The following is a 288358-nucleotide window of genomic DNA, read 5'->3' as shown; positions in this document are numbered from 1 at the left end:
AAACAAAAGCTGTATGATGATTCTAGTTCTAATAGGAAGCATACTAAAGTGTGGCATCATTGTGAGCCATTGAAGGAGTGTAAGATAAGATAATCCATATGATTTTGACATTTGAAACATTCTTCTATGAGCAGCACTTTTTTTAGTGCCATACATTCACTTTTTTTCCTCTATAAATCCAATTAAATTACTTGGTCCTGCTGTGAATAATATTTACATGGAACTTAATACTGGTAATGCTATTATTTGTTTTATTCTTTAATTAAATTTCTTATTTTGAGGTAATTTTAGATTCACATGCAGTTCTAAGAAAGAACACAGAAATCCACTGTACCCTTTACTCAGTTTCTCCCAACGGCAACATCTGGCAAAAGTATAAAACAATATCACAACCAGAATATTGACTTTGATACAGCCGAGATACAGCACAGTTCCACCACCACAAGGATCCCTTACATTTCCTTTTTATAGCCACACCCACTTCCTTCCATCCCCGCCCCTCTCTAATCTATGGTAACCAATAAACTGTTCTCCATTTCTATAATTTTATAATTTCAAGAATGTATATAAATAATATGAATACAATCAGTATTGTAACCTGTTGGGATTGACTTTTTCAACTCAGCATAATTCTCTGGAGATTCATCCAGGTTGTCACCTATATTAATAGTTCCTTCGTTTTTATTTCTGAGCAGTATTCCATTGTGTGGATGTACCATAGTTTGTTTAACCAGTCACCTGTTGAAGGGCACCTGGGTTGTTTCCAATTTATGAATAAAGCTATTACTAATAAACTTGCTCTGAACATTTGTGTATATGTTTTTATGTGAACTTGAATCTTCTTTTCTCTGAGATAAGTGCCCGGCAGTACAATTGCTGGGTTGTATAGTGCTTGTATGTTTAGTTTTTTTTTTTCTTGAGGAAGATTAGGCCCAAGCTAACATCCGCTTCCAATACTCCTCTTTTTTGCTGAGGAAGATTGGCCCTGAGCTAACATCTGTGCCTGTCTTCCTCTATTTTTTATATGTGGGACGCCTACCACAGCATATCTTGATAAGCAGTGCATTGGTCCACACCCGGGATCCGGAACTGGCAAACCCTGGGCTGCCGAGGCAGAGTACGCGAACTTAACTGCTACGCCACCAGGCTGGCCCTGTAGTGCTGAAACTGCCAAACTCTTTTTCCAGAGTGGCTGTACCATTTTACACTTCTACCAGCAGTGTCTGATTGATCCAGTTTCTCCACATCTTCATCAGCATTGGTTATTCTTACTAATTTTAGCTCTTTTGAAAGATGCATAGTGATATCTCATTGTGGTTTTAATTTGTGTTACCCTAATAACTAACAATATTGAACATATTTTCATATGCCTATTTGCCTATATATTCTCCTTGGTGAAATGTCTCTTCATGTCTTTTGCATCTTGATTTTATTTTTTAAAATCAAGCTGTAGATAAAGCATACTGAGGATTTAATTAGAGTTGTAAAACAGATTTCATTTTACTTTAAGTTTTGTTATTTTATTTTTTAGTTTAACACTTAGAAGGCACTTACCATGTACCAAATACTATTTTAAGTGCTTTGAAATATTTATTTCAATTTAAGTGGAATTTAATCTTACAGCAACCCTATGAAGTAGATACTATTATTATCATCTCCATTTGACAGTTGAGGACACTGAGAGCAAAGAGACACTCAATAACTTACCAAAGACTACACAGATAACAAGTGGTACAGCTGGGATTTGAACCTAGGGAGTAGATGTCATAAGCTTAACAATGTGCAGGTAATATCATAGCTGACGGAAGTCAGAAGCAATGGGAGGTGGGAGAGAGTATAGGAAAGTATATCCGAAATGAGCATCGATAAATATTGCTTGGAATTAACGCATTCATAAATAGAGATTAAAGTAGATTATTTAAAATTATAAAGGTAACCACTAAAATGCCCTGAATATTATAATAATAGAATTAATAAAATTTGGGGAGTCAGAAGTCGGTAAACGAAGTGGCATAAGTATGTGAAATTCTACATCTTTCTTAGTAGAGAGTAAATAAATACTGGCTAAAATTGATAAAGTAAGAAATGGAAGTATAAATATATTATTTAGAGTATTGATATTAATTATCAGAAAAACTCAAAACTAGAAATAGTTAAAAGCAGTTACCTGTGGAGACTGGAAACTAGCTATTAAACGCAAAACTTTTCCTTTTCTTCTATACTGTTCAATTTTTTTAAAAAACTGTATGCAGGTATTATTTCTATAACAAAGACAAGATATTTTAAAACAGCCCAGGTAATTCTGATGGGGCTAGGTTTGATTGCCACCAAGCTAAATTACACCCAATATTCTTGGGGGTCTTCAAAGATAGGTGAGGTTTAGCATTGCGGCACGTTGGTCTGGAGTGACTAGGCGCTTTGGTTCTACTTGTGGGATCCTTAACTTCCAAGTCACCCCAGGATGCTATTCCTAACTCTATGCTCTTTTTTGCCCTTCCACTCCTTTCTTTCTTCTTTTTTTTAAAGATTGGCACCTGAGCTAACAACTGTTGCCAATATTCTTTTTTTTTTTATTTCTGCTTTTTCTCCCCAAATTCCCCTGGCATATAATTGTATATTTTTTAGTTGTGGGTCCTTCTAGTTGTGGTACGTGGGACGCCACCTCGACGTGGCTTGATGAGCAGTGCCAAGTCCGCGCCCAGGATCCAAACCAGCGAAACCCTGGACTGCCGTAGCAGAGTGCGTGGACTTAACCACTCGGCCACGGGGCTGGACCCCCACTCCTTTCTATTGTCCAAATTATCCTCCCTCAAATCCAGAATCAGAAGATTGGTGGACGGTTAGCAACATTATTAGGGTGAAAGACAGGGAACTGATTAATTTCTGTCTTCCAAATTCAAGCTCCTGATACAGTATAAAAACAGATCTCAATTCTAGGTAATAGATGCTCAGAAGAAGGTATTTTTTCATTTGAAGAAGTAATATGTGCATATGATTACAAAGGTCAAATAGTACAAAAGGTTTTACAGTGGAAAGTAAGTCTCCCTCAACTCCAGACCCCATATCTTCCTTGCCAAAGTCACGTGTTTGTTAACATTTTTTAACATTTTTAATGTATGCTTTCAGATTATGCACACACACACACACAAACACATACACAAATACATACATCCATACAACTAGGAGTACACCCTTCATATTATCTTTTCCTTACTTCTTCTTTTTTCCACATATTAATATTTTTTGGAGATTGTTCCAAACTATACATATAGATCTACTTCATTCTTTTTAACAACAGCATGATATTCCCTTGTATGGGTATACCATTTTTATTTAACCAGTCTCCCATTTATGGACATTTTTATTACTATGTTTTTATATTTATCATTATAAATAATACCATAGTGACCACTTTTGTACAAAAAACTTTACACCTGCTTTTATTTTAGTAGAATAGATTCAGAGCTACATACAAGCATTTACTATATACATATGTGTATATATATCTTTCTATATTAGCACCATCTGTTTGATGTCTGCATAATATTCTATTATATGGCCACTGATTGTGCTGTAACTAATTGAAGCAGTCCCCTCTGACTGAATAGTCTGTTGCTTACAATCTTTTGCAAAAAATAGGGTAAGGATGAGATGAGTTTGACTATGACTCTGAGTGAGCATGTGCGTGTGTGTGTGTGTATGTGTGTTTCTCAAGGTTCTCCAGAAAAACAAAGCCAATAGAACGTGTGTGTATATAAAGACAGAGGTTTATTTTAAGGAATTGGCTCACATGATTATGGAGGCAGGGTGGGCCAACAGCCTGGAGACCCTGGGAAGACCAGTGTTGCAGTTCAATTCCAAAGGCCAACCGCTAGCAGAATTCTTTCTTGCTTGGAGTAGGTCAGTCTTTGTCCTATTAAGGCCTTCATCTGATTGGACAAGGTCCACCCACGTTATGGAAGGTATTCTCTTTATTCAGGATCCAACAATTTAAATGTTAATCTCATCCAAAAAACACCCTCACAGAAACATCCAGAATAATGTTTGACCAAATATCGGGCCACTGTGGCCCAGCCAAGTTGACATATAAAATTAATCATCACAGTGTGTGTGTGTGATTAAAGTCAGTGATTTCTTAAGAATTTAGAAATCAGATCAATATACACCCGATAATATGCATAGTATTTGAAAATGTCCCAAATTTACCATCACTTTTGAAAAGTGAACCCTACTTTTTCCAAATCTGTCTTCTATTCCCTTAGAAAAATTAAAGCACCAATAAAATAACTTACCTGTTCCCTCAGGGAAACTTAAATCCCAAATTACATATAAAGCTTTTTTCCTGTTCTGCTCCATCCAGCTACAGGAGCCTCACTCAAGTGCTTGTTTAGAGTCTGGGACCTCATCCCCTGGAACTGATATAGATTTTTCAACATCTTCCAAATTCTATTGCTTAAACCCTAGATTTTTCCATTTTTCTGAAGTTCCAAGGAGCTAACAAACCACAGAGAATGTGGTAGCATGAGTTCTACACCCATAAAACTTTACCACATGTCATGGTCAAATATAATTGCTGATATTCCTTACAATTAGGGACCATTTCTCAAGCAACAATAGTATTTCCACTTACAATCTAGGTCCAGAGGATTACTACCAGACAGAGACAACAGACCGTCAACTCAGTAAAGTACAAGTATAGAGAGAAAACATAAGAAAAACAAACAAAAAGAAAAAAAACAAGGACAGTTTTTGAAACAAATGGTGCTGAACAACTTGATATCCATTTGGGAAAAAAATGAACCTCAGCCTTATCTCACATCAGGCAAAAACATTAACTCAAAAAGGTTCATAGATAAACTTAAATATACAAACCAAAACTATGAAACCTCTAGAAGAAAACATAGGAGAAAAATTTGGAACTTTGCAGTAGGGAAAAATTTCTTAGGATACAAAAAGCATAAACCATAAAAGGAAAAAACTGATAAATCAGACTTCATCAAAATGTAAAACTTCTGCCGTTCAAAAATTACCATCAAGAAAATAAAAATGCAAGTCACAGACAAATAGAAAAAATATCTGCAATATATATATATGACATGTATCCAGAATATATGAATATCTCCAATCACTCAATAAGAAGACAAATAACCCAATTAAAAATTGGCAAAATGTTTGAACAGACACTTGACAAAAGAATGTATATGAATGGTCAATAAGCACATGAAAAGATACTCAACATCATTAGTCATAAAAAAAGGCAAATTGGAATCACAATGATATATCACTATACACCTACTCAAATGGCTAATGTTAAAAAGATTGACAATACCACATGTTGGCAAAGATGTGGAGCATAGGATAGCTCATAGAAATTGCTAGCAGGAATCCAAAGTGGTTACAACCTCTTTGGAAAACAGTATGGCAGCACACTATACATATACAATTAAACATGAACTTAAAGTAAAACCCAGCAATTCCATTTTTATGTATCCATCCAAAAGAAATGAAAATTCATGTTCAGAAAAGACATACACTTAAAAGTTCATAGCAGCATTATTCATAATAGCCACAAACTGGAAACAATTCAAATGTTCATCAACTGATGAATGGATAAACAAACTGTGCAATTAAAAGGAACAAGCCACTGATGGACCCAACAACATGGATGAATCTCAAAAATATTTTGCTAGGTGAAAGAAATCAAATACAAAAGACTACAGTGACAGAAAGCAAATCAGTGGATGCTTGAGGCCAGGGGTCTTGGAAGAGTGTAAATGGGCACAAGGAAATTTTTTAGGGTCATGGAACTGTTCTGTAACTTGATTATGGTAGTAATTACATTACTTTATACAATTACTAAAATTCACCCAACTATATAGTTAAAATGGGTGAATCTTATTGTATGTAAATTGCAACTCAATAAAGTTGGAAATTTTCTAAAAAGGAAAGATTTTAAGGTTTCCTGTTTGCCAAAGTCCCAGTCCATGCTAGTTGTCCAGAGTCAACTTGGGAGAAATTTACCAAGTGGGCAATCATATCAGAAAGCTACCACACTCGGGGTATAGGGGATCTACCACCCATGCAGACTTCTTCCTTACTGGAGGATGGCATGTGGAACTTTCCTTTCTTCTAAACTTTAGCCATCCGACATGCCGCCTCGTCTAGTCTCTAGGTTTTTCCTGAGGCTTGCTTCCTCCCTTCAGAGTTTGAGCTGTAAATATTAAAGTTCCTAATTTCCCTTTCCACTTTTCCTTCCACCTCTCTGTTCCCCACATCTCAGTTACAAACTCTTTATGGGCTCTCCCCATGAATACAACTTCCGTTTTCACTTGTTAGCATAGTGCTCTACATTTACAACATTTATATAACTCCTCCCAACTTCATGCTTTTGAATTCCTTTGCCCTCTCCTATTCCTGTCACAGCTCGAATGTTCCTCTCTACCACCTCTTTGCTAGCCCCCACATGCTGTTCTCCCAGGTAACCTAATGGGCCTAAACATTAAACAGTGCAGCCCCAAGAATGTACCTGCAACTCAGAGGAGGAAGATGTCATTGGAGGTTTAGAGAAGTCCAGTAAGCTTCTTCACAGAGTGATCTCTCCAATCCTGGCATCCACTTGGGACCAATAAGCTGGGATGTTCATCCTCACAAGGCTTTTACATATGTATCTTTGATGATGTTCCCAAAAGCTTCTGAAGTGCATCAGGACTTGACTTGAACGAAGTTCACACTAAGCCAAGAGAGCCCCATTCAATTTCCCGTCTCAAATTACGCTCACCTCTGCTGTATACTGAGCACACCAGACAAGATCAAAAGATATGCACCCAAAGATAACATGAGGACTGCCCATCAGATTGGCAAAGATTAAACAGGTTCATAAGGCCTGGATGGTGGATTTATGAGTAAAACACATATTTTTATACACTGTTGTCATATATATATATATATTGTGTTAATGTATAAACAAATACACAATAGTGTATAAAAATATGGGTTGTGCCTCCGGGACAAGAATTCAGCAACAGAGTTATAAATTTTTCACATACATACTCTTTGACATAGCAATTCCACTTCTAGGAATTTGTAAAGAGCATAGGGTCTGGAGTGAGACAGACATGGATTTGAATACTGACACCATCACCTTCTCCCTGACTGTAGGACCTCTCTCTGTCACAGTTTTCCCATATATAAAATCAGGGCAAATAATGGTGCTCTGGCAACACTGGGAAAAACATGGGCCTATATTATACCGTCTTTTACCAGTAAGATGATCAGCTGTCTGGGACTAAGGGGGTTTCCAGGATGTGGTACTTTCAATGCTAAATCCAGGAAGGCCCTGGGCAAACTGGAATGAATACCAGGTCCACGTCGCCTTCTTCAGGAACCACAATTTCTTGACTAGTCAACTCTACAAAGTATCAAAACTATTCCAAATAACCATCTTGACCATTTATGAAGCACCAGGTCCATCCCAAGCCCTTTATATAATTCAGTGGTTCTCAAACTTGAATGTGCATCACAATCACTTGGAAGGCTCGTTAAAACGCAGATTGCTGGGCCCCACCTGCAGAGACTCTGATACAGTAGGTCATGGAAACGTATACCAGGCATGGCCAGGATTGCAATCAGAGGCAAGAAGGTGGGGATAAGTGGGGACTCACAAGATGGAAACAGAAGGTACACATCATGAAGTTCACAACTGACATTGGCCTCCCCAACAACACTATTTCCTAAAACAGGGGACCTTGTCTCATTCATCCTTGATATGTACCCCTGAGCATGCCTAGCCCAGTACTGGGTGCACAGCAGGTGCTCAACAGACATCAACGACTGTTTCCTTGATGCCTTCTTTGAGGAGATGAGTCTTTTAAGCATAAGCTAAGGCTACACCCATTACCCCACTTGACTAGTTTGGTACCTCACTTCAGGAGACTTACTCTGAAATTTACTAGCACTGCCACAGGGCAGGATTTATTTAGTGGCCTTTCATTCATCCATCACATATTTATTGAGCTCCTATCTAGGCCCTAGACAGACCCCTGAATGTGATCATGGGCTGTTGCATCAGCCAGACTTAGATGCAAACCACTGCTCTCCACTGACCAGCTCTGTGCTCTTGGGTAACTTCACCTTGGTCTCTTTATCAGAAAAAGGAGGATAAACATTCTACCAATTTCACAAGATGCTGGTGGGGATAAAATGAGAGGATGAGAGTGGCACTCTTCCACAGCTGAGCACAGCATCTAGCACCTAGTAATGCTCCATAGATGTCAGCTATCATTACCCAAGATCCCTGCCCTGCATCACTGCTGTGTGACTACAGGGTGTTGCAGGTGGAAAGAGCCCAGGATCCCTGCAGAGTCACACTTGGCCACTTCCTAATTGGCCAGCAATTCTGAGGCACAGATGGGAGAAGCTTGAGGGGAAGGGATGCTCAGAGCCCAAGCCTAAGGACCTCTCAGCTGCTCTAGGAAGAACGAGCTATCAGCCAAGGACCTAGTGGGCAAGCAGAACACTTAACGGCCACAATTGAGGCATCTGGGCACCAGAAAGCCTGGTTTTTGAAAGTAAGCAATGGGGCCGTGATGAGAATTAAGTAAATTAATTCAGGTAAAGCACTTAGCACAATGCCCGGTCACTAGGACATGCCCAGTGAATATCAGCTACCATTAGAAGAGCCATGGTTCTTGCCCCTGAAGGAGCCAGCTAGTGTAAAAGCCTGCTTACTAATGGGATCTTGACTGGACTTGGAGGGAGTGGCCTATAATGGTGGGATTTGTAGAGCACTAGCCAGGTCCCATTGCCTCAAAATCGCCTCCCCAGCCTCAAATGTCACAATGCCACACCATCATTGTTAGAAATGCACTCCTCATACAATGAGTGGTAACTATGCAGCACTTGTTCTGAGGACTCCTCCTCCTGCACACAGGGCAGACATGGACCTCAGATAAGGCTTCTTTACATGGTACTCTGGGCAGAAATTGCCAAAAGACCTGAGGTGGCCTGGGAGTTCTACACTTGCCTCTCCAACTTAAAGCTTCCCTCTCATTTCCTTTTTTTTTTTTTTAATTTTCAGATTTGGTTTTGCAGTTAACTTTATCTGTCACTGTTTATAATATATTTTTATTGAAATCTTTATTGCAGATACTTTCCAAAGACCTAGCCTACTTCTATGACATTGAATCTTACATCCCTCTCTCCTTCAAAAGCTTCTCTCTTCTGACACCATGACCCAAATCTTCTTTTAAGGTCTTTTTCTTGAAATCTATCTGTTTCATTCATTTAACATTTTCTTCTTGAGACCTTACTGTTTGCTAAGTACCGTACTAGAAACTGGGAATACAGCATAGAACAAGGCAGACACGGACTCTGATGTCCTAATGCTTGCATTGAATCTGGGAGAAATTAATATTAAAGAAACTATTACAGAAATCATTATTGGCTCCAGTCTTCACCCCTGGACTTTTCTCCCACTGCCATACTCAAATTTTATGCTTTAATGAAACCGAATTAATCACTTTTCCCTAAACATGCATTGGGCTTTTCCTTCTCCCAGCATTTTTACATGCTCTTCACTCTGCAAATAATTTGCCACCTCACTTCTACTAATCCTCACCTACCACAATGTCTACGCTGTCCTCAAGACCCAAATGAAATCCCACCTGGACAGCCACGTGCAAAAGAATGGAAGTAGACCATTATCTTACACCAAACACAAAACTTAACTGAAAATGGATTAAAGACTTGAATGTAAGACCTGAAGCCATAAAACTCCTAGATGAAAACATAGGCAGTACACTCTTTGGCATAGGTCTTAGCACTACCTTTTGAATACCATGTCTACTCAGGAAAGGGAAACAAAAGAAAAAATAAAGAAATGGGACTACATCAAACTAAAATGCTTCTGCACAGCAAAGGAAATCATCAACAAAACAAAAAGACAACCTAAAAATTGGGAGAAGATATTTGCAAATCACATATCTGATAAATAGTTATTATCCAAAACATATAAAGAACTCACACAACTGAACAACAAAAAGCAAGCAACCTGATCAAGAAATGGGCAAAGGGTCTAAATAGACATTTTTCCAAAGAAGATATATAGATGGCCAATAGGCACATGAAAAGATGTTCAACATCACTAATTATTAGGGAAATACAAATCAAAACTACAATGAAATATCACCTCACACCTGTCAGAATGGCTATAATTAAAAAGACAAGAAATAACAAATGTTGGAGAGGATGTGGAGAAAACAGAACTCTCATACACAGCTAGTGGGTATGCAAACTGGTGCAGCCACTATGGAAAACAGTATGGAGATTTCTCAAAAAGTTAAGAATAGAACAAGCTATGATCTAGCTATTCCACTGCTGAGTATTTATCCAAAGAACACCAAAACACTAAGTTGAAAAAATATATGCACCCCTATGTTCGCTGCAGCATTATTCACAATATCCAAGACGTGGAAGCAACGCAGGTGCCCATCAATGGATGAATGGATAAAGAAGATGCGGTATACATATACAATGGAATACTACTAAGCCATAAAAAAGACAAAATCATGCCATTTGTGACAACATAGATAGACCTTGAGGGTATTATGTCAAGTGAAATAAGTCAGAGAAAGACAAATAATGTATGATTTCACTCATATGTGGAAGATAAACAAAAACACAGACACAGAGAATAAATTGGTGGTTACCAGAAGGGAAGGGGGGAGGGATGAGAGCAAAAGGGGTAATAGGGCACATGTGTACAGTGATGGATAGTAATTAGTCTTTGGGTGATGAATGTGATGTAGTCCACATAGAAATCGAAATTTATATAATGTTATAAACTGATGTTACCTCAATTAAAAAAAAGAAATCCCACCTCTTTAGTTGAGGGTTTCTCCATGATCCCTTTAAATGTGTCTTCCCTCTCTTTATTTGCAGATTACTGGGCACCACTCATGACACAAACTATACACACACCACTTTATGTGCTAGTTATTTTCATACCTATATTGCCTCACATGAAAGACAACAGAATCCCTGAGGGAAGGGTTTACTTCTGACATATCTTCCTGCCCCTTGCATATGTCACCATGCCTCAAATATAGTAGACATGAAATGTTTGCTCAGTGGGGGAATGGCTTACACACAGCTGTTCAATTTAACAAACACTTGGGTAGCAGTTACAGGCACTGCTCACTTAAGCAACATTTACCAAGAGTCACACACCACTCCAATGTCTTGACAGACAGTTTTCCCAACACCACGTATTGAAGAGACTTCCCTTTCTCCATTGTATATTCTTACCTACTTTGTCAAAGATTAGGTGTCCATAGATATGTAGTTTTGCACTGTATAAGTCTTCCACCTCCTGCGTTAAATTTATTCCTAGATATTTTATTCTTTTTGTTGTGATTGTAAATGGGATTGTATTCTTGAGTTCTCTTTCTGTTAGTTCGTTATTAGAGTATAAAAATCAACTGATTTTTGTAATTTGGTGTTGTACCCTGAAACTTTGCTGTAGTTGTTGATTATTTCTAATAATTTTACAATGGATTCTTTATGATTTTCTATATATAAAATCATGTCAACTGCAAACAGTGAGAGTTTCAATTCTTCATTGCCTATTTGGATTCCTTTTATTTCTTTTTCTTGCCTAATTGCTCTGGTCAAAACCTCCAGTACTATGTCGAATAAGAGTGGGGAGAGTGGGCACCCTTGTCTTGTTCCTGTCCTCAGAGGGATGGCTTTTCAGTTTTTCCCCGTTGAGTACGATGTTGGCTGTGAGTTTGTCATATATGGCCTTTCTTATGTTGAGGTACTTTCCTTCTATACCCAATTTATTGATAGTTTTTATCATGAATGGATGTTGGATCTTGTCAAATGCTTTTTCTGCATCTATAGAGACTGTCATGTGGTTTTTATTCCTCATTTTGTTAATGTTTATTTGAGCCGTCTCTCTTTTTTCCTTATTGAGTTTGGCTAAGGGTTTGTCAATTTTGTTCATCTTCTCAAAGAACCAGCTCTTTGTTTCATTGGTCTTTTGTACTGTATTTTTTGTTTGCATTTCATTATTTCTGTTCTAATTTTTATTATTTCCCTCCTTCCACTGGCTTTGGGCATTTTCGTTCTTATTTTTCTAATTCTGTTATATATAGTTTAAGATTGCCTATTTGCGATTTTTCTTGTTTGTTAAGGTGGGCCTGTATTGCTATGAATTTCCCCCTCAGGATTGCTTTTGCTACATCTCATATGAGTTGGTATGGTATATTTTCATTCTCATTTGTCTCCAGATATTTTTTTTAAGATTATGATAGATTACAACCTTGTGAGATTTCAGTTTTACATTATTGTTAGTCATGTTGTGGGTACACCACTTCCCCCTTTGTGCCCTCCCCCCACCCCCCCTTTTCCCTGGTAACCACTGATCAGTTCTCCTTGTCTACATGTTAACTTCCACCTATAAGTGGAGTCATATAGAGTTCGTCTTTCTCTGTCTGGCTTATTTTGCTTAACATAATACCCTCAAGGTCCATCCATGTTGATGCCAATGGAAGAATTTTGTCCTTTTTTATGGCTGAGTAGTATTCCATTGTGTATATATACCATATCTTCTTAATCCAATCATCAGTTTCTGGGCATTTAGGTTGGTTCCACGTCTTGGCTATTGTAAAGAATGCTGCGATGAACATAGGGGTGCATGGGACTCTTGGGATTGCTGATTTCAGGTTCTTAGGATAGATACTCAGTAATGGGATGGCTGGGTCATAGGGTATTTCTATTTTTAACTTTTTGAGAAATCTCCATACTGTTTTCCATAGTGGCTGCACTAGTTTGCATTCCCACCAACAGTGTATGAGGGTTCCCTTTTCTCCACAGCCTCTCCAACATTTGTCACTCTTGGTTTTGGATATTTTTGCCAATCTAATGGGTGTAAGGTGATATCTTAGTATAGTTTTGATTTGCATTTCCCTGATGATTAGTGATGATGAACATCTTTTCATGTGTCTATTGGCCATACTTATATCTTCTTTGGAGAAATGTCTGTTCATGTCCTCTGCCCATTTTTTGATCGGGATGTTTGTTTTTTGGTTGTTAAGCTGTGTGAGTTCTTTGTATATTATGGAGATTAACCCTTTGTCGGATAAGTAGCTTGTAAATATTTTTTCCCAATTAGTGGGCTGTTTTTTTGTTTCAATCCTGTTTTCCCTTGCCTTGAAGAAGCTCTTTAGTCTGATGAAGTCCCATTTGTTTATTCTTTCTATTGTTTCCCTCATCTGAGGAGTTATAGTGTCCGAAAAGATTCTTTTGAAACTGATGTCAAAGAGTGTACTGCCTATATTCTCTTCTAGAAGACTTATTGTTTCAGGCCTAATCTTTAGGTCTTTGATCCATTTTGAGTTTATTTTGGTGAATGGTGAAAAAGAATGGTCGATTTTCATTCTTTTACATGTGGCTGTCCAGTTTTCCCAGCACCATTTGTTGAAGAGACTTTTTTTTCTCCATTGTAGGCCCTCAGCTCCTTTGTCAAAGATTAGCTGTCCATAGATGTGTGGTTTTATTTCTGGGCTTTCAATTCTGTTCCATTGATCTGTGCACCTGTTTTTGTACCAGTACCATGATATTTTGATCACTGTAGCTTGGTAGTATGTTTTGAAATTGGGGATTGTGATGCCTCCGGCTTTGGTTTTCTTACTCAGGATGCTTTAGCAATTCGCGGTCTTTTGTTGCCTCATATGAATTTTAGGATTCTTTGTTCAATTTCTGTAAAGAATGACACTGGAATTCTGATTGGGATAGCGTTGAATCTGTAGATTGCTTTAGGTAGTATGGACATTTTAACTATGTTTATTCTTCCAATCCATGTGCATGGAATGTCTTTCCATCTCTTTATGTCATCGTCGATTTCTTTCAAGAAAGTCTTGTAGTTTTCATTGTATAAATCTTTCACTTCCTTGGTTAAATTTATCCCAAGGTATTTTATTCTTTTCATTGCGATCGTGAATGGGATTGAGTTCTTGAGTTCTTTTTCTGTTAGTTCATTGTTAGTGTATAGAAATGCTACTGATTTATGTATGTTGATTTTATACCCTGCAACTTTGCTATAGCTGTTGATTGTTTCTAATAGTTTTCCTATGGATTCTCTGGGGTTTTCTATATGTAAGATCATGTCATCTGCAAACAGTGAGAGTTTTACTTCTTCATTGCCTATTTGGATTCCTTTTATTTCTTTTTCCTGTCAAATTGCTTTGGCCAAAACCTCCAGTGCTATGTTGAATAGGAGTGGTGAAAGTGGGCACCCTTGTCTTATTCCTGTCCTCAGAGGGATGGCTTTCAGTTTTTGTCCGTTGAGTATGATGTTGGCTGTGGGTTTGTCATATATGGCCTTTCTTATGTTGAGGTACTTTCCTTCTATACCCAATTTATTGATAGTTTTTATCATGAATGGATGTTGGATCTTGTCAAATGCTTTTTCTGCATCTATAGAGATTGTCATGTGGTTTTTATTCCTCATTTTGTTAATGTTTATTTGAGCCGTCTCTCTTTTTTCCTTATTGAGTTTGGCTAAGGGTTTGTCAATTTTGTTCATCTTCTCAAAGAACCAGCTCTTTGTTTCATTGGTCTTTTGTACTGTATTTTTTGTTTGCATTTCATTATTTCTGTTCTAATTTTTATTATTTCCCTCCTTCCACTGGCTTTGGGCATTTTCGTTCTTATTTTTCTAATTCTGTTATATATAGTTTAAGATTGCTTATTTGCAATTTTTCTTGTTTGTTAAGGTGGGCTTGTATTGCTATGAATTTCCCCCTTAGGATTGCTTTTGCTACATCTCATATGAGTTGGTATGGTATATTTTCATTCTCATTTGTCTCCAGATATTTTTTTATTTCTCCTTTAATTTCTTCAATGATCCATTTGTTGTTCAGTAACATGTTGTTTAGTCTCCACATATCTGTCACTTGCCCTGGGTTTTTTCTTGTAATTGATTTCTAATTTCATAGCATTATGAAAAGATGCTTTAGATGATTTCAGTCTTCTTAAACTTATTGAGCCTTGCCTTATTTCCCAACATATGGTCTATCCTTGAGAATGTTTCATGTGTACTGAGAAGAATGTAAATTCTATTCTTTTTGGATGGATTTTTCTATATATATCAATTAAGTTCATCTGATTCGGTTTTTTTGTTTAAATCCGCTATTTCCTTGTTGACGTTATGTCTGGATGATCTATCCATTGATGTAAGTGGGGTGATAAGTTCCCCTACTATTATTGTGTTGTTGTTAATATATCCTTTTAGTTTTCTTAATAGTTGCTTTACATACTTTGGTGCTCCTGTGTTGGGTGCATAGATATTTATAAGTGTTATGTCTTTATGGTGGAGTGTCCTTTTTATCATTATATACTGCCCCTCTTTGTCTCTCATTACCTGTTTTATCTTGAAGTCTACTTTGTCTGATATAAGTATGGAAACACCTTCTTTATTTTGTTTGCCATTATCTTGGAGTATCATCTTCCACCTCTTTACTCTGAGCCTGTGTTTGTCTTTGGAGCTAACATGTGTTTCCTAGAGGCAGCATATTTTTGGGTCTTGTTTTTTTAACCCATCCTGCCATTCTGTGTCATTTGATTGGAGAATTTAATCCATTTACATTTACAGTGATTATTGATATATGAGGACTTAATGCTGCCATTTCATTGCTTGTTTTCTGGCTCTTCTGCATTTGCTTTGTTTCTTTTCCTGTGTATTTTGGACTACCAATCCAGTGTCATGTTTCTCTATGATGGTTTTCTAAGTTTTCTCTTTATTTATCATTTGTGTCTCTGTTCTGATTATTTGTTTCGTGATTACTATGAGGTTTGTATAAAAAATCTCATAGATGAGATAGTTCATTTTCTGTTAGCCTCTTATTTCCTTAGACTAAGCCAATTCCATCACTTTCCCCTTTCCCTTCTAAGTTATTGTCACAACTTATTCTATCTTGTGTTATGAGTTTGTGGTTAAAATCAGGAGATTATATTTATTTTTAGTATTTTCCTTCTCTTTATCTTTAATGTTATAATTGTTTGCTCACCTGTTCTGATAGAGAGCTGTAATTTTCTGATTTTGTCTACCTATTTTTCTCTTTGCTCAAGTCTTTGTAAGCCCTTTCTTTCTTTTTCAGGTATGAGGGCCTTGAGCATTTCTTGTAAGGGGGGTCTTATGGTGATGAACTACCTTAGCTTTTGTTTATCTGGGAAAGTTTTTATTTCTCCATCATATCTGAAGGATATTTTCACTAAAAAGAGTATTCTTGGCTGAAAGTTTTTGTCTTTTAGAATTTTGAATATATCATTACACTCTCTCCTAGACTGTAAGGTTTCTGCTGAGAAATCCACTGAAAGCCTGATAGGGGTTCCTTTGTAAGTTATTTTCTTCTGCCTTGCTGCCCTTAGTATTTTTTCTTTGTCATTGACTTTTGCCAGCTTTACTACTGCATGCCTTTGAGAAGGCCTTTTTACATTGATACAATTAGGAGATCTAGTGGCTTCTTTCACTTGTATTTCCAGCCTCTTACCAAGGTTTTGGAGGTTCTCAGCTATTATTTCTTTGAACAAGCTTTCTCCTCCATTATTCTCTCTTCTCCATCTAGAATATAAACCTTATGTTCCATTTACTAATTGAGTCAGAATTTCTTCATTTCTTTTTAGTCTTGGTTCTCTCTCATCCTCTATCTGAAGCATTTCTATAATTCTGTATTCTAGATTATGAACCACTACTCCATAATATCAGCTCTGTTATTCAGGGAGTCCTGAGTTTTCTTTATCTCATCCATTGTGTTTTTCTTCTCTAAATGTCTGATTGGTTTTTCTTTATAGTTTCAATCTATTTTGTGAAGAAGTTCCTGTTTCACTGAACTGTTTATCTGTATTTTCTTATAACTTGAGTTTTTTAATGAAAGCTATTTTGAATTCTCTGTCATTTAGATTATAAATTTCTGTGCCTTCAGGATTGATTTCTAGGAGCATGTCATTTTCCTTCTGGAGATTTAATATACTTTTTCATACTTTTTGACAGCATGGATTTGTGCCTCCACATAGTGATAGTATCTGATCACAGCTTCCACCTGCCACCACTAGACGGGGGTCAGGAGCTGTGAATTCTGAGCCCACTGTGATCCACAGCTCGCTTGCTCACAGCTGTTACTTTTCTATCTGTGTAGGCACTCTGGCCAACTGACTTAGCTGGAGCACTGGATGGGGGAGGTTCACTTTCTTTCACCTGCACAATCCCATTGGCATTCTCGCTCTGACCTTGATATCTGCTCTCGTGGGGTGCCGGCTTGATGAAGACACCCTCGCCGTAGCTTAGTCACCTCTGTATGGGGCTTTCCCACAGGCTGTGAGTGAACTTGGAGAGCAAAGGAGTTCCTGTGGAGGGCCACCCCCCACACTTTCCTCTCAGAGCTGCATGTGGTCCCCTGCCCTGGGCCACTGCCTTTGGGGTGGAAGAGGAGATCCCCTTACCTCTTTCTACTTCCTCCAGGGGGTCCAGCACCTCCACCTTCAGAGGTGTGGCTGTGTAGGTCTCTCAGATGTCTTTTGTGTTGTGTGAATGTCCTCTGTTGGTATACGAATGTCCTTTTTGTCGTATCCTAGGGGGGAGAGTCTAAAGGGAGAGGTCACTCCACCATGATGCGGATGTCACTCTGGGAAGTTGTATTTTTAACAAGCTCCCCAGGTGAGTCTCACCATCCACAATGTTAGGAAACTGCTTTAACCTAGGTCTCTGGTTTTCCAACCCTTGTACTCACTTTTTCTTACTAATTAGTTTATCCCTTCATTCATCTCACAAATCTTCTAGAGTGAATCCCATATGCCAGGACCTGTAGAGGTACATTGAAGTGCAGTCTCTGGGACCTTCCTTTCATGGAGCTTGATGTCTAGTGGGGAAGACTGACATTGAACAAGTCAGTACAAGGCAAAGTGTGCCATAAGACAGGCAGTCCTAGATCACAGGTGAGGCTGAAGAGGTGTGTGGGAGGTTGCTGAGGGCTTTGGAGAAAATGTTAAGGATTTTGGAGGTTATCCTAAAGGTGTTAAAAAATAGAGTATGATCAGATTTACATTTTAGTAATAAGTGACATTTATTGAGCCTTTATGACGTGCTAGGCAATGTTTCAAGCACTTTATACATATTAACTCATTTAATCCTCACAACAACTCCATGAAGTGACTACTACTATATTCCCTATCTTACCAATGAGGAAAATGAGGCACAAAGGGCAGTTAAGTAACTTGCACAGAGTCACAAAACAGAGCTTGTAACCAAACCAGTGTCCATGTGCTTAACCACACTCCAGTCCTACTAAAGGATCACCTTACACTATGAAATTGGATGCTACTCAGTGCCGAATGGAATGGAGGGGCAAGAATGGATGTAAGAAGACTAGTTGGGAAGCTGTGGCAGCTATCCACATGAGAGATACTAGTGGTAATAGAGATAGAGAGAAATGTATAGATTTGAGAAATGTTTAGGATCAAAACTAGCTTTTCTTGGGCCAGCCCCATGGCCAAGTGTTTAAGTTCATGCACTCCACTGCAGTGGCTCAGGGTTTCACTGGTTTGGATCCTGGGCACGGACATGGCACTGCTCGTCAGGCCACATTGAGGTGGCATCCCACATACCACAAATAGAAGGACCTGCAACTAGGATATACAACTATGTACCAGAGGGATCTGGGGAGAAAAAGCAACAGTTGTTAGCTCAGGTGCCAATCTTAAAAAAAAAAAAAAAAAAACTAGCGGTTCTCAACCTTGGCCGTACATTGAATCACCTGGGCAGCTTTAAAAAATACAAACACCTAGGTCCCATTCCCAGAGATTTGGATTATATTGGTCAGTGCACTGGAATTTATAAAAGCTCCTCAGGTATTCCAGTGTGCAGGCAAAGTTAAGAACCACTAGTCTAAACCAATACTTCTAAGATGTTAATATGAGTAAAAATAACTTTAAAATTTTTTTTCAGCTTTATTGAGATATAATTGACATATAACGTTGTGTAAGTTTAAGGTGTATAATGTGATTATTTGGAATATGCATACATTATGAAATGATTAACATAATAAGGCTAGTTAACAAATCCATTACCTCATCACTTCATATCACCTCATATAGTTACTTTTTTTTTTGTCTTTCTCTGTCTGGCTTATTTCACTTAGCACAATGCCCTCAAGGTTCATCCAAGTTGTCAAAAATGGCAGGATTTCCTTATTTTTTATGGCTGAATAATATATATGTTTATATATAAACAGAATGGAAACCACTTGTCTGTCAATGGACAATTGACACAAAGATCACAAAGGAATATCCAGTGAAATATGAGGAAATCAGGATTGTGTGATGTTGTGGAAGATAAAAGAAATTTTCGAGAAGGAGGACATGATCAATAGTGTTGAATGCTGCTAAAAAGTCAGGTAATAATTGAAGGCTTGGATGTTTTAATTATCTTTAACAACAAAAAAAATCATTGGTGAAAGCAGCTTCTTGATGGTGGTTGGTGGGTTGGGCAGAGACAAGATTGTAGTTGACGGAGGAGTGAGTCTTAATGAGAAAGTGTAGGAAATGTTTTAAAAGAAGTTTAGCTGTGAAGGTCAAGAGAGAGACAGAGCAACAGTCTGGCAGAAAGACATGTGACCAAAGAAGGATATCTTTAAAAGATGGGTCCATGTTTAAATGCTTATGGGAAAATTTGATAGAGAGGAAGAGAGTTTAGACAGAGAAAGAAAGAGAGGACTATCAATCAGGCAAGATGCTAGAAAAGGCAAGAGGGGAAGACAGATCTGGCAGGAAGATGACACCTCATCCTAACATGGGAAAAGGAGGCGGCCAAGATTATAAATGTGGTGGTGGAGATTTGAAGAGAGTTTTGTCTGATGGCTTCTATTTTCCCTGAGAAGGGAGACATGAGTCATCACCCAAGAGTAGAGATGGAGGTAAGTAGTAGGGTCAGAAGTTTGAGGGAAGTGTAAAGATTTAAAACAGTTATTGTTCAGAGTGGGCAATGAGTGAATTGCTAGGCTAGGTTTGAAGGACCACTTGAGGTGAATAATCATGAATTTACAGTGGAATGAATTTATCTTGTTGTGTGACCTTTTCTGGTAGTGCTTAGCCAACCCAGGAAAGGCATAAAGAGTATGGGTAGTTTAACTGAATTCACCCAGATTTGGGAATTTCCTAGATATCAGGATGAGGTGAGTGAGCTTCCCTCCAACACCTCCATCCCCTGGCACAAAATTTAAGAAGGCACTAATTCTCAGAGTCATGCAAGTGTAGGACCGGCACCTGACAGTGAGTGTCCTCACATTTTTTTGGAGTGGGAAGAAGAAAAGGAAGGGGGGAAGCCTCACTCATCTCACTCTAGGCCCACTCCTGCACAAATAAGTTCGGTACACTGGCAATACGGTCATAAAGAATATTGACAAGAGACTAACTACAGTGAGGGACCATGTTCTGTAAGATAGATGGAGAAGAAAGTAAAAATGGGAGAAAGTAGAGGGATGAGGCAGTAACATAGTGACAGAGTAAACTGAAAAGCCAGAAAGTTATATCCAGAGAAGAATGTCTAAAGTTGTGGTCTCAGAGGTAGAACAAATTTTGGATCTCAAAAAGTTCCAAGGTGAGATGAGATATGCGGATGCCTGAGGTGGAGGTCAAGGAGCTTCAAGATCAAGGTGTTGGATGGGTTGTTTACAAAGCTGTTGACTGCAGCCAGAATGATTTGGGATAAAGTAGAAAATGGGCCTATTGCCAAAACCATTGGTGAATACAGAGGAGTATCTAAGAGACCAACAAATGACAGCAACAAGGAAAGTTAAAGAGCAGTTAAACTGATTGGCATAAGTGTCAAAAAGAGCAGGGTTTTTTGTTTTTGTTTTTGTTTTTGTTTATAAGAGGGTGGAAGAGCAATAGGCTGAAAGTGGCTTTGGAAAGTGAAGAAGAAACTGGCCCTGCTGTACCATGAAGTGTGGGAACATGAACAGCAGCCAGCTCAAGAAGCAGCTGGGGTTATGGCCTCTTCACTAAAGAACAGGTTTCACTTAAGGCTAAGTCATGAAGTGACTGCTTTATGAAAGGGTCGAGTTTGGAAGTGAATTTGTTAAACAGGCAATGTGAATTCCAGAGGATCTGAAGGGGTGGACTGAAGCATGGTAGAATTAGCTGGTTCACAGGGTTGAGGAGACAGAAAGTCATAATGAGTCCCACATGGAACTCTAAGAATTCTATTTTGGCCTGCACGTGACATCCTGAAGCTACCACATGGGGCTCAAATTTTTGTTTTTGCTTTTTTCTTTCTCATGGTCCTCAGGGATGGGCTAGCAGTCAGTAGTGACAGGGAAAACCTCATTGTGACTTCCATTTACTTGATACCTTCCTTTCATCCCAGTTGATAACAATAATGAAAATAATAACAATAATTGTAAATTTAGAAAATACTTACCAAATGCCTACTATGTCCCAGGCACTATTATGGGTGCCAGGAACAGTTCATACATGATAAACAAAGTTCCTGACTTCACAGAATGTACATTCTATTAGATAATCGGCCATTAACTAAGAGCAAAAAAAAATATGTACATAAGGTTGGGGAACTTTAAGTGTTATGAAAAGAAGTTAAGCGGAGCAAGTGCAAAGACAGTGATGATGATGACATGTGTGTGAGGAGCTATATTAGTGAAAGTAGTCAAGGGAGGCTCTTTTGAGCAGAGACCTGAATGATAATAAAGAGCCAGCCACATGAAGATGGAGGGAAAGAGCATTTCAGATCACGGGAATAACAAGTGCAAAGGTCCATGGGAGGGAAGGCTTGGGATGTTTGAAGAACAATATGGTCATTATGGCTGATAAGAGGTCTTGCTAACTCCAAGACCTGGAAGCATCCCCTTTTAACCACCTGCTGCTAAGGATGAGATTGAAGGGTCTCCATGGGCTAATGATGTGGGAGCAGTAAGATATCCCTAGGGGCAGTGGAGGAACTGAGGAATACTTGCCACACATTGGAATGGGAGTGAACTTGCTTGGTAGGTCCAAGGCCATTTTGGGCCCAGATCTATTGCACAATCACAGTGGAGATGGGGAATTATTGTTGCTCCTTTCATATCTGAAAACACTTCATCATAAACTGAGCGTTTGCTTAGGACTCTTGGCTTGAGGCTATTACGTGAGGTAGGATTTGACAGAGGCACAAGCAATGTGGTTAGCAGAAAAGTGGCATGAAATAGAGGATTTAAGCTTTTCATAAGAAGGTCGTGTCATGGGACTTGAGCCAGAAGAGGCCAAAGACCAAAAGGAAGCAAATACAGTATGTTATGAACAGCACAACTTATGGGATGCTAGATACACACCCATCTCGATGGGGATGATCTCATGAACTACTGGTTCCTCTAACTGGGTTGCCTCATGTCTGTGAATCAGAGCTGGGTCCATGGAGTCACCTTGAGTCCCTGAGACTATCATTACTTTAGTCCAAAGGGAGAAGCCTACACCTAGAGCTCTAAAGGGATGAGAAACACTCTGTTATAAGAGTGAGGACGGGTTTGCAGCATGGGGTGGGACTCAGCTAAGGCTATCTCACACTCATGAGCCCAAATTCATTAATAAAGTTGCTTTCTTTATTGTAGCAATAATCCAGCCACTTGGCCCAGAAAGTCACATAGTTATAGAGGATGATGGATATGGGAGGAAAGCCATAATAGCTATGCAAATATGTAAGCTTTACTGGGAGATCACTTTGGAAATGCCTGGGTTTCTAGAATTCAAGTCAGTTTGGCATACAATACAGAGTTCCCTCACAACCACCTCGTGCCTTCTTGGAAATTTCTGTGAGGCCAGATTATTCAACTCAAACTCCTCGAAAAGGTATGTGTTCTCTAGAGCATGTCAACGTCTTTGTCCAGGCAAATACAGGGAAACACCAGCTACCTCAGCAGGGCAGGAAGTGGAGCCTGAGGGAATGTTGGTATCTAGGCTCCATCAGAATTTTTAATTTTTAATGATATCTCACCACAAACAACCAAGACCACAAGAATCATTTAAATGGCTATTGCAGCTGCCCTCAACAGCTCAGAGAATATCTCCATGTTCTGCCTCTCATCCTCCTGTTTAAACCATCCTTTTCTTGTCTGGTTTTCTTGGGTTTGATCCCATTGGCTCACATCCAGCTGCTCCCTCTCTGCCTAGACTGTCTGAATTGATGCCTCATTTGGATGACTGGCCTTGAGCTGGCATCTTCCCCGGGATGTTGCCTCTCATCTCAGCTGTCCTGCACTATGCACTGCAGTTCTAAGCAAATGTTGCTCCTCCTATGCCCATCCTAGACCCCTATAGACAAAAACTCAGGGATCTCACTTCTTTGAGGGGATCTGAGTAATTATACTGCTTATTAAAATTATTTGTTTACATGTTGGCCTCTTTCAATTTGCCTGTGAGCCCAGTAGGAGCAACAGACCTAGAAGCTAGGAGATAGCTTCCCCATCTACAGTCATGCAAGGCATAATGACATTTCTGTCAGTTACAGACCACATGTATGACAGTGGTCCCACAAGATTAGTACCATTTGCCTAGGTGTGTAGAAGGCTTTACCATCTAGGCTTGTGTAAATATACTCCATGATGTTCGCACAATGACGAAATCACCTACTGTCACATTTCTCAAAACATATTCCTGATATTAAGTGATGCATGACTGTACAAAAATAGGAAGAAAAATATCTTCCTTGACTACCTTATTGGGTTATTCTGAGGATAAAAGGAGCCAAGTGACAGGAGAGAATTCTGGTAAGGTGTAAAGCATAAAAATGTGTTGTGGCCATCTCACCTCTACTCATAAGGTATTGAACTCTTTATAATCTGGCCCCTGCCACCTCTCCAAACTCAAGCTCTGGCCCATCTAGTCCCATTTTCTTCAATGTCCAGCAAGCTTACCAAGGCATCTGAGGTGGTGGTTGGGCGAAGCAGCTGGTTCTGACAAGAAAGTTTATTGTAGTCAAGAATTTCAAAGCCACCACACCCACCTTCCTCAACAATCTGAATATAGATAGTTCAAAGGTACAATAGAAACCAGGAGTAAGGAGAGCTGAGAAACCCACCGTGACTCAGCCAGGGTGCTTGCCACTCACATATCCTGCCTTTCTCCTCAGCAGGCCTTGACTCTGAACCAGAAAAGAGGTAATCTGTTATGGGGCAACCACTTTGCTATGCTCAAGGCATGCACAACTCATTCCTGCTTCCTGATCTTTGCTCACATCAATCTCCCTCCTCGGAATAACCTCTTCTTGCCCTTTACCTTGTTACATTCTCCCCATATTTGAGGATCCAGCTCCAACTCCATCTCCTTCAGGAAGGCTTCCCAGAACCCTCCTCCATCATCAATCTCCTCCTCCCTCTGACCTCCTGCAGCCCTTGCAATCTGCACCTGAACAGTTCAGCATCTGCAGTTGATCCCTTGTCACGTATCTCTCCCTAAGTGTTTTAGGTTGGTTAGGCTTGTCTCATCTTTTGCTGTGATGTCCAGCAGAATATTGGGTATATAGTAAGTACTCAATAAATTCTTATTGATGGAAGAACATGTTTAAAGGGTAATGAAAGGGGAAATTGGTGATGCCAAAGATGGACTTCATCTGCCTCACAATTTGCCTCTGGCTGCCCTTCAACAGAAAGGCAACACCACAGATGAAGCTCTCTGGTTACAATCGGATGGTATGCTGTAAATGAGACTAAACTTTAAACTGATTTGGCATGGGATAAAGTTTGTAGTTTTAGTAATATCTGATCAATCTCAGAAAAAAATTCTAATGGCCTGCCTAAAATTAAACATATGCAATTGTGCTACTAGATGGATAGTTTATTTTTATCCTAAAGAACTGAAAACATTTTACGTCTCGTATGCTTTCACTTAACATTTTATGAGTGTCTGCTATATGCCAGGGCCAGCAGTGCACCCTAGGGACAAGAACACAAAGAAGCCCAACTTCTGCCCTCAAGGATCAATCACTTAAATACTATGAAAGTGCTCTGATATAGGCCTGGACAGAGTATCACAGCTTCGTAGAGGAGATGACGAATTAAAAGACTTGTTAAAGTCCTATAAGCTCTTGGCCCACAGTGAATTTTAAAATATGATAAGATGTGACTCTCTCTCTCTTTTTCCCTCCCTCTCCAGTAGAGCACATTTTAGGAGTAAAAAAGTCTAGACAGTTTAAAATATTTAAAGGAGTTTTTCTGACTATCTCATTGCAGTCTTTGGTGAAGTAAATAACAGATAATTTATTTATTATCATGAAGCAAATGCAATGCCCTAAGTGTCAGTTTGATAACTAGCACACTTCAGAGAATAGAGTGCAATTGAACTTGCAGCCCCAAGAATTGTTTATTTTCCTGGAAAGAAAGTACCAGAACTTTCTAGTAGGATTCCACGCCTATCTTGGTTCTATAGATGCCCAACTCCTAAAAATGTTCCAGAACTTTGTACTGATGTGCTTGGAGGGGGGAAAAAAATCCTAGTAGTTCCTCAGACACAGGCCTCAGGCATTCATAAGAGATTGCACTCAGGAAGTTCTTTCCATTCAAAATCTCCAATCAGTCCTCTTTAGAGCTTTTCCTCAAATTCTAGACTGGTCGTTATTTTTATTCTTCTATCAAAATTCTCCTTTAACATCTTACTCAAGCAGGGGTAACCACTCTTAACTCTTTTTAACTTGGAAACAGTGGAAAGAAAGTTACTGAATATGTACGGAAAGTTCTGGATTTTGGCCAGCCCTGAGGAGAGCTGGTGGTTAAGCCAGGTTCACATCCGTGATCACAGCTTCCCTCTTTCGTTTTTCCATCCTACTTTCTATAACCCTCCCCTTCACCATTGTATCCAAGGCCTTAGCTCCAGTATGTATTATTTTGAGCACATTATCCAATTCAGGAGTGTTTGCATTCTGAAAGGAGCTGGAGGTGGAAAGCACCAGAAGAAAATCATCTGCAATGGTGTACCTGAAAACTCAGGGGCACTCCTGCTATGATCCAATCAGAGGGGCTCCTCCAAGTATTTCCCCACCCCAGATCCCTGCACATCCCATCTCCGGGTGATCACCCCCCTCAGAAGGCTGAGCTTATTTTCCAAACCACACGTTCTGATCCAACATTCAAAGCAGGAGTTCTTGTGCCAATTCCAGGTGTAAGAGATAGTCTGAGAGACAGTGTTTTGACATAGATATTTGGAACTATATGAATATTTACATGTTTTATGGTGATAATAGGGCAGTTTATCTTCTGACTTTAAAATGATCTGGAAAACATCAGAAACAGAGGCAATTTAGTAATACAATTCTCTTGCCCAAATGTGAGGTTCCAAAGGGGAGCAGGGAAGACCATTGACCTTCCTGTTCAGAAGGTTCTAGCTAGTGGCTCTTCAAATCCTCACTTCATCAAGAGTTGTCTTTTGAAGAGCAACAGGAAGTTATTGTTATTATTATATGGTTTTTAACTGTTCAGTATATGCCAGAATTATGTTATAACAACACTATGAGGTAAATACTATTATTATTCCTCCTTCACACATGAGGAGACAGAGGCTCAGAGATGTTAACCTGCCCAAACCAGAGCCTCGTTTGATACCAAGGTTTGTTTGACTCCAACCAGGCTCATAGGCATTCCATTAAACTGAGCGGGCTCTTGACTCTAGAGTTGGTAAATTTACCCTCAGGAAGGTTCCTCCTCTGCAACTGTCTTCCCCTGACTTGGCAACACTCTCAATAGGCCTCTTACTCTCTTAGCATCTTAGCATCTCTTCTACCCATTTGGCTGACAATCCCACATCCTTCAGCTCAGAGGTCTCCCTTATAGTCACCCTACCCCTGTGTTTGCCTGGCTCAGAGCTAGGCCAGCTCTCTGCTGCCCCCTCCTGGCCCAACCCAGGACCTGTCCCAGTGGCAGCTGCATTGAAAGGCACCTCCTCCCTTATTTGCATCCTCAATCCTAGGTTGCCTAGCTGTCCCACTTGACCAGCAAGACTAGGAATAAGGACGACTTATCTGACTTACATTTGACCTTTTCAAAGATTTCCCAGACTCCGACAGAGGCTCTGACCTGTTTCAGAAGTTGTGTATTTCTATAACCCATCTTAAGATCACCTGTTTTCTGCATTGATAATTACGTGTTAAGGTGACAAAGAGACTAAGGTAAAGTATTTTGTTCCCAATAGATAGTGGAAACACTGAAAAATTCAAATTACTTTGTGGCAAATTTTTTTTTGTTAAGATTGGCACCTGGGCTAACATCTGTTGCCAATCTTCCTCTTTTTTTCCCTTCTCCCCAAAGCTCCCCGTACATAGTTGTATATTCTAGCTGTAGGTCCTTCTGGCTGTGATACGTGGGATGCCACCTCAGCATGGCCTGATGAGTGGTGCCATGTCCGTGCTCAGGATCCGAATTGGCGAAACCCTGGGCCACCATAGTGGAGCACGCAAACTTAACCATTCGGCCATGGGTCAGCCCCACTTTTGTGGCAAATTTTGAGACTCGCTGAAAAACTGAATAGAATATCAAGGAAATTTGTCTGGTGTTTAGATGCCATGCTGAGAATAACTGTTAGAAAGAACTTTTTGACCAGCACACCTAGAAAACACATGAGGACTTGCTCTCACCCAGTGTCTTGTCCTCTGCATAATAGACGATGCTAAGGTGACCACTGGATTGCAGGAACATTGACTAGGATACACTAGGTCTTGCCTAGGGAGCACTCCTGGAATTTTTTCCTTTGCAGTTAAAATGAAGTTCTCAGTGCAGTCAGTCTTCTTGATAAGGTCAGGGCATTCAACAGGATCTATGACAGCCAGCTTGGCTGAAAGAAATTTCTATTTAAAAGGACCTCTAAAGAGCACTGGACTAAGAGTCAGGGGATCTGGGTTCTAACTCCAGCATTGCAACTAATGAGAAGTGAAGTTTTCACAACTAAGCGGAGAAGAGTTAGGAGGATGACAGTGGAAGCCATAGGGATACCAAGAAACAACAAAGGAAAGGAATCATTCAGGAAGCAGTGAGGTCCTATTACTGCAAGGGCCAAAGCTGTAGTGGGTCACCTATGAGGTAGGTGGCAGAAATAAATTCTTGCCGTGGAAGAAAAATTAGAATAGATGATTTCCAAGGTTATGCATGCAGTCAGCAGTTAACCCAGCGCCTGGCACTTAGTATATACCCAGGAAAAGTTTGTGGTAGAAGGAAAGAAGAGAGGGAGGGAGGGAGGAAGAGAGGAATGAATCTATTTCCCTTCCTTCTCAATGGAATGTGGCGGGCTCAAACTGAAAAAAAGCAAGCACAGGGTCAGCCCCGGGGCCGAGTGGTCAAGTTCAGTGTACTCTGCTTCAGTGGCCTGGAATCAGTTCCTGGGCATGGACCTACACCACTCGTCTGTCAGTGACCATGCTGTAGCAGGGCCTCACATACAAAAAAAAAATAGAAAGACTGGCAACAGATGTTAGCTCAGGGCAAATCTTCCTCAGCAAAAAAAAAAAAAAAGAAAGAAAGAAAGCACACATGAATACTGACTTTCCAAAATTTTACCACGAAGAAGCTATGATTCTAACACTGGTACTGTGAAAGAAGAGTAATAGCTGTTGAGGAATCATTGTATTAGATAAGACTGTTTTAGTATGATGTAAAATAATAATGCTAGACAACATTTATCAAGCATTTACCATATGCCAGGTGCCATACTAAAACCCATTTAAATCCTCCTGTCAAGCCCATGAGTCAGCTTTTCTTAGTTTAGAAAAGGTAAGCAACCTGCTCAAGGCCTCACAAGTAGAAAGAAGCAGAATTGGGAAATGAGCTCCTATACGCATAGTGTAGGGTGTGTGTGTGTGTGTATGTGTGTGTGTCTAACTCTAAAGCCTATGCTTATAGCCTCTAATTCTACCTCTCCACTTTAATTCATGGTTATGAGTTTCTGTTCTTGTTGTTTATAATGAAATTATTTAAAAAGACATGCTAATGGTACACAATGCAAAAGGTAAAAAAACAAAAAGCAGATTAAAAAGTAAGTCTAAAATAGTCTCATTCACACTCCTGTCCCCCAGTCACCCACTAACTCACCCAGGATACAGCCACTGTTAACAGCTGCTTTTCAAATTAAAAAAAAATTATTTTTACAAAACTCGGCTTTAATACTGCATCATTTCATAGTCCATGTAAACCTGAGTCATTTTATTATGTATTTCTACTCTAATTTTTAAGTTTTCTGTATAAAACATTTTTCAAAATTGATCCCATAGAAAACATGATAAAAACAGCTCATAGCACATTGCAAATGCTAATGCTTTTCCAACATTAATTGTTCATTTTGGCTAATCAAGCTTAGTGATATGGTATATTCTAAATTTTACATTTTCTATTTCAATGACGTAACTTCTTTTTACAATAAGATGGAACATCTGTCTGATGAAAAATGGGCCATTATTATTCATCTTAAGCCACGAAGCATCATTCAACAGCTCTGAACTAATGGTCATTACATCAAATAGGTTTTACTTTAATCATTATTTCTAATACATGTGAAATTAATACACAGTGTTTGTCATTACTGAGCACTAGAGCATAATTCTAGAAGAAGCAATTAATGTCTATCAGAAGTTTTTTGAAATATGATTATCAAATACTCGACTAATGAATCATTTGCATATCTGAAATTATAACCTAAACATCAAGCACTCTTGTGATAGGACACACTAAGCTTAATAATGAAAAAAAAAAAGAGAATGAGAGAGACATTTCAGATATTAAGTCATATACATTGTCCACGTCCCTACCAGAACAGAATTTTTTCTGAGAATTCATTTTCAAAAGAACAGTTAAACAGCTTCAGGGGAAGGCACTTCTGGGGCTTTTCCAGGAATTGAAATTTTCTTTGCTCTTATTTCTTTTATTTATATTTAAAAAAAAGAATGTAGTTTAGAAGACCTGAATCTCTCAATTAAAAAAAAATCATGGTTAATTGTCAAATTCAATCTCTACATAGAAAAATGCCATCCAATTCTAAATGTTGCTTGTAAACTCTCTGAGCAAAGGGGCAAAGAATAATGCACTGTATTTCCCCTGCAGTGCTATACTGCACGTTCACCTTCAGGAGCATATGCTGCTCTTTTGAAATATGCAGGCTCCCCTCTCTTTGTACAGGCCTCTGTGAAAAGATTGAGGGCTCTACAGAATTAACATATGAATAGGCTAACATACCTCCCAAGAAGCCCCTGCACGAGGGGGGGGCACAAAAGGAGGAGATCCTTTTATTCATTTTGTAGTTAATGAAGAGTAAGAGGACCCTTTCTGACCAATTTTCTTGGGGACTCAGAATTTAAACATAAAATGTTGAGTGTAGAAAATATTCGTTTAAACTTGGATGCTTTACCCTTTCCTCCTTCATAATCCACCCAGCACACGGCAAAAGGCAAATGTGTAATATCTGAAAAGAGTAATTGTTGGTATCAATATTAATAATTGAAAGCTGATAAAGTTGATCATCACTCTTCTTGCCAATTGGCTGCTCGATTGCAATCACTTTAGCAAAAATGCTTTACTTGGAAGAGGCAGACCTTCAAGATTAGGTTAGGGTCAGTGTTCTAGATGGCCAGGGGGTTATTAAAATAGTGTTTCTGGGGAACCAAGCCTAGGAAATAGCACTGAAACCAGGAGCTCAGGCCAAAGGGATAAGGCTAGATTGGGCAGGATTACTGTTAGCAAAGGTCTAAGCAGAGCTCAAGACCCAGTTACTAAGCAGTTTAGGGGACCTGCTACTCTGGTCAGCTCTAATATAGGGCTCCTTATATCTTTCCTACCTAGAAACGAGAGTTAGGTGTCGCTTCGTCTGGGTGCCACCTCCTCTGAGCTCCATGTCTGGGTTAGGTGCCCTCCTCTGTGCTCCCACAATACCCTGTACTTCCCGCATTACGTAGATTCTGGAATTATTATATAGAAATGCTTTCATGTCTATCTCCCTCATCATGTTGTATAAGCCCGTGAGGGTCACAACCATGGCCATGCCGTTCTTTGCTGTGTCCAGACTCTATAGTACAATGCCAAGTGCATAACTCATGTTCAGCAAGTATTTGCTGAATAATGAAAAGTTTGGTTCTAGGTGGAAACTAAGTCCATGCCATTGCCATGGTTAGGGAGCTGGGCTCAAGAAACCTGGCAAATTGTTTCACGGGACAGCTGTGTTGACGGGTCCCCGTCCACGGAGCAGTCAATCACCACCATTTTGATTCAGAGGTGATGCTTTCTGCTGGAGCTCCCCTGTTAGCTAGGGCGTCTTTGGAATTAGAGGGAAGGAAATTAGATGGGAAGCCAGGAGGATGCAGAACCAGGTGAGAACAAGTAGAGGAGACTGGGGTGAGAAACAACCTGGGCCATGAGTGAGGTGGGATGGGGTGGGAATGGAGAGATTCTATGAAACCAAATCAGTAGAGAGAGGAGGCTGAAAATCTGATTTAAGATGAGGGTCAGCAAACTATGTCCTGCAGGCCAAATCTAATCCTCTGCCTATTTTTGTACACCCTGGGATTTAAGAATGGTTTTTATGTTACTGAACGGTTGCAAGAGGGAGGAGGATGAGGAGGAGAAGGAGAGGCAGCAGCAGCAGCAACAGAGTTAGTATGTGGCCCACAAAGCCCAAAATATTTGCTATCTGGCCCTTTACAGAAAATGTTTGCCAATCACTGATTTAAGCGAATAAAACTAAGAATACAAAAGCAAACCCATCCCCAAGCACAGATGTGCGTGTATATACATATGTACACACACACAAATACACTGTAATAATGGAACACAATTTTGTTGTTTGAAAATATCAAAGGCATTTTGACGCCCCATGAAGTTTGTGAAAATGTTAATTAACCATTTGTATTCTTTGGTAATTAAACCAAACATAAATATAATATTTTGTAAGGTACTATTTCCATATATTTTTTGAAGATCGATTTTTCTCTTCTCCAACCTCTCAAAGATGGGTGTCTTATCCAGTCTATGCTGTAATCATTCTGTTTTCCCTTGGACCTTTACCTAACTATGAAAATTTTGCACCTCTGGAGAAGAGACTGCATAACGTTAATGTATTTGAAGGATAATAACTCTGATTTGATCTCATTCAGTAATGCTCTTTGAAATATGGTCATAAAATGTCTCAGAGCTGGAAGATATTTTAGAGATCATATCATCCAAACCCCTTACTTTAGGAAGCGGAAAACGGAGATTAAGTAATTTACCTGAGGTTTAAAATAAATCAGGGTCAGATAGAGACCCAGAAATCCTGGTTCCAAGCTCTCTCACACCACTTCTTTCACATGGTATCCCTTTCCCAAACTCCTAGAGGGCAGGACTGTGTCTGTTTTCTCTCTCTCACCAGTGCAGAGCCCACGCATGGCACATAGTCAGTATTCCAAAATGTGTGCTGAATAAGTGAATGGATGACAATCACAGCTAACATTTACTTTGTGCTTACTATGCGCCAGGCACTACGCCAAACACTTTTGTGTACATTATCTCATTTGACTCTCATAACAACCCGAGGACTGGGTTTTTTACTATCCCTATTTTACAAATGAGGAAAGTAACGCACAGAGAGGTGAAGTGACTTTCCCAAAGTCACACAGCTAGAAAGTTGTAAAATTAGGCTTAGAATCCAGGTCTTTCTAACTCCAAAGCCTTTGTGTCTACTCATCACCCTAAATGTGTGGTAAGGACCAGTGAAAACATCAATTCTGAAATTATGCTGAAAGCTAAGCCTGTGTACTTACCCACCAAAATACAATTTGCTACCCTGCCTTTACTCAGCAAACGAAGCCCAGTGAACAGGACCCTCAGCTTGTTTGTCCTGGCTTTGCCCCGACTCCCTGTGTGGCCCCACACAATCAGCTAATCTCTCAAGTTCCCTAGTTCCCCAAATCCATTACATAGTCCTGCTTTTTGTGACACCCCAGGGTGTCTCCAATTATCTCAGAGGGGTTTCTCGAAATTCTCAAAACAAATTTTAAACATAATCCTTTTTTTTAAAGAACATATGTTTTACCTTTAGGAGGACAGAAGGGATTTCCTCCAAATAAAACAAAACAAACGAAAATGTGGCCGTAGTTTTTAATAGTCCCAGAGTTTGAGCTGAATGTTAAGGGATGCAGCTCCATCTGCTGGACATTAAGCACACTAATAAAAATAGTGGTTAAATACTGATAACGGGGCACATTTATAGACTGTAGCATTTGTCATAGTCTGTTCTAAACACCCGTTTTTTAAAATAACAAAAAATATATGGCTATTGTCAGAAATTAGTAAAACAGAAAATTTTCCATTGATAATATAAGCATAATCTTGCCTCTCTGAGATAACCTACCACATTATTAGTTTTTCATTCTGTTTCTATGCATCCCTACCTCTTTTTACACAGGTAAGAACATACATGTACAGTGATATATAATCTTTATATTTCTAAACCGTACATAATAAGCATTTTCAATGTCATTTACTAGTCACTACAGGCACTATTTTTAATAGCTGCATAATATTCCATGTTAAGATTATACAATAATTTATTTACCCACATGCTCATTGATGGACATTTACATTCATTGACAATTTGGTTATTATAAATGAGGATCTCTTTGCATAAATTTTATCCAGACTTCAGCTTACTTCCTGGGAAGCGATTATTATTAACAGTGAAACTACAGATCAAAGAGTAGGATTATATTTTAGCTCCTGAAACATATTGCCAAATTGCTTTCCAAAAAGACTGCATCAGTTTACCTTCCCATTATCAGCATATGAATGCCCTTCGTATGGCACCTTAGCTAACACAGAGTATTGTCTTTTTTCATCTTTGCTAATTAACAGGTGAAAATTGGTCTCTTGTTCCATTAGCATTTTTGATTACTAGTGCAGGTGAACATTTATTCATATGTTTATTAGCCATTCACATCTCCCCTTTTGTGACTTGTTCGTTAATGTCATTTTCCCATTGAGAGCCTTCGTATTTTCTTATTATTTTGTATGTGCTCTTTAGATAATAAAGACATTAATTTTTTCTCTCATATTTATGGCAAATATTTTTGTAAACTAGTTTTTTCATTATATTTGACATGTAGAAGCTTTTCATTTTATATTGTCAAATATTTTAATAGTTTCTTTTACGATTTTTGTCCAATTGTCTTTAAGCTTAGCATATCCTTCTCTATAAAGAAAGGCGATAAATATTTACATTGTTTTGGTTTCAATTTTTGATCCACATTTTTATAGTTTCCATTTTTTTATTCCCTTGCAATTAATTTTGATGTGAGATATGAGATATGAGGATATATTTTTAATATCCTCATTTATTGAATTGCTCTTCCCTGCTTTACTGAATTGTTCAATCATCACTAGCATATATTTCGCACAGCATGCTCTACAGAGCGTTGCAAAGCTTCAAATTTGGTAGTCAACTTTGGAATGGTTTGCTTTGGCTGACAAAAAGATTCTAGAGTGTTGAGAGATTGTAGGGAGCCATTTAAGAGTTCTGAGCAGATAATTAACATGATCATGTCTGCGCTATTAAAACAAGGTGACTATCATAAACTGTAGAATGAGAATAGAGCAGAGGGAGGGGGAGTTGGGACACAGCCATGCCAGATAGTTGACGGTTCTTTAAACAATTTATGCTGTCTCCTGAGTCTTACAGGCATCTTCTTCCCTGCCTTTTCTTTTAAGACCATCTTTTCAATAATTTTGGTAAATCTCAGGCACTGCATCAAGCACTTTATATACATTATCTCATTAACTCTTCTCAAACCCCAGTTAGGTAGGTATTATCACCCATTTTCACAGATGAGGAAATCGAGGTCTAGAGATGTCATATAAGTTGCTGAAGGTCGCACAGCTAGTGAGTTGGAGGAAATAAGACTCAAACTTAAGGATTCGGGGAAAATTAAATGAATACAAAACACTTAAAACAGTGTCTGGCTTAGTGAATGGCAGCTTCTCATCCCCTCACCCATCATTAGGTCTTAGGAACTTGAAATTCTATATACAAAAATATGTTGGCATCACATTAACAAAATATTCCAGCAATTATAGGAGGCTTATTCCAGCTTAATTAGGAACTATTTTGCCCCTCTGAAATTTGTGTAAAATGAGCACACAGTCAGGAAGCCTGTCTTCTGGTCCATCTTCTGGTGCTAGGTAGTTATGCGACGTTGGGCAAGTCACTTAACCACAAAGTTTCCTTATCTGCATAACAACAACAAAGCAAAGCTGAAATGGTTGGAAAAGTTCAAAGTTCTACATGATTTTACAGATTTCCCAAAATTCTTAGGCTAGGAAAATGCCTATGGAAACAAATGGCAACAAACAGTGAATATGGTCTCTTTGTTTCAATTTTTTTGTTTTTATTTTTCATTATGTCAATTTTCAAACATACACAAAAGCACTAGAGAGAATAGTATAATGATCCCCCACGACCTGGCTTCAATGATCATCAACTCTGCCTTGCTTATTTTATATAACCTCCTAATATTTTATTTTTCTCTATATTTTTTTCAAAAAAATCTAAGACGTTATATGAATATGGTCCTTTTTTATGATGACAAAAATAATGAGGGAATTTTATTTGGTTTTCTCAGATCTTGAGGAAAAAGTTAATTTTAAAATCTGGCAAAATCCAAGCTGGTGTTGATTTCACTTGGTCTTTCTGCTTTTAAAATGTCTCAGAAAACGAATCTCCAAACCAAATAATACATCAATTCATCAGTCCAGGCCCAGGGCTAGTGAATTCTAATTATCTATGGAAGACAAGCAGGTGGGGGGTTCCAGCTAGGCTATACAGAGGGCAGCGTTTTCATTTCTATAATAACAGTATTCATAACAGCAAATGTTTAGCTGGGTTAGTACATTAAACCTGTTAGTCTTGAGGGTAATTCTGACCAGAGATTTAACTATTCTTCACCAAGCGAATGAAGGCAAGAACACAAATTTAAATTATCTTCTTCAAGAAGAGTTTTTTTTTTTTTTTTTTAAAAAAGAAATAAAAACAAGCTGTATTGCCCACTTAATAAAGGAGGTAGGAACCAATTTCTCCCTAAACCTGAGTCTTGCAATTTTTCTTTGCAATGTGTCTCGTTTACAAAGCTCATTGACGTTCATGATCCACAGCCTAATGACATATATAGGGCGGGTATTCATGTATCCATTTGTACAAATAGAATGTGAAGCCTCTAGGGGTCACACTAGTTGTAGAGTGACAGAGCTAGGGACTAAAGCCCAGTCCTCTTGTTGCTATGTCAGGGCTGGCTCCCTATGTAAGCAAATTTACTGGAAAAAAAATTCATTTCCTCACCTCCTATTTTCAATCTCCTTGGGACTTAACAAAGTACCTGTACTTTGTAGCAGCTCAACAAGTGCTGGCTGCCTGTCTGACTACTTGCCAAATAATGGAGAAAATGAATAACTGTAGGGAGAAAGAAAAAGGAGAAACTAGAGAAGTGATTAAAGGAAGGGGAAATAACATTAATAAGCTTAGTAACTAAATCATACTCTAGGAAAAAATGGAAACACGGAGAAAAATATGTTAAACCACAACAAAGAGTCATGAAATATATGTCAGAAAAAAGATTTGAAGGCCATATACCAAAAAGCTGACAGTGGTAGTAATGACAACTGCAACTACTACCACTTAAATTTACTAGGCTCTGTGGTAAGCCTATTAACACTCTGAGTAGGGAAGTAATATTATTATTCTCATTTAATGGGTGAAGAAAGTGGGGCTCAGAGAGGTTAAGCAACTTGTCCAAGGCTATAGAGCTAATGAGGATAGAGTTAGGATTCAAGCTGGACAGTCTGACTCAATTTTCATTTTTTTATACTTTCTATACTTTGCAAATTTACTACAATGAGCACGTATTACCTTTATTTTTTAATCCTGTAGCATTCATCGTGTATAGAAATAATTTTGTCATTACATCATTAACTATAGTAATTACTATTTCTATTCATCATTTGTATGTCACCTCAATTAGACTGTTAACAGCCTGTGTCTCAGGGAGTGTCATGTTTTAATGCATATTATAGCTGCTCGATGAATACTTCTTAAATGAATGGACAATGGAGAGAAAAATGTGGGAGTGTGAGGCAAAACAACCATCACACACAAAAAAAAGGTTTACAGAGGTGATAAAAGAGATGGACGAGAATAGAAAAAGAGGCACAGAAACACAATGATCAAGAACAGGAGATATTTGTGGGACATAGGTAGAAAGACAAACACATAACAATAAAGCAGGGTAAATAAGAAAGAAAGCTTGCTACATAGAACCCTGTTTAGGTGAACTCATAAATTAAAATTGGAGATAAAATATACTAACAAAGAGAAGACAGTCACAGGTGAGAAAGGAGATTTTTAAGATATGGTACTTTACAAATTTTAAATAGAAAAATTGTTTCAAAGTACCTTATGAGAGGGAGAAATACTAAAATTGCTTTTCTGGCAAAGCCTGTCCCTTCATCCAACAATTATCCTAAGATACTTGAGATCTCATCTCCATAAATTCAATAGGCAATTGGGGCCACTTTCTCTTTTGAGGCCAGATGCAGAAACAGAAATTACAGTCATTTCCTATATTGCAGAAATTAGCTGGCCAGTTGAAAGCCACCTGCACGCATAATTCACATCATCGGAGGTTGGCATCTAGAAGGCTCAAGGCACTGTCTTCTCTGTCACATACTTCAGTCAAGTAGAGGCCAAGCTCAGATAACCAAAGGTGAAGTTTAAGTTTGCAGTTGGCCCATGTTATGGGGTAGTGATCTCTTTGTGGTCCCTGCTCTATTGGGACTCAAAGAATAATAATTTTTTCTCATAGTAATACATACACATAGTCAAACATAAAATAATACTGAGGCATGGCTGATAGCAAATAACAGCGGTTCCACGCTTTACTACTCCCCATCACTCTCACACGAAGCAACACTTCTCTATAGTTTTAGCTGTTTCTTCTAGTTTATACATTATATAATCTAAATAATATGCCTAACAGCTATTCATTTAACAATTTTAGATGTTACATATTAACTTGCTTTCACAACAGTTAAGAATTTAGCTTTCTTATACTTCCCCCCCACTCAACTCCACATCCTTCATTTCCCTCAATCCTTCTATCACAATTCATAGTTAAGTCAGAGCCAAGTTTACATGATTATGACTATGTAATCCCTGTTCACTGCTAAGCAAAGTAGTTTACTATTGTTACTTAGTCTTTTAGTTAGTCATAGCATATTATTGTTAGTCTTTTGATATTTTTCTGAAGTTAATAACTGATTCAGTATTTCATTTTTTGAGATTTCTATATTTCTAATGCTAGTTTTATCCAGGTTTTCTAACAGTTCTCTAAAATATCTATCAATAATTTTTCTAAACACTACAACCCATCTAAAATCTGCTAGTTCCATATTTCCCCTGAAGCTTGCCCTCTCACAGCTCTCTGTTGCCCTGCTACAAACTAGACCAGTTATCCCATGGCCTGGAACATGACTGTCCTCCTAGGACTTCCCCTCACAATTCTCTGGAGTTGGATTCTTTGTTTCCTGGATCTTATACTATGTCTTACTCTTTCTTGGTTTAATTCCTCATTTTAGTAGAGTAAAACTTCCAATAGTTTCCAGAGAAAGAGTTCATAGGAGGAACTTTTGAAACTTTGCATATTCTAATCTAATATTTAACATAAGCATGATTGGATTGATGTATAATTTTAAGAAGAAAATAATTTTCCATTAAAAAATTAGAGAGCATCACAGCAGAATGAGCTGTTCCCTTGGTCTCTCCCTACTAAGATACAACCAAAAGGACATCCATTAGCCAACAGAAGACACCCACACAGCACAACAGGTCATCAGAGAGATCCACACAGCAATAGGGCTGAAGGTATGGATACTGAATTCCCGGGAAGCAGTGGAAGGAGGTGAGCATATATCCTCCCCTTCACCAGGGGCAGTGGTCTGGTGTGTAGGACCTCATGCAGTGGTGAGTGCATGACTCTGGGAGGAAACAGAGGAACAGACAGGCCTCCACGGGAACACTTTTACTTTCAGGGTTGCATCCTAGCCCACAGGAACACTCCACACCAAGGCAGCTCAGCCACCACATAGACACCCTCGCCAAGCCCAGCAGCCTAGGTGGGTCACCAATGAGTGCAGAGCAGATTTACGTGTGTGAAGGAGAACACCGCTCTCCTCCCCTCCTGCCTGGTCAACTGGCTTGGCCAGTTGGCCCATGCAGCAGATCTTCACCAGAGTGCCTGTTCCTGCATGTGTGACCCGCCAGGCAGCAGTGGCCAGCAGGCAGATGCAGATGAGCCCTGCCAGAATGGCTTCCAGCAGATGGGCACGCACCTGCCAGTGGACACAGTGGGTTCAGAAACCACGGCTCCTCCCCACCCCCAGTCATGGCAGGTGGAATCTGCAACCAGATACTACCACTATGCACTGGCAAAGATTCAATTCATCAAAAAGCGTGAAGAAATACATTAACACTCCAGATCAGAAAGAAAATGACAAGACAGAAATCAATCCTGAAGTCACATAAATTTAGAATCTAAATGACAGAGAATTCAAAATACTATTATATAGAAACTCAATGAGTTAAAAGAAAACTAAGAAAGATGGTTCAATTAACCCAGGAATAAAGTTAACGAGCAAAAGGAGTTCTTCACAAAAGAGATTGAAACTCTAAAAAAACCAAAACAGAAATTGTGGAGATGAAGAACACAATGAATAAGATAGAAAGCAATCTAGAATCCTTAAAAAAAAAGCTGAGGGGGCCAGCCCAGTGGCACAGCTGTTAAGCTCACACATTCTGCTTCTCGGCAGCCCAGGGTTCGCCAGTTCGGATCCAGGGTGCAGACATGGCACCGCTTGGCAAAAGCCATGCTGTGGTAAGCATCCCACGTACAAAGTAGAGGAATATGGGCATGGATGTTAGCTCAGGGTCAGTCTTCTGCAAAAAGAGGAGGATTGGCAGTAGTTAGCTCAGGGCTAATCTTCCTCAAAAAAAAAAAAAACAACTAAAGCTGACATTATGGAGGACAGAATTAGTAATTTCTAGGACAGAAATATAGAAATGCTTCAGGTAGAGGAGGAGAGAGAAGCAAGACTAAAAAAAAAATGAAGAAATTCTCTGGGAAATATCTAACACAATTAGGAAATGTAACATAAGGATTATATGCATTCCAGAGGGAGAAGAGGAGGAGAGAGGAGCAGAGAGCTTGTTCAAAGAAATAATAGCTGAGAACTTCCAAGACCTGGGGAAGGCACTGGAATTACAAGTAAATAAAGCCAATAGAACTCCTAATTACATCAATGCAAAAGATTTTCTCCAAGGCATATATTAGTAAAAATAGCAGGAATCAATGACAGCAAAAATATTAAGGGCAGCAAAGTAAAAGAGAATAATATACAAAGGAACCCCTATCAGGCTTTCAGCAGACTTCTCAGCAAAAACCTTACAAGCTAGGAGAGAGTAGAATGATATATTCAAAATATTGAAAGACAAAAACTTTCAGCCAAGAATACTCTATCCAGCAAAACGATCCTTCAGATACAATGGAGGAATAAAAACTTTCCCATATAAACAAAAGCTGAGGGAGTTCATTGCCATAAGACCCCCTTATAAAAAAATGGTCAAGAAGGCCCATATACTTGAAACAAAAAGGAAAAGGTTTACAAAGCTGTGAACACGGAGATAAACAGACAAAATCAGAAATTTGCAACTCTCTATCAGAACAGGTTAGCAAACACTTAATTATAACATCAAAGATCAAGGGAAGGAAAGCATCAAAAATAACTAAAAACATTTCATTTTAATCACAAACTCACAACACAAAATGGAATAATTTGAGACAACAATAACTCTCAGACAGGGAAGAGTAAAGAGATGGAACCTGCTTAGGCTAATGGAGATAAGACGTTATCAGAAAATGGAATATCTCATCTACGAGATCTTTTACACAAACCTCCTGGTAACCACTAAGCAAAAAAATGAGAAAGGAGACACAAATGATAAATGAAGAGAGAAATGAGAAAACCATCACAGAAAATCACCAAACTGAAATGGCAGTCAGAAGTACATGGGAAGAGAAACAAGGGAAATATAGAACAACCAGACAACAAGAGATAAAATGGCAGTATTAAGCCCTCATGTATCAATAATCACTCTAAATGTAAATGGATTAAATTCCCCAATCAAAATACACAGAGTGGCTAGATGGATTAAAAAACAAGACCCAACAATATGCTGCCTCCAGGAAACACATCTCAGCTCTAAAGACAAATGCAGACTCAGAGGGAAGGGATGGGGAAAACACTCCAAGCAAATGGCAAACAAAAGAAAGCAGGTGTTGCCATATTTGCATCAGAAAAGAGGACTTCAAAATAAAAAAGACAATGAGAGACAAAGAGGGGCAGTATATGATAATAAAAGGAACATTCCACCAAGAGGACATAACACTTATGAATATATATGCACCTAACACAGGAGCACCAAATTATACAAAGCAACTATTAACAGACCCAAAGGGAGAAATTAACAGCAACACAATGAGAGTAGGGGACCTCAATACCCCACTTACATCAATGGATAGATCATCCACATTGTAAGTCAACAAAGAAATAATGGAATTAAACGAAAAACTAGACCAGATGGATGTAATTGATACATATAGAACTTTCCACCTAAAAACTGCAGAATACACATTTTTCTCAAGTGCACATGGAGCATTTTCAAAGACAGACTATATGTTGGGAAACAAGGCAAGCCTCAATAAACTTAACAAGACTGAAATCATATCAAGCATCTTTTCCAACAATAATGCTATGAAACTAGAAATCAACAAGAAGGAAAAAGCTGGGAAAGTCACAAATATGTGGACACTGAACAACATGCTACTGAACAACCACTGGATCAATGAAGAAATAAAAGGAGAAATCAAAAAGCATCTGGAGACAAATGAAAATGAAAATACATCATACCAACTCTTAGAGGATGCAACAAAAGCAGTTCTAAGAGGGAAATTCATAGCAATACAGGCCCACCTCAACAAACAAGGAAAATCTCAAATAAGTAATCCTAAACTGCCGGATGCTGTCCTGCAACTGCTGCAGCCCAGTGACACAGTTGGGGCACACAAAGCACGGGAGTTGCAAAGCAACACCTGCAGGAACGGCCGAGGGTCTTCCTTGCTCAAACTGCTGTTACTAGGTGCTGTATTGGCTCTCTTCTTAACGCTTGTGCTTACCTAGGGGAATCTGCTGGGAAAGGTGAATCCCACTGTAATAGACAAGAAAGACCCTCTTCTGACTAACACTCCTTCAACATCCCCAGGGCCCTGCCAAAGAAAGAGGGTTAAAGGGTCAGATGTCTCAGTGTGGGAGCTATGTAAGAGGATGTGGGGACCTGTATGTGCCTGGTCTAAACATACCTTGGCTCACCTTTGCCCCAAGGCTTGTTCTGTACTCCAGCATAACCCGAGTCTCACCCCCTACAAAGAATACTGTAGAGATCTATAAATACTAACTGCATTTACCCAGAAAATGAAAAGAACAGCTCATTCCCAAGGCTGAATAAGGGAAGTAACCTTTAGAAACTGCTGATGACCCAAATAAATTAAGGAAGTAAAATGATATCATGGGGGAAAATCACGCTACTTCAGGGTAGAAAATAGATGTATCCCAGATGCTTATGCAATCCTCAAAATATGCAAACGCACGCTTGACAATAAAGACTTCAGACTTGCTTTCACCAACCTGGTGTGCAGTCTCATTCCCTTCCCTTTCCTGACGCTGCTCATCCCTCAGGAACCTCGACTCTGTTGGAGCTGGACTCCTACACTAAACTACACCTATCAGAATTAGAAAAAGAAAAACAAATAAAGCCCAAAGTCTGCAGAAGGACATAAATAATAAAAATTAGAGCAGAAATAAATGAAATAGAAACAAACAAACAAAAAAAACAGTAGAAAGGATCAATGAAACTAAGAGCTGGTTCTTTGAGAGGATAAACAAAATTGACAAACCATTATCCAGAATCACTAAGAAAAAAAGAGAGAAGCTTCAAATAAATAAAATTAGAAATGAAAGAAGAGACATTACAACAGATACCACAGAAATACACAGAATTATAAGAGAACACTATGAAAAACTATATGTCAAGAAATTGGATAACCTAGAAGAAATGGATAAATTCTTAGAATCATACATTCTCCCAAAACTGAACCAAGAAGAAATAGAGAATATGAATAGACTAATCACAAGTACAGAGATTGAAACAGTAATCAAAACCCTCCCATAAAACAAAAGTTCAGGATCAGATGGCTTCTCTGGAGAATTCCAACAAACATTCAAAGGAGATTTAATACCTATCCTTCTCAAACTATTCCAGAAAATTGAGGAAGATGCAACACTTCCTAAAACATTCTATGAGGCCAACATCACTATGATATCAAAGCTAGACAAGGACAACACAAAGAAGGAAAATTATAGGCCGATATCACTGATGAACAAAGATGCAAAAATCTTCAACAAAATATTGGCAAACCAAATACAGCAATACATTGAAAAGATCATACACCATGATCAAGTCAGATTTATACCAGGGACACAGGGATGGTTCAACATCCATAAATCAATCAATGTGATACACCACATTAACAAAATGAGGAATAACAACCACATGATCATTTCAATAGATGCAGAGAAAGCACCTGACAAGATCCAACATCCATTTATGATAAAAACTCTCAATAAAATGGGTATAGAAGGAAAGTACTTCGACATAAGAAAGGCCATATATGACAAACCCACAGCCAACATCATACTTAATGGTGAAAAACTGAAAGCCATCCCTCTGAGAACAGGAACAAGACAAGGATGCCCACTCTCACCACTCTTATTCAACATAGTTCTGGAGGTTTGGGCCACAGAAATTAGTACAAAAAAGAAATAAAAGGTATCTACATTGGAAAGGAATAAGTGAAACTCTCATTGCTTGGAGATGACATGATTATATATATAGAAAACTCTAAAGAATCCACCAAAAAACTATTAGAAATAATCAACAACTACAGTAAAGTTGCAGAGTACAAAATCAACTTACAAAAATCAGTTGCATTTCTATACTGTAATAACAGACTAACAGAAAGAAAAGCCCAAAATACAACCCCATTTACAATTGTAACAAAAAGAATAAAATATCTAGGAATAAATTTAATCAAGGAGGTGAAAGACCTACACACTGAAAACCATAAAACATTACCGAAAGAAATCAAAGATGACGTAAAGAAATGGAAAGTTAGCCATGTACATGGATTAGCATAATAAACATAGTTAAATATCCACATTACTTAAAGCAATCTACAGATTCAGTGCAATCCCAAGCAGAATCCCAATGACATTCTTCACAGAAATAGAACAAAGAATCCTAAAATTTATATGGAACATCTAAAGGCCTCAAAGTGTGAAGGCAATCTTGAGAAAAAAGAACAAAGCTGGAGGCATCCCAATCCCTGACTTAAAAATATACTGCAAAGCTCTAGTAATCAAAACAGCATGGTACTGGCACAAAAACAGACACACACAACAAAGGAACAAATTGAAAGCCAAGAAATAAAACCATCTATGGACAGCTAAGCTTCAATACAGGAGCCAAGAACATACAATGGAGAAAGGAAAGTGTCTTCAAGAAATGTTGTTGGGGAAACTGGACAGCCACATGCAAAAGAATGAAAGTAGACCATTATTATTTTTTTTTGAAGATTTCATTTTTCCTTTTTCTCCCCAAAGCCCCCCAGTACATAGTTGTATATTTTTAGTTGTGGGTCCTTCTAGTTGTGGCATGTGGGATGCTGCCTGAGCATGGCTTGATGAGCAGTGCCATGTCCGCGCCCAGGATCTGAACTGGCGAAACCCTAGGCCACCAAAGTGGAGCATGCAAACTTAACTACTCGGACCCAGCATTATTTTTTGCCATACACAAAAGTTAACTTAAAATGGATTAAAGGCTTGAAGCTAAGACATGAAACCATAAAACTCCTAGAAGAAAACATAGGCAGTACACTTTTTTTTTATTAAGGTTATCAAAGTTAACATCCTTGTGAAATTACAGTTGTACATCATTATTAGTCCTGTTGTAGGTACACCACTTCACCCCTAGTGCCCTCCCCCCAACCCCCCTTCCCCTGGCAACCACCGATCAGTTCTCTTTGTCCATATGTTAACTACCACCTATGAGTGGAGTCATACAGAGTTTGTCTTTCTCTGTCTGGCTTATTTCACTCAACATAATACCCTCAAGGTCTATCCATGTTGTTGTGAATGGGATGACTTTGTCCTTTTTTATGGCTAAATAGTATTCCATTGTATATATATATATACCACATCTTCTTTATCCAATCATCAGTTGCTGGGCACTTAGGTTGGTTCCATGACTTGGCTATTATGAATAATGCTGCCATGAACATAGGGGTGCATGGAACTTTTGGAATTGCTGATTTCAGGTTCTTAGGATAGATACTCAGTAGTGGGATGGCTGGGTCATAAGGTATTTCTATTATTAACGTTGTGAGGAATCTCCATACTGTTTTCCATAGTGGCTGCACCAGTTTGCATTCCCACCAACAGTGTATGAGGGTTCCCTTTTCTCCACAGCCTCTCCAACATTTGTCACTCTTGCTTTTGGATATTTTTGCCATTCTAACAGGTGTAAGGTGATACCTTAGTGTAGTTTTGATTTGCATTTCCCTGATGATTAGTGATGATGGGCATCTTTTCATGTGTCTATTGGCCATCCATATATCTTCTTTGGAGAAATGTCTGTTCATGTCCCCTGCCCATTTTTTTATTGGGTTGTTTGATTTTTTATTGTTGAGTTGTGTGAGTTCTTTGTATATTATGGAGATTAACCCTTTGTCGGATAAATAACTTGTGAATATTTTTTCCCAATTAGTGGGCTGTTTCTTTGTTTCAATCCTGTTTTCCCTTGCCTTGAAGAAGCTCTTTAGTCTGATGAAGTCCCATTTGTTTATTCTTTCTATTGTTTCCCTCATGTAAGGGGTTATGGTGTCCGAAAAGATTCTTTTGAAGCTGATGTCAAAGAGTGTACTGCCGATATTCTCTTCTAGAAGACTTATTGTTTCAGGCCTAATCTTTAGGTCTTTGATCCATTTTGAGTTTATTTTAGTAAATGGTGAAAAAGAATGGTTGATTTTCATTCTTTTACATGTGGCTGTCCAGTTTTCCCAGCACCATTTGTTGAAGAGACTTTCTTTCCTCCACTGTAGGCCCTCAGCTCCTTTGTCAAAGATTAGCTGTCCATAGATGTGTGGTTTTATTTCTGGGCTTTCAATTCTGTTCCATTGATCTGTGCACCTGTTTTTGTACCAGTACCATGCTGTTTTGATTACTGTAGCTTTGTAGTATGTTTTGAAGTCAGCGATTGTGATGCCTCCAGCTTTGTTCTTCTTTCTCAGGATTGCTTTAGCAATTCGGGGTCTTTTGTTGCCCCATATGAATTTTAGGATTCTTTGTTCAATTTCTGTAAAGAATGACATTGGAATTCTGATTGCGATGGCATTGAATCTGTAGATTGCTTTAGGTAATATGGACATTTTAACTATGTTTATTCTTCCAATCCATGTGCATGGAATGTCTTTCCATCTCTTTATGTCATCGTCGATTTAATTCAAGAAGGTCTTGTAGTTTTCGTTGTATAGATCTTTCACTTCCTTGGTTAAATTTATCCCAAGGTATTTTCTTCTTTTTGTTGCGATCGTGAATGGGATTGAGTTCTTGAGATCTTTTTCTGCTAGTTCATTGTTAGCATATAGAAATGCTACTGATTTATGTATGTTGATTCTATACCCTGCAACTTTGCTGTAGTTGTTGATTGTTTCTAATTGTTTTTCTATGGATTCTTTGGGGTTTTCTATCTATAAGATCATGTCGTCTGCAAACAGCAAGAGTTTTACTTCTTCGTTGCCTATTTGGATTCCTTTTATTTCTTTTTCCTGCCGAATTGCTCTGGCCAAAACCTCCAGTACTATGTTGAATAAGAGTGGTGAAAGTGGGCACCCTTGTCTTGTTCCTGTTCTGAGAGGGATAGGTTTCAGTTTTTGTCCGTTGAGTATGATGTTGGCTGTGGGTTTGTCATATATGGCCTTTATTATGTTGAGGTCCTTTCCTTCTATACCTATTCTATTGAGGGTTTTTATCATAAATGGATGTTGGATCTTGTCGAATGCTTTCTCTAGGCAGTACACTTTTTGACAGAAGTCTTAGAAGTATATTTTCGAATATGTATACTCAGGGAAGGGAAACAAAAGAAAAATAAACAAATGGGACTACATCAGACTAAAGAGCTTCTGCAAGGCAAAGGAAACCAGGAATAAAATGAAAAGATAACCCATCAACTTGGAGAAAATATTTGCAAATCATATATCCGACAAGGGGTTAACCTCCAAAATACATAAAGAACTCATGCAACTCAATAACAAGAAAACAAACAACTTGATCAAAACATGGGTAGAGGATGTGAACAAACATTTTTCCAAAGAAGATAAACAGATGCCCAACAGGCACATGAAAAAATGTTCAACATTGTTAATCATTAGGGAAATGCAAATCAAAACTACACTAAGATATCACCTTACATCTTTTGGAATGGCTATAATTACCAAGACAGAAAGTAACAAATATTGGATAGGATGTGGAGCAAAAGGAACCCTCATACACTGCTGGTGGGAATGCAAACTGGAGTAGCCACTATGGAAAACAGTATAGAGATTTCTCAAAAAATTAAAAATAGAAATACCTTATGACCCAGCTATCCCACTACTGGGTATTTATCCAAAGAATCTGAAATCAACAATTCAAAGAGACTTATGTACCCCTATGTTCATTCCAGCATTAGTCACAATAGCAAAGATGTGGAAAGAACCCAAGTGCCCAATGACTGACAAATAGATAAGATGTGTGTATATATATACACACACAATGGAATACTACTCATCCTAGAAAAAGACAAAATCATCCCATTTGCAACAACATGGATGGACCTTGAGGGTTGAGGTTAAATGAAATGAGCCAGATAAAGAAAGACAAATCCTGCATTATTTCACTCATATGTGGAAGAAAAACAAACACATGGACAAAGAGAACAGATTAGTGGTTACCAGAGGGAAGGGTGTGGGGGTAGGAGAAAGGGGTAAAAGGGAACATAAATATGGTTACAGATAAAAATTAGACTGTTGGTGGTGAGCATGATGCAGTCTATACAGAAAATGATAAATAATAATGTACACCTCAAATTACACAAGGTTATAAGCCATTATGACCTAAATAAAATAATTGAAAAAAATTAGACATTTACGGTCATTTGATTTTCAACAAGAGTGCCAAGACCCTTCAATGAGAAGAGTTATCTCTTCAACAAATATTATGGAGACAACTGGCTATGCACAAGCAGAAAAATGAAGTTGGACCCTTAACTCATACCATACACATAAACTCAAAATGGGTCAAACTATAAAACTCTCAGAAGAAAAGATAGGTATAAATCTTCACAATCTTGGATCCGGCAATGGTTTCATTTGCCCACTTGACCAAAGAACAAATACATAAATGAGACTTCATCAAAATTAAAACCTTTTGTGCTTTTAAGGACACTATCAAGAAAGTGAAAGATAACCCCGTAGAATGAGAGAAAATATTTTGAAATGTTTCTGATATCTGACTTGTATCTAGAATACACAAAGAATGCTTACAATTCAACAATAAAATGACAAATTACCCAATTAAAAATGGACAGATTATTTGAATAGACCTTTCTCCAAAGAAAATATACAAATGGCCAATAAGCAGATGAAGAGATGCTCAACATCATCAGCCATTAGGTAAATGGAAATCAAAACCACAATGAGATACTACTTCACACCCACTAGAATGGCTGTAATCAAAAAGATGACAATTATAAGTGTTAGCAAAGATGTGAAGAAATTATAACCCTCATACACAGCTGGTGGGCAGGTAAAACAGTGCAGCCACTGTGGAAAACAGTTTGGCATTTCTTTAATAAATTAAAGAAAGAATTGCCACGTGACCCAGCAGTTCTACTCTTAGTTTTATGCCCAAGAGAATTAAAAACATATGTCAACACAAAAACATGTACAAGAATGTTCACAATAGCATTATTCATAATAGCCAAAAAGTGAAACAACCCAAATGTCCACCAACTGATGAATGGATAAATAAAGTGGGGCATATGCATACAATGGGATATTATTCAGCCATAAAAAGGAATGAAGTACTAATACGTGCTACAATGTGGATGAACCTTAAACACATTATGCTGAGTGAAAGAATCTAGATAAAAAAGGCCACATATTATATGATGTCATTTATATGAAATGTTCATAAAAGGCAAATCAGCAGAGACAGAAAGCAGATTAGTGTTTTCCAGGGGCTGGAGAGAGGGGGTATGGGGAAAATGGGATTAACTGCTAATGGGTACAGAGTTTCTTCTGGGGAGACCAAAATGTCCTGGCATTAGATAGTGGTGATGGTTGCACAACTCTGTGAATATACTAAAAACCACAGAATTGTATAACTTTAAATTGGTGACTTTTATAGTATGTGAATTCTAGTTCATTAAAACTGTCTTTAACAAAATAAAATAATAAAGAACATATGGTTAACTGTGATGATTCAATTGCACTTCTCCACTCCTCTTCCTCCTGAAAATCCCACAAACATGATGTTGAGAAGATAAAGATATTAGCTATCCACCCCTCAAAGAAAGATCAGGAAATCACTGGGACAGTTTAAGTTTTTACCAATAGGCAGAGGAAAGAATGTCTAATCTGAACAAATTAGAAGTATTTGGAATTCAAAAATTTTTTAAAAAATAAGTTGCTTCTTGAATCAGCATAATCGAGGATAGACACGTTAAAATGCTCCAGATAGAGGAGGAGAGAGAACTAAGACTAAAAATAAATGAAGAAAGTCTCTGAGAAATATCCGACTCAATTAGGAAATGCAACATAAGAATTATAGGTATTCAAGAGGGAGAAAAGAAGGAGAATGGAGCAGAAAGCTTGTTCAAAGAAATAATAGCAGCGAACTTCCCAAATCTAGGGAAGGAGATGGAAATCCATATGGAAGAATCTATCAGATCTCCTAAATATGTCAATGTAAAAAGACCTACTTCAAGGCATATAATAGTGAAACTCGCAAAAGTGAAAGACAAAGAAAAAATACTAAGGGCAGCAAGGCAGAAGAAAACAACCTACAAAGGAACCCCTATCAGGCTGTCAGTGGATTTCTCTGCACAAACCTGACAAGTTAGAAGACACTGGAATGACATATTCAAATCTTTGGAGGACAAAATCTTTCAGCCGAGAATATTCTATCCAGCAAAAATATCCTTCAGGTATGATGGAGAAATAAAAACCTTCCCAGAGAAACAAAAGCTAAGGGAGTTCACAGCCATGAGACCCCCTCACCCACACCAAGAAATCCTCAAGAAGGCTCTAATACCTGAAAAAAAAAGGGAGAAAGGAGTTACAAAGCATAGAGTAAGGAAATAAATAGGTGGACAAAATCAGAAAATTGTAGCTCTACATCAAAACAGGTTAGCAAATACTCAAATATAGCATTAAAGATAAAGGGAAGAAAAATACCTAAAACAAAGATAATCTTGTCATTTTAACCACAAACTCACAACACAAGATGGAATAAGATGTGAGAAAAACAACTTAGGAGGAGAGGAGGAAAGGGACTGAATTGGTTTAGTCTAAGGAAATAAGAGGCCATCAGAAAATGGACTATCTTATCTACGAGATTTTGAATACAAACCTCATAGTAACCACTAAACAAAAAAGCAGAACAGAGTCACAAATAATAAGGAGAAAGCAAAGAAATACAACATAAAAAACTACATAACTCATTTGGTAGACCAAAATACACTGGATGAGAAACAAAGGAAATGCAGAACTGGAAAACAAGTGATAAAATGTCAGCATTAAGCACTCATATATCGATAATCACCCTAAACGTAAATGAACTGGATTCTCCAATAAAAAGACACAGAGGGGCAGGATGGATTAAAGAACGAGACCCAACAATATGCTGCCTCCACGAAACACATCTAAGCTCCAACGACAAACACAGGCTCAGAGTGAAGGGATGGAAGACAACACTCTAAGCTAATGGCAAACAAAAGAAAGCAGGTGTTGCAATACTTATATCAGACAAAGTAGACTTCAAGATAAGACAGGTAGAGAGAGACAGAGAGGGACAGTATATAATGATCAAAGGGATACTCCATAAGACGATATAAGACTTATAAATATCTATGCATCCAACACAGGAGCACCAAAGTACACAAAGCAACTATTAACAAACCTAAAAGAAGATATTGATAATAACACAATAATAGTAGGGGACCTCAACATTCCCCTCACATCAATGGATAGATCATCCAGACAGAAAATCAACAAGGAAACAGTGGAATTAAATGAAAAGCTAGATCACATGATCATCTCAATAGACACAGAGAAAGCATTCAGCAAGATCCAACACGCATTTGTGATAAAAACTATTAACAAAATGGGGATAGAAGGAAATTACCTCAAAATAATAAAGGCCACATATGACAAACCCACAGTCAACATCATATTCAATGGGGAAAAACTGAACACCATCCCTCAGATGACCAAGAACAAGAAAAGGATGCCCACTATCACCACTCCTATTCAACATAGTACTGGAGGTTTTGGCCAGAGCAACTAGGCTAGATAAAGGAATAAAAGGAATCCAAATAGGGAGCGAAGAAGTAAAACTCTCACTGTTTGCAGATGACATGATCTTATATACAGAAAACCCTAAAGAATCCACCAGAAAACTATTAGAAATAATTAACAACTACAGTAAAGTTTCAGGGTACAAAATCAACTTACAAAAATCAGTTGCATTTCCATACTCTAATAACGAACTTACAGAAAGAGAACTCAAGAATACAATTCCATTTACAATCACAACATAAAGAACAAACTATCTAGGAATAAATTTAACCAAGGAGGTGAAGGATTTATACAATGCAAACTATAAGACATTATTGAACAAAAAAGATGATGACATAAAGAGATGGAAAGGATTCCACGCACATGGATTGGAAGAATAAACATAGTTAAAATGTCTATATACCCAAAGCAATCTACAGATGCAATGCAATCCCAATCAGAATCTCTATGTTATTCTTCACAGAAATAGAACAAAGAATCCTAAAATTCATATGAGGCAACCAAAGATCCTGACTCACTAAAGCAATCCTGAGAAAAAAGAACAAAGCTGGAGGCATCACAATCCCTGACTTCAAAATGTACTACAAAGACATGATAATCAAAACAGCATGGTACTGGTACAAAAACAGGCACACAGATCAATGGAACAGAACTGAAAGCCCAGAAATAAAATCTCACATCTATGGATAGCTAATCTTCGACAAAGGTGCCAAGGACATACAACGGAGAAAAGATAGTCTCTTCAATAAATGGTGTTGGGAAAACTGGACAGCCACATGCAAAACAAGGAAAGTAGACCATTATCTCATGCCATACACAAAAACAAACTCAAAATGGATCAAAGACTTGAAGTAAGTCCTGAACCCATAAAACTTCTGGAAGATGATATAGGTAGTACACTCTTTGACATCGAACTTAAAGGGATCTTTTCGAATACCATGTCTTCTCAGACAAGGAAAACAAAAGAAAAAATAAACAAGTGGGACTTCATCAGACTAAAGAGCTTCTGCAAGGCAAAAGAAACTAGGATCAAAACAAAAAGATGAATCACTACTTGGGAGAAAATATTTTCAAATTATATATCCAACAAGGGGTTAATCTCTATAACATATAAGGAACTCACACAACTGAACAACAAAAAACAAACGGCCTGATCAAAAAATGGGCAGAGGATATGAATAGACATTTTCCCAAAGATATACAGATGGCCAATAAGCACACAAAAAGATGTTCAACATCACTAATCTTCAGGGAAATGCAAATCAAAACTACACTAAGATACCACCTGACCCCTGTTAAAATGGCTATAATCACTAAGACTAAAAATGACAAATGTTGGGGAGGGTGTAGAGAAAAGGGACCCTCATACACTGCTGGTGGGAATGCAAACTTGTGCAGCCACTATGGAAACAGTATGGAGATTCCTCAAAAAACTGAAAATAGAACTACCACGTGACCCAGCTATCCCACTACTGGGTATCTACCCAAACAACTTGAAATCAACAATCCAAAGTAACATATGCACCCCTATGTTCATTCCAGCATTATTCACAATAGCCAAGACATGGAAACAATCCAAGATCCCATCGACTGATGATTGGATAAAGAAAATGTGGTATATATATACACAATGGAATACTACTCAGCCAGAAAAAAAGACAAAATCATCCCATTTGCAACAACACAGATGGACCTGGAGGGAATCATACTAAGCAAAATAAGCCAGATTGAGAAAGACAAACACCAGATGATTTCACTCACATGTGGAATACGAACAAACACATGGACAAAGAAAACAGTTCAGTGGTTACCAGGGGGAGGGGGGTGAAAAATGAGCACAGGGGCGAAGGGGAGCACTTATGTGGTGACAGACAAGAAACAATGTACAACTGAAATTTCACAATGATGTAAACTATTATGAACTCAATAAAAAAAAATAGTTGCTTCTGTAATTATAAACACACACACGTATGCAAATGGATAAATTAAACAGGAGAGAAAACAGCCAAAGAAAAGGTTTAACAAAAATTGTGAAGATAGATTGTGACTGGCAGAGAGGGAGAGGGTGCCAAAGCTCGAGTGTCTCCAGAGGAGGACAAAGCAGAAGGTAAACTGCTCACCCTGTAGGATGTAAGAGGTTCAGAATATAGAGGCATGGGATACAGTGGAAAACAGGGATGAACCACATGGCTCAAACTAAGAAAAGATATTTAAATGTTAGAATACAAATAGTGGAACCTTCAGGTCCCTCTCCCTAACTTCACAGCCTAGCCACTATCCCTAACCAATATCCACATCCAAGAGACCTGAAATTGATTTTCTGGTGACAAACAAGAAAAGCTACAGACTTGAACAACAGCCAAAAGAAGGCTGGCATGTCTCAGGCTTCAAAATGGAGGAAGGCGGGTGGATGGAGAAATTAGGACCTTCAGTCTCCTTTTCCCCATCCTGCTTCCATAATGACAGCACCCAGATATTTCTCTCACCCCGCCTTCTACTCCTAGGCAAGAGATTAGAAGTCTCCTCTGGAAAAAGGAATGGGTCCCGAGAAAAGATCCTGAGATACTAACATTTGAAGCATATATACAAGCTCACAGTCATCAGACATTTAGGGAAAATTCGTTATCATCAGACATTTGAGGAAAATTCCCAATGCTAAAGAGAAAACAACATAAACAATAGACTCAAAGGGATCCAGGGACACAGACAATGCAGGCAGCAGAAGAAAACTTTAAAACATTATAATTTATATCCTTGTAAAGATAAGAGAAGGTATCCTACTTATACAACCAGTATAGGATAATATACAGAAAAAGAATATTCTAGGACAAGAATTATGTTTTAAAAATTAAAAATATGATAGCTGAAATAGAAGAGTTGGAGGATAAAGCTAGAAAATTTCCCCAAAAGTTTAAAAAAAAAGATAGGAAGAAGAAAGGAAGGAAGGAAGAACATACCAAAGAGATGGCAAATAGGAGGAAAAAATTATAAGAAGTTTAGGGGATCCTTCCAGGCTTGACATTTGACTAATAGCACGACATAGTAAATGCTGTGCTGATTACTGTTGTAGGTGCTTTATATGAACTAACTCATCTAATCCTCCTAACAAACCTATGAGGTAGATGTCATTATTATTATCCACATTTTACTGATATTTTTCTGGGGCACAGAAAGGTTAAGCAACTTGTCCAAGATGACACAGCTAATAAGCGGTAAATTCAAGATCTGAAACCTAGGAAGCCTGGCTTCAAGAACATTGCACTTACACATTAATCAGACTGCCTCTCCTAGAAGTTCCCCAAAGAAAGGGTAGGGAAAATAAAGGCGAGGAAATCATCAAAGAAATCAAGAGCATTCCCCATAATTGAAAGATATCACTTTCCATATTAAAAGGACCAACTGAGTGCCCATCACAAAGAATGAATGAAACAATACATGAAGGCACATCACCATGAAATTTAAGAACCTTGAGGATAAAGAGAAGATTCCAAAAATTTTCAAAGACAAAACAGGTCACATTCAAAGAGATGGGAATCAGGAAGCATTGAACAGCAACACTGGACTCTGAAAGAGAGTGAGCAATGGCTAATTTTTTTATTACAATTTCATTGAGCTATAATTCACATACCATAAAATTCACCTATTTAAAGTATACAGTTCAATATGTTTTTGGTATATTTGCAGTGTTGTGTAACCATCACAACGATCCATTTTAGAACATTTTTATCACACTCAAAATAAATCTTGTACCTTTTAGCCATCACTCTCTAATACACCTATCCCCTTCATTCCCCGGCAACTATTAATCTACTTTCCATCTCTACTGATTTGCCTGCTCTGAACATTTCATATAAATGGAATTATTCAACATGTGGCCTTTTGTGACTTGCTTCTTTCACTTAGCACAATATTTTCAAGGTTCATCCACATCATTCCTTTTCATGACTGAGTAACATGCCATTGTATAGATATATTACATTTGTTTATCTATTCTCCTGTTGATGGACGTTTGGGTTGTTTCCACTTTTTGGCTATTACAAATAATACTGCTATGAACATTTATGTCCCTTATATTACTCTTTTTTTTGGTGAGGAAGATTGGCCCTGAGCTAACATCTGTTGCCAATCTTCCTCTCTTTTGTATGTGGGACGCCACCACAGGATAGCCACAGATGAGTGGTGTAGGTCCATGCTGGGAATCGAAGCTGGGTGGCAAAGCGGAGTGCATCAAGCTTAACCACCAGGCCACAGGGCTGACCCCTACTTTTTATGATTGAAAAAAAGTTTTTAAAGGAAGAATTATAGAAGAAAAAATTACATTATAAACACCCCTTCAGCATCCATTCATGGTGAATAGTGTTAAACATTACCATGGTTCTAAAAACCAGAGCTATACAAAAAGATAATTTATGTCATTCCCTTCCATCCTTACTACCCCATTCCCATTCCTCCATTCTTTCTACTCTGTTCCAGCACACCCCTGTAGGTAACCAATCTCCTTAGTTTCTGGTTTATCCTTCTTGTTTTTCTTTTTCATCAATGAGCATAAACATGTATTTTCTTACATCCTCTTTCTTATGTAAGGGTAGCATATTATAGATACTCTTTTGAATTTTCCTTTCACTTAACAATATATCTTTGAAATCAATCCATATCAGTTTGTAGAGAACTTCTTCATTGCCTTTTATAGCAGCATAGTATTCCATTGTGTCAACATAACATAGGTTATTCAACCGCTCTCCTTTGTAGGAGCATACTTTCATATGTTTATTAGTCAGCTGTATCACTTCTTTAGTAAAATATCTACTTTTTTTGCTCATTTTATGACTGAATATTTTTTTACTGTTGAGTTTTGAAAGTTCTCTATATATTCTTGTTATAAGACCTTTGTTGATATGTGTTTTGCAAATATTTTCTTGCAATCTGTAACTTTTCTTTGCATCCTTGTAACAGAGTCTTTTGCAGGGGAAAGTTTTTAATTTTGATGAAGTCGAACTTATTAATGTTTTATTTTATAGGTTGTTCTTTTGGTCTTATGTCTAAGACTCTTCATGTAGCCCTATTTTCCAAAGATACTCTCCTATGTTTTCTGTTAAAATTTGTATACTTTTGTGTTTACATTTAAATCTATGATCCATTTTGAATTAATTTTTGTATATGGTGTGAGTTCAGGTGGAGGTTCATTTTTTTATTCCTTATGGTTGTCCAATTGTTCCAACACCATTTGTTGAAACAAATATCCTTTCTTCATTGAACAGTTTTTGATCCTTTGTCAAAAATAAGACTAGGCAATGATTTCTTTGATAAGGCACCAGAAGTTCAAGCGACAAAGAAAAATAGGTAAATTGAGCTTCATCAAAATTAAAAATTTTGTGCTTCAAAGGACTCCATCAAGAAAGTGAAAATATAGTTCACAGAATGAAAAAAATATTTGAAAATCGTACGTCTGACAAGGGACTTACATTCAGAAGATATAAAGAACTCTTACAACTCAGTAATAAAAAAATAATCTGATAGAAAAATGAGCAAAGGATTTCAGCAGACATTTGTGCAAAGAAGATATACAAATGGCCAATACGCACATGAAAAGACTCTCAATATCTTTAGTTACTCAGGAAATATAAATCAAAACTCCAATGAGATAACAGTTAACATCCACTAGAATGCCTAAAATCAAAAAGATGGACCATAACAAGTGTTGGTGACGATGTAAGAAACTGAAACACTTATACACTGCTGGTGGGAAGGTAAAATGGTGTAGCCACTTTGGAAAACAGTTTGGCAGTTCCTCAAAAACTTATAGAGTTACTATATGATCCAGAAATTCCACTCCGAAATATGTATCCAAGGGAATTCAAAACATATGTCCACACAAAAACTTGTACACAAACATTCATAGCAGCATCATTCATAATAGCCAAAAGTGTAAACAACTCAAATGTCCATCAACTGATAAATGGATAAACAAAACGGAATCATATGCGATATTATTCAGCCATCAAAAGGAATGAAGTACTGACACATGCTACAATATGGGTGAACCCTGAAAACAATGCTAAGTGAAGGAAGTTAGATACCAAAGGCCATATGTTGTAGCATTCTATTCATATATGTCCAGAAGAAGCAAATCTATAGAGATAGAATGTAGAGTAATCATTGCCAGGGTCTAGGTGATGGGGGAATGGGGGTATGGAGAATGACTGATAATGAGTACAAGATTTCTTTTTAGGGTTATAAAAATGTTCTGAAATTAGATAATGGTGATGGTTGCAAGGATGTGCGAATATACTAAAAACTGTTGAATTTTACACTAAAAATGAACTTAATCTATTGGGGGTATATGTGTTGGACTATTTCTGAGATTTTGTATTCTGTTCCATCGATCTTCAGATTGTTCCATTCTGATCCACTGATGTGTCTATTCCTCAGCCAATACCACACTGCCTTGTGTACTGTACCTATATAGTAAGTTGGGGTTTTTTTGAGGAAAATTAGCCCTGAGCTAACTATTGCCAATCCTCCTCTTTTTGCTGAGGAAGACTGGCCCTGAGCTAGCATCCATGCCCATCTTCCTCTACTTTATACGTTGGATGCCTACCACAGCGTGGCTTTTGCCAAGCGGTGCCATGTGTACACCTGGCATCCAAACCGGCAAACCCTGGGCCGCTGAGAAGCTGAACAAGCAAACTTAACCACTGTGGCACCGGGCCAGCCCCATAGAAAGTCTTAAAAATAGAAATAGTGATTCTTCCCACTTCATTCTTTTTAGCCATTCTAGTTCCTTTGCCTTTTCATACAGTTTTTAGAATAAACTTAATTATATCTACAAAAAATATTGTTGGGATTTTGATAAGAATTGCATTATAACTATGGATCAATTTGAGAAGAATTGATATTGTTAGTATATTCAATCTTCCAATCCATGGGCACATTATGTCTCTCCGTTTATTTAGTTCTTTGATTTCTTTCATTTGTGTTTTGAAATTTTCAGCATACAGATCCTGTAATTGATTTATTGCATTTATATATTAAGTATCCCAATTTTTTGGAGTGATTGTAAATGGTATTTTTAATTTTTATTTCCACATGTTCTTTGCTAGTATATAGGAATATGATTGACTTGTGTATGTTGCTCTTGTATATTGCAACCTTGCTAAACTTACACATTAATTCCACAAACATTTTTTAGATTCCTTTTCTACATAGACAATCATGTAACCTGTAAATAGGGATAGTTTCATTTCTTCCTTTCCAATACCTATGGCTTTTTTCCTTTTCTTGCCTTATTGAGCTGGCTAGGATTTCCACTACTATGATGAATAAGAGTGGGGAAAGCAGACATCCTTGCCTTGTTCCTGATCTTATGGCAAAAGCACTCAACCTTTCACTATTAAGTATCACAATAGCTGCAGGATTTTTGTAGATGCTCTTTATCAAGTTGAGAAAGTTCCTCTCTATATCTAATTTGATGGCAGTTTTTAACCATGAATGAATGTTGAATTCTATCAAATGTATTTTCTGCATCAATTAATATGATCATACAATTTTTCTCCTTTAACTTGTTGATGTAGGGGATCACTTTGAATTTCTAATATTGACATAGCCCTGTATTCCTAGAATAAACTCCATTTAATCATGATGTATAATTCTTTTTCATATAAGAAGTGCAAGGATTTTGTTGAGAAATTTTGCATTTAAGATCATGAGAGATACTAGTCTGTGGTTTTCCCTTTTTTGTACTGCCTTTGTCTGGTTTTGTTGTTAGGGTAATAAACACTGGCTTCACAAACTGAGTTGGCAGGTGTACCGTCCTCTTCTATTTTTTAGAAAAGATTGTGGAAAATTGGTGCTAATTTTTCTCAAAAGTTTGGTAGGACTCTCCAGTGAAATGATTGGTGTCTGGAAATTTCTTTATGAAAGCTTTTAAATTGCAAATTCGCTTTCTTTAATGGTTATAGGACTATTCACATTATCTATTTTTATTGCATGTGTTTTGGTAGTTTGTGTTTTTCAAGGAATTGGTCCATTTCATCTATGTTTTTGAATTTATGCCAGTAGAGTTGTTCATAGTATTGCCTTACTATTCTTTAATGGCTGAAGGATCTGTAGTAATATCCCCTGTTTAATTCCTGATGTTGGTAATTTGTATCTTCTCTTTTTTATCTTTCTCAATCTTGCTGGAGGTTTACCAATTTTATTGATAATTTCAAAGAACTAGCTTTTTGTTTCATTGATTTTTCTCTATTGTTTTCCGATTTTCAATTTCATTTATTTCTGCTCTTTATTATTTCCTTTCTTCTACTTGCCTTGGGTTAATTTTACTCTTCTTTCTTTAGGTTTTTTTAGGCGGTCACTTAGATTATTGATTTGTGGTCCTTCCTCTTTCCTATTTTAACTACTTAGTGCTATAAATTTTCTTCTCAGCAACAACTCTGTATAGATCTGTTAATCTTTTTATTGTTCATTTTGTTGTGGATTTTTATGAGATTCCTACTTTAATGGCGCCCTCTTCTGTCAGCATGGCAAAGTCCAGATATTTAATAAATAAATTCATGTTTCTATTTTTGTGATAGGGGAGAGCTCATGTGTTCTCTGATTTTGTAGTTTTCTTTTGTCATCTTGGCCCTAAATTTGCCCTTTTCTTCTTTTCCCTTGCACCACTGAACTGACAAAGGGTTCTTCTCCATTGCTTTTTACCTTTTTTTCTTTCCCAGAAGCTATGTGTTTCAAAGTCTGCCCCTTCAAATCACACAGGCTTTGAAGTTTCTTCCCTGTATTTTATGCTCTGTTCTGCCTAGACACTTTTTTTATAATTTAGGGTGAACTTTGCCTTTCTGGTGGTCGTTTTTAGATAATTTTACACCTTTTAGCTATCTTCCCTCTTCTGTTTTCCCCTCAGGCTTTCTCAGTCAGTCTTGCTCACCACAATGCCTTGTAGGAGGGCAGGTAGAAGGGCGAGGGAGCATGAAACATAACATGGTATAATTTTGTGTTATTCCTCCTTTTATTTACAGTGATTTTGAAGTTTAGATATTCTTTCTCTTCAAGTTATGGTGAAGGCGTGGTTTTGTGTAGTTTTCTTTTTCTCTTCTCATTGTTCTATATTGCTTTTGGAGGAAATGTTGGGAGATTCGGACCCAGGTGGCTGCCATTGTTGTCTACCCAGAATTTCTCCATCATACAGAATTCTAATAATAGATGTTATTTGTGGTGACTGCAAGCATTTCTTGATATAAAGATGTTTTAATTTATGTAAAACTTGACAGCATATTAGGGAAGGTGTGGGAAATAATGTATAATTTTCCCTGGCCTAAACTAATGTTTCTCTCTTTTATTCTGTTTTTAATCTCAATGTTTTGTTTGGAACACAAATCCCTCCCCTTCTCCCAATGACCAGCACCATATATGAAACACCAAGATTCTAACATGTAAATCATTTCAGTTTTTACCTCCAGAATAACATGAATTTTCAGAGTAAACTGCAGTGGAGCCTATCATTCTAATTGCGAGTGTTTAGCTAGATTAGAAGAGATAAAATAACCAAGAGTTTGTTCAAAGATTCATCTATTTAGATCTCATTCCCTTGGCTTCCATGGTCACCTTTGGGCAGAACTTACTTGCTAGAATGGTGACAGATAAATACAGATTTCTTTATGATATCTGTTTTTAGGCGTGGCCATTTTAAAATGTTATGCTTTCAAAATAAATGTTTACTAATAAAATTTCTAATTAAGGTGTAGTAGCCAATCTCTCTCATGCACCTTTTTCGGAAGTATGACATTGGAATCAATACAGCAGAGTGGTTAAGATGTGTGATTTTCATAGCCAGAATGCCTGGACGAATATCTAAGTTCTGTCACTTTCTAGATGTGTGACCAAATTACTGAACACCTTGGTACCTCAGTTTTCTCATCTAGAAAATAGAGGCAATAACAGTATCTACTTCACAGCGTAATCAAGAGAATCAAGTGAGTTACTACATGTAAAGCACTTAGAACAGTGTATGACATAGTAAGTTCATGTTTGCAATATTCACTATATAACTTAGTTTTAACCACATCTTTAATGGCTATATTAATTATTCATCATTGCATAACAAATTGCCACAATTTCACAGCTTAAAACAACACTCACTTATTATTTCACCATTTCTGTAGATCAGGAACGTGGGCACCGCTTAACTTGGTCCTCTGCTTCAGAGTTTCACACAAGGCTACAGTGAAGGTGTCAGTCTGGGCTTGGTTCCCTTCTGAAGGTTGGCTGGGGGAGGATTTGCTTCCAAGCTTACGTTGTTGACAAGATTCATGTCCTTGTGGTCTGTGGGACTGAGGGCCTCAGTTTCTAGCTGGCAATTGGCCAGAAGCCCCCCTAAGTTCCTGGCTACACGGGCTGCCTCAGTACGGCAACTTGCCTCATCAAAGTCAGCAAGGTAGAGTCAGCCAGAAAGACAGAGGTTACAATCATTTGTAACCTAATCACAGAACTGATATCTCATCACCTGTGTCATATTCTGTTAAAAGTTAGTCACTTAAGCCAGCCCACACTCAAGGGAGGTGACTACTTGGACACAGGAACCACTGTAGGCTGTCTTAGAGTCTGTTGACCACAGTGTCTTAAAAGGAAAATGTAATATAGCAGAGATGTTTCAGAATGTTGATTCTGTAATCTGCTTACCTAGATTTAAGCATGGAATGACCTTGGACAGGTTATTTAACCCCTGTGAGTCTCAGTTTCTTCATCTTTTATTTTTTTAGGAAGATTGGCCCTGCGCTAACTTCTGTTGCCCATCTTCCCCTTTTTTTTTCCTCAAAGCCTACCAGTACATAGTTGTATATTCTAGTTGTAGATCCTTCTGGTTGTGCTATGTGGGACACCACCTGAGCATGGCTTGATGAGCAGTACTAGGTCCACACCCAGGATCTGAACTGGCAAACCCCAGGCCGCCAAAGTGGAGAACATGAACTTAACCACTCGGCTACAGGGCCGGCCCCTCAGTTTCTTCATCTTTTACATGAAGTAATAATAGTACTTGGGAGATACTTTGGGAAAGATGAAATGTGAATATCTCTATATCTATCTTGCTTTGAAGTGTCACTTCTGTATAGACCCTCAGCTAGGTTATGGTGTTTTTTAAGGTGCTTCTATGCTTAGAACCAGATTAATAATGACAATTAGAACTCAACTCTATATACCGGCTATATCTCAACTCCAATCCAGCCAGGGTATCTGTACAAATGTGTATATAATTTATACACATGTATAAATTAAGACTCAATTGCATTATTAGTATTCTTATTGATTTAATTAAATACAATTCAATATGCCATTATTGAGATCTTTCTATGGACTTGTCCCTTTGTTGGACACTTGAGGACACGGTTCCTGACCTCAAGGATCAAAGAGTCTCTATGGAGAGAAAGGTAAACATGGGATAATAATACAGTGTGATGCACTCTGTGGCCGAAGTTGGCATAGGCCACGATGGGAACACAGAGGAAGAGGATTAACCCAAATTAGGTGAGTCACGAAAGACTTCCTGGATAAGCTGATACCTGACCTGAGACTTGAAGTAAGGGTAAGGAAGGATATTCTCAGCTGGGGACACAAGAGGTGAAATAGAAATATTCTTTGCTCTCAGTCTCAGTCCAGCAGGGGAGACAAGCTCCCAGAAAGCTAATGAGAACACTGCATGTAATGAAATGCTGCAGGAGCACAGGAAAGCAGGTTCTGACTGGGGTGAAGGGTGGTCACGGAAGGGTTTACAGAGGAGAAGACAGCTGAGCCAGACTTTAGGAATGGGAAATTGGATTGGTGTTTGGTCTTCTCCAGATTTTCTCCATTGCTACTTGCAGCATTAGGTGGAATTTTCCAGGTTGGGACCATTTTATTTTCCTTAATCATCCTTCATTATCCACAAGTGACTAAAGCACCTAACTGGAAATTAGAACATTAGAACTATCTACCTGCATTACACTTTGGCTGCTTCCCAACTTAAGTATTATCTTTTCACTGCAAGTTCATATAATGCCTGAATAATGGTAGTATTAATATTAATAATGATAATAGCCTAACATTTGTATAATGCATTCCAGTTTAGAAAACACATTTTACAGACATTACATTTACAAATTAATTATATTTCAGACATATAGAAAAATACAGAAAAGATAAAATAGTCACCTATAATCAGACCACCCAATTGACTTACTGTTTTGACTCAGTTGCTTTGGGTCTCTCTTTCTGTAAGAAATAGTGTTTTAGAAATACAGCAAAGGGGCCAGCCCAGTGGCACAGCGGTTAAGTGCGCATGTTCCATTTCAGCAGCCCGGGGTTCACGGTTCGGATCCCAGGTGCAGACATGGCACCACTTGGCAAGCCATGCTGTGGTAGGCATCCCACATATAAAGTAGAGGAAGATGGGCATGGATGTTAGCTCAGGGCCAGTCTTCCTGAGCAAAAAGAGGAAGATTGGCAGCAGATGTTAGCTCAGGGCTAATCTTCCTCAAAAAAAAAAGAAGAAGAAGAAATACAGCAAAAACCTCTACACCCCATCACGTCTCTACTCATATCTCTCCTTGAGTAACCACTGTCCTGCAGTTGCCATGTATCATTTTTTGGAAATATCTTTGTACTTTTCATATACATGAACATACGCAATATACTATATTGTTTCGTGTATTCTTAAAAATTTTTGAATTGCATGGTGCATATTTACCCTTTCATACCTTATTTTTCCATGCAACATTGTTTTTAAAATTTATTCATGTTGATTGATGGTGCCATTGTAGTTGCTCTAGTTCATTCATTTTAACAACTATATACCATTCCACTATATGACTAAATCACAGCTTATTTACACTTTCCCCAACTGAGGGACAATTAGGTTGTTTCTACTTTTTAATTTGATATTTTGCTATTACAAAGAGTACTGAAGAAAATGCTCCTGTACATGTTTCTTTGTGCCCATTTCTGAGAGTTTCACTAGAGAGGTACTTAGGGATTGTATGTCTCTAGTACAATTCCAATGTCCACAATTGCTGGGACACATGCATTTTCAAATGTACTAGATTTTGCCAAATTGCTCTCCAAAGCACTTGCTCTGTTCTAAGCACTTTACACATATTGACTCACTGTATCCTCATAACAACCATAGGAAGCAAATACTGTCATACTCCTTTCTACAGATGAGGAAACTGAAACTAAGAGAACTTAAATGACTTGCCCAAAGTCACATAGTTAGCAAGATATAGAGCTTGTATTTGAACAGAGGCAGTCTAGTCCCAGTCCCTACGCTTTTAACCATTACACTGTTCTGTCGCCTATTCCAACCCACCATTTTAATTTGCATCTCTCCAATTACTAATGAGAGTGAATATTTTTTATCTCTTCTTTTTTTCAGGAATACTAAGTAAGTACTATGGAAACAGTGAGTAGTAAAAAAAAATCCATGGCCCACCTGCAACAGCCATGAGCTCTCACAGAAGCCAGGCCTGACCCATGGCCTCCATGTCAACATGAAGTTTAGAAGACTACTGCAATTGATGGACTGATTTGGAGGAAGAGTATCTTTTTTAAATTAGTTTTATTTTTATTAAAGAAATATATACACACATGGTTTAAAGAGACAAGTAGATCTACAAGACTTGTTAAGAAAAGCATCAATCCTTTCTCCTAGGCATCTTGTGGTGACACAAAGTAAAGAAGCATCAGAGAATGATGGGGGCATCTCAAAAGAACATAGAAGCCAGTGGGCTCCCAATGGGAAAATGTGGAATAATTTGTTCATCAAAATAAACGATAGTAATGCATTATGATGCATTAAATAAGAACCCATGGGTCCATACTGATGTTAATTAACTAAATAATTAGTTAATTAATTATTGAGAAGGAAAAGCTCTTTCTTAGAGTAAAATGCAAACTAATAAATCTAGAAGGAATGACGGAGTTAGAAAATCATCAATGGGGGCTGGCCTGGTTGCATAGTGGTTGAGTTCACGTGCTCTGCCTTGGCGGCCCAGGGTTCGCAGGTTTGGATCCTGGGTGCAGACCTACACACTGCTCATTAGGCCATGCTGTGGCAGCATCCCACATACAAAAAAAAAATAGAGGAAGATTGGCACAGATGTTGGCTCAGCGATAATCTTCCTCAAGCAAAAAACAGGAAGAGTGGTAACAGATGTTAGCTCAGAGCCAATCTTCCTCACCAAAAAAAAAAGAAAGAAAGAAAGAAAGAAAATCATCAATGGATGGTAGAACTAGTGGGTGAAAGTTTGATGAGGAAAATAATATTTGTGTAATATCAAAGCAGTTCTAAACAACTGCTTATTAATTACAAGAGGATATACTGTAGTAACTTTACCACGGAGGAACCTGGTGATTACTACCTGTCTTAGTCCTTTTGGGCCGCTATAACAAAATACCATAGATTGGGTGGCTTATAAACAATAAATATTTATTTCTCACAGTTCTGGAGGCTGGGAAGTCTAAGATCATGGCTCTGGCAGATTTGGTGCCTGATGAGCACCTGCTTCCTCATAGATGACCTTCTTCTCACTGTAAGCTCACACAGCAGAAGGGGCAAGGGATCTCTCTGGAGCCTCTTTTATAAGGGTACTAATCCCAATCATGAGAGCTGCATCCTCATGACCTAATCACCTCCCAAAGGCCACACCTCCTAACACCATCACCTTAGGTGATAGGATTTTAACATATGAATTTTGGGGATACACAAACATTCAGACCATAATACTAGGTACACTAAGTGATCAAAGCTAACAGCAGCAATATTAAACCAAACTGACATGATGTGCCTCCTGATATGACAAATTGAGAAGGATACAATCTCACTTTTGCTATTTTTGCTGATCTAACAAATAGCAGAAAAATGCACATTTAGAGACAATGTACAAAATGACTGGCCTATACTCTTCAAATATTCTAAGGTCAAAAAAAAGACAAAAAGAAGGACCAGCCCAGTGGCATAGCAGTTAAGTTCACACACTCCACTTCAGCGGCATGTGGTTCACTGATCCTGGTTGCAGACCTAAGCACCACTTATCAAGCCATGCTGTGGCAGGTGTCCCACATATAAAGTAGAGGAAGATGGGCACAGATGTTAGCTCAGGGCCAATCTTCCTCAGCAAAAAAAAGGGAGGAGGATTGGTGGCAGATGTTAGCTCAGAGCTAATCTTCCTAAAAAAAAAAGACAAAAGGAAACCGAGGAACTGTTCCAGACTAAGAAGGATTAAGGAGACATGATAACTAAATACAATGCATATCCTAGACCGGATCCAGGACCTAGAAATAAGAAGCTCTAAAGAACACTATTGGAACAATTGTTCAAATTTGAATATGACTTGTGGTTTAGATAACAGTATTATTTCAGTGCTACATTTCTGGTTTTGACAATCATACAGTGGTTATGTACAGAATGTCTTTGTTCTTCTGAAATACCACTTAAAGTATTTAGGAGTAAATGGACATGATGTCTTTGTTACTTTCAAATAGTTCATGGGAGAGAGACAGAATAATAAAGTAACTGTGCCTTACAGACTGCCCACAATAGGGAGCATATCGACCAAGCAGTGTATCTGGTCAACCAACTTGTGTAGAGGCAGAAGTGGTCTCAGGTGAAAATATATACAGATTATTGGGCAGTGGTCAATGGCTAGCCATCTGTCAGGGACCTGAAAGAAAAAGGAAGATTAAAGACAAGTAGTTCTACATAGAGGCATGTGGATGGATATATGGGAATGGGTACAAATAGGCACCACAGAAGTGGCCCTGAACAACCAAGGAGACAAAATAACTTTGCCAGTTAACATTAGCCAGCCATTGTCACTATCCACTCCAGAACTTCTAAGATGGGCACATAAATGGAATGGTCACAGTGGCAAAGCCCAGCAACATGAACTCCTACTTAAGAACTCCAATATACTATTGCTCCCTCTGAAAACCCAACTTATCTACAATAGAGACCAACACTGTATGGCACTATTCCTTGAAGAGACCTACTGGCCACTTGGTGGCAAATGGACTACCTTGGGCCCTGTCATCATGGAAGAGCCAGTAGTTGATCCTCACAGGGATAGATAATTATTCAGGCATGAGTTTGTATTTCCTGCTTACAGAGCCTCAGCCAGCACCACGATCTGGGGCTTATGGAATTCCTGATCCACAGGCCTGACACCTCACACAGCATAGCATCTAACCCGACTATACCCTCGCAACAAAGGAGGTGCAGAAGTGGGCCAATGACCACTGGGTCCACTGGTCATATGACATTCCACACAGTGCAGAGGCAGCTGGTCTCAAAAACCAATGGAACAGCCCTCTAAAGGTACAATTGAAGAGTCAGCTTAGAAGAAACACCCTGAAAAGAGAGAGTAAACCTTGAAGGTATAGTGTATTTGTTAAATCATAGACCTCTTTATGGTGCTGTACTCCAATATTAAGGATATACGAATCCAGGAAGCAAGGGGTAGAAGCAGAAGTGGCCTCAAATACCCGTTAAGAAAAATAGGCCCAAAATGGAGTCATTTGCCCTCAAGACAGCAAATCAAGGCTTAACTGCAGTTTCAACCCCTCCCAGAAATGTGCCCTTTAAACAGTCAATCCGGAATTTCCTGATGAGCACAGGAGAGGTAATCTGCATGATAAAATCCCTGCCTTCCCTTCCCCCAAAGAAGGTGACCTGGCCTCAAACAATCCTTTCTTTTCTTTTCTAATAACTTCCTTGCCCCACCCCTCTGCCTACAAATACCTGCAATTTGGTATAACTCCTCAAAGTATCTCTCTACTTGCTCGATGGGATGCTGCCCGATGCATGAATTGCTTAATCAAGCCAATTAGAGCTTCAAATTCACTTGGTTGGATTTTTCTTTAACATACCTTTAATCCTAATGACCCAATGGGGAATTACGCTCTCTGTCCTCTCAATTCTGGGTTCTGCAAAGCTAGAGGTCGTGTTTCCCAAAGAGAACACACTCTTTACAGGGGGACACAGCAAGGTACCCAACTAACTAACTATACCTTAGAGCTAATTCCAAGGCACTTTGGATGCCTTGTGCCCAGGGATCAGAAGCGCCTCAGCTGCTGCACTCTGAAATCTATGGAAGGTTGTTTTGCCAAGGCCACACCTCCCACTGGCTACTCCCAAACAATGACTGAGTGGAAGATGCAGGTCTCCTCTGCCAGGCAACTTTGACTCAAAGACTCCTTGAAAGCAGGGAAGTCCTTAGACTAGATGGCAATCCAGGATACTTCCACCCAAGCTTTTCTCCTCGTCTCCTTCTTCCAGAGTCAGAATTGCCTTGCAGTCTGATGGCACTCTTAGACTCTCCAAGCTCCCTCCCTATTTCCTTTCATGTAGGTCTTTCCTCCAATAAAATTCTTGCACATTTAATCCTTCATTGGCATCTGCTTTTCAGAGGATCTGAACTAACAAAGGGGAAAAACGCAGACAACTGGTTAATCTTGGAGAAAGGTACATGGGAGTTCTTTTTCTATTATTGCAACCCTTCCTTAAATTTGAAATTATATCAAAATAAAAAGTTAAAAATAAGTGACCCATGGGCTTAAAGGCACTTATAACAAAAAACGTCAATCAAATATGGACTTTTCTTTGTCCACAAATGAGAAGAGTGTAAACATGACTACAATACTTAGATTATAGAAGCACATTTTGTTATTCTATCTGCCTGAATTTTAGAATTTGACTTCAGAGTACAAACTTTAATATTACTATCCTTAAGAGAAAGGTTTCTATCTACCTTCTTCCTGCAGTTAAACCCAGATAACACAATGTCTTAACATCAGCACTGGGGCTGAAAGCCCATACTCTCTTTCAAACCATTGACCAAAAAAGGCAACTTTTACATGGAATTTATTTAGTCACATGCCCCGACCCACGTTTCTCTGCTTACTTCTATGAGCAAGTGCTTGCTGATGTTTACACACCGATTCCCTTTTCCCTCCTTGCTGGTTTGTTTCTGGAGTGTTACCATTTTCAGTGGAGATGTGGAATAAACAGAAGGCCCTATCAATTGCTTCCTTCCACTATGGTTTTTGCCTGTTGTCAGAGCTGCTCTAGGCTGGCTGCATTGGCCATAAGAAAGAGAGGGTTTATTTTCCTGCTCCAAGTCAAACAAACAAACAAAAATTCTGGTAGAGATAGTCTTTAAACTTAAATGGACCTTTTAAAACCTTAAGTACTTTGAGCTTGAATGGAGTAATCATTAAACACATGTTGACAGAAAAAGTCCAAGGACTGAGGGCTTCAAAGGGATGTTGTGGACCACCTTCTTCACCCTTTTCATTTGACCTATGGGCAAACCAAGGCACAGAGTGGGGACATCGCTTGACCACAGTGGCAGAGCTCGGATTAAATCTAGGTCCCCAAATTTCTCAAACTAGTCCTCATTCAACTGCATCATAATGCCTCCCTGCTGACAACTTTTTAAATTATAATTTGCAAAAACAGTATCATTGTATCCTTATGAATCAAAGTAGGAGGTACACACAGACATACAAACATAGCTACTGAAAACAATGTTAAGACAGCATTAAAAGAAAGCTTGGGAAACTGGGGGGAAACATAAAGCATAATGCCACTGTCCTAATACAGCATCTTGGTAATGGTTTACAAGTGGCATAACTTCAACTGCCGCAAGCACCTCACTGGCACAGTCACTATTCTTACACTCTCTTCTTCTTAAAGTGGTTCGTTCTGTCTGTCTTCATTATTAGTTTAAGTCCGCACTGTCAGACACTTCGAACATAGTCTAGATTGTAACTCATTATATTTTTAAATGGATCGTTTAAAATCCATGCCTTCACAATGTAAGAAAACATCAAAGCTGGGTGAAGATGGATAAGAAAGGACGTATGTTATTAAAACACTGTTATAAAGGACCACAGGTCACATCCTAATGCTTTAGACAGTGATGCTGATCTACTTTCTCCCTTTTGTAGGTGAGGCTTAGGACACAGCTGTTATCACTGCTGTAAGGGTAGATTTTGCTCTGATGCTTTAAGGATTCAGGAGAGCAATTTAAGACTTTTGAGATACACATCATTCAGATAGGAATGAAATTGTTTTCTTTTACTAAAATGCATTCATTTTGAAATATTAAGATAGTTCTCACTTTAAGCAAACTCAAATAAAAAACATGGCATAGTGGTTTAAGTTCACACACTCTGTCTGCTTCAGCAGCCTGGGGTTCACTGGCCCGGATCCCGGGCACAGACCTACACTACTCACCAGGCCATACTGTGACGGCATCCCACATACAAAACAGGGGAAGATTGGCATAGATGTTAGCTCAGTGACCAGTCTTCCTCAAGCTAAAAGAGGAGGATTGGCAACAGATGTTTGCTCAGGGCCAATCTTCCTCACCAAAAAATAGGGAAAAAAATTGAACGTGCAGAGGAGTACATTTGAGCAATTTGAGTTGCACAGTATAACATTTTTACATAGGTCATGAGAATTGTGTGTTAAAGTGAATCTCTATTGGAAAAAAAAAGTGACTTCTTTTAGAAGTGAACTGCATTTAGAAGGAAACTAAACTTTAGACAAAAGCTTCTATACCTTTGTCTCCACAGAGCTGGAAAGGACTCAGACAGACCACCTAGTGAAGCCACCTACCCTTCACAGCAATTGCTTCTCTCTTGGTCCCCTCACCCAGGCTCCCCAAACTAATCCCCACTAAGACAATTGTTTAGTTGGATGGCTCCAGTCTATAATGAAAGAATTTCAGGCACTTGACATGTGATGGGAAAGGGCTTTTTGGACAAGAAAGCCTGCCAGATGCCCCTTAAACCACACCGTTCTAGTCCGTCCCACTTTCTTTGTTATTATCCATCGATGTATCTCTGAGCCTCATCTTCAGTTCTTGCTAAACATGGTCAGAATTTGGAAAGGCACCGTGAAATGTTTGACATGATTTACAAGCTACCTGAAATCATTTACAGGCCACCGTAAACTATTTCAATATAGCTATTTCAACAACGCTTGTGTAAAGCTTCAAAGTTATCTCAGATTGCATTAGACTGTGATTAGGAAACCAGTCAGGCAGCAATCAACTTGCAGTGTTTTTCGTTGCCTGACAATCAGCTTTGGTTGGTTGTTTATTGATTTGCATGTAGGGTAACTGGCCTTTGTTGAACATTAAATTAAAAACATGTTATAAAGCAGTTAGGCCTATTTCACTCACTGGCACTATATCTGACCTGCCAATCTACTTTTTGAATTAAAAAAAAAAAGTTGAGCCAGAAAAATCTAACTAGCCAGTTCTCAAAAGATGTTTTGAATGAATGGATGCTGTTAGGGCTTAATTAAACAACGTGTTAAACAATTCCCTCTCCCCCTATTTTCCAGCCTATTTCTCTTACACAAACTTGACAGGAAAAGGGAAAGATATTTTAAGGAAAAAGATATTCAATTGAGGCCCAAAGTTAGCAGACCTCCAATGATGGGCAGCACGATGGAGAGAGGGCAAAGATTTCTATGCTATGCAACAGAAGTCTTCAGTCTCAGCCCTGGTTATGCCCTGCCTTGATCAAATCATTTCCAAACTCTGGGTCTCAGTTTTCTCTTCCAAATTCCTTTCACTTCAAAAATATATAATGCTGACTGACGTTAAAGGGAAAGCTGTTCTTTAAGTTTCAAACTTCCAGTATTGTCATTTCTCTTTGCAAGAAAGTGAGGAGATAGTCACTCAAATATTTTCTGTGGGGGCCGGCCTGGTGGCGCAGCGGTTAAGTGCGCATGTTCTGCTTCAGGGGCCCAGCGTTCACTGGTTCGGATCCTGGGTACGGACATGGCACGGCTTGGCAAGCCATGCTGTAGTAGGCATCCCACATATAAAGTAGAGGAAGATGGGTATGGATGTTAGCTCAGGGCCAGTCTTCCCCAGCAAAAAGAGGAGGATTGGCAGCAGATGTTAGCTCAGGGCTAATCTTCCTCAAAAAAAAAAAAATTTCTGTGTTCACTGTGTCAGCTGAGGGACCCCAAATGAAAAAGAATACACAGCAGGCAAACAAACTCACACACCTGATCATTTGATTAGTAGTGTCTTAAATTACACTTTGAGTCATAGGTTAGCAAAACATTTTGAATGAATTTTAATTAGTGCACTAGGTTCCAGGAATGTACACAGAATGTTTTAAAGATTATTTTTCCCTGGGTACTCTGAATTATTTAAATTCCATTTATTTAAATGGCAAACATTCTTATCAGCACAATTTATTAACAGTGATTAGTCAGGCTTTTAATGCACAAAGCACCAGTAAGTACTCTCAAATGAGGAGGAGAATTTTTACAATAAAAAGATAAGATTGAACAAGATCAGAGTCCAAAGAAAGTGACTTACCACATCAACCAGCTCCTACAGTAGCTGATGATGGATCACATGGTTTCTTCCCAGTCCCATCCAGATCCTCACTTGCTGTGCAAGTCTGAATTGTAGATGATGATGATGATGATGGTGATGATGATAATGGCAGCTAAGCACTTCATGTGCATTTACTCCTCACAACAACCATACCATTTTACAGACAAAGAAACTGAGGCTTAAACACTTTAGTTAACTTCTTGAATCTAATAGCGGAGCTTTGGCCATTTGCGTCTTCGTAAGTTTTCAAATTTATGGGCATATATTTGGTTATAATATTTCTTTATTATCCTTTTAGTATCTACGGAATTTGTAGTGATATAACTTCTCTGACTCCTGTTTTTGGTCATTTGTGTCTTCTCTCTTTTTTCCTCATAAGTCTGGCTAGAAGTTTATCAGTTTTATTGATTTTCTCAAAGAACCAGCAGCATTTGGTTTCACTGACTTTTCCTCTATTGTTTTTGTTGTCATTGTTGTTTCACATTTCATTTATGTCTGCTCTGGCCTTTATTAATTTCCTCTGCTTATGTGGAGTTTAATTTGCTCTTCTATTTCTAGTTTCTTAAGATGGAAGCTGAGGTCATCGACTTGAGGCCATTCTCCCTTGCTAACATAGGTATTTAGTCCCATAAATCTCCCCAAAGCACTGCTTTAGTATCATCCTACAAATTCTAGTATGCTGTATTTTCACTTTCATTTATTTGAAAATACTTTCCAATTTCTCCTCTGATATCTTTTTTTGCCCCATGCATTATTTAGAAATGTGTTATTTAGTTCCCAAATATATGGGGGATTTTTCAAGATATTTTTTTGTTATTGATCTCTAATTTAATGCCATTATTTTCAAAGAGTAAGATTTAAACCTTTCACATTTATTGAGACATTTTATGACACAGTGTATGTTCTATGTAGGTAAATGTTCCGTGGACACTTGAAATGAATGTGCATTCTGCTGCGGTTGACTACAGCCTTCTATAAGCGCCAGTTAGGTCAAGTTGGTTCACAGTGTTGCTTAATTCTTCCATATGCTTCCAGATTATCCACCTGATTGTTCTATCAATAATTGAGGAAGAAATATTGACATTTCCGACTATAATTTTATTTCTCCTTGCCATTCCTTTGGTTTTTGCCTCATACATTGTGGAGCTTTGTTTTTAGGCACACAAATGTTTAGGTTATTATTTCCTCTTGATGAATTGACCCTTTTATTATTATGAAACAACTTCATTTACCTGTGGTAATATTCTTTGCTCTGAAATCTACTTTGATATTAATATAACCATTCCAGCTTTCATTTGACTAGTATTATCATGGCATATCTTATTCCATTATTTTACTTTTAACCTATTTGTCTCTTTATATTTAAAGGAGGTTTCTTGTAGGCAGAATTCAGCCAGGTCTTGCTTTTTTCCTAATCCAATACCACAATCTCTGCCTTTAGTTGAAGCATTTAGACTATTTACATTTAATATGATCACTGACATGGTTAATTGTATCATCTTGTTACTAGTTTTTTTTTTATTTTCCCATTTGCACTCTTTTCTCTTTTCCATCTTTATCTGGCTTGCTTTGGATTGAGTATTTTTTTTTATTTCAGTTTACCTCCTCTGTTAGCTTATTAGCTATAATTCTTTGTGTTACTGTTTTAATGATTTTTGTAGGGTTTATTGACTACATCTTCATCTTATCACAGTCTACCTCCAATTGATAATATACTACTTCACATATAATATAAGAACTATATAATAGTAGACTCATTTCTCCCCTCCTGGCCTTTGTGCTATTATTGCCATATAGCATACTTCTACATATATTATAAATCCAAAGAAAGTCTGCCTGCTGCACCTGAGTTCCCCGTTTGTACACTGTGGCCTGGAAACTCTCAAAAATTGTAAGCTGGCACATCGTAGTGTTCACCTTGTTTCCCATGTCTCAGAATCACTGTTTTTTGTCACCTGATGTCTTGCATCTTGAGACTATTGTTTCAAATATTTTTTTCATTGCTTCACGTGGGAGTGTAATTCAGCCCATATTGCTCCATCCTTTTTGGTAGCTGAAGTCCAGAAGAAGCTTTTTGAGCCCAGTCGGGGAGCCTGCTCTGTCTCAGAACAATAGAGCAATCAGGGAGTTCTTTGAAAATTGACAGATATCCAAAAAAATTTTCTCAGCTAGTGATGGATGAGTGACCAGGTATATGAAAAAACTTGAGGGCAATGGCTTGGAGCTGAATATGAAGCCAGTCCCCAAATGACAGGTAATGTCTGAGAGATACTGGCAAGGATATATAGGTCAAGGATCGTGGGAGAGAGAGAGGTCAATAACAGTAATGCAATGAATGGTGACTCCTCTGACCATAACCTGCTGTGTTGGGTATACAGTGGTTGGCCAGCATTCTTGCAGATGTAAACTGGGATTCAGAGAGAGGGTAGGTTGACTAACTTGCAGTATTCAAGAGGCTAGTTTGGTTAATTGCTGATTATCTAATAAAAATAAATTCCTATAGCTTGTTAAAAAACAACATTTATTCCTATATCTTTCAAGTAATCAGGATGTTTATGGTTATTTTACCCTCATAATGAACCTGGGAAGAGATAAGTACCACTTCCCCTGATAAAGGAAATTCATATATCAGGATCCACCAAATGGAGGCTGGCCCTGTGGCCCCGCCCACGTCACAAATCTAAACCTGAGTCAGCCCACACTTACCGAAAACACTGTACTGTCTAGGAAACCTAAGATACACCAATCACAATCCTCTAACTCAGCTTTAGCTAGCTCACCTTACCCTTAGCTAGCTCACCTTACCCTAGAAAGCAGGACCTGCCAGCCTTACCAGGAAACCCTTAAACTCTTAGCCAATCATGTCCTGTTTCCCTATTGCCTCTTCTAACATTCTATAAAACTCACTCTTGCCCAAAATCCTTCAGGAAGAGTGCTCCACTGCTTGTGAGGCACTGTATTGCCCCAATCCATGGATTGTTACCCCTAAATAAAGGACCTCAAATACTAAACTGTATTATTTTTGTCATTTGACACTCCATTTGACAGATTAACAAATTCAAGTCACAAGATGCTTAAGTGACTTATCCAAGTTTACAATTAAGCAGGAATTTGATGTGAGGGCCACTTGACTCCACAGCCACTACCTTAATGACCATCTGTGGCACTGCCAAAGCTTTTATTTTTTAGTATTTTTAAAATATTTTTTCTATTTTGTTTTATTTTTTATTTTATTTTTCATTTATTTTACATTCTTTTTTTGTTTTACATAAAGGTACTTTATAGCTGTGGGTCCTGAATGTATATAGGGCAGCATGAGGTCATTTTGTTTAGAGGAGTAGATGAACAGCAAAAGCCAGAAGCCAGAAGAGGTGTTTCAGTTATCTATTTTGCATAACAAGTAACCTCAAAACTTAATGGCTTAAAACAGCAACTATTTCATTATCTCACATTGTTCTGTGAGTGAGCTTGGCTCAGCCAGGCAATTCTTCAGCCAATCTCACTTGGGGGCTCTGATTTGGTTGCAGTTAGATAGCAAGATAACTGGGCTGGAGTCATCTGAAACCTTGGCTGGGAGAGTTTAGCCTTTCTCCTTCTCCTTGTATCTCAAGGCCTCTCCATGTGGCCTCTCCAGCAAGGTAGTTAGACTTCTTACATTGTGGCTAAGAGATCCTAAAAATAAATGTTTCCTTCAGCCTTCACTACCAGTTTCTACAGGGCAGTTTCAGCTTTTGCTTGCTACCACATGTTTTAGATTTGTGTTATATCAACACTCCACTTTCACATACTGCAATATTGTGATTTATAAGATATATATATTCAGTCATTCAGATGACCAAAATATATTTCTCATATAAATTTGGTCTTCGCCCACAGTTCCTGGCTCACAGCCCCCCAAATCCTTGGAATTTCCTAAGGTATAAGAGCAATGGGAGCATCTTTTCTCATAACATTTGGTCTCTTGTCCTCAGTTCGTGAAATAGCTTCAAAGACATAAAGGTGAAAAGGGTGTCTTATTATTTATAACAAGCCCCTTTCAGACAACTGGGTTTATGTTAATGAGGAGACTTTTTGAAAGCACCTAAGGTTGGGGGCTGGTTGTCAGGGGAACCAATCATGTGATTAGAAGGTTGGAACTTTCAGTTCCTCCTCTGGGGAGGGGGGAGGGGCTTGAGTTCAATTGCCAATGGCCAATGATTGAATCAACCATGCCTACGTAATGAAGCCTCCATAAATACCCAAAAGGACCAGGTTTGGAGAGCTTCTGGGTTGGTGAACACGTGGAGATTTGGGGAGAACAGCACTCCAAGAGGGCATGGAAGCTCCATACTCTTTGCCCATACCTTGTCCTATGCATCTCTTCCATCTGGCTGTTCCTGAGTTATATCCTTTTATAATAAATGGGTGATCTAGTAAATAAAATGTTTTCTGAGTTCTATGAGCCACTCTAGCAAATTGATTATACCCAAGAAGAGAGTCCTGAGAACCTCTGATTTATAGCCAGTCAGTGAGAAGTACATGTGAAAACCTGGACTTGCGATTGGCGTATGGGTGGGGGCAGTCTTGTAGGACTGAACCCTGAACTTGTGGAATCGATGCTATCTCTGGGTAGATAGTGTCAGAATTGAGTTGAGTGTCCAAGAATTGCTTAGTGGGGGGGGGGGGAACCCTCCTCTGCCCCTCCTGGCACACACACATTGGAATTGGGTCCAGACCTTTACATACTAATTGCTATGTTGGTTCGTGAGGGATCAGAATGTGCCACCTCAAAATGCATCTCTTTGGAGTCGGGGCAGGACCAAGATGGTGGAGTGAGTGGTCTTCTTTGTCTCTCCCCCGTCAAATCCACAACTAATTGGACATTCACCGATTAAGAAAGGATATCCAGATAGCATCTCAAGATGCTTAAGAGTCTCGTGCTACTACACATCGGAAGGCGGATGGACTTCCCCCCGGGAGGAGGTGGAAGTAGGTGAAAACTCTCCGACCCCCGACCCCTGGACAGCCTAGTTCCTGCAGGAGGCTCTCTTCCAGCAGACTCCCCCATAGCATCGCCACACACCAAGGGCGGTAGGGTGCACTCACCAGCGGAGCGACAGTGGAAACAGGTGACAACAGCCCTACCCAAGCCCCCTGCAATTACACCTAAGCCCAGGGGGAATCCCCAGGGTCCTGCACCCACCGGCAGGGAAGGCTTCTGCTCGCTGTCAGCAGGGAGGCCATGCCCAGAATCCAGAACAAAGGGAAGCTCCTGGTGGGTGGATTCCCTGGCACGGCACCTGATCACAAGCTGCTGCTGGGCTCATGGTCTCCGGTGCACGGGTCGGTACAGGGGGCACCCGGACTTCCTGTAGATGTGCTTGGGGACATGGTTGGAGCTCCAGCGCCTGGCTCTGCGGCGCGGGGGAAGGCTCTGGGGTCCTGCACCTCCCCGGCAGGGAAAGCCTCTGCTTGCCATTAGCAGGGAGGCCACGCCCAGAATCCAGCACACAGGGAAGCTCCTGGTGGGTGGATTCCCTGGCACGGCACCAGACCGCAAGCTGCTGCTGGGCTCACGGTCTCCGGCACATGGGTCGGTGCATGGGGTGCCCGGACTTCCCGTGGATGCGCTTGGGGACTGAGTGGAGCTCCAACACCCGGCTCTGCAGCCCGGGTGGACGCTCCAGGGTCCCACACCCCCCCCCAGCAGGGAGGGCCTCTGCTCGCCATTGGCAGGGAGGCTCCGCCCAGCATTCAGAACACCAGGAAGCTCCCTAGAGCAGAATTCCCCACAAGGCAGCAGCTTACAAGCCACTGCCAGGCCCACGGCCTCTGGTCGTGTCCCAGACGAGGCAAGGGGCTCCCAGAGATCCCATGAGAGTGGAGTGGGGCAGAGTGGAGCTCCAGTGAAATGGCTATGTAGCCCAGGGGGGAACTCCAGGTTCCTACAGCAGCCTCAGCGAAAGCCTCTGCACAGCACTAGTGGAGAGGTTCTGACTGGCAATCGCAAGGCGGGAAGGCCCTGGGGCAAAAGCAGCACAGCTAGGTGAGCTAACGACAGACTGCAGAAGATACCCATAGCTCTGCTGGGACCTATAGTGGACAAGTGTGATCTTGTGGGCTCTGTTAGGGAGAAAGTGGCGATTATAGGTGATCCTGCTCTTGGCTGATGGGAAAGCCCACAACACTGCTGCAGACCACAAGGAGGGAGTGCATCTAAGTGGGCTGCAGCAGTAGGCACCAGCAGTCTTAGGCCCCCTTGTGATTGCCCCCACAACCGACGAGGGACCCCACAGGACCACTGTGACACGAGGAGGGGACCAGGTGCAGTCAGTAACAGCTGACAGGGTTCCTGGTTGGGGCAGTCTAAACAGCTGCCCCCCCCCCACACCAGTCGCAACAAGTGGAAGCAGCAACTAAACTCTATCTCTATGCGGAGGCACAAATCCACGCCATCAAGCAGTATGAAAAAATATATTAAATCTCCAGAACAGAAGGAAAATGATAAGCACCCAGGAAACAATCCCAAAGACAATGAAATCTATAACCTAAATGACGATGATTTCAAAACTACTGTTGTTAAAAAACTCAACGAGTTAAAAGAGAATTCAGATAGACAACTCAATGAGTTCAAGAGCTATGTCACAAAAGAGCTTGATACTATAAAGAAGAACCAATTAGAAATACTGGAGATGAAGAACACAATGGAGGAGATTAAGAAAAATCTGGACTCTCTGAACAGTAGGGTCGATAATATGGAGGACAGAATTAGCAATTTGGAGGATAGGAATATAGAAAAGCTGCAGGCAGAGGAGGAGAGAGAACTAAGACTAAAAAGAAATGAAGAAATTCTCCGAGAATTATCCGACTCAATTAGGAGATGCAACATAAGGATTACAGGTATACCAGAGGGAGAAGAGAAGGAGAAGGGGGCAGAAGGCCTGTTCAAAGAAATTATAGCTGAGAACTTTCCAAACTTGGGAAGAGAGATGGAACTTCATGTGACAGAAGCCAGCAGATCTCCAAACTTTATTAACACAAGAAGACCAACCCCAAGGCATATAGTAGTGAAACTAGCAAAAGTCAAGGACAAAGACAAAATACTAAGGGCAGCCAGACAGAAGAAAATAACTTACAAAGGAAACCCCATAAGGCTATCAGCACATTTCTCAGGAGAGACCTTACAGGTTAGAAGAGATTGGAATGAAATATTCAAAACTCTGAAGGACAAAAACCTGCAGCCAAGAATACTCTACCCAGTGAAAATATCCTTCAAATACGATGGAGAAATAAAAACTTTCCCAGATAAACAAAAGTTAAGGGAGTTCATCACCACAAAACTTCCTCTTCAAGAAATACTCAGGAAGAACCTCATTCCTGAAAAATCAAAAAAAGGAAAGGGGTTACAAAATCCAGAACAAAGGAGATAAGCAGAAGGACAATAACACAAAGTAACAGCTCTCCATCAGGACAAAATGCAAAAGAACTGGAAAACAAGTGATAAAATGGCAACAGTAGGCCCCCACGTTTCAATAATCACTCTAAATGTGAATGGATTGAACTCTCCAATCAAAAGGCACAGTGTGGCAGGATGGATCAAAGAACAAGATCCAACAATATGCTGCCTCCAGGAAACACACCTCAGCCCCAAAGACAAACACAGACTCAAAGTGAAGGGATGGAAGACAATACTCCAAGCTAATAATGAACAAAAGAAAGCAGGTGTTGCCATACTTATATCAGACAAAGTAGACTTCAAAGCAAAACAGATAAAGAAAGACAAAGAGGGGCAGCATATAATAATAAAAGGGACGCTCCACCAAGATGACATAACACTTATAAATATATACGCACCTAACAGAGGAGCACCAAAATTCATAAAGAAACTATTAACAAAACTAAAAGGAGACATCAACAGCAATATAATAATAGTAGGGTACCTCAACACCCCATTAACACCAATGGACAGATCATCCAGACAGAAAATCAACAAGGAAATTATAGAATTAAATGAAAAATTAGATCAGATGGACCTAATAGATATATACAGGACACTTCATCCAAAAACGGCAGGTTACACATTCTTCTCAAGTGCACATGGAACATTCTCAAGGATAGACCATATCTTGGGAAACAAAGCATGCATCAATAAGTTCAAGAGGGTTGAAATAATATCAAGGATCTTTTCTGATCACAATGCTATGAAACTAGAAATCAACTATAAGAATAAAGCTGGGAAAGGGCCAAAAATGTGGAGACTAAACAACATGCTACTGAACAAACAATGGATTATTGAAGAAATTAAAGAAGAAATCAAATATTATCTGGAAACAAATGAAAATGAAAACACACCGTACAAAATTATTTGGGATGCAGCAAAGGCAGTTCTAAGAGGGAAATTCATTGCAATACAGGCTCACCTCAATAAGCAAGAAAAATCTTACATAAACAACCTCAAACGACACCTAACGGAATTAGAAAAAGAAGAACAAACAAAGCCCAAAGTCAGCAGAAGGAGGGAAATAATAAAAATTAGAGCAGAAATAAATGATATTGAAACAAAAAAGACAGTAGAAAGGATCAATGAAACAAAGAGTTGGTTTTTCGAAAAAATAACAAAATCGACAAACCCTTAGCCAGACTCACTAAAAACAAAAGAGAGAAGTCTCAAATAAATAAAATTAGAAACGAGAGAGGAGAAATCACAACAGATACCAAAGAAATACAAAGGGTCATAAGAGAATACTATGAAAAACTATATGCCAACAAATTGAACAACCTAGAAGAAATGGATAAATTCCTAGACTCATACAACCTACCCAAACTGAATCAGGAAGACATGGAGAATCTGAATAGACCAATCACAAGTAAATAAATAGAAACAGTAATCAAAAACCTCCCCAAAAATAAGAGTCCAGGACCAGAAGGCTTCTCTGGAGAATTCTACCAAACATTCAAAGAAAATTTAATACCTATCCTTCTCAAACTATTCCAGAAAATAGAGGAAGATGGAGCACTCCCTAATACATTCTATGAAGCCAACATCACACTGATCCCCAAACCTGACAAGGACAAAACAAAGAAGGAGAACTACAGGCCGATATCACTGATGAACATAGATGCAAAAATCCTCAACAAAATTTTGGCAAACCGAATACAGCAATACATCAAAAAGATTATACACCATGATCAAGTGGGATTTATACCAGGGACACAGGGATGGTTCAACATCCGCAAGTCAATCAACGTGATACACTACATCAACAAAACGAGAAACAAAAACCACATGATCATCTCAATAGATGCAGAGAACACATTCGACAAGATCCAACATCCATTTATGATAAAAACCCTCAATGAAATAGGTATAGAAGGAAAGTACCTCAACATAATAAAGCCCATATATGACAAACCCACAGCTAACATCATACTCAATGGACAAAAACTGAAACCCATCCCTCTCAGAACAGGAACAAGACAAGGGTGCCCACTTTCACCACTCTTATTCAACATAGTACTGGAGGTGTTGGCCAGAGCAATTTGGCAGGAAAAAGGAAATAAAAGGAATCCAAATAGGCAACGAAGAAGTAAAACTCTTGCTGTTTGCAGACGACATGATCTTATAGATAGAAAACCCCAAAGAATCCATAGAAAAACTATTAGAAACAATCAACAACTACAGCAAAGTTGCAGGGTATAAAATCAACCTACATAAATCAGTAGCATTTCTATATGCTAACAATGAACTAACAGAAAAAGATCTCAAGAACTCAATCCCATTCACGATCGCAACAAAAAGAAGAAAATACCTTGGGATAAATTTAACCAAGGAAGTGAAAGATCTATACAACGAAAACTACAAGACCTTCTTGGAAGAAATCGATGATGAGTAGGCTAATTTGTAAAATGAAGATAAGAATGCAATGATCATGCCTACCTAGCTGGCCACTGGGAGAACTACTGTAGGAATTCCTTGCCTGGCACCTGGTAGCACTAAGTGCTAGTTCCTCTGAGGGACACTGCCATCAGATGAGCAAACCCTCCAGCCTGAACTGGTTGTAAAGTTTTAGTGAAAGCAGCCAGTCTTCCTTGATTTGGGACTCATATTTTCTCCATGTGTCCTTCCCATTTCTCCTCCATCCCTGGAGGGGAAAATATCTCTGATCATTAGCTCTCTTTTCAAATGAAATTTGAGTCATTATCTCCATAGTATTTGTGTTCCTTGCCCACAGGATGGCAGAACAGTCAAAGAACAATGAAATGTATACTGGACTGTCAAGATCTCCTTCTGAGGATGTGCAAGACCTTCTAGAAAGCAACCTATTGCAATTTTGTTAATGTCAGTCACTGAATAAATTGAGATGGAACTGGTAGTTGAGATCAAAACTGTTTCTCACCCTTTATGTGGTAATAACTAGAGCACACTAAAAGGCATATGACATTTTAAAATAAACAAAATAAAATTCTAGTTCTACATATTCTTCCTACAAGTTCTCACCTGAAATCTCACGCACATTTATGTATTTATTTGTGAGGGCACGCATGTGGACACATATTGTGAGCATGTACAGGTGAGAACACACATGCATTTGCACTGGCAGGGAAGTCTTGTTGTTAAGCACAGGGGCATCAGGAAGGAAAGGTGATAGCAGCCTTCTCATCAGAAATGCTCAAGCCTGCAAAGAGGAGGTGTGCTGATAACTGCTGGTAGGGGGAAATTTGAAATTCCAGGCAACACTGCCCTCAGCCCCATTCTACCTCAGCAGTATGTCCTGTGCTGCAGAGCTGTGGCTGAAGGCTGCTGTTCCGAGACCAAGCATGTTGGGCCTGCCTTTGACCCAGTGATCTGAATTAATGGCTCAGGGACATCTATGGTATTATTTTATTGTTTAGACACATACTACATCAATTTATATTAGCTAGAACTCCTGTGGTTGCAAATGACATAAGCCCAACTCCAATCAGCAAAGCCAAAGAGGGAATATATGGATGCATATAATCAAACCACGAAAAGGCAGGGATGCAGATGGCTCAGGAACAACTGGAATTGTGTCTCTCCTTGGAAAACTCTCTCCATCTTTCATCTTTATGTTTCTCTTTATGTCAGTTCTATTATTTCAAATTAGCTTACTCCCACCAACAGAGGCCATGGCACAGGCAAATTTGAGTTCACATCCTTGCCACGTTTACTGCCAGTGGGGATAAATGAACTTCTTAGCCCAAATTGTTTGAAAAAACTTGGTGAAAACCTCTGATTGGCCTGTCCTGACATGGTCAACTATAAACCAATCACTATGACCAGAGATAGGAAACTATTACTGCGCTAGCCTGAGCCACATGCCCACCCTTGTGGCCAGGAGGGAGAGATTCTATGATTGCTAGTCCTCATCAGGACCAGGAGGTGGTGAGGAGAAGTGGTTTTCCACAATAATGGATTTCCTGTTTCAAGCAGATAAAACAACTCAGCATGCTTGTGAGAAAAAAGCAGGGGTGTAAAGTTCTATACACGTGTAAGATCAACTCTATTGATTATGTTGTATATGTCTTCTATCTTCTTAATATTTTTGTGTCCATTTGATTTTCCTTGCTTTAAGGTTAGTGTATTAAACTCTCCTTTATTAATATGCTTCTACCTATGTTTCCTTGTATCTCCTCTACTTTTTGTTCCATAAAAGTGGATGCGAGATTTGACGGGGAGCCACTCACTTTCCTTTCTTGGGTTCTTCTGCTGCCCTTTCTGGCTCCCATCCTCAAACTCCCGCCAGTCTCTGCTTTCTGCTTTTAACACCACAGGTATTATCTGCTGGCATACTTTGCTGACTCTTTAAAGATGGATGTTATATCCAATAGTACTAGCTAACATTTCCTGACCACTTATTATGTGCTAGGTACTGTGCTAAGTGCTATGCATGCATTATTTAATTTAATCCCCACTCAGAAGCTTCTATTATTATTGTCCTTTTACAGATGAGGAACCTAAAGTACAGAAACATTTAATTTGCCCAAGGGTCACCAAGCTGGTAAATGGTGGAGCCAGGATTTCAACCCAGTCTGGCTCCAGATTTATGCTCTGTAATGTGTGTAAATGCACAGAAAAGGAACCCAAAGGACACACACAGACTGTCTGAAATCCCTTACCTCAGGAGAGCAGAATGAGATGGCGAAGGGGAAGTGGTCAATGGGGTCAGTCATGCTTTGTACTCTAAATGTTTACATTTGTCTCTTTTATAAGGAAATCATTTCGGTATTAGTCATGTGATTTTTTTTCTATTTTTTATTGTGATAAAATATACAAAACATAAAATTTACCATTTTAACCATCTTTGAGTGTACAATTCAGTGGCATTAAATACAGTTACATTGTCATGCAACTATCACCACCATCTATCTACAAAATTTTTCATTTATCCCAAACTGAAACTCTGTATCCTTAAAACAATAACTTTCCATTTTCACCTCTTCCTAGCCCCTAGTAACCACCACTCTACTTTCTGTCTCTATGAATCTGACTACTGTAGGTGCATCATATAAGTAGAATCATACAGTATCTGGTCTTTTGTGACTGGCTTATTTCTTAGCATAGTGTCTTCAAGGTTCCTTCATGTTGTAGCGCGTCTCAGAAATTAATTGTTTTTTAAGGGTGGATACCATTCCATTGTATGTATATACCAGGTTTATCTATTCATCTGTTGATGGACATTTGGGTTGTTTTCACCTTTTCGCTATTATGAATAATGCTGCTATAAATATGAGTGTACACATAATTGTATAATTTTTTTAAATCCTGAAAAACAATACAGAATACATCATGTACATGATATGTATATAAATGTGTAGAAAAAGATCTGAGAGAGGCACATAAAACTTTTGAGTCATATTTAGAGTGGGAAAAGAGTGGGGTAGTGAAGGAAAGGACTCTAACTTTTTATTCTATATATTTCTATATTTTTTAGTTTTCATTACGAGAATAGATTAATATATTCCTTATGCAGTTTTTAAATGCAATTAAAAATAAAGATGAAGATTGCAGGCATCTGGGCAGGCCATGGGTAATGAATATTTAGAGCAATTTTCAAGGGTTCAGAAGAACTAAAGGAATAAATGAAAGCTAAATATCGCTATATGATTTGAAATTTTTATAAGGCGCACGTATTATTTTTTTAATTAAAAAAAATTAATGCCCCAGGTGGAACTGCACTGGCAATTGAGGCCCAGGGGAGGGCAGCAGAAAGCCACAAGGCAGAAACCTCAGAAAAGCTGCTCCTCCCTCTAGCCTGGAAAAGGGCTGAGTACTCAAATTTGCCAAGTGGGAGCTAGGACAAGCTTGGGTACTAGGGATTCTGATGGGAATGGTGCTGCCGAAACTCTGGGAGCAAGACAATCAGATAAAAGAGGAGGGAAATCAGCAAAGTGGTGAGGGTTCAGCTATGGAGAGCCAAGGAGAAATAAAGCAGGAAGAGGCATTGTTTGTTTGTTTGTTTGTTTTCAAGTAATTTTATTGAGATCATAATGGTTTATAACATTGTGCAGTTTCAGGTGTACATTATTATTTATCATTTTCTGAATAAACTTCATTGTGCCCACCCTCAGTAGTCTAATTTTTGTCCATTACCATACATATGTGCCCATTTATCCCTTTCACCCACCCCCTAACCCCCTTCCCCTCTAGTAATCACTAATCTGTTCTCTTTATCCATGTATTTGTTATCTTCCACATTTGAGCGAAATTATGCAGTATGTGTCTTTCTCTGTCTGGCTTATTTCACTTAACATCATATCCTCGAGGTCCATCTATGTTGTTGCAAATGGGACAATTTTTTCTTTTTTTTTACAGCTGAGTAGTATTCCATTGTATATATATACCATATCTTCTTTATCCATTCATCTGTAGAAGGGCACTTGGATTACTTCCACATCTTGCCTATTGTGAATACTGCTGCAATGAACACAGGGGTGCATAAATCTCTTTGAATTCTTGATTTCAAGTTCTTTGGATAAACACTCAGTAGTGGGACAGCTGGATCATATGGTATTTCTATTTCTAATTTTCTGAGAAATCTCCATACTGTTTTCCATAGTGGCTGCACCAGTTTGCATTCCCGCCAGCAGTGTATAAGGGTTTCCTTTTCTCCACATCCTCTCCAACATTTGCTGTTGTCTTGGTAATTATAGCCATTCTGACCAGTGTAAGGTGATATCTCATTGTAGTTTTGATTTGCAATTCCCTAATAATTAGTGATGTTGAACATCGTTTCATGTGTTTGTTGGCCATCCGTATATCTTCTTTGGAAAAAAAATGTCTGTTCATATCTCCTGCCCATTTTTTGATCAGGTTGTTTGTTTTTTTATTGTTGAGTTGTATGAGTCCTATATATTTTGGAGATCAACCCCCTGTCGGATAAATGATTTCTAAATATTTTCTCCCATTTGGTGGGTTGCCACACATCTACGGACAGTTAATCTTTGACAAAGGAGCCAAGAACATGCAAAGGAGAAAGGAAAGTCTCTTCAATAAATGGTGTTGGGAAAACTGGACAGCCACATGCAAAAGAATGAAAGTAGACTGTTATCTTGCAGCATACACAAGAACAATTAACTCAAAATGGATTAAATACTTGAATGTAAGACCTGAAACCATAAAACTTCTAGAAGAAAACATAAGCAGTACACTCTCTAATATCGGACTTAGAAGCATATTTTCAAGTACCATGACTGACCAGGCAAAGGAAACAAGAGAAAAAATAAACAAGTGGGACTACATCAAACTAAAAAGCTTCTGCACAGCAAAGGAAGCCATCAACAAAACGAACAGAACAGACAACCTAACAATTGGGAGAAGATATTTGCAATCCATATATCTCATAAAGGGTTAATGTGCAAAATACATAAAGAGCTCATACATCAGCCATAAAAAACGATGAAATCTGGCCATTTGTGACAACATGGATGGACCTTGAGGGTATTATGCCAAGCAAAATAAATCAGAGGGAGAAAGTCAAATACCGTATGATCTCACTCATAAATAGAAGATAAAAACAACAATCTATCTGGTAAGGAGTTAATATCCAGAATATATACAGAATGATTACCAAAAACAAAAAAAAACCAAATGAATTAATCCCCCATCTCCTCCAGGTGTCCCCTTTCTGAATAGATACTCCTTTGTGTGCTCCTGTGGCACTATACCCTGTGACATCACAGCTTGCATGACATTACATACCCACACTGCCAAGTGATTGGTTATTTACATGTCTGTCTCTCCCATTAGATTTCAAATTCCTTGAAAACAGAGACTGTCTCTTTGAATGCTTAGCAACGAAAGAAAAGCTTCCTGTCATATAATAGACACTCAACACATTTTTTGTTGAATGAACGAATCATCCTTGCAACCTCTCTCCCTTTCATGCTCCATAGTCTACCCATCATCAAGTCCTACCCACCATCAACATATTTCTCAAATTTTTCAAGTTTTCTCCATCTTCACTACCACCACTCTGCTTCAAGCCACCATCCTTTATGACCCAGGCCACTGTAACAGCCTCCTAATTGTATTATTACTTTCTTCCACTTGTGCTCCTCCAATCTATTCCCCATACAATAGCCAGAGTGGTTTTTCTAAAATGCAGATCTTATCATGTCACTCCCTAGCAAGACACTCTTCAGTGGTACCCCATTATTCTTAGAATAAAGTCCAATGCACTTAACTTGATCTACAAGGCCCAAACTTCTCTAGTCTCAATTCTCTTATCTTCTTTTCATGTCTCCAACTTGCTGTTCTCCCTCCTACCACAGGGCTTTTGCACATGTCTCCTCCACCTAGGACATTCTTTTCATAATTCACTCCTACTCATCTTTCAGAACTCAGTTACAGCATTGTTTCCACAGGAAAACATCCCCTGATCCCCCTGATGGCAAACCTGGTATTCTTGGCTCTCCTAGCACCTTTATAACATCTATCACTGCTTGCTTTTATTTAATGTCTGTTCCCCACCCCCACCTCAGTTATCTCTACCACTGAAATCCCAATGGCATATAAGAAGCCCTCAATAAATATTTAAGAATGACTTACTGGTGATGCAACACAAAATTGAAAGAGCCAGTCCACTGGGGAAATGCACTGTGCTTTCCCCAATGCCAGAGAACCCTGTAGCCACACACACCTCTCCAGAGAAATTTCCCACAGGTAGGCTGCCCTTGTTCACATGTGATGCTGAAACTAGGGCAGGCAGGGGATATGCTGGGCAAAGGGAGACTGGAGCATCTACTAAGCAAAGGTTTTGTGGTTCCTGTGAAAGACGACATGAGTGGAGCCATATTAAAATAGAGCCAGAAGAGCCATTTCAGAGGAATTGCCTTGCACATCTTTTCTTTATCTTCCAAATTGGAATAAAACGCCAAGATTCCAAGAAGTCAGTAAGGACAGGAATACCCTGTTTATAAGGACTGATGAAACTGGACTTTGCTGGTGACTGGATTGCTAACCAATCAATGAAGTACAAGTCTAGCCTTTTTCTTGATGATCGAATCTCAAACCAATTTATGAAGTACAAACCTAGCCTTACCTTATCCAGCACTAATGAATTCTTCTTTAATACAACTCACCTCATCCTCGCTTTCTCCCATAGAAACCCTAAGCCCATCTCCTGTATTTGGATTTCTACCTGAATCTGTGCTCCCCGAATTGCAATTCTTTGATCTCAAATAAACACTTTGCCTTCTAAACTGGTTTCTGTTTTTGTACATTGACATCCCCCTGCTTTAGGGACCTAGGTGTCAGAACTCTGAGACGAGTCAGTGTCTTGAACAGTATGTACTGGTCCATTAGTCACGTATCCACAGAGAATGGTTTTAAAGGAAAACTCTTCAGAAAGGTGAATGCTATGTTATGTAGCAGCCCTGATTAACATTTACTTCCCAAGTAGCATTCATTATGATGATTAATTTTTTAACCAAATAAACACATCAACTACCATAGAATAGCTTTATCATTAAAGGGAAACATACTTTTCTCATAAGCCAGAGAAAGGGCAAAACTCCCAACCATATCATATCAGATAGTTTCTACAGTCTTTCCATTTTCAACAGCATCTATTCCAAACCTTCCCCGCTGTCCTCAAACCTCTGTTCCTCCCCTTCTCAAAGGATGGCTTCCCCTCTTCATTCACTAGGAAAATAGAAGCCATCAGATAGACATTTTTCAAATTTCTGCCCTCAACTCCTTATTTCCATCCCCACTCGCATCTTGAATGCCTCTGTATCAGATTCTGACTTTTTTTTTTAAGATTTTATTTTTTTCCTTTTTCTCCCCAAAGCCCCCCAGTACATAGTTGTATATTCTTCATTGTGGGTCCTTCTAGTTGTGGCATGTGGGATGCTGCCTCAGCATGGCTTGATGAGCAGTGCCATGTCCGCACCCAGGATTCGAACCAATGAAACACTGGGCCGCCAGCAGCTGAGCGCGCAAACCTAACCACCCGGCCACGGGGCCAGCCCCAGATTCTGACTTTTTGATCTGCACTTCTATCCACTGGGACGAGTGATGTTCTGACTATCACATTCTCCTGTCCCCTAAGGAGCCTGGCTCTTTCATTTATTCCCACTCTTTTCTGCGTCTTCAATATCTTCCCCCATACTAGCTCTTTCCTATCAACTTTTAATTGAGCTAGTCTTTTTCCATCTTACAAAATGTCCTACCTAGGTCCACCATACCCCTCCAGCAAGCACCCTATTTTTCCCCTTTGCAGTCAAACTTGAAAGAATTGTCTACACCAGCTGACTTCACTTCCTCAGTTCTCAATAACTCTTCAACCCATTGAAATCTGACCTCTGTCTCTACTTTTCCACGGAAACAGTGCTCTTGCCTAGATCATTAATGACCTTTTCGTTATTAAATACATTTTAACTTCTCTTCATTCCTTATCTGTCTCAGACATTTAGCAGTATTTGTCACTGTTGACTACTCCCTGTGCTTTGAAAAACTCTCTTCCCATGGTTTCCAGGACCTCACATTTTCCTGGTTTTCCTTCCTACCTCTCTGGCACTTCTTGATTTTCTTTGCTAGATCAGCTTCCTTTATTCAGTTTCTAAATGTTGGGGTTCCTAGGGATTTGGCCCTGGGCACTTTTCCCTCTCTACTCTCTCTCCTTGGGTGGATGATATCCATTCTCATGGGCTTCAATTAGCTTCCAGGTGGGGTTTCTGACTTTGGTACATGAATCAAATTCAGACAATTTGCAAACTTGAATGGATAAAAACAGATTTTTATTTTCAGTAATCTCTAATAAAAATTTATTATTTGTCCCAATTATGAATGCAGACAAAAAGCCACAGTAGTATAACCAGTGTCTGTGGCTTTGTCATTATTAGAAATCATATATGTTTTCATAATACTACAGTTCTTTCAGATACCTCAAAATATTGTTTATGCTTATTATTTCAGTTTATAGCAGTTAGTAGATTCACTGCTAGATCTCTTTAATTAATCAATAATTACATATATTACGAGATCACCATTTTTGTATTTGATAACTCTATTTCAGTATATTTTGTTTCTTTTGTAATGCTATGCATTTCATTTTGTATATTTAAAAATATTATTCTGAGATGAGGTCCAGACTGACCAGACTGCCAATGGCACAAAAAGTGTTAAGAAGCCCTGTTCTAGATGCTGATGACTCCCAGCCTGAATCCATCTTCTGGACTCCAAATCCATATACTTAATTGGCTTCTGGATATGTATACTTGGATATCTCATGAGAACCTTAAGCTCAACATGACCCACATTGAACTCATCAACTTCTACTACCCCCATTCTCAAAGCTGCAACTTCTCCTGTGTCCTCTGTCTCCATGAACAGGACCAATAGCCACTCAGTTGTCCAAACCAGAATTCTGAGCTACCATTGACTTTTCCCTTTCCTTCACTCTAAGAAACAATCAAGAATCATGTCAATTCAACCTCTTTAATATTTCTTAAAATTCATCCATTTATCTCCATCCTCAATACCTCAATTTCAGTAACCATCTTCTCTCTTCTCTCTAAGTGATCTCCTCACCAACAGACTTAGCTCCCTTCTAATCCATTCTTTCCAATCATTGTTAGAATGATGGTTCTCTTCTCAAACACTGTGCTTAGTGTTAATATAGCCCACTTCACACTATCTTGTAATTACTTGTATTTCCTACATGAAAATAAGTTACAGGAGTGCAGGGATTTTTATCTTGGTTATTTTGGGATCTACAGCATTAAGCATGATGTCTGGCATATAGGAATACTCCATAAATGTTTGTTGAATAAATGAATGATTGGACTGAACTTCAGCCTGATAGTCAGAGGTAGCTCAATAAAAAAAGTGAGTGGGGGGGCCAGCCCGGTGGCTCAGCAGTTAAGTGCACACGTTCCGCTTTGGTGGCCCCGGGTTCACCAGTTCAGATCTCGGGTGCGGACATGGCACTGCTTGGCAAGCCATGCTGTGGTAGGTATCCCACATATAAAGTAGAGGAAGGTGGGCACCGATCTTAGCTCAGGGCCAGTCTTCCTCAGCAAAAAGAGGAGGATTGGCAGCAGATGTTAGCTCAGGGCTAATCTTCCTAAAAAAAAAAAAAAAGATTGAGGGACTATTCAAAATCTTAATTTTATTTAAAAAAATTCCTACATATTTATACCCCACAATGATTTAATCCCTACAACATTTAAGAACTACCAGAAGGTTGCAAAGTGCCTCCTTACTATTTAATAAAGAGAATACTTGTTCCGTATCTAGAGCTATCCCATTTTCCCTATCTTCTCTAAATACTTCTCTCTGTGCTTAATAATGCTGCAGTCTTCTTGATTTAAATTTGATAGCATATTTGATGTGAAGGAGAAATAAATGATTAAAGTCATTTGGTAATATTTGTACAATGAAGCTCATGCATCCCCATGGTGACACTATGTTGTCAGAATATGATGCAAATGGTGATGTCATAAACCCCTAGAACAGACTGAACCACATGAAATACAGTAGTTTCCTTGGCAGAAGAAACATTTGAATGAAGCTCTGGACATGAATCTTTTTATTTTTGTCTTACTGTTGTCCATTTGGACAAATAGTTGTTTAAATACAAACCAAAGTGATGGATCTTCTACGACAGGTATGTGCCTAACCTTGACTCAGAAATTATGATCTATTACATTATGCATTCAAGCACTTAATTAAACAAGCTAGTTGTATTTAAGATATCTGTTTCTTGGATGTTACCATTAGTAGGTCTTCAAGAATTTCTAGGACAACATCTGAGAGTTTTACTTGTGTGAAAAATCCAAGCAACATAGAAGCATAACAAGTGCAGACATATTGTCCCCCTTCTTTCCCCTTCCTCATCCAATCCACCAACCCCCACACCCAACCAAACTAGATAATACTATGTGAACAAATCTGGCATGATACTCAAAACATAGTAGGTTTCAACGAAGGATTTTTCTTGTCCTATCCCCTTTTCTACTATACACATTCACACACACACATTAACACTCAAGTGCATTCACACACACAAGACATCCACACACTTAAAAACCTAGGTAATGGGGTGAGCAAGCCACGATGCAGTGGTAACCCAGGGAATTATACTGATTAGCCAGAGATGCCTCCGAGATTTGGCTTCTAGATTGTGGCTGGGGACATGACAGAGGGAAGAAAATGACAGCAGAACACTCATCATGCTTAAACAGAATCACTGAGGAAGAGACTTGATTTTGACCTATAGTGGCAAACCACTATCAAAATGTAAGAAAATTCGGTTACCTAACATATTTTCTGGTGATACAATCTCTTTGACAGGAGCTAAGCACCCTGAATCAACGGAGACCAAAATGGACAACTTTAGGAAACATCTACTCATTATCACAATTAGTGTTATGATCATAACTTATGCCTTTACCTGTATTTGTTTTATCTATTACTATTTTACGAACGACAATGCCCCTAAAGCAGGAAGGTAAGTTTTACACCTTTGAATTAAGAATGCGAGGTGTGTATACATGTGTGTGTGTGTACATACAGTGGAGGTTTCAATGCTGTTGTAGTTACTTAATGTTAACTTTAGACTGCTAAAGAGCTACTAACAATTGTCAGTGGATACCTTCACTTAAATGATATCAGCTCTTAAATATTCTCAAGTATCAACTTTAGCCAAAGCTGTCTCTTATTCAGGGTTCAGCTGAGCCCTAGGCTATTAATTTCATATAAATCGAGTCTAGGGAAAGAGAGCATGACTATCTGAATAAGATTGCGAGAATGAAGAAGGGGAGAGAGAAAGAGTTGGGTCCCTGCATTCCAGAGACAATGAAACATTTTGGATATGTACCATTTTAAGGTGTAATATCATGAAAAATTATTCACTGTCGTTGTTTTCATGATCTCAGTCCCTGTCTTTCATACAGCAGGATCAGGCTGGTCCTGATATAGTGGTTCCCAAAAATTTCCTAATCCAAGGACTGGTGACCAAAATATACCAGTGCTCCAGTCCTTTAGTTTTAGAGGGATATTGTGAATATAAATATGCGTGGATAGATAACTTAATGGTGTAAATATGATAGGAAAATAATGACTGTGTCTAAAAAGTTTATTTTCTCTTGTGACAAGTTGTGATATTTATGTATCAGTTGTATAACAACTTGTGACTTTTTAATAAAAACTTTAACTTCTGGGGGCTGGCCCAGTGGCATAGTGGTTGAGTTTGCACACTCCACTTCGGTGGCTCAGGGTTCGCCGGTTCAGATCGCGGGTGCAGACCCACGCACCGCTTATCAAGCCATGCTGTGGCATGTGTCCCACATATAAAATAGAGGAAGATGGGCACAGATGTTAGCTCAGGGCCAGTCTTCCTCAGCAAAAAAGAGGAGGATTGGTGACGGATGTTAGCTCAGGGCTAATCTTCCTCAAAAAAACCCAAAAAAGTTTAATTTCTGGAATAAATGAAATTCTCTCTTCCTCTCTCTCAACAGTAAATTTGAAATCACTTTGTGTCATTTCACATGTAGACTATATGGCTATCTAATGTAGTTGAAACAGTAAAATACTCTTAAGAAAAAGCATTCAATATAAGTTCATACCTGTATCCTGAGTCATGGCTTTTACCACACTCCAATGCCTACTGTGTTCAATTTTCCTACTACAGCCAAAAAAAGACCAAAAGTCTAAACTGACACAGTAGCCTGTGTTTTCTGGTGATAGCAACAGTACTCTTTTACCTCAAATTTTCATACTTCAAATTTTCTATGTTTTCAGGGTCAAGAAAAAAGGTGTAGCAGCCAAGTCATCTAGGTCATCCAAATTATCATTCCGTGAATCCAAGACAGCCAGTCCATGCAGCGCAGAAAAACAACCCATGCTACCCAGTACAGAAAACTTATCTGGGCCCTCAAGTCTAAAAAAGTCATCCATGCTATCCAGTGCAGAAAAGCCAATCAGGACCTCGAGTCCAGAAAGGTCATCCATGTCATCTAGTGCAGAAACGTTAATCAGGCCATCAAGTCGACGAAAGTCATCTAAGTCATCAAGTACAGGACACATATTCAGGCCACCTCCCCTGAAAAAGTCATGTAGAACATGCCATCCAGAAAAGTCACATAAGCTAGCTCACGCCCATAAGCTAGTCAGTCAAGTCGGTTCATCCTATCCAAATAAGGCAGTCAGGCCACCTTTTCCAGCCAGTCTACAATGCACAGTCAGGCCAGCCAAGCCACCTTGTCTATCCCATCCACAAAATGAAATCTTGCCACCCAAGCCATTTGGTTTACAGAAAGTGACCAAGTGTCCCAGATATCCTAATCTAAAAAGGTCAGGTAGTACAGGTAGAGCAGACATATTATCTAGGCCTCAACTAGTCAAGCCTTTTCAATGGTATAAGGAAAAACGCCTTGTTTGTGGAACTTTTTCTGAGCCTTTGGTCAATGATATTTCTGAGGCAAAGGAGAAAATTGCTCAAAATACACCTTTTCCAAGAGAAGTGAAGCCTTTTTCCAAGTCCTTTCATAAGGTAGATTCCAGAGACAATGCATTCTGTGACAGTGTGAGTGACAGTGATAGGATGACGGATGACAGAGATGACAGTGAGAGGGAGATAACCATTATTTGCAACATAGCACAATGAAGTCATCTCTAAAGGCACCCAAAATAATTAAGGGCTCAATAAAAATAAAAACCACCTGTGAAGAAGCAAACTTATACCAACTATTTTATGCTCACCATCCTTTAAGACAATGATAGAAGGAAAATCCACTTGCGATCACTATTGAGATTAGTCCTATCCATCTTGGAGGCAATTTATTTGAAAAACAGTAATTAAATGCATGACATAACAAATGATTTTATTGTAATTATTATGGCATTTTAGAGGCATAAGACTCTTTTGATGTATCTTACTTAGTTCCGATCACTTGGACAGGAACCATAAACACATATGCACACACAAATCTAGAAAGGATTGCAATATGGGTACCGTGCTCTCCTCCTTCCCTTGGATCAGCCTTCAATTGAAGTCCCAACCCAATTAAATTTATTTTTTAATGTTTACATACAATCCTCACTGTTTAAGACTGTCTTTCTGTAGTACCCAGTGCTAGGTGGAAATGGCTCTGTGTGCTTGGTTCTGGCTGAGTTGGAGAAACTCCTGATAGTCATTTCTAACACCACTGCCTCCTACGATTGCTACCTAAAGTGAGGGTCCAGCCTCTAGCACCCACACCTGGAGCTCCATGATATTAGTCTAAGTGTTCTAGTCTTCGTAACTCTCAACAAGGCTTTTCGTTCTTTTTGTTACCCTTCAAAATGGTAAAAGAGTTTGCCCTGTTGTCCATTCTCAAAATGTCCCAGTTGGAGGTCGGATCATCTACTCATTTTCCCCACATGGTACATCCCTACTCTGAATCGGCAGGGTGGGAGGCCACGGGAGAACCCTGGAGTTATATGTTCTAACTTCCCCACTGAAGAGACATTGCCTTTGCTTGCTTCTAAGGACATGGTTGAGAAAAGCAGGCAAAGTCCTGGATTCCCAGACTATATTCTAGTACAGTGAAGGTAGTCCCCTATAACATCTAGCAGGCATAAGTTAAATGTGAATAGCTAGCGTGTATTGAATGTGTACTGTTTGTCAGGCATTGTACTAGTCCCTTTATGTCTTACAGGTCCAAAGGCCACCAAGTTTGTTGATTCACTAAAAGGACTCACAAGACTCAATAGCAGGTTATACTCGGGGCTAAAGTTTATTAGAGCAAAAATATACAGACCAAGAGCAACAGGAAAAAGATATGTATCAGGAGGAAACCAGATAGGTCAGGCACACACTTTCGAGTACTTCTCCACCTAGGGCCACCCAGGACATGATTTCTTTCTAGCAACAAACTAGAGGGGCATGTGCAGAATGTCTCTACCCACAGAAGCCTGTTCAAGTCTCTGGGTCTGAGGCTTTTATTGAGAACTTGTCACATAGCTCTATCATGCTACACGACCAGCCATGGCACCTGAAACTCGGGATGTGAACAATGAAAACAGATATACATCATCAATGTTGATGTTTGTGCAAAGCAATCCTGACAAGCTGATATGGCATGGTCCATCGCTCCAGGTGTACAAAACATAACCACCAACTATTTTCATAGGAACATTCTGAGGGCCACATTCCCAGGGGTGGGCCAATGGCCAATCACGGTTCCAAGTTCCCTTGAAGACACACAAGGACTAAACAATCAGACCTGCTGTGTTAACCCTTTCCTCACACTTCACATAATCTATTTAATCCCCAACAGTCCCTCATTATACGGAGGGTTATATGAGTTAACTGAGGCTCTGTAACATACAGTAAGATCACACTAGTAATTGATTGAATCGAGATATGAATCCATGATTGGCTTATGCTCAACTTTCATTATCCTGTACTGCCTTCTTTCTACCAGCTTCTAAAGCGCTTGTTTATTCACAGACCATTCAATCCATTGATATGAACAAAATCCCTACTTAACTTTTAATCAGTCTGTGCCATTCTCCCAACCTACCAGGGGCATATAAAGATATCAGATGTTCATTCAGATCTGACTCCTTCAGGGCCTCTGCCTCTATTGGTGGTCCCCTAGTGGGGTCTGTATCCATAAGGTCATCATAAAATTCACAGATGGCCCCAAGTAGCTGCTTAAGTATAAAACTTTTAAAAGATGTTATATGCATTTAAAAAGCATTGTGGGAGCTACAGACTTGATTTCTTATTGGTATTACCCTTATTTAAAAGACAAACTGTAAAGGGAATTATTCTGGGTTAGAAAAGCCTGGTCTTTTTAAAATTAACAAATAGAAGCAAAAGTCCTAATCAAATTTTTAAAGATTTTTTTTTATTTTTCCTTTTTCTCCCAAAGCCCCCCTGTACATAGTTGTGCACCTTCAGTTGTGGGTCCTTCTAGTTGTGGCATATGGGATGCCACCTCAGTATGGCCTGATGAGCGGTGCCATGTCTGTGCCCAGGATTCAAGCCGGCGAAACCCTGGGCTGCCGAAGCAGAGCGCGGGAACTTAATCACTCGACCATGGGGCTGGCCCCCCAATCAAATTTTTAAACTGTTTACCATGAAAAAACTACGAACATATACAAAGGTAGAGCAAGTAGTGCAATGAACGCTCATAAGAGCCTTGCTCAGATTCAACAATTATCACTACATGGGCAATCTTGTTTCATTTATACTCTTATCCATTCCCCTTCCCATTTATATCTCTAAAAGATAATGACTTTTAAAAATACATAAACACAATACCATTATTTTACATAAAAGTTAACAATAATTCCTTAATAGCAATTATCCAGTCAGTATTCAAATTTCCCCATCCATCTCCTAATTGTTTTTACAGTCGCTTTATTCAGATGATGTTGATCAGCATTTGACAGCATCTAAGACTAATTTTTTTAAACCAAAGTTACAGTTTAATTGGCTAATCTGGCTTCATACTGTAGGATGATTTTGGAGTTAATCTGAGCTGTCAGTAGCCTAGAAAATAGCAAAAGTTGAAATTGTATGGTTTTCAGTTTAAATTCAACCCATGTCTTGGTAGGCAAAGACAAATAATCTAGGCTCTATTTTCTTTCCCATTTTGAAGCCAGAGACTTGTAATTACTTGTAATTACACAGTGCATAATCCCTAAGAATTAGAAGCAGCAAAGGAAGGGAAATAGAAGCAGGAAAAAAGCTCTGTGGGAGGCGCCAGCCCTGTGGCCAAGTGGTTAAGTTGGCGCACTTGGCTTCAGCGGCCCGGGGTTTCGCCAGTTCAGATCCTGGGCACGGACATAGCACCCCTCGTCAGGCCATGCTGAGCCGGGGTCCCACATAGCACAACCAGAGGCACTCACGACTAGAATATACAACTATGTACTGGGGGGCTTTGGGAAGAAAGAAAAAGAAGATGATTAGCAACAGTTGTTATCTCAGGTACCAATCTTAAAAAAAAAAAAAGCTCTGTGGGAGCTTCAGCCAAATATCTTCTTAATTGTAGCCCATATACAACCCTCAATTATTCCTGTGCTGCTGCACCCTAAGAAAACAAGGGTTAAGCATGATTAATTAGTTTTGCAATTATTTATATAATACACAGAAAGCCATCTTTGAAACAAGCAAGGGCTAATTATAGCTTACATCTAAGAACTTTCAGATAGTTCTACTTGTTTAGAATTATCCCCTTATATGCCTGAATCAAAACAACACATTGTAAAGACTGTTGAAGGAGATGAAGAAATAAATTGCCATAAATCTGTCATATGTAAGTATTTTACTTTACAAAATAAAACACAGGAACAATATAGCCATTTTTCTCTGAATAGTAGAAATTTGCTGACAATAAAAAATTCATATATACTCTATCATCAATCTCTTCCCTTAGTCACCTATTTTCCAAGCAAAATGGGTTATTTTTTTTTAACGATTGGCCCTGAGCTAAAACCTGTTGCCAATCATCTTTTTTTTTCTTCTCCCCAAAGCACCCCGGTACCTAGTCATATATTCTAGTTGTAGGTCCTTCTGGCTCTGCTGCGTGGGATGCCGCCTCAGCATGGCTTGATGAACAGTGCTAGGTCCACACCCAGGATCCGAACCAGTGAACCCTGGGCCACTGAAGCAGAGTGCGTGAACTTAACCACTCGGCCACGGGGCTGGCCCCTGGGCTATTTTTTAATATTGTACTGAAATGACCAAAAGGCAGGTAACTGCAAAGAAGAAAAGAAGAAACAAAGGCCTATGGTAACCAATGGCTGGAATAATTAGTCCTGGAAATATGGAAAGTGGATTGTATCTATCATATATAAACTTTCTCTGCTATTTTGCAAAATAAGAAAATCAATGTCAAATTGCATGGCTAAAAATTAGAACACAAGAATGTGACTGAGCTTCATACCTTTAATTTCCACACATTGATCTAAATAAATATAAAGACATTGACAGCAACATTAAATAAAATTCTAAAGTACCTACAGCACTAATGGCAGATATTACAGACTATCAGCAATAGAGGCAATCAATTTCTGAAAGTGATATTTTTTCAAAAAGGGAATATATCACTGTTGTGTAAACAAGTCTCTTTTATAAACCTTAGTTTCACTGAAAGAATAGCAATAAAGAGTGGAATTGTCAAAAATAAAGCTTTCTATGCTGATCTCTTGAGGTTACTATAGGAAACAATAAGAACACATTACATAGTCACTTAAAAAATTAAAGTGATGGGGGGTAAGCTATTTCAGGACCCATACGCCAGTGGATCTCAGCAAACCAGTCCAGATTACCGTATTCTTTCAAGCCACTTTTCTTTTTTCATTACTGTCACCATGCACTAAACTATAAAAGTCTAAAATAGAGATTTATGGTACTCTAGAGCTTTAACCCACTTTTATGTTATAGACAGCCTCCCACAGAACACCTCCCCTATTCATTAACTAGGTGCTGGATGCTGGACTGGAGGGAGAAAAATACGTTTTGTGCGACCATGACATCCCATTAGTCCTATACATGTGCCAGATTTTGTTGTTTAGTTTCCTTTTCTAAAGCTCACGTTTTGTTTTACACCTCTGTTGTACCACAGGTAATAAGGATCAAGTAGTATGCAAGCACATAAGGCCTCAGAAGGTCTGCCACACAAACATCCACACTGAAACACTTTTGTAAGAAGTACTCAAATAAGAGGAGAAACAAATCCAGGAGATGCTACAAGGGATATGTGGTTTAAGAATGATGGAATAGCTTGGTATTATGGCTCAAACTGTGTGCCCTCTCACACAAATTCATATGTTGAAGTCCTAACATCCAGGACCTCAGAATACGACTTTATTTGGAAATAAGGTCATTGCAGATATAATTAGTTAAGATGTAGTCATACCATAGTAGAGTGGGCTCCTAATCCAATATTACCGGTGTTGTTATAAAAAGGGGAAAGTTGGACCCAGACAAGCAAATAAAGAGAACGGCATGTGAAGACTGGCATTATGCTGCCACAAGCAAAGGAACCACCTGAAACTAAGGAGGGAGGCCTGGCAAAGATCCTTCCCTAATGCTTTCAGGGAGGGTCATGGCCCTATCAACACCTTGATCTCAGACTTCTAGCCTTCAGAACTGTGAAATAATAAATGTCCGCTGTTCCAGCTCTGTTGTGGCAGTCCTAGGAAACTAATATACTAGGTGAAGTTGGCTATTGCCTTAAAAACAGCTAAGATCAAATAATAAAAAAATAAGAGGGAGTGCTAGGGAGGAAGTGTCCTTTCACACTCCATCCCTTTCACTGACTCTTCCTCACAGGAGATTAAGATTGTACAGAGTTTACTGTGTATTAGGTCACACGTCACTAGTGGGTAAGGTCACTGCCTTGAAGGGTGACTCGTGTTTGGCATGCTCTCTGGACAACCTGTGACTGGGTATGTGAGGCAGCCCTGTGGTCCTCATTCACTTTGCCAGTTGCGTAAGTGACTGGAGTCTGTTTTAAAACTCTAGTCATCTGTCTGTCTTTCTCTCTCTCTTTCTCTCTCATCTCTCTCTCTCCACACATGAATATGCAGACTGGTCCCAAGATTACAATTTGAGTGGAAAGTTGGAGGCCCCCTTCTTAATTAGGAAGTCTAAGCTGCATTCACAATCTCTTTCTTAACAGCACTCTGTGTTTGGTTATTGGTTCGTGGCCAGCTATTAATGAATAAATCAGTCCTTTGTAATCAGTATTTTCTTTTTGATTTGGTTACTGAAGAGAAATGAGTGGCTTGGAAAACCCTAAACAAATCCCACCCAGGAGCTACAAGCCCCAGTCAACACCACTATAACTTCTTTTGGAGAAACTCTTTCAGGAAAGTTACTTTTTGCAAATGTGACATTTGTTATATACTCATGGTGCTCCAAACACCCTACTGAGTAATGTACATAGAATTAACATTAGTTAGACTCTGACCCCAAACAGCTTCTATTCTGTGGAAAACAGTCCACTCGAAAAAAAGTTTCTACTAAAATCAGTCTGGAAGGAAAAATCACGTCTTCAAAAATAGAGCCAATAATAGTAAAACATGCAATATTCTAAACTTGGACTATCGCTGTGGCCACACTGAATCTCTGCTAGTCAGAGATATTTTAGTTTAGGATTTTTACGCACACTCTAAGGGTAACAGCTATTGACTACTAGAAAAAATTTCACTGTACCAGCTTAAAGGGTAGTCCAAGAGAGGACTCAGGGATAGGGTTGCCAGATTTAGCAAATAAAAATACAGAATGCCCAGTTAAGTTTGAATTTAACATAAACAATGAATAATTTTTTTTCATATGCATATGTCAAAGAATAGTCATAGTTTACCTGAAATTTAAATTTAATTGGGCCTCCTGTATTTTACCTGGCAACCCTACTCAGGAAGGACAAATAAGAGAATACATGTGAACACATATAATGTGATTCTACTTCCCTAACCCCAGTTGAAGCAAAAGCAAACAAGTCACCTCCCAGAAGCCCATAAATTAGTTGGCCATCAGATTTGGTTCCTTGAGAATTTTCAATAAGAGACACAGAGAATCTAGTAAGAGAACTATGTGGATGCTTGAATTAAATAACATACAGAGTTGGGCTGGGAAGGCATATTAGGTAGAAAGAATATGACAGTTAAAAGAAAGAGGAGACGGAGAGAAGCATAGAAGAGAGACACTACATGGTCATTGAGAGAAAGAGCAAGCGACCTCAGTTTTGCTCGCCAATTCTAATTTCAATCACTCTGTAGCATGGCTGTACTTCATAGCCCAGACATCTGTAATATTGTCTGTTGTATTCTTATAACAAATTTCCCTTTCTTAAGGTACTTGAATGAGTTTCTGCTCCTTGCCACCACTGATCCTTGACTAAGACACGGTATGACCTCTTAAGGTTAGAACAAGAATGACAAATGACTTTCATCTCAGTGACCACTCTGATCTATTCACATAGCTGTGTAGAATGGCTGGATTGCAAATAATTATGGGATTACTTCCAAATTCTGTAATAAAGAGTGCCAAGATTGACTAGCACTGTCTGCTATGACTGTGGGACTGGGGAGTGGCAACATATGTACCATATATTTGCCATTCCTGCAGCTGAGGAAGAAATTGAAATAAGCGTACGTCTTCCTCTAAAAGATGCCAAAAGTCATTGTGTAACTACATTATGGAAATAGGTACAGAGAAAACCCCAAAATATATGTAATTTCATCACCGTATTCACAGCAGTTTGCTGAACTTTTGCCTGTTTCTATCTGTTCTTTATACTTATGCACTCTTTAATTTCTTTCTATGGGAGGTCACGAACAGAAATGAATATGAATCAATTACTTTCCTGGCAGGCTTTGTTTGGACTATGTTGATATTTAAACAGTTCAAGGAAAAATATGTCAAGGCTATGAATAAATTCTCTGTACATTTTAGATCATGAATATTGTTTATCATCTGGGCCAAGAACAAAAGTGGATTAGGGAAATTATCATGCATTTCCAAGGCAGCTGTGGTTTAAACTAAAGAAGATATTGACTTTCCCCACTAAATAATAATAATTAATATTAACTAATATTAATATGGGACTTTACAGACTGTTAAAAGGTGAAGCAGTCTCACATCCATCTATTAAACACAAAACTGCTGATATCAGGGACTCTGCACATATTACAAATAATACACCGTCCAGGAAGCACCATCCCTAAAGTGGAGTGAATCAGGGCCATTATCAAGAGTCCTATACTTTAGGGAACACTCAATTTCTGGCAGACTGAGAAATAACTGAGGGAGGCAGCCCAAAGGAGGTAAGAAATGTAATGATCCAGTGAGTGCTTAAAAAGAAAAACTGTTGCTTGACAAATATACATGCAATTGATCCATAAACTCTACTCCGCCCTTTTGTGACTTTTCTGTTCCTTTAACCTAATTTCATTTGGATAACAGTGTGGGAATGGGGAGGGCAGTATGTTTGGTGGAGACTCATAGAGATTAGACCCAGCTAAAACTTCCAGTGGAAGCCTGAGGGTCACTGGAAAAATGCCTGCCCTTGGTAACGTAAAACAATCATTAATGAGATGCGAGTGCCCAGTAGTCACGGAATAACAGTTACCAGAGAAATAGCCTAATTATTAATTATGACTTACAGCTGAGCAGGAGTTGAAACGCTACCAATCATAGTCTTAGTAGTGTTCTGTAGGAGAGGAGCTAATTAACTTCTTGTAAAGAATGATAAGACCACTGTTTCTTTGAAGTCCACATTCTATCTGGTTGCCTACGTGATTCTGGACAATCTGTGTGTATGGACACACTACAGAAGGAAGCAGCTTTACTCTGAATGTTAAGAAATGTACAGTTCAAGTACTTAATTTATTTGACGAGTATAGTCTTTTTTTTATTATTATTATTGTTGAGTGCTCTCTGTTCAACCCAGGATTGATTAGGAAGATTCTCATAAACCACAGGTATGGTGATATGGTGGAAGGAGGGTGGAGTAAGGAGAAGGTGTTGAATATTGAAAGGTAGGCTGATTGGGGCAGAGAGGAAATTTGGCCCTCCCCACAAGCGTAAAGCAGAAGCTACTGGGCAGAGTAGTTGGCAGTCACAAGGTGTGATTTAAGAGGCCTTAGGTGAGTGAAACCTCCCCACACATCTAAACAGTTTACTTAATGATACTTAAATCCCATCAACATAGACTTATTACTTTGGCCCGGCATTGCTCATTCCCTCTGGTTCTTTATAAACACCTAAACACTTTTAAAAGTCTCCAAATTCCTCGATTGAAGAGGTTTATCAGATCTCATTCCTCTATCCATAAGAGGGGATTGCAGAAGAGCCCTGGGCTCTTGAGGCAGGTGCTAGGAAAAGGCAGTGCTAAAAGGAGGGGCCATGGGAGTCTGAGAAGGTTTACTGGACACCTGTTGGGATGTCTGCCTTGCTCACCTCAATTGATAGCCTGTTTTGCTGGGAGCTCTCCTTTTGAGAAGAATTTCCTGGTTTGCTGATGGTTTCTGGTAGAGACTGAGTACCTGCTTAAGTGAGGATAAAGACACAGGCTGCCCATCACAAACAGTGTTATCAAATCTGCCTGGCCACAAAGTCTGGGGTGCCCAGAAGTATTCCATCACTCTGTGCAAGATGTATATGTGGGATGGAGCCTGAGCAGGCTCTGAAGGCATAAGTTAGCTTCATGAGTAGATGGCCTAGACTCCTGTGGCACCCCCTCCTGCCATCCTGCTGCCCCTCCCTCAATCCACACCTGTGGCCTCTTGTTAAGTTACCTAAGGCCAAATGACTTAAGATAAAAAAGAAATACATGAGCCTGGTTTACACAAAAGTTAGTTAAGCTGGCATAGTTAAGCTGGCACCATCTGAAGGCAGATGACTAAAGCACTATAACTCCACCACAGCGTGCCCCAAAAAGACACTGGGAAAGGGATATCTTCCCAGTGGACAGAATTCTGAGTAGCACATCTAGTTGTCTATTATACCTAGAAGAGAGAACCTAAGCCACAGATCTACTCTGATTCCCAGGCAGTGACCAATGAGTTGCCCGGGGACTTAGAACAAGTTTCTAACAGCAATCTAAATACTGCCACTTGGAAACTTGAAATTTTATCTGCTTAAAAATGGCATGTAAAATTCATAAGTCACAAGTAATTTAATAAATCACTCAACTCCATCATTTTCCCATGGGAAAAATAAGGTCCAGAGAGTGTATGTGATTGATTCAAGAGGAACTCTAGATAACAGCCAGAATTGATATCTCCTAGATCTCGGTTTAGGGCTCTCCCCATAACAGTACAATGATAACCATTCATTCCTTTCTCAACATTTCTTGAGCTTCAACAATGTGTCATACTCTTCCCTGGGAAATAGGGATAAAGACAAATAAGACATGATCCCTGCCCTCAAGAAGCTCGTCTGTTTGTTCTGTGTTTTGTGCATGTTGGTGTATTATAGTTATATTCTGTGACAAGAAATAAATGAAACCAAAATGGCAAATACTTTTTCAAGTAGGGCAAACTAAAAACTTACTGAGGAGTGCCAAATGGAATTACAAATGTTAGAAAGTGAGCCAATAAGAACTATACGACTTAAAAATAAAACAGACACCAACAGAGATATTAATTAATTCAAGGTTGGATTTGATTGTTAAGGGGAGTTTGCATCACAATCACTGCTGGGAAGAGAGCCATTTTTAATGGACTTTGATGGCATCCTGCCTGAGTCTTAGTACCTAAATGTTGGCCTGGGTGAGATAAAATTTGAATTAATTGATCAGGAAGACTAGAGGATGGTGCAATGTGCTATTATTCTAACAGTAGACAGTGGTTGAAATAGGGCTGTTGAGTACCCAAAAGGTTTGTTAATTTTCAGATCTGAACTTCAAATTCTATTCTTTGATTCCTTATGAAGCTCCAACCTCTTCCCCAACTGACCTTTCTCACATAACCTAAGCTCTGCTCAAAAGATAGAGACTGCTCACTCTTATGCATTCTTTTCGTCTAAGACTGTTTGATTCACTCTTTCCCCTCTCCGTCTTCGTTACTGTCTTAGAGGAAGAAGCATCCCTCCTCCCCTCTCAAACTCGAGCCTCATGTTCTCCAGTCCATCCTTCTTACCTCATTTCACACCCAGCTTCCTCAATTATCTTCTCTTTATGAAATCTCTAGCTTCTCCTTTCTACAGAATCCTTCCCTCTTTCCTTTTAAACATATACAGGTCTCCTTTTGTTTGGAAAAGAAAAGTTGCTTAATCCTGAGGGCCCTCCTAGCCATTGTACAATCCTTTTCCCCTCTTCCACCATCAAGCTTTGCAAATGAATGGTTTACACCTACAAACGCCTGCAATCTGGCTTCCAGCCCAGCTACTACTGAAACTGCACTCTTAAAGCTCATGCACAATTTTTTAAGCATTAAAGGAAATAGCTTTTCTCAGTTCTGATTTCCCTTGACCAAGGATAGATTTTTTGAGGTTTAGAGCATCTTATACCAAGCTCTAATACCACATTTCCCATGCATACTGGACATTTTTATTTGAGCATTCTGTGATTACTTCACCATAGTTAAAACTGAACTCACAATTTTCTCCACTGATGTTCCCACTGAACGATTTGTCTATGTATGACTGATGGTAAACTCTATGAGAGCAGAGATCATATCTCTCAGATTCATTACTATAGCGCCATCACACTGCTTGAATGTAGTCAACAGTCAATAAATATTTGTTGAAATAAATAAATGAATAAATATCATTCTCCCACTCACCAAGCCTTAATTCCTTTGTCATTTTGGATTCACCTCTCTCCTTTGTCCCACAAATTAAATCAGTGATCAAATCTTGTCAATTACACCTTCAAACTTTGAAGATTAAGGGTATGGATTTGGAGCCAGGCGGACATGTTTGACTCTTTGCTCTGCTATTTTTCTAGCTGTGACTTTGGGTAAGTCTCCTAACCTTTCAGTTTCTCCATTTTAAAAATGAGGACAATAGTGGTACCTTATGAGGTTAGTTAGAATAAATGACATAACGTGCATAAAGTGCTTAGCATAGTGCCTTGCACATAGCAAGTGCTCAATAAATGACAGTTATTAAGATTATCTTTCACTTCTCCTCAGTATGAACTCACACTCCCCTAGGGAGGTCTACTTACTACTTCATATCTTTGCTGTTGCTCTTGGCTAGAAATCTCTGCTTTCTTTCTGCCCATTCAAAATGCTATTTACTCTTTTCATTAATTTTTATTTTTGGAAAGTAATGCATATGCATAGTTAAAAAGTTAAATAGATTAATAAGACTTATAAAGAAAAAGAGCAGACTCCTACTCCATCTCTCCCAACTTCTGATCTGTACTACTAAAGCAACCACTTTCAATAATTTTAGCTGTTCCTTCTAGTATTTACTTCCATTATATTTCTATATAATGTACTTATACTGTTTCCTGAGCTTTCCATTTTTAGATAGTACTTATTGCCTTCTTATTATGGAAGATACAGATTTAGACCTCTTACAACACCATCCTTTCCAACTTGTTTTCCCTTCATCCTATAAAAGAATTTTAATTTGGTAAATCATTAAGGCAGTGTTTTCATTGTTATGACTATGTAAATGTCTTTCATTTCAGAGCCAAGTAGTATTTTATCATGACTCATTTACTTTCTTGAGCAACTTTCAATTTTTCCCAGAGTTAAAAACTGCCTTGGTTTTTGTTAGTTTGTTTGCTTCGTTTTCTGTGTATCAATCACTAATTTTCCCACACAACCGTAAAATCTTTCTAAATACTATTCTCCACATGGTCAAACACATCAGATAATCTATCAGTAAATTTTAAAAATTTTTTTCTCTCGAGACATCCCTCCTAGATCCCTCCATCTTCCCACTCTCCTCTGGCCTGGCTGCTCTCTAGGTGTGCCACACAGCTGTCTACCTCAAACTTTCTTTCAACATCATCCGGGGAATTCCCTTCACCTCTCTTTTATGGTCATCCCCTATTTTCTGCATCTCACGTTTTCCTCTTTCTTGATTTACTATCTCATATGATGGAATGCATATTCCAGTGGATTCCTGAGGAGGGAAGTTTAAATTTTATATCATTTACTACTCCTCAACGTGGACCCACTGCTCCTGTAGGCAAGTCCACTTACCATTTACTGGAATATTTTCACCTCCACATCTTTGCCATTTCTCTTGGCTAGAATGCTCTCCCACTTCCTGTCTACGTGTCCAAATGCTATTTGCATTTTCAAACTAATTTTTATTTTTATGAAAATAATGCATATACATAGTGAAAAAGTTAGTTTTAAGGCTTGTAAAGAGAAAAAATAGAAATCCCTTATCCCATTCTTTTCCATTCTCAATTTGCGCTCCTAGAGGCAAGAACTTCTCATTATTTTAGCTGTTTCTTCTGGTATTTATCTCATTATTTCTAAATAACTATACTGATATATTTTGACTTAATGACTTCTTATTATGGAAGATAAAGATTCAGTCTTCTTATGCCATATCCTCTCTAACCTCTTTTCTGTCTATCCTCCCAATATAGTTTGGTAGGATGTAGAATTCTGAACTAGAAATCATTTTCTCAGAATTTTGAAGGCCAAACTATATCTCAGTGAATTCATTGTGGTTCCTAGTGATTGCCTCTTCCCTTCCACTGTAATAAAATACCCCATCCTTTTAACAGTTGGTTCTAGAAACTTGCATGCCTTTGATAGCATGATCACTAGAATACACCTACTTCCCCTTTTTGAACAGCAAAATAATATTAGATCATCCACAATCCCCTTGACTTCTGCTGTTCTCCATGATTACTGACCTCACTTGCCAGTATCCTCGATGTAATTAATATGGGCTATTTGGGGCACCATAACAAGGGGCCCTGATCTCATCTGACCAAGTGATATTTAAGCTGAGATCTGAAGGATGAATTGCAAAGGCCATGAAAGCCTTCCAGCAGAGACGGTTGCATGTGCAAACGCTGTCAGGGGAGAAGGAGCTTTGGGAACTCAAAGGATGAAAGGTGGCCAGTGGGGTGGAGCTTGGCGAGTGAAGGGGAGAGTAGGCCCAAGGGAGGTTAGAGAGGAAGGCAGAGGTCAGAGAATTCAGGGACTTGTAGATGATGTTAAGGCAAGATTTGGGACTTATTCTAGGAGCAATGAGAAGCTACTGAAAAGTTATAAGCAGGGGAGTGATTTGATTTGTCTTCCAAAGATTTCTGTGGTTACAGTATGAAGAATGAATTGAAGAGAGCCAATAGTTAGGAAGATATGGGCAAGACTGGTCCTAAATAAACATTAAGACTAGCCTTGGAAGGGAGAAAGAAATTTCAAATGGGCAAAAAGTACTCTTATGAGGTATGTTTGAAAGCTCAGCAGAGACAGTTGAATTTCTTCAAATTGCTGAGGGCAGTGATTCAGATGATGATATAACAGTTTCAATTTCTTTCTTTTTTTCATATTAGATGGAAGAAGTGACTCCTTCTTCTCACCATTCCCTTCCTGCTGGATCCCTGAATTGCTGACCAACTGACCCAGAAGCAGTTTGGCCCCTTCTTCCGAAGTATGGACTGCATCCCACGACACTGTGGTTGTTCTGCCCATTTGTTATGGTGAGATTTCTGAGGGGTTGGGGTAGAAGGTGGGAAAGAACAAGGAGGGCAATAGAGAAGAAGGGCTTCAGAGGGGCTTGCACAGAAATGAGGCAGGAGAATTGAAATGATCAAGGAAGAACACTTTCCCTTCCCTGTCTCCAAAAGTAAGCATTATATCTAGTCAAGATGGTAATAAGGTCGGAAGACAGCTTCCTCTGAAATCCTGCCTGCTGGAGTCTGGGGCTTCTGCCGCAGTCAGCTGATACACCACAAGAGTTGGTGTTATATACCACGGGTTCTGACAGTCTAGACAAGAGGAAGTTAGTTTTTGCAGTTCTGTTTATGGAGTGGACCAAATGAAAATGCTGGCTGATGGTCTGCTTTTCACAGTCATTGACAACAGCTTTCTACAACACCTGGGTTTTCTTTGGAAACTGTGAAAAGAACAAAAATAATTTCTTCTTGTCTTAAAAAAAAACTCACAAAGGAAAGTAACTCTTAAAGGATGTGTGTGAGAGTAACTCTCATTTCAGGGTGAGTCTGAATATGGAAAAAAATTTCCCTGCATAAATTTCACATTTTGCTGAGCATTCTTTGATTTGTTTGGAATTGCACTTTTATAGTCAAGCAAATTACTCTGGACCCATGAGTATAGGTGTTGTGATGAAACAAATTAGAAGGACATAGAGATAACAGAAACATAATAACAAATGAAAATATGATCAGTAATACTGCTACATCTTGGGGGATCCTAAACATCTTGCGTTTAAGTTGGGCAACATGACAATGGCGTGTGAGATAAGACTCACACAAAGGTGTGTGAGAGAATCCTGCAAAACAATTTCCAGTTCTCTCATTTTTTTTAAGTTGATCTGTTTGAATCTGTAAACAAAGTACATTTTTTTCATTTGTTTAACAAAATCGTATATGGAAAGATAGTACATATTATTTACTAGTAAGCACTTGCATTCCCAAACGTCTAAATTTGTTTTCTATTACCTACTTGATAAGAATGCATTTTATTGATAAGGATTCTAGACATGCCTAAAATGAATGACAATAATCTTCTCCACTCCCAAATTCTAGTATCTAGAATAGTGCCTGCCACATACTAGGTGTTCAACAAAAAAAGAGTGAACTAAATTACATTAGTTGCTGTGTTTAATAAAAGTAAAGCCAGGAAATAAACTGTACTTGAAATTAAATTGCTGAAATAGTAGAGAGCAAAACCTTAGATCCACTTTGCCAACAAAATATCTTAACATCTGATTAATATACATTTAACATAAATCTTAAAAATCATTAGCTATAGCCTCAAGAGCGAGCAAACAGAAGGAACCATAATAGGGAAAGAATTGGAAACGTATGATTTTGCTCCCTGGGCATAAAGGACAGTTTGGGAACATACCTTAAATCTCCTGCATTTGCATTTCATTGGGGATGGGCTACTCGTTGCTCACAAAATCAAGTTCAAACTTCATAGGGTGCTTCTGAAGATCCTTTTGGGTTTTAGTCCATTCGGGCCGCCCCTGCCCACATATCCTGGGCGTCTGCCAAGACGATGGGTGGGTGTATTCCTTTTCTTAGCTTGTCCAGCACTTTCTCAGTGACCTCTCCCTCCACTCTGGATTTGGCCCACTGGGCTCCTTTCGGTCCTCTAAAGGCTTCCTACATTTCAAGGTCCAGTTTAATCTCCAGCGCTTTCAGAAAAGCTTCCCAGACGCCCCCCTTTCAGGTGCAATATCGCTCTCCCCTATTTCTCTCAGTACTTTGAATCTCTCCTCTAGCAGCCATTACTTTCTAACGGGTTGTGTTTGCCCGTCGGTATCCCCGGACTAGATTGCGACCACCCTGTTGAGGAGGTCTTTTAAGACGTAACCACGTCCAGCCCCTAGCTCAGTGCCCAGTACAAAGAAAATACCCAGTAAAGGTTTGTTGAAACGAATCTAAACCCCAGAGGGGAAAAAGAGAAGCACCTGTGCCCAGGAGTAGAGGCCCCCTTGACGACCTGAGGGGAGGTCGTGGTGTCGCTGGACCCTGTCCCCAGCTCTAGGCTAGCAGGAGAAGGTGGCGCGGCAGAAAGCTCAAGGAAATGTCTCTGAACTCCCTTTACTTATTTCTTCCTTACTTTTATAGAGGATTCTGAAAGTTCTATCCAACAGCTTCGGGGCAAACCGTAAAGGGCGGCGCAAGCCGCGTGAAGTGGGGGTTGGGATGCTCAGTCTCGTGGCAATTCTAGACTCAGCCTACAGATTTAATTTTTTAAGTTTCGCAAATTCCAGTTCTAAACTAGGAGCCAAGGGTGTAGAAGATTTCCTGGTGCACAATTTTCGCGTCCTAGGAAAGTCTCCCAGCATTCGGGACTTTGCCTCATTTAGCCGTCTCACATTTCCCTCCACGGGGACTCTACCGAGAGCTCCGGCCTCCACATGCAGACCGTGCTGAGCACAGCGGTTCGGCCCAGCGGTCCCGGCCGCTTCCTCCTCCCACCCTCTGGGCAAACCTTGTACGGGCGAGTGGGGGAGCTCCCAGCCCGCAGTTCGAGACCGTACAGGGCACGCTTGGACTACAACTCCCAGGCTGCTCTGGGAAAAGTGCGGCGGAGGGGGCGAGAGGGAGGGGTTTGGGGTGGGGTTTGGCAGGGAAATCCCGCCCCGCTGCGCAGCAGCAAAGACACAAAGCCTGACTTTACAACCTCATAGAGAAAGTGGAAGTAAGACGGCTTAGGTGGGGAGGCAGGGCGAGAGAAAGAACCAGAGGAGGGAAAGCCGCGTAGGTGGAGCGGAGCGAAGCGAGGGTAGTGGGAAGACCGCGCCTTTCCAGATGCGCAGGGGGCGGCTTTCATAACTAATCCCCCCGCCGCACTCCGCCCGGCCCGCCCGCGCTGGGGTCTGCACAGTGCCCTGCCCGTCCCCACTCGTGGGTCAGAGCCCGGCTCCCCCCGCCGGGAAGCGTGGAGCCCGCCTGCCTTGCGGGCTCAGGGCGGGCCGGCGGGCTGCCTCGTGGCTCCCCAGCCCGGGTGCGGGACGAAAGCGCGAGGTGGCGCGGCTGCTGCGGACCGAGGAGAGGCTGCGAACGGAGCGGCGGTGGGGACGAGTTAGGGCCGGGGCAGGGGAGGCTGTGGCTCCCGACCGAGCTAGGGGAGGAGTGGGGCTGAGGCGCGGGCTGGCCCGAGGGGGGCGGAAGCACACGGGCTGGCCGCCGAGGCCAGCGGGGAAGGCGGGCGGTGGTACCGTGCCGGGGAAGAGTGCAGCCAGCGGGGTGCCGAGCCCGGCGCCGGCGGAGAGATCGGGGCACCCCCTCCCCCGCAGGAGGAGCCTAGCGCTCCTCCGCCACCCCTCCCCCGCGCGCCAGGCTCGCCTTCTCCGCGGGCCGCTGCGGGAGCCGCGAGGCAGGGGGGCTGCGGCCAGATAAGGGAGAGTGGCCGGCCGGGACGGGCGGGGCGGGGCGGGGCGGGGCGGGGCGGGCTGTGAGGGGGCGGGGCGGAGGCTGTGGCTGGCGGGCGCGGGCGGCTGGGGGCGGGGGCAGCGCCGAGAGCCGCGGAGGGCGGACGGCGGGCAGCGCGCGGGGGCCGGGCCGCCTGCCTCGCCGTCCCTTCGCGCCGGCGGCCCACGCCGCAGTGTGGCTGTGGACGGCACCCTCGCACACCGCCCCGGAGAGCCCAGCTCGGCGCCCGGCCGCCTTCGACGCGATGTTCCGCCGGAGCTTGAATCGTTTTGTAAGTACACTCGTTGCGGCTCCACGCGTGCCGCTTTGCTTGCTCGCCAGCCCAGGCGCCGGGGCCCTCCGAACAGTTCTCTGAGGGGATAATTGCATCTCTGGGAGACGCCACCGCCCCATTTTCAGTGGGAACTGAAACACGTTGCTCGGGCGGCCACGGTGGGGAGTCAGGTAGGGCTCTCAGAACCCCCCCCCCCAGCCCCCTCAGCAATGAAGCCAGAGCTTCCCGGGTCTGTTACAAACTCTGCCTCAGACGGGGGCCGCCCTCGGGCTGGGTGGGGGGGCTTCGTCGGGGTACCGACCCCGGGGCCCTTCGGTTTGCCAATTAGTCGAAGATGGCGTTTTATTATGAGGGAGGTTGCTTTCTTTTGTTTCCTCTGCCACGAGCACATGGAGGTAAACCTAGACCTGTCACTCTGGCCCAAAAACGACCTGGGGGCTGAGAGGGCCGGAGGCTGAGGCTGGGCTCAGCCCTGCCCCGGGCTTAGCCGGCCGGGCGGCTGCCGATCGGAGGCCGGGCAAACTTTGGAGACCCAGCCCGAGAAGCTCACCTTTAGGACACAATAAAAGCGAGGGCAATTGTCAGGTTGGGCTGGGTGGCCGTGGAGACGCGAGGAGGCTGCACCGCCTCCGCTGAGCCTCGGGTCTGAAGCCTCGCGGAGCGCCCAGTGCCCAGACATCGGACCGGTGGGAGAAGGCAGTCTGCGGCTGGACTCTGTCCCCGTTTCCCCCCTTACGAATCCCAGAAAAGGGAATTTGATTTCCGGGAGAGTTTGGCGTAGGGAAAAGTGATTTCTGGGTAATGACTTTTTTGAGTAATCTTTTTACTCCTGGAGGGTACATTAAGAATGGAGCCAAACAGGGACCAATTACTTGTGTGCTGCTATTTGTAGCAACTTCCTTAATTCCAAGATGAGGTGGCGGGAATAGGATTTTATTACTGCCAATGATGTGAAAGAAAGAGTTCATCTGTAAATTTTGGTTTTTCTGTCATTAGGAAAAATGGCTGAGCTGTGCGCTTCCCCCACTCCGCTTACAATATATGTTTGAGAACTTGTCGATTTGGTTCTTTTCATGCTCTTATTCCTAATCAAAGCATTGCTAACACTTTTTATGCGTTGGATGAATTTGCTCTCGTTTTCTCTGCATTTGAAACTTTCAGAAATGTACCCTGGCTGAAAGGAATAATTGTATGTCCCTTTTTAGGCTATTATTACAGTAGTGCTATGTTAATGTTTTTCTGTATGTTTATCTCACCCAGAAAGATGTCTTATGAAATTGGAGCAGAGTACCTGTGGCAGAGAGTAATAGAGATTGTCCATATCAAAGGATTTTGAAATCCGTAGGAATTGGCTTGTACTGAATGCTTTGCTAAAGCAAGTGACTAACATTGGTTTCTCACATGTAGCCTGAGAAGGTAAAAGAGCATTGTACCTCATAGTTCTGTTTCACATAGATCCTTGTGATCTTGGAGTGTTGTTTGGGGGTGACAAAAAGGGAAAGGTGACAAAGAGAGCTAATTGTACTATTTGGGAAAAGGATAATCTTTTCACATGGCACTCTTACAGTGGAAAACAACTTAACTCTGGTTCATAATAAATTCATTAGCTTAAAATTGAGATGTTGACATCCCCCCCACCCTTTTTAAGATTTTGAACATTTGAAACCAAACAACCCAAGTAGTGGTCTAAATGCTCCCGTTGCTTTTCTTTTGCTAAGAGTGATCTGCATTGTATCAGAGTCTAGTAATTAAGTGGTGCTGGCCCAGGAACCTAGGGCATGCAGTAGAATTTGCAGCAGTTGTTGAGGTGCCAGCCTGCAGGTTGAGGCTAGTACTTTGCATCCTCGACCAAGATCTCTGCAGAGAATCGCTTAACGCTCACACTGAAATGAGCTTTGACCTCATTGTTTGTGTTGGAATACCCGACTGCTCACATTTTCCTGCGCAACCATGACTATGATAAGTCTCAGGAATTTGTACCAGTGCAGCAAGCTGGAAGGTTCTCAGGAGTTGTGTCTGAGCCCGAAGCCTAGGGCAAGGAATTAATCTGTAAATCATTGGATTGAATGTGAAACATTCTGTCAAATACTCATTGCTAAAGAATGACTTCAAAATCTGGAAGGGGCAAATTTTATCTCAGTAGATAAAGATCAGTAGGCCACATGCTGTCCTCATCTTTTGCCTGATAGAGATTATTTGAGGAATGTTCCTATTTAAATCACTAGAAGGCTACAATTAAAGATTTAGGTTGGACTTTGAGACTTGCACAGTAATGCAGATGTAGTCCAAGTTGTGTGCTCTCTTTCTTTGCTTTTATATTTCAGAGATGGGGCTTTGAATTCCTTTCAAAATTGTGTGCTTTTTTGTCTACCTATATGTGTTTGAAATTGACTTTGAATGTGAAATAAATTACAGCGGTGTTGATGATGGTTGGTGGTCACTGAAAACTAGGTACTACATGTTAGGACAGGGGTTTACATTTAAACCTGACCTGGGAAGTAAATATCTCTTGGGAGTAGCATCATCTTCTGAGGCTCAGTAGTGTTTACTAAATTGCTTAAATAAACGCCATTTATTTCTCCAGGTTCTCCAATTTCAAGCTAAAAGAAATAGTGATTCATTGTGTTTTTTACAGACATGGCCTTGATGTCTTTGCCATTAATAATTGTCTTCTTTTCTTTCTGATGAATTATGACTTTCCTTCTGACAGTTTTGAAGTAGAAAGAAACTGGTGGATTTGGTATAGAATCTTAGGATTTAGGCATGTAGAGGGTGTCTTAAAAGATTTAAGAGTTGAATGTCTCTGAGTATAGTAAAAGCACAGCCTGTTCCCAGTCAACATCTCCCTTCTGTGTAAATGCAATAAATAAATAATAGTAGCTTTGTCTATACAATTTATTTCCTTTAAAGGCATGTTTAATTGGAAGTCTGGACTAGTTGAGACTTAAGGGTCAGGGACTTTTATGTTATCCTGTCTTTTACTATTCATAAAATTTCTGGTGGTTACAGTAGCATTTTTCACAAGGTTTAATCAGTGTCTAAACAACAGGAATCCCCCCCTTTTTGACTTACGAAATTATTTTGTGCTAAAGATTCAAAATAAGACATTCCTCGGCAAAGTAGATCTGGGGCTTGGCCAAGTGGATACTGTCAGTTTAGCTTGTGATATTGTTAGTAATATTAAAGAGATTTGAATTTCTACATCACTGATACATGAAAGTTTAAACGGTGAACGTGAAATACTGGAAAAAACTCTCTCTCTGATTCTAGAAGCTCTCAAACTGCTTTGGTTTCATGAAACATGCAGCATATAGTAATATCACATAGAAAATGTCATATACTGATATGGAAAGAAATTAGATTGTGTAAGGTGGAGTGAAAATTCAAAATAAGACCAAAATATTCAAAGTAAGAATTAATGAAATAGGTAGCTAATTGGTTACTTTGAGTCCATGGCAAGGCCAGTCTAGTGAAGCAGTATATGGAGGCAATTAATAAAATACTTCAGGTAATTGGTTTTTTCTTTTTTTCAGGAGCAAGAAGGTTTTTGGTTTCCTTCTTGAATTATCAGGGTAATTAAACTTTATTTTTTCTGTTTCACTTTACTAAAAACCTTGGCCTGACATTGCTGAGCATGGAAAATATTGTTGAGTTTATTTTATTATGTTTAGAAATTTATTTGAATGTGTGTATTGCAGTAGTTTTGCATTTACACGAGGCTTGCAAATGGTTTGTGCATTGATAGTTCATATATGGCTGGGTTTAACAGGTGAATTTGACCCTACTGAAAGCAACCTTTTTTATATTATTGTAATTTCCTTTTAACTTGTATGGCACCCTAGATCAGTCTTTCTTAACTGGGAGAGAATTAAGCCCTAATCCCCTAGGGCATCCATTGTATGTAATAAATTAACTTATCTCCTATGCATGCCCCGAGGTGAGGAATTCCAAATGAGAAAGGCTGCCCTAGACTGAAAGCTACTGGGCACAGGGACAGTTGGTACAGTGCCTGGTGCATAGTAGGTGTTTGATAAATATTTGTTGAATGAACAGCTTTTACATGTTTCACATAAATAATAACTTACTTATAGACAATGATACTTATAGTAAATTCCTCCTTATGAAGAATGAGTAAAGAATGAGGAGGTCTATTAATTGGGTGTGATTTATAGTAAGAAATATATATATATTTGGTCTTTGTCCCGTTTCTGGCACAGAGCTCCTAAGACCCTTGGAATTTCCAGTGATGAGAGCAATGATGATGTCTTTTGTTATTTTAATGAATAACTTTGGAAAGCACCTCTGAATTGGGGCTGGTCACCAGAGGAACAAACCGTGTGATTACAGGTTTGAAAATTTCAGTCCCACCTCGCTGATTTCCCTAGAGGGGAGAGAGCCTGGAAGTTAAGTTCAATCACCCTTGGCCAATGGGTTAATCACTCATGCCTATGTAATGAAGCCGCCATAAAAACTCAAAAGGACAGGGTTTGGAGAGCTTCCAGGTGGGTGAATACGTGGACATTTGGGGAGAACGGCCCTCCGAGAGGGCATGGAAGCTCCCTGCCCTTTCCCCATACCTTGTCCTATGCATCTCTTCCATCTGGCTGTTCCTGAGTTACATCCTTTTATAGTAAACCTGTAATCTAGTAAGTAAAATGTTTCTCTGAGTTCTGTGAACCACTTTAGCAAATTAATAGAACCCAAGGAGGAGTTCTAGGAACCTCTGATTTATAGCCAGTTGGTCAGAAGTAAGGTAACAACCTGGACTTAGAACTGGCATCTGAAGTAGGAGAGGTGTGGACAGTCTTGGAGGACTGAGCCCTTAACCTGGGAATGTCTCTCTGGAGAGATGATACCAGAATTGAGTTGAATTGTAGGACACCCAGCTGGTGTCTGAGAATTGCTTGTTGGTGTGGGGACCCCTCCTTACCACATTGGAACTCAGTGATCAGAATCTAAACATTGGAGTATACCATATACTGATTACCAGTTTTCTTTTTTTTTTCTGCTTTATCTCCCCAAACCCCGCCTGTACACAGCTGTATATCCTAGTTGCAGTTCCTTCTAGTTGTGGGAACCAGTTTTCTAAGTATTAGAATAAATACATCTAATGCTGAAACTATACTGACCATAGTATGGATGATTATGGATGATTATGTCATTTGATGGTCTTGCAGAGCATTCTTTCATTCAACATTCACTGAGAACCTCCTTTGTGCATGGCACTGTGGTAGACTCTGAGGACTCGTTGGTGAGAAAGGCAAAGTTCCTGTCTTCAGGAGCTTTAACTGTCGTTAAGACGCACAGCTATAGATGTAGAGGACATGGTGACTTCACTGTAACACATTTGTGACGTACCACGGAACTTTTTTTTTAACTCTTTATTGAGATTATGATAGTTTACAACCTTGTGAAATTTCAGTTGTACATTATTGTTTGTCACTCGTGTTGTAGGTGCACCACGTCACCCTTTGTGCCCACCCCCTATCCCCCCTTTCCCCTGGTAGCCACTAATCTGTTCTCTTCATCTGCATGTTTAACTTCCACGTATGAGTGGAGTCATAGAGAGATTGTCTTTCTCTATCTGGCTTATTTCACTTAACATAATACCCTCAAGGTCCATCCATGTTGTTGTGAATGGGACAATTTTAACCACAGAACTTGTTTTTTATGAGTAAGTTGCTGTTATATACTTGTCATTTGTCTTTCTACCAAAAATAGAGTGGACAGTCTATCTCAGTTATTCTTTCTGGTTGTTTGGATTTCAAATAAAAAGAAATTTGTTGCATTTGACACCTTCAGTATGAACTTGACCTATACATGGCAAACTGCTCTTTTGCAAATAGATGCTGGTCTGATCCTCTGTGAGGTGGGAAACCTATTTAGGAATGAATTACTATTACTTGAAATAAATATTTGTTTATCATTAAATTATTTATTTATCAAATAACCTGAAAGCAAGTTTTGTCTTTTTTTTTCCTGTTCTGCCTTTTACCGATTAGAAAACATAAAACTCCAAATGTTTTCTAAATACTTTCTATAAGGGTTTCCTGTTTGCTCTTTCTGTTTATGATTATGGCTCATAGCTCAATCCTTTAGTGGGTAATAACTGAGTGCCTACAAATCAGGTAGTTTCCAGTGCTCTTAGTGAACTTTGAGCAGAGGTGAGATTTGGGCAGGCGAAGCTGGCCATATTCATATTGATGGAACTGTTCCAATGAGCTTGTTTGCTCATCCAGGCTGCCAGTTGACCTCCAGCTGGGCAGCAGGTTCTGGGAGGTAAAGGATGGCCAGTGGCCCCTGCGAGAACCATAACTAACCTCCTTGTGTGTGGATGATATGCAAAGAACTAACCCATGAGTGAATTCAGTTACTGGATTGTTGAGTGACAGAAAAAATCATCAAGACTAATGGGGTGTCCAACATGGTTGATCTGTTCTCCCAAAAAGGTGAAAGCATGAGACATAAAATAAAAATACTATTTTTTTCATCAAGGTGGTGGAATTTCCTGTACATCTATAGTACTTTATGTGGGTTAATCTTTTGCATCTGAAATCCTTGAGATTGCAGGGAATTTTCTGGTTGGGTGGAGGTAGGTTCTGGGCTTCCATAAATGAATTAGGTGCAGTGCTGTTTACAAGTTTATTTCCGTTCAGTTAACCTTCTTGGCCTGGTAAAGGGGTAGATGAGCGGTGATTGTAAAAGGAACATTAGGATGACTGCAGCATATGTTAACACTACTGCAGTTTAATGATAAATGAGTGCCGAGCACTGCAGGTATGGGCATGGGGTACCCTATGCCAGCACTTTGGCAGACAGCCCCCTTCAGTCACTGTGGTGTATGGACGGATTGCTGGTTTGGCTGACTTCTTGATTATCTGTGTTTTATAGATAATGTTGGGCCACCGATATCCAGATTTGGGAGGTTAATCTGTATTTGTGAAATAAAGATTGTCATCGATATTTTGCCCCATAATTATTTAATAGAGTATGGGAGGATTGGTGAGGCCTACACCGTTCAAGCAGATATCATTTGTTTTTTTAGGCTCCTCCATTATATGTTGTCTTAAAGTATTACAGTGGCTGTGTTTTCCTAGTCTTTTCCTCTTCACCTAGATATTCTTGGAAAAATCAGAACAGTTTTCCTGATAATGATCTTGCAGCTAGCATAGCATCAAGTAAACAGTGGATGCTCAATAAATACTTGCTGAGTTGTTTTGAACTGAATTGATAGCAGTCTTGAGTCGGTAATAACGGGTGAAAAATGATCAGTTCGGTAAGCAGCTACCAAGGAGCTTATGCATCTCAGATGGAGCTACTAATAAGTGCCTAGCACTGAGAATTCCTTCCTTTCAGTGGACAAAATACTACACTATACTTACTCTAAATGAGAAAACAGTACTTTCATGCCCACTTAAAAAGTAATCCAAAAAAGTTTAGCGTTTACTTGAGGCTATTTTCTCCACTCACCAGAAAGATTATCTTTACACCCTCCCCTTTCTTGGCCATTCATAGAAAACTATAATGTACTGTCTTCAACTTCTAAAATTGTAAGCAAATTCATATTATTTTTGTTAAATGCTGTTTGTAAGCTTATATCTTCTGTTGCCAACAGCACATCAAATCGTTTTTGAAAACCAAAGCTGCAGTGTTAACTCTCCAAGAGCTGTGTATCTTTTGACTTTCCATGGTGAATGTGCGTTATTTGAATTCAGGATACCACTTAGTATTTTGTGCTGGAAATGTAAGATACTTTCGTGTTTGCACCCAGTTGCCGTCAGCTGGATTGGATATCTCTAGCAAGGAGGCAGAGCAAACGAGAGCAACTGTAGAGTTTGACGGATTTGGAAGCAGTTCTGTTGTGAAAAGAGCCTCAACCTTAGTGCAAGTCCTGGTTCTGCCATTTGCTACCCAGCTTGGGAAATTGGGTACTGTAGTTCATATCTGTCAAAGTCTTTCTCACAATGTGGGGGACTACTTACATAAGAATCATCTGGGATGCCTATTATAAACACAGATTCCTGGGCCTCAAACCTCCTGAATCCAAGTCTCAGATGCTAGGCCTCAGGAAACTGCATTTTTAGCAAGCATTCCAGATGGTTCTTAGGTTGACTAAAATGTGAGAACATCCATATATAATAAACGCTGAAATATTTATTTTTTGTGTATACTCTCTGTTCACCTCTCTGAACTTTCTTCTATAGCATGAACATATTATCTGCTTCACAAGATTGTTGGAAAATGTTTGTAGACTATTCAGCACTATACCAATTGTGTCAGAGGTCCCCAAACCACTCCCAGGTTCGATGACTTACTGGCAGAACTCACAGGACTCAGCATAGAGTTGTACTCACAACTGTGATTTATTATACAGCAAAAGGATACAAAGCAAAGTCAGCAAAGGGAAAAGGCACATGGAGCCCAGTCTGGAGGATACCAGGCACAGCTTCCAACAGTCCTCTGCCACTGGAGTCACACAGGTCATGCTTAATTCCTCCAGCAACGAGTTGTGACAACTTGTGTGAGATGTTGTCTACCCAGGAAGGTTCTTAGAGACTCAGTGCCCAGGGTTTTCACTGGGAGCTGGTAATGTAGACACCCTCTGCCTGATATGTGCCAAAATCCCAGACTCCCAGAAGGGAAACAGGTATTTAGCATAAACCATATTGTTTGTACCAACAGTTTAGGCACAGTGAGCTACACTTAGCAGTTAGCATGGTGGGAACCTTCCCAAAATTCATCTCCAGATACCAGCTGAGTACCAACCTTGCAAACAGTTCTTTTTAAGAATAGCAGTCTCAGGCCTGCTACGTTAACTCTTTCCTACACACTAATGTTATGAAAGACTGATATTTTTCAATGAAGGGAAATGACTTGCCCATAGTCATTAAGCTAATCAGCAGCAGAGACTATCGGAGACTCCCAGAAATCACCATCTTCTTTTCATTGCTGCACACAGCCATGTTTCTGGATTATGGGTCATTCTTTTTCGTGTTGTTGAACGCATTCACTCTTTGTCATTTGCAGCAGAAGAGCAGCCTGACCGTGGTAAATTGATGCACCCAGTGGGGGAGCCAGGAAGTATTGATGTTTCTGCCAGTTTAGCGTCAACACTTGCTGGTTTCCTCTCTGGAGCATCACCAAGTTCGTGGATTTTCATTATTTCTGACTTTTGGACTTTTGTTACTGCTCCCCCCCCTCCTTGTTCCTTCCATCCATTTACCCATAGTCCCAACACTCATTTGCATCTTTACTTCATCCCATTCTATACATGGCTAGCTCATAGGCAGCTGATTTAAGAATCCTTTTGGGTAACACAATTCTGCAGAGTGGGCATACTGAACAGTATTTAGTCAAGGATGACTACATAGGAAAAACTACCGAAAGAAAAAAAAAACAATAAAATTCTTGGGCCAGTAAATGAATTTTATGGCAGTATTTATAAATATTGTTGTATTCTAGGATTGTGTTTTGAGTTTTATAGTCATAGAAAACCTCAGGGATATCTCTGATTATTCCTAAGTTTCAGCCTTTTTTTATTGTTATCAAAAAGGAAAATTAATAATTCTTTTATGATTTGAGCAAGGAATAAATCAGGAAATCATACTGGAAGATGCAGTAATCCTACAGATCAACAGGGAGCAGAAGCCAGGAGGGAACTATCAGAAATAAGTAACAGCTGGGTAGAGCAGATTACGTAAGCTCCACCTGTTGGGTAAGCAGTGGGGATGTTCTTTAAGCTTCACAATTAATGTATTTGGCAGTAATATGGATTAAGCAATCTATAGTATAGTGCACAATATACTTTAACTTGTTTTCTGAAAACATTCATGTGAATCACTAGCTTCCTTTGAACACTCATGCCCGACTTGGTGCTATAGAGGTATGTAATGCACAGCCCTGCTGTCCAGTAGCTTGCAGTCTCAGAAGACAACACGCAAGAACCACCTCCTCACAAGGCAATAGGTCATCAGTGCTATCCTTTTGAAGGCACACACAGTAGTGCAGCAGGTCACTCACAAGAGGCAAGTGAATCTCACTCTGGTGCTAGTGGCTGGGGGAGGGGTTTATGGAGGAGGTAGCATGTGAACTGGGGGGTCGGGAACCCAAAGGATTGACATTCATGGGATTTTAGGGATGGGCAACCTCATTAGGGGAGGAGGCAATTACCTAAACTATCGGGCAGAGTTATTGCTTATGGCACTTAGAGCAGGGGCACCAGTCAAATTAGAGGGCATAGGTTCCAACTCCAAATGCACCAGAAAGACTGAAACCTTGATCTTCTGTGCCTTGTGTTTGCTGTGGTGAAGTTTAGACTTTAAAAAGGGAGCACTAAAAATGGACATCAGGCAGCTTTCAGTCTCCACAATGGCTGCAGGAATCTTTCCATAGACATTCTTTTCTGAAATCCATGACTCCAATGATGGTGGTCCTCAATCTTCTGATTGTGCAGAACAGTAAGGCAGGAACTGGGATGGAATAAGCATTTGGAGTAATATTTCATGACATTGCTTCATAGAATATATGACTAGTTATTTAGTTGTTCTGCTTTTATAATGAGTGCACACTTTCAGAAATTTACTACACGGGGACAGTGTGGTAGTTTATTATCTTGAGTACTGGTGTGCATTTAAAAAGCTGGGAATCAAAATCAGGCCTTTGTTCAGAGCACATTCCTTACGATAACACTTCTATTTCACTGCCACTAGACAACATGGCTCTTAATACACATTCAGACCTGACCATATCATTGTGCCTTACAAGAGTATGAATTACATCTTATTCATACATAATGACAGGCTGTTGATGCCACGTTCCTTTTTTTTTTTTGGTGAGGAAGACTGGCCCTGAGCTAAGAACTGTTACCAGTCTTCCTCTTTTTTTTGGTTGACATAGATTGTCTCTGAGCTAACATCTGTCCCAGTCTTCCTCTATTTTGTATGTGGGACGCCACCACAGCATGGCTTGATGAGTGGTATGTAGGTGTGTGCCCCAGATCCAAACCCACAAACCTCGGGCCACTGGAGTGGAGCAGTCGAACTTAACCATTACACAACCAGGCCAGCCTCCAATGCCACTTTTCTTTATCATCACCACTATCACTCTAGTCCAAGTCATCAGCCTCTCTCGAGTCTTTCATATTTGTTCCTCCTCCAGTCTTCCCTCTTTCAATAAATGGCACCATCCCCCACCCAGTAGCAGTCATCCTTAATACCCCCTTTCCCTTCATCTCCCACATCTAATCTCTAAACAAATCTGGTACGTTCTGTTTCTGAAAGAGCTCCCAAATCTGTCCACTTCTCTGAATGCCCACCTCTACCACTATCCCAAGTCCAAGCTATCATTATCACTTACCTGGCCTGTTGGAGTAGATGATCTCATCTCTTGCCCTCTTCAATCCATCCTTCACACAGTACCAGAGGGGATCTTTTACAAATATATATCTGAAAGCCTTCAGTGACTTTCTAGTGCTCTCTAGATAAAGACCTGACCAGTATCAGCTTGTACTCTTACTTTTTTCATTCACTTTTTAAAATTGAGATATAATACACGTCTTAGAAAATCACCATTTTAAAGTATACACTTAAGTGGTTTTTAGTATATTCACTATGTTTTGCAACCATCACCACAGTCTAATTCCAGAACAATTCCATCACCACAAAAAGAAACGATACTGTTAGCTGTTAGTCCCAGTCCCTCCCTCACCTCAGCCCCTGGCATCCACCAGTCGGATTTCTCATCTCTATGGATTTGCCTATTCTGGACATTTCATGTAAATGGACTCATACAATAGGTGCTCTTTTGTGATTGACTTCTTTCCTTTAGCATGATGTTTTCAGGGTTTATCCATGTTGTGCCATGTATCAGTACAGTATTTCATTCCTTTTTATGGCTCAGTAATATTCCAGTGAATGGATATAACACGTTTCATTCATCCATCCATTGATGGACATTTGAGTTACTTTCAGCTCTTGACTATTGTGAATAATACTGCCATTAACAAAGGTGTGCAAATATCTCTCTGAGATCCTGATTTCAATTCTTTTGGATGTATACCCAGAATTGGGATTGCTGGATCATATAGTAGTTTTTTTTTTTTTTTAAAGATTTTATTTTTTTCCTTTTTCTCCCCAAAGCCCCCCGGTACATAGTTGTGTATTCTTCGTTGTGGGTTCCTCTAGTTGTGGCATGTGGGACGCTGCCTCAGCGTGGTCCGACGAGCAGTGCCATGTCCGCGCCCAGGATTCGAACCGACGAAACACTGGGCCGCCTGCAGCGGAGCGCGCGAACTTAACCACTCGGCCACGGGGCCAGCCCCTCATATAGTAGTTTTATGTTTAATTTTTTGAGGCATCTTTGTACTGTTTTCCATAGCAGCTGCACCATTTTACATTCCCATCACTATTGCAGAAGGGTTCCAATTTCTCCGCATCCTTGCCAACACTTGTAGTTATTTTTGTTCTTTTTATAGGAGCTATCCTAATGGCTGTGTGGTGATACCTTGTTGTGGTTTAGATTGGCATTTCTCTGATGATTAGTGGTGTTGAGCATCTTTTCATATGCTTTTGGCCATTTGTACATCATCTTTGGAGAAATGTCCATTCAAGTAGTTTGCCCATTTTTTATTGGGTTATTTGTGGTTTTTGTTCTTCAGTTGTTGGAGTTCTTCATATACTCTAGATATTAACCCTTTATCAAGATTTTCCTCCATTCCATAGGTTGCCTTTTTACTCTGTTGATTATTTCCTTTGATGCATGGAAGGTAAAAAAATATTTTGAGTCATGACTTTTTAAATTTAATTTTATTTGTTTTTGTTTGTTTTTCTTGAGGAAGGTTGTCACTGAGCTAACATCTGTGCCAATCTTCCTCTATTTTGTATGTGGGACACTGCCACAGCATGACTTGATGAGCAGTATGTTGGTCCGTGCCTGGGATTTGAACCTGTGAACCCCAGACCACCAAAGCAGAGTGCATGAGCTTAACCACTCTGCCACCAGGCTGGCCCCTAGAAGTTTTAAAATTTGATGTAATTCCATTTGTCTATTTTTGCTTTTGTTACCTATGCCTTTAGTATCATATCCAGAAAATCATTGCCAAATCCAATGTCAGGAAGCTTTTCCCCTATGTTTACTTCTAGGATTTTTATTGATTTAGGTCTTTAATCCATTTTAAATTGATTTTTGTATGTGGTGCAAGCTAAGGGTCCAGTTTCATTCTTTTGCATGTGAATATCCAGTTTTCCCAGTACCATTTGTTGAAAAGTCTCTCCTTTCCTTATTGGGTGGTCTTGGCATCCTTGTCGAAGATTATTTGACCATATATGTGGTGGTGTATTTCTGGGCTCTCTATTCCCTTCCATTGGTCTATATGTCTGTCTTTATGCGAGTACTGTCCTGGTTTGATTGCTGTAGCTTTGTAGTGTATTTTGAAATCAGAAAGTATGAGGCCTTCAACTTCGTTCTTTTTCAAGATTGTTTTGGCTATTTAGAGTCCCTTGAGATTCTATATGGGTTTTAGGATAGATTTTTCTCTTTCTGCAAGAAGTCTTCCTTCCTTTTTGCCTTCCGTCTGCTACAAGACCTTTGTATATACCATTTCCCTTGTCTGGTAAACTTCTCTTCTGTAATCAGTTGCCTGAACTCAGTCCTCTCTCAGAGCTCAGCTTAATCATCACTTCCCCAAGGAAGCTGTCCCTTATTCTTCCTTCAGACCACATCAGGTTCCTAGGTTCTCGTAGCACTTGAACCTTTCCTTTATACTCTTATCACAATTGACTCTACATTTGCATTTATATTTTTTTGCTAACTTGCTTAGTACCAAGCTTCCCTCTACATGGTAAGTTCCATGAAGGTAAGAAAGAACTGTGATCATTTTTGCTTATTGCTGTGTCACTAATGACTCAGTGCCTGACATATAGTATATCCTCAATAGAGTTTTGCTGAATGAATCAAATATGATTCCTATCTGTACTTCTAATCTTATTTCCCACTTATAATCATAGACTTTTAAAGCTTGACTGAAAGATCAAATTATCCAGTCTTTAGACATCACTGTTGTGTTCGGTTAAAAAAAAATTATGGTTGCTCATACTTTAGAAATGAAGCTATTTCCTCTCAGCTCACATGCTATGTGTTGTAATATGTACAAGGTCATATCTCTTTTTCATTATGTTTTTAGGTATTTCATGTTCTCTGATATAGTTAATGGATAACTTTTTATATTTATGAGCGTTGCCATTGTACACACATTTACAACATTTATTTTCTTGAGAAGTTTGCTATTATGCTTTAAAAATACTTCACTATAAATAACAAATGAAGTATTTATTGATTAAGGTATTTTTTATTTTGTAAGTCTTTTTGATAACATTTTTGTCTGGATACTTTATAAATACTTATTTTTTTTAATTTAAAAAAGTTATATTGAGGTGTAAGTATGTTTAATGTTAATATTTTTGTGAGTTCATTGCAGTTTTGCTGGGTACCATATATTCATATAGTGGTAAGTGACTCATTTAAGTCCTTAATACAGGAGAGTGGAAATAATCTTATTTTATATGGATCAATATTTGAAATGGGTTTTCTTCATTAATTAATTATTTACTTATTTTCATTTTACCTTCAGTGTAAGCATTTGTGTTCTGTTAGGCTGTCTGTGTGCCGACATAATTATTCCAGTCAATGCCTGGAATTACTGATCGATGGCCTCATATTGCAGGTTTATGGAATTATTTTAGTTGTAAGTTCTCTTTGCCTTCTTGCCATTATAACAACTAAAATCAGAGTGGTAAGTTTCTGGCACTGTTTTAAGTGCTTTACAAGCATTAGTTCCTTATACACATTTGCTTATTGTATTAGTCAGAGTTCTGCAAAGAAACAGGGCCAATAGGACGTGTGTTTTGTGTGTGTGTGTGTGAATGTGTGTGTAAATAACTGTATATTTAATAAGTTTGGTAGTATTATGTATGTGAAAATGTATATATTTATTTATATAGAGAGAAACTTATTATAAGGAACTGGCCCACACAATTATTTTGACTGACAAGTCCCAAGTCCTGCAGTCAGGAAGCTAGAGACCCAGGAGAGCCAATGGTGTAGTTCCAGTCCCAGTGGGAAGGCCTGAGAACCAGCAGAGCTTATGGTGTAAGTTCCAGTTCAAAGGCTAGCAGGTTTGATACCCAGGAGGAGCCAGTGTTGCGGTTCAAGTCTCAAGGCAGGTTAAAGCGATGTCCTAGCTCAGAGGCCATTAGGCAGGAGGACTTCTCTCGTACTTGGAGGAAGGTCAGTCTTTTTCTTTCTATTTAGGCCTTCAGCTGATTGGATGAGGCCCGCTCACGTTACAGAGGGCTATCTGCTTTACTCTGTCTACTAATTCAGATGTTGTCTCATCCAGAAATAGCCTTGCAGACACACCCAAAATAATGTTTGACCAATTATCTGGGCACTGCATGGCCCAGTCAAGATGACACATAAAAGTAACAATCATACTTATGTCCTAGGATCATGTGAAGATGAATGAACAAATCTAAAGTGTGTATAGACCAGGAATGGAAGACCATACATAAATAACCATAGTTTGCTAGCCTTCCCATCTGTAAAATGAAGGGCTTGGACTGCTGCATGGTCTGTAAGGCTCAGCGAGTCCTAGAACTGGTAAAGGATCTTGGAGACCATTTAGTTGTCCAGGCTCTTCATTTTACAGTTGAGGAAATGGTCAGAGAGAGGGCAAGTGGCTCATCTACAATTATTCAGTGAATGGAAGTTCAGAAATATGGAATTCCAGGCTCAGCTCTGTTACCTATGTCCTCAGTTTCCTATTCTGTGAACTGCGAGGGCTCCTGGGTAATCTATATTTAAGTTCTTTCTCAGCTTTATAATTTTGTACTATATGTTTAGGCTTCATTGTCTAGCAGTGGAATTTTTTTACTATTTTGTATTGGGTTATCTCCATTACTCCTAAAGTCTCCATCTCTTGATTACTCATTTGACTGTACTCTGACCCAAACTTCAGTTTCTTCTTTAATAGTAGTGAGTGTGAAATAAATTGTCTGTACTTTGAATGGGAACAATGACAAATTTTAGGAAGTGCTGCTCGTGTTGTTCATGGCATTTAATAGTAGTTGTACTTTTTGGTTTTACTCTGATCTGAATGATTGGGGATCACATGTGGACCTGGGCCTTTGTTAGTACTATACTCTAGAATTAAACTCAGCTGTGATTATATAAACCTTAGCCATCAGCTCTAATGGAGGAGAGCATTTTTGGTGATGCTAAGATATGATGGGCAGGCTTCCTGGGGAGTACCACCACCGTCTTCTTTGACGTTATTTCTCAAAGACGCTCTTACTCCTCTCTACTCATGGGCACAGATGCATAAAGGTAGAGAGGCAGCACTTGGATTGGCTGATTAACAGCTGCTAGGAGACAGTAGAGGGCAGTAAGTAGACAATTCATCTGTATATATTTGAGAACCAGTAGTAGTAGTTTGACGGAGCAGAATTGGGTGCTTACTATGTTTATTACAGCCAATGGTTCAAACAGAGGATAATAGACATAGCAAGGGAGCAGTTTCATGAAATGGAATTCTGTAAATAAAATCCGTTTTAAAAGTCATAATCATTTGTTAGTTCAGGTTAGACCCTAGCCCTTGATGAAAAGTATCAGTAGAATATATATACCTGTTTTGAAATGTAAGGCAGTGCAATTAAAATATTCTTGTACAAATTTAGACATATTACTTATCAAAGATACTAATGAAGGCAATGTAATCAAAATAAAATCAAATGAAATCAAATTAGAAGACTATTAATGAATTTATAGAATCCATGTTTGGGATTAGTAATTTGAATAGTCATGAAATTCCCATTGCATCAACAAGTGTCTCTGTGTTTCCTAATATGTACCTAGCATTGTGGAAGTGTTTTGAGACATGAGACTGGAAACTTCTCTGTTATGGTGCCTCCACTAACCAGCAGTATAGCCTTAGGAAAATCACTTCCTTTTTAAAGAAATTATCTTTTAAAGACTTTATTTTTCCCTTTTCTCCCAAAGCCCCCTGGTACATAGTTGTGTATTTTTAGTTGTGGGTCCTTCTAGTTGTGGCATGTGGGATGCTGCCTCAGCATGGCTTGATGAGCGGTGCCATGTCTGCGTCCAGGATCCGTATCGGTGAAACCCTGGGCTGCCGAAGCAGAGCGCATGAACTTAACCACTCGGCCACGGGGCTGGCCCCAGAAATTGTCTTTTAAAAATGCAATATTCAGTGCATAACGAAGAATATGTGTAAAATATATACATAATAATAAAATGGACACCCATGTACCTACCACCCAACTTGAGAACTAGACCATTACTAGTACAGTTCTATCTACCTGTGTGCCACTTCCTTATCTCATCCCCTGCATACCCACACCCTGTAACCATTAACCTTATTTCTGTGATAGTCATTCTATTGCTTTAAAAAATAGTTTTAATACATATGTATGCAAACCTAGATAATATACTATTTAATTTTCTTATTTTCAGCTTTATATAAATGGTATACTGTCTTTTTCTTACTCAGGATTATATTGCTAAGATCTTTATAAGGTTTTCTGTAGCTATAGTTCATTCATTGTCACTGCTGAATAATATTTCACTTTGGGAATATATCAGAATTTATCCATTCTTCTGTTGATGGCCCTTTAGGTTGTTTGCAGGGTTTTTTTCTGTTATGATCAGAAAATAGGTGTCTTTTGGGGTATATTTATAAAATGGGTTTTTCCTTGTGTGTGTGTGTAGGATACACATATACGCATATGAACATGCACTCAGGCATACATATAGGAAGACACACACGTGTAATGAAAAGTCTTGAAACGTGCAGCTTTACAAGAGGTGAAATTGTTCTCCAAGGTGGTTTTACCAGTATGCACTCCCACTAGCAATGTGTGAGTTCCCATTGCTTCATAGTTTTTCAACACTTGGTATAGTCTGACTTCTTACTTTTTGCCACTTCTCTGATTAGTAATGAAGTTAAGCATCTTTGCATATGTTTATGGGCCATTTTTATGTTCGACCTCTGAAATACTTATTCGTGTCTTTTTTTTTTTTTTTTAAGATTTTATTTTTTTCCTTTTTCTCCCCAAAGCCCCCAGGTACATAGTTGTATATTCTTCGTTGTGGGTCCTTCTAGTTGTGGCACGTGGGACGCTGCCTCAGCGTGGTTTGATGAGCAGTGTCATGTCCGCGCCCAGGATTCGAACCAACGAAACACTGGGCCACCTGCAGCAGAGCGCGCGAACTTAACCACTCGGCCACGGGGCCAGCCCCTTATTCGTGTCTTTTAACTATTTTCTGTTGGGTTATCTTTCTCCTACTGATTTATAATTGAGTCCTTTTCATATGCAGGATATTAATCCTTTGTTGGTTATATTCATTTCAAATATCTTAGTTTGTGGCTTGTCCTTTTACTGTTTTTTCATGTCTTTTGATAAATAAGTTCTTAATTTTAATGTAGTTAAATTTTTTGGTTTCTTGCTTTGTAGTTAGTGCTTTATGTATCTTGTCTAAGTAATCCTTCCCTATGCCAAAGTTGGAAAACCAGTCTCCTTTTTCTTTTTCCTAAAAGTTTTAAAGTTTGGCAGATTATTTTTTGAGCCTCATTGTTCAGATCTTTAAAGTGCAGGAGTTGGACTAGGTGTTTGGTAACAATCTTTTACTCTTTGACATTGTGACTTGAAGTAGACTTAGGATATGTGCATATGTTTTCAGAGATTACAGTGTTCATTTAGTAATCTCTGCCACTCTGAAGTTTCATATTCACTCCTACTTTACTTCTCTTTCTCTTATTTCTCCAGCCTCTTCCCTGTTTTTTTCAGAAAAGTACCCTGTTGAATTCTGCAGCATCCTAGAGTGTCTATGTTGAAGCAGCATTTTTTAATTGAAATTTGTATTGAGATAATTGTAGAGAGGCATGCAGTTCTAAGAAATAATAGAGAGATCCCATGTACCTTTTACCTAGTTTCTCCCAATGGTGACATGTTGCAAAACTGTAGTATAATGTCACAACCAGGGTATTGACATTGATAACATCTACCAATAGTATTCAGGTTTCTCCAGTTATACTTGTATGTGTGTGTGTGTGTGCATGTTTATGTTTCTGTGTAGTTTTATCCCATGTGTAGGTTTGTATATCCACCATGACAGACAAGATACAGAAGGAAACAGCATTTTTTGGAAATAGCATTTTTAAAAGTCTGTGTCACTGAGTACCTCCAGAGTGTTCTAGAGTGCCCAGTTTGGCTGGTGTCCACACAGTTTTAGAGGGCCATCTCAGGTTATATAACCCAGAAGCAAATTGATGAGCTGAAACCTTGACCTAAGAGATGAGGGGAACTTTGGTCCTTGGGTCTGAGATCCTGGGAGGCCAGTTGGCATGCCCTGAAAATACAGTAATCATTTGTTTTGAATTGTATATGCCCGTATGAACCTGCGGTCAAGACATCCTGGTAAAAGCTGCTCTGGTCCATCCTACCAATAGGAGTCATTCAAATTCCAACTGGTTGTTAGCTACTAAAAATTAATAGTGGGAAGGAGGAATGATAATCCTTCTAAGAAAATAATGAAAAGCATGCCAAAATTTGCACTGGTTTATATCCCTATAAATAGAAACTTACATTATTGTTAGGATACTGATAGTCAAGAACATTTGAAGACTGCATTTATGGAGAGCTACATGTTGCTTCAACTCATGTCTACCTCAAAATATTTAAAAACACTCAGCATCTTAAGTGCAGTTCATTCATTCATCTCTTTATTGACTTCTTTTGACTGGCCAGGTAGTATGCTCAGCAATGGGAATCGAGTGGTGAGTAAAAACAGAAGTAGTTCATGTCCTTATGGAGGTTATAATCTAATTTATGATTAAAAAATAAGCCAACAAATATTATAATTACTTATTTTCATAAGTTATGAATATAAACAGAGGTAACAGAAATAGGGTCTGCTTTTGATTAGGGTGGCCAGTAAGTTCCATCTGAGGAGATGACATTTAAGCAGATAACTGGAGGAGTGAAGGACTACTGCAAAGGGAGTTGAGAGTAGACACTGGAATCAGCTTGTTCAAAGGCCTTGGGTTGAGCAAGAGCTAGGCGCTGTTGGGAAACTGAAAGGAAGCTAATGGGGCTGAAGGGCACACTCTGTGGGGAAGGGCAAGACGGCACTGAATGGGCTTGTAGGAACTTCTGGGGCACTGTCTTGGGAGCAGTTTGGATCCTGTAATCTTGAACTTCTTGAAACCATGAAGGTGATTTGGAAATGTGGAAGGGTGATCATAATGAAGTTCTCTATTTAATCAATTCACAAATATTTATTGAATACCCTATCATGTGTCAGGCACTGTTCTACTTGCTGGAATGCATTGGTGAGCAAAACAGACAAATATATCTGCCCCCATTGACCTTACATTTTAGTGTGAAAGGGTGTTGTTAGAGTAAATGGTAAACTGATGTGACAAAGGATAAACTGATGTATTTCTGGTTTCCAGAATAGAGTGGCCAGAAAAAGGTAGATGTTTGTTTCACATGGAATGGCTCAGGGCAAGGAGACAGCCTCTGTTCCATGAGGTCATCCAGGCTCCCAGGCTAATGGGGCAGTTCTGCCTTCCTCAGCATGTGGTTTTCAAGTTCCAGCCAGTTAGAAGGAACGAGGAGCTCCAGGGCAAGTTTCTTTAGGAAAATGACCAGTAAGTTTCACACATCACTATTGCACACATACCAATGGAGAAATCTTAGTCACATGGTCCTCCCTGGCCACAAGAGAGACAGGGAAATGTAGTTTCTACCTGAAAAGCTAGGTGCTCAGGAAGAAAGGAAGAACAGATTTCGGAGGGCAACCGGTAGACAGGGAGACAGACAACAAAAAAGATAAATAATTGTAATATTTTCTATGCTAGTGATGAGTGAAAATGGGAATATGAAGCAGAGAAGGAGGATAGGAAGTGTCAGAGGTTGGTAAGAGGTTGCAATTTTTCATAGGGTGACAAAAAAAGGCCTCACTGTGAAGGTGCCATTTGAGTAAAGCCCTAAATGAAGTCTGTGAGCCAGAAATACCATCCTGAGTTGTTATGAGGCCTCTCATAACACAGAGTTGGTTTTAACATGCCTGAGTCTTAGACCTTATCTGAAAGTAGTTAGTGGAAAGGCACCATTATGCCATGGTTTCACTTAGAGCAAACAGTACAAGAAGACTTTAAACAATGAATGCTGGGGGCTGGCCCCGTGGCCGAGTGGTTAAGTTCGCGCGCTCCGCTGCAGGCGGCCCAGTGTTTCGTTAGTTCGAATCCTGGGGGCGGACATGGCTCTGCTCATCAGACCACGCTGAGGCAGCGTCCCACATGCCACAACTAGAAGAACCCACAACGAAGAATACACAACTATGTACCGGGGGGGCTTTGGGGAGAAAAAGGAAAAAATAAAATCTTTAAAAAAAAAAAAAAAAAAAAAACAATGAATGCTGGATTAATGAATTATAATGCTAATACCTGGACTTGAGACATCAGTCTGAGAGATTTTGTCTTGGCTCTTTGATAGATGGTAAGCTTCACTCCCTAAGAAAGGAGGAACTAAGGTCCCTCTGCAACACTCAGTTCAGAGTGTTGCACATATTTGTTTTATAGGGGTTTTTTGGGGGGATTGATTTTTTTCCTAAGGGTAGGAATTATTTATGATCTGAGTCTGCTATAAAACTGGTTAATTTCAGTCAGCTGTTATCAATGCAGTTTCAAGGATGTGGCGACATAAAGAGAAGGGAAGTATTTTCATGTTCACCCTTGGTCATCCAAAATCTTGCTTAGTTGCTCTTCCGGTTACAGAAGGCAGTACTTTCCAACCATTCACTATTTTCTTTAATTATCTTCGAGTGATGCTTTAAGCATGTTTATTTTGTTTTATTTTATTTTATTTTGCTGAGGAAGATTGTCCCTGAGCTAACATCTGTGTCCATCTTTCTCTACTTTATATGTGGGATGCCTGCCACAGCATGGCTTGATAAGCAGTGCATAGGTCTGCATCTGGGATCCAAACCGGTGAACCCTGGGCCACCGAAGTGCAAAGTGTGAACTTAACTGCCTTGCCACTGGGCCAGCCCCTAAGCATCTTTAAATGTAAAATACATAATCACTTTTCGCTACTCCTTCTGCATCACTTTATTTTAAGGACAATCCATTTGTTTAATGGGACAAAATGAAATGACTTTCTGCCTGTTTTTTTCCTTAATGCCCTTCCCACCTCCAGCACCCCTAGATTTGGATACATAGATTGTCTGTGGGATTTCTTATTGTTGTAGTAACCATTATCTTTCATCACGGAACCTAGAGTTTAGAAAGGGAAATAAGATACATTGATATATAACAAAAATACAAGACAGAAAATGATAAATGCCATGAGAAAGTTAAAAATAAAATGCTGTTACAGTTCACAAACTGCAGAATGAGATGAGTAACCCTGTCAGTCTCTGCTTCCACAATTGTGAAAGGAGACAGCAAGGTTAACTTTGAGCTTAATATATAATGGTCTCAAAAGGAATTTTCCCTTCTTGGAAAAGAGAAACACTTGATCTGTCATCCTCCTGTTTAAATGTTTTTGTGAGTCCAGTCATTTCCTAGGCACAGATAAAATACATTTTTTCCTCTTCACACTACACCATGGAGAAAAACTCAAGTCAGACTGGAAAAGCGCTATTAATCGCTTCAGAGCATTTTGTACAGGCTTGGAAGTCACCCTCAAATTTTTCCTCCTCTCTCTCACTCCATCTTACCCAGTCCATCACCAAATTCCAAAGATTATGCCTCCTGAATATTTTTTGATTCCTCTCTTAATCCATCTCTGCAAAGCAGCTAGACTGATTTTTTTAAAACATACATTAGTTTAAGTCAGTTTCATGGTAAGAATCCCTAATGGCTCCCCTCACACTTAGAATAATATTTAAACTCCTTACTGCACCTGCCAGGCTTTACCTGCCTGTGCAGCGTAGTCTCTGACCTCTGCCCCTCGCCTTCTGCACTGCAGTCACACTGGCCTTCCCTCCCAGGTCCACCCTCCTGCATGCAGCTCCCACTGTGTGGAATCCTCTCCCCAGGGACCCTGTTTCTACTCCTCCTTCAGACTAAGCTAAAGCATCACTTCATTAAGGAAGCCTTCCCTGACCCTCACTGAGGTCAGACTACCCAGTCTCACAGGGTCTCATAGCACCTTGTTCTTCTCTCTCTCTCTCTCTTTTTTTTGGTGAGGAGGATTGACCTTGAGCTAACATCTTTGCCAGTCTTCCTGTATTTTGTATGTGGGTCACCACCACAGCATGGCTTGATGAGCAGTGCTAGGTCCGCATCCAGGATCTGAACCAAAGCGGAGCATGCGAACTTGACCACTAACTACACCACTGGGCCGGCCCCCCCCACCCCGTACTTTTCTTTTGTAGGTCTTTCTGCAATTGTTATTACTAATGAATCTTGAAACTAGTTATTAGCTGCCTCCCCTCTAGAATAAGATCTAAGAGGGCGTGTGTGCTTTTACTTATTCACTGCTCTATACCAAGAGCCAGTGTCTAGTATAGTGCTGGGCAGTGGAATAAATACTGGAAAAATATTTGTTGCTAAAGAAAAAGAGCAGAAAATTCCCAAATTATGTAAATTTGGTTTTGGATTTTATTTAGGTGCTTACATTTGATCCTTAGGTTTTCTATTGTTGGAATGTTTACAAAAGACAAGTATCCACATTACCTGGGAGCTGTTAGAAATGCACTTCTCAGGCCTCTGATTCAGAAACTCTGGGTATGGGGCCTGGCAATTTGTTTTGTAACAAACCATCTAGGTGATGCTGATGCATAATGATGTTTGAGAACCAGTGTTCTATAAAAATATTGACTGAAGGTTGACTCTGGCTAAATAAAATATGAAGTGCAATTTAAACCTCCTTTCAAAATTAAGTACATTATTTCTGACCAACAGTGGGTAATAAACTACTTTTCAGCCACCCCACCCCCCCGCCATTTTATCAATTCATGTCTTCCGATGTCAACTGAAATGAAACAATGGCCCTGAGCTAACCCACATCTGGACTCTAAAAATTATGTAATAGTTTTCAACCTTCACCATTCTGAATCTTTTATCTGGTGCCATTGAAATCCAGGAAATGATTATAAAACTGATAATGCCCATGATTCTAGTGTTGGAGTGCTTTGTTTTAAAATATTTTTTTTTATTAATGTTATGGTAGATTACAACCTTGGGAGATTTCAGTTGTACATTATTGTTAGTAATGTTGTGGGCACACCACTTCCCCCTTTGTGCCCTCCCCCCTCCCCCCCTTTTCCCTGGTAACCACCGATCAGTTCTCCTTGTCAATATGTTAACTTCCACCTATGAGTGGAGTCATATAGAGTTCGTCTTTCTCTGTGTTTTAAAATATTTTTAATGTTTATTATACAGGGTCAGAACGATTTTTTGCTAAAGCCTAGTTTGTTGTAGTTTCTAGCTTCATAGTATCTAAAGCATTTTGAAGCATTAGCAGAGTTTGGATGTGCGTATTCTTGGCTATGTTTGGATTCCAGGGCTGTGCTACACCATGAAACTCTTTTTGTGAATGGATTGACTGCATTGTTAAAGGTCACTCAGCCCCAGTCTTGCCATTCACTTAAAATTTGCTCCATGTTTGACTCAAGGACACAATTTGGACAAAACCATTTCCACCTGGTGATTCTTAGGCGCTCCATAGGAAATTAATTGCAGGTTTCTTTCTCTCACAATGGATGCCCAAGGCTCATTGATTCTCTTTCTCATACTTAGAAGCACAGGATTTGAATGGGAAAGGGAGATAACCAAGAAAAGAAATTTAAAATGTTTTAAGAACCTCTTTATTTTAGAATATTTTCAGATTTACAGAAAAGTTGCAGAGATAGTACGAAAAGTTTTCATATACCCCACACACAGTTTCCCATATTATTAACATCATGTACTAGTAGTGTACATTTGTCACAATTAATAAACCAATATTGATACATTGTCATTAACTAAAGTCCATAGTTTATTCATATTTCGTCAGTTTTCCATTAATGTCACTTTCCTGTTCCAGGATCCTATCCAGAACACCACATCACAGTTAATTATATCTCTTTAGACTCCTCTTGGCTGTGACAGCTTCTCAGACTTTCCTTGGTTTAGATGCTGTTGACAGTTTTGAGGAGTACTGGTCAGGGATTTTGTAGAATGTTCCTCAATTGGGATTTGTCTTTTTTTCTCATGATTAGGCTATTGAGTTTTGGGAGGAAGAACTGAGAGGCGAAGTGCCGTTTTCATCACACCGTGTCAAGAGTACATATTATCAACATGACTTACCACTGTTGGTGTTGACTCTAATCACCTTTCTAAAGTAGTGTTTACTAGATTCCTCCACTGTTAAGTTACTATTTTTCCTCCTTTTCGTACTGTACTCTTTGAAGCAAGTCACTAAGTGTAGCCCAAGAGATTATTTTTTAATTGTGAGATTCCATATAACGTCTTTCTTGTCGAGTGGGACTTTCTCCATTACTTTTTGGTATCTCCTTTTAAGTTTTACTTGAATTAGGAGACACGTATATGCAACTGACATGTTTCAAATGTTTATTTAAATTGTCGAGTGTATTCAGCTGAAGGGATTTGACATTAAAGTGAATATTTTAGTGAATACTTGTTCTGGGGCAGTTAGGGAAACCTAATATATTTTGCAGATATTTCTTTGTCCAGCTGTTGCCCACATCCACTCTCATTCGTCACCCTCCAAGCCTCTGTTTGTCCATAGCTGCTCCTAGAATTTAATTGTCTTCTAGCTAAAACCTCTATGAAAACATTTGGGTACATAGAGTGGCCCAGGTTTTTTTTGCTTGGCAAGAACTCCCTTGCTAAAATGGTTTTTAATATGTTTGTGTCTTTCTACTGTGCTGCTTTTGCCAGAATAGATGCAGCCCTAAAAATTTGCTTGTCTTCCTAACTCCTTTCTTAATATCTTATAGCAGAGACTGAGCTATTGATCTGAAGGGATAATAATAACCCTGCATGTGCTTTTTGCAGGTTCTGATATTTTAAGAACCGAGAGCTTTGAAAAAGAACATTGCTTTACTTCACATAAACTCAAGGCTTCTTCAAACCAAGTAATATACAGCATATGTCATAAAGAAGATTCATTCCTAGAAATCAGCAGATTCAAAGGGAGCAAAGGATTAGGGAGAAGGAATTAAAGCAAGTGACAGTACTTGCTCAGGGACTGATGAGCTGGGTCAGCGCTCTGGGAACATTGTCTCCAGCAGTCCTGCTCACTCTTTACCCACCGCATTCCTAATTCATGTCCTTGGCTCCTAACATAACTTAAAGTACTTCTCAGAAAGATAGTTCCAGAAGGAAAGGCACACAGGAAGTAAACAATTGACTTTTGCTGAAGTTAACCTTAGTATATTAATAGTAGTTTTGGATTCTAGTTTGACTCCTCAATAGAGAAAATAGTGAGCAACAGGCCTTGTTATGATTAGATATATTTCACATAACTGAAGACAGTACATCTAAAATTGAGGATTTTTTTGCTGCATACATTTCTTAAGCTAAGTTCCAGCTAATAAGGTCTAAGAGGACTCCCTGAATTTGAGAGGTATGCCAAAAAAAGGAGAGTTAAAGAATATTTAGGTTTACTTTCTTAACTTTTCAATGTGACTTATATCTCTTATATATTGTATCTGTTCATCACTTGGAAGAATCCAGTACTCATTTTTAAGATTTGTTTTTAACTTTTTTGGAATAAGCTTTTTATTTTAAAATAGTTTGAAATTTGCTGGAAATTTTCAGAGATGGTACAGAGAGTTCACATATATACCCCCCACACAGTTTCCCTTATTATTAACATCTTGCATTAGTATGGTGCATTTGTTACAATTAATGAACCAATATTGATATATTATTAACTAAAGTCTGTACTTTATTCATAATTCTTTAGTTTGTCATAATGTCCTTTTTCTGTTCCAGGATCCCATCTAAGATACCATGTCGTAATTAGTCATCATGTCTCCTTAGGTTCCTCTTGGCTGTGACAGTTCCTTAGAATTTCCTTGTTTTGATAATGTTGACAGTTTTGAGGAGTAGTGGTCAGGGATTTTGTAGGATATTCCTGAATTAGGATTTGTCTGATGTTTTTCTCCTGATTAGACATGGGTTATGACTTTGTAGGAAGAAGGCTAAGAAGTGAAGGGCTATTCTCATCACATCGTATTCACCGTGCATGGTATCAGCATGACTTATCACTGATGATGTTAACTTGATCACCTGGCTAAGATAGAGTTTGACAGGTTTCTTCATTGTTAAAGTTATTATTTTTTTAAATAGAGATTTTTACTGATTTTCTTGCCTCTGTGATTCTGGAGAGGAAGATGGCTCATTTCATTTATTTGACAGAACTTACTGTGAGTTAAAATAAATATGGCTTTAGATAAATTTTAGGGTTTTTTTCTTCAAAGCCCACTCTTACTAATTAGAGAAATAAGCCGTATTTAAGAAATAGCCTATAGTTTGTAGGGAACAAAAGTTGGTCATGGTCAAGTTACTGGTGTACAGTGTGTATTTGTTTAGCTTTTCTCTAAATAGGCTGAGTTTTTCAACAAAATTCTATTTGTGGATGAGTATTGTTAAATTACATTACATTCTTCACATGTTATAGCAACTCAATTATTCATGATTTACCAGTTATTAGACTTTCTCACCTTCTCTTTTCACTTATTTTATATTCAGAAGTAACAGTGAAAAGTATTTCCCTAAATGAGACCCTTTGACTCCTCCCAGCTTTCATTATAAGTACAATGGATTATATAGATATTAGAGATCAGGCAACCTCCTGCTTACTTACAGCCCTTCAGATGCTAGTCACAGTACCAGGTGAAGGTCAGAAAGTACTAGGAAAAGAAGTCACCAGCACATCTTGTATTGAAATTTGTTAGGGAATTTCAGTATCAAGGAATGAGTGTGTCATACAGCAGATAAGCCTCTAGGATGAATTTGGTTAATTCTCCACAGCAACAGAATCTCATAATCAGAGGGTGTTGCTTGAGGCTTTCTCTTGTTTTGGAGTTGGCTGATCTAAATTGTGTAACCTCTAGTGGATTTCCATTCTGTTATCTATCAAGGAAAGTCTGAGGATGGAAAGAGATTTTCTGTTGGGCTGTGTGTGGGCTCAATGGAAAGGGTTAAAAATTAGGAGTGAATGCATTTAACTCAATTTTGCTTCCTAATGACAATCATCTCTCCCAGGTTTAGTGACACTGCGAACATGGAAGGAGCAGAGGCATCTATCTGGGTTTTATTGCTGGCTCTGCCACTAGTTTGTTGTATAATTTTTTTTTTTTTTAAGTCTAAGACTCTGTGGTGCCCTGTGCATCACCCATTTTTTTTTTTTTTTTAAAGATTGGCACCTGGGCTAACAACTGTTGCCAATCTTTTTTGTTTTTTTTCTGCTTTATCTCCCCCAAACCCCCTGTACACAGTTGTATATCTTAGTTGCAGATCCTTCTAGTTGTGGGATATGGGACGCCGCCTCAACGTGGCCTGACGAGCGGTGCCATGTCTGCGCCCAGGATCCAAACCCTGGGCCACTGCAGCAGAGCGCGCAAACTTAACCACTCTGCCACGGAGCTGGCCCCTGTTGTATAATTTTGAGGGTAGTTTTTTTTATTTTTAAAGATTTTATTTTTTTCCTTTTTCTCCCCAAAGCCCCCCAGTACATAGTTGTATATTCTTCATTGTGGGTCCTTCTAGTTGTGGTATGTGGGACGCTGCCTCAGCGTGGTTTGATGAGCAGTGACATGTGCGTGCCCAGGATTCGAACCAACAAAACACTGGGCCTCCTGCAGCGGAGCGCGCGAACTTAACCACTCGGCCACAGGGCCAGCCCCCTTGAGGGTAGTTTTTTAATGTAACTTTCCTCAGTGGTCCTCAGATTTTCATCTGTACTTTGAGACTGGATAACCCAGAGCATTGCTTAAACTCCTCGAGACCGTCTTAAGTCTGTGGTTCAGAATGGAAAATAAGAGTAGCAATGTGGGCTGTCCTCTCAATTACACATTATGATCATGATACGGTGTGTTAGGAAAAACTGTAATGGGAATCTGATCTTCCCACAAAACGTTGGGGGCATGGGTCTTGACCAAGGAACTTATGCCAAATTATTTTTTCTAGATAATACCTATGGGCTATAGAGCTTTTTAAGATATTCTGAATTAGGGAAGTGGTGGTGGGTGGAGAAAGAAGACAGAAGAGATCTCTGTACACTGAATTCCATATTCCTCTTCCCTGGTCCTTCCCACGTGACAGACTCTCTCTCTTTTTTATTGATATTCTTTCATTGGTATCTCTTTCATTGATATTCTTTTCTGCTCCTGGCCTTGTTTCATGCTGTCTGATGTTGGGAGGGCTGTGAAAGCCTGCTGGCTTCCATGTCTTCACAGCTCTCCAGTGAACAAAGTTGGGGCAGGTCAGCCCTGAACAAGGCTTTGGGCCCCAGCCTGTCGTGAGTTAGGGAGAATTTCAGGAACCTCATGCTGCTAGCTCAGTAGATCAGCATGTCTGCTAGTCTCATCATGACTTTGTGTGCTTAGGTTTTTGTAAGGCTCCTCTTGCTTAGTTCCTTGTGATTAAGATTGGCCTTGTACTTCTGTGCCAGAAACTGGGCCCCGTTTTGCTTCTCCCCTATGAAGTCCTTGTCTGGATACAGTGTACCCCACTTCCTCCAAGGGTAGGAATATGCTTTCTTTTAGCCAGTCCTCTTAGGAACTTGAGCTCTGCCTAGGCCCATGCCTGTGGTTGGGACTTCACTGCCCGGTGGTGATGCTCGCTGACTAATTGCTTTTACCAGATTTCCCTCTTACTGTGTTCTGTCTGCTTTGTCTTTGCTGAGTATCCTGATGTTCACTGCTCACGTACCTGGACCTCTGCCTGTTGCTGCCCACTCTCCTTTTCTGATTATGCGCACTTGCCTACTTGGATTTCCTCCTAGATCTTGCTCTGGGTTCACCTCCAGGCACTTGACATTCCCTCCCTCTAATATGGAGAGGTCTGTGTAGACTGCAGGGCCTGATCAGTCAGTGGTTTCCTTTATGTGGAGCCTTTATAAAAAATATCAGCTTTTAGCTACCTTAGTTTGTTACTTCCTGTTATTATAAACTCAGCCTTTGACATTTTTTATTGGACCAATTTTTTGTCTTTCTTTGGAACAAATCTCATATATTCCTTTTTCAGCCACTTGTTACTTTCACAGGGGGGTGGCCTCGAATCATAAAATCTTCACATTGGAGGAGACTTCCAAAGACATCCAGTTCAAATTGCCATGTGATGGGTAGCTTACCAACCCCTAAAATAACCCATCAATCACATTTTGTTACAGCTCTCAATCGGTTTCTTGGGCCCAAACTATCAATTCATTCATTTTATTTATTCATTCAGTCAACACAGTTAATGAACATCTACTGTTAGCTAGGCACTGGGGATATAAGTGTGTGTGTGTGTGTGTGTGAGTGTGTGAGCATTCCTGTCCTTAGGGAGCTGCTACTCTAGTGGGAGATAGAGAAATAATCACAACTGCTAGCTAGAGACATGCAGTAGGCAGGAGATGGGTCATTTCTTCTGCGTGCCTGAAGGTTGGTTAATGGAGAGGCTCTTCTGCCACTCTAACACCAACTTTCTGGTCCACCACTGGCTTTTTAACTACCCAAAAAAGAAAGAGGAAAAACTCGTCTGCCTCTGCTTTCTGCCTCTGTTTATCTTGACTTGCCCTTGGAGTCATCTTTCTAAATGCACGTCTTGGTTTGTTACTCCCCTGTTAATATATATGCTTCCCATTTTCTGCCCCACAAACTGACATCTAACTCTTTGGCACAACTTAGAAAGTCCTCAACCTTTCTGATTCATGCCTACTTCTCTAGTCTCATTATACACCATTTTCCATCAGACTCTCAGTGCCCCAGAACTTTGTGCAGTTTCCTGGCTACATTGTGCTTACTCACACTTCTATTGTATATGCTATTCCTGCTGCTTGAAATAGCTGCCAGTCTTGTCTTCCTAGTGAACTCGGGGGCACTGAGAGTCTGATGGAAAATATGGTATACAAGGAGGGATAAATCACAACTCTAGTTTTCCTCTTCCATTAGGTGCATTCTTGCCCGTTGGCTGTTATTGCACCTTATACATCCCTACCCCTGCCCACCAGAAGATTGTAAGCTACTCTAGAACAGACAGTTATCTTTGTCTTCAGCCTTAACACAGAGCTTAACCCAGAATGGGCAGTCAATAAATATTGGATGAATGGATGAATAAATGAGTGAAGAAGACAAGTCTTCTGTAGTTTATTTTTCAGTTTAGGTCTTCCTTGGAGGTCTAAGAAGGCTACTTAAAAGACTCCTATCACTGTTTTCACCATAGCTCCCTGCAAACCCAGGACCATGAACACTGGCTTATCCACTAGTAGACACCTGCCTGCCGACTATCACTGAATAGCCTGTCAAACAGGGAGAAAGGCCCTTCGGGGTTCTGGACAACTCTTCATCTTCTTCCACCCTGCAGCCTCTACTGCCAAGATAGGCTTCTCCTCTGTCTCTTCAAAACTAATCAAGAGAAGGAAATTGCACAGAAGGAAAATACCTCTTCCCTGCTCTTGTAAATCAGAACAGTTGTAAAGTGAGGAGAATTAGTACTTGAACAGGGTCCTGTCTCATTAGGCAGTTCTTTGAATGAGTCATCTACAAATTCAAGAAATTGGTAAGGACAGTTAGTGTCCATGTATCATTTTAAGTTGATCTGTTTCAAATAAATAGCAAATAGGGTATTTGGGTCCTAAATTAGGTATTTATCACCTTTTTACCAGAGCCTTTTTTTACGCAATTAAAATCAGTTAGCAGTGAAAGACCCACACACAAAACTGTCATGAACTTTATTCTCCCTGTCTTCCTGTCCTTTAATCATGCATCTTAAACTTACAATCAAAACTCAGCACTTTTAGTTCTGATTAGCTGTAGATCTCTGCTTAAGATAGTAGTTGGCCATTTTTGAGGTGATAGGCATTTTTTTCAGCTTTATAGAGATATAACTTACATACAGTAAAATTCACCCTTTTTAGATGTGTACAAATCTGTGAATTTTGACTAAATAGTTTGTGGCCACCACTGAAATATAATAGAATTTTCTGTCCCAAGATGTTCCCTCTGCCTCTTTATCGTCTGTCCCCTCCCTATATTGCCAAACCCTGGCACAGCTGCTCTGATTTCTGTCTATAGTTTTCATTTCCAGAATTTCATATAAATGGGATCAAAATATGTAGCCTTTTAAGTCTGGGTTATTTCACTTAGCATTATGCTTTTGAGAGTCATCCGTGTCGTTGCATTTATCCATAGTTTGCTGCCTTTTATTGCTGAGTAGAGTTCCACTATATGAATGTACTACAATTTGTTTATCCATTCACCACTTGATGGACATTTGGATAAAATTTTTGGTGATTATACATAAAGTTGCAGTAAACATTTGTATTCAGTTTTTTGTGTTAACATAGATCTCTATTTCTTTTAGGTAAATAAGGAGTGGGATGGCTGGATGTTATGATAAGTGTGTGTGTTTAACTTTATTAAGACATTGCCAAGCTGTTTTCCAAAGTGACTGTAACATTTTTGATCCCCACCAGTAATATATAAGGTTCCAGCTGCTCCATATCCTTGCCAACATTGTCATTGTGTCTGTCTTTTTAAATTTTACACATTCTGGTAGGTGGCTAGTGATGCCTCATTGTGATTTTATTCTGCATTTTTCCTAATGATTAATGATTTTTGAGCAAGTGTCTGCTAAAGGTTTTTAATTGGGCAAGTTTTAAAAAAAAACAGTTTTGAGGGTTCTGTATGTATTCTGGTTAACACCCCTTTATCACATATGTGTTTTGCAAATATTTTTTCCAATGTGTGCCTTGTCTTTCTATTTTCTTTTTTATTTTCTTACTGTCTTTCAAAGAGCAAAACTTTTAAATTCTGTTGAAATGCAGTTTATCAATTTTTTCTTTTATGGTTCATGCTGCTTCTGTTCTATATGAGAAATAATTACCAGACCTAAGATCTTGAAGATTTATTTCTTTTCTATAAGTTTTAAAGCCTTAGCATTTACATTTCAGTCAACAATCAATTTCAAGTTGTATGTATACACTGAGGTTTGAATTGAGGTTCGTTTTTTTGAATATAGGTATGTCCCATTGTTCCAGCATCGTTTGTTGAAAGACTAAAAGACTATCCTTTATCAATTGAATTAACTTGGCATCTTTTTCAAAAATCAATTAACCGTATGTACGTGTGGGTCAGTTTCTGGACTGTCTGCTCTGTTCCATTGATCTATGTGTTTATCCTTTTACCAATATCACACTGTCGTGAGTAGTATAGCTTTATAGTAAGTCTTGAAATAAATTGGTTTGAGTCCTCCAACTTTTTCTTTTTAAAATGCTTTGGTTATCCTAGATTATTTGTTTTTCCATATAAACTTTCGAATCATCTTGTAAATTTCTAAAAAAAAAAAAGAAATAAGCTTGGATTTTTATTAAGCATTGACTTGAATGCTGAATTGGGATTGAATTGACTCTCTAATTTGGGAGAGAATTACAATATTGATGATATTGAGTCCTCTGATCCACACACACATTATATCTCTCCAGTTCCTTTCATCTTCTTTGATTTCTCTCTTCAGTTCTTTTTGTAATTTTCAACATTGAAATCTTACAATACTGTTAGATTGATCCTTGAGTATTGCATATTTATTGGTGCTGTTGCAAATGACGCTCATAAAAATTTCAGTCCCCAGTTGTTCACTGCTATATATAAAAATTCAATTCATTTTTGAATAGTGATCTTATAAAGACAGTTTTATTTCTCCTCTCCAATTTTATCTATCTTTATTTCTTTTCTGTGCCTTAACTACATTAGCTAAGACTTCCATCCAGTGCAATGTTAAATAGACGTGGTAAGAGTGGATTCCTTGCCTTGTTCCTGATCTTAGGGGGAAATCATTCAATCTTTTACCATTAAGTATGAGTTGGCTTTAGATTTTTTCTTGGGTGCTCTTTATTAGGCTGAGGAGGTTCCCTTCTATTTCTAGTTATCTGGGTATTTTTTTTTTAATTAAGGTTATGATAGTTTACAACGTTGTGAAATTTCACTTGTACATTATTGTTAGTCATGTTGTGGGTACACCACTTCACCCTTTGTGCCCTCCCCCCAACCCCCCCTTTCCCCTGGTAACCACCGATCAGTTCTCCTTGTCTATATGTTAACTTCCACCTATGAGTGGAGTCATACAGAGTTCGTCTTTCTCTGTCTGGCTTATTTCACTTAACATAATTAACTGGGTATTTTTTAAAATCGTGAGTGGCTGTTGAATGAATGTCACACAATTTTTGCCTCTGTATAAATAATCATGTAGATTTTCTCGCTTAGGCTGTTGATATTGTGACTGGGATGGTTTGAGTTAGGAATGTTGAACCAACCTTGCTTTCCTAGGCTAAATCCCATGTCACCATTATATATTATTCTCTTATAATTTATGGATAAAAATTATGGTTAGATACCACAAAGTAGTTGGTAATTTCTTAACCATATATGTTTTTTATAGGTCACTGGAACCACTTCCATCCTTGTTAAGGGAAGTGCTAGCCTTGCTCATCATACAATACAGGCAGAGTGCTTTTCTTCTAATACAGCGAGTGTCTATGTACTAGGCAGTGTGTACATTTATTTGATCTTACTTAATGAGAAACTGAGGTCCAATGAGTAATTTGTACCACTGAAGTCTTGCAGCTAGTAAATGGCATGGTCAGAACATAAGTGCAGGTTTGTTTGGTAAAACCCATAATGAGCCCGCTAGATTTTATTGCCTCTTTCTGGAAATGAGTGTATGTGTATGCTGGGGCGAGGGACAGGGACAGGGAGAGTGGGAGAGAGAGTGATTGAAATTAGGAAAGTGAGAAATATTCTATCACTCTTCATTGCCATCTAAAAATCTGGGCTTTTAGATATCTTGTTTTGTGTCTCAGCTCTGCCATTTGCTTGATTTGTAGTATATTTGTTTCTCAGAGACTTTAAAAAAAAATTTGGAATGTAGAATATTAACACTGGTTATTACAAGGATACAGATAATATATGTAAAGTGCCTCGCACATAGAATGTGCTCAATAGAGTGTTGTCTATTACTATCATCATTATTGATTTCCTACCATTAAATGTACTTTACAACTGGAAATAATTAATTTAGGTTTGGAAAATACCAAAAGAGACTTAGAATAACTTCTGTAGTTGTTTGTTTAGCTCTTTGGTCAAAATAGCCTAGAGCAAGTTCCTTTTTATAAAAATGGAATTAGTTTTCTCTACTTTCTCCCCACCTCCTTCCTAAATCAAAGGATACAAATTTACTAAATCAGTTTGCAAATTTGGAAGATTTAAAAAGTACTGCTGAATGCTTTGGGCTCTGGAAATGTGTGTTTCTGTGTGTATCTGTGTGTGTGATCTGGAAGTGGTTGCCTCAGCTCGGAGGACTGGAGATACCTTTTTCATTTTACATGGGCAACCAACCATTGATAGCTAGCTTTAGTCCCTTAGCTCATGCAGATCTGACAGTTTATGAGTCATTGAAACTCTCTTCTCTGACTGACACAAACCACTTCAGGCTATTTGGAGGTAATGATTCCTTTTCTCAGTAAAGTTATTTTGGTTATCACAAGTAGGGCCCAAGAGCTTTTGTGTTTTCAGTCAGTCACATCAGGGAGGTAGCAGTGGAAAAAACCCTGAGTCTGAGAAAGGGCATCAGGCCATCAGCAAATGACCTTTCAGTGCCCAGGACCTCAGGAGGGCTGTTGGCTCCAGCTCCAGCAATCCATAGCCTTCTGGGAATTGATTCTCATTATTCGATTTCCTGGCAGTACTCTTTCAACTAAAAGTGCTGTTTGACAGAAGAGAGTAAAGGAAAATCAATTGTATTTGATAATATTTCATCATCCCTTGGTGTTGTTGTAAATCAGAATTGGTAATCATTGGTCTTTTTTTTCTTGTTAATTTTTATTGAGTTAATGATAGTTTACAATCTTGTGAAATTTCAGTTGTACATTATTGTTTGTCAGTCGTGTTGTAGGTGCACCCCTTCACCCTTTGTGCCCACCCCCCACCCCACTTTTCCCCTGGTAGCCACTAATCTGTTCTCTTTGTCTGCATTTTTAAATTCCTCATATGAGTGGAGTCATACAGAGATTGTCCTTCTCTATCTGGCTTATTTCACTTAACATAATTCCCTCAAGGTCCATCCATGATGTTGCAAATGGGACGATTTTATTCTTTTTTCACGGTTGAGTAGTATTCCATTATATATATATATATACCATATCTTCTTTATCCAATCATCAGTTGATGGGCACTTAGGTTGCTTCCATGTCTTGGCTATTATAAATAATGCTGCAATGAACATTGGGGTGCATGGGACTTTTGGAATTGCTGACTTCAAGTTCTTCGGATAGATACCCTGTAGTGGGATGGCTGGGTCTTATGGTATTTCTATTTTTAATTTTTTGAGGAATCTCCATACTGTTTTCCATAGTGGCTGCGCCGGTTTGCATTCCCACCAGCAATCACTGATCTTTTTAACAGCTTTATTGATGTGTGATTGTTATACAGAATACTGCCACAAATTTAATGTGTACAATTTGATGGGTTTGAACACAGGCAAACACCCTTGAAATCATCACCCCAATCAGGGTAATATACAACATAGCCATCACCTCCAAAAATCTCGTCTTTCCCTTATTTTTGTTTGTGTGTGTGTGTGGTAAGAACTCTTGAGAGATCTACTCACTTAAATTTTTAAGTGACAATACAGTAACCTTTTACTGTTTTCAGAGCACATTGACCGCATCTTCTAATTTAATTTTCACCTTACTTGTAAATTAGGGTAGGTCTTATTTCTACTTTATGATGAAACAAATAAAACTTACAGATATGTTTTCTCAAAGATCACCATCGGATATTGCGCCAGTATCCAGAACCCAATTCTGACTTTTGTCCAGTGCTCTTTGCATAAGGCCTCTGGGCCTTGAGCCTGATCTGGCTCTCTGAACTTCATTGACCTGGTAAACATTCAGAAACAATGTCTAATGACTACATTTGTCCCCTGAATTAGAGTCAACAAATGTGATTAGATGCCCAGCTTCAAAGAGATTTCATGAAATTATTAGTTGGTGGGAGATAAAGTTTTGGGAGTAACTTCTACCCATCATACATGTAACTTTTCCTTTCTAGATTGGCTAGACAGAGAGTTCCAGTGTCCAAGCAGGAATATTAAAGGCTGGTCATTAAACCTTTGGGTGGTTTTGGTTAAAATGTTGGGCATGAGGTGAGGCCCAGCCTGGTAGATTTGATGGGGTCTCTTGAGTAGCTACTTTGTGTTAAACACTATTGTAAGCATTATAGAGGTGTAGAGATTAAAACGAAACAAATAAACAAAAAATATGATTCCACCCATACAAGCACACAAGATGGGAGCATATATAGAGATGCTTCCATTTTCTGCTTCCTCCAGTTCATCCTCCATTTCCCCAACAGAATAGTCTTTGCTTAAAACTTTTTGGTAGTCCCCTATTTCTCAGAGGACTAAGTCCAAGTTTTTTAACAGGATATACTCGACTTTCTCTCATTCAGCCCAGCTTCTTCTCCCTCTGTACCCACACCTCCACAGCAAGCTCCAGGCACATACCACTCCTTGGGATGCTCAGAGCACCTTGTGATTTTTCATGCCCGCGAGTGTTTGCTCATGCTGGGTCCTCTGTCTAGAATGCTGTGTTAATCTGAGTCCTCTGAGAAGCAGAAATTTAGGATTAAACTGGCAAGGATTTTATTAAGGGAAACCACCTGTATGAGAGACGTTGCGGGGAGGGAGTTGGGAAAGGTGGGAGACGCCATTAGTCCATGATGCAAGTCTGACCCCTAGTGAAGAGGAGAGAGACTGGCTTAGGCAGAAGCTTTCTAGACTGCTCTGCCGTCCAAGGAAGGTTCAGAAAAGCCTTTGGGCAGTCCAAAGTCAGCAGTCGCTGGAGTCCTGTCCCTACCGTGTTCAGTCAGGTGCAGCCCAGTGGAAGCCTGGCTTCAGCACGCACGTTAGGATGAATTTCTGAGGCAGCAGCTCAGTTGTGCTCTGTGTAGTTGGAGGCCTTCCTCTTAAGGTTCATAAATGCCTTTCTTCTTCTATTCAACTCCTCCCATGTATCCTTAAAGGGCCAGCTTTAAATGTTTCGTCTTCTTCGAAACTTTTCCTTGAATGAAATTCTCAGCATGTCACATGATGGTTCCACAGCCTGCAGTGATCATCTCCTAATCTCTGCCTGGTTAATTCTTAATACACTTACTTGAATCCCTATGGCGTATTACAGGGCTGAAAAACTAGTTGGTGCTCAGGAAATCTTTGTTGAATGAATAATTTGGCAGCTCTTGGACATGCAAATCTAGGGAAGAAGATAGCAGACCTGCTTGAGCAAAGCCATGGAGGGGGAAGAATGAAGAATTTACTCTTTTTCTTTTTTTCAAATAAGTATGTCTTGCCCCAAAACTGTCATTTTAGGGAAAGTCTATTATGATGCAAAACAGTGGGAGAAAGAGTGTCTTCCTGGCAGTTGAAAATGATTCATATTTGAGAACTTTCTTGAGAACAATGTTTTGAGTATTTCCTGAGAGACTTCTTTTCTGAGAGGAAACAGAGTTGATGGAAATGGAATTTTACTGTTGTCAGGAATAGTGCGATAAAGATCAAATCTCATACAACAACTACTACCAGAATAGAAATTTCCATAGAGCAAAGAGATTTCAAAGTTCCACCTAATGGCTCATATATATTTAGTATTCACTGTAGCTGAACTGTAATTCTGTAATGGAATTTGACCAATTTTGACAATCCTGTTTGTAAATGTGAATTAGTGGAAACTCATTCATCTTGGTATTTTCTGACTCTGCCAGATGTTGGTCATATTTTTGATGGAAAGAAACAGAGCTGGCCAGGATCCCAAATCTCAATATCACTGCCAAATGCCCACCACTGCCACATGTTGCCAGAGGAGATGTACATGCTGAGGATAAGGCCCCACAAGATCACTTTTTATCAGCAACTAGAGATTTAGCCCCTGATCCCTATATAATGTTCTGCCTTGGTGACCTGGGTTGGACAGTGTTTGAGGCAGGCCCTCCTGTTTGCCCAGGTCCAAGGCTGTCCTATGCAGTCTCCCTCATGTCTTGTTTCTCCAGAGTTGGCACTTGAAGGGATGCAAGTTTCATTTGTAATGTGGAGATGAATAATGGCACCTACATCATGGGCTTACTGTGAAGTTTCAACCGGGTAATATGTGTTGAGGGCTTAGACTGTGCCTGACATAGAGTATTTGTTCAATAAATGGTAGCTAGATTTTATTTATTATTATGCAGTAGAAGCAGGTGTCTGAGGGTAAAATCTTAATATTTCTAGGTAAGTATTATCAAAGTTGGTTGTTCATGCATTTGGTGTATGCCTCTTCTGTGATAAAGCAGCATGTGACTCTTGGGACATGGGCTGCTGTGGTCCGTTCTGTAATTAATCTAACACACACAGTTGCTGATATCCATCTCTTCTCTCAAGTGAGAACAGTTCACTTTGGCTTGTACATAAGCAAAATCGCTTGTTCCTCCACTGTACTCTGACCTGGTGTGAAATACCTTTTCTTCTGTTTCTCATTGACCCATCTCTCTCACCTTCAAATTTCTATTATAATTCTTCTTTAGGTTTCACATACCTAACATGTCCCAGGCATGTGAAAATAAGATGAGTACATGATGCATTCCCCTCCCTGGATTTTTGTTGATCAGGTTGGGAAACTCTTTGACCCAGTAGCCTTTCTAACATATCCTTTCTTCCATTTTAGTGGAATAGTTCACTTAGGATATTGTCCATTTACTTCTGACTTTCACTACTAACAGTCATTAGTTTCACCCAAGAGCTTCTCCTTTACGATATGTTTACACACATCTATCGTAACCGTCTTCCTCCTTTCTTTTCCAAGTCTTGCTGTTATATCATGAATTACTCCTGTCTCACTTCTTTATCCTATTTGAAAGCCAAAAACATAAATTGAATTATGACTGATAAGTAAGAATATTACTGTTGGTAGATGTGTACCAAGGCAAAGGAAAGCCATAAATTTAAAAAGGGGAAAAGTAGTGTTTGAAGTCCCAAAGTTGTCTCATATGTCCAAATCTGAACTCACTCTCTGTGTCTTTTTCCTCTATGGGTTTATTTCCTCCACACTCCCACTTTCCTTGCCCTGGGCCTGGTCCTCATCATCTTACATCTAGAGGCACTAACTTCTTTCCTTATCTTCCTTATAGTTCCCTGTCTTCCCCAGCCTGACTACACAGTGTCACAAGAGGGTGCTTTTTTTCTTCTTTAGTTTATTGTAAAATGAGACACAAATTCAAAAAAACAAAACAATCAAATGTGTACCTTAATACAATATTACAAGGCAAACATACTTAAAACCTCCATCCAGATCAAGAAATAGAACATTGTCAGCCACCCGAGAAGTCCCTCCGGGTGCCCTATTCCAATCGTCAACCCTCCCTCCCTCCAAAATCACTATTATCCTGACTTTTTAAAGTAGTTATTTGCCTTTCTTTATCAAGAGGGTGCTTTTTAAAAACCTGAGCCTTGCTATATCCAGTTATCTCTGTGCTAAAGCCTAGGGGTACTGAAATTCCCCCCCAGGTTTTCTCAGGCCTACCTTTGCAGCCTCCTTTCTGTGACTATTCCTCTTCCTACTAGCCTAATTTCTGACCAATACTGGATTATTCACAAGGTCCCAGATCCCTCAGATGCCTCTAGATGTTTGCCAGATACCTCCAGGCATTCGCTCCTGCTCTTCTCTGTTTCTGGAGTTGCCTCTCTTCCCATTCTCTGATGAAGTCCTGGACCCAACTCTAATGTCATTTCTTCTGTGAGTCTGTCCTGGATTTCCCCTCCCTGACATACCAGGGATGGAATGAATCCCTTCCAGCCCTGTGCTCGTTACAGCATTTTGCACATGCTTCTATTATCAGCGTTTATCATAATCTCTGGTACCTAACAGATTGCTTAATGCATAAATGTTTGTTGAATGAATGAATCTGTGCAGTTGATCTTTAAAGCTTTTTCAGGGTGTCAGATGATGTGCCTTGTACCTGGCAAGGGCGGTAAGTTGTGTCTTTTAAAATGATATTGGTCGTTAACGTTAATTGCTATTTCTTAACTTCCCTTTGAGATGCTAAAAGGAAACCCAAGTACAAACAAAGAAGCAATTAAATGGAAGAACATCAGTACAGGAAGAGTCCGATATTTGTTACCACCAGGGCCAGGCGGCTTGCAGAAGCACAGGCCAGGAACCCTGGAGGAGTTGGGTTTGAGACAGCAGCAATGGAGCCTCAGCCATTTGGGGAGGCATTTCTGGTCGCTGGTAGCTGGGCAGAGAGGAACACAGACGCGTGATGTCTGGTCTCACATGTGTTTGCATGGCAGTGTGGTATTTGTCTTGTTTCCCTAATTAGTATGTCAGCTTCTCCAGGATAGAAATTGTAGGTTTTCTTTGATTAGGCTTCATGCCGCTTAGCACTGCCGAGTCCTACGTGTGGCATAGATAGGGCATTGCTCACCTGCTAGTGTTTCTTGTTTATTTTAAAGAACTCTTACTGCATTTTGGGTTTATTTATTTATTTATTTTTTTGAGGAAGATTAGCCCTGAGCTAACTACTGCTAGTCCTGCTCTTTTTGCTGAGGAAGCCTGGCCCTGAGCTAACATCGTGCCCATCTTCCTCTACTTTCTATGCGGGACGCCTACCACAGCATGGTGTGCCAAGCGGTGCCGTGTCCGCACCTGGGATCCGAACCCGTGAACCCCGGGCCGCCGAGAAGTGGAACATGCGCACTTAACTGCTGCGCTACCGGGCCGGCCCTGCATTTTGGTTTTTAAAGTCAGCTTTCCATTTCTGTAAATTACCAAGGTTTATCTAGAATATTTGGTTGTGTAAAACTTTATTGCATGTAACTGTTTCTTGAAACTAACAGCAGCAGCAGCTAACATTTTTAGTACCCCTAGCAAACGCTAGGTGCTGTTTACAGTGCTTTACGCACAGTTACCTCATGGAGTCCTTTTACAAATCCTTTGAGGTGGGTACTATTATTATCCCTGCTTTGAAGCTCAGGATGCAAATGGATTATCACTTGCAAATTAGAAGATTTCTTGTTATAAAGAATTTCGTTGTATTAGGAATTTGAACTGCACTTTCTGCCTCAGGTACTACTTTGTTTGGAAAGAGTGCTTGAAAAATGCCTGTGTGGCTGGAAGGGTGCTTCTGGAGATAATGGTTTTCTCTAGGATCACTTATATATAATCTTTTGGGGGAAAAAACCACCATTTTTGTTGCTGTTCTTTTTTGTTAGTAAAGTGGCCGTGGCATTTTCTTCCAATTGATGCCTCATCAATAACTTTTCTAGTAAGTTTTTGGAGGGGAGGGCATGGATCAAGGCTCTGTGTTGTTGCTGTTGTTTCTTTTCCCAATCTACCCTACTTCCTGTTACAGTCTAAGTGCTCTAGGAGGATTTAGTGACTGATGGTCAGCAGTTTGCCTCTTTTGTCAGTTTCTGATACTGCAGATAAACTAATGTGTTTTCTTATTAGGTAAAATTTATAAGGCTGCCATTCATCTTGACAGGAAGAATAAAATAGAAGCACTTCTCATAGGAAAACATTTCAGAAACAACTTGTGACCTTTCCTTTTTCATATTCCAACCATGTCCTTCTGCGTCCTGAGAAAATTCCACACTTCCCCAAAGGGGCCAGGGTGCTCTCCAGGTTGATTGTGCTCCAGGATTATTGTTATCATTCTCAAAAGAATCCCCAGGTTGGGGATTACCGAGGAAGGTTCTTCAAAGGTGCTTTTCTTTTCTTAGCTAAAGAGCATGAGAAGAACAGTACCAAGACATTAGTGGCCGGATGAGAAACCAGGTAGATCCTAGAAATAGGTATTATAATACCTAAATTTGTGCAATTTTATTCTGGGAGCATGACATTTGCTTTCATCTTCTTTTCCCACAATGGAAGTAAAGAAACGAGTAGTGAAAGTGATATGATGGCATGAAGATTGAGTCCTAAATTTGTCTGGTATGCTTTTCCATCAAGGAATGAGATTGGGAGGAGGAGGAGGTGATAGGAAAGAGGAGAAAAATTAAATTAGACAAGGCATTTGGCTGGTCATGGAAATAGATGTCAGGATCCATGCGCCTTCTGCTAGTAGAGTTAATCAAAGCGAGAGAAATCAGGAAGCCTTACTGTAGAGCCAGATCCCCTTTAGTTTCCCTTCCCTTTCCTCCCTTCCCCTCAAAATCCCCTTATTTTGTCTGATTGCAGCCAAGTGTGAGTGTGATTCCTAAACCTTACCCTCAGAGATTGAGATTCACTACATTTGGCTTGGGGCAGAGAACTCTGCGTTTTGGCCAAGTTCCCTTGGGTTTCTCTTGAAGACCTTCTTAGAAGCATCCTTTGAGAAAGCCTGGGTTCAACGTATGGCCCACATATCCCTATAATTGGTCAACGATTGAGGAGAACACCTGGAATTAGTTCTGAGTGTTGGAATACAGCCACACACATCTACTTGTCCTCTTAACACCTTGGCCAAAATGGGAACAATTGCATCTTTCTTCAGTTTGGGAAAATCAAGTTTTTATATTCCTCTGGTTACCAATAATAGCTGTTGAGTTTAATGAGCTAATAAGGTTTATTGACTGTGGTGTGTACTCTCTAGGTATTCTCTCAGTAAATCCTCAGAAAAACCTGGTGAGATACAGGTACTGTTATTTTCCTTATTTTACAAATAAGGAAACAGGCTCAGAGAGTTTAAATGACTTCTCCAAATCACATAGCTAGTTAGGAGCAGAGCAGGAAGTTTATCCAGACAAGCTACTCTTGTCTGCACTCTGTGTCAGGTGCAAGAAATTGGAATCGGTAATCCTTGGTTCAAGACCGATGGCTGTACTCTAACTGCTACTGCACTGTCTTTGGAGCCAATCAGAAAGAAGCTAATTTAGTTTTTTAAAGTTATTTGTAATTGTGGTAAAATACACATAACAGAATTTACCATCTTTACTTTTAAGTGTATAGCTCTGTGGCATTAAGTGTATTCACACTGTTGTGCAACCATAACCACCATCTGTCTCCAGAACTCTTCATTTTGTAAAACTGTACGCATTAAATAATAATTCCCCATTCTCCCCACCCCCTAATTCCTATCAACCACCACTCTGCTTTCTGTCTCTATGATGGAGCCAATCAGCTTTTATGTTAAGAGTATACCATTAATCTGCACAGCCACACCAATAGCTTTGCTCTTGATTTTTTTAGATAAAAATATTATAAATCAAACCAGGATTTACAAACTTATGCTCAATGTTGAAACAAAAGGACATAGGCATTTTAAATAGAGTTTAGCATGCCTTAAAAAACGTGCAATTGTATCTCTTAAACCACTTTGAAGTCTGCCCCACTATATAAAACAACTAGATTTATAGTTGGGAACTTGCAGATAAGAAAGCTGCACTGGAAGGAAAAACAAGCCCTCTACTGAGTCGTTACTTTACTCTTGGGGGCAGTTTCTTTGGAAAATAAACACATTTCCAGTCACATTCATTCATACAACTTGCTGCACAGACTAAAAATCTATTCTCAGTAACTTTAAATAATGAGATTGTATATTTTGGGACACTTTAGACAAAAGGCAAAGTATTATATGCTAAAAGTGCTCATCATGAAAGCTAAAGCCTCACTTTTTCACTGAAGCCCCACTTCACTTTTTCCTCCCATTGTGTGGTTACACGGCTGTAATACTTTCCTTTCAAGCTTTTGAAGCTACAGTCTGCCCACCCCACTCCCTTCTTGTCTGTCTTGGAAAGTCCTGAAAGTAAAAGTGTCTTTTTACAATGGTTGCTCTAGAACAGATTAGATGACAAGACAATAGAACCATGGGAAACGCGCAGGAGAAAAAAAAGAGCATTTGGTAGATCATAGGAACTGTTATAAGGTTGGATTTTTACCTGGTATCTTGGTGAGTCTGATCAAGGGTAAGCTTGATGCGACTATTTCAGATGCTGTTGTTCTGAAAGTTATTGTGGTCAAAATCAGTTTTTAGCTATTTAAAGATAGCACTCCTGTGTTTTAATTCCTTGGGTTGTCTTAAGATGCTCAAGTTCTGTCAGCCAAACAGAGGCTGAAGTGTACTGTATACTAACTTAAAATTTAGATCAGTTTTTATCTATCATCCTAAAATCAATAGGAGTGTTTTCTTTTAATTCAGTGTCTATGTCTTTTTATTTGTGTTTTATGTAGCTACGATAGGTATGATTGAGAAAAATTTGATTGACCATGTGGTTAAAAGTTTTTTTTAAATACAGACGGTATAAAAAAGGTTGACATTGCTACTTCACTCGCAGCCCTATCCCCCAGAGGTAGCTACTGTTAAATTTCTTGTCTAGGTATTCAAATCATTATGGCTGTGTAAGCATGCACACATACACACATATATATTTTTATATACAGTTGGAATCATGCAATGCATAATATTTGATTTGCTTTTTCACTTAATGTATGTTAGAGATGATTTCAAATCAGTATATATTGAGCTACTCATGTATTTTAACAGTTGCACGGCCCACCATTGTTTGGATATTCTATAGTTAAACAGTCCCCTCCTGATGGATATTTGGATTATTTATTTTATTTTTTTTACTATTTTGAACGATGCTGTTAACAGACATCCTTCCACATTTTTGTTTACACTTGTTTGTAGAATCACACAAGCTTTTTTTTTTTTTAAGGAAGATTGGCCCTGAGCTAACATCTGCTGCCAACCCTCCTCTTTTTTTTTTTTGCTGAGGAAGACTGGCCCTGAGCTAAGGTCTGCGCCCTTCTGCCTCTACTTTATATGTGGGATGCCTGCCACAGCATGGCTTGACAAGTGGTGTGTAGGTCCACACCCAGCATCCAAACTGGCAAACCCTGGGCCGCCGAAGCAGATCGTGTCAACTTAACCGCTGCGCCATTGGGCCGGCCCACACACAAGCTATTTTTAAAATAAAAATTGGAGTAATAACATTATTATTGAAAGTTTTTCTATTTTGATAGTTCATAATTTTAAAATAAAGCTAGAATGTAAAAGAACTTTTGGAACAATAAGAATGAAAACCATCATCACACACTTGAACATGTATGTCTAAAAGTGTGTGTAAATATTATTTTGAACAATAATAGCTACCATTTAGTGGCCACCAAAATTATCTTATTTAATGCTCACAACACCATGGGATAGGTACTGTTATTGTGCCCAATTTATAGATGAGTAACTGATTAGAGAAAGGTTAAATATCTTGTCCAGGGTCCCACAGGTGGTATCAGAAGGAAGACTCCAAAACAGTGTGTATTCAACAATAAAAAGACAACTCAATTGAAAAATGGACAAAGGACTTTGATAGACATTTATCCAAAGGAGATATACAACTAGCCAAGAAACACATGAAAAGGTGCTCCGCATTATTGTTCGTGAAATGCAAATCAAAACTACAATGAGGTGGCTTGCCCAGTGGTTTGCGCACTCCACTTCAGCAGCCTGGGGTTTCACTAGTTTGGATCTTGGGCACGGACCTAGCACCACTCATCAAGCCCATGCTGAGGTGGCATCCCTCGTAACTCAACTAGAAGAACCTACAACTAGAATATACAACTGTGTACTGGGGGGCTTTGGGAAGAAAAAAAAATAAAAAGAGGAAGATTGGCAACAGATGTTAGCTCAGGGCCACTCTTAAGAGGAAAAAAAAAACTGCAATGAGATGTAACTTCACACCCACTAGGATGACCATTGGAAAAAAAAAAAAGAAAATAACTAGTGTTGGTGAGGATGCGGAGAAATCAGAACCCTCATATACTGTTAGTGGGAATGTAAAATGGTGCAACCATTGTGGAAAATAGTTTGCTGGTTCCTCAAAAAGTTAATCATGGAATTACCGTATGACCCAGCAATTCTACTCCTTAGGTATATGCCCAAGAGAAATGAAAACATGTGTCCACACAAACTTGTATACAAATGTTCATAGTAGCATTATTCATAATAGTCTAAAGGTAAAAACAACCCAAATGTCCACCAACTGGTGAATGCATACATAAGCAAAATGTGGTATATCCGCACAACAGAATATTGTGTGTCCATAAAAAGGAATGAAGTACTGATACATCCTACAACATGGATACGCCTTGAAAACATTATGCTAAGTGAAAGAAGCCAGAAACAAAAGACCATGTAGTGTGTGATTCCATTTATAGAAAAGGCTCAGAATAGGCAGAAAGTAAATTAGTGATTACCGGGGGCGAGGGGGAGGGGAGGAAATGGGGAGAATGGAAAGTGACTGCTAACAGTTACAGTTGCATTTTAGGAAATGAAAGTGTTCTGAAACTGAATACTGGTGATGGTAGCCCAACTCTGAACATGCTATAAATCATTGAATTATACACTTTAAATGTGTGGATTGTATATATTGTCCAGCATCATAAAACCATAGAAGCCCCTTAAAATATCGTTATTCCTTAAAGATCTGTCCTTGACTTTCTTTTTGTTGGGTGATCTCCAGTGTCGTGTCCCCAGTTTCTAAATTCAGGTGGGTGAAGAACATCTCTCTTTTCTCTAGCCCAGTCCTCTCCCCTGAGCTACAGACCTATATTTGGGGCTGCCTACTGAAGAGGTCCACTTGGCTTTCCTACAGCCCCTTCAGAAGCAGCACTGTGTCCAAAACAGCTCATTAGCACCTCCATTCACAAATCTAGTCCTTCTGTATTCACTGTCTGAGTGGGTGATGTCTCCATTTACCATCATCCAAGCAATAGACCTGGAAGTCCTATCGGGTATTTCCTCTGGCCACTCCGTCTATTCTTTACCATCCTCGTGGCAGCAGCTGTGGTCCAGGCCCTCAATAGTTCCTGCCGAAGTTGATGTATTCACATGCACCCCAGTGTGCTTGGTCCCTGTTCTGCCTTGTCTCTCACCATCCTTCTCCTGATACATTTTCTTTTAGCAGTAGATCTGCTCAATCACTCCATGCCATTTCTTGCTTTTGGGCCTTTGCTCGGGCTGGCACCTCTGCTAGATCTTCCCTCTTAACTTCTAAGTCTAACTGCTACTCATCTTTTTAAGACTTACTTCAGGCATCACACCCGGGAAGTCTTTGCTAGCCCCTAACTGGGTTTGAGTTAGGCATTGTCCTTGTCCCTTCTTGCCTATAGCTCTTCTGATGTTACATTCACCACACTGGATTATAATGTTCTACTTATTTGACTTCCTGTTTTCCCTACTAGATTGTGAAATTTTAGAGACTACAGCACAACCATGGGGGAAGTCTTCATTGCGTTTCTCTGTGTCCGTGTGTGAGTAAGGTGGGGGTCCTTCCTTTAGTCGTGATGTCTCCTCCTCAGGGAGGCCTTCCTTTGCAATCCTGTCTAGAATCGCAGTCTCCCCTAACACTCCTTATGCTCCTTCCTTCATTTATTCCTCTCCATAGCACTTATTACTGTCTACTGTACTATATGTTTTACTTATTTTGTTGATAGTCTGTCTTCTCACACTAGAATATTAGCTTCATGAGGGAAGAGATTTCTGTCTCTTTTGTTAGCTGTTGTATTCTCACTGCCTAAACCAGTGCCGGGTACATGGTAGGCACTCAGTGAATATTTGTTGAATGATTGAAAGAATCTTTGCCTCAGCTGCCTCAGAGAGTATATGTTAAGGCTATACTGTCTGAAGCCAGAATGCCTGGTTTCATATTCTACCCATGACTTTTTATCTGTGACCATGGACAAGTTACATAATTTTTCTGTGTCTTAGTCTCCTATAAAATGGGGCTAATAGTCATGTTTATTGCGCACTTGTCATGTAGATTAAATAAGTAGGTCTATATAACATATTACAAGAATTATAAGAGAACCTGGTATATAGTAAACCTTCAATAAGTGTTAATTATTATTATTCCTCTCTTGGAAAGTTGACCTTAGAGACACCTGGTATAGCTGCATGTTTATCTGCATTTCCAGAGCGTAGTCTGGTATTGCATTCTTGAAAATATCAAATAATTCTTTGTGAAAAAATGTTTGACTGGAATTTAAACATATTTTCAAAACTGTTATTTTATCTTCTTTATATTAGTATTTTGGGTTTTTAAGAATTACTGTAGCAGTTTGTGTTTAAATTAGATATATGAAAACCGGAAACATTTTAGGCAAAATTGGGAACTTCTGAACTTCGACCTTTAGAACAGTAAGCCCACTCAGAGTCTGGGGTTAGCAGCCCTTTCAGTTTTTGAAGAATATTGATCCTATTATAGAATTCCAGGCTGGACTTTGGCTAGTGGATCTGTCTCATTGGAGACCCTTTTTGACCCCTTGCTTTGTTTTCACCAGCTTCAAAGCCCTCTATCTTTTGCTGCCAGGAAAAAAATTGTTCCAGGCTGATAAAGATTGATAGCTAGTCAGGATAGGCAAATCCTCTGTTTCCCAAAATCTGATGCAGAAAAGGCAGAAAAGTACTCATCTTGGTATCTTGGAAAGTGAAACTGTGTGTCTACTAAGCTCCATCTGGCAAAAGTAGTATTTAGTGTTTGTTCTTTACAGTCTTCAGAAAATGGGGGCGCTAGTGGTGGTGATGGCAGTTAACACTGAGGAGTGCCAACTATGGGTCAGGCACTATATGTATGTTATTTTCTTTAATCCTTAGAGGAATATAGTATGCCTCCAGTTTACACATAGGGAAACTGAGGCACAGAGTGGTTAAGTAACTTGCCCAATATGACATACCTTGCCAGTAAGTGACATGGCCAGGGTTTTGATCTGTGGTCTTTTTGACCCCCACTGTCTGTATATGCCACACACCTGGATAAGAAGTCATACCATTGTTGTCCATCTTGAATGTTGATAATTTGTCCTGTTGACTAGTTTTTGCTACTTTTCAAAAATTGGCATTGGATTTCTTAAAGTTGAGAAATTTGTAGATCTACTTTTAAGAAATTAAATTCTAAAAATACACTGTAAAGTATATTCAACGAGCAGGTAAAAAATTAGTAGCTGTGAAGCTATACTTTAATATTTATATTACTCATATACTGATTCATTTCATGTACTATAAACTACAGAATTATTTTAGATATGTAAAGAATCCTTAACATGATTATGTACGTTTCAGTTATTCTAAAATACTGCTAATACTTTTTTTGCTAATACTTTTTCTTAAAAAATACTTTAAGGGATGTTTTTCCTTATGGCTTCAACAGTTTTTGGAAATGTTGCATTTTCCATTCATAAAATTTTTCTAGTTTCTCCTCTAACTGTGAAGCAGTATTTGTGTGTGTCATTAGTCGTTTACATTTGAATAAAACATGTCAGTAATTGCAATACCACTCAGGCCCTGATGAGTGCTATTTTATATGCTTCTCAGGAAGGATGAAAAGTAATGTGTTTTTCTAAGTGGTAGAATTAATAGATAAAATCACTTTGAAATTGAAGTCCACAAGTAACACAATTCTTCTCCCTGCACAAGTTGCTGTGCAGCACACAGTGTAACTACAGCAGCTCGAAGTATCCTCCCAATAAAACTGTAATGTCATTTCTATGTCCTGTTTGTCTTCTCCTCTGGGGGGGTCTTGTCTTCTTATCCAAACAAATCAAAGTGCAGAGTGTATTGCTGTCCTCAGGAATTATTAGTTTCTGTGGTAACTGCTTAATGCAGACACAGGTGCTGCAGCAGTTGCTCCCCAGGGTCCCGTGTGCCTAAGGCGTTTGAAAAACTCTAGTATGTTTTCCTATGATGCTGCTACTCAGGAAGAACTGTATACATAGTGGTTTCCTTTTCCGGTATAGTTAGAGCTGACTTTTCTAATATATAAACAGATTTATGGCCAATTGAATTTGGATTCTGGCTCTGCTACTTACTGGGAGATTTTGAGTGGTTTGGTTACCCTCTGTGTGCCTCAGTTGCCTCCTCTCTAAAGTGGGCATGACGAAACTTACTTTATAGCTTTGCTGTAAGAATTATTATCCAGGATTACATAGTCTTGATTCATGCATTTATTTAAGACAGTGTAGTATTGGGGTTGAGGATGCAGGCTTGAGAGTCAGTCTGTCAACGTGCAGCTCTTGGCTCTGTTCCTTTCTAGCCACCTGACCTAGGGTAAGTCATATAATCTCTGTGTACTTCAGTTTCCTCATCTATAAAATGGGGAAACTAATAGCTACCTATTTCATGGGGTTGTTATAAGGAGTAAGTGAATTAATACGTGTGAAATCCTTTGAATGATACCTGGCACATGGTAAATCTTCAATAGATGTTAACCATTATCATTATTACTGCTGTCTCCGCTAGTCAGCATGTAATATCAGTGTTCATTTACTATACTTACTAAACTGAGACCTCCTTGGGAGATTGGACAGAATCTTAGTTTTCTTTATGTCTTCTGAGCCTGGCATGTATTGGTACTTAATTTAAAATATTTAGAATGAATGAATTAATTAGTAAGTGAAGAAATACCTTTATGCTTCTCAGATTTACCCTTCTTCTCCCCTCTATATTTCCTTTGCAACTAATCCCTTTCTCCCATGACTCACATCATTTTTGCAGCTGGACTCACTGTGTTTTCTAGAACAAAAATTTGAGATACTTGGTCTAAAAACAGAACAATCTTGTGAAATCCAGGCTGTACTACTAGTCATAGTCTTATATTCTGCCTCATTAAATGTATGTCTCCTCCTGTACTTAACTGTGAGGAAAGGGATTATATCTTCTTCCTATCTCGTCCCCAGCACTCACCATAGAGTCTGAGGCATAGTAGATGCTCAATAAATGCTTGTTCAATTGAACATAGTCTACAGAGCTCCAGGAGATGAGTTCACCCTCCTCATATCTTCATCCCATATGGAAATGAAGATCTGCCCTTTCACACCAATGATGGATTTTCAAGGTTATTAGGAGCTGTGGGATCTGAATCTGACTTACTTTGAAGTAACACATTTGAACCTCAAATTAGGTGCACGCAGTATAGATATGAGATGGAAGAGCCAGAGAAAAGACATTTGAAAGGATTCTGTTTCATAAAATTGAATACTGATGCTTTTCTTCAGCGGTGGTTCTTTTCTCCTATCACTTACAACCTATATATCTATTTTATTTCTTTTTCTTCCCTGGTCTATCCCAAGTTCTAAAATGGTAAATTAGACTGGAAATAACTCATTAGTGCTTTGCACTCGCTGGGCAAGGAAAGCTGGCATCAACAGTGCAGTTTGCTCTCACTGCCTCTCTCCACCTGGAGCAGCATGGAAATACCTTCTCTAATTATAGTCATTAGAAGTCTAAAGAACTCTTCTGTTTTAAAAAAGCCTTTTACATTTTCATCTCTTAAACAATTTCTTTTCATTTGTGCCATATATGCTGTTGATAATTGTCATTTACATACTCTTCTGGCTTTATATACTTGGTTTTATTTTTCATGTAATTAGACACATGTATTGTGTAAAATTGCGTATGTAAGGAGAAGCCATTCTTTATGCAGTCTCCTAAGATATTCTCCTTTTTACTGTTGTTCATGTGACGATTGACTGTGTCTGCCTTCTGGTAACACATTAAGGCTAGAATATCTGTCTAGTTGTAGGAATATTTAGCTCTTTCTTCTTTGAATTTGTTGTAGCATATGGGTAAATCCAATCGGTAGAAAACTCCCTTTTAAACACATAAAAAACAATCTTTTGTATTGTAAAATCATGTATTCTACGCTTTAAAAGAAATGAAACCGAGGGCCAGCCCGGTGGCCTAGTGATTACATTTGCTCACTCTGCTTCAGTGGCCTGGGATTCGTGGTTCAGATCCTTGACATGGACCTATGTACGTACCGCTCGTCAGGCCATCCCCTGGTGGCATCCCACATGCAAATAGAGGAAGATTGGCACAGATGTTAGCTTAGGGCCAATCTTCCTCACCAAATAAATAAATAAATAATTAAAAAAAAGAAACCGTTTTGTCTTAACTGGTTTATTAACACATTATATTTGTTTCTTCTTTTTCTTTTTCTTTTTTTAAAGATTGGCACCTGAGCTAACATCTGTTGCCAGTCTTCCTTTTTTTCCTTCTTCTCCTCAAAGCCTCCCGGTACATAGTTGTATATTCTAGTTGCAAGTCCTTCCAGTTCTGCCATGTGGGACACCACCTCACCATGGCCTGATGAGCAGTGCTAGGTCCGAGCTCAGGATCCAAACCAGCAAAACCCCGGGCTGCTGAAGTAGAGCACACAAACTTAACCACTTCGCCATGGGGCCAGCCCTGTATTTATTTCTTTTTTTAAATGTAATTATCTTAAAGTTTCATTTTCTAAAATCAAAGTTAAAACTCATATCAGTAACTGCTAATGAGTACTGGGTTTCTTTTTGGGGTGATTAAAATGTTCTAAAATTAGATCATGATGATGGTTGCACAGCACTGTGGATACACTAAAAACTATCGCATTGTTAAATGAGTGAATTCCGTAGTATCTTAATTATATATCAATAAAGCTGTTATAAAACAAGGTACTGAAATCACTATTTACCAGCTCTGCCACTTACTAGCTGGCTATGTGGCCTTGAGCAAGTTGCTTTCTTTCTGTGCCTTGGCTTCTTATCTTTACATGGTGAAAATAATAGTACCTTCCTAATAGGCTGGTTGTGAGGACTAAATACATGTAAAGAACTTAGAATTGTGCTTTGGAACATAAGCCCTCAAATGTCAATGACTGTCACTGTTTTTCTATCTGTGTAGACCTCAGAAGAGAAATCTGGTGCTAGAGATAAACTGGTGTCATCAGCATATAGATGGTAATTAAATCCATGCATATGGATTAGGTTACCCAGGGAGAGCATGCAGAGTGGTGAAGGACAGAAAGCTGAAGGCTGAATCTAGGGAAATACCAGCATTTAGTAAGTCAGTATGGGGGCAGGATAAGCAGATTTGGCAAAGGAGACTCAAAAGGAATGTCCAGAGAGGTAAGAAGAAGTGTGATATCATGGAAGCAATGGAGAAAATAGTCTTGCAAGAAGATGATTAATAGTGTCAGTACTAGAGAGAGATTAAGTAAAGAGCTGTCCATTCAATTTGGCAAATTAGAGCTGTGGGAGTGTGGGGGCAGGAACCACCTTACAGAGAGGGCTGAAAGAGTGAAGAGGGGCTGAAAGAGTGAAGAGGAGCTGAAGAAGTAGACAGTGAGTGTGTTCTAGGAAGCTATCCATTCAGTAATTATCGAGCTCCTTCTGTGTGTCAGGCCCTGTTCTAGGTTAGTGGTATATACCAGTGAGCAAAACAAAACAGAAAACCAAGAACATCTCTGCACTAAAGGAGCTTTACTTTATACTGGGCCTACGTAGATGAGAGAGATGAGGCTGGAAGAGGGTACTTTGTCAAGGAAAGTGTATGTGTGTTTGTACATACGTGTGTTTAAGAAAATGAGGACTTAAACATATTTAAGCTAAGGAACCATAGAGAGAGAGAGAGAATAGAGATTATAGTGGTTGACAGTATAGGTGAATGGGATAATTAGTGATGCAAAAAGCTGGGAAGATAGAGATCAAGAACATAATTGAAGGCTCTTTATCACCCTTCAACAGGAGAGGAGATCCCTGTTTCTGAAACTGAAGGGAAATACCTCTGATTTTCTAAGAGATGTAAGAGCAAGGTCACCCGTATAGAGAGGAGTGTGGTAGGGGACTTGAGGAAAGTTATGAAGCTTTGAAATGGGCACTTAGGTTAAGTGGAGAGTGAGATGAACAAGGACAAGTGGGAGGTTTGTGGAGTGGCACTGAGGAATTTGTTATGGCATCAGTCTTCACATTAGTGCAGTTTTACCAAAACTGTTCTCAGCTTCCTTCATGCGGGAGTGAAGGAAGCAGTTTCTGAGATTGGTCCTGGATTTAGGGCCTTGTAGGTCAATTAAGGCAAAAGCCAGGTTGGGGAGGAATTGAGGGAGCTGGTGAGAGAATAGTTTCCATGGGTGAACATGGTGTTCAGACTTCATAGGGAAAGTGAAAGAAAGGACTTTGAGAAACTGAAGGTTTTAAAGAGCTATTATAGTGGGAGTGAAAGAGCTGAAAAGCTGAGAGAGCGAGAGAGAGCTGTTGTTCTTTGAGGTGTCAGAGATGAAGCAGTAGGTAATAACAAATCCTAGTCTATCACTATAGGCTAGTTGGCTAACGTAGAGCAAAGGTGAAGATCCTTAGAGCAAAAGAGTTCTGGGACTTTTGACAATCTAGGTTTCTGGATGAGTTGTCCATGTGGATGATGGAATTTCCAAGTACTATGGCAAGAGTTGGCATAGAGAACAAAAGTGAAAGCCACACTTCAGTCACTGTCAGTAAGTGACTAGAGAACTGTTTGATAGAAATGATGAGGGAGGGGCCGGCTCAGTGGCCAAGTGGTTAAGTTCGCACGCTCCGCTGCGGCGGCCCAGGGTTTGGATCCTGGGCATGGACATGGCACTGCTCGTCAGGCCACGTTGAGGCGGCATCCCACATCCCACAACTAGAAGGACCTGCAAGTAAGATATACAACTGTGTACGGGGGGGTTTGGGGAGATAAAGCAGAAAAAAAAAAAGTGGCAACAGGTGTTAGCCCAGGTGCCAATCTAAAAAAAAAAGAAAAAAAAGAAATGATGAGAGATAGTAAAGGTCACAAAGAAAAGGAAGTCCAAGATCTGTGAAACAGTATGGAGTTGGGTCATCCACATGAACATTAAAATTTCATAGGATGATGGCTGGAAATGGTATAGAAAGGCCACCAGTGAGCCAAATGAATAAAGGGAAATGTCCTTGAGACATCATGTCCATGATGAGGAGGAGTAAAAGCTTGTATCTCCAGATCATGTGAGGCCACAGAGAGGAGGGACTTTTTGTGGGATTGGATTAATGGACTACACAGGCAGGGGAGCAAAAGGAGATTGACCCCTACCCCTCTGAGGAAGAGTCTTCAGAAGAGAGCCAGGTCTCAGGGAAGGCAAGTATTTGTAAGGAAGGTTTTCTGATGTTGATGGTGGGCAGAATTTAATTAAAGGGATGGCAGATTCTACAGGGCACAGTTTAATCAATGGATTAGAAGAGAAGGAGGGAAGACAGTGGAGTCGTGAATGTAGGGTGGAAAAAAGAAGTGCAGAGCAGGATGAGGATGAGGATGGCCAGTTGGATGAGAGTCATGAGTTGAAGTAATTGGTTTTTGGGCTCTCAAAACTTTTTGTAACAACATCTGCAGTAAATGCCATGTGAATATAGTCCAGAGTGCCAGAGGAGTACCCAACAATTGCTCTCACCCATCCTTTCCCTCTGCAGATGCTAAGTCTGAGCCTGACTAGAGTTCTAGGTTATGTGCTTGCTACCCCAAACTCTGATGTTTATTTTAACTAATGTGCATCTTCATACAAAAAACAAACTATAACAATGATCATGCTGTTTTAGAAGTACCGCCAAATCCTTTGTTATGATATACTTATTTGTGTTATTTTTAAATTTTATTTTTTCTATTTTTTGAGCTGTATTGAGATATAGTTGACATATAACAATGTGTAAATTTAAGATATAAAACGTAATGATTTGAAATATGTATGTATTTAGAAATCGTTATACTTTCAAATTTTCACTGTTTATTCCTAGGAGTGGATGAAGGAAATTCTTCATAGTATTTTATAGTTACCATCAGAGCCCAAATCCTGTTTTCACTATAGCAACTGGGTGGTTGGGTGTTTATTCATCTAAATAAATTTACTTATTTTTTTATAAAGAGAAGAAAAAAGACTGATGGCAAAAGTAAATCTTAGGAGTTACATGATGGATTGCATTATGCCTTGGACAGTTGCTCAACCACACCTCACTTAGACATTTGCAAAGCCAGTTTTGATTAGCTCTTTAATCCTGATTATCAGATCAACTCCAATCTACTAAACCAAGTCCAGAGGTGATTATTACTGAGATTTATAGCCACTGACACCATAAAATCTTACAGTTTAGCTGTTTAGGAATTCTTGAGGGGTGGGCAGAATTATTTAAGAATGAAATCCAGTGTTCGCTAGGTTGGAAACAACCAGACATTAGTAAAATTTCAACTCCTTGCCAAATCTTGCTTCAGTTTGTTTGTTATGTAATATACCAGTTAACAGCTAGAGGTTATATGGGTTCATGCAAGACATACTATTTCTTAAGACCAATTGATGTATGGCCCTTTACTATAAACGTTTAAATATAGATGTATAAGACAAACTTAATTTTGGAGGGTCACATTAAAATCAGAAGATTCGTAATGAAATTTATATGATAGAAATTCTCACATAGCGATCTGAGCAATCTCTGTAGTGGTCTATAACTTTGCTCTTGCTGTGGGAGTTTCTTTCTTAAACTTACTTATTCCTAAAACAAATCCATTCAAACAAATTAAAAATGAATGGGGCGGTCTGTTTGGCAAGCACAAGTATGTTTTAAAAGTGATTCCAAAGATTTTAAAGATTTTAGTTGTAATGATGAAAACTTAGAAAAGCAGAGAATTAGGGTTCTCTTGCCAAGAACAGTTATTTGGAAAGGCCTGCCTTGGGCCTTAAATATTAAATAGAGGGAATTATGGATAAAGATAGTAGTTCCTGAAAAATGACTACAATATTAAAATGTCATCTTTTAGAATATTTTTTGTATAGCTTGATTGAGTCCTCCGGTGTTTAAAAACTAGTTAATGCAGTGTATACTTAGTTTTAGGCCCATCGCTGTTGCTTCATTTTCTCTATTCACCTGAATATGTGGAGTATATTCAGACCTCTCCCACTGCTCCACCCATTCATACACTCACACTTTTCTCTCAGAAATCCCCAACCTCTCCTCATATGAAAAATAAACTACCTTAAACATTTACTATTAAGAAACACATTAATGAAAAAGCAGAAACATTTATGGTGGCAAGAGGAAGGGCAAGAGACCCTTCCTCGGATCCCTCCCCAGTTGGGGAGACAGATCAATTGGGTAAGTTTCTCTAAATCTCTTAAAACTCAAGCTCTGGAGGGGTTCCCTATATCTTTGTGTCCCACATTGCCACCCAGTCACAGAATCAAACACGGGACTGGCAGCAAGGCTTGATGCTGGGGCACCAGCTGGTAGCCACATTTTACGAATTGGAAAATCCAGACAGAGAGGAGGAAATGAGACTCAGAGTTGGCTTTCTGGTGAAATACACCTCAGAATTTAGCCTAGGAATGATGCTTATCACTGTGCCTAGCTCATTCCCTGCTCTTTAAATATTTGTTTTAATAAAAAAAGAGCTGGGCTTTGATTTAGGAGATCTCACAAATCCACAAGCTCCTATGCACGTATTACTTTATTTGATTGGAAAGAATGGTAGGAGGTGACCGTCTGAAACCAGCTGTTTCCAGGTCTAAACCAGTGGCACTCTCTTTGTCCAGAGCTGCTCGCTGCCCTGACCACCTCCTTCTCCCCTTTAGTTAGACTACTACCGGGGCAGGATGGGAGATTTCCTCATACTGCCTGCCTTTGTACTTGCTTTCCTCTTACTTCCGGCGCCCAGCTTTCCCTGCATTGCAGATGTTGCAGAAGCCATGCACCATGCCATAGCTTGTACCTTTCGTTGCACATGCTGTTTATTTCCACTTCCAATTTAGTGCCTAACCCAGAGCCCTCCACTCTCTGATACTCCCCGGATTCCAACCCTAAGCTGAGTCATTTATCATAACCTTTGAGGAGCCTTTTGAAGTTGGTGTTAGTTCCTTTTTTGCAAGCATTTTGAAATGAACTATAAGTCTTCTAGTTCCATTGAAGTCCTGAGTAAAGTTTCAATGTACTATTCTGCCCTTATGTTCATATGCCAATTAAGAAGTATTATCTGGTCATTGTAGCATAGTTCATTTAAAGAAATAGTTATGATTATTTTGATTTTGTAAGCATGCTTCCTTTCTCTCTGCTTCTGTTTAACAAAGATTGTATCTCTCTGTTTTTATTCTAGTTATGAAAATGTTCACATTAATTTTATTTGTGCCACTGCATTTCAAGTGTAATAACCCTGCAGATGTATTTCAGTTATTTGTATTAGGATTACATTTTTTTACATAGATTTTTTTATGTGTTGGAAGCAACGGGTTAGTGGCAGCAAAGGAATTTCCTGTTTCCCTGTGCTATATAACAGATACTGACACATTTTTTTAGTATTTACTATATGAAGGCAAGGTCTCACAATTGCCTTATATATGCCATCATCAACAACGTCCTTGTTTATACAGACAAGGAAACTGAGGCATGATTTGGCTAAGATACTTACCCAAGATCACTTAGCTAGTAAGTGACAAAACCAGGATTTGAATCCAGACATCTGGCTCCAGAACCACACATTCAGCCAGTATGCTTCTCTTCCTCGCCATTTCTTGTATGGCCGCTTTGAAACAACCTGGTAATTGCTAGGCCTTCTGAAAGAAGGTCGTTAGAATGGCAAATGTGTCAGAGTACCTCTGATTTTTGAGCATCCAAAATACACCCATTAGAAGATATTTAGAAGACAGTTAAACTTTGAGACTCTAGCCTTGATTAAACTATATTCTCAGGTCATAGTTTGATGGTCCTTGGTGATCTCAAATGGCTCTAAATGATACTCTGATTTGGGGGCCGGCCTGGTTTAATCAAATGTGTTGAGCCATATCTGTCTGTAATCCTTCTGTCACTCCATCCATCCATCCTGCTGTCTATCCATGTGCAGAATTCTTCATCTGCTTATAACACACACTTAGGTGTTGCTTGTCCTTATTGAGGAAGCAAACTCCAAATGTATACAAAGAGAATAAGACACAGAGCTCCAAGAATTACTGGCTAATCACCTTGAGGAAGAAGCCAATCTATAAAGGTTTGCCAATTTTCTGTATTACAGTCCTCCATGTGTTACAGGGTCTCTTAATTAGGTTGCTGAAGTTAGCATAGTTGAACCTTTAGTTTACTTTCAAGGAGACTCGTGCAGGTAAATCCAGTCCAGGAGAGCAGCAGTTGGGAATAAACTGGGATACTTAGAAAAGGAAGAAGGAGACCAGTTTGGTGAGAGCAGAGCCTTCTTGCTGGGGACTACTAGTATAAAATGCAGTTAGAATGACTAGGAAAGGTCAGACTGTGTTAGAGAAGCCCTGAAACCAAGCACAGTATATGACTGAAAATGAGGTTCTCTTGTCATTTTATCCAAATTCTAGCTTTGGAGCATGACACATGAAATATATGATAGATTTTAAAGTGAATTTGGTCATTTTCTGGATTAGAAGAGGCCAGAATTACCCAAGGCTCGGACATGTTTAGTCTGGAAATCTTCCTAGTCTAGCTCTATGGCTCTAGTCACCCTCTGCATTTCAGCAACCCTTATTCTTGCTTCCTCCCTCTGTGTTTACTTGGCAGTGTGCTGCAGACATATTTATATGCTCCCTTCACTTATGTTCTACTTGTGTTCTTTCTGTCAGCCCCATGAGATTGTATGTCAGGAACTGTATCTCAGAAGCTGGGGTGCAAGCCTAGCTCAGAGGTCAGTGAGAGGTAGAGTACGGAAAAAAGGAGCTAAGTGATTGGGCTTTCCTCCAGTCGGCCCCAGCTTGCTGACTCATAACCTCCCACAATGGCAAAAGGTGAAAGAAGAGGGGAGAGTTGTTGGCTGGCAGGGGGAAGATTGGTCGCCTTGGGGGACAGGTAGAGCGTATGGAATTTAAAACCAGCTCATACACCCAGGCAAGGCAAGATATGTGCGGGCCTGGAGAACCCTGGGCTCATCTTCTCTGAGTTGTAACCTGAGATTTCCCAGTCCCAGAAACATAGTTAGCGTGGGGGACTAGGAAGAAAGAAGGATTTTCTTTAGGGAAATCACCACCTTAAAAAAAAAAATCATCTTACTAGGTTCCATTTTTGTGAGCTCTAGAGCAAGATGGTGTGTATGTCAAACATTTTTTAAACTTTTTTTTGCCTTTTCTCCTATCAGGATGGCTAAAACTTTTAGTAAGTGGCAATTTTTGTGATTGAAATATACCATTTGTTATGTGTTTGTTTTTCTACAAAAATTCCACTGTAGTCTCAGCATAGGATTAGCAGAAGCTAAAGGGAGAAAATTCACTTGCATGTATTTTGAATATTAATGAAAGGAGAAGTTTTCTTTACAGTTGTCCTTCTCTTGAATGTTGAATTATAATCTTCTCATTTGGAGTTTCATTTGAACAAATAACTTTCTTTCCCAACCTATTGTACTGACAGCCATTTCAACCTGCAGTCCTCCTTCCCTACCACACCCCACCCTTCGGAACATTCTTTCATAGAAGGAGGTATTTGCTGTGACCAAATAGAAACAATTATTTGATCTCAGAAGGGTTTAGACGTATGTCATGAACTGGCATTTTGTATTTATAAACATTTAGGGGTGTGGGTGAAAAATAATGGGAAAAAAAAACTAGTCGTGTTTTCCACTTGGAGGGGGCATCTAGATTTTGTGTTAATTTCCCAACAGTGTTCTTTAAGAGTGGAAAGTATGATCCAAGAAATAATGGTGCCAATTACATGCTATTGTTTGTTATTTATTAGTAAACCATTTGTGCAAAGTTCATTATTAATTGTTAGGTCAAATATGTGTACAAATTACTATCTTTTTTTTTTTTAAGATTTTATTTTTTTTCCTTTTTTCTCCTCAAAGCCCCCCAGTACATAGCTGTATACTCTTCGTTGCGGGTCCCTCCAGCCGTGGCACGTGGGACGCCGCCCCAGCGTGGCCCGATGAGCAGTGCCATGTCCGCGCCCAGGACCCGAACCAACGAAACACTGGGCCGCCTGCAGCAGAGCGCGCGAACTCAACCACTCAGCCACGGGGCCAGCCCCACAAATTACTATCTTTTAATAATGGAAATGTTATTTTTTAAAATGCAATTCATTTTCACATCTAACAAACCCAAAGATAATGTTTTATTGTATAAATGTCCTTTGACAGCTTTAGCAGTCTTTTTTGGTGTGAGACTTTCTATAGGTCAGTGATGTTCCTGTCTGCTCTTCTTACAGGGAAGTCAGTGCTGTGAAAAATACCCTGCCTCAGTTTATGATTATGAAATTAGGTAGACTTGAAAAGAGAAGAGTGGATGGCTGGCTGATTTGAATTGTTTGCCTTGGTCCTAGCCTCTGTTCCATAGTGTGTGCTAGCCAAATGATGGACCCTCGTGAAAACCTCTTAGAATTTGTCCTTGTGCATTATGGCAGGTTATGTTCATGGAAGTCAAAATAATATGTCTAATCTGATTTTATTCACAGAAGCAGTATTACATTGAAGATTATATTCCTGGCCTGATGCCTGGCTTTTTTTTTTTTAAATAGAAATGACCATAACCACCATTTTTTAATCAACTGTTTAATCATTTGGAAGTGACGAATCTGAATACTGCTCAGAATAAAATTGTCTGAAGTGTATATAAATCACTTAACAAGGCATCACAATAACCAGTCACATTAAATTGTTTAATGAGCTAAATTGTCAGTAGACTATACAAAGCTCTTATTGTCACAATCATTGCCTTTTTTTTTGCTGAAACTAATCAGAAGGTTAAAAAAAAACACTTTCTGCATAGTCGAGGGATCTACAAAGGATTTCTTTGGGTGAATGTTGACAAGAAAGTTTGAGAATTTGGGGGACACTTGGAGTTATAGCTTTTTGAGAAGGTGAATTAAGATTTTCTTCCTGCTTTGCTTTGCTGATTGTAAATTCCCTATAGCAGACCTAGATTTTGGAGAACACATTATTGATCTCTCTTCCGTTGAGTTGCCGTTGGGAAAGACTTTAGTGAGAAAGTGACAGTTGAGAGATCTAAAGGGTGATTACAAGTTAAGAAGGTGACAAAGAGAGGGAAGAGTATTTTATGTGGAGGGAAGCAGTGGAGTAAAAGCCCTGGGGCAGGAAGGGGCCTGGGGCTCCATGGGATGGAAAGAAAGCCAATGGGCTGTAACAGAGAAAGCAAGCAGGAGAGGCTTGGGTCCCGACAAGGTTGGAGAAGTAGGAGGAAGAGACCTGACTCTGTGCCAGATCTTGCAGGTCAGAGTAAGGATTTTAGTTTTCAGTCTTGAGATCGGTGGGAAACCATTAAAGAGGGGACTGGAGGAACGATATGAGGCTTGTGTTGTATGGGGTTGTTGTCTGATCCTGGCTGGGTCAACTCTTAGAGTGCTGCGTTGCCTTCATTCTTGGCACTTAGCTGATTTGTATACTATAAGCTCCTTGAAGGTGGGGACCGTGTCTATTTTTAATTCATCATCTATCTCCATTGCCTTGCACACAGTAGGGGCTCAATAAACACTGGTTGAATGGATGTATCAACCATGTTAAGAGTTTTGCCTTGTGACCTGGTAATAGGCAAGGGTGTTGCTTTTTTTTATTAAGGTGAAATTCATATAACAAAATTAACCATTTTAAAGTGAATGATTCAGTGGCATTTAGTATATTCACATGTTGTGAAACCACCAACTATTACATTCTGTAACATTTTCATCACCCCAAAAGGAAACTCCATACCCATTATGCAGTTATTCCCCATTCTCCCTTCCCCCCAGGTCCTGGAAACCACCTATCTGCTTTCTGTTTTTGTGGAATTTCCTATTCTGAATATTTCATATATATAAATACAGTCATACACTATGTGGCCTTTTGTATCTGACTTCTTTCATTTAGCATAATGTTCTTGAGGTTCATTCATGTTGTAGCATGTATCAGCACTTCCTTCCTTTTTTATGCCTGAATAATATTCCATTGTATGGATATACTATATTTTGTTTATCCGTTCATCAGTTGATGGATATTTGGGTTGTTTCCACCTTTCAACTATTGTAAATACTGCTGCTATGAACATTAATGCACAAGTTTTTGTTTGAACACCTGTTTTCAGTTCTTTGGGGTATATACCTAGGAGTAAAATTGCTGGCTCATGGTAATTCTTTGTTTAGCTTTTTGATGAACCACCAAACTGTTTTCCACAGAGGCTGAACTATTTTACATTCCTACCAGCAATGTACAAGGTTCCAGTTTCTTCTCATTCTCACCAACACATTTTATTTTCTATTTCTTTTTTTTAATTCTGCCTATCCTAGGAGGATGTTACTTTTAAAATACATGAATGAAGCTCCCTTTATTTGCGGTAAATATTTCATTCTTTGATACCTCATCTCGCATTATTGCTCAACATTATGAAAAATTATAGTGAAGCTCAAAGACACGCTGAACTGAAATGGATTCTAAATCCGTAAAATCTATGTCTAACAGCATTCTGGTACATTGCCTTCTATGAAAGGCTTGCAACTGTTAGAAGAACCCCACCTTTTCCTGTTACGCACCATTTTTAGAATCGAAGATGAGTACTAAAGGACTAATCAGACATCTAAAGAAGTTTCTTCCTTCTGAATGTATGTGTTGCTTAGAAACTCTTCTATTAGAGGTGTCTTTTGAGAGTTGCATTGAGAATGACGAAGAACCCCCATGCAGTCTTAGAATGTTCTCATCACAGCTAATTTTCTTTTGATTTGATGACACGTTTGTATTTCTACCCTTTCCTTTCTGTTTGTCTTTATTTCTCACTTTTTTTAAAGCTTAGTTTTGCCCAACACCCGGGGAGGAGATGTACCTGCTTGCCTTTTGCCTAGGGCAGAGACTGTAGCAAATGGCTGGACCCACACAGGGATGTAAACTGGACATCTTAAAGTATTCAAGGACACTGACTATAAGATTATTCCTGCCCATCCGCAGTCATCAGTCCACCATAAATGACCCTCATTAATAATGCTAAAAAATGCAAATATACTTTATTCTGTACCATCTGTATTCTGTTGGTTTCTGCCATTTTTCTACCTTAACTAGTGCTGTAATTATTTTCTGTTTGTCAATGTTTAGAAGATTTTACATCATATCTGAGTTTACAAAGTAGAGTAAGAATGGACTTGGAAATGTATTAACACGTTTGCATACACACATGCCTTTTATAATAATGTGAAGTAGAGTGAAATGCATTTCAATCAGGAGAATTGAGTCTTTGCAAACATTTAATTATCGAGTACCGGTCATGACTAATCTGCTTGTGTTCCACTGAGCAACAATTGCTTAATGCTACAACCACTATGCTGTTTCATGATTTAGTTGAAAGCATTTTTCCTCTTCAAAGCTTGCCAGATATTTTTAATGTTGGCTGTAAATTCTTAGAATTGTTCTAGATACCCCCTATGTGTGCTTTGGAAATATCCCGTTGCTATTTTCAGCCATATACTTGAATAGAACCTCAAACTGTTTGTCCTACTTGGTAAAAAACAACAAAAAGTGTTTGATTTGGGGGTGGTATGACCTTTATTGTGAATAGTATTTGTTTTGGAGAGGTCATACATTTTGACTGTTGTCTACTCTAATCAAAATTCTTTCAAGTGGTGTTCTATCTGTGTATGTGTGTGTTTCATTTTATAGCAAAAACCTTTTGTACAAGTAAAGTTTGTAATTCTAAGTGATTCATTACTTTTTAAAATCGCCCTTATGGCAGTTAATTCTAACCTGTTTTGACTTGAAGTTGTTTGTACCTTGGGTGCTGAAACATAAGTTTCATTCTTTTTTATCAGAGGAATAAACTATTTCCTTTGGGTAATAGGCACATTTGAGAAGGCATTCATTTTTTCACATGTAAAGATTACCATTAAATAAATTGACACTGTGGTGCTTTAAATGGCCGTCCTTAAAACCTGAAAGAGCCAATGTACCTTCTAGTGTACCAAAATTAGCGCCCTGAAGGCACTGAGCCCTTCCGTGGTCTTTGTAACTTTTCATGATGTTTCCTCTATCTCTCCCTCCTGGGGCTGGGCCCGTGACCCAGTGGTTAAGTTCCCACACTCTGCTTCAGCAGCCCAAGGTCCTGCGGTTCGGATCCTGGTCGCAGACCTACATACCACTCATCAAGCCATGCTGTGGCAGCATCCCACATAGAACTAGAGCAACCTACAACTAGGATATACAAATATGTACGAGGGCTTTGAGGAGAAAAAAAAAAGAGGAAGATTGGCAACAGATGTGAGCTCAGGACCAATCTTTCTCACTGAAAAGCATACTTAAAAAAAAACTCTCTGTCTCCCTCCTATTCTACTTTGAAGCCTACAAATAAATTTCATCCTGAATACATTATCTTCTCATGTGTGTTGGTTTGTAAATTATTCTGTATCTTCAAACAGGTAATCTCTTCCCCACCATTGAATGGTTTTTTGTGTGTTTATTTTTTATGGTTCAGGCTGAAACAGGTAGCAAATGATACAACATCCAAAACCACATTTCAAGTTCACATTGGAAGTTTTATTGCTAGAAGGAGATCTGACCCCAATTCCCCTTCATCCTCTAAGATCAGATTATTTAGTCAGTCTCTCTTCCACTTACCTGTGAAACGAATGTCAGGACTTCCTGAAGACATACACAGATCAATTGGTAGTAGAAGGCAGTGAGAACCAAGATCTCCTGGTTTCTTGCCTTTCATAATTAAGCCTTAGAAGCAAAAGCACCCACCTGAGATCATGGCCAAACTCTTAATTTTTCTTATTTATATTTGACATATAGGGAGAGAAATTGTCACCAGTTTAAGTTATCTCACCTCATACCCTTGAATGCTTTGCCAGTATAACTGATTGTGATGAGTTAAGAAATACATTAGGGTAGCATTGCCCTGCTGTGTCGTACAGAACATGATGTCACTGGATCTTCCTTGGGAGTGGGGAAAAAGAGTTCTTTGGGAAATGCTGACTTAGACAAGGATTAAGACGTTTCTTTATTTCAAGACTTTTTAGAGCTTTTATTACATCAATATACGTTGTGAATAAGCAGGAGGAGAGGTTATAGAAGCAACCTTCCCCCTATGAGGAACTTCATTATTAACTTGTTCTACGTAATGCAGTTTGGATAGCACTGAGTGATGTATTGTGATATTCTTGCCAGTCCATCTTATTGTGGCATTCCTAGTTGGCAATACTGAAAGGAATATTAAAATTTCAGAAACCAAACAATTTTTATTACACACAAGCCATAAATAATGCCATTAAGCCATAAATAAATTTATTTGATATGCTCATCTTCTATGCTTCAGTATACTGAAAGTTATACGTCAAACCCATTGTTGATTTCTAATATCTCTTTTAAGTGTGTTTTAGGATAATTACAAATAGATCAATGGTTAAATTTGTAGCAGCACCCCATCTATATAGTATGCAGCAGCTTTGAATCCAAAGCTTTGGGAGCAGAGAAGGGAGATTTAGAGACAATGTCAATCATTCTAGTACAGTTGTCAAGTGACCATGTGCTCTGCCATAAAGGGAGAAATGAATTCCTAATTTTATTCCCATGGTGCCACATCAACAATTCCAAAGGACTAATTGCTTTTGTTATGAACAACAGCCTCCAGGGGACTCCTTGAGTGACCCTCATTGTGGTCAAACATGCCACCTGATAGCCTCCCTGGCCAAGTCTAGTCCACTTCATGTGCACCACACACTCTGTGCCAATGGGCCGTAACTCACCCTGCCCCTTTGTACCAGGGTGGCATCAGAATTGTCTGTGCCATTTCTCTAGAGCCAGAAACTTTCTTACTTTAAACAAACCATTTACACCTAAATTATATTGAGACCATTTTCTAATTCTGTGCTGGCCCAGTTCCTGGGGTTTTAATATTCACATAGTTGGTGTGTGTAAGCCTCATCCTCTTCTCACCTGAATGACCTTTAGAGTCCTTTGAAGTGATCTTTGGGTGTTTTGTTAACCCTACTGTAAGCAGTCTTGAAAGTCATGTGACCCTATTTTACTGTTAAGGAAATTGAGGCTTAACTGACTAAGGCCGTAGATATCAATAGTATTTCCTAGGGTCATTTCTTTATTGCTTCTCCTGTTCCCTCTAAACCTTGCCCTAAAAGCCTTCGCCTATAGGGAGGATGCTTTTATCAAAAAGAGACATTTATTTTATTTTCTTTTTTAAGCTTGGCCCTGAGCTAACATCTGTTGCCAATCTTTTTTTTTCCCCCTTTTTCTTCTCCCCAAAGCCCCCAGTACATAGTTGTATATTCTAGTTGTGAGTGCCTCTGGCTGTGCCATGTGGGACACCGCCTCAGCATGGCTTGATGAGCAGTGCCATGTCCATGCCCAGTATCTGAACTGGCGAAACCCTGGGCCCCTGAAGCAGAGGCACTTGGGCACGGGGCTGGCCCCAAAACACAGACTTTCTTTAAGACAACTTGAGCCAATAAGTTGGCCATGATATTGTGGTTGAATGGAAGGCTAGAAATGTTTACTGAAGAAGTGACTATCTTCTGTGAGGCTAGAATCACAACTCACAGCCCCTCCCCTTGTTTTCTTTGGTTATCCAACTCAGCCATGCTCCACAATGAAAACTTGTTTTTTACCTACCTCTTTTGTTGGGGATGTTAAAAAATAAGTATAGCTTGGATGTGCTGTTTAAACTAACTGCATTTATAACTTGGACATTTTTTTCTAGCTAGTTTGCTTTCTGTGTGATATTTAACGATACCGGGGGTAAAGATGTATTCATTAGTTTCACTGGACACGCTCCAGCGTATATTTGAACTGCTGGACCTTTCTAGGAAAGTTATTATCACTTTTATAATAATGATGCTATCATTGAAATGGGAGATGAAACCCTGTTCGGGATATCAGACACTTCTTTTACAGTGTATTTTTTTTTTGCTGTAGCCAGAGTTTATCTCTTCTTATACTGTAATAAAAATTCTTTGGTTACGTAGAAAGGGATTTTTGGATGAGAATTTCTCTTCTAGGTAATGATATTGGTAAAGGCATTTTTCACCCTAAGGTATCGAGTGGTTCTTTACCTTGCCATTGTTAGGTATTATTGTTTGCTGCCCTGATAAAACTTTCTTACCTATGAGATCTCTAAAAAGTGAGGAAAGAGCCAGCCCTAGTGGTGTAGTGGTTAAGATGCAGTGCTCTCACTGCTGCAGCCCAGGTTTGTTTCCACTCGTGGGGCCATACCACCCATCTGTCTGTTGTCATACTGTGGCAGCAGCTCTCATAGAGAACTAAACTAACAACTAGGATACATAACCATGTGCTGAAGCTTTAAAAAAAAAAAAAAGAAAAGTGAGGAAAATCTGGGGCTGGCCCCGTGGCCGAGTGGTTAAGTTCGCGCACTCCGCTGCGGGCGGCCCAGTGTTTCGTTGGTTCGAATCCTGGGCGCGGACATGGCACTGCTCATCAAACCACGCTGAGGCAGCATCCCACATGCCACAACTAGAAGGACCCACAACGAAGAATATACAACTATGTACCGGGGAGCTTTGGGGAGAAAAAGGAAAAAATAAAATCTTTAAAAAAAAAAAAATAAAAAAAAAAGTGAGGAAAATCTTCCAACCCTAAGGAACTCCTGCACGAAAAATATCTGCTTAGGCCTTATGTATATTTTGGTACACATATTTGAAGCTTCAGTGTACAATATTACAGTCACTCTTTTACAATTGGGGGGGTACTTATTTCATCATAGCGAATACCTAGATTATCTCTTCCTCTTATACTATTTTTTAAATTTTTTTTTTGAGGAAGATTAGCCCTGAGCTAACATCTGCGACCAATCCTCCTCTTTTTGCTGAGGAATCAAGTGGCCCTGAGCTAACATCTATGCTCGTCTTCCTCTATCCTCTTAACCTGCCTAAAACCAAAAGTTCAATTGAACTTTCCTCGAAAGTTCGATTTTTAGTTCCACTTCTTATCACAGTCCATTTATTGTAGGCATAAGTTAGAAAAGAACTTTACAAGATGAGAAAATACTATGTGTGACAAAATACTAATATTTTAAAAATGAAACTTTAAAATCAAAAGTTACAAAGGCAAATCAGGTCTTTGGAGAAGAGTAACAAAACAGATGTCAAATGGTTGTAATAATGGAGGTCAGGGCACCAGAGAACTGCCTTGAAGTCTTAAGGAACAGACCAGTCTTCTGGTGCTTCCTTTGCCACCTCCCTTTCACTTACACACACTTTCAAGGCACAATTGGCTGTCTTCCCAAATTCTGGAGAAGTTTCCAGGGATCACAGGAGTTGGTACAAATTGCTTGATAATCTGCAGCGTTCTCTCTAGGATTTAGCTGCCATTGTGTTAGCAAATTTTCACATGTTGGTAGGCAGATGGTCCCACCTTTACCCTCGCACCTCTGAGGTTTGTGATCTGTATTCTATTCTGTTCTTTTTTCAGCCAGGTGGGGCTTTGAGGTCCTGGGGGCTTTTTTATACTTGCTTTCTATTTGCATGTATGTTTTTATCCATTTCCTGAGGGCTATGGTAAATGCTTAGCTGACTTGTCAGTCAGCCTCCCTGTTCCTATCCTTAGAAGTTATGTATCTCCCTATTTAGATTTTTAAAGTTTGTTTAGTGTTGGGAATGCAAGGTGTTGGTGTAGATGTGGGTAGTGAAAGTGGAAAGTAACTTCTCAGACATTGTAGAACTGAGGCCTCAGTTCATTTCTAGTTAAGTTTGTGTGTGTAATACCATCAGGCTCTGGGTTAGGAGAAATACTGGTAACAAGGAAAGTGGAGTTGCTGAGCCCCAGCCCCAACTTAAAGAAACTCAGGTTGCTTTCTATAAATGGAAGAATCTCTGAATCATTAAAAAAAATTTTCTGTTAGAATCTTGAATCACTAAATGCTTACTACATTTTTGATCTATCGACTCTTTTTTAGCCATCCTGTAAAAGAGCTGTATTTCAGTTTTAGAGCCACATTTCTGTAGCCCTGAGGTCCTTGGAGTGAGGGCATGGTGGGCGAAGGGGAGCAGATTGGGAATCCTTGGAAGTGATTGTCCTGGTGAAATGAAACTGCTCAGTGGATCACATTTAGATAATGAAAGTCTAACTCTGAGCTTCCAACACGGTCACTGCTTTTTCCTAAGCATTGTGCTTGCTGATTTAGGTGTTTGTTTTTGTTGGGCTTAATGTCCATTTCCTAAAGCAGTTTCTATTCAATTAAATGTGTTGCCATCCCGTGATATCTAATTAGGGATAATCTTTGGGTCTAGGGATTTACTTTGAATATTCGATTGTCTTTTGATCAGGTGTTTGAGAGTTTCGGTTAATATGACCATAATTAAGCTTTAAAGGCAAGAAGACAAAATGTCTTGTCTTGGTCTTGCTTCTCTACCTCTGGCAAAGGAGGGAGAGAGAGCTTAATCACTTAAGAAGATGCGATAAAAGCAATATCTGAAAATTGTGATTTTAAGTCTCATTTTAGACTTATGACTGTAAATTACACATCAAGATTATTCTTCTTGGCTTGTTATAATGGAATGGGCTTGGAAACCTCAGCAATCTGACCTCTGAATACATTACAGCAATCTTAACCAAGAAGCTTAATACACTGGGAATGTTTCCTAGCGCTCTTAGTGCTCTCCTCCCTGCACCCTGCCCCTCCAAGCCTAGTGCAGAAATGCTGACTTTTGGGAGCATTTTAATAGATGCCTGAAATTTGAATGAAATGCTCTTTCTTTCAGTTTTGAGTTCATTTGGCCTTTTTAAGACTGATTATGCTGTTCAAAATACTTGTGCTTCAGAGAAGAAAATAGCTTTGGGGCTGGGGCATGGAAAACAGTTTTAAATCATTGCCAATTTTTCAGATTTTTAATAAGGACTTTTCATTTTACGTAAATACTTAATATTTGCTTTAGTAACTCACAAAGAGCAGTCTGATTACCAATAAAAATAATTCCGTGATTGCCAATGGATGGCATCAGTGATGATTTGCTGATAACCTGAGTAGCTTTGCATTATATCAGGGCCTGTAATTTTCTTTATCAATGATCTGAGTAATTGATGGGAATTAACCACATGCAAAATAATATTGAAGGAGAATCTCATTTTGTGAGCAGCTTAAAATGGTTGGAGGGCACAGTATTTGAGGGTTATTTGTATTTTTATCTTTTGAAAAGCAAATTGTTTAAATTATTTTAATTACTTAAAGAAAAAGTGTAGGATTATGGCTGGTATACTAAAAACTTGTAAGATGTTAGTTAAGGGCAATCACTAAATCAGAGATGGGGATTCTGTAGCAGTTTTCTCAACCCTGGCTGCAAATTAGAATTGTCACCTGGGGGGCTTCCAGAAAAATTAAATATTAAATAAAAGACTCAGGCATTGGTATTATGTTTAAAGCCAAAGTATGGCCAGAATCAAAAACGTCTGATCTATGACTAAGTGATAAATTTAAGTCGGCCAACACCTGGAAAAGATGGAGATGTGAGCTGTATTTCAGATCCTGTGCCAAGTTTTATAGTGACAGTCTTGTATTGAGGTCTCTATTTTCTCTCAGTTTTTAAGTGAGTCACTAGTCTAGAGGCAGTCAGGAAACAAATTATACTTCCAACAGCTTTCTATGTTTTATGACTAGCAAAGGCATAGGATTATAAGATTGTACTAGTTGAGTAACAGTACCCTTTTACTCTGATTTTTATTGAGTGACTATGTTTTGGTATAAATTCCGTGCTTTATTTATTTATTTATTTTAGAAAATTCAGTTTATACAATGGAGGTGTAAATCAAGAATACAAAAGAGTGATTTTTATCTTGAAGAAAATTAAATTGTTTTCTCTGTTAATTCCTATATTATAAATATACTTTTTAATGTGTTTTTATTCTGTTTATTGCAGTCATTAAAATAGAATTGGTGCCAACATATTTCAGTTTTAAGAAACGCTGTTCCTAAGAATATTTGGAAGGAAAACAGTTTAACACAGGATGGACTCTTATTGAATTAAAATTCATTATGAGGTGGCAGGAAATCATACATTCCCGCTTTGGACTACATTGTGTGCCATCTCCATGGGAAATGTTCTTGTGATTCCTACTTGGAGTTTCTCTGCCTTGGCTAAGGCACCAATGTTATTCAAAATCACAGGAAGTAAAACCACTGTTTTAACACTCTACATTGGCAGCAAGTAGAAAATTACAGCGAATTTACACACAAGTTCAGCATTGCCGTTTTTATGCAAACCAAACAAGGTTATATAGTTAGAGCACATTCCACTAGAAATAGCATGTTCATCAGATTTTAGGGTAAACAGGCGTAGAAAAGTCATCTGTTTCACCCCACCCCACCCACACCCCCAGTTCTCAGGCACCTCCCAAACAAAACCTGCCTGGGCTGAGAAGACTGCCCTTTTTTGAAAAATCCTCAGGAGTGGACGTTCTATAAATTCTCTCAGGCTCCTATTTCATCATCTAACAGTTATCACTGCTGGGATCTCTCTCTCCTCCACCCCAACTTGCACAGCAATTTCAATCCATTTTCTCCAATTTAATGGAGATAGAGGTCACTTAGGCTTTATTCGAAAGAGATCAGAGAGATAATGTATGGGGAAAGCTCTTAGTAAAACTGTAAATGCTATTCAAATGTACGGAATTCATAGAAATATCATGTGCCTGAAAAATTGCATGATACTTGTTCCTTTCTTTTGTTCTCTGAAATACTGTTACCTGCCAGGGAAGAAAGTTGAAGACAATTCAGAATTGGGGAAGTAATGGTTCAGTTTTGTTTTAAGTTAATCAGTGACCACTCTTAACTGAGGGGAACAATCTGTATTGGCAGAGCTGCTTCACTGACCCTTTACCTCTTTTTCTTTTCCTCTTCCCCCTTTCCATTGGTAGAATGATCTGAGAATTGGCATAAGAGCTAGCTCTTCCTTATTTACTCTAGAGCCACTTCTTGCTTGTGTGAAAAACTAAACAACCATGTGACTATTAAATTAAAGGTTGTAAATTACAGGGTGTATATAGACTCGACAATTTCTATAATTCAAATTGGTACGTTATAAGGTTCAGGTCTCTTGCAGAGACTATGGTGAGGCTGTAACTTGCAACAGAAGGTGAGGGTAGGGGTAAAGCAGAATAAACTATTCTTTTAGCGGGTTTGTTCACTTTGAGTTTACGTTTTGCAGAATGGAAAATTTTGTACTTTTATCAGTAGGCTGTGTCAGACCCTGTATGTTACAGTTACAAACAAAGAAATCAGTCCCTACAAAATCTATGTAGCTACGATTCCGGTAAAAGTACTGTTTACCGGTTTCCAGGAACTGTTTGAAAATTTACCTGGTAATCACTGACTCTTAGCATGCAAAGGACGTTGTACAATCAGTTGTTCTAATGCCCTGTCTTTAAGCCAGTGGGTAAATAGCTAAGCCGTCCAGCACTGATACTTGTTGACTTTTTCCAGGTTGCTGTGGATAGAGATTCCCATAAGCTCCCTTAACCCATGCCAGGGTAGATTTCCAGAAGTTACCCTTTATATACAGCCTAAATCTCTCCTACTTCAATTTATCCCAATTACTTTTTGATTGATTCCCTACAGATTTTGAAGGCAATATCCCACTAAATAATAAGTTTAAATGAAAGTGGTGAGGCAAGAGGTCTTATCTGTATTTTGGGATGATTTTTGTTTCTTTTAACTAAAAAACCACTTTCCCTATAAAATCTATATGAGGTACAAAAATTCAGACTAGAATACACCCAAATATAGATATTTGGAGAATTTTGAAAGCTCTAAGTAGTCTTGCTTAAAATGATTATTTTGGGGGTAGAGATTTACATCTTTGACCTTTAAATAAATCATTGAAAGGAAGGAAAATCTTTGGCTACATACTTTAAAACATTTTAGGTTGGGGAAATGTCTTTTTAAAAAAGAATGAAATATATAAGTGGATTTTGATTTCTGTCATATGGTCATGTCAAACATGATGATATAGTACCATCAAAGGAGACTATCCCAACTTTATATAAAAAAGTATATTATCCTGATTTAAGAAAACAGTGTAGCCTCAGTGAAATAAAAGGGTGAGGTAAAGTGGAGCTCAACCTTGGAACTTCTAGATTCAGTGAACCTACTTTTTAAAAATGTAAAAGTGACATTAGCGATATATTGTGTGAAATGAGATTTTTTGATAATAGGCTCTGAGAGATCACAAAGGAATGTCTTTCCTGAAAAGCCAGAGAATTACAACATTTCTTTGTAGATGTAGTTAATCATTCCATTAATAGAGGCAGCCATTCTGTTTCTAAATACTTATAAGTAGTTATTTTGTGTTTAGAAGTAATTGGCATTCTGCTTTCTGCTGTCTGGTAAGGTAATTGACAAGGTTGTCCTCAATAGTTGTTGTATAATAAATTAAATATTCCAAGTCTGACCTTTCTTAAATTAGTGTGTTGCTGTGATGGTAATGGTTGAGATTCTGTGGATGAAAGAAAAATGATTTGCAGTAACAATATTGTTTCTCCAGCATACTTTTTTTTCAGTTATTTTATTGAGGTTATAATGGTTTATAACAATGTATAATTTCAGGTGTATATTATTATTTATCAGTTTCTGTATAGACTGCATCGTGTTCACCACCAATAGTCTAATTTTTATCCATCACCATACATATGTGCCCCTTTACCCCTTTCGCCCACCCCCCCAACCCCCTTCCCCTCTGGTAACCACTAATCTGTTCTCTTTATCCAGGGTACTTTTCCTTAATTTACACATTTTAGAATTGCAGTGTTGGCCTCAGAACAGTTGGCTCAAGCAACACTTTTACTTACCTGCCCTAAGTCAGCAACACAGAGCTTAGTGGAGTTTGAATTTTCTAACAAGGTTTTCTCCTCTCCCTATTACTCTCTCTGTAGACTATAGCCAAACATGCTTAGACAAGAATTCTGAGCTTGCTAGAAGCATGGAAAAATGTGATGAAAAACTGACTTTTTCCCTCTTTTTCTTGGTCAGTGTGCTGGAGAAGAGAAACGAGTTGGTACACGCACAGTGTTTGTTGGCCATCATCCAGTTTCAGAAACAGAAACTTATGTTGCACAAAAATTTTGTGATAATAGAATAGTCTCATCTAAGGTAAGTTGTTTTTTAACTCAATAGATGTTTATATGGTGAACCAGAGAATGCACTTATTTGTCTTTATGCTTCTGAGGAAGCTGGTACATTTATATATGTATACATAGATGTGCACTTGTACCAATCATATACCAACTGTGGTAATTACTCCACTGAAAGGCTGTTTTTTTTAAAGCATCACTTTGTCTTGTTATAGTTGAAAGATCATTCACTTGCCTTCCATTATGATTCACAGTACCTGTTGATTATATGTATTACTTTAAGCCTTAAAATGTTCTAAAAGTAGAAATTATTTACCTACCCAAAGCTTCCTGAAGTACCCTTAAGTGGATGGACAAGCTTGTAAATAATTTAAATTCTTTTGGAGGGTGCTATTCAAGAATGATGTTTGTACCTCTTTCTCCTCCATTGTGGAGCTTCTCAAGTACACTCCTGGGTCCTAACGGGTGCATTCTGCTCGGTACACTGAACAGTTAAGAGTTCACTCACTGTAGCTGTGCCACCATTTGAATAATCATCTTACTTCAGCATAGTGTAGTGCTAAGAGCAGTGGCCTGAGAGTCTGAAGACCTGTGTTTAGATCCTGGCCTGACCACTTATTAGCTATGTGACATTGGCCAAATTAATCTCTGAGTCTGAATGTCTTCCTCAGTGAAGTGGAACTGATGTTCCATATGTGAAAGTACTCTTTATAGTCCCTAGTACCCAGTAGTCATCATTCTACAAGTATTACTTTGCTAACCTTTACCTTTGGCTGACAAGGTTGGGTGCCAGGTGCTAGAGGGCTGGCCCACTGCCGTCTCTTGTAGCTTGGCACAGATCTTGATAGTTTTCCTCGCTGTCTCATGCAGCCTGGCAAGGCAGATCTAAGACGTTGGTGACAATTGGTTCACTGCGTGTTTGTAAACACCTAGGACCTGAAACACAAAACTAGGCCCTTCCTTAAAAAAATTTTTTTGTTTTCAGAAATACATGTGATTTCTCTTTGGGTAGTGATGTAGTACAGATTATGCTTAGCTAGGAGATGGACAGAGTAAGTGAAAACTGCGTTGCCTAATGAGCAGAGTTATTGGCCTGTAGAACGCTCTGAGTACATTTGGATTAAATGTCTGTTTCTTGTTAATCTTTAAACTTATGGCAGAAAATTTATCATCAGACAGAAGTTTCCATACCTGTGCCTAAGATAATGAATAGTTCTTTCACTGAAAATTGTGACTCACCCTGTAGTATCCAAGAAAACAATCCGTTCTAGTCTCTTAACTCAGAACCCTAGACTTGTAGAGCTGAAAGATCCTAAGAGGTCTTCTTGTTCAACTCGCCGGCTTTGCAGATGGAGAAAGCAAACCCAGAGAAATTAAGTTAGTGACATGGTCGCCAAGCAGAGTTATTGATAAAGCCACAAGCAGAACTGCTTTATAAGGTCTAGTGGCTCTAAAGAAAGATACCTTTTCATATCATTGTGCTATTTGGGCTCCTTCCTCAGTGTTCTCTCTCCTTTTACATCAAGTGAAATATAAAATATTTCCTAAGGAATTATTATTTCCCATAGTGTTTTATGTGGAAGATAATAAAATGACACACTGATGGTAAGGTGACTTTTCATTGAACTAGTGATAATCATTTTGTTGTGCTATACTTTGTGTTTTCACATTTTAAAAGAATGTATAAGACTCAGTTTAATTCTCAACTCTTTGTATTTAGTAAAATATTTTTCATATTTTATATAGCTTCAGTTTTGCCAGCAGGCAAAACAATGCAATAGGATATTGTTTAAAATAGTCAGGAGCTTATGGGGCAAATAAAGATTGTTTTTAAACAGATTTGCATATATGTCTATGTATATGTTCTAGGAACCAAAATAAAGAAGAGAACATGTCTGCATTGATGGACTTAGCACATCTCTTTTTTTCTCTGTAAATATTATATGTTTACACTTTTTCTAGTTAACTGCTTATTAACTAATCTACTTTTTTATAAAAGCTCTAGAACAGAAAAAGAGGAACTGACAGTATACTATTAACTTTAGAAAAAGAGTAAAATCTTAATACGATGAATTCTTGTAAGAGGATAGCATACAGTGTAGTAGTAAAGAGCTTCATCTTGGTAGACAGGGAACCTGGGTTTAAGGTTAAAGTAAATCATTTGACCTCCCTGTGACTTACTTTTCTTATCTGTAAAATGGGGATATCAACAGTGATTACTTCATGGGACTGTAGTAAGGATGAAATAATCCACAGAAGACATTTAAGCACTGTGCTTGGCAGGCAGTAACAACTCAGTAAATGGTAGCTGCTATTGTTGTTTATGGTTCTGTGATTATTATTATTACAGTCCTGAGCAGTACCATTGATTTCCTCAGTCTCACACGTTTTGAACGTGTGGAGTGATCTCTTAAAAGGAGGCCTTTTGTCCATTCTGGAGAAAACAACAGTTTTATAATTTGACTTTTTCTTCCTCACATTGTCTTTTGGCTGTTCATATTTGCACCAGGATCTTTTAATTGAAGAAATGTACAATTTATAGAATGTTAGTTGCCTGCGAGCTTTATAGCAAGTGTTGATTTCCTTTCTCAAGCTTTCAGTAATAAAAATAACTTTCTCTTAATTGAGTGTTTTTTGCTTGTTTGTTCACAAACGTCATCAGTAATGTCAGTGTAACACTGGGAATAAGTCTTGTTGTGTAGGGAACACTGAAGATAAACACTTTGACCTACTTTAAATTTTACTTATAAAATTAGTGTTCTGTTCTTCTTTGAAGCACAAATACCTTCTTTAGAAAAACTTGTTTTTTGCAGCCTCCTTATTTTAATGCTGCATGGACCTTTGGGAATTTCCAGCATTTTGTAGCTGGTAGGAAACTTGGAAATCCCTTTGTGTCGCTAAAGGAGCATTGATTGCATCCTGCTAGGATCTTTAGGATCTTTAGCTTCCATGTTATTTCTCTTTTCTACATTTTTTCCCCTTTAAAAATCCTGAGCTTCATCTAGAAGCCCGTTCAGTGGGATAAGAATCAGTGAGCTCCGCCTAACTCCTTGAAGGTATGCCCGCTGTTAAACTTAGTACTCCTTTGTGAAAGAACTTCTTGGATTGAAATTGCAAGCCTAAAATTACACTACCATTTCCCCTCATTTTAAAAATCAGACTCATCAGTAGAATTTATTAGACATTTCTTTGTCTGAGTCTTTTTAGCTAAACTTACTAAATCTTAATGCAGAAATGTCCTGGTAACTCTTTTTCTCTTCTGAATTTGTGGTGGAAAGAGTGATACTTAAAAAAAGAGAAAGTTCTGCTTGACATTGGTGATGAAAATTAAAGTAACCTGCTGTGATGCTCAAAATTGGATTTAATGCCTACATCAAGGACAGTTGATAATAAAATGGATACAGTAATTTAGCCAAGTGAATAGTTACTCAAGCTAGAGCTCTGCTTATTTACAACTGGGTGCTTATTTACAACTAATCTTAAAGTATGGTTATTTTGTTCCATGGAATGGAAATCCTAGTGGTAGAAAAGTCAGTGTTCCTTCTGATAGCTCATTCACAACTGGCTGTTAACTTTAATAGCTATTTTAAATAGTGACTACTTCATTTTTTAACTGCTCCGCTTTCTCTTATGATATACAGACACGTTAGATCAAGTTCTTTGGAGCTTTAGCTTCCCCATCAGCATTTTTAATACTAAATTGAAAAGTTTTTGAACTTTGGGTAAAAACGAATAATATAATTGAAATAATAGAATCTCAAAGCTGAGATTCACTTCAACCTCCCTCTTTCGAATTAGGAAAGTTGTTTATCAAAGTTATAAGATTTTGGTTTCAAATTAAATTAGGTGGTAGATGTTTGAGAGGGTGACCCATAATTTTTTCACATAATTGCATCTTCAGGGTCACATTTTTGTGTACCAATCATTTCATTCACTACAGAGCAGATGTAAAATGCGTTGTATGTATTTAGGAAGCTGGCATTTTCGTGTAGAAACTGTTTTTAAACATGTTCTAAATATTGGGTTGCTTTTTAAGTTTATAGTTGCATGTTAAGATAGTATCAAAGGGACCGGCCTGGTGGCACAGTGGTTAAGTGCGCACATTCCGCTTCGGCGGTCCGGGGTTCGCTGGTTCGGATCCCAGGTGCGGACATGGCACTGCATCGCAAGCCATGCTGTGTTAGGCGTCCCACGTATGAAATAGAGGAAGATGGGCATGGATGTTAGCTCAGGGCCAGCCTTCCTCAGCAAAAAGAGGAGGATTGGCAGTAGTTAGCTCAGGGCTAATCTTCCTCAAAAAAAAAGAAGACAGTATGAAAGATCCACTTACTGACTTCTCTGAGCAATAACTTAACTTATGGCCCAAAAAATCTCCATTCTTATCATTGTGTATGAAACAAATGCTATAAACATTTTCTTCCTGTGAATTAACATTGTTTTTGGTTTGTAGCAACTGACTAAGTCTGAGCTTTTTAGGTAAACAAGTCAATTTGAATAACTTGGTACATATGGCTTTAATTCAGTTTCAATTTTAATTAGAAAACTCTAAAAAAGTAGACTTCTCTTGGTCTGCATTGAAATAATGTATGCTACATTACATTGTATTATAATAAAGAGATGAGAAACTTAATTTGCTTTTTATTTAAAGCAGTGGAGTAAATGGCTAACACACAAGTTTTAATCAAGATTTCCTGTGTGCATTCTATATGCCAAACACCATGCTAGGCACCTGTGGTAAGGGGCTTTATGATATGCTCCCTGACCTCTTAATAGCTCATGACCTGATTATAGGACAGAAGAGGGCATATAGCAATAGTTTCCTGTAAAGAGAATACCCAGAGTTCCTCAAGGGAGCAGTTCATTTAGTAAGTTAAAATGGTGGTAAGTGAACAGTGGGGACCTAGAAACAACAACAAAAATGTTCCCTTTTCATGTGTTAACACCCCACAGGACTCTAACAGTCCCTAATGTTTGCTTATTTAATTAAAAATCCTTTAGTTAGAGAACAGAAGGTCAACATGCTAGAAGCTCAGCTGTTAACCTGTTGTTGGAGTGTAGCTTATTGTTTCAGAAAATTGATCTCAAGTAACTGTGACAGTTAAGTGCTGATGTGGCCTACCTCAGCTTCAAAGTGACTGTATCAGTGGTTCTGATGCCTTTTATTTTTTATCGCAAGCTGCTTTGGGAATCTGATGAAAAGTGTGAACTCTCTTCTCCCAAATGATGCACATCCACACACTATTCTGCACTGCATTTTGAAGGGGCTTCCCTGAGGCATTTCCTTGAACCCTGGGGAAAGAACCTTCTAGGTTGCCTGTTGGTTATAATGCAGCAGCTTCACTGAATATGTTTGCTTCCGTTCACCTTCATTTTCTTGAGATTCCCCAAACCTAAAGCCCATAAGCCTCTTATAGAGAGGTTAGTATTTTCATGTGTTCCTTTGACGAGAATCTGCTCTGAGAAATGCGTCCTTAGGTGATTTCGTCATTATGCGAACATCATAGAGTGTACTGAAGGGGAACAAAATTTGCCACCCCAAAATATATCTCTTTAACATGAGGATTATTTTAGGCTGATTAGTTTTAGGAAACAAAAGATTCAAAGTCATTTTTTGTTACCTCCCCCTTAACTGCCTAAAAGAATTCAGATTAAAAAACCTGTCTCAGGAAGTGAGCTGTCTCCTTAGCATAACTTGCACTAAGTGGTAGACAGGGAGGAACCTAGAAAAGCCTGTTTGTTGGGCTCTCCTCTGTGTTCTTCTGTGCCTGTGTGGCCAAACATTTGTTTTCCAAGTGCTTGCTCCCTTTAACCTACCTGTGAATTGCCTTCCTTCCCTTGGAAGTCCTTGACTCTCCCACCCCTGGCATCTTCCTTTGGCTTTAGCTGAGGATGGTATTTAAGGTGAGGGCTTTGGCCATTATGGTGAGTTACTTGGTTTTCCTGGGTTTCTCCTAGGTTTAATATTATTAAACTTCTGTTTGTTTTTCTCCAGTTAATCTGTCTTACGTCAATTTAATTCAGCCAGAAAAACCTAGAAGGGTAGAGGAAAATTTCTTCTTACTTTATGATACTTCCACAAACCTAGATGATATAGCCTACTATACACCTAGGCTATACAGTACTCATCTTATGGAACCACCATCATATGTGGTCTGTCATTGACCAAAACGTCATTATGTGGTGCATGACTGTAGTAAATTCCCATATACTATATCATGCTCTGTGACTTTGGCTTTTCAGTCACCTTACCTAACTTAATGGATATTTTCTCACATTATGGAGATAAGTGAGGTGGAGACATTTAAGTGTAGATTTAGATCTTTAGGTTAAGAAACAGTTCTTTCTTTCTGGTTTCTGTTCTTCTTTGTTAAGACATCTAGAGGGGCTGGCCCTGTGGCCGAGTGGTTAAGTTCGCGCGCTCCACTGTAGGTGGCCTGGTGTTTCGTTGGTTCGAATCCTGGGCGCAGACATGGCACTGCTCATCAGACCACACTGAGGCAGCGTCCCACATGCCACAACTAGAAGGACCCACAACGAAGAGTATACAACTATGTACCGGGGGGCTTTGGGGAGAAAAAGGAAAAAAATAAAATAAAATAAAATCTTTAAAAAAAAAAAAAAGATCTAGAAAATCCAACTTCCGGTGATTTTTAAATGACCTAATCCTTGAGCTTAAGGTGTCAGTGAGAAAGTCTGTGCGATTTGACAATTGGCCTAGGAGTTCTCTCCTCCTGCTCGTGTGCAATTTAGCATTGCAACCTTTATTTATTACAAGTTACCAAAGCCCAGGCTGGTATAGTGTTGCTTGAAGTGAAAGCCCTCTATGCCCCGGGTTACGTATATACCTCAGCTGTCATGGAAGTGGGAGATAACTGGGAGGACAGAGCTATATCTGTGATGATGGTGACGAGCCCAGAGGTTAGCTGAGCCAGAGGAGTTTGTTCATTCATTCATCCAACTAATTTATGGAGTTCTGCTTTGTGTCAGGCAGTCTGCTGTGTGCTGGGGAAAAAGAAATAAGGTGAAAAGCCTGCCCTTATAGAACCCATTGTCTGTGGAGGGAGAAATTTCAATTAAAAATGCACACATATAAAGTTATTCTCTGTAATGTGTGTTGACAAGGAAGTAGAGGATGCTATGAAAGCATATAACAAGGAACTTAATTTAGATTGGGTCAGGGAAAGCAAAGGGATGGGACTAGATGGCCCAACTGTAATGCTGAAAGTGACTTCATTCCTGAAAAAAGTGTTTATATACTATACCTCTAAGTATATGCTTTTTTGTATGTTTGAGGGTTTGGATTTTAACATGATTTCAAAGTGGTGTGATAATCTGGACCCATGTGAGTCATTATTTTTAGAATTTTTCAAGTTTCCTTTCTAATAATCTTTTTTATTTCTTCCTCCCTTACAGTATACACTTTGGAATTTCCTCCCAAAGAATCTGTTTGAACAGTTTAGAAGAATTGCGAATTTTTATTTTCTCATCATTTTCCTTGTACAGGTAAGACCTCCATAAACAGCCACTCCACTTTAAGAAACTTAATGGCTTCAAACAAATTTTCAATCCATTTCTAACCTTAAAATCCCCTCTGATTAAAAAGATGCTTCAGGGCTTATTATAACACAACTTTTTAAAGTACTAATATTACATTTTAAGATTATATGATTTTATTTTTTTATATTTTTTATTTTTTGGTGAGGAAGATTCGCTCTGAGCTAACATCTCTTGCCAATCTTCCTGTTTTTTGGCTTGAGGAAAATTAGCCTTGACCTAAGATCTGTGCCAGTCTTCCTCTATTTTGTATGTGGGTCACTGCCACAACATGGCTTGACAAGTGGTGCAGGTCTGTGCCTGGGATCCAAATCCACAAACCCAAGGTGGAGTGGGCCTGACTTAACCACTACAGCGTGGAGCCCCCCCTGGATTTTATTTATTTATGTATATATTTTTTTTTTCCCCAGGAAGATTAGCCCTGAGCTAACTGCTGCCAATCCTCCTCTTTTTGCTGAGGAAGACTGGCCCTGAGCTAACATCCATGCCCATCTTCCTCTACGTTATATGTGGGACGCCTGCCATAGCATGGCTTGCCAAGCGATGCCGTGTCCACACCCGGGATTCGAACCAGTGAACCCCGGGCCACCAAAGCAGAACGTGTGAATTTAACTGCTGTGCCACCGGGCTGGCCCCTGATTTTATATATTTTTAAAGTAGCATTTTTACTAGAAAACTTGAGACTTTGTTACTTTTTTAAAAACTTTCATGAATTTCATATCTTTGTTCATCCTAAAAGTGCATGTGTTGTGTACCATTAAATTCAATGGTATATATCCAAATTTTTAATAATTCAAATTAATAGTTTTACTTTGTTAAACACCAGTTTCAGTTTATTCGAAAATATATCACTTACCTTCCTGATTATTAGTTTTACTCTTCCTCATTTATTTACTTTAAGGTTGAAAGCCTAGTAGATGAATCTCTTCTCTGTGTTCCTGCTAATGTTCTCTGTTTTAATTTTAGACATTTTAAATTACATCTTCCATCTTTAAGTCTATAAGCTATTAAAATCTTTCCCTCACCAAAATTACCTCGTGAAAATTTTAGTACATTAAAGGTACTTTTTTTCTTATTTCATTTTTTTCAATGAAGCAGAAATACCTCAATGAAATTACTTAAATGCCTTGTTGATGTTAAATGCTTCTGTTTATCCACTTTGAGGCTTTGAGTAAATGGTACTGTAATTCAATTTAGCCCTGCTACTTAATACCAATCTGGGCTGTGATATGGGAAAGAACAAATTTCAATCTTGAATGATAGGGCATTTGAAAAGGAGCTCCTCTAGATTGCTGGTAAGATGTCTTACGGAACAGCATAAAATAAACTACATAGAGGATTATGCTGACAAGAGTCATTTCACTTGGCGTGCAGCGCATTTCAGTTCAATTCAGCAAACGTATACCAAGCACCTACTGTGTGCTATGCAGTGGTCCAGGTAACCAAGATTTAAGCAGGTACAGTAAAGATCAAGATAGCACTTTTCAACCCTTAAGGAATTTATGTTATAGCCAAGAAGACAGTCATATATTCACTTAATTTAATGTAGTGAAAGATGTAAAAGTAGCATGAGCAAAATAACTATGGGGATATGGTGGACATTAATGATTTTTTCTATCCAAGGGGTTTTGAGAAGTCTTCAAAGAGTAGGTGGTATCTGAACTGAGCCTTAAAGGATTAGAGGGAGTTTACCTGTTGAAGAATGCCAGACTGGCATCTCAGTCTGTGCATGAAGGCCCAGAGCCATGTAAAAGCCTGTGTCTGCAACACAAGGTGTGCGGCAAGGGCAGGTCTGGGTGGGGTTTAGAGATGAGAGTCAGTGAGTTGTGAGGGCAGATTGAACTCATGGTCCTCTGTCCCTCAAATCTAGTTGTCTTTCAGTATTTCCTATTTCAGTGAGTGATGACAACATCCACGCAGCCTTCTTAACCAGACACCTGGAAGATATCTTTAATCACCCCTTATAAGAAATTCTTTACCAATCCTGCCATTTGTGCCTCCCAGATCTCTCTGGATCTTCTTTCCTTGTCTGCTGCTACCACCCTTGTCCAAGTCATCATCTTTCACCCTGGATTATAGCAGTAGCCTCCTAAATGAACTCTCTGCCTCCGCTCTTGTTCCCATCCATTCCTTATTTCACAAAGCAGTGAGAATGATCTTTTCAAAATGTAGTTCTGTTCATGTGATGTGACCTCTCCCTGCCTAAAAGCTTCAGTGATTTCCCACTGTTTGTAGAATAAAGAATGACCTCTAGCCCAGAGGGCCCTGCTTGGTCTGGCTCCTGTCTGTCTCCCCAGCCCCACTTCACACCACACTCTCTCTTGCCATCGGCTACCTTTGTTTCCTCACATGGGCCACACTCCCTCCTACCATAGAGACTTTGCATACACTATTCACTGTACCTGGAATGCTCTCCCTTCATCTAGTTAACTTCGATTTACTCTTTGGATCTCATTATCTCACATGTGTTAATGTCTGGTTCTGCCTATAAGCTGCCACCTGTATGAGGGCAGGGACTTTCTCCACTTTGTTTAAAGCAGCATCTCTAGAGCCGGGCTGATAATAGCGCAGGAGCTGATAGAGTGGTGCTCAACAAATAGATGGTAAATGAATGGATATACTTCAGTAAAGGGGTTAATCCAAGCTGGAATGAAAACTAAGCCTGAATTTAGAACTATTTTCTTAAATAATAGCTGTGTGGATTGCTTTAGTTTTAATGAAAGTTGACATTCACCTTGCTACCGGAATGTTTTGTCTGCATTTCTGTCTGAACTGTTTTCAGCATGTAAGTGCTGCATGTGACTTAATGTCTTATTTTCATTCTTTCATTTTAATTTCTTTACCTAGGTCACAGTAGATACACCAACTAGCCCAGTTACCAGTGGACTTCCACTTTTCTTTGTTATAACTGTTACAGCCATCAAGCAGGTAAATCTCCTATTTACAGTTATGCCTACATGTCAGTCCTGTCTGGTTTGAATTTTATTTTCAAAGATTCTTTTTCATATTAGCGTGGGCAGTATCCTTGATTTGTTTAGTTTGTATTTGGTTCCTATTTAAAACCTATTAAAAAGATTATAAGGTGCATCCTTAATTTCTTTGCTCCTTTCTTCTTCAATATTTGTGAGTGGAGATATAACTGTAAAGGATAGAGTAAGTAGAAGTTTCAGCTCAGTTGGGAAATGGGAGGTGAATTTTGAATATGCATTGATTTTTTTCAATGTGGTATGTCTGTCTGAAAAATTCCCATTCTAGTGGCCTTTTTTTTCTGTTCCCTATAGCAGAGATCTCAAGAGCATAAATAATTTTGTTGTCTTTCCTGATGCTACTGAAGGGAGTGGTGGGTAGAGGATACTTTTATTCTTGTTTTTTATCAAAGCTGACAACTGCCACAGTTTGTGGTGCTAATGTCTTTGAAGTATTTTGAGCATTGTATATGATAGTACCTTTGAAAAATTCCAGATGAAATTGAAAATGGAAACAATAAACTGGAGGTAAAGGGCTGGGTTAGCAATGTGTATCATGTACTGGGACAGTCCACAGGACCTGGCTAATTACAAACATACTTTGAGACAGTACTTTCCAAAGTGCTTTAAAAAGTGTCCCAAAGAACCTAGAAAATGAAGGTCAGTTTAACAGTATTGGGAACAAGGTCACCTTTTCCTCTTGGGGTTATCTGGTCTTCTGTCCTGCCTACCAGGAACTGCAAGAATATTTTATCGAGTGATTGCTAAATAAAGACTTTTGGAATGTTCTTTCCCTTAAGCTGTTAGGATTATTTTCTTTAACATCATAGAATTGCTGGTTCTAAGAATAGCCTACTGTATGATTTTCAAAAGCTCTTACTGATTCATTTTACTCCTAATACTAGTTCATGTTAGGCCCTTTCTTCACTGACATCACAGAAAGTATTGGGTGAAGTAATAGCCTGGCATTGTCATAAAGAGGGACAGAATAGGAATGAATATAGCACCTGAGAAAAAAGGAGGAAGGCGATCAAGAGATTTTTCCAACAGTTATATTTAAAAAGGTACAGCCATTATTATAAAGAAAAAAAGCAAAGTGATGTAAAAAAGGAGAGGAGCTTGTGCTCAAATGAACATCCTCCTTCGGTAGTCTTTTGGCTTAAATTTACTCCAGACAAAAAGCCTAAAGAAAAATGAGCCATTAAATCTTTACCTGATTACTTTTAACTCTAAAAAGTGAACACCAGTTTATATTTTTCTTTTATCACCAAGTCAATGGAGAAGTTTAAATGTTGATCTCTAAAACTTATCATAGATTCTCTGCCAAAATAATACTAACTTGCCCTTTTCTATTCTCTGTCCCTGGGGAGGAATTATATTTCCTCAGAGGTGACCACCCCAACAGTCTTTTATGAAAGAATGTATTTAAGTGATTAAGTCTGTAAGAAAATAACACAGAAAATTTTTTTCAAATTAAAAAGTAGAAGAAAATTAACATTAACTTGAAGAATAAAAGTGGAATTAGAAAAATAAATCTTCGTCCTTCACAGTTGAAGAACAGTAAGGTTCTATGCCTGTGTTTTCATTAGTTTTTATCTGTAGAATGGAGGGACCTTTTAACACAGTAAACCTATTACCTAAGGGGTATTTTGAAAAAATACCTTAGTTTTTGCTGAAAAAAGGTACAGTGTTGTCTCTTGAGCATTCTGAGTTGAAAACTGGAAGTATAAATATCTGCTGGTGACTCATGGAGGGGGTTCTAGAAATGTATTAACAACTTGACTTCATTATGTGAGCTTGAGTATGTGGTTCTTTTTCTCCTAGGGTTATGAGGATTGGCTGAGACACAGAGCTGACAATGAAGTCAACAAGAGAACTGTTTACATTATTGAAAATGCAAAACGAGTGAGAAAAGAGAGTGAAAAAATCAAGGTATTAATTTTTGTAATTCATTCTTTTTTTATTATGGCAAAACCACGCCATTTTAAAATGTACAATTCAGTGCCATTTAGTACATTCACAATGTCATGCAACCATCAGTGCTATCTGGTTCCAGACCATTTTCATCACCCCAAAGGGAAACCCCCATAGCCATTAAGTAGTCATGCCACATTCCTCCCCCACCCAGGCCCTGGCAACCACTAATCTTCTTTCTGTCTCTATGGATTTGCCTATTCTAGATATTTCATATAATTGGAATCATACACTGTGTGACCTTTTGTGTCTGGCTTCTCTCACTCTATGTAATGTTCTCAAGGTTCGTTCATGTTGTAGCATCTGTCAGTACTTCATTCCTTTTTGTGGTTGAATAATGTTCCATCATGTGGCTATACCACATTTTGTTTATCCATTCATCAGTTGATGGACATTTGTCTTTTTTCCACTTTTTTGGCTATTAGCAATGTTGCCATTGTGAGCACTCATGTACAAGTTTTGTTTTGTTTTTTGAAGAAGATTAGCCCTGAGCTAACATCTGCTGCCAATCCTCCTCTATTTTGCTGAGGAAGATAGGCCCTGAGCTAACATCTGTGCCCGTCTTCCTCTATTTTATATGTGGGATGCCTCCCACAGCATGACTTGATAAGCAGTGCTTAGATCCACGCCCAGGATCCAAACTGGTGAACCCTGGGCTGCCGAAGCAGGGCACATGAACTTAACTGCTATGCCACCAGGCTGGCCCTCATGTACAAGTTTTTGTTTGAACATCTATTTTCAATTTTGGGGGGTACATACCTAGGAGTAGAATTGCTAGGTCGTATGGTAATTCTGTGTTTAACTTTTTCATGAACTGCCAAACTGTTTTCCATAGCAGCTGTATCATTTTATATTCCACCAGCAATGTATGAGAGTTCCGAGTATTATTTATTATTTTTTAATATCTCAGAAAGTTTGATTTTTAATCAAATTAATCATTGTTTATTATTATTCAGGAAGATCCCTGCCAATAAGATTTTAGACTTGTCCATATCAAATAATATTTTTTATTCCCAACAGATTTTATTTCAATTAATAATAAACTTTACTTTTTGAGCAGTTTTAGGTCACAGCAAAATTGAGCAGAAAGTACAGAGTTCAGATATACCCCCTTCCCCCACACAGGTACAACCTTCCTCACTATCAGTATCCCCCACAGAGTGGTACATTTGTTAGCATCAGTGAACCTACACTGACAAATCACTATCACCCAAAGTCAATAGTTTACATTAGGATTTACTCTTGTACATTCTATGAGCTTGGACAAACGTACAATGACACTTACCCACAATTATAAAATCATACAGAGTAGTTTCACTGCCCTAAAATACCTCAATGTTCTGCCTATTCATCCCTCCCTCCCTCCCACCCCAGGCTACCACTGATCTATTTACCGTCTCCTTAGTTTTGCCTTTTCCATAATGTCATACAGTTGCAATCATATGGTATGTAGCCTTTTCAGACTGGCTTCTTTCACTTAGTAATATGCATTTAAGTTTCTTCCATGTCGTTTCATGGCTTGACAGCTCATTTGTTTTTAGCACTGAATAATATTCCATTGTCTAGATGTACCACTGTTTATCCATTCACCTACTGAAGGGCATCCTGTTTGCTTCCAAGTTTTGGCAAGTATGAATAAAGCTGCTATAATCTTCCATATGCAGGTTTTTATGTAGACATAAGATTTCAGTTCATCTTGGTAAATACCAAGTAGTGTGATTACTGGATCATAGGGTAGGAGCGTGTTTAGTTTTGTAAGAAGCTGCCAAGCTGTCTCCAAAGTGACTGTTGCATTTTGCCTTCCCACCAGCAGTGAATGAGAGTTCCTGTTGCTCCACGTCCTGGGCAGCATTTGTTATCAGTGTTCTGGATTTTGGCAATTCTAATAGCTGTGTAGTGGTATCTCATTTTTGTTAGATTTGCAATTGGTGACATATGGCTTTGAATATCTTTTCATATGCTTATTGGCCATCTGAATATCTTCTTTGGTGAAGTGTCTTTTCAGGTCTTTTGCCCATATTTTAATCAGATTATTAATTTTCTTGCTGTTGAGTTTTAAGGATTTTTTTTGTACATTTTCGGTAACAGCCCTTTATTGCATGTATTTTTTTACCATATGTTATCCCAGTCTCAAGGTATTACGTATTTATTTTTATTTTATTTTATTTTGTTATTGTGATAAAAAAACAGAACATTAACTTTACCATCTTACCTATTTAAGTGTACAGTTCAGTAGTAAGTATATTCACATTGTTGTACAACATATTTCTAGAACTTTTTCATCTTGTAACACTGAAACTCTATACCTACTAAACACTAATTCTCTCTATCTCCAGCCATTTCTACCTTCTGTTTCTACTTGAGAGAGATACTTTGACTACTTCGGAGAGATACTTCCCCTGAGTGGGATCATATGGTATTTGTCCTTTGCTGTCTGGCTTATTTCACTTAGTGTAATGTCTTCAAGGTTCATCTATGTTGTGGCATATGACAAGATTTCCTTCTTTTTAAGGCTACATAATATTCCACTGTGTGCATATACCACATTTTATTATCAATTCATCTGTTGATGGACATTTGGGTTGCTTCCACCTCTTGGCTATGTGAATAATGCTGCAGTGAACACAGTTATACAAAGAACTCTTTGAGATCCTGCTTTCAATTATGTTAGATATATATCCAGAAGTAGAGTCTCTGGATCTCATGGTAATTCCATTGTTAATTTTTTGAGGAACCTCCATCCTGTTTTCCATAGTGGGTGCACCATTTTACCTTTGCACCTAGAGTGCACAAGGGTTTCAAATTATCCACATCCTCTCCAGCACTTGTTCTTTTCTGTTCTTTTGATAGTGGCCATCCTCATGGGTGTGAGATGATACCTCATTGTGGTTTTGATTTGCATTTCGCTAATGATTAATGATGTTGAGCATCTTTTCATGTGCCTTTTGGCCATTTATATATCTTCATGGAGAAATATCTATTCAAGTCCTTTGCCCATTTTTTAATCGTGGTATTTGTGTGTGTGTTTGCTGTTGAGTCGTAGAAATTCCTTAAATATACTAGATATTGACCCCTTATCAGATACATGTTTGCAAATATTTTCTCCCATTTTGTAGATTGCCTTTATACTCTGTTGATTGTTTCCCTTGGCGCACACTTTTTAAGTTTGATGTATTCCCATATCTCATTTTGATTTTTTTGAATGTATACGTAATATTCAAATTTATTAATCAAGAAGTGCAAATCATGGGGCCAGCCCCGTGGCTGAGTGGTTAAGTTCGCGTGCTCCGCTTCCAGCAGCCCAGGGTTTCGCTGGTTCAGATCCTGGGCACGGACATGGCACCACTCGTCAGGCCACGCTGAGGTCGCATCCCACGTGCCACAACTAAAAGGACCTACAACTAAAAATACACATCTATGTGCTGGGGGGATTTGGGGAGAAAAAAGCAGAAAAAAAAGAAGTGCAAATCAAAACAAGTTTTTCTCATCAGATGGGACTTTTAAAATGGGCAGAGACTTTCTCACAGGCTACTGGTAAAAACATAATTTTTGTTTGTTTAATTTTTTAAAAAAATTTTATTGAGGTCATAATAATTTACAATATTGGGAAATTTCAGTTGTATGTTACTATTTGTCAGTCACCATATAAATGTGCCCCTTCACCCCTTGTGCCCATCCCCCAAACCTCTTCCCCCTAGTAACCATTAAACTGTTCTGTTTGTCCATGTGTTTAATCTTCCACAAATGAGTAAAATCATATAGTGTTTGTCTTTCTCAGTCTAGCTTATTTTGCTTAACATAAAACCCAAAAGGTCCATCCATGTTGTTGCTAATGGGATGGTTTTGTCTTTTTTTCGAAAGATTTTATTTTTTCCTTTTTCTCTCAAAGCCCCCCAGTACATAGTTTTGTATTTTTAGTTGTGGGTCCTTCTAGTTGTGGCATGTAGGATGCCACCTCAGCATGGCTTGGTGAATGGTGCCATGTCCACGCCCAGGAATCAAACTGGCGAAACCCTGGGCTGCCGAAGCAGACCATGTAAACTTAACCACTTGGCCACAGGGCCAGCCCCGGGCTTGTCTTTTTTATGGCTGAGTGGTATTCCTGTGTGTGTGTGTGTGTGTGTGTGTGTGTATACACACGCACCATATCTTCTTTATCCAATCATCAGTTGGTGGGCACTTGGGTTGCTTCCATGTCTTGGCTATTGTGAATAATGCAGCAACGAACATAGGGGTGCATGTGTCTCTTAGTATTGTTGATTTCAAGTTCTTTGGATAAATACCTAGTAGTGGGATAGCTCGGTCATATGGTATTTCTCTTTTTAATTTTTTGAGAAATCTCCATACTGTTTTCCATAGTGGCTGCACCAGTTTGCATTCCCACCAGCAGTGTATGAGGGTTCTCTTTCTCTACAGCCTCTCCAACATTTGTTACTTGTTGTCTTGGTGATTATAGCCATTCTGACGGGCATAAGGTGGTATTTAAGTGTAGTTTTGATTTGCATTTCTCTGATGATGAGCATCTTTTCATGTGCCTATTGGCCATATGGATCTCTTCTTTGGAAAAATGTCTGTTCATAGCCTCTGCCTACTTTTTGATTGGATTGTTTGATTTTTTTTGTAGTTCAGTTGTGTGAGTTCTTTATATATAAAGGAGATTAACTGCTTGTCGGATATATGATTTACAAATATTTTCTCCCAGTTGGTGTGTTCTCTTTTCATTCTCATTTTCCTTTCTCGCTGTGCTGTTGGTGTTATGTCCAAGAAATCATTGCCAAATCCAAAGTCCTGAAGCTTTTCTCTCACGTTCTTCTAGAAGTCTCATAGGTTTAGGTCTTATATTTAGGTCTTTATTTTCACTTAATTTTTGTATATGGTGTAAGGTAAGAGTCCAGCTTCATTTTTTGCATGTAGATTTCCAGTTTTCCCAACACTATCTGTTGAAGAAACTGTCCTTTCCTCATCGCATAGTCTTGGCATCCTTGTTTAAAATCATTTGGTCATATGTGCAAGGGTGTGTTTCTGAGCTCTCTATTCATTGATGTACATAGCTGTCTTTATGCCAATACCATATCATTTTAATTGCTATTGCTTTGTACTATGTTTTGAAATCTGGGATTGTGAGGCCTCTATGTTTATTCTTTTCAAGATTGTTTTGTCTATTTGGGGTCTGTTGAGATTCCATATGAATTTTAGGATGTTTTTGTGAAGAATGCCATTGGCATTTTGATAGGAATTCCACTGAATCTGCAGATTGCTTTGGATAGTATATACACTTTAACAGTATTAAATCTTCCAATCCATAAACATAAAATGTCTTTCCATTTATTTGTATTATGTTCGATTTCTTTTAGCAGTGCTTTGCAGCTTTCACTGTACAAGTGTTTAATTTCTTTGGTTTATTCCAAAGTGTTTTATCCTTTTTGATGCTATTGTAAATGGGTTTTTTTTCTTAATTTCCTTTTTGAGTTGGTCATTGTTAGTATATAGAAATGCAACTGACTTTTGAGTGTTGATTTTATATCCTTCACCTTTGCTGAATTCATTTATTAATTCTAACTTTTTTTGTGGAATCTTTAGAGGTTTTTCATGTAATATGTCATCTGTGAACCAGGATAGTTTTAGTTCTTCTTTTCCAATTTGTATGCCTTTTAATTCTTTTTCTTGTCTAATCACTGTGGCAAGAACTTCTAAAACAATGTTGAATAGTAAGTATTATTGGGAGTGGACATCCTTACTTTATTCCTGATCTTAGAGGAAAAGCTTTCAGTCTTTCTCCGCTGAGTATGATGCTAGTTGTGGGCTTGTCATATATGGCTTTTATTATGTTGAGGCCATTTCCTTTTCTTCCTAGTTCATTGAGGTTTTTTTTAATCATGAAAAGGTGTTGAATCGTGCCAGATTTTTTTTCTGCATGGATTAAGATGCTCATATAGTTTTTGTTCATTGTTTTTGTGTTGCATTACATCGATTGATTTTTGTATTTATCCTTGTATCCCAAGGATAAATCCCGTTTGGTCATGGTGTATGATCATTTTAATGTGCTGTTGAATTTGATTTGGTAGTGTTTTGTTGAGGATTTTTGCATCAATATTCATCAAGGGTATTGATCTGTAGTTTTCTTTTTTGTAGTGTCTTTTTCTGGTAATAGTATTAGTGTAATGCTGACCTCATAGAGTAAGTTTGGGAGTGTTCTTCCTCTTAAGTTCTTTAGAAGAGTTTGAGAAGGATTGGTTTTATTTCTTCTTTAATAAATGTTCAGTAAAATTCTCCAATTAAGTCATCTAGTCCTGAACTTTTCTTTTGGGGGAAGTTTTTGCTTCCTTCTTCAATCTCCTCACTAGTTTTGAATATGTTCAGAGTTTTTCATATTTTCATGATTCAGTTTTGGTAGGTTGTATGTTTCTAGGTATTTATCCATTTATTCTAGGTTATCCTATTTGTTGGCATATAATTGTTTATAGTAGCCTCTTGTACCATCATGAGACATTTAGTGACGGGGATATGTTCTAAGAAATGCATCATGAGGAGATTTCATTGTTTTGTGAACATTTCATAGAATGTACTTACACAAACCTGGATGGTGTAGCTTACTGCACACTTAGGCTATATCGTGCTAATCTTATGGGACCAGCATAGTATATGCAGTCCATTGTTGACAGAAATGTTGTTATGCAATGCATCACCGTAATCATTTTTATTTCTGTGGCATCAGTTGTAGATGTTTTCTCTTTTTTAGCTATTTGAGTCTTTTTTTTCTTAGTCTAGTAAGAGTTTGTTCATTTTGTTGATCTTCCAAGGTATTATTTTTAAAAGAATATTTCTATATGAATATAGATTAAAATATGAAAGCTACTGGAAATCAGATCCCCCAGAACAAGGGAAGAACATGAGTGGGACAGAAAGAAAAGAGGGTAGGTGAAAATACCATTTCAGAATGATTCAGGGCTGTGATATAAATTCATAAAAAATAATACTCTTTTCCCTGTACTCTTATCAATTACTATCACTAATGAATTATTTATTAAATACCTGGAATTCCTGGGCATAAGTTCTCCATATCCCCAGTGCTTGGTAAATTGTCTTGCGTCTACTAATAGTGATGATGGGAGGAAGGCGACAGAGTAGGAGGGTTACCTGAGTTTGACATAGATTGTCTTTCTTTTATTCTTTTTTCTTTTACTCTTCTGATTTTGCTGTCATCCCCACCCTCTTAGAAAGACCCCCATCTTTCACCTTCAGTTCACTAGGCTTCTTTGCCTTGAGGCTGACCTTAAGCAGATATAATCTTTTTTTTTTTTTTTTTGAGGAAGATTAGCCCTGAGCTAACTACCACCAATCCTCCTCCTTTTGCTGAGGAAGACTGGCCCTGAACTAACATCCATGCCCATCTTCCTCTACGTTATACGTGGACGCCTACCACAGCATGGCATGCCAAGTGGTGCCATATCGGCACCCGGGATCCGAACCAGCGAATCCCGGACCACAGAGAAGCGGAACATGCGCACTTAACCGCCGCACCACTGGGCCGGCCCCTCAGCAGATATAATCTTAATTAAATCAGTTTATGTTATTGTATGAAATACTATTTCTTTGTGCCCTTTCTGGAGTATTTGTGTGTGGAAAGAGATGCTTATAAATGAAAAGTGTCTAAATATTTAATTCCTTGGCTGGGGAGTAGGGAGACTATTGTTGAGCAGGAAAGTGACTTGTTCTGTATCCTCAGTGCAATGGGAATTTTTGGAAGGATTTCAAAGCCAGGGAGTGACTTGATCTTATTTTTTTTTAAAAGACAAGTTTGGAGAGTAAACAAAGTGGAGGCATGGGAAAAAGTGGAATGAGGGAGACCAGTTAGGTGGCTACTGCCATAGTATAAGCAAAAGATGATAAGAGCTTATATTAGGATGATAATAGTAGAGATAATGTTGATAAAATAGTAGTTAACATTTATATATTACATAAATATACCAAGCACTCCCTTTTACATTATAGTAACTCATTTAATCCTTCCTTCACAACAGTCCTCTGAAATAGGTACTTGCATTATCTCCTCTTTAAAATAAGGAAACTGAGGCCCAGGGAGGTTAAGAAACTTGTCCAACAACCAGTAAGTGGGAAAGCTGGGATTTGAATTGAAACAAGTGGGTGTAGACTCCATGCTCATAACCACAACTTCGTCCCACCTCTCTCATGATTAAGATAAATGGATATATTCACGACATTTTTTTGGAGGTAGAATCGTCATGACTTGGAGATGTATTGGATGTAGGGAATGAGAAAAAAGAGAAAAAAAGAAGAAAGATAGCCTTCTTGGTTTGGGCCCAAGCAACTGGGTGAATTAATTAGTACCATTAAACAAAATACTGGTGCTATTAAATAAGGTGGAGAAGGCTGGAGAAGAATAAGTTTAGGGACAGATGTGGGAGTATAGGGAAATCAGTAATTCAGTTTTGGCCATGTTAATTTTGAGATACCTATTAGACATCCGGATGGAATTGTCAAGCCTGGAGCTGAGAGGAGATATTTTAACTGGAAATAGAAATTTGGATTTCATCAGCATGTAGATGGTATATGAAGCCGTGAGACTGGATAGAATCACATAGAACATAGAGAAGAGAGCCTAGAAACAGGAGTTGAGGAATTCCAATGTAGAAACACAGCTATTTGTAAGGGACAGAGTATGGGTATTGGAGTTAGAAATATTGGAAGAATTTCTTCAAGTTTACTGATTATTTCCTTTGTTGCATCCAGTCTCCTTATAAGCCCATTGAGGGAAATCTTTATCTCTGATATCATGTTTTTTGTTTTTAACTTTTCCATTTGCCCTTTTTTTTTGTAGTTTCCATCTCCGCTCAAATTCGTCATCTGCACATATATATCTACCTTTTTCACTAAATACTTTAATATCTTAATCATAGCTATTTTTACATCTCTGTTTCATAATTCTAAAATCTGAACTTTTCTGGGGCTAGTCCTGTTTACTCCTTTATCTCTTGATGATAGGTCATTTTTGTCTTGTGTTTTGTGTGTCTTATTTTTTTATTGAATTTTTGATGTTGTATGTTAAAGAATGCTAAAGAGTGAGGTGAACAGTATTTATGTTCTGAAATGGGCATCCCTCTCTGTCAGCCCATTAGTGTTGGGGGTTGAGTCAATCTTCAATCCAGTCAGGATTTGGCCTGGCTTTGGTTTTTGTTATAGTTATTGATGCTTTCAGTACACCACAGGACCTCAAATTCCTGAAGTGGTGGATTGCCATTGCCTTGTGTGGGATCTGGGATACCAGGGGGTTTTTCTCAGTGTTCCTGTTCCACCCTCTCCTCAGCAGATCCTACATCCCTGAAACAGAGGATGCCTCTCTCTGCCCTTTCTCCTCCCCCAGTGGTAGATTACTATTTCATGGTATTCATTGCAAAGCTCCTGGTGGGAACAGAGTGGTTTCTTGGTTCTCCTGCTCCAGTCTCAATATTAGGCAGGCCTTATGCACCATACCTCTGGGTGAAACTTTCTCAGTACTCCCGCTCCACCTCCCATGGCAGCTGGACTTTGCCTTTTATCATTGCTAGCTCCTCGGTATGAGTGAGCTTCCTGTCCTATCCCCAGCAGTACATGGCTTTTGCTTCTACCTGTCCTGCAGTGGTAGGGACGTTTTCCTGAGACTATGCCAGAGGCGATTTCTTGCCTTTCTTGTACACATAGATAGCTTTTGTCTCATGTCAGAGAAGGATCTATGATTCTGGCATATTTTGAGTCTGTCTCTTCACAGCAGTCAGTCACAACCTGTATGCCTGTACCAGTGAAGAAGGCTCTTTTAGGTCTCCTGCCCTCATGCTTTCTCATGAGTTCCCAGTGGATGCCTGTAGAGAAGAATTGATGAATGGTTATGATTTCCTCTTTTCTCTCAGGCTTGCAGAGATTCAAAACTGTCATGTTAGTTCCTACTAAGCCTTTAAGAATTGCTTAAAAATCTAGTTGTTTCCTTCTCATGCACTGTTATGGCAGCCATCTCTTCCACCTGTGCTTTGTCAATTGTGAAACAGTTCATTTCTCCTGTCTACTCAGAGGGACTTTTCGCCCTTTGAAATTTAGTTCACTTGGTTGCCTTGCAACCTCAGCTCTCTGAGGAACTAAAAGAATAGGTGATTTTGTAGATTACCCAGCATTTTCTAATATTTATGATGACGGATGGTGATGTTCTCTTGTGGCTTTTGATATGCTAAGTGGAAACAGAACTCTGGAGTTGATTCTCTAACTAGAGCATATTGTTTCCTTCCTAAACCTTTGAGCCTGGCCTGCCAGGCCCTTTGTGATCTGGCCCTTTACCATCTCACCAGCCTCAACCTGCACTCCAGTTCTAGGGACCTTTATAGTTGATATCTGAGCGAATCGCAAATGTTGTAGAACAAATTATTTGTGGTTGCAGTTATCTAAGGCACTTACCCAAGGTCATATAGTTATGTGGCAGAGCTGCGACACAGAGTCAAGTTAAAAGGTCCTACCTTGTAACCATTGTGATTTGTTCCCTACATTATTAAATTATCTGTAATAAAAATGGTTCATGATTTCTTCTCTCATGTTTTTCCTCTGCTTGAGCTTTGGATGCTTGCTGATAGGAAGTTATTTCTCATTGTTATATTGATTGATTCTTCTGATAGCAGATGAATTGTTGGAAAGTGACCTATATGAAATTTTTTTCAAACATTATGAGAAAAATAGATGCCTATCGAATTAACTGAGGTTTTCTGAGCACTGAAGCAGGAACTGGCACCCAACAATAATAGTGTCACCACATGGAGGGCAGAGCATGTTGAAATATGCATGATGCAGAGTGGGAGTGTGGCTGCCCAATGTTCATGAAGTGCTCAAATTGAGACATGTTGATTTTCGTGATTCATTCACCAAATGATAATGGTCATTGTCTTAATGAAACAGCAATGCCAGAGAACAGGTGGGTCTCTGGGCGCTGAAATCATTTATTAAAGGTCAATACTGAGGTAATCTGAAAGCATCACAAATCCTTGTGATCTTAAAGAGGATTCTGAATGTTGAGTAATATTCATTCTTTCATTGCCTTTCATGTGGTATAGAATGCTGAAACCCTTTCTAAGCCTCAGAGTAGAAGAGATCTCTTGCTACAGTTCTGACTTTACTTTGAGGTGTAATGAGTACTTTGTTTAGAATTAAAAATACTTATATTTACTTTTCTCTCCATGCTAGGTCGGTGATGTAGTCGAAGTACAGGCAGATGAAACCTTTCCCTGTGATCTTATTCTTCTATCATCCTGCACTAGTGATGGAACCTGTTATGTTACTACAGCCAGTCTTGATGGGGAATCCAATTGCAAGGTAAATGGAGACTAAACGTTTCTAAACATTTTGAGCTCAAGATAGTTAATCATACAATATTCCTTCCTTCTGCCCCCTAGTCTTTCATCTTGTTATTTCCTATTTGTCTAAGTTTTGTATTTGAAGACAGCTTTTATATAATTGTCTTTGAACTTCTAAGCAAATACTAAACTTTGGGGAAAAGGGTAGTGTTGGGTGGGGAAAATCCATGCCACAAATAAAAGCTATCACATTTTTTATAACACTGCTTGCATTTAATATTGACATAACCCCTTCAATATTTTATTTAGGCTTTTAAAAATGAGAATAATCATAGACTGAAAATAACTATAAAAATCACTTCATGCAGTCTAACCTTACAGTTTGATCTACTTTCATTTAAAAAGCGATGAATATTTTCTTTAAAAAAATGTTTATTCTTGGCACATAGAAAATGTAGCCTGGAGTAATTTGATTGCTTTTTAAAAAATATCTTAGGGTGTAGTTTGACAAATGTTTGCTTTATTGCAACTAGGAAGAATTATAAATGTGTTAAAGCAAATTTGCTCAAACTGGAGGACAACTTACTTCCCTGGTACTTTCTGGCACAGTCAGTTCTTGGCCATTGACCAGAGTTCCACGGGGCATGAAGATGTATCCTCTGTATGCTGCCTTTAAAGCAGGGTCCTAATGTGCTCACCTCTGTGTGTATCCTTGAGGGCTTTCCTCTGCTTGTGTATTCCATCTGGAGTTGAGGACCAGGACTTAGTATGTGAAAAAGTGACTTAAGTGCCTGTTAGGTGACTAATTCTGTCCTTCAAGGGCATGGTGATGAAGTAGTCCCATTTAAACTGTTCAAAAACAAAGTCATATTTGAGAGAATGTCAAGATAAAAATCAAGAAATCTATCTAAAGATTCCCTAATAGGAGAAAAACTTTAAAGAAAGAAAGCTTTCAGGTGGTTTCTTTTTTCATTTAAGTTGATCTGATCAAATTGTCTAAAAGTACATAGGTTTTTAAAGTCAGGAGATAGTTTTAAATATAGCTCAGGCAATTTCATGGTATTTCCCAAAGACCAGGTAACAGCTTTCCCTTCTGTGTAAGTGGTTATAGTCTTTGGGTCTGTGTTAGCCATTCTTTGATGATTTATAAATGGGTTCATTGGCGCATACCTTGAGTTCTGGATGAATCAGGTACAATAATATACACTAGTAGAATATTCTGCCTGACAAAAGCAAGACACATCATCTCCCTGCTCCTCATATGATATGTTGCTGATTTGAGCATTTTCAAGATCATTAATTATGCTGTTTGTATAATGGAACTATTAATGATTTTTTTCTTTCTGTTGACAAAATATTAGGATTCTTGTGACCAAAAGGGTTATGTTCAATTCATATGTGTATATTTACATCACCATACACTGATGAACAAAATAGTACGTCTCAGTTCTATAAATAGAAAAAAATAAATGCATTAAATTTTTTCATGGAGTTTTCAGTTAATTATATGCTTACTGCAAATGGAATTCTCTCTGTGGTTAGTATCAAGAAAAGCTTTTAGTTTTTTCATTATCTTTGAAATCTCCTTGCAGCAAGGTTATCTTTCTAATTGTTTATAATATATTTTAAGAATAATACCATAAAATTTATTTAGTGGGAACTGTGCATCAGTATTTGTATTATTCTGCCAAAGCCTCTTAATAAAACATACAGTGTTCCTAGAATCAGGTAGCTGTATGATTATGAAAAGAAACACTTTTTTTGTTTGTTTTTGCTTTGTCTTCTACTTTCATCTAGACACATTATGCGGTACGTGATACCATTGCACTGTGTACGGCTGAGTCCATTGATACCCTCCGAGCAGCAATTGAATGTGAACAGCCTCAACCTGACCTCTATAAGTAAGAATCACTTGGTTTTATTTTCCTGCTGTCTGTTGGCTTCCAGTATTGCAAAGAAACACCCATCACTTACCCAGCCTCCTTTCGTTTGTATTTTTACGAGCTGTTCCTTCCTTCTGGCATGAAAATGAATCAAATGAGCCTTGTTTGCTATCAGCCTAAGATAAATCATTGTGGGTTCAGGCATCTTACTTGTGATTTTTCCTTTATTTTTGTTATTTGTAAACATGACCATCCATCAAATTTTAAGATTATGTTATCCCGTAAGGCTGATCTATCAGACTGATGCATTAACCAGCGTTAATTAAAACAAAATGTGTCATCCAGCATTCAAGAGAGAAGGGGATATGGAGCCATGCAATTAGTAAGCATTCCATCCTTCTTTTTATGATGATCATAGTGACCTGAGTATTGCAAACGGGCTATTTCTTGTCCACAGTAAACAGTTACATTGAGCGAGCAGTGAAATGGTGTAATTTTCTCTATTTTACTCTTCTTAGTCTTTCTGGAGTAGATTTGCTAATTAACAGTCATTGTGGGTTGTCAAAATTTGGCATTTGATTTTTAAGACTGGTTAGTTTGGTTGATTAGAGCATATTGTTAATGAGGGTAGAGTAACAGGTTTGGTTTTTTAAAAATTTTTATTGAGATTATGATAGTTTATAACCTTGTGAAATTTCAGTTGTACATTATTGTTTGTCACTCGTGTTGGAGGTGCACCACTTGACCCTTTGTGCCCACCCCCTAGCCTGCCTTTCCCCTACTAGCCACTAATCTGTTCTCTTTGTCTACATGTTTAACTTCCACATGTGAGTGGAGTCATAGAGAGATTGTCTTTCTCTATCTGGCTTATTTCACTTAGCATAATTCCCCCAAGGGCCATCCATGTTGTGAATGGGACAGTTCTTTTCTATGGCTGAGGAGTATTCCATTGTATGTATATACCATCTCTTTTTTATCCAATCATTAGTTGATGGGCACTTAGGTTGCTTCCACGTCTTGGCTATTGTGAATAATGCTGCAATGAATAGAGGAGTGCATGGGACTTTTGGATTGCTGATTTCAAGTTCTTTGGATAGATACCCAGTAGTGGGAATGCTGGGTCACATGGTATTTCTATTGTAATCTTTTGAGAAATCTCCATACTGTTTTCCATAGTGGCTGCACCAGTTTGCATTCCCACCAGCAGTGTATGAGGGTTCCTTTTTCTCCACAACCTCTCCAACATTTGTTACTATTTGTTTTGGTTATTTTTGCCATTCTAACGGGTGGAAGGTGTTATCTTAGTGTAGTTTTGATTTGCATTTCCCTGATGATCAGTGATGATGAACATCTTTTCATGTGCCTATTGGCCATTCGTATATCTTCTTTGGAGAAATGTCTGTTCATGTCTCCTGCCCATTTTTTTATTGGGTTGTTTAATTTTTTGTTTTTGAGTTGTGTGAGTTCTTTATATATTATAGAGATTAATCCTTTGTCAGATGTATGACTTGCAAATACAAGTGGTGGGTTGTGTTTTTGTTTCAATCCTGTTTTCCTTTGCCTTGAAGAAGCTCTCTAGTCTGATGAAGTCCCATTTGTTTATTCTTTATTGTTTCCCTTGTCTGAGAAGATATGGTGTTGGAAAAGATCCTTTTAATACTGCTGTCAAAGAGTGTACTGCCTATATTTTCTTCTAGAAGCCTTATGGTTTCAGGTCTTGCCTTTAGGTCTTTGATCCATTTTGAGTTTATTTTTGTGAATGGTGAAAAAGAATGGTCAATTTTCATTCTTTTACATGTGGCTGTCCAGTTTTCCCAGCACCATTTGTTGAAGAGACTTTATTTCCTCAGCTCCTTTGTCGAGTATTAGCTGTCTATAGATGTGTGGGTTTTTTTCTGGGCTTTCAATTCTGTTCCATTGATCTGTGCACCTGTTTTTGTACCAGTACCATGCTGTTTTGATTATTGTAGCTTTGTAGTATGTTTTGAAGTCAGGGATTGTGATGCCTCCAGCTTTGTTCTTTTTTCTCAGGATTGCTTTAGCAATTCAGGGTCTTTTGTTGCCCCATATGAATTTTAGGATTCTTTGTTGTATTTCTGTGAAGAATGTCATTGGGATTCTGATTGGGATTGCGTTAAATCTGTAGATTGCTTTAGGTAGTATGGACTTTTTAACTATGTTTATTCTTCCAATCCGTGTACATGGAATGTCATCCCATCTCTATATGTTGTCATCAGTTTATTTCGGGAAAGTCTTGTAGTTTTCATTGTATAGGTCTTTCACTTCCTTGGTTAAATTCACCCCAAGGTATTTTATTCTTTTTGTTGTGATTGTGAATGGGATTGTGCTCTTGAGTTCTTTTTCTGTTGGTTCGTTGTTAGAGTATAGAAATGCTACTGATTTATGTAAGTTGATTTTATACCCTGCGACTTTGCTGTAGTTGTTGATTATTTCTAATAGTTTTCCAATGGATTCTTTGGAGTTTTCTATATATAAAATCATGCCATCTGCAAACAGCGAGAATTTCACTCTTTTACTCCCTGTATTCGTTTCTCTTCTCTAATTGCCCTGGCCAAAACCTCCAGTACTGTGTTGAATAAGAGTGGTGATAGAGGGCATCCTTGTCTTATTCCTGTTCTCAGGGGGATGGCACTCAGTTTTTGCCCATTGAATATCATGTTGGCTGTGGGTTTGTCATATATGGCCTTTATTATGTCAAGGTAATGTCCTTCTATCCCCATTTTGTTAAGAGTTTTTATCATAAATGGCTGTTGGATCTTGTCAGATGCTTTCTCTGCATCTATTGAGATGATCATGTGGTTTTTATTCCTCAATTTGTTGATATGTTGTATCACGTTGATTCATTTGCAGATGTTGAACCATTCCTTTGTCCCTGGTAAGAATCCCACTTGATCATGATGTATGATCCTTTTGATGTATTGCTGAATTTGGGTTGCCAAAATTTTGTTGAGAATTTTTGCATGTATGTTCATCAGTGATATTAGCCTGTAGTTCTCCTTTTTTGTGCTATCTTTGTCAGGTTTTGGTATCAGAGTGATGTTGGCCTCGTACAATGTGTTAGGAAGTGTTCCATCCTCCCTAATTTTTTGGAATAGCTTGAAAAGGATAGGTATTAAATCCTCTCTGAAAGTTTGGTAGAATTCCCCAGGAAAGCCATCTGGTCTTAGGGTTTTATTCTTTGGGATGCTTTTGATGGCTGTTTCCATCTCTTTCCTTGTGATTGGTCTGTTCAGATTGTCTGTTTCTTCTTGACTCAGCTTTGGGAGGTTGTAAGAGTATAAGAATTTATCCATTTCCTCTAGGTTATCCATTTTGTTGGCATATAGTTTTTCGTAGTATTCTCTTATAATCTGTTGTATTTCTGTGGAGTCTGTTGTTATTTCTCCTCTTTCATTTCTGATTTTGTTTACTTGAGCTTTCTCTCTTTTTTTCTTTGTAAGTCTGGCTGGGGGTTTGTCAATTTTGTTTATCTTCTTAAAGAACCAGCTCTTTGTTTCATTGATCGTTTCTACTGCCTTTTTTGTTTCAATTGCATTTAATTTTGCTCTGAGTTTTATTATTTCTTACCTTCTTCTGACTTTGGGTTTTGTTTGTTCTTCTTTTTCTAATTCACCTAGGTGTAATTTGAGATTGCTTATCTGGGATTTTTCTTGTTTGTTAAGGTGAGCCTGTGTTGTGATGAATTTCCCTATTAATACAGCTTTTTCTGTATCCCATATGAGTTGGTATGGCATGTTATCATTTTCATTTGTCTCCAGATATTTTTTGATTTCTTCTTTAGTTTCTTCAATGATCCATTGCTTGTTCAATAGCATATTGTGTAGTCTCCACATCATTGTGCCTTTTTCAGCTTTTTTCTTGTAGTTAATTTCTAGCTCTATAGCATTATGATTGGAGAAGATGCTTGTTATTTCAATTTTTTAAATTTATAGAGGCTTGCCTTGTTTCCCAACATATGGTCTATCCTTGAGAATGTTCCCTGGGTACTTGAGAAGAATGTGTATTCTGCTGTTTTTGGAAGGAGTGTTCTATATATGTCTATTAAGTCCAACTGGTTTAGCTTTTCATTTAATTCCACTGTTCCCTTGTTGATTTTCTCTCTGGATGATCTGTCCATTGATGTGAGTGGGGTGTTGAGGTCCCCTACTATTGTGTTATTTTTTATACCTTCTTTTACGTTTGTTAATAGTTGCTTTGTGAACTTTGGTGCTCCTGTATTGGGTGCATAGATATTTATAAGCATTATTTCTTCTTGGTAGAGTGTCCCTTTGATCATTATATATATTGCCCCTCTTTGTCTCTCTTTACCTGCCTTATCTTGAAATCTACCTTGTCTGATATAAGTATTGCAACACCTTCTGTCTTTTGTTTTCCATTAGCTTGGAGTACCATCTTCCACCCCTTCACTCTGAGCTTGTATTTGTCATTGGAGCTGAGATGTGTTTCCTGGAGGCAACACATTGTTGGATCTTGTTCTTTAATCCATGTTGCCACTCTGTGTGTTTTTATTGGAGAGTTCAATCTGTTTACATTGAGGGTAGTTATTGATGTATGAGGGCTTAATGCTGTCATTCTGTCACTCGTTTTCTGGTTTTCCCGCATTTCCTTTGTTTCTTGTTCTCTGTGTTTTCGTCTGCCCATTGAATTCTGCAGTGTTTTACTGCTGTGTTTTGCAGGTTTTTCCTTATTTATGTTTTGTGTCTCTGTTCTGCTTTTTAGTTTAGTGGCTACCCTGAAGTTTGTATTCAGAAGCTCGTGCATAACATAGTCCATTTTCTGATGGCCTCTTATTTCCTTAGTCTAAACTGATTCAGTCCCTTTCCTCCTCCCTTCCTAAGTTATTATTTTCATATCTTATTCCAACTTGTGCTGTGAATTTGTGGTTAAAGTGATAAGATTGTCTTTGTTTTTGGTGTTTTCCTTCCCTTTATCCTAATGCTATAGTTGAATATTTGCTATCCTATTCTGATTCTATCTGTTTGTCTCCTTACTCTGTGTTTTGTGACCCCTTTCTCCCTTTTTTCTTTTTTCAGCTATGAGTACCTTCTTGAGAATTTCTTGTAGGCGGGCATCTCGTGGCTACAAAGTCCCTCAACTTTGGTTTGTCTGGGAAATGTTTAATTTCTCCTGCATATCTGAAGGATATTTTTGCTAGATGGTGTATTCTTGGCTGAAGATTTTTATCTTTTAAAGTTTTGAATATGTCATTCCATTGTCTCATAGCTTGTAAGGTTTCTGCAGAGAAATCTACTGACAGTCTGATAGGGGTTCCTTTGTAGTTTATTTTCTTCTGCCTTGCTGCCCTGAGTATTCTTTCTGTCATTCATTTTTGCCAGTTTTACTCCTATATGCCTGTCTGTAGGTCTTTTTACATTGACAAATCTAGGAGATCTGAAAGCTTCCTCCACACACATTTCTCTCTCATTCTCTCATGCCATTTGGGAAGTTCTCTGCTTTTATTTCTTTGAGCGTGCTTTCTGCTCCATTCTCCTTCTCTTCACCTTCTTAGATACCTATAATTCTTATGTTGCATTTCCTCATTGAGTCGGATCTTTCTCGGAGAGTTTCTTCATTTCTTTTTAGTTTCAGTTCTCTTTCCTCCTCTGTCTGGAGTAATTCAACATGTCTATCTTCAATTATGCTGATTTGCTCATCTATGATGTCCACACGAGCATTCAGGCAATCCATATTTTGTTTTATCTCTTCCATTGTGTCTTTCATCTCTAGTATTTCTGATTGATTCTTTATAGTTTCAATCTCTTGTGAAGTAGCTCCTGAACTTGTTGAATTGTTTCTCTATATTTTCTTTTACCTCATTGAGTTTTTTGATGATAGCTATTTGAATTCATTGTCATTTAGTTTACTTATTTCTGAGTCCTCAGGACAGAATTCTGGGGATTTATTGTTTTCCCTCTGGTCTGGAGCTTTGATGAATTGCCTGATGCTGGAACTATAGGGTTTTCCCATTGTAATATTATTTGGTTGCAGTTACAGCCTATCGCCACTGGATGGGAGTTGAGAGCCGCGTACTCTGAGCCCTCTGCCTTCAGCCTAGATGGTGCAGCATGGCGTGGGGGGAGCACTATCTCTTGTGTGCAGTACCCCGTTTCCCCATCAGCTCTCACTATCTGGTCTCCTGGGGTCTTGGCTTGATGAGTTCACCCCGCGCAAAAGCTTTCACCCCGTTAGAGGGCTTCCCTCTAGGCTGCAGGGGCGCTTGGGATTCCTGGGTGATCCTGAGGATGTGCAACCCCTCTCTCACTCCTTCCCTCACAGAGCCTCCCACAGCAGCGATCCTAGTCTTTAGGGGAGGGAGTGAAGTTCTCTCTTACCCCGTTCCGGCTCCTCCGAGGGGTACTCCAGCCTGTCCGCCCTCCATTGTTTGGCTGCCGTGACTCTCCAAGGATTCCTGTCCTATTAGGATATTTTCTGTTGGAATATGGTTGCTCCTTTTTGTTGTATGTTGGAGGGGAGAGAGTCTGGGGCAAGCTCACTCTGCCATGACGCTGACGTCACTTCACCTAGAATGACAGGTTTTATCCCCAGGTGGGCCAATTAATTTCATTTTATTCCATCATTACAGATGGCATCCATTACCTGTTCCAACCATCTGTTTAATGAATGCTCTTGGTCATAATGTGGGATCAAATGATTGGGTGTGACTTACACCACTGTCCGGTAGTGTAAAAACAAAGTATCCATCCTACTACAAAAACAATGCCCTCCCTCCTTCCTGTCATTCCTTCTTTCCTCGTTCCCTTCTTCTGTATCCACCTTGATAGTAGGAACTAGGACCACAAAGCAACACAGTGGTTCCCTGCCTTCAAGGAGCTCACAGTTTACAAAGGAGATAAAATAGTAAAGCTAGGTTTATAGTACAGTTTGATCATAGAGGTGAGTAAAAGACCCATGGAATCACACAAAAGGGAGTGACTGATTCTGCCTGAGTTAGAGAATAATATATATCTCTGCATATTTGTAGGACAACTCCTAAAGTGTTCAGTTACCTTAAATATGAAGTAGACTTTTAAGGCAGGGAAGATTATTCCTAATTTCTCTAGATTGGATTGAGTGCCCTTGCTATATGATTTCAGAATACCTTGTACTTCCACCACATTAGTTGTAGTTACTCACATTGTAATTGCCTGTTTACTTATCTGTCTTAGGGCAGGAAACATGTCTTTCTTGTTTATTAGTGTATCTCCAATGAGCAGACCTTCATATTTTGTGTATATAGTAAATAATAGTTCCATTTTTCTGAAAAAAGTTAAAATGCAAATTATGAAATACTCATAACATTCTTGTTAAGGAGGGGTTAGGTCTTTTCACCCCAGTTTTCAGAAATGCAGATTACCATATGCCTAGCCACATTAAGTGCTCATGGGAAGCTCACTATTGAGATCCCTTGCAAGACACAGTTTGTAAATTTCCTAGACAGTAATCAAGTGTTCACTGTCTAAGAATAATGCCAATGCTCTGGTTTTCAAAGGGTGATCCTGGGCCAGCAGCATCGGCCTCACCTCCGTACTTGTTGGAAATGCAAATTCTCATCTGAATCATAAGCTTTGGAATGGGGCCCAGAAATTTGTGGTTTAATAAGCCCTCCAGTGATTCTGATGCATGCTCAAATGAAAACTACTAACCAATGGTTTTGAAAGTTATGTTTTAGCACCAGAAACCTTTCTTCACATGAATCTAAAATAGAAGCCAATTAGAAAGTATGAATGAGAGGGATATTTTGTGCATGGACAATGCCAAGTAGATCTTGAAAATCAATTTTGAATCTTTGTTTACATTCTTATAATCCATAATATTACACACCTTATCAGTTCAATGTAACTTTTTTTTCAGATATATATATAGGCTTTCATAATTCATTCAGAGTCTTATCTCTTACATTATTTGTATTGATCCATTCTCATATTTGTGGTATATAGATTTTACCTGGATATAGAAAACACATCTGGTATCATGTTCTTTTTTCAGGTTTGTTGGACGAATCAATATCCGTAATAATAATCTTGAGGCTGTTGCCAGGTTAGTTTGTTATTCCTTTAATCTGTTCTTTTAAGGGGGAATATTTCTCTTTTAAGTCCACTGAAATAGCCAATGCTTTCTTTTATAGAGAGGGAGCTAATGGTGACTAGACCTGGAGTAACTAGCCAATATCCCACTAATAGGTCTTGAGTAACTAACTTTGTGATTGGTAGGGTTGTGGTGGTAGAGGCTTTGAGTGTGTGTCCTGGGAGGGAGGTGATATTGGAAGTGATGCTGAGGGTTTCCAAAATTGCAGAGCTCCAGATACTTTGACTGATATTTCCAAATCTGTTCTAGGCACTGTATTTATTGTCCTTGGTTGTGCAATGGCTGACAATATTGGAAGTATACCAAGAGACCAGTGGATTAAGGGAGAGTGGTTGAGGGACTAGGCAGTGGATAAAATTCTGGAAGAATTACCTGAACTTAAGTAAAATGAAAGACTGATCACTTATAATGAAGCAATTCATATAAAAGGGGATGTCTTCTTTCCTCTTCTGGCATCCAGTTAATTACCTCAACTTTTCCATTTGGCCTTTATAGCCATGCACAAAAGTAAGTTAAAGAAATGCCAAGTGCCCAATGATCCCCAAAAAGGCAGGTTAACTCTATAAATATGTCAGTGTGTCTTTCCCACCTTGCCATTTGCTTGCCCAGTCTTTTATCTGTCACCTTCTCTTTCTGTTTCTTCTTGTCTATTGCTCTGTCCTGTTCTTGTCTTGCTTTCTTTGACTCATAACCCTTTTATCTCTCTGTGCATCTCTTTACCTCTGTGTGTTGCTGGCTACTCCTGTATAGTGTTTCCATCCATGCTGTACCCTCAAGTAACTTCAGAGGGAAGGATCTTTCAGTTCATCCTGGGGAGTTAGCAGATGACATAAGTAGACAGATGCATTCTGAACCCTTAGGAGATAAATGTGTGTTAAAGCAAAATATGTCCCCAAAGTTGATGATGCTATTTATTGGGCTGTTTGGATAAACTGTGTTCGTTTTTTATTTAGGTCTTTGGGACCTGAAAATCTCTTGTTGAAAGGAGCTACATTAAAAAATACCAAGAAGATATATGGTGAATAATTTTTAAGATATCCTTATCAGAAATATGCTTTGTAAAACCTGTGCATAAATAGTGCATGTTAAAGATTTAACATGGCAAATAATGCCATTTAATCTAAGCCTATTTTTAGCTGTTGGGAATTTTTAAGTTGGTAAACTGTCTTGAAATATAACAAATGAACTTTGTAGAATTAAAATTATACCATAAATGATACAGCAACTGACGAATAGAAGAGGCTTTAGAATTCGTACTTTTATAGGCTAAAAAAATTGATAGATCCATGTGGCTGGGAAGTTGGTTGGCCATCTCAGTTGTAACCTTGTTTTCATTGTATTCTCTTATTCCTTAGGAGTTGCTGTTTACACTGGGATGGAAACTAAAATGGCTTTGAACTACCAAGGCAAATCTCAGAAACGTTCTGCTGTTGAAAAGTTAGTGTGTACCACAATTTCTTTAGCTGTTATTGAATTGAAATAGTTGCATCTCAGTAATTCCGAATAACATCCATAACAGAAATACATCAATTATAATAGTGGCTATCATTTTAAGCACTTTTTGTGTTCCTAAAACTGTGCTCAGTGATTTGTATGTCTGATTTGGTTTAATTCTCTGAGTAGCTCTGCAGAGTAATTCCTGTTAACCTGTCCACCTTACAGACGAAGAAATGGTCTCAGAGATGATAAGTGATTTACCTAAGCTCACATAGGTATTCCAGGGCAGAGTTTAGTTGAAATATAAAAATACTTCCTTTTGCTGCTGGATAATGGTTTGGAGTCCTGGTTGCTATATGTGAGGAGATTCTATAACATAGATAATAGTCTTCTGGTCAATATTGAAGTGGTACTTGGGAGAGCTTCAAGCCAGTTGCCACTGTCATGGACCTGACTATCAGTGGCCTGGATGTCCTGTATATCAGTGGCACCCTCTCCATAGCTCTACTTTCAGACTAAAAGAATCCACGCTAAGCTTGAGGATTTCACATTTGCTCCCCCACTCTCTACCCTAAACCTTTAGTATTCAGGGAAATGGAAACAATTTACTCCTATAATGGTTGAGTAGGTAATGGGGTGTATGTGTGTGTCCTGTCGCTTTATGGGCTCCTTACTAAAGGTGTGTTAAGCTTGTTTTCCATTGCACTTTTGGGAGCATTGGTGACCAACAAACAGGTCAGGGCTGACTTTTCGATTTTAAAGATTTTATTTTTTCCTTTTTCTCCCCAAAGCCCCCTAGTACATAGTTGTATATTTTTAGTTGTGGGTCCTTCCAGTTGTGGCATGTGGACTGCCGCCTCAGCATGACTTGATGAGCGATGCCATGTCCGCGCCCAGGATCCGAACCAGCGAAACCCTGGGCCACTGAAGCGGAGCACGTGACCTTAACCACTCGGCCACGGGGCCGGCCCTGACTTTTCCATTTTATCACTTGAGGGTAATACTTCTGCAGTGATAACTGACATTATACATAAATGCTTGTGCTGTGGTTACATACTGTACACAGGAGAAACTTTAGAAAACTGAACAGTTTAATTTATACCTGGTTGATATCTTAAGTAATTAGATAGTTTTTAAGTTCATAATCTGTTATTTTTCAGATCCATTAATGCCTTCCTGATTGTGTATTTATTTATCTTACTGACCAAAGCTGCTGTATGCACTACGCTAAAGTATATTTGGCAAAGTATCCCATATAACGATGAACCTTGGTATAACCAAAAGACCCAGAAAGAGCGGGAGACTTTCAAGGTAGTTTGTTTTATGCTAAAAATTTTAACTCTAGTGCTTTGTGACCAAGCCACCCTTTATTGAAATGCTGCTCAGATAATGATACCTTTTGTTAGCTTCTGAGTTTTTTCTTGGTTGTATGGTAGCTATAAGCCATTAAATATTTAAGAAGCTTTAGAGATTTTTTTCTTTTACTTTAGGCATCTGTGCTTACTTTTTACCTCTTTCATTGAGTTTTAAGCAATTGGGCAAGCAGCTCTGGTATGTTAATATAATATGAGCTTGTGATATATCTTGACAGGAGCATAATGGATGCCTACATATAAACTTTGATCCTATATTCATATCTAGAGGTGAGGAGAGCAGAGAACATAATGAAGTGAAAAAATATTATGTCAAAAGGTATATTCACTGAAAAATAATGATAAAATTGACGGTGTTTTTAGATGTTTTTACATACTGTGGTAATAATTTTGACCAATGATAGTGTCGTTGAGAAGTTTCTTCTTTACACCAAGAGCAGTGCTTTCAGCATTGAAATAAAAAGATAGAAAATTAACATCTTTATATTACACTTGCTTGATGGAACTGTGTATCTGATTAGCATGAACTATTTCTTTTGTTTTAGGTTTTGAAAATGTTCACCGACTTCCTGTCATTTATGGTTCTATTCAACTTTATCATTCCTGTCTCCATGTATGTCACAGTAGAAATGCAGAAATTCTTGGGCTCCTTCTTCATTTCATGGGATAAGGACTTTTATGATGAAGAAATTAATGAAGGAGCCCTGGTTAACACATCAGACCTTAATGAAGAACTTGGTCAGGTAGAACATATTTTTACTTAAAATAAATTAACATAGTGGAAATATCTTTTCTTTTAGTCTGGATTGCCAATGTATGTGACCATTTCACATTTGGAAATGTGATTCAAAGAAAATTTCTTTATGTAGGCATGTAATGAAGGCAAGCAATGTTTTCATAAGCTATGGCATCACTTATTTTGCTGGCATTTTTGAGAAAGATCTCAAGTTATATGTTAAATTTGAATGTTACAGAAATTCTCTTTAAAACTCACCTGATGATGTTAGATGATGAGTTAGTGCTTTGGAACAGGAAACATGTAGTCTTCATCAACATCTAAAACCATTTGAGTATAAAATATGAGGTGGTAAATAAAGCTATTTTATAAATGCATTTTGTTCCGTAAACTAAGTTGACCAGAGTTGTCCTGTTGACATTTTCTTGATACATTTCTGATCAGATGGAATATAGACCTAGCAAGCAGAGTTGTTTATTCCAGTGCAAGACTTGAACTGAAAGGACAATGTGAGGGCATGCACTGCTCAAAATGCTTTTTGCTTCATATACCAGTGTAGCCCAGGCTGTGATCTCATTTCTAACCCAGGTATATTTGTTTTTTAATGCATTGTAGTCTAGTTTTAATTCTTTCAGTGATGACTTCTTGCATGCCTTTCTTATCAATATTGAGAATTTTTTTTCTTTTGTCTGAATTTTCTGTGTGTCTTGTAATGATCTTCACAAGCCAAGGGAACTTTTTGGCTTATATTTAATTCTCATGATATTTAGAATGTCAAGGCTGTGGAAATGTCATTTCTGTGACTGGGAGATGAAAATTCAGTTAATGGAACTGTGTGGCTGGAACAGGGCCTCACACTTTTTGTAAATGGTGCCAGTTTGCATCTACACCTCAAAACTCTCCTCTTGAATTTAGTCCCCTTCTGCCCTTGCTCTCTATTTCTGTTCTTTACACAGTCTTTGCCTAAATCATAGTACTCTCTTGATAACTACAGTCACAAGGGTGAAAGGACTCACCAGATATCATTTTATTGAGACTTAACTTAGGGACTCCAGGATCCCAGATGATAGAATCTGCATCCCACAGAGATACTGAGTTACTAAAGATAGAATAAGAAATGAATGAATGAGTGATTTTTCCTTAGATATCGTCCCCAGAGGATTCTTTTGTAGGTGACTTCAGCTTCCACAGCTGACCTTAGCCTTTTGAAACCAGAAGTTTCCGTCCAGAGACAGAGATGTCTCAGTAGAACTACTCTAGTCCCAATAAAAGGCATCAGTCTGCAGCATTTTGCATGAAAAAAAATTGAGTCACAAGCCATCTCTGGGGAACTTTCCCCTGACAGCTGATTTGGTTGAGTAAGTCTCCTATTCTAGATGCAGTGCCTGGCTGTTTGGATTAACCTACCCCAGGATGAACATGGCTAACCCCAGACTACTGCAAATAGAACAGCCATCATTCCACATGTGACAGCTAATGCTCACCAGAGACTAGCAGGCTGTCCAGCCAGGTTTCACTAGATTAGACTCTTTAGCAGATTCCATATTATCTATGGAAATGTAATCTTGTTCCTATCATCTAGACTCTGTTCACACTGCAAAAAGTAAAGTGTAGCTTTGGGTAATGATCTGGTAAATTTGATCTGTGAAAAGAAACTACAGTTTTCATTTCAGCCACCGCTTCTTTCCCCGGCCGAAACCTGCTTTTCTGGATGTGATTGTCGTTTAGTCAAATCTCTTAAGTCAATAGCAAAACCGCCACTTCATTTTTTATGGTGTAGAAACAACTTGCCATCATTATTAGCTCATATGTGTAGAAACTACCTGAATGAAAATGCAAAGAAGTCTTTAAGTAGTTTCTTAGGCCATTTAGAATTCAATGGAGTGGTACACACAAAATTAAGAGTAACCAGTTTCCTCTTTGATGAGTCATAATTTAAGATATATGGGGCTTTTCATGTTACTAAAAGCACTCTCAGTTCCCATCAACACCATTGCAAACACTTGCTTAACCTCTTTAAAAATGACTCACATTGGTATTAAAAAAAATAGGAAGATATGTTTAAGACAGTGTTTGACTTTAGAAACAAAAAGCATATTGCTTAGTTCAGTTGGAAAAGAATGTGGTCTTTTATGATCAGGTATCAGTCTTTTAGACATCCAATGGTTTCAGCTCATCTTGAAAAAATTGTGGGAATAGTCTCCTGCTTCATATCCCTGCCCAGTCTTGCAGCTAAGCCTAATGATATGTCTAAGTATGTACTCTGATTCTAATAATTCAATCCAGCAGTTATATATTGAACTTCTGCTATGTATCTAGGATATGTTCTTGCTACTGAGGTTACTATTATGAAGTAAACAAGTAACCCTAGTTGTTCACCATCTAGTTGGGGAAACACACATATCATACCTAACTATAGCAGTGTGATCATAATCGATCAGAAAAATCAGGGAATGTGGGATAACGTAAGGAATCCAGTACTGTGTGAATTTGGTCAAGTCAACAGCAGTGACAATCAACATCTATATAATACCTTATAGCTTACGAATATATTTATTATTGAGCTTCATTTTGTAATCTTTACAGCTTGTGCAGCAAGTTCGGTTATTTAAGGTTAATATTTAAAGTTCAGAAAGATGAAGAGATTTTTCCAAGGTCACAAAGTTAGTAGGTGGTGGAGCCAAGACTTGAGTCCAAATGTTCCACTGGGTTGAACAATAGAAAAATTTTTGACCAATTTTGACCTACAAAATAGGCAATTTCATGTATTCAATCTTTAGTTCAGGGCTCCTTTTACCCTAGAACAGCGATCTTACTTTAGGCTCTCAAAATGATAGGTTTGAGCTTGCAGATAGAGAGGGACCTTTCCACCAGGCTCAAACATACCTACTGAAGAGGAAGAGGCTGCTGAGAGTCAGAGGCAAGCAGTAGCCGCTCACTCGTTAGCTCTATCTCTCCTTTAAATGTGAGAATACTTTTTAATAGCAGCCCATCCCCTCCTCCTCATTTCCTGAGTATAGGGCATATATTAGAGCAGTGATTATCGAAATATGATCCTGGGACCAGCAGCATCAACTTCACGTGGGAACTTATTAGAAATGCACAGTATCCGGCCCCGCCCCAGAGCTACTGAATCAGAAACTCTGGGGACATCTCCCAGTGATCTGAGTTATAACAGGTCCTCCAAGTGAATGTGTTATATACTACAATTTGATAATTACTGTATTTGTATGTAATTTGTTGTCCTATACCTGTGAGATTAATTGTACGCAGATCCACAGTGGACAAACTGTTATATATAGGTAAACAATTATATTTTATATATTTAAAACTACTGCCTTTGATACTCATAAAAGATTTCTGAATGAGTGAATGCTCATCCAACTGCAGGAGGTACAACAGCCCAGATCAACCTTCAGGGAGAAATAAGGGTTCATAATTTTGATCAGAAAAAGCACCTAAAGGATTTCATTTTAACGGGAAAAATCTAGACTATACAGGAATAATACCACTTGGATTAGTTTAAAGAGAATTCAAACTTGGCTGGCTAACAGTGAAAAAAAAAGGAAGATTGGAATGCTATATTTGTGCCAATGCTGCTACCGTGAAAAGCTTTGAAAAATAATTAGAAAGCAACTAATGCTGGAGTTCATCTTTTTCTCTCTTACATAATAAAAACCTTAATCTTGCATTTACGCTTGTTCCTGTCAGCCAATAATTTTAGCTATTTAAGCATAAATTGCCAAAAGGGAGGATAAAATTGTGGGTTTTCAAAAGCCAGATGTTATAAATAGCAGAGATAAAATGGAAGTGCTCAAAATGTCTTATTTTTCATGGAAAATTTATTTCATAGCTTATTTTTTGCATTATTTATGATAGTATGCTTATATTATACCTTAACCTATCATTATAAGCTCTACTTTTTTAATTTGGAAACTTTTGAGGAGTATCTGAAAATATACTTAGTATGTGGAAAGAAAGTTCAATTATGTTTTTGATAATTATTGACTTACTGTTTCTCCTAATTAACTGTTAACATTCTTCATTTCCCTGTCTGTCTATATTCTGTAGCTCTTATATGCATTATATGACACAATGCATTTTACTTCAATCTAGTGTATTTATAGAAAATTTTACTTTTCAAGGAAAAATTTTGTTACCTCCCAGTTAATTTAAGTTTCTATCAAATGTTGTGTGTGTGTGTGTGTGTGTGTGTGTGTGTGTGTGTGTGTAAAGTAAGTGGTCAGTATATTCTTCTTTCCCACTTGGAAAATTGACTTTTCTTTATGTAACTTCTTTATATCTAAACCGGTAGTTGTTAAATCGAAGGGTTCTTAGTTTGATAACAAATCTCCACATTTTTCCTTCCTATTAATCTTCTGTGTTTGGGTAAGTTTACCTTAGACATCTGTTACTATTTCATTGTCTTTAAAAATACTCCTTCATTTCTCATTTGATAATAGTGCTTCTGTAATTACCTGACATTTAATAAGAAGTCTTAGAAAAAGTGATTTTCGATGGATATGGAAATAGCCCTGCGTTACAGCTAACTAAAAATTAATCACATGGAAGAACGTAAAACTGCATATGTATGTGTCCTTGTTTTTAGGTGGATTATGTGTTTACAGATAAGACTGGAACACTCACTGAAAACAGCATGGAATTCGTTGAATGCTGCATAGATGGGCACAAATATAAAGGTGTAACTCAGGAGGCTGATGGACTCTCTCAAACTGATGGACCCTTAACATATTTTGACAAAGCAGATAAGGTGGCATTTTCTGCATTACCATTTTACCTTGAGAAATCAATCTGTACACGTGTTAGCCCTACATAGTAGAAATGATGAATTTGAGTGCATAACACAGACTTTTGAATAACCGTTTGTTTGTTCTTTTGACTTACGTTTCTTGTTTTACTAACAACTCTGGAATTTGTAAACAAGTAGAATTTGTAAGTAGAGAGAATTGTGGGAAATGGCATTTGGGTAAAACTTTTCACTTGCCTGTCTGTGTAATAATAATATTTTGTGCTTTGTCTTTAAAAATATGAGCTGCTCCAAGAATGATATCTATTCAAATCATTCAAGTCCCAGGAGTTCCTAGGCATTAAATGAACCAGAGTGTCCCTGCACCTGAGCTGTTGCTAGATGGTGAATTAGACACTGAATGAACACTTATAGGCCATGAAGAACTCACTGCTTTGGTTGATGGCACTACAGTAGCCTGAATGAGATAACATAGCCCCTAGGGTATGTTAGCTGAGAGCCAGGAATGCTGTGAAAGATATAGCTCATTTGAATATTAGGAATTTATAAATTTCCACTAGTCAGTTTGCTGGAGGTTATAGCATTCTCTCACATTGATATCTTTCTTCTGTTCACCGAATAGTTAGCAAGCGATCAAAGTGAAAATAATACAGTCATCTTTCTGCTACTGTCCAACAGAATCGAGAAGAGCTCTTTCTGCGTGCCTTGAGTTTATGTCATACTGTAGAAATTAAAACAAATGATGCTGTTGATGGAGCTCCAGAATCGTCTGAATTAGCCTATATGTCCTCTTCACCAGATGAAATAGCTTTGGTGAAAGGAGCTAAAAAGTAAGAACTTACGTTATGCTAGATGAATAAGTTCTAGAGCTCTCCTGTACAACATTGTACCTGTAGTTAACAATGTGCTATTTTGTGCTTCTAAATTTAAGAGCGTAGATCTCATGTTAAATGTTTTTACCACAAACAACAAAAAACAAAGGGACACAAGGAAGTTTTGAGAGTTGTTGGATATGTTTCTTACCTTGATTGTGGTGATGGTATCATGGTGTTTGCTTGTGTCCAGACTTATTAAATTACGCACATTAAATATCTGCAGTTCTTTATATATCAATTATACCTCAATAAAGCTGTTTTAAAACCCTGAGATAAATTGTAGAGAAATACATTAGCATTTTTGAAGAGTGAAAAAAGTAAACACTTTTGTACTTCTCCTGAGAAAGTGAAATCCACAGCAGGACAGGAGGTAGTTTTTTCTCTGTTTGCTCAATAACTTTATGTTGTAAATATTCTTATTCTTTAATAAAAAGATAAACTGCTTTATCTGAAAATTTGTGAAAGATTCCCAAACCTAAACAGTTAAGACCAAAAAGAAAATAGCAAAGCGTAAATGTAACTTACATTATTATTTATGCATATCAGCCAGAAGTCTGAATCATACTGTATTTTGCAAATCACATAACAGTGGCCACTTTTTGTACAACTCATGGTTTTTCTGCAGTGCTCCCAACAATTGTGACATCATTTGGTAACGTACAGTCCTGTTTTACTGATGAGGCCCAAGATGATTAAGTGGCTAAAAGGTCACCCAGTGTATTAGCTACAGAATTGGAATTACAAATTGCCTCTTCCTTGGTTACAATTTGTGGCTGGGCATTGACTTGCTCTGTGTTATCATCTCAGCCAGTAAGGGAAGTACAGTTATAGATTGAGAGCGTATGAAAGAGAAAAAAACAATAAACAAGTACGAGTAACCCCAGTGGAAGGGAAAATAAATCATTCTTTAGAGATACAAAAAAGTCTTTTTTTTCCCTATTGTTTTTGACAGGTATGGGTTCACATTTGTGGGAATTCATAATGGCCATATGAGAGTAGAGAACCAAAGAAAAGAAATAGAAGAGTAAGTATATTTGATGTTTGTCACTTCTGTGTTTGATGTTTGTCACTTCTTAACCCCCCAGTCAACCTTAGGTGGATTTAGGAAGGGCAGCAAAGGAAACTGATTGCATCTATATATGTAAGACTCTGATCTCCCAGTTCAGAGTTTTTTGTAAATGTAATTGGAGTAGGAGAAGACATTTTTCATAGAATGGCAGAAACTGGGATTTGAAGTGGAAATGATTCCCAGTTGTTTCACATGTGGGTCCAGTAGCCTGAATGAGAGTTTGCCTGGACTTGCTTTCTGAAATTTAAATGCCTTTTCAGGTCTCTGACACATGCTCTAAGAAAAATCAGTGAACAGGCATTAAATCTGCTGTCCAGAACCCAGCCGATCACTCTGGGATTACAAGTCCAGCCAATTGTGGCAGCTTTGGTGTCAGCTTTGTCTCGTTCTAGACGCTCAGGTGTGAGCCTCAGGGCAGTTCTCTAATAGTAGCAGTGTCTCCACATTTCCTTTTTTTTTTTTTTTTTTTTTTGGCTACAGAGATTCCAACTAACAAAGCAATCTTAGCTTAATAGCAGATTTTAATTAGGCTCTGTGATTAATTTGAATTCCTTTATCTGAGCTTGAAATGTAATTATCTGACTTCCATTCTGGCCCGTAGCATCTCCTGAGACCTATCTCAGAATCCTCTAATACATGTAGATGTGCTTGGGGAATGTGTCCCTTTGGGGAAGGATGCTCAGAAGTCAGAGTGGAAGCCTGTGTGGCCTGACTGCCAGGAGCCCAGAGTCATTGTCAGAGTCCAGATTCTACCCAGTTCACAATAGTGCCCCCATCTAGCCAACACCAAATGAGATGCTATATGTAAATGTCTTACACACACACACGCATCCCAAAACCTATGACATGCTTGCTCCCATCAAAAATAAGCTTTGTAGTAAATATTTTTAGGTCAAATACTTACATCCAAGTTGTTTATTTTCAAGAGAAATTTCCTCACATTTTTTTCCAGTAATTAACTCTTATTTTTATTCTTCACATCCTTCCATTTGATTAATACCCCAGCCATCCACACACAAATTGATCATGTCATTCCACTGTTTAAACCCTTCAGTGGATTCCTATTGCTCTTAGGATAAAATTCCAAATCTCTGAAATGGCCCACAGTGTTCTCAGTTCCCAGTCCCTGCTTACTGTTGCTGTTTCCCCATCAACTAGGTTTCAAACCTTAGTGAACTATAGTCATATGTCACTTAACGACGAAGATACATTCTGAGAAATGTGTCAGGAGGCAGTTTCATTGTGCAAACATCATAGAGTACTTACCCAAACCTAGATGGTATAGCCTACTAAATACCCGGGCTATGTGGTACTAATCTTATGGGACCACCGTTGTATATACAGTCCATCATGACCAAAATGTCATTATGGGGCACATGACTGTACTTTGAATTCTCCCCATGGGCTATGTGCTGTCATGCTGCTGTGCCTTTGCACATGCTCTTTCCACTACTCGGAATGCCATGGTACCCCATCTTCATTATATCACTCCTTCAGAACACAGCTCATGCACAACCTCTTCCAGGAAGCCTTCCATCAAATGTCTTCCTTCTGTGGTCCCACGTCTCCCCTGGGAGTTCCTTTATTACAGTGTTTGGCAGACTGGGAGGTAGTCATCTCATTACCCTCTGCCTCCCTTATCATATGGTGAGCCCCTTGAGGGAAGGGACTCAGGCAGATTCATGTTTACTCTCCAGCACCTAGCACTGTGCCTGACACATGGTAGGCACTCCATAGATTATTAAAATAATTGACAGGGTGTGACTATTTCCACACCCCTCCAGATATGACTTGGCAGTCAGCTCTTTGTCCCCCATTCCTACGTAGTCCTTGCCATTTTACGTAATATAATGAGAGCATATAGATACCCCTTAACCAACACTGATGTCCTCTGACCACATGTTCTAAGTGCAGAGAAATTCCAAAGACACAATGGAAAGCACCAATTGTGCACAGCCAGCAACCCTTACCCTAAGAGGAGAGCTCTGTTCATTTAAGATGTTTAAGTATCTTAAGATATTCCTGTTGTGTTTTATTTTACCCAATGTAGTCTAGGTATTTTACTTTTTTCATTCTTCTTCTCATAAAGGTATGAACTACTTCATACCTTAAATTTCGATCCTGTCCGCCGTCGTATGAGTGTAATTGTGAAGACTCAAGCAGGTATGCACTTTTAAAACTTGACTTTTTCCATTTGTAGATTTGTATGTTGATCAGCTATTTCAGGGAAGATGAACATTTCGTGTGGTAGTGTATGATTACCTAAAGTCATGCAAAGTACTAGCTTTTGTATATGCCTTAATGTATTTGTGTAAGTACATAAGTTCAGTTTGCCAAATTGTTAGTGGCAGGACCCCGGTATGACAGTTTGTATGTTTTCTTGGAAAGGTAACTCTACTCTTCAGTCCTGGATGTCTAAACAGGAAGTGAAAAGATGACTTTTTTATAGTTCAGGGTCCTGACCAATCACCAATATCTACATGCAGCATCCCAGTACAATTGTGTGGTTTGAGATTACTAGCAGTAGAATCCTTGAGTGTAGACAGTTGCTGGTTATCCCTCCGTGATCTTCCTAATTCCCCACTGCTTTCTATTGTCTGGAAGCAGGTGGGCTAGAGATGGCTAAGGGCTGGACTGCTGGGAAAGGCATTGTGATTTTACTCCAGCACTCTCTTTGTTCGACAGAGAAAAGCAGCTTGCCCTTTGAAGGGGAACTGGTACCATCATCCCAGGGTTTCCTCATGTCCCTGGGAGAGGCCATAGTGGTTGGGATGTCTTCTGCTCGGGTTCAGCAATACCCGTGGGGGAGCCACTCTTGCTTCATTTGTGGGCTACCAGATGCCTCTGTGTCTGTGTGTGTGTGTCTGTCTCCAGGTGGTTTTTCAAAGTATCCTTGAGTGGTTTCCTAGTAATTTACTTTTTAGTGTTAAATCTGTTCCAAATTCCTTAATGTGAGAATGGGAAGATATAGACAGACCCTTGTGAAGGTATCCCACTTTATTCATACTTTGTGGTGTGACTGCAAAGTCATGAAATTGATTTCATTATGTAAATGTAGAATTTGTTTTGTGGCACACTGGATATGTGAGAGAAAATTTTTTAAAAAACACTTAACATTTGAAATACTTGCTGTTCTTACCTGTCCACAGGCACATATGTGTTCTGTTGCAAATGGTGAGATGTCTGGGGAAGTGATCTGCCAAGGGCCTTGACCTCAAAGCTACACTTTTTTTTTTAACTTGTTGAACTCATAACTTTGCCTTATAAGGATGAAGTGTCTTTCTTAACGCTCAACTGTGACTGCTTTCCTGGGCACATGGACTGATATAAAGCATACTTGTACTAGCATTCTACATAGCTATTTTCAAGTTTCCAGTAAAAACCATCAAGCCACTGTTTTAAAAGCTAACTTGTATTTTATTCAAAATGATTTTATTTTGTTTGAGGTTGAGTTTGGTCCTTGACCAAACTATAGATGCCACATGTGCACTTTAGACTGTGTTGACAGCAATTTCAAAGAGAATTCAGATGCAGCTCCTTGACACAAGCACAGTCTTCCATGATTCACTGGAAGGAAGTATGTTTTTAACAGAGGTGCATGTTGTAAACTCGGGTTGTTAGTTGTGTCCATATTGGTCTTAAGAGGCAGTGAATGTTGTCCTGATGGAGTAAAGGTCAAGATGTTTCATTCCATTTGGGTGAGCAGTGCAAGACTGGCTCAGGTCAAACAGTAACTGGGTGGGAGAGGCCACCTTAATAGTTACCTGTTATTACAATCCCAATACCAGTCTTAAAATTCTAAGTCAAGTACTTTGGTTCTTTATTTTAGGAGACATACTTCTCTTTTGTAAAGGAGCAGACTCAGCAGTTTTCCCCAGGGTGCAAAATCATGAAATTGAGTTAACTAAAGCCCATGTGGAACGTAATGCGGTGGTGAGTCTACGCCTCTCCCCACAGCGAGAGAAAGAGAAGTGTTGGATATGGCTGTGTTTATGGGATTGCTATTTAAATGACTGTTTAAGTGAATTTTAACTTATTTTTATGGTCTATTTTTGTATTTAGGGATTTAGTGATATTATTTTCCTTATTTTAATATAAAACATTACCCTGGAGCAAGTTTCTGTTCTTAATTTGCAGCCTTGAAAACTTTTCAAGAATCTTTGTTTTCTGTTTTGCTTTTTTATTTTTTTACCCCAAGAGCTATTATTCTGGGCCTAATTGAATGTTACCTTTTTGTTGCAATCTGTTCATTTTTTTTAACTAAAACTGTGTCAGAATTTCTCTTTTGTGTGGTAAAATAAGAGTATTTACAGAGAATGTGGGGTTTTTTCCAGTTATGATTTGGATGACTAGAGATCTCCTCCTTTGCTTCTAGGATGGGTATCGGACACTCTGTGTGGCCTTCAAAGAAATTGCTCCAGATGATTATGAAAGGATTGACCGACAGCTTATAGAGGCGAAAATGGCCTTACAGGACAGAGAAGAAAAAATGGAAAAGGTTTTTGATGATATTGAGACAAACATGAATTTAATTGGAGCCACTGCAGTGGAAGACAAGTAACTAGAAACTGATATTCTTGTTATTTTAATGACCAGTCAGTTAGAGTGGTATCTGCTCAGATTGGTAATTTACTGTCAAGATTTGAAAGCTTTGATTCTGCTCTGTGTGTACACCAGATTTTCAACTGTTTGTGGTAATGATTTTTAAGTTAAATATTTGTGACTTAGAAGAATGAATCTGTCATCTCTAAGGTCTTTTGAATATTTACTAAGCCATCCATTTATTTATGCAAATATTTATGAAATAGTCTTACTATGTGTAGGGAAATTTGTGCTAGAGGCATCGTTTGAGCTGGTGCCTGGTAGAATGGGTAAGATTTTGACAGAGATGAGCAGAAAGGAAATTTAAAGCAAACAACATTAAAGCTCAGTCTAACATGGTTTAACAGACTCGAGCATGTTTTTGCATACTTTAAAATAATTTGTTTTAGCTATGCAAGCTGAGCTCTGCCAGATATGATTGTAAGGCCCCAGCGCTGATCTGCCTGAAAGAATAAGTTTTAGACTCTTAATATTTTAGAAGTTTTTTTAGAAATTATAAATGCAAATTGTGAGAGTTAACCAAACAGAAAGTTAACATATATTCACCCCCATTGGAAGGTATTGAAATTCTAATGAAATTCGCTTAATCTAATTCCCTAGTTCTTCTCTGGCCAAAAGGAACTCAAAGTATTGCTCTTCTTCTATCCTTGACTTTTAGAATTATGCTTAAGTTTTCTTTCAGAATGGTTAATTTTCCTGTTCTTAAAGCTCCTCAGGGATGGGGATTTGCTAACTTCCCTCAATATTTCATTAGAATATGTTTGGCGCTTCCTGTTTTGAACCATGTCAAATATTTGTATGGTGAGATACAAAAAATACTGAAATATTCTAAAGTGACAGTGAGCAAGAATGTTTAGTGAGTTTTTGAACATTTTAGCTAAGAGTGATGATTCTCAATTCTGCCATTGGATACCAGTTACCTCAAGAGATGTCGTGAACTTTTCCAAATCTCATTGTTTGAAATTCACTTTATTTTATTTATTTTTTTTTTATTAATGTTATAATAGATTACAACCTTGTGAGATTTCAGTTGTACGTTTTTGTTAGTCATGTTGTGGGTACACCCCTTCCCCCTCTGTGCCCTCCCCCCACCCCCCCTTTTCCCTGGTAACCACCGATCAGATCTCCTTCTCAATATACTAATTTCCACCTATGAGTGGAGTCATATAGAGTTCGTCTTTCTCTGACTGACTTATTTCGCTTAACATAATGCCCTCGAGGTCCCTCCACGTTGTTGTGAATGGGCCAATTTTGTCTTTTTTTATGGCTGAGTAGTATTCCATTGTGTATATATACCACATCTTCTTTATCCAGTCATCAGTTTCTGGGCATGTAGGCTGGTTCCACGTCTTGGCTATTGTAAATAATGCTGCGATGAACATAGGGGTGCAACGGACTCTTGAGATATCTGTTATCAGGTTCTTAGGATAGATACCCAGTAATGGGATGGCTGGGTCATAGGGTATTTCTATTTTTAACTTTTTGAGAAATCTCCATACTGTTTTCCATAGTGGCTGTACCAGTTTGCATTCCCACCAACAGTGTATGAGGGTTCCTCTTTCTCCACAACCTCTCCAACATTTGTCGTTCTTGGTTTTGGATGTTTTTGCCAATCTAACGGGGGTAAGGTGATATCTTAGTGTAGTTTTGATTTGCATTGAAATTCACTTTAATAAGTAAAACTATGCCAGCGATAACACTCTTAGAAAGAGTAGAAGATATAGAAGAAAACTAACTGTGGTAACATGTGAGGACTCCAGAATTGCTGTGAATTGTAAAAATACTCTCTTTAACAAGCCTTCTTGCAGAATCTGTCAGGAATTTTCGAGGATAACAAGGTTTCCTTTGTGTTTCTCAGGCTCCAAGATCAAGCAGCTGAGACCATTGAAGCTCTCCATGCTGCAGGTCTGAAAGTCTGGGTGCTTACTGGGGACAAGATGGAGACAGCCAAATCCACCTGCTATGCCTGCCGCCTTTTCCAAACCAACACAGAGCTCTTGGAACTGACCACAAAAACCATCGAAGAATGTGAAAGGAAAGAAGATCGATTACATGAATTGTTAATAGAATATTGTAAGAAGTTGCGGCATGAATTTCCTAAAGGTTCTAGAAACCTTAAAAAGTAAGAAAGTGCACCAGTTTCTTATATTTAGACATTAGTACAGATGTAACTCACAGATGCTTATGCAAAAGGCTCCATTTTCTATAATTTATCATTCTTTGTTTGCAGGTGTTTTATTGTTCTAAGTTTAAACCTTCCATGAGGATTTGGCTAATGGCCCATTTGAGATTATTCCGCACTTTCCACTTCTCCTTTAATTTAAAAGAAAACCTTGCATTACTCAAGGTTTAGAAAAGTAGTTTAATTTCTAAATGTTTAGGATCTTGGTATTTAGCATTGATATTCTGGCCTGGGCTATGTTAAGAGAAAATACTACTTTTCACAATCTCTTAAAATGAATGTAATAAAACCAGTCTCTATAACAGTTTTCATGCATTTTGAGGTCATGGAGCCATTTTCTCTGTGGATTTTCGTACCCTAGAATTCCAAAGGGAACCAAATACTTGTTAACATGGCCACTTCAGCTCTGCTTTCAGCTAGCTTGCTTAAGGAGAACTTGTGGAACCTAAAGGTCTCAAGGAAAGTCACTAATCTACAATAATTCAGTTCTCAGAGATATATTTTCCTATACTTACCATTAACTAAAGCTTAGCCTTGTCTGAACCAATTACTGGAATTCACCTTGGCCCTAAGCAAATTGATTTTCTCTTCTGGAATGCCACAGGATGTGCCTGCACTAAGTCCAAAGACCCCTAGATAATATTTTCCATTTCTTGAGCATGTTCTTTGTTCCAGGAAGAATATTAAGCTCTTTATATAATTATTCTCATTTAATCGTCAAAACAACCCAGTAAGGCAGTCTTATTTTCTTCATTTTACAGATAGGGAAACTAAGTCTCAGAGAGACAAAGTGACTTATTCAAGATCACACAGCTAGTAAGGAGCGGAGCAAGTCTATCCAATTCCAGAGCCCATGATTTAACAACTATGCTATGTCTGTATCCTCATCTTTAGTGTCTGAACAAGCTTTGAAAATGAATAGCCCACATTCATGAGGCTATGGCCAATTCTAAAACAACTGTTCTTCTGGTACTTTGGCATCAGTGAGAGTAAACCAGTTTTTATTAATTGCCTATGATAAATGTTTCCTTCCTTTAGTCAAATGCTACGTATAAAGGCAGTTCAAATTGCATGCGTTTTACTTGTCCATTTGTCTTAGTCTGCTCAAGCTACCATAACAAAATACCATAGACAGGGTGGCTTAAATAATGGAAACTTATTTCTCACATTTCTGGAGGCCAAAAGTCTGGGATCAGGGTGTTAGCATGGTCAAGTGCTGGTGAGGTCCCTCTTCCTGGCTTCCAGAAAGCTGTCTTCTCTCTGTGTCCTCACATGGCAGAGAGAGAGGAAGCTCTGGTGTCTCTTCCTCTTATAAGGCACTAATCCCATCAAAAGTACCCCACTATCATGGCTTCATCTAAACCTAATCATCTCCCAAAGGCTCCATCTTCAAATAGCATCACATTCGGGGTCAGGGCTTCAACACAGGACTTTTGAGGGGACATAATTCCGTCCATGGCATCATTCAGCAGCTCTGGGGGTGTTTTATAAAAGCCAGGGCTTATGGAAAACTTAACCATCTCAGAACATCCCCTCTTCCTGGCTCGTCTGTTTGGAGTTGGGTATAGTCCTTCCCCAGGTTACACAGACATCAGACCCAGAATCACTTTTGCCAGCTTCTGCTCCTTTCTCTCTGTCACTTCAAATCAGCCACCAAGCCTTCTCCATGTTCCCATTCTCACCACTTCACATCAGTGAGTACTAGCAACACTCAGATTCCTAGCAGCTCATGCCTTGAATCCCTTAAGTCCCTTTGCCTGATGAGTGGTCCTTAAGTGTAAAGTACTGCCCGTGTCCCAGCCCTCCTCTGAAACCTTTAGTGATTCTTCGTTATCTGTAACATCAGTTTGCACCAAAGGCCTCAAGTGATCTTTTCAACTTGCTTTCCTAGTACACCACAGTATCCATTCTCTCCCTTCACCTCTTTCTGTCCTGTCTTTCAAGTTCCATTTCAGATATCACACCTCACAAAGAACCCACTGTTCTTTCCTGTGTGTATTTATTATCCCAATCACTGGATATTAACCATTTAATATCTAGTTTGGTTGGGTATATTCTCTCATGTATGATTCTGTCACTCCAAGGAGATTTTCTGTTCTCCAAGGGAAGAGTAGTTAATAATTCTCTCCCTCCTTCCATATGGCCTACTTACAGTTGATGTGTACTAATATTGCTTGATTGATTATTGAGCCACTGTTTTCTGCACATGAGGTCGGCTCTGTGAGTAGGGGAGCAAAACACGAGAACACATGATTATATCTCTGTAATTAGTGAATAAAACGTGCTCATAAAATTATGAAGCAAAATATGGATAAATATAAACTATTACAGTGTTAGCACTATACACGAAAGAAATATGGAATAAAGGAATGATGAAGCATATTAGGCTCTCACTTCTCTACTCAAAGTTTGTTCCATAGAGCAGCAGCTCCATTATCACCAGAAGCTTGTTAGAAATGCAAAATCTCTTATCCCCCTAAACTTACTGAATCAGGATCTCTACTTTAACAAGATTCCTTTAAACATTAAGCTTTCAGAAGCATAAAATTAGACAAACAAATCTATAATGATGAGATCCTGCTGTGTCTAATACTTTCACTGCAGTAGTTCTCAAATGGCGCCCAAGATTCTCTGAGCAAAAATTGATTAATCACTGTTTTTTTCTTAATTGCAAAAAAAATGAAATGTTAGATGGTAGAATTTTCTCATTTGTAAGTTTTCCCCCATATGGTTTTCTTAAATACTTGGCACCTGTTACATTTGTCTTTCCTGGCACTTAATATCTCTTAGTCTTGGCTATGCATGAGAATTACCTAAGGAGCTTTTTAAAACATACTTATATACATAACCAAGCCTTACCCAAGATACTCTGATTTAATTTGTCTGGGAATAGACCTAGGGCATGGGCAATTTTTAAAAGCTGCCCAGATGATTCTAATGGGAAAACTATGGTTGAAAACCACTAATCTAGTATAAAATGATGCTTATTTAAGGAACATATATCATTATGGTATGGTATTTGTTAACGAGCACCATGTCTTTTATGTACTGCATCGTATTTGAGCAGCCAGGTCTATTCATAGGTTTTGTCATTCAAGCAAAGATACAGTATTAGGAAAAGACCTTCTTTGATTTGTATGCCCCAAAGCCTTTTTGTCTTTTCCCTTTATTATTAAAGAGTTTTCAAAATGACTCGTGATTTGTCTTCATATTGGAATGTGATTAATTGATCTGTAATTTCCAAAATTCACCTTAAGTTTCTTACAGAGACTGGCTGCTAAATGTCCATTATTTTTATTGCTTTTAGAACTTAATGTCATCTATGTGGACAGCTCGAGCCTCAAAGATGTGATGGAAAGTCTCTGTTGTGCCATTGTTAGAGACAGTTGCTGCTTTAGAATTTCCTGGTCCAGGAACCAGATTGATGATAACTCTTTTGTGGGACCCTCCTCTTTGTAGTTTAAAAATAATCAGGTTCCTAAATAGAGATGTATTATAGATTCAAAGACAACATTGTTTTTCTTTTTCAGAGCATGGACAGAACATCAGGAATATGGATTGATCATTGATGGCTCCACATTGTCACTCATATTAAATTCTAGTCAAGACTCCAGTTCTAACAATTACAAAAGTGTTTTTCTACAGATTTGCATGAAGTGCACTGCAGTGCTCTGCTGCCGTATGGCACCGTTACAGAAAGCCCAGGTAACTGAATTATTACTTAATGTTCCAGTCCAGGTACTTTATATACATATATGCAAATGTTCACTTTACTTTTAACTTGTTTCTTCTTCAAAAAGCCTTTATTACCTTATTACATCTTCCCTGGCTTTTTCCTCTGTGGTCATACTCAAGGGTCTTCCCACCAATTTGAATTAAATTCACCTTGTTGTCCCCACAAGCTAGCTGTCTGATTCCTCACCTCCAAACTTCTCTAATGAGTGCGTGGTGCCTGCTGCCTCTCTTCTACTGCTTCTGGCCCCCTATTTCATTAGCCCCATGCATTCGTTCTTCTCATCTTACTCTGTTGGATCTCCTGGAGGAAACAGTGACCTCCTTGCTGAATCCATCATGCTGTCTTCCGTTCTCCTTATTTCTCTGCTGCAGTTGACACTATCAATTATATCCTCCTTAAAACTCTCCTCCCTTGGTTTCTGTGATGGTCCTCTGTCCTGACTTTTCTTTCCTTCTTGGCAGCCTAGTGTCTTCTTATATTGTTTCATCCTTTGTCTTCTTTCTAATGATCAATTTTCTCTGGGCCTAAGTCTTTCTCTGCTTTTCACTTATAATAGCCTATCTCTCTGGGTAAGAACATCTATTTCTGTGACTCCCACTGATATATCTCTGGTCCTGACTTTTCCTTTTCATTAAGTTTCATATTTCTAGCTTCCTCTTAGACAGCTCCGTATGGATTCCCCACTGTCACATTAAATTCTAGTGTCTAAGGTAGCTCTTATAATTTTCTCCTTCAGGCCAGTTTGTTTTTACCCCTTATCTTCATTATTCCTGTTACCAGTACCATTTTTCTTTTACTCCCTAAGTCTCCATTACTACCTTTGACCCTTCTCCCTCACTGTATACATAGTCACCATGTCCCCTTGATCTTACCTTTTGTCTTAGCTCGCATTTTGAGGCCATCTTTTTAAACCTTTTACCTCCAGCCTAGTCTAAGCCCTTATGACTTTATACACAGACTATTTGATTCAGTTCCCTCACTAGTCTCCTTGCTTTCACCCTTCCCCCTTCAAGTCTCTTTCCCCGTACTCCCAAATTAATAATCTTGTTAAAACCCTTCTCCTATCATATATTCTTGTTCAGATAGTTTCAGTAGTATCCTAGTCCTTTAACGTATAGAGCAGATGACTCAATGTGGCACTCAAGCTCACACTTGTTGCCCTTTAATGCGTCTTGACGTAATTTTATGTCCACCATGATTCTCATATCCAGCATGAATCCTCCACTCTTGTTGGTTGTTCCCCCTGTGTCCCTTCCACATGCCATGCTCCTAACAACTTCCAAAGCTTTCCTCATGTCATTTCCTCATCTGGAATTTTCTCTGTATTCCTCTTGGCCCAACAAGATTTTCACTCATAGTAAAACCCAGCTCAAGGGTTACTTCCCATGTGCTTTCTTTTCCAGCTCCTCCAGCCCACATTGATCCGCTTCCCTTTGCTTCCTTGGGCTCACTGGGTTCAGAGAACTTGAGAGTGTCAGTTACACACTTTTTCACTTCTGTATGCTCTGTAGAATGTACTTTCATATGTATTAGTCTTGCTTCTTCATATTCTTCAGCTGCTTGCTCTAGACTCAGGGGATGGCTGTCCTTGGCTTCTCCTTTACACACACCTCACCCCTTACCTCACACATGCATGCGCACACACACACAGCCCATCCTAATTTAGAGCATTGTCTCTGTCTTCTCATTCTCAATCCCCACCACAATTTGTTCTTCTTCTTTCTTTCTTCAACCTTCAAAGCTTTGGTTAGCCCCAGCTGGGGAAGCATATTTTACCAGAACAGTATGTATAGAAATCTATCACTTTAGTCAGAGTTAATATATTTTTTTCCCTACATGTGTTGTCTGTCGCTCAAATTACTCACCTGGGTTCTGACTACTTGACTGTTCAGGCAGGTATGTGAATATCTGGCCCCATGCTGCTTCACTCACACAGAATATGGAGCCCTCTGTGGTTCATTCCTCAGTCTGTTTTATTTCTCTCACTGTAGTCGTTTCTTCCAGGATATGACCTACATATCTGTCATGTCCATATAACTGAGTTTCAAGTCACTTCCTCAATCCAAATCTTTGGGGTTCTACTTTACTTCCCCAGCTGCTGACTGAACACCTCTTCTTGGGTGTGTCAGTGTCACCTCAATTCAGCCTTCTCTAAAGCCCAGCTGTCATTTTCCTTGTCTTTTTCTACATCTATTACTGAGCTCACTGTATTTGCAGGTTTCTACATTGAAAACCTTGAAATCTGTGTTGACTTCTCCCATTCTTTACCCATCCATGTGATCTCTGCCATCAAATTCTGTCCATTTTCTAGTACATTGTCTTTTCCATCTCTTCCTTTCTTTCCATTACCTTCTAGGTCCAGGCCTTTAACAGCTCATTGGTCTCTACCTGTAACTGGCCACCTGACTTCTCTCTTTGCCTGCAGTCTTGCTTTTTCTTCCCCTTCTTCCTGTACTCTGCTGCCACTTTCATAATATCATTCCCTTTTGATCTGGCCCCAGGTGTACCTGTTCATGTCCCCTATATGAAAACTCATCTGGTCAAACCAGATCTATTTTCTGAGCATATGTTGTATTTACCTGGCTTTATGCCGTAGAACATGCCATTCCCTTTCTCTGGAATACTCCTCCAATCCCTTTCTCCCCATGTGTGCAAATCTTACCAGTCTTTTATGATTTAGGTCAAAATCACTCTTCCTTCTGTGATCTCATTCCTGGTCACTCTGGCATGTAGTGTCCTCTCCCTTTTCTTGACATCATAGGCCTTCTTATGTGAATGACGTAGATGACAATGCTATATGTTCCCTTGCACAGATATTGCATAATGTTATCTTGTATTGTTAATCTGATTATGTAATATTCTTGTATCTATTCCCTATCTCTACTACTCCATTATGTGCTTCTTAAGGGTGTGATCCAGCCTTATATCTTTTTTGGATATTTGCACATTATATTGCATGCAGTTAGAGTTGATCAATAAACAGATTTTAGTAAGTTGATTTCTTTTTCATGAAGCTGTCCTATTGAAGAGAAGTTCTTAACCCAGGTGATCCGGGGCTCAGTAAAACCTCCATGTTTCTCTCTCTAAATCTTTCATGATTTTGTAGTCCATGACCATATATCATTTTATCTTTCCACAAGGACAAGCTTTAATCTTTTTAATCTATATTTTTATGCAGAAGCTGTCACCCTTGATCATTTTATTGCCTTCCCTAGACCTTTTCTGGCTGCAGTTTTTCTTCCATGAGGTGCAAATCATCACTGCCCATAGTATAACAGGTGCAATTAGTTACCCAGTATTTAGCCCATGAAAAACAAATTTAGTTTGGGTTCTTTAATTTTGTCTTTGACTCACTTACAGATCATTTCTGACACTCTTATAAAGTTTTCAAAAAGAACCAAGTTAAGGGGAGGGATTGGGAGAAAACTGACATTTCACAGTAACAGCATCTTTGTGTTAAATGGAATTGGCATTTTTTGTATGCTATTTAATACAACTAAAGCCTGACTGAATTTTGTTTAAAGAAAAGACTGCGGTGTGGTTTAACCTTGTATAAATTAATTTTAATCACTTCAGTTATGTTGAAAATGGATTTTATTTATGTTAACTGGTAAAAGCAATTGTGAGGACAGAATTTTTGCAAGGCATTATTTAGCTAGTGAATTATATAAGCTTTTTAAAAGCTGCCAGCTTCCGAGGGGTTTTGAGGGTTGACGCATAAAGCAGTCATTATCTAACACATAGGGTGGGAGGGCAGCTGCTTACCCAATACACTCCCACAAGTAACTCTACCAGGAGAAAATTTATTTTATTCAGTACCTACCATGAACACAGCATTTAGCTGCGCTGTGCCATTGACACATCTTGAAGAGACACTCAGGAAATAGCAGCAGGCTTTATGCACGTAACTCGGCATCTTTCTGCAAATCTCACCACCTTTAAGACGCCCCCCTTTAAAATGCAGCTACCTGTAGGACAGATCAGATCATATTGGGCAGTGGGAGATTTAGTCAAGTTTAGTTGTCAGCTAGATGGGTGCAAGAATTTAACATTAGATAACTCCCTGGGAATAAGGGTTGGGGAATACCTGGAGGAGGTGGGGGTGTCAGCAGGGACGAGAGAGGCAAAAGTTACCAAAAATATTGTTCTCTCATTACCCACCTTTGTTCCAGTAACCCTATGCATGTTACCCCAAATCAGCTTTCTGGTCTCCACTGTCACACATCCAGCACCTTATCTGAACGGACACATGAAGCAATGACAGAAGAAGGAAATGTGTTGACTGCTGATATAGGTAGGGGGCAAGGTTTCTTGACAGTTCATACACGCACAGAACCAGAAACAAGTGGGCACTGGTGTTAACATTTTTAAAATCTGTGTAAGACTATTGTACATAAATGCACAAACTACCTTTCTGTTTACAAGGCCTCCATTTAGAAGTGTGAATGAGGCATATACCCCCAATGTAGTACAATCTCACATTCTACTTTGACCTTTTCTATACCTCTTTTGTATTTAATGTTTAGATTGTCAGAATGGTGAAGAATTTAAAAGGCAGCCCAATAACACTGTCGATAGGTGATGGTGCCAATGATGTTAGTATGATCTTGGAATCCCATGTGGGAATAGGTAAGAAACATCTGATGAGATGGCAGCTGTAAGGTATCAGTATTGCTTTTAGGTGGAATGGTCTTATATTCTAGAGAGATTATTTTGGTTGCTAATCGTGAATTCAAATTTGGGAATGATAATTAATCGAATGAAGGTCCTCATGTGATCATGGAACATGTCCATCCTAAAGTCCTACCCATGGTGGGAATGTAGCAATACAAAGTTAGAGGGTATTTTTTTTCCACAAACCTGCTGGCAGCACAAGTGATCATTTAGCTCTCACTGAGGCAACATGCATGAAATTTTATTGATTTTCTACCCCTGGCCAGATAGCCTGCTTATATCCCTGCACTATATCTTTTGAGATTCTTAGCTGTTTGAGACTAAGAAATGATAATTGGTTGGCTGCTTTTCCACATGGTAATATTTATGGGTGGTTTGGCCTGTAGTGTTGAATTTAGATGTTGGCGTGTAACAACAGCTTTTCTACAACCTGCACTATTTTTTCCCCGTCAGGCTGCTGGTATGCCTCATACCCAACAATTTTATTTTTTTGGAGAGGGAGAAATAATGAAATTAGTATCTTGTACAGTAGTTTGGATTCCCAAATTCTTCCTTTTGGAAGTAACTATTTAACGTGGAACTCTTAAGATCTACTCGTTGGTTATCCACCGTGGAAATGGCCTAAAGCCACTTGAGCTCATGGAACACTTGGGCTATTACTCAGTTTCATTCAGTCAAAGGACTTGACCATCTCATTGTAACTCTTCGTCTTGAGCACCTGGACGAGCGCCCCCACGTCTCTGAGTCGCTTTAATATAGCACCTAGTGTAGCACCATGCACAATTAAGCACTTACTAAGTGCCTTTAAAATAATTTTCAGATTTAATTTTTTTCTCCTCAAGAGAATTTTTGCCTTGTAATGATTAAAATAATGATTCTATTTAATTGTTTTATATTTATTATAAACAGATAGTTACCAATTTAAACTTAGTTTTATATTTTATTGGTAAGTCTCACTGTCACTGTATAAAGTCACAAGCGCTTCTTGGTTAAGAAAACAAAGCTAAACTACATAATTGAACTAGAACATGTAAGCAAGTTAAAAATAGAAGATAACAAGTCAGGGAGTTGCTTATTCTATAAAATACTCACCTTATAGAGATTTTCTTTTTTTAGGTATTAAAGGCAAAGAAGGTCGCCAAGCAGCCAGGAATAGCGATTATTCTGTTCCAAAGTTTAAACATTTGAAAAAACTGCTATTGGCTCATGGGCATCTATATTATGTGAGAATAGCACACCTTGTACAGTATTTCTTCTATAAGGTATGTGATAAAACATTTGTCGTTTAATTTATGACTATTTAATCCAGCATTGGCTCGGCTTAATTGCAGTGTTTTGCTCCTTCTTTCATGTTTCTTTTGCTGTCTTACTACTAAAGTTTGTGGCCAGCAAAAGAGAAGTGATCTATTTAATAAATCAAACCAGAAATTTCTTTTAGTGCAAGAGATTTGAGATGAAATTTTTAAGTTAACTTTCTTGAAGTATAGTTTAAATACAATAAAATGTACCCATTAAAAGTTTACATTTTCATTCTGACAAATGTATACATCTGTATAACTACCACCCCAATCAAAAATAGAACATTTCTATCACCCCAGACAGTTCTCGTATGCTCCTTCCCAGTCAGTCTCCTGTACTGCCACACCAAACAATGAGTAATCTGATTTATATTACTATATAGTATATAGTAATATATATGGTATATAATATATAAATTCAGATATAATTTATATAATATACACATTAGATTTCCCTGTTTTAGAACTTGACAGAAATAGAATCATGTACTCTTTTGTATCTGGCCTATTTCAGTTAGCATGTTTTTGAGCTTCATCCATATTGTATTGTCTATCAATAGTTGATCCCCTTTTTATCCTGAACAGTATTCTAAACTACTCTTTTTAGTAACAGAATCATCTTTTCAAATGAAATTACACAGATAAGCAGATAGAAGGAGGACTGCATTGATTGAAGGGTGATGAGGCTAGGCCTATTTACTTGCTCAACCTCCCTGTCCTGCCTAGAGGTTCCTCGGTGCACAACTTGGAATCCATGAATATAGTTTAAGCCACTCATTTTATGCATAATGACCCTGGCATACATGAAGGTGAAGTAACTGGTCTAAAGGATGCAAATCATTTTAAGTCATTTTTAACTCAGCATTGGCCAGAACTTGATCTTCTGTTCTGTGTTCTCTTTGGCATAGTTTTCAAAAGTTTTTTTTCATTTTTCATTTTCAAATAATTTCAGACTTTAAAAAAGTTGGAGAATTAGTGAAATAATTCTCGGAGTATTTACCCAGATTTGCCAACTGATAACACCTTAGATAACCCAAAACATAGTTATCAAGATCAGTAAATTGATACTAATTGGCACATTATTGACTAGTCTACATACTGTATTGGAATTTTGCCAGTGGTTTCACTGATATTCTATTTGTGGTCCATTTCAGGCTCATATGAAGAGTACTGGCCAGTTAGTTTGTAGACTGTCCCTCAATTTGGGTTTGTCTAATGTTTGCTTAGTATTAGATTCAGGTTATGCATTTGGGGTACAAATACCACAGAAGTCATGTTGTAACCTGCTCAGTGCATCATATCAAGAGGCACATGTTGTCAATATGTCTCATTCTTGATAATGTTAACTTTGATAACATCATTCAAATGTTGTTTTGGAGATCTTAAGATCCCTCAACTGTGCTCTGTGTAGTTTCTTTGAAAACGAGCATTCTGCTGCTAAAACAGATATTTTATTCTGTGAGTTAAAATCCATTACTATCATTATTTATTCTGTTATTCAAATTGTCACAGATTTGGCCCCTGTGTCATTTCAACATGTCTCCATCATTTCTTAACTTTTATTTTATTGGGATAAGAGCACTTAACATTAGCTCTACCCACTTAGATTTTGAAGTGTACAATGCAGTATTGTTAACTAGAGGCAGTGTTGTACAGCAGATCTCTAGAACTTACTTGTCTTGCATAACTAAAACTTTATACCCATTGAATAGCAACTCTCCATTCTCCCCTCCCCCAACCATTTTTGAAGACGTCTTTATTTTCTGATACTACATGATGTGCTAGCCTCATCTTGTATTTTTCCTGCCCTGGTCCTGGATTCAGACAATTCTCCAAAGAACAATGGTTCCTTTTGTTTGCAAATGGTATTTAGAAATCAAGATCTGGGTGCTGGTTGTGCTCATTGCTGCTAAGCTCAAGTTGATTCTAGGCCTTCTCAGTGGACAGAGCTAGGAAATACATATAAGTATACATACGAATCTATTTGTATCTGTGTATATATGTACATACTCAACGTATATGTTGGGCTGGAATCAAAGGTATCAGTGTGAGTGTAGTTTATACTGATACCTTTGATTCCAACCAGCACCACAAGGTTCATTCTAACCTTTCCCTTTTCCTTGTTTGTAACTCCTTTCTCCAGTGGTGAGAAACCTCGTTCTCATTATCCTCAATATGTTTACTCATTTGCTCAATCCTGGAATACACTTAAAGTAGTTTCAGAATTGGTAACTCATACTCTTGTGAGAAACAAACTGACTAACTTGAGTAATATATTTGTGTGCAGTTCTTTTTGTCTTTAGCCTTAGAGTATATAGTCAAAATACTGTTACCACACTTACTTTCTTCTTTTCCACCATTTCAATGTGGCCATTGTAATAGACTTAAGTTAAATTTTTGTTTGCATTCCACTTGGGTTCTTCTCTAATCCTGATTGATTTTAATGATTTATTTTTTGAGTATCTGAAACACTGGTGCAGTTACTTACGATGAGGTTCTCTGAGGATGGTGCTTAGTGAGTTAATGTTCTAAAGGAAAGGAGAATTTGGCAACAGTGTGACTTTCTCAAATCCCTCTGTACTTATACGTAACTACTTTTCTAAAATGAAATTTTTGAAGTCATCTGTAATTGTCTATAAGCATACTAACAGAGAGAACCAGTGGTAACGTTTCGTTATGTGACCTATTGTTTTGTCTATGCAAATTAATGTACGTATCTATCATTTTTATACACTATATACTGTTGGGTTTTTTTCAATTTTTTATTGAGATGTAATTCACATAAAATTTACTAATATGTGTAAGACTCTTAAGCACTTTATTTTCTTTTTTAATCCTCACAAATCTCCTATGAAGCCATTAGTATCATATCCACTTAAAATAGGTGGAATGTAGGACTCACAGAGCTTACATAACTTACCTTTCGCTCCCCAGCTAGGAGGTGACAGAGCTAGATTTCCACAGTAGGTTTATTTGCTCTCAGTCCAGGACTCTTTGTGCATCATAGTTAGAATCTCTCGGGCCTTGGACTCAGTAACTTAGCAGCCCTGTGTGGGGATGGATGATTATTCTCTTTTACCTGCTTTAGTAGGATAGCCCATGACCATTTGCCGTACAGATCTGCCTAGCCATCTGATCCTATTACAGAGCCTTGGCTTACCTCAAGATTTTGGCCTGCAATTCAAGCAACTGCCACCAGATGGAAGGAATGCTCTGTTAAGGAAAACAAAACAAGCATTAAAATGGCTAACGTTTACTAGTGGTCTGTAACTAACATGTCCCTGTTCCTAATTTGGAAGATTATTTATGTAGATGATGCCTTCTGTCTTCATTAGGATCTCTGTGCCCACTATTATCTTAGTTACTGACTTAGCAGTATTCCTTTTTTAATTGTTGCTTTTTGTCCCAAGATGATTTCTTAATACTTTCGACCCTCTTTGGCTGAGCTAAGAAGCCTGCCTTCCTCTTACCTTGCCGTTGAATCTTCAAATTGTTATTGTCCCGCCTCTGGAGTGCTTCAGTGACAGGTCACCCTACCTTTTATCTCTCCATTCAATCCTCCTGGAATAATTCAGCCAGGTTAATGTTTGGAAAATGACACTTTTCAGCTTGTCCTCCGGAAACTTCACTCTCTGTTGCCTAAGGATTAGCCTGGCTTTTAAGGCCCCCCACAGTCTGATCCTGTCTTACCTTATGTGTTTAAAATACACAGGGCCTTGTGTTGGTTTCTATCACTATATCCTATTCATCTTTAAATACGTAGTTCAAATTCTAACTTATTTATTCATTCAATCAACAAATATGTTTGAATCTGTTAACCATGTGCCAAACACTATTTTAGGTCCTGAGGATTCATAATGCAATAAGACAGAAACTTACATTCTAGTGAGAGAGTCAGACCCTCCCACACACAACACATCTCCGTAATCCCCACCGACTACTACCTCTTCCAACCTCAGAACACTTTTTTTCTTTATGTAAAATAAGACTCTAGAAATGCTACTGGCAGTTATTTTGCATTCTTCCAGAACTGATACATACAGATGAGTGTTGCCCTTCCAGGTAATGACCTTGGGAGCTCTGACACTTACTTTGATGCCGTAGGAGTTATTGAAAACATGTATAGCACTTTTCTTTAGGAATGTCCTCCAGAGCCTGTACTGTATTCACCTAAACACCCTTAGTCGTAGCAGATGTTCATCCTTTGAGGATGCATTGGATTTTTTTAAAACAACCTCATGTCTCCCAGCCTGGTAAATTATCTAAGTGAGAATAATGTAAGTGAGAATTATCTAAGTGTCACTCTGGGGTGACAGAAGGAAGCAGACTGGTTTTTGACATGGCTCAAAAATGGGCTCTTGAAGGTGCTACCCAAAGAGAAGTTGAGAGATATCATGAATAAGTGACGGCAGCACTCAAATAAGGTCACAGCCTACATTGAAGGATAGCACTCATTTGAAAATATTAGTTTAGTTTTGCCTGAAGACATTAATTTCAGTAGTTATTGTCATACCTGGTGGCTTTTATTTCCTGATGAATTCTCAGAATGTATTTTTTTTAATGTTTGTTTTTAGTGTTCTCCCAGTTAAATGATGAGTCTCTTAGGAGTAGGAAGTTTTGTTTTGGTTTGACTTTTGTATGACCCACAGTGCCATCTTTACATATAGTAGGTGGTCACTAATAATATGTTGATTATTTAAGGAGGCAGTAAAGCACAAGTTGATACTGTTAGTGTCAATACACACCCTATAAGTATATATGTAATAATATATATATACATATATATGTAATAATTTCTTGATTATTTATTGGTATTAATTGACTTTAAAAATACACTTATTGCTTATGTCAGTCTGTGATGATTTTACAAATCAAATTGGCATTTGAAGTGCAGTATCATTAGATGTTTGGATTGTATGAGCTCATTTTGTCCCTAGAAGAAGAATAGCAAGAGGTTCTCATAGAGTAAGTGAGATCCTCTACTGCCTTGGTAGGGCAAAAGTTTGTATTAATATGAATTAATCGTTTGGTTTTTGAGTTGTTTCCTTACAGCTCCGGAATAGAAATTTATTGCATTATGGTGTTAGAAGGACTTAGAACTGACTGTAGACTATTTGGACTACAGTTTCCTATTTTAATTTAGAAAGTTGATCAAGTGAAAACACTAACTCTTTTCTCTTTTTTTCCAGAACCTTTGTTTCATTTTGCCACAGTTTTTATACCAGTTTTTCTGTGGATTCTCACAACAGGTTTGTTTCCCTAGTTATTTGTTATAATGTAGCTTACATTTGCTATTAATAAATTACCTTTTTATGTATTGGATTGTAGAGATTAGAGAGGTATGTCAAAATAAAGGGATTTTTTTTTTGGTTCAACAGTTGATCTTCTTGTCCTGGTTTTTGATAATAGCAAATGTTTACGTCTTTGCTTTAGTAATATTATACTATTGCTTACTTTTTGAAAGTTGTTTGGTACATCCTGTTGGAGTTAAGATAACCTTAAAAAAAGTATTTTTGCGGCTGGCCCAGTGGCATAGCGGTTAAGTTCACACACTCCACTTTGGCAGCCTGGAGTTCGCTGGTTTGGATCCCGGGCATGAACCTACATACCATTTATCAAGCCATGCTGTGGCAGGCATCCCACGTATAAAATAGAGGAAGATGGGCACACATGTTAGCTCAGGGTCAGTCTTCCTCAGCAAAAAGAGGAGGATTGGCGGTGGATGTTAGCTCAGGGCTAATGTTCCTCAAAAGAAAAAAGTATTCTTAATTTTATCTTGTTATCAATGTATGCAATGTTTTCAAATAATCCTAAAATGTTATAGTTTAATATTTCATCAAATGAAATCTCACAGCTTTGCAGTTTCTCAGGTTGTTTTTCTAGAAAAACATTGATCTTTAAGATGGCCAAGAAGCAGTGATTGCTATATAAAGCCTTGGATTACTTGAGCAACTCTACAATTTTTGCCCTGTATTGTTTTCTGAACATTTGTTACGTAAAGAATGTGCCGTATGTCACCTTGGTACCTGAGTGGGAGGATGGGTAGGCATGTTTGTAGGTTTGTTTCAACAACTGAAATGGATTTTGCATTGCTTCTAATGGAAATATGGCTAAAGACAGGAGCTCTAACATTGAATGACTAAGGAATATCGTAGTTAATGTATGAACAGTTCAGTAATTTTGCCAAGCTGAGCCACTGGTAACATCACCACAGGTATTAAAGACTGAGTTTCTCAACTTCAGGACATGCTTCATTCCTCATGGTAGGAAGTTATTTTTTTCTAATTGCTTGGCAGTATTTTTAAGAGACTGTATTCTTCTCAATAGGATGTGACTACTCTTTTTCTCTTGAACTTACCTCTTCCATTTGGTCTGTTGTCTCTTACGTCAGTGACATGTCATCAGCCCCATGGTGCCAGTTAAGCAGATTGCTTTATGATTTAATCATCTGCCAGCTGTAGGAAGTCCCATCAGCCTTCTTGTATTCAAAACTAACAGAATTAGTTACAGAGAGTTTTATAAATTCTGATGAAACTGCTTTTCTTGAGTATTCAGATTACTATTGATCAAAATATTTCTCATTCCTCACTTCCTTGGATGAATGCACCTATTAAAAAGACAACTTCAAGTTTTGTAGCAAAGTGCTGAAGGGAAGTTGGCTTAATCTTAATCTGGTTAAAACATTGTTTTTATTTTGAAAGGAATCTGTTGCTCTGTTATCCTTTTAAAACATCTTTACCAAGCTCAAGTCGTATGAAGAAAGAAAGGACTTCTATAAATCCAGCTGGGATTCAGACCCTGGTTAACTGATTAGGTTTCCATAGGAGTTGATGTTTGGCTTCCTCAGTTGCTCACCTGGTAGGTTCATTCATTTAACAAATATTTGTTGAATGCCTACTATGTGCTGGGGTAAGTGCTAGAGCTACAACAGTGATCAAAACAAAACTCTTACCCCCAAGAAGCTTGCAGTATTGTGATGGGGGAGAGACAGCCAACAATCAGACAAATACATTATGTTGGGTACTGATAAATGCTCTGAAGGAAAAAAAAATACAGCATAATAAATGGATAGAGTGTGACTGTAGAAGAGGGCTGCTGCTTTAGAGAAGATCATCTGGAAACTTCTCTGTGATGAGGTGACATTTGGGCAGAGGTCTGAAGAAGATGAGGGAAGGAGCTATCAGACATCTTAGAGGAAAAGTGTTATCAGGTGAAAGGAAAGTCTCTGAGGTGGTGACATAGTGTGTGATATCTTTATTTTTTATTTGTTTTAAAGATTTTTTCCTTTTTCTCCCCAAAGCCCCCTGATACATAGTTGTATATTCTTCGTTGTGGGTCCTTCTAGTTGTGGCATGTGGGATGCTGCCTCAGCGTGGTTTGATGAGCAGTGCCGTGTCTGCGCCCAGGATTCGAACCAACAAAACACTGGGCCGCCTGCAACGGAGCACGCAAACTTAACCACTCGGCCACGGGGCCAGCCCCGTGATATCTTTATTTTTGACCTTAGCCTTGTGCTGGTGCTGAACGTAGCAACCTTTGTTGCAAAAATCTTTGGAGTATATAAAAGTAGTTAGCCTTTTTCAACTCTGGTGCACGTCAGGTGTTCTCTGCAACCCTGGAACTTGGGGAGTGAGCTATGGAGAATGTTGAAATGGGACTAGGATTCAGATTCTTTAAGCAAAAAGCAACTCTTTCTTTAGCAATGCTGGGATAGTACTGGTCTTTTGTCTATGTGAAAAGAAAACATTTGTAACAGGTTTAATAAGAAACAGTATTATCAACTAAACCTGTTTGTTTTGAGGACATTCTGTCTCCTCTAATTATCCAATCTAAGAATTACAATTATCTCTCATGTAACCTCAAAGTACCATAGTGGAACAAAAGTAGATTTATGCTTCTTTTGTTTGAATGAAATTCAAGACTAAATTACACACCAGTCAATCTGAGTTGTTGGGGTTTTTTTTCCTGAATTTTCTTGTTAGTGAAAATGGGTAATTTCCAATGAAAATGTAGTGTTGTATGCCAACAAATTAGTCTTCTCCGTTGAGAGTTAAAAGGAATGTAACACCTTTTGGGGCTACTTTTTAATTTAGTAGAGTAGTTTTGCTGAGCTTAAATCTTTGTATGTGGGAGGTACCTCCATGTTCTATATAGAGCCGTGTTTTTAACTTCATTGAGAATGTTGCATGCGTTGTCTCTACTGCAGGCCAGAGTTGTGATCCCTTCCTCTGGGTTCTCCTACCTCCTTGTATACTCACCAGTCTGCCTCCCCCTCTAGAATTTGAGGTCCTTGGCAGGCAGGACATGAATCTTTTCTGTCCCCAGTACTTGTCACTTAGTAAGCACTCAGTAAATGGTTTTGAAGTCAACTAATGAATGAACCAATGCTCTATTCAAGTTGTTCTTAACTTTTTTGAGTCAACTCCCATTATGATAGTAGTTGCATCTTTAATGGTCATTGATTTAAAAATCCATAATTGTGTTAATTTTTGTCATATTTAAGTGCATTTTTGGGGGCCATCCCAGTGGCACAGTGGTTAAGTTCACACATTCCACTTCGGCAGCCCGGGGTTCACTGGTTTGGATCCCAGGTGTGGACCTACACACGGCTTGTCAAGCCATGTTGTGGCAGGCATCCCACATATAAAGTAGAGGAAGATGGGCATGGATGTTAGCTCAGGGCCAGTCTTCCTCAGCAAAAAAGAGGAGACTTGGTAGCAGATGTTAATTCAGGGTTAATATTCCTTAAAAAATAAATACATAAATAAATGCACTTTGTTTATTAAAGAACACTTATATATGTGAAAAATACATATGAATATGGAACATTATTTATTCAGGCTACAGATAATGGTTGTACGACAACTTCTAACCCTGTGTAGAAAAATACTGAACTCAGTGTTTCCATCAAAACAAGGTTTGTAGAATTCCTTAATTTTTTTTAAATAAAGGAATATCTACAATATCAGATCAGTTCTTTACAAATGTGGTATTGCTTCCGATCTCTACTCATTCATACATCTAATATTTATTGAATGCTTTCTGTATGCCAAGTTCTCTTCTAGGAACTCAAGATTGTCAGAGCCCTCTAGCCGAAGACCACTAGGAACACACATATAGTTGATCAAATTAGGTTTATTGCTCAATGCAGCAAGGAAGAGTGTACACCGTGAAGAAGAGTAGTAGAGAGTCTTAATTATAATATGATTTTGGCATGAGTTAGGTGATTTTGGGAAGGGTTTAAGGAGTGAGGCCTTGCTCTAGATTAAACATTGTCAGTAAGTAGGGGTAATTTTTGACTGGACATTTCAGTAAATCTTATCCAGGAGGAGTGGAGACTAGAAAAAGGCTTGTCATTGGTCAAGAAGCAACAATCAACCGTATATGGCCAGAATGGGGATGTTCATCATGTTTGTGATTTAAACAATATTCATGTTCTGTCTGTGTTCAATTGTGACTATGGAGTAGTCGTCCTTTTGTCTTGATCCATCATGGTGACAGAGTGGCCTTATTTGATGTTGCTGTTCTGTGTGAAATTGTTCAAGTTCAACAGGAGAAGACCAGTGCCTAGCTGTGAGTTCCAGGCCTGCTCCTGGATGTCAGGGGCTGCTTTGCTCTTTCTCAAGCTACAGCTGTCAATAAAATAAAAACCCCTGCCCCAAAAAGCTTAAAATCTAGTGTGAAAAGAGAAACGGTAAGCATAATAAATTTATAATGTAAGTTAAGAAGGTGATTAGTACCATAGGAAAAAAAGAAACAGGATAAAGGGGGAAAATGTGTCCATGAGAGAAGGAGTGGCAAGTTAAATCAAGATTGGTCTAAGTGAGAAGGTGACATTTGAGCTAAGATTCGAAGGAAGTGAGGGAGTAAGCCATGAAGCTATCTAAAGGAAAAATATTCCAGGCAAGGGCAACAGCCAGTTCAAAGGAGGTGTCTCAAGTCAGGCGTGTGCCTGACATGTTGGAGGTACAGCGAGGAAGCCATTGCTGCTGGAGTGGAATGAGCAAGGAACAGGAGAGATTAGAGATGAGGTCAGAAAGGTAGAAGCCAGCCTGAGGGAGGCTTTATAGCCAACCCATTGCAGGAACTTTTTTTTTTAATGAAAGAATCCACTGGAGAGTTTGAACAAAACAATGACTTGATTTGACTTATTTTCTAATAAAACTGCTCAGGTCATTGTGTTGAAGTTAGACTGTAGGTCAAGGGCATGAGCAGGGAGACCATTGCAGGGTGGTAACAGTGGAGGTGCTAAGAAGTGATCTGGTTCTGAATATATTTGAAGATACAACCAGTAAACACTTCTTAATCGATTGGATGTGGGGCGTAGAAAAGAAAAAAGTCAAGGATGAATCCAAGATTTTGGTTCTGAATGATCAGAAAGATTTTGTTGCCCTTTCCTGAGATGGAGAAGACTTAGCAGGTTTGAGGTGAGGGCAGATCAGTTCAGTTCTGGACATAAGTAAGTTCCAAACACTGAGTGCTAAAACACTCCAACAGAGGGCTTGGGGACAACAGACTGAGAAGGAACAGCTAGTGAGGTAGAAGGAGAAGCACTCATTTCAAAATATTTCTTGGGCACCTAAGTGGTACCAGGCACCAAGGTAGACACTAGTGTTGCAAACATTGTAGGGCCACTCACTGAAATAGGGAACATAGGAGAAAGCAGTTTTAAGGGGGATATGAGGGGGCCGGCCCAGTGGCACAGCAGTTAAGTTTGCACGTTTCACTTCGGCTGCCCAAGGTTTGCCGGTTTGGACCCTGGGTGCAGATATGGCACCGCTTGGCAAGCCATGCTGTGGTAGGCGTGCCACATATAAAGTGGAAGAAGATGGGCATGGATGTTAGCTCAGGGCCAGTCTTCCTCAGCAAAAAAAAGGAGGATTGACAGCAGATGTTAGCTCAGGGGCTAATCTTCCTCCAAAAAAAAACAGAAGAAAAGGGGGAATATAAGTTTGGTTTTAGACATTTTGAGTTGCAGCTGCCTATGGGAAAACCAGCAGAAAGTTGGACATTTTGATCTGGAGCCTGAGGAATTCAGGACCAGAAAGAGTTGGAAGTCATGCCTATGTACATATATTTAGCTTTGTTTTTGTAAATACATTTATGTAATCCTTAGTAAATGGCTACATTCAAAATCATGAATATAACCTGGAGAAGGTGATAGCGATACTCAAAATCATGTAAAATATTAACCAAACAAACTGTGACACAGGCTGGCCACTGCCTATGTTTAATTTTGCTAAGGGGTTCCTGGCTTATACTTAATTGATCTTTGTTCACTGAGAAATCTTTTGAAAAGGTATTAGTTAATATCTGTTAGAAATATAGTTAATAGCATGTAAACATTCTGAATAAGATCCTGATAACAGGGAGGGTATGTTAATATGATGCATTACAATATGTTAGTTTCTTTTCTATAGTCACCAGTTAGAGTGGCCTTATTTACAAAACTTCCTTTGCTATAACAAAAAGCATGAAAGGAAACTGTCTGGTTTCAGCTTGTGAATTTTCCAAACACATAAATGTCCTCTTGCAGATGATTGTTAGAGTACATTTCTTTCTCTTCCATTGTCATTTCAGCCACTGTATGATGCCGCTTACCTTACAATGTACAATATCTGCTTCACATCCTTGCCCATCCTGGCCTACAGTCTACTGGAACAGCACATCAACATTGATGCTCTGACCTCAGATCCCCGATTGTATATGTAAGTTAAAACCCTCTCAGATTTTCAACGTTGTGGATTTCATTTCGTCTGCAGTTGGGAAGGACAATGAACCACCCACCTGGTTTGATTCCGTGGTTCTATTCTGATTTTTTAGCTACTTAAACCAGACCATTCAACAGGAAAATGACATATTTCCTAGGTGTCGGTCCTGTACTTCAATGTCTGTGAACCATTTAATTCAAAATCACTAATTCCTAAAACTTGAACCTCCATTGTCATAGAGTTCTGGAGTCTTAGAGGAAGACACGCTACTATAACTACCAAAAAAGAAAGCCACACACAAACATCTTTGGTAGTTTTGAATATTAATTCTCACCTGTAATGGATTGAACTGATGATAGTGTGTTAGGCTTTCTTTCGTAAACTGCCCCTAAAGCATAGCCTCCCCCTCTTTGTTAGCCCCATTCTAAAACTGTATTGTTAAAGAAAATAATTAATTCATCAAGCCGTTACATTCATTTTGTGTCAATTGGAAATGGATGTTTTTCTCTATGGATGGGGAACTTGGCACTGGCCTCACTTGCTTAACCTGTGATTTAATTGGAATTTTATAAGTTAAGCCTACAGCTAAGGATAAAGATGTTAATTTACAGCAGATTATAAGCATTGCCAAATAGTGGATGGCAAGTGCAATAGAGAGACTTGGTGGTTTATTTGTATGAAGTGAAGATGCACAAATTTAAGGGATTTTTTTTTAACCAATACGACTCACAAAACTTACATTTAGTAATTGTTAAGCTTAACCAGATTTATAAAATTTGTCATCATTTTAAAGGTATTTATTATGGGAAATTTTAAACATGCACAGAAGTAGTGAAAATACTATTAATGTAGTGAACTTCCCTGTCTTCACCACTCAGCTTCAACAATTGTCAATTCAGGGCCCCTCCTGTTTCATCAGTAACCCTGTCTCCTCTATCATGGACTTACTTTGAAGCAGATATCAAACATTATATAAAGTAGTTATTTCAGTATGTGTCTCTTAAAGATAAGGACTTAAAGAAAATAACAATACCTTTTCATCTCTAAAAATTTAACAACTTCATAATATCAAATATCCAGTCAATGTTCAAATTTCTTCAATTGACTCATTTCTTTTTATATTATGCTTCTTTGAATCAGGATATAAGGCCCATATATTACATTCGGTTAATATGCTTCTTGAGTCTCTTTTAATCTGTAGGTTAACCTGGCAATTTATTTGCTGATGAAACTGGATCATTTATCTTGTTCAGTTTCCCCCAATATAGAGTTTGCTGATTGCATCCTCATGGCATTATTTAACATGTTCTGCTTTGCCCTGTATGCAAAAGGATAGTTAGATCTCGAAAGGGAATCATAGAAACCTTGGTGAAAATCTTACAGAGCATCAGCTCTCACACTCTCTTTTTGAAAATGAGAAACCAGGACCCAGAAATGACTTGGCTAACGACACAGGGTACAACTAGAGGCCAAACCAAGATCAGAATTCAGTCCTCCTGATGACCCGCCTGTGCCCTTTCCAGCAGGCTGGTGGTTTTCAGACACTGAGCAGCAGTCTTCTATCTTCAGACAACAGCTAAAGTGAAGCCCAGTAGTACAGCTGCTCTGGTTGAAGTGGGGTTTGGGCAGCAGTGAGCAGAATCGCCCATTCAGTCCCACCAAGAGCTCAAGCTAATCACTTGCGCTCCAGTCATGGCTCTGCCACTTACTAACTGTGTGATCTTGTGCCGGTTACTTGACTGAGATGTGCCTCAATTTCATCTTTGGTAGAATGTGGGTAAAATAGCACCTAATCACAGTGTTGAGGATTAAATGAGTGACTACATGTAAAAGAACTTAAAACAGTGTCTGGCACATAGTAAGTTCTCAATAGATGATAGCAATTAATCTTAGTATTCTGACACCCTCCTCCACATAGCGTCAGGGCTATACTATGCATTTTCATACATTAAGAATGTTGAAAACCTGAAGAAAGCTGTTGAGTACAAATTATTGTAAGGGTTTCCATGAAGTTAGTGCACTGCAGGTGTAGGTCATGAATTATTTAACAATTTTGCCTAGAGGGTATACTTGGCACATCTGATGCAGACATGAAAGCTGTGGCATACCTATTGCCCAGCCCACAATGCAGCTTTCCTTCTTGCCTGCTGTGACGAGACGCTGCTCTCAGCCTGTCACTGTATTGTAGATTGCTCTGTTACTCTGAGCGTTCCTATGTGGCGCTCTCTGCAGTTGTACCAGTTAATATTACTGAGGTAATTGTGTAGCATATTATAGATTTCCCCTTCAGGGACTTAGTGACTCAGGCATTTCCCAAATGTTCTGATGAGAAACAAGACATAATTGGATATTTTCCTATTTTTTAAGAGAAATTTGAAAAGTTAACTGTAGTTCTTCTATAGAGGGAAGAGGTATAGTTTGTTTCTTCTACAGCTTTAAAAGGCAAAAGAAAGGTCCCAGTACACTTACTGTCTCCCATCACATGGAAGTGCTCAGGCCTGTGGTGTTGGTCAACTGCTCTGTGGATCTTCATTCACTCTCATGTCCTCCTTCATGTTGGCCATCATATTCTGAATTTCCAACAGCTTCCTCATTTATCTGAGTGCAGCTAGAAAGCTTCACCTATAACGCAACATGCCATGTTTTCCAGTGTGTAATGTAACTCCCAGAGATGGTCTGGAAAGACAGGAACTACTTCCTGCCTCAGCCAAAGTCAGTGACTCTCAAATGCCTCATTGGCTGGCTGTTACTGGGCACTTCCTACAAGGATCTTTAGGGAGGTGCCTTACCTATGGCTCCCAGTTGCCTTGGGAAGGTGACTTTATTGGCTATGAGGAGAGCTTGTTTCTGGGAAGCAGTTACCTCCTTCCTGCAATTTTTCTAGGGCAAACAGCAGCACATTGCTTTATGCATCCCCTGAATTTCAGATTCCTGCATGCGCCCAGAAATCCTAGTAGGTAAAAATGGGGTAATTGCCGTCTTTTAAGGAAACCCCACAGTACTCAATGCCAACTGAACAAGAATCAGTTGCATTTACGCTACTAAGTGTTTTTTAGTCAATACAGCCTGGTGACATTCTTAGTAGTATTGGCAACAAGTGTGCTATTTGAGTGATTAGATACCTTTTGATAAATGTTAAGAGCAATCTCAAATAGAAGCCAAAAGAATTCCATGCATGAACCCATCTTCCTTCTGCAGCTCTTCTCCATTAGAAGTGGAGCCTTAGTCAACATTCTGACTTGTACCAAGAAGATTGTGCTATTTTTGACAGATTTTAAACTTTCGATCTGTCCACCTGCCATTTATCAAAGCCTGACTGTACAGCTTCAAACATGTTATTTGACTCAATTGAAAAATATAAAGGGCACCTCAAGACCTAGAAAAGGTTAAATTTCCAGGAAGAAATCTTGATTAAAAGAAATATTTTAACAATTGTAGTTGGAAAGCTATGATACCTTGGTTGAGAGCATATGATTTGAAGTCAAGTCAATCTAGGATTTTATACTAGCTCTGTCCTTTACTAAGTGAACTCTGGCACGCTGCTAGACTTGTGGTTCCCAAACTGTGCTGCACGTTAGACTCACTTGGGGAGCTTTAAAAATATCCTGATGTCCAGGGCTGGCCCCGCGGCCAAGTGGTTAAGTTCATGTGCTCCTCTTCGGCGGCCCAGGGTTTCGCTGGTTCAGATCCTGGGCGCAGACATGGGACTGCTCCTCAGGCCACGCTGAGGCAAGCGTCCCACATGCCACAACTAGAAGGACCCACAACTAAAATATACAGCTATGTACTGGGGGGGTTGGGGGAGAAAAAGCAGAAGAAATAGAATAAACAAATAAATAAGATTGGCAACAGTTATTAGCTCAGGTGCCAATCTTTAAAAAAAAATATCCTGATGTCCAGATTATACCTCATGCCAGTTAAATCGGAATGAGGGTGGGAGCCAGGCATCAGTGTTTTTGAAGATCCCCAGGTGATTCTAGTGTGCATCAAAGATTGGGAACCATTATACACCTTTTTGAGGCTCCTTATTATTTGTAAATGAAAGTGATAAGAATACCTATCTCATGTGGTTTTTATGTGGATAAAAATGGACGATATATATAAAATTCTTAACCCAGTTTTCTGGCATATAAGTACTCAATAAATGGGAGCTAATTATTATTGATGATGTTATTGTTGTCAGTGGCCAGAATTTTAACTTAGAAGTGCTGGGACAGTTTTCTCCAGTACCTCAGTTAGGAAGTGATTACACGAAGATAAAGCTGTGACTCCTCTGGCCGTTTCCTTCCAGCCCCTCAGGGGTAGCTCCCTTCATCATAACAGGGTCAAACCCCTTGTGCACCTTTGGCATTTCACTGTATCTTTAAATAAACAGCCTACGGAGATTCATTAACCTGTGCTTATTTCCATTTCTCAATAGGAAAATTTCTGGCAATGCCATGCTACAGTTGGGCCCCTTCTTATATTGGACGTTTCTGGCTGCATTTGAAGGGACCGTGTTCTTCTTTGGGACTTATTTTATTTTTCAGACATCATCCCTAGAAGAAAATGCAAAGGTAAAAGAATGTCATTATGTCTCTTGGTATTAGAAGCATGGCTTATCTTTTCCCATAAGCACTGGATCTTTCATACACATGCTCTAGCTGTAATCATTTTGCAAAATGTTTTTCTTAAGGCACAGTATTTAGTTCTCATAACTTCTTTAGAACTATAGAGATGTTGAAGTAAGGAATCACTTACTGTGCATGGCTAACTAGAGAGCTTATGTGGAAACCTTCTGAAAGCTTAACTTAGCTGTAATTTTTACTACATGAACAGAGTTCTTGGGACTTCAGACTTTGGACCCTTATACTTCGACGTGAGCAAGGCTTTTCCTGTTTTAAAAGCAAAGTCTGACCCTGCTCAGTTCTCGTTCATAGTGGCCTTTCATGCTTAAAATTGAAGGGGGTAGCTGCCATATCTTTGCAGTATTTGCCTAGTAGTTAAAGAGAGGGAATTCCCTTCTTTTTCCTCCTCCTCTTCCACGTGGGAGTGTAGTGTTTTCCAGCCAGGCCATGGTGAGCCTGCCAGTACCGTCCTAGCATGCAACTACACAGGTCAGCACCTGTATTGGGATGATTTTGTCCTGGCTGTGCACTAGGAGAGAGTTGCTGATAGGGTGAGGTCTTCCCACAGCCCCACAGTGGAAAATCGAACCCACCACCTTGCATGCTGCTTTCACTGTTTGTTATTTCTGGGCTTCCTCTTTTATAGTCATTGATTGTTTATAACCATCATGTAAAGCAAAGCTAAGGTTCAAAAAGAATTTACTGAGTACAATGACTGTGTCTAGAACCTAGACAATCAACATCTGTTACAGAAGTGATAGGCTCAGTGAATTTGAATTATACTTTGAAATTAAGTACTAGAGTCAACCTCTAATTTGGACTAACAAATCATCAATTTAGTATGAATTCATTAAAATTAGTAATCACCGAGGAACTGTTAAGGAAATACAGATCTAGTACTTAGAGTAGGCACATGTAGCACTTGCCAAGGAGAGTACCCTGCTAAATCTCTGCATGTCCTCAGGCCAGTCACTTCAGCTTTCCAAGTCAACTTTGCCCGTCAGTAAGAAGAAGGGATTAGATTTTATGATTTCTCAGGTCCCTTGAGCTTTATGACTGACTCTGTGACTTTCGCTTTTTATTTTATTTTTATTTGGTACATAAATTGTATAGAGCTGACTATTGCTTAAAAAGAGTTTGCTGCAGAGTAGGCTGGTACTCTCCTGCAGTTGTGTCGACATGGTTCATTTGCTCAGCAAACTCTTCAGGTAGTGCATGGTGAGCTTCAACCCAACCTGTGTCTAATTCATAACCCATTTTGAGTTCATGAAGTACAAATTAATTAGATTTTACTGTATGTGTCACCATCCTTTGAAGTGTTTGCTAAAATTACAATAAGTGTAAGAACTGCTATCAGCAATTGAACATAGCACCCATGTATGATTTGATCAAATCCTTTTTTGCTTCTATTAACCTTAATTTTTTGTTTTTATTTTTTAAAAACCTTTTACATTTCATTTTCTGTTTTAATGTTATGCATTCAGATCTTGACAGCATTTGGTAAGCATATGTGCCATTCATTGCCGTCATTTGGATTTGTACGTGGTATCTGCTTTTTTTTTGATGTGCAGATACTGGCAGCTCTAATATTTACAGCCAAAAAATTAGACTCTATTTTAAAAATGAGAATCCATTTGTCTGCAAATTAGTCCTTATTTGAGAGCTTTAGTTCTATGTTACAGGAAAAGCCCATATCAAGCTCTTTAGAAACATGAGTCATCCAAATGACTTATTTTGGTGAACACTACTGTTAATGGAATAGGGTTTTTTTCTGCCTATATCACAGCAGTGTATTCCCTGTTTGATGCTGCATGGAATAATGGAAATAAACCCTACCAACCACAAATGTGGTATACCTGTCTAAGAAAATTTAGGGTCACAGTAAAATCCATCATGTTGGCCTGATCTTTTAACCAGATATTTCCAAACAATTCATACAAAAATCTTTGGTAGTTAACATACAAGATTAAACTTGGTTTTTTTTTTTTTTAAGGAGGCTTGTGTATTCGTGGTGCATGTAATTGTTAAATGTTTTTCAGGTATACGGAAACTGGACTTTTGGAACCATTGTTTTTACAGTCTTAGTATTCACTGTAACTCTGAAGGTTAGATTTTTATTTATTCAACTATATTTAACACCACTTTTGTAATACTTTCTGGTCTTATACTGATATGTCTTTTTTGTCTTCTAATGTTTATTTCTATTACACTTTTGTCTTCTAATGTTTATTTCTATTACACATTATTGTACAAGTCTGAATGCTTACTAAAATGTGTATGATATTAGAAATTTGGACATTTGTATACTGTTTGTGATCCATTTTTTCCAGTACATTGTCTATCTTTTTTATTTTGTTTTCTTTTAAAAATTCATACACCGTACTTATGTTGGAAATCTGTTCCTTCTTTCCTGCTATTTTCAAGTCATTATGATAAGTGCTATATAAACAAGTTGTGAGTGTGTATGTGTTTCCATGTTAAGTACTTGAATATTTTTTAAAGTTATATATCTGTTTAAGAATACCAGGCCTCGGGGCCGGCCCGGTGGCGTAGCGGTTAAGTGCGCATGTTGCGCTTTGGCGGCGCAGGGTTCGCTGGTTCGGATCCTGGGTGCAGACATGGCACCACTTGGCACGCCATGCTATGGTAGGCGTCCCACATAGAAAGTAGAGGAAGATGGGCACAGATGTTAGCTCAGGGCCAGTCTTCCTCAGCAAAAAGAGAAGGATTGGCAGCAGATTTTAGCTCAGGGCTAATCTTCCTCAAAAAAAAAAAAAAAGAATACCAGGCCTTAAAGGAATTTGGGTACTTAAGACAGTTAAATTAGGTGTCCATGAGCAAGGTGTGTGTGCAAAAGAGCTTGGTAGTGATGAAATTTTATATAATATAGTCATTGAAATTTACCCATATTAGTGATGAAATGCATGAGAATATATAGCAGGTAACATCCAAGAAGGGTAGTTTTGGCAAGATCATTAGCATTAACATGCAACCATGTAGTAATGCTCTGAAGCCTTACTAAAGACTACCCTTGAGGCTCATGAGTTGGAACTCTCTCATAGTTGAAAGCACAATCAAATTCTTTTGATCTTTCCAGTAATAAACACCTCACATGGGGTTCAAGAATGCATACCTTTATATAAGTTCCAGTATGTCCAGTGATCAGAACTAGAATTCAGAAGTGTACTTGACAAAGGACCTCTCATCATTTTCCCTCCAAATTTTTCTTCGTGGTTCATTTCTCATATTGAATAGAACCTAACATATGTTTGAATTATTCATCTACTATGTCAGTAATATTTTAGAACTGCAAAAGCAAATGTTCCAGTTCATCTCAGTTTAGCCACTTACTAGCTGGGTGTCCTTGAGCAAGTCACTTTGCTTCTCTGTACCTCTGTTTCCTCTTCTATAAAATGGAGATAAAAGTAGCACCTACCTCTCAGGACTTTTTGTGAGAAGTCAATTAGTGAATACATATAAAGCACTTAGAATGGTATCCAGCACATAGAATGTGCCCAGTACAATAGATGCTAGTTGTTACTTAATATTATGTTTCACAGGATCATGATTTGAAGTGGAAGCCTCTCTACTGTTTTTTCCCCCTGGCCTTCTGTGTGACTCCAGGGCTCCCAAGTGCCCTTCATAGTTAAAGTTGGCCTTACTGCATGCAGCATCTTTCATGTGTCCCTCCAAAAGACATCCCTCCATCTTCTTTGGATGGGTATTATTGTGGCATTTTCCCCAGCAGCCTAGAGGATGGGAACTCAAGACTGGGCTACATTAACAATGTTATCAACATCCTGTTTATGAATGAGAAACTGTAACAGAGAACTGAGGACCAGGGTGTCACAGCAAATAACAAAACTGAGACAACACCTCCTCTTCAAAAATTAAATGCCCTGGATGTTAGTCCACGTGGCCCAAAATTTTAAGCAAGCAGGGCAGACCATACTTTTTGTTTTTAGATTGCATTTGAGAATCCCAGGTGTAATAATCTGAAGATATGATCAGCCCTGGCAGGAACATGAAGGGATTAAAATCTAAGGCAACTGGAAATGTTATTAATTTAATGGAATAGATATGAGTTTTGTAATTGAAAGGCACACTACATAGGCAGACCTGTGATCCATTGCTACAAGATGCCAGGTGTGTAAAGGTGGTTGCCATTGTGTTTAGTAACCCCTCTCTGTTGTGTTTGAGCTCTCATGACTCCTTTGCATAATTTGTCTCCTCTTCCTAGCTACCCCTTCCCTCTCCTACTCCTTTTGAGTGTACCTGCCTTCACCAGCTAGGCCTCCTTTTGCCATCAGCTCCCTGGCCACCATTACCTGACGACTAGGGGCTCCAGCCTCCTGGATATTACCATTACCTCATTCCTTGCCCTTCCTTCAGTGGTGAGGCATCTGCAGCCCCATACCTACTAGCTACTTGCTTAACTATACCTCTACACCTGTACTCTAGAGTCTAGAGGCCTTGGGGCAGAGCTTAGCTCTTTGAAAAATCTGGCTTCTATTCTTATTTTAGTTCCATTCTCTTCTGGTTGCCTGGTCCAAGCTAGATCCTCCCATAGGTATCACACTGTGTACAAGTTGTCAGATACCCTAGTGTACTGCCTGGTGTGGTTTGCACCCATCATGAAATCCTTGTGTTGTGTCTTTTCAGCTCGCCTTGGATACTCGTTTCTGGACTTGGATAAATCATTTTGTGATTTGGGGTTCTTTAGCCTTTTATGTATTTTTCTCATTCTTCTGGGGAGGAATTGTTTGGTAAGCAGCCATACATGTGTGAGTAATATATAAATAACAAAATAGACATATGTATATGTGCATTGTATAGGCAAGCATTAATTATACTTTTAAAGGTTTGATTATAGAAGATGGCAGGTCTTCAATATTAATGGACTGGTAGTTACTTCTAACCAGTAATGCTAATTTCAGCTAAGATTTCAAATGCAAGTATATAAACCGCATGAGTTACTCAAACAACCTCCTTTCTGGTAGCCCCTGTCCAAATCTTTCAACTTGAATGTGTATTAACATTTCTTGGTGAAGTGAAACTGTAATTTCTAGCATGATCTCCCATGTGATTTCCAGCGGAAATACTCATCCTGTGAAGTTTCTATATGGTATAGTGGCCAATAGATACATTATGATCCATTTGGACCCTATTCTCTCTTTATGATATAGAACTGTCATTCTTGTTACTACAGATGTGCTCAAGGTATAGAATGTATGCCACTTAATATTCAAAGGGTTATATCTTGAAATCACCATCTCATTATTTTCAAGGGTAAAGGCAGACTCTACAGCTTGGCCTTAAAGTTCATTCAGTTCATCTTAGTTCAATAGATGCTTGTTCAGAATCCATTTTGTGTGAGACGCTCTATGGGATACGGAGATGAATAGATGTACCCCTGCTTCAAAGAGATTAGAGTCCACTGAGGGACACATAAGCCACAATTGGGAGAGTTATAAGGAATGAAAATAAGTTAGATTTTCACCTCCTTTCCTTACTCCCAGATGCCTTTATTTTGTTTTTAAATATCAACAGTTATTTTTGTTAATCAGTAGCTTCCCATGACAAGGATGCCAGCAGCAGAGAGCATGGCTAGAGTAAGCCATAGGGTGAGATTCCAGAAGTACATATTTTCACTGGTTTGAGCAAAATCATATGTACAAAACATTCCATGTTATCACACAGATGTGAGGACCATGTTTATGTCCCTTGAGACTTAATTAGAAGAAATTCTTGCTGATTTGAAAGGGTTTTTAAAATAAAAGCCTTAAGAAATAAAAGTATGAAAAACCTAATCACTTAAGGAAGTAGCAGCTCCAAAAAGTGTAATTACAGCATATATTTGGCACCTATGCAGGTAATTATTGAAGCTGAAGGAAGTCTCTGTTTTCTTTAATAATATACAAATGAATCAAAGTTGATTAACCAAACGTAATATACAATTGTAGGTCTGCCCAGAGTACAGCAGTTCTATGAATCTGAGTGATCAGCTTCTGAACTAATTATGCAAAACTTCTACAAGAATAAAATGTTTCAAGCAAACTAAACAAGTTTCTAGCTCTTTCCACAGACTATCCTTATTGATTAAAATAAATCTTTTACATAATTAAGACAGTGTCACACCTGTTGCTAGTCATTAGAGATACTTACTAACTGAAATATTAATAAATCTCTTTTATTTTGTTGCCTATAGAGCTGAGTTGACCTACTACATGAATATAAAATTTATATTATAAAGCAACCAGCAAAATGTGACTAGAAACTTCACGTGTGAAAGTTCAGCTAAATGCTGATTGCAGCTAATATCTCTGGACATATTCAACCCCGAGGCATTGTGACACACCCCTCTTTGGGGATAGGCAGTAAGAATGATGATTTCTGAGCCCCAAACCCAATCCAGGAATAGTATCTTTTGTTTTTTACTGCTCCCCTGCAAAGGTCCATAGATGACATTGAGGTAAAAAAGAAAAATCTGGGGATATTAATCAGAGTATTGTGGGTACTGTGTGAAAGAATACCCTATGACCAGCTGTCAGTTGTCTGCTGGACCCTTAGTGTGGCTCAGTTAATGGCCTAGAAAATTAGTCAGGGTACTCTTCAGAATTAGAATGGGGTTGGAACTCTTCAGAAATTGTTTGTGTGTGGTAGACCCTAGAGCGCCTGTTTAACCCAGACGTCCTAAGTTTCTTGAGCTCACTGTCCTGCTCACTTCTTATTCCACAACTAGTCTCATATATGTAGAGCCACTATCTTGGGTTTATCATGCTACATAAGAGTGCACAAACATCAGTTTATCTTCAGTGAGCACTATGCATGATCTGATAAATGGGACCAACCAGTTACCTACCTAGGGCTCTAATCTGAGGATGGTCTGATATGCTTCCCGACCTTGAGCAGCTGCTTTGCACTTCTCCCCCTCAGCTTCCACCAACATTTAAGTTAGCCTAATCAGGCTCTCTGTGGTCCAGCTCAGTCAGGGGAAGCGAAACTGGCTGTGCTTCTCAATGTCTGCCTAATAGTTCAGTGGATAGTTTTGAATGAAATCCAACATCAGAATCAGGGGTCCTCCTGTATTTCTGGACGCCAAGGCTTAATGTCCTATTAGCAGTATTCTTCTGTCTGTCAACCTACTTGGCACACACTGTTACTCACTATATATTTGTAGATGAGAATGGTAGATTCCACCCATTTAACAGAGAGAAGCTCTGCAGTCCTTTTTATATTACATAGGGTTTTTTGGGCAGTGGGTTATAATAAAAATGTCTTTTAAATTTCTGAATGTAGAGCACAAATCCATTCTCATATTGATAAAACAGCCGAGGAAGTAAAGTGCTTGTTAGCATAAAAATTAACCATCATTTCTCTTGAATATCTTTGAAGTTCTAGCATTTTCTAATGCAAATATTTTCCAGTTGGCAACTTTAAGGTTGATTGCTTGGTTGTTTTCAAGTCAAATGCATTTTGTTACCTTTTTCCCCCCTTACATTATCATTCCTTTTCTTTCCAAACATTTAATAAGTGAAATATGTTTACTACTTTTGGGACGTTCTGAAGAGAATTATTTTTATCAATGTGCATAACGAAGATTCCTTTTAAATACAAAAGACAGTTTAATTACAATTCTGTTTCATATGACAGGAACTGATTTGTTTTTCCATTATGTATTTTCTTTTCACTCTAGGCCTTTTCTCAAACAACAGAGAATGTATTTCGTATTTGCTCAAATGCTGTCTTCTGTATCCACATGGTTGGCCATAATTCTTCTAATATTTATCAGCCTTTTCCCTGAGATTCTCCTGATTGTATTAAAGAATGTAAGAAGAAGAAGTGCCAGGGTAAGAACTAAGTTTATATTATAACATGATTTTTGGAAGGGGCTTCAGTATCTGCCATGAACTAAAAATCTTATTTAGATAATTACATTAGTTACAGCATGTTAAACCCCTCCTTACAGGTTCATCACTTAATTTCCACTTCTGCATAAAAAGTATAGTAAAAACTTCGTTATCCAATGCAGGTGGTAAGTAGATTCCTTAATAGTATTCTGTGTGACCTTTAGCAGTCCATATGAAGTATCTCATATGCTCCATATGGAATTTTAAACAGAAAAAAATGATTTTTTAAAAAATTTAGCCTAGAATTTTCACACCAGGAATTTCCACACCAACATTTCAGCTTTAAGCCTAGAAATTTCCCTGTGGGTTGTTTGCAGATTTTTTTTCAGTTGATAATCCCAATTTGCCTCTTTCAAACCTTTCCCCTTTCTTTAATTATAGTGCTGCTTAATCTCTGTGTTGCTTCTAGCCCTGTCTGTCCAGCAGTATATTTGAAACAAAGAGAATTCCTTGGATGTGGTTTCTACATCCTTACCCTCCTGAGCATACTTGTAAAACTTCAGGATTGTTTTATGAGTGTGGTTTTATTTTTGCTGCTTAAATTGTAAATTTCTTGCAGGAATGAGAAGTTATTACCCTCTGTCAGCCTAATTGCTTGGCCCTGCATTGTCTGATATCTTTTGAACGTTTTTGAAAAGGCCTTTAAAGTGAAAGGGGTAGATTAGCCTGAAAAATAAAACTTTTGGCAAATTTTGACCACCAGGTTAATTAAATATGTCATATTCCTGCCACGACTAGCTCATTTTGCCAAACAAAACCTGTTTCTATCATATTGACACCAACTAGATCTTGTAGCCCCCTCCAAGGCAATATTTTTAGGAAATAGTCTAAGGTTTATATTCCTGACCTGTTTGATCAAATATGCCAACCAGTTTAGCCACAAAACTGATTTGTCTGATTTGTGGCGGGGTGGGGGGGGGTTCCTTTTGAATTGATAGAATCCAGTGGTTGGCATTATGCAGACGTAAGAAACTAATGGGAAAATCTTCAGTGATTAGATGTATAACAGAAAGGCTTCATGATACAAGTCAGTATCAGCCCCACTCAGTAGCAATAGACCATCAGTGGCATAAGCCACACTGATTCTTGGTATGTAGGCCAATCAGTATACAGTTGGGTGGTCAGAACTGGCCTTAACTCCCTGCTTCTGCATGAACTTATGAGTGGAATTGGACATAGCATTAACCTAGCTAAGACTGCCTGAGTCTACTCTTTAATCCTTCCAATAGACCCCTGGCTAATTCCCTCCAGCCTGGTGTTTAGTTTTAGGATGGGAAAGTGACAATTTACTTGTCTGATTGTACCTTAATATCAGTTGAACAGGGGTAAAACAGGTTGATCTAACAGGTTCCTCCCAGAATGGCTCAAGTGGCAATTTGCATGAAGCCAACTAAAAAATGTCACAGGAATAGTTTAGTACCTTGTTATAATAGACAGTTTGTCTGAAAAAGATCTCTGAGGTGCTATTCCATTGTCTTTACTTGGGAATACACTTTGGGGTGCTCTTGAATGTTTTTCTTATTTGGGGTAATGGAGCTCATGCTAAATAATGGCTCACAGTCAGCTTCATGCTCTGAAGATGACACAAAAATCTCAGAAATCAGAACCTTAAAACATAGCATCTTATCCTCTTCCTTAGGCTCTCACTTTTAAAATAATTAGACACTGGCTGGGGGTGACTTTTATATAAATTAAATAGCCATTAAATATTTTAAATATGTTCAATGTTTTTTATAAATGGAGGGATGCTACAAAGCAATCCCAGATAAAGACTTAGAACATTTTCTTTATGTGCAAACTGCAGATTCTGAACTTCTGTTGAAAGCATGGAGTTCGGAGACTGCAGCCCTTTTTACTTAGCAGCATAGAATGTTGCCAGGGGTTTAGCATGAAATTTGTTTACCATGCGTTATGTCCATGATAGGAAGAATGCTAGTGTCTGTGCTGTAGCTTGGCATGCTGATGTGCTAGAACAGCCAGGAGAATTTTCATAATCACCTTCATTCATTCAATCATTCATTCATTTGTTCCTACCCTCATTGAACCAATAAACATGTATTGAACCGCCTACTGATGAACATCTCTCTTTACATCCAATGTCTGAAAGGCTAAATGGTTTTTCAGACTCTGGGATTTCGAGAGTTGCAGACGAGACAAACTGTTATGGGCACTCAGCAGCACTGCCTCTTTTATTTTTTTTTCCTTGTGAGAAAATGCAAGAGCAAAGTAGTGCATATGAATGCATAAAGGCCAACTGAAACATGACAGCCACGGCTATTCTGATAAGTCACATCTGTTTACATAAGGCCCCATTTGGCCATATCGAAGAGGCATAGGCCACTTCTAAGATAAAGGAGAAAGAGTTTCTTAATGAGCAATAGTCTGACATCCTGGATGACTTCCTACTTTGTTTAATATCCTGTGCTAAGGCACTGGACTCATTTTAAAGAGAGGCGAAAGATTCTTTTACACTGGATCAGCCTCCTATCTGACAGGCTCCCTAATGGCATGAAGTTTGTCCCCCTACGGATGTAGAAGATTCCCCCTAACTTCAACCAGTGAGCGTCTTGGATCCTTTGTATACACAGCCAGAAACACTTGTGGCACGCAGGCTGCCAGTGCTATCCTCACGTGGGTCTTGGCAGCTGCTTTGAGAAGGGAACTCAGCAGTGGGTAGTTAAAATGTCTCTGGCATTTGAGAAAGAAGCTAAGCTATTTACATTTAACAATTATAAGAGCAACCTTCTGTTGAATTCTATTCAATTCACCACACATTGCCTGAGGGTCCTCCGTAAGTTACCTACTGTACTAGGTGTTGATAATTCAGGGATGAATCAGATGTGGCCCCAGCTCACAGGAGCTCTCACTCTAGTTAACTTATAAAGGGGATTCATAGGGAACACTTCCATAAGCAGGTATAAAGCAGAATAGTAGACTCAATGATATGGCTTGTTATAATACAACTGAGTTATTTCAAGATCCGAGTCACTACCTCCTGAAGCCTCCAGTAAAAAGGCTGGTATGGTGGCCTCCAGCACAGCCTGAGTTCTGTCATGACATTAGCGTGAATTCTGCTGTCTTCAAAAATAGGTTCACTTAGTTAAGCTACGTATTCCTCAGCTATATTTTTAGCAATATGGTTAATTTTTGAGTTAAAATCCCATCATTAAATATCATAGAGCTTTTCTTTAGCTTATAAATTGACAAAGCTGCATCGCCATGCTGCTGATAGTATATGATGAAACTACCATTGAGCACTAAACAGTGGAACAGCAGGATAACACAGCAAAGGAAATTTAAAGTTTAGGATTTGGGGTATTTCAAAAAGTTGTGTCTCCTCTAAGCACAATTGTTGGGCTGTCTCTTAATCAGTGAAATACGCCTGGACTTTCTGTCCAAGTAACAAATGCCACTTCCTATTTTCAATGGAATTTTCCACATATCTTTATATAAGTTTTCCCATGTAAACATCAGGATCAAATGGGAGGCCTTGACTTTGACTACTAGATGTGGAAACACTGTAATCTTACGGGAATGGACCCAGGAACATGGCCATGCCTCACATGGGATGTTTGCACAAACAAAAAGAAATATTCCATTATGCAGGGAGCTCTTTCAGAATAGAAGACAGGAAGAGGAAGAATGTCAGCTGTCTGAGCAAAATTCCCAGAGAAAGCATTTTGAAAATTTGGGAGAATACAACTTATCCTTATAATAACAGTGGTGACAATGATGATTACTATTGCAATTCTGACAGTGTCACATACAACCATGGCTTCTGAGGGTGTAATAGCCCTATGAACTGACTTAACCGAAGTTGAATCCTAATGTCGTGGCTGTTGAGGTGGACCTTTATGCATTGGCCTCTTTGACATACTGCTACTTTAGCCGGCATCAGAGCTCTCTAGATGACTGCAAAGGAATGTGGAAATGTCATAATGTTTTAGCTCATTATCTCCTGTCCTTCTCACCTCTTCCCCCCACCAATTGCTAGCTATATCAATTTTTGATTGCTTTAGATATTCTTTCCATGCCCTCTACTGCTTTCTGTACTTTCCTATTTCCTTTTTTTCCTTTATAAAGTAACCTAATCTATTAACCCCTAAAATTTCTGCTTCATAGAAATACTTTTATCTCTGATGGTTGGATACAAGGTTTTGAGCGGACCAAAATGTGCTTATCGTTTACAGTCTTAAATAGTTAGGCTTATATGTTAAACACGGGGGTGGGGAGATTGGTATTATGTTAATCTTATTGCAAAGTTTTTGCCCACAAAATGGAAAACAGAGCAATTTAAAATTTTTTTCTCAGAAACTAAATATTTCTCTAGCTTTATCAATTGGTAATTTGCATGTTACCAACATATCACCAACTTTATTTAAGGTAAAATATAAACAGGAAAAAAATGTAGTTATGTTAAATCATATATGAATAAATCAAAGTATTTGCCTTTAAAAGTTTATTAGACTCTGCTGGATACATATGTTACTTTAGCTGGTTTCTTTTTTTAAGCCTATTTTCATTAGTCACTAAGTAGATAATATGGGTAATCTTGATTATCAGAATTGTTAAACTCATCCCCATAGTTAACAACTCATCTTCTGTTTTGCTTGGGCAATGCCAAAGCCAAGTATGTAAATTAGCTTATAACTTTAGGCACAGACTAAGAAGGAAAAAAAATAACCTCTTAGGTTTTCTGATTAAACTTTGTTATCAATTTTTACTTTTTCTAGGTTTTCAAGGAAAAAATCATAATTCTTTAGCCTACCCTTTTAAAGAGTATCTGTAGGAAAAAGACAGACACAGATCAAATTATGTTAGAATAAAGGAAGTTAAGCATTGTTCCAGAGGATGCTGGGACTGAAGTGTTGGTTTCATCAAATGTTTTCCCATTGTGTTGGTTTTGATTCGGTTTTCAACCTGCAGCTGCCTAAGGGCAGTCAGTCTCTTTATATTGTATTTGCCTTTGGATAGGGGAGATAGTTTGGTGATGGATCCTGGGCGTGACTCTCTGACCAATGGATTTTGAACAATGTAGGTTAGTGAATTAATCATTAGAGATAAGCCTTATTTCAATGAGAAGCATATTTTGTAATTTTTTTGTTCAAAATAGTCAATATTCCCATTAACAAAATAATTTTAAGTTGATATACAGAGAAATAGTAATCTGCACATATAACCAGACTCTTCCTAACTCTAACTCTACATTTACCTCAGAAAATAACGCCTTCGAAACTAACATGTCATTTTGACTTCGAATTCTCAAGGTTTCTTTTTAAATGTCTTAACTTTCAGAGAATATTTACTTTTTTTTTTTTTTGGTTTCTGCATTTCTCTTTTCTCAACTGCAATTTTCCACCTTTTGTGCAATTGTGAACAAGGTAACGAAACGCCTCCCTTCCTCAGGAACATCTACTATCTTCATGCTTTCTCAAACCTCCAGCAATCACAGTTTCTCTTGGAGTGAATAAGGTGATTTCCTTTCTTAATGTACCAACTTGCTTGCATCCTCATTTGCTTGACACCATTTTCTGATTCCTAATGAAAAATTACTTCTTGTGATTCATTTTTATATCTTCTATTGATACTTGAGTATTTTGTCATTTTCCTTTAATCATTTGTTCACCTTCTCAAATTGTCACACTGGAGAGCAAGTGATTCTCAAAAGCTTGAACTATAAGTCTCTAATCCCATTGATTCCTGGTACGCAGTGGAAGCCACAGCATGTTAGAGCTAGTCTGTTCACCAAGACAGGAATGTTTTGCACAAATTTCTCTTGGTTCGATACACTCACAGCACCGGCACAACTCTCAGAGGTGTTCACCAAAAGGATGGTAAGGTTTACTAATCAATCAAACCATATTGACTCATCTACCACATAACCTGCCAGTGTCATTTCCAAAACCCAAGTTTGCCACATACTACTAATTAATGTCTTTATACTTCTACCATGAAAACAAATCAGTTTGAGTTGGAGGCTTTCTTAGGTCTTTAAATGTATTCATTTAAATGTTTTGCATTTGCTATAGTATAATCATTTGTACTTTCTGGCCAGAAGAGTAGTGTATAGGAAATGATTTTTCTCTTCTACATTTTTATCACCAGGTAGGTTAACCAATCTTCAAATGCTTTAAGTATCTTTACCTCACTATTACAGAGAAATCTGAGCTGTAAAAGGGCATCTGACTCATTATCCACCAGACCTTCAGTCAGACCTCTTCTTTTACGAACATTCTCAGACGAATCTAATATATTGTAACAGGTACCTAGTGTTAAACGAGTGGGCTGGCTTTAAAGAAACAGATTAACAGCATTATAAAAACAATAAAATATCACTCTAAATTTTCTCTGCTGTTGGTGTGGTGAACTTTATACTATTCTTTGCAAAAATATAAAGATGCATTACTTGGAATATGGGGAAACATATATTTTAAATTTGCTAAGCCCCCAAATAAAATTTTAGGCGTTTTCCAGAGCTGAAGGGTAATACAATATATTCAATTTGTAAAGGGCAAGTTGTCCTGGCAGTGCCATCATGTGAAAAGCCTCACTAATACAGATCAGGAAATATAATCTTGATTTTAAAAGATCATTTGGAAAATTGGAAATAAATATTCCAAATTTGCATCTGTATAATATCAAGTCAGTTTAGCATTGCATGTTCTTTTGGGAATTATGTGAAAATAATTCAATGTGTTTGTACCTCCATGTGCTGTGTCTGTGTGTTTGCAGGTATACACTTAATGTCCTTGTAAATGTCTGATCCCCAAATAGATATTAATGAACCAGTATACTCTAATCACTTTTTTAAATGTCAAGTTTTATTCGAGCTAAATGTTTTCAACTTTCAAAGGTAAAATGTTTCCTAGCCATTCAGGGGGATGCTAGCCTAATTATATAGAATGCTTCATAATTAATTTTTCCAAAAATGAGTCATTTCATTTTATAACATATTGTTACATTTACCCCCCAAAAAATATTGGGGAGTAATTGATATGCCATGGGAGGAATCCTTGAACTCAGAATGACTCCTCTATGTGTATTCTATGTTTCCCACTCTAAGGGCCTCAGTCACCCCAGGCCTTTAGAAGTCTTTTATCCATCCATGGGAATTTAGAGTAATTCATGAATAAGGTTTATGAGCTTGTCAGCTTAGAAACAACTCTATACAGCTTAGGGCAGGGCCATCTTTCATGCACACATAAAAATTAATGATCATCATGAATGAAATTGCAAGTCGGTTCACTTTGAAGCTAACAACTGTTAAGTCCACCTCATAGGCCCATTTTTTTTTATCAGCTATCAACTTCCCCACTCTAGAGTGAAGAATAAAAATTGAACTAATAGATTGAATCCGTTGGTTTTTCCATCTCCTGTAGTTCCTCACAGTGTGCATCTGCAGGGTTATTTTGGAAGCCAACTCATTTTGCCTCAGTCAGCATCTTTTTACCCATTTTGAGCCACTCACCTGCTTATATTTTTCCTCAGTGATGAATATGCTTCCCAGTAGTCTTCGACCCTTTTGTCCCAGATAGCCTTGTCCTAAGCTGTGTAGTACATTTTATTTTAGCTCTACTGTTCTCAGTTAATTTTGTATCCCCCTGGATTGCTTTCTTTAGCTTGATCTGTAGTTTGAGGAACTAAGCTGAGTAGCAGACACTGCTGCTGCTTTTGGCCTCTCCAGGGCCTTAACTCCTACAATGCCTAACATAGAACTGAGGAAGGTTGTTTTTTTTCAAACAGTTGTTTTGTTTGTAATGTAGTTATTTCTTCTAGGAATATATTTTCATGTAGTATTATTTCTCCTCCAAAGAAAATATTTGGCAATTAATTTAGCCACTGAGTTTGTCCCTTGGTTGATAAGGGGACTGCCTGTCTCCTTTTGTAAGTTCTCAGTGTGAGTAGCAACCTTATTTTGGTTAGTCACCATGATCCTGCTACCTGAAGAACTAATAATATGAGAATATGGAACATAAAAAGGAATGGAAGGTATTCTAGAGGACTCTGGTCCAACCATGGCAAGGAAGGTGCACCAAAAGAAGAAGAAAAGAGCACACTCCTTAAGGCCCTCCACTACTCAGGTTTAAAAAGGTTGGATTTTAGAGTGGAGAATCAAAGTTAGACTCCCTCCTTTGATGTAGGACTTCCACTTCTCAATATACCTAATTTACACTCAGTGATCAGTTGTCCCATCGTGTCCCATCCCAATCATAGCATTTGATAATGTTTAGAGGGCGGAGAAGAATCTGCAGATTTCTTAGGGAAATTTCTGTGGTTCCTTTTCTAAAAAAATGAATAAGAAAAACCCAAGAGTCAATTGACTCATAGATACATGATCTACCAAAAGAAAATTAGCTTCAATATTCTAGAAAGGAAATATGTTTCTTTCACTAAAGGAAAAATACTTTCACAACAATCTTTCAAAACTGAATATATTTTCAGACCTTCTCTGTCAAAATTAACACATCCAAAAAACAGTAATCAATTCATTCATTCAACATATCCTGAGCATCTGCTACGTGCTAGGTGGTGGAGACAGAAAGATAAGTAAAATGTCCTTGTTTTCAAGGAGCCCACAGAGTAGAGGAAGGGATCTTGGTTTGCTCAGCCTCTGCTGTGGTAGACAGTCCTAGTAGGAACAATTATTGGGAGAACCCTGGAGCGGTCCAAAAGCAAAAAGCAAGTCTGAATCTATTCAGCTGACAGATGAAGAAAGGATTAAATACTGGTTATTGTATCATTCTTTTTTTTTTCCCCTGCATGTGAATAAAACTTGGCAGTTTGTTAAGATAGCTGCTTTACTCCCATAGCAAAATTTACTACTTCATTTATTTTTGAAAATGCTGAACAGATGGTTTCATAATATTATTAAAATAAACCTTTTAACTCTGTATATTTTAAATTTTTCAGAATCCGAATCTTGAACTGCCTATGTTATTGTCCTACAAGCATATTGACAGTGGTTTCAGCTAAAAACGAAAGCATGAAGAAAACTACAAAAAGTTATCATCTCAGGATATTCGATATGCAACAAACTAAACCACTCTCTTATATCTAGGATTCAAAATAAATGTCCATTAAAATACCAAATGACTCTCTTAAGCATTTACAGTTATTGTAAGTAGCCATTATGGCCAAAGCTCTAAGTTACGAATTATATGAAAGTTGAAAGCAAGAATACTTAGAATTTCTGGCTTTAGATAGAATAATATAACTACCAAATGGGTGCTCTTTTAACCCATGAACTCTCTGAATGGATTTAAATACAGTAGTATAAAGTAGAAGTCATGCAATGGGAATGAATAGATTTTGCTAATATTACTTTTTTTGCCTGGCAGAAGAAATAGGCTGTTTGGATCACATTTCTTGTTCCTGCTGAATGATAATCTTAAATTATTTTTTTTAACATATGAAAAGAATACTTGAAAATACAAGAAGACTAAATGATATCAGTGTATCAGATAGAATAGTTAATCCTTTCTGTTCACCCACATGCTTATTTTGTCTTGATAGAATATCCTTGCCAGAAAATACCTTAAACTCTTAGTGGAAAGAATGTTGATCCTGGGTATTTTTGTGAGAATCAAAAAAATATATTTATTTAATTTTGTTCTTCTGAAGTAAAACCCACTTAATGGGTGTACGGCTACTAGATTTGAAAATAAGACATTCCCAATCAGTAGCCCCTCAAAATAGTTAAGAGATAACAGATTTTTCCAACATTAATTTTACTGAGATCTGAGATCAAGTGGAGAAAACCATAGTTACACTAAAATGAGGACCATTCTGAACATCAGTCTTTTATAATTTTTTGTGGAGAGGAAGGACGAATAGTTTATTTTAAACTGTTAACGTTTTTTATTTGAAAGAGGTGCATTTGTGCATATATGCAGCACTTTTCTTTAAGTTGCCAATTTGAGAAGAAGGGATCCATCCCAAGACGGTGGTTCAGCCTCCAGAGCCATGACTCAACATGAATGTTGTCTCTCTTAGCAAACTTGGCTAGGGTGATGGTCTAGCTCTAATCCATGAGAATTCACCTTGGTAAAGTCCTCGACTTACTGGACTAGATGGAGGTTTTAGCCTCCTAAATAATTCACTTAAAACAAAAATAAATGTGAAATGTCTTTATTAAATATTAAAATTAAATACTTCTTTTGGATATAAATGACTATATTTGACTACTAGATTGAAATGGTCTTTTAAAAAGTGTTTTCATACCAGTTTCCATTTTTGATTGTCTTTCTGGCATGCTTGTACTATTATTTGTGTTTATATTGTACCTAATTTGAAAAGTATTGGATTCAATCTATAGCAGTGTATTTATATAGTCCATATGGCACATTTGATTCTTCTGTGTATATTTTGTGTGAATGTTTAGGTGTAATTTTTCTTAAATTCTAGAAAGGACATAATTTCAGTTGTCAGAAACCATTCCATCGTCACTGACCCTTTTTCATTATTTAATTTGTCCTCATCTATCAGTATTATTTTTGAGTATTTTGTTAGGTGTCATTCACACCTTACCTAAATGTGCTGTGTTCTGGTAGCCCGTATTTGAGGCAGTGTGAAAACAAAATCTGTATATTCTTGGCCTATTCCAAAGAGCTAAAAAATCAGACCCAGGAAAGCTTTTTAATGTTTTGTTGTTGTTACTGTTCTAGTTTTTATAGCTGTTGCTGTATTGTTATTGTTGTTTTACATAAGAACTGTAGGGACTGTGAATACAAATAAGAGAGCCAGAATAGAGAGAGAGAGGCTTGGTTAATGCAGAACCATTGGAGATTTGACATAATCAGAATATCCAGGATAGTGGAAAGAGAACTGGTGGCCTGTAAAATTCCTTGCAGCCTAGAGGACGAGTAAGAAGGATTTAGAGTCATGTCTCAGCTACACATTACACTGCAGCTCAAATTCACAATGGCAATGATATGTAATATCATGGCCTAGGTCCTTGAGGGACTGACTTTCCTTTTTGAAAGATATTTTATTAATGAGCTAAAACATGCCTAGTGTGGGATTAGCAGTTGAATAACTTGAAGCAAGCCATCCAGTATTCCTAGCACTACAATCTAACCACCTTATTTTGTGACAAAGGAAGGGGAAAAATGTAATAATAGGATCATCTACCCATCATTTGAATAATTTTGAACTATCAAAATGTCCTTGTAATTTTCACAACTGTTGTCCGTTGTTTGAGGATGTTATCTACTAAACTGAAAACAAATTCCATACCTACCACATTTACACCAGCAACAGTATAAATGTAAGCCTAAATTTGCAGAATTCATAATAATTTAGTGATGGAATTTTTTAATAACATGCAATATTTAAATGTGCAGATTTTATGCAAGTGTTGACAAAATCATTTTTCAGCTTGCAAAATGGGACTGCAATATTACATTTTTCACTTAAGCAATTTTTTACATCTACGTTGTTGCTTTCTATAATGAATGTGAATGCCATCTTTTATGAATGCAACTTGCCTTTTTCATTATAGAAATTTTTGTTTCATGTAATCAATAAACTTTGGTATGATATGATTGATATTTTAGCCTCCTCTTTGGAAAGGTCTCACTTGGACATAAAAATAACATGGAAGCAAATTGGTGATGAGAAATAAGTTTCTAGTTTCCACTTTGCCCGTACAGTTCACAAAAGATTGACCATTTCTACATGCATTCAACTCGCATTTTAGGGCTATACCTAATTTGAGAAGGTTACAATATTTGTGGGAGTTTTGAATAAGACTCTATCTTGTTACTGCATAGATGAAAGTCCAGCCAAATCAGCAAATACATATTGAAAATCTACTGTGTGCTTGGCAGTGTACTTGCTGCTGCCCACACGTTGGAGGTTGTGTGATATGTGGTCTGTGTCTCCATCCCATTGAAATTATTTCATTCGTAAGTAGCCAAAGATGCGGGGATTTTACAATAGCTTGAAGCTTGGTCCAAAGGGGTATGTGTGTACACCTCTCTCTCCCTGTCTCCCTCTGCCCTTCCCCCTCCCCCTTTCACCCCTCCTGTGACATTGCTCAGCCTGCATCCAATTATTGGAAAGTCCCTTTTCTTGAAAAAAACCTGCTCTCCTTGACAGCTAAGAAACTAAAGTTTCTCCACTGTAGCTGGTTGCATTACATTTTTACACTTCAGTCTCTGTGTTTTTGTATCCTTTTAATCCTGTTAGTCTTTGACCTACATTTAGTGCATTTCCTCTTTTTTTGTTAAGTGGGAAATGTGCTGTATTTGAAAGTGACACCTGAGTTAAAGTTTCAGCTTTGCCGCTTAGAGCCATTTCCCTCTTTCTTACCTGTAAAATGGTGTCTTGGAGGTGAGTGGTAGTCAAATAAGGTAAAGGTCAAAATGCTTTGTAAAATATCATTTGTTATTCAGACAAAAACATTGTTATTTTTATATTAAGGGTTTTTTATTGCTTTGACTATTTAAGTGAATAGTTGTCGTTTACCAAATTTTCATAGATGTGTCTTAGATTCTTTCTACCTTCTTGGAATTCGTCTGTTCAGGCTTCCTTCCCTTCCCCCATCCAGTCTTGCGGGGAGCTGCCTCACTGCTGAGTCTGCCCAGCGTTGGCCAATAAAGTAAGTATTGTGAGGGTCTGAGTGGTTTGGCCCCTTCAACAAGAAGCACATGCAAAGGTTAGGGGCTGAGGTTATCACTATGGTTATTCAGTGAATGTGTCCATGGCTGAAGTGCTGGACGCATACTAATGAAGCTTGAAGGCCTGAGTTCTGGGAATAGTTGTCAGAAAAAAAGGAGGCTTAATTATTTCACTTTTTTTTATTAATTTGATACATTTTTCCCAGCAACTGATGAGGCAAGGAAATGTGTGTTCATTTCCTAGTTCATGGGCCTATTGTGCTGAAGAAATGTTGCTGTGTGGATCAAGCAAGTCCTCATCTCACGGGTGTTAGGGGAGGCCTCTGGCTGAGAAC

At 38.8% G+C, this 288358-nt stretch overlaps 2 protein-coding genes and 2 non-coding genes across 11 annotated transcripts; 3 read left to right on the top strand and 1 right to left on the bottom strand.

The window, feature by feature from the left end:
• Window positions 1-93190: 93190 nt before the first annotated feature.
• On the top strand, window positions 93191-96800 carry CXHXorf66 (chromosome X CXorf66 homolog). Its single transcript, XM_023633822.2, has 3 exons — window positions 93191-93371; window positions 94058-94214; window positions 95507-96800. The coding sequence occupies exons 1-3, from the start codon at window positions 93284-93286 to the stop codon at window positions 96369-96371; spliced, it is 1110 nt and encodes a 369-aa protein (XP_023489590.1). The 5' UTR covers window positions 93191-93283; the 3' UTR covers window positions 96372-96800.
• Window positions 96801-114305: 17505 nt separating this feature from the next.
• ATP11C (ATPase phospholipid transporting 11C) lies at window positions 114306-286943 on the top strand. 8 transcript variants are annotated; one of them, XR_011434968.1, is made up of 32 exons: window positions 114338-114535; window positions 190515-190634; window positions 198029-198118; window positions 201017-201097; window positions 202960-203067; window positions 214327-214455; window positions 216234-216337; window positions 224327-224377; window positions 225379-225443; window positions 225781-225862; window positions 227023-227173; window positions 227781-227978; window positions 232581-232742; window positions 233418-233569; window positions 234567-234638; window positions 236773-236846; window positions 238513-238616; window positions 239059-239240; window positions 241144-241407; window positions 244998-245172; window positions 249730-249832; window positions 250994-251139; window positions 256365-256424; window positions 262756-262883; window positions 267307-267442; window positions 269533-269598; window positions 272156-272259; window positions 275190-275343; window positions 275463-275528; window positions 280785-280875; window positions 281561-281665; window positions 284314-286943. XR_011434968.1 is itself a non-coding variant. In XM_023633754.2 (30 exons), the coding sequence occupies exons 1-29, from the start codon at window positions 114509-114511 to the stop codon at window positions 281660-281662; spliced, it is 3390 nt and encodes a 1129-aa protein (XP_023489522.1). In that variant the 5' UTR covers window positions 114306-114508; the 3' UTR covers window positions 281663-281665; window positions 284314-286943. The 8 variants fall into 8 exon arrangements, 4 of the variants coding, with proteins under 4 accessions (XP_023489522.1, XP_023489519.1, XP_023489523.1 ...); XR_011434966.1 differs by lacking the exon at window positions 275463-275528; XR_011434967.1 differs by lacking the exon at window positions 280785-280875.
• On the top strand, window positions 123594-123677 carry MIR505 (microRNA mir-505). Its single transcript, NR_033102.1, has one exon. It is a non-coding gene; the product is annotated as a microRNA mir-505 (primary transcript).
• Window positions 149150-149274, bottom strand: LOC111771707 (U6atac minor spliceosomal RNA). The gene has a single exon (XR_002805633.1). It is a non-coding gene; the product is annotated as a U6atac minor spliceosomal RNA (small nuclear RNA).
• Window positions 286944-288358: the final 1415 nt, after the last annotated feature.

Source organism: Equus caballus, chromosome X (genome assembly GCF_041296265.1).
Source record: "Equus caballus isolate H_3958 breed thoroughbred chromosome X, TB-T2T, whole genome shotgun sequence".
Classification (NCBI taxonomy): domain Eukaryota; kingdom Metazoa; phylum Chordata; class Mammalia; order Perissodactyla; family Equidae; genus Equus; species Equus caballus.
The sequence above is the reverse complement of the archived record's forward strand: the minus strand, read 5'-3'. Positions and strand labels throughout refer to the sequence as shown.

Coding starts and splice junctions, on each gene's coding strand:
- CXHXorf66 (XM_023633822.2), top strand. CDS start 93,284: ATGAATCTTTTTATTTTTGTCTTACTGTTGTCCATTTGGACAAATAGT. Junction 93,372..94,057: donor TGATGGATCTTCTACGACAG/GTATGTGCCTAA, acceptor TCTCTTTGACAG/GAGCTAAGCACCCTGAATCA. Junction 94,215..95,506: donor AATGCCCCTAAAGCAGGAAG/GTAAGTTTTACA, acceptor CTATGTTTTCAG/GGTCAAGAAAAAAGGTGTAG.
- ATP11C (XM_023633754.2), top strand. CDS start 114,509: ATGTTCCGCCGGAGCTTGAATCGTTTT. Junction 201,098..202,959: donor CTGTTACAGCCATCAAGCAG/GTAAATCTCCTA, acceptor TTTTTCTCCTAG/GGTTATGAGGATTGGCTGAG. Junction 232,743..233,417: donor ATTTTGACAAAGCAGATAAG/GTGGCATTTTCT, acceptor ACTGTCCAACAG/AATCGAGAAGAGCTCTTTCT.